At 38.3% G+C, this 288358-nt stretch overlaps 2 protein-coding genes across 6 annotated transcripts; one reads left to right on the top strand and one right to left on the bottom strand.

Annotated features, from left to right (window-relative positions):
• The first annotated feature begins 144314 nt into the window (after positions 1-144314).
• FANCL (FA complementation group L) lies at positions 144315-194426 on the top strand. 2 transcript variants are annotated; one of them, XM_088149615.1, is made up of 14 exons: positions 144315-144670; positions 151558-151616; positions 160775-160835; positions 162358-162414; positions 164499-164596; positions 166010-166106; positions 171503-171571; positions 185294-185444; positions 186368-186451; positions 189087-189132; positions 189211-189292; positions 193280-193396; positions 193957-194028; positions 194290-194426. In XM_088149615.1, exons 1-14 carry the CDS (start codon positions 144575-144577, stop codon positions 194323-194325), a joined length of 1125 nt encoding a protein of 374 aa, XP_088005741.1. In that variant the 5' UTR covers positions 144315-144574; the 3' UTR covers positions 194326-194426. The 2 variants fall into 2 exon arrangements, with proteins under 2 accessions (XP_088005741.1, XP_088005746.1); XM_088149620.1 differs by having other exon boundaries at positions 164499-164632.
• Positions 194373-263719, bottom strand: VRK2 (VRK serine/threonine kinase 2). 4 transcript variants are annotated; one of them, XM_088149602.1, is made up of 13 exons: positions 263517-263602; positions 261819-262004; positions 260842-260982; positions 257415-257470; positions 253437-253506; positions 253095-253182; positions 252636-252744; positions 251791-251883; positions 230508-230640; positions 215592-215712; positions 206786-206844; positions 202816-202997; positions 194373-194612 (listed from the first exon to the last, which is right to left on the bottom strand). In XM_088149602.1, the coding sequence occupies exons 3-13, from the start codon at positions 260975-260977 to the stop codon at positions 194373-194375; spliced, it is 1287 nt and encodes a 428-aa protein (XP_088005728.1). In that variant the 5' UTR covers positions 260978-260982; positions 261819-262004; positions 263517-263602. The 4 variants fall into 4 exon arrangements, with proteins under 4 accessions (XP_088005728.1, XP_007429499.2, XP_088005732.1 ...); XM_007429437.4 differs by lacking the exon at positions 261819-262004 and having other exon boundaries at positions 263517-263718; XM_088149606.1 differs by lacking the exons at positions 261819-262004; positions 263517-263602 and adding an exon at positions 262130-263423.
• Between the last annotated feature and the right edge of the window lie 24639 nt (positions 263720-288358).

Below are 288358 nucleotides of genomic sequence, written 5' to 3'. Positions count from 1 at the left end.
TGCTAAGCTGGTGCCTTCCAGGTTATCTGAGGTAGTAGCTATCAAAGGTCTAATCTAATCTAAGTGTGATACAAGTAGTTTGAATACTACACACTGTATATTTTTCTATGCAAGCATGCCTCACCTCTAACGATTTAGCATAGTGGGTTGAAAGTGTGTCTACTGCAATTCCATTCTCAATTATAATCATAGAATTATAGAGGTAATCTATTCCAACCCCCTGCTCAGTTGAGGATCCATTAGCACCCCTCTGACAAAAGAGCATCCAGTCAATCTGAAGAACTTTAGTGAGTTCAGTGAATCAGTTCATGTGGGTGCCTGACAGCTCATACAGCCAGGATGTTCTTCCTGGTCTCTAGCTTGAACTTGCTTCTTTGTATTTTTAACCCACTGATTCTGGCCGTGCCTTCTGGGGCAATAGAGAATAAGCCCATTCCATCTTCTGGGTGATACTCCTTGGAGACTGCTACCTTACCTCCCCTCAGTCATCTCTTCTGTAGGCTAAACATACCCAGATCCTTTAACCATTCCTCAGCCCTCCTTTGAACTTGCTCCACTCTGTCCCTGTCCTTTATGAACTGTAGTACCCAGAAATTGACACAATACCCCAAACAGAGTTTGACCAGGGCAGAGTAGAGTAGAAAAAAAAATACTTCTAGTAATCTGGATGCTACACGTCTCATAATGGACCCCAAGATAGCTGCATCAAACAGCTGCATCACACTGCTGGCTCATGTTTAACTTACAGTCAACAAGAATACCCAGATCCCTTTCACATATACTACTGCCAAACTTAAGTCTTTTCCATCCTAAACTTGTGCCCTATATTGTTCCTACCCAGATGCAGAATTGTACATTTATCCTGTTAAATTCTATCCTATTCAACCCTGTCTAGATCTTTTAAGATTTTCTCTGTTTCCTCTAAACTGTTAGCCACCTCTTCCACCTATGTCTCATCTGCAAACTTTATAATTGTCCCCTCATCCAAGTCGTTGATACAATGATAAATGACAGAATAAAGTTCCACTCAATATTTTCCTGTAAACTGAAGTAGAGACATTAATGAGCATTCCTTGGATGTGGTTATCCAGTGAACTATGCGTCCATCTAAGAGATGTATAATTAAGCCCATATTTTATCATTTTCTTAAAAAGAACATCATGAGGCAATCTGTCAAATGCTTTGCTGAAGTCCAGATATATTATATCTATGGCATTCCCTTGATCTACTAGGCTAGTAACTTTATCAGAAAAAGAAATAAGGCTAGTCTGGCATTATTTGTCTGTGGTAAATCATGCTGGCTGCTGACAATAGCAGGATGTCTGTCTAAGCCAGTGTTGTCCAAACTTGGCCACTTTAAGATGAGTGGACTTCAACTCCCAGAATTCCCCAGCCAGCATGGAAGTCCACTCATCTTAAAGTGGCCAAGTTTGGACAACACTGGTCTAAGCACTCACAAATACACTGGCTGATAATTTGTTTGAGGACCTTGTGCAGTATAGGCATCAAGCTGATAGATTTGTAGTTTGCCATGTCCTCCTCCTCCTCCTTTTTGAAGATGGGGATTACATTTGCTATATGCCAGTCTTCTGGGACCTCACCAGTTCTCCATAAGTTAGAGTCAGTGGTTCTGCAGTCACCTCTGTTTCATTATTTCATTCCCTGGAGGCTTGAATTCATTTAAATTTCCTAAGCTCTTTCTTATTCTCTCCTTGACTACCTTAAGCTACTGTTCCCTTTTCACCCAGTGGTATAAATATGACTAGCTAGGGCTCCATTTCTTTTCTGAGAGAGGAGGAGTGTGAAACAGCAGTTTTACAATTCTGCCTTCTCATCAGTACCGGTACTGATTCATCACTTTTTCCTCATAATGGATCTACATCCTCTTTTACTGTTCTTTTATTCCTAACATTCCCAAAGAACACTCTTTTGTTGTTTTTGGTATTTCTTGCAAGCCTTAGTCTTCCTGACTTAGTTCCTACATTTTATGGAGACTCATCTTTGGTTATGTTCCCCTCCTTTCATTTCCTGTACATGTTATTTCAGCAGTTTAGACACCTCTGCATCTACGGCATCCATGTGGGCTTCTTTAGATGTCTCCATTTCTTCCTCTTTTGGGGATTATTTGCCACTGTGCCTTTAATATCTTGTTTCATAGAATTTCCTCTCCTTCCTGAATACTTTTCTCCTTCAGGATTTCAAGTCACTGGATCTGACCTATTTTTCCTTGGAATTCATCAAAATCTACTTTTCTGAAGTTCAATATGCAGGTTTGACTCTACTAAGTTCCTTCTCCTCTGGATATCACAAATTGAAGGATAATATGATCATTTTCCCCCAGTATTCCTGCACCTTCACTTCTTCAACCAATTTCTCCCTGTTAGTGAGTATTAGGTCCATGATAGCAGACCTCCTTGTTCTTACTTCCACCTTCAGATTAATGAAGTTGTCAGCAAAAGACGACAAGAATTTGTTGGACCTCTAAGTCCTGGCAGAGTTAGATTCCCAACATACATCAGGATAATTGAAATTCCACATTTTGAAAGACTGGTCATCTGATGCCTCAACTGCATCTTCTGCCTGCCCAGGTGGTGTATAATAAATTCCTACAATTATATCACTGTTGTCTTTCTTCCCTTTTGTTCTTACCCAAGTACTTCGAACAGCATTTTCACGCTTTATTTCCTGAATTTATGTGCAAGTATATTTTCTCTTTATGTACAAGGTAACACCCACACTCTTTCTCCTTCCAGTGTTATGTGTCAATCATGAGTATGATCCCACCAAATTTCAGTGATGCCTATCAAATCATATTTGTCTTCCTGAGTTGGGATTCTATTCTCCCTGCTTATTTCCCATACTCTATTCATTGGTGTAGAAACATTTGAGATTTTGAGTATCACCTATTGGTGTCTCTGTGCTGTGAAACTGTGACTCTGCCATCCTGGCCTCCTGCTTCTTCTTATGAGTTCTGCTTTCTTGGCCCCAGTCCTCAGCTGTATGTTCTGGGCTTTTACTGCTTTCCCTGTTTTTCTTCTAGTTTGATCACTGACATAATGTCTCTCACTAAGCCAGCAGATATCTATATCTATGGATATCACCTGCTCAGATAGATAGCTGCTACATGTGATTTCTGCTGAAGCACCTCTTTTCAGCTTTCTCTTCCAGCTTCTCCTCAAAAAGAGAGCTGCAACACAACAGTGATCTGAACACACACTGTAGTGTTCCTGCTTTTACTTCTAGTTTTAGGGAGGGGAAAAGTACAGGTAAAATGCCTTCAATGATAAATATTTTTTTCATGACTTTTAAGCTGTTAATTGAATTTTAATTGATAGGGACAGTTCTAGATAGCCATGTCATCATGCTTACCAACTGGATATTCATAAGATTTCTTAGATCACATGATTCATTGATTTACTTAGGGTTTATCTTAATCAACTGGAGACTAAAAGCAACAACAAACCTGTAGTTTACTAGAAATGACACAGAGAAAGCATATAGGGCTGTTTGCCAGCATCTATGTCATGTTTCTTCAGCTTCCTTCTTGTCCAAATGCATTCTTTTCCCATGCTGCTAGCCCTGCAGGGTCAGGCTAACTAATGGAAATCAAACCATCTTGTTGTTTTATCCACAATGGTCAGATGGAGTTTCAGATCCTAGCATATGTGTTAGTGATGAGAATGTATAAACTGATAGCAGATAACTGGTTGCTTCATGCCCCCATGAGCTTCCAGATAGAACTGATCAACTTACCTTCTCTGATCTTAAAAAGATAAAGAGGTTGGATCTTGGATAGGAGACTATTGAGAAAGTCCAGGGTTATAGACTAAACCAGAAAGTTTAAAAAAAAAAAAATTCCAGAGGAAGGCAGTGGCAAGCCATTCTTGTAAAAAAAAAAAAAAAAATCCTGCATGGATATGTTCATGAAACCACCAAGAGTCAAGCTCAATTTGAAGGAGTCTTTACCTTTTCAGTAGCAGGAGAGTTTGTATTTGATTGCATAATGCAACTACACCAACTTATCTAATAATGGGAAAATGGAAGGGAATGTGAAAATATATTTAACTAACCTTTAGAATATGCCGCACAGTTATATTTTTTTAATGGCCTAATAATATATCAGGCAGAGACAAATGAAAGATTATATAAGATACCAGCCAACTTGTAAAGCTCTTAAAAGAACAAGCCACTTGCGTTTAACACATTAACTTTCTTTTATGATTGTGTTGATACTGTACATGAAGGGTGATGAGTAATTTGTTACCAGATTTTTAAAAAAGCAGGCACACAATTGTCTTATAATTGGAATGTTCTGATATCTATGCAGTAGTATGCTATAGGCAAGTGTTAAGTTTTAATCAACAATTATATGCCTAAGATTCTAAAAATGGAAAGTCATCATTCTGAATCTGCAAGATAAAGGTCCTTGGACCATGGGTCAGTTGCATCATGCATGCTGTTTTCTCTCCCATCACAGTTCTGATGCAATGAAGCAGTTCATCCAATGAAGCAGTTCATCCAACTGTCTCTTCTCTTAACCTCCTTTTATTAGTCTCTGCTCAGATATATTAATGGCTAACTATATTAGCAACAGACAACTCAAGCCATTTGCACCAAGCTTTCTATTCTTCCTTGGGAAGCGGCAAGCTTTTCCAGCTTTCTCTCAGACTGCCCTGTCTACTAGGAAATAAACTACTATGTTCCATAAAGGGAAGACAAGATGGCTCTTAATAATGATGCAATGACCAGTTGGTTCACCATCATTATAATCTGAACAGGGTCTCTCCTTAATGCTGAGGTCTATGAGGCCCATTTTCATTCATGTAACAGTGAACAGATTTTTGGCTAAAATATGGAAGATCCCAATTGGAAGAAATGTTCCTCACATTCTGTCATATGTATTTATGCACATCTTTCCCGCACAAAGAAAAGAGAGGGGAGCTGGGGGGGGGGGGGAAGCTGAAAGCCAGTGGTTCTCAGGGCAGAGATGTTAGATATCCCAACAGCCAAAACCCAACAACTGCTTGGTTTTAAGCCTAAGAAGTGCAGGACAAAGAATTTGTTGAAACAGACATGTGAAGAAGCAGCAGCAACAGTTTTAAGCTGCAGAGGGTACAAGAAGGGAACTGCACCCTCATGCTGACAGAGGCAATGAACTGTTTAATGTGGCATCAGTCTAGTTTGCAAATAAGCATTCTTATCTAGCCTCACTGAGTCATGTGTCTGAGAAGCTTAGCCAAGTCCAAGCCCAGCAGTCACATTAAGCCTTATGAAAACAGGGGACTGAGATTTATAGCTGATTCCTGATCCAAAGAGCTTGACAGCATCAGTGAAGGGTAGGGTGGCAAAACCCTCCAGCCCTCCATACAGAGAGACAAAAACATACTTTCACATAGCTAGTAAATTAGGTAATCAAGATTATTTGTCTGGTCTCCTTCTGTTTTGTTTTGAGATGTTGTCTGATTCTGGGACTGAAAAGCAAGATTTAATGAAACAGGAGAGTGGGAAGATACAACATAATGAGAGTAAGAGTGATATTCAGTTCTCTCATTCCGATTTTTGAATTCAGCAGGAACAGTACCTAAAGGATTTTTTTTTTTTTTAAGTAGAAAAATAGAAGTTGACATGAGTATGTTGTCACTATGGGAAGGGAAAAGGATAGCTGTAATGACCAAAACACCACTGAAGCCACACTGGTGACTTTAGACAGACTTTTTTTTTTTTAAAAGAGAAACAAATGACATGAGGGAAAAAGGTAAGAAGTCCACACATGTGCACGCACGCACGCGCGCACACACACACATACACACACAAATCCTTGAACCAATTTTGAGTGGGTAAATTGTACCTTCTAAAAAGCTTATGAAATCTCACTGCTATTTGCAGTAGACAACCATTTTGGTTGGTCCCCATGTTTCATATCTGTAGCCCTGCACTAGCCCAAAAGCAGCTAGAAGGGTCGAGTCAGACACCAAGAAGAAAGTAGACTAGTTCTCACCTTTGGATTTTTCCCCACTTACCACCTCCTCTCTCAAGCTGGCTTTAGGTCAAAGAAAATAAAAGGCATTGAAGAAAATAAGCACAAATTACACGTCTGTACTCAGGAACGAAGAGATGCCTGATTTCTACCGTTAATGTGCCATATTCTGAACTCTGCATCCTTTCCCATTGGTAAACTTAATTAAGGGCTGATTGCGTGACATTTGAACTAAGATGGGTTGACCTGTGGGGCTCTATGCACTTTCACTTGCACGCACTCAGCACAGAGCTAAGCTTACCCTTTATTCCTAGGCTGATCTCTCAAGCCCAAAAGCACAAGAGCAACAGGCAAACATATCACAAACTTCACCGTAATGGGCACGCATTCAGCCATTGGATCAACATCTTTCAATTTATTAGCATGACAAAGGACACAATTATTTTGGATATGCCTGAATGCAATTTTCATTAACTTTGCAATGATTTATTAACAAAAGTGTCAGGAATGTAATAAAAGCAGTGGGACTCCTCAAAATGCCAAAATACAAGAGAGAAAAAAAATGAAGAATACAGCAGAATTTCCAAACATGCCTTGCAGCATCGGGTCAATAAGGTTGCCTGATTCTATCAAAAGCATCACCATGGTGAGTGAACTCTGCAATTAAGAAAGAATAAGCACAAAAATGCTAACATCTCATTTGAATGTAATTATGCACAGATTACTGTTCACTGGAACCAGAAAAAAAGGGGATTTCTAATTGTTATCCAAATTTATGCAGAATCCATAGATTTTAGTTAATTTCAAATAGACAAGGGGCCCCATGTTATGTATGTATATGTGTGAGTATATGTGTGCGCGTATGCACACATACATACATACAAGCAGGGTATTCAGAATTAGCACAATAGAACACTAGGAAAATGAGCAAGTCCTGTTATCTGTTAGAAGATATGTGCCCAGCTTAGGACTGAGAAAATTTCTCCAGCTATTTGTTGCCTGCAGAATGAAATAAGCTCTTAATAAGTCACAGTATTTGTTAAACAAAGCTAGACAGCTTTTCCAAAACCCTTTAGGTGACCTTGAGTATAGGTAAACAACCCTTTGGGCCTGCAGCACACTTGGAAGTTTCAGAAAATTAAGTGGACACATGCATATCATGCTTGTCAGTGAAGGTTGTTTATTCACGTAATGGCTGCTGGCCTGCCACAGTGAGACATGGCCAGACATTAAGCACCCATTTATCAAAAATGAACTAGTACCCTAGATCAGTGTTTCTCAACCTCAGCAACTTTAAGATGTGTGGACTTCAACTCCCAGAATTCCCCATGGCTGGCTGGGGAATTCTGGGAGTTGAGGACCACACATCTTAAAATTGCCGAGGTTGAGAAACACCTCTCTAGATATTGTCTACTGTTCTTGTTGGCTCCAAAAGCATTCCTGCAAATAAATATGATTCTAGAACTGGTGGTGCTATCCAGGTGCAACATGCCAGCGTATAGTATTTTTATTAAAAGAATGGTGGATCAGGGAGGATGGTGGTCACCACTGGAGTTGGGCAGCATGTTATAATGCAAGTCTATATACTATAGAGTATAATTCCCTGCTCTGGCTTTAATGTCAAATTTAGAAGCTTTACTTTCTTGTGTTGCTCATATATAACATAAAGTAGATTAAGCCTGAAAGACAGAGTTTGTCTCAGCATCGGTGCCACCCGTTATTGAACACTCTTCCAGTGCAGACTGATATTTTAAACTGTCATAAATTAATTATTTTCAAACAAACTCAGATATCTGGTCTGCCCTTAAGGGCAAGATACAGTTACTTGTGTTTTTAATTGGGGATATTTGTATTTTTATTGTTTTTATTGTCTTGATTGTAAGCCTCCCAGAGTCATCCTCTGGGGAGGTGGGTGGCATATAAATTTAACAATAAATAAATAAATAGAAACAAGCAAAACAAAACCAAAAGTCTGATAAGCTTGAATAAGAAAAATTATAAAATGAGACAGAATTAGTAAAGAAAAACTGAATCTTTCATGGCCACTTCTCAATTGTCTACAGTTTACTTCATCGATTAAATCTACATCGGGGACAGGGAACCTCTGACAACTATAGTTAATGGTCATGGATGATGAGGATTGGAATTCAACACCATCTGGAGGACCACAGGCTTCACATCTTTAACCTAGATGATACAATTTGAACTAAATGATCCAGTTGAACTAGACTGTTAACACCTGAACTGCTCAAGACCTATAATAGTTTGCTGTTTGACCTTTCCATGTTAACTCTGCATCCCCCCTTTCATCCATGGCTTCTAAAATGTATCTCCATATGGTTTGAACTTTAGCATGAATAATACTGAAAAGTTAACATTTTCACACTCAGTGCTCTCTATGGTTACATAATTTGGACTTAATAGTGAAATGCTTCAAGCCATCTACAATAGGGCATTAGGAGTGTTGGAACCCTTGAAATAACACAAAATCCTGTATTTGGGAGGGATTGTGGCTCAATGGTTGAACACCTTTGTCTATAAAAGGTTGCAGTTCCCTGGCATTGCTTGATGACTGTTGGCACTTTACATTAAAAGTATCAGGAGCAGGTGATTGGAAAGGGCTTTCTCACCTGAGTCTCCAGAGCATCTATGCCAGAGCAGGTACTGTACAATTAGGTTAGGCAGACCAACAAGAGTAGGGCAGCTTCCTATGCTTTGTTGAAAGGATTCAAGTTGGATGCTGAAAATGCAAAATGCTAATGGTACTAACAATGCCAGTGACATTTGTAGAATGCTCAGAACTCTGTCCTGGTATTTTTAATAGCATTTATTCCTAGTTAATATGCTAAGATTGCAAACAAAGAGTCATTCACAATCCACCCTAGCGACAGGCATATAAATCCTTTTGAAGTTGACCAGACAAAGAAATCACATGTTGGTGAACCGAAGAGGAGTTTCTCCATCAGAAAAAAGGCTAGCCAGGTGGGTCTGTCAGAAAAAGCACCCAGAACGGTCAGTAGATTTCTTGGGTTCAATTAAAATGGCAGTAAAACTTCCCAGTTAGGTGTGCATAGGAATGCAGGCTTAGTATTGTAGGATACATTCCCCAAAGGTACCAAAACGGCTCACAAAGATAATACAGTAGAATCCATGCTAAAGGGAGTAACAAAGCCCACAAAGGTACTAAAAAGATGCTCAAGATGCTCACAGACTTGGTGCGACATCTGTGCAATGTGTATTTACTTACCATCTATATAATCAGGCCCCGTACTTCATGTCCTGCTTTCCTCCATTTCCTTCTTCACCATCCCTGCGAGTACATTGGCAAGGTTAGTTTGCAATAAGTTTCCCTCTGTCGTTTGCATTTTAATACTATTTGATCTCATTTACATGTTTAAATTTGTTCCTGTAATAAAATTCATTAGTATGTTTATCATAACCACATAATGAATATAGCCCTTATGTAAAATAAAAAAAAATTGAAAGTACATTAGAGACGTTACAAGCTGTTTGAAATTACAGTGCTTTGCATATTATACCTTATTAATTAAATTATAAATTATTTATTTATGTATTTCTTTAATCAGGGGCAACCAGTAGGACAATATTATATTAGCAGAAGAAATACAATACAGCTCCAGAGTTAATTCACATACAGAGAAAGAGACCAACCCTACATATAGAGCAGCACCAATTCATTTTACCAAGGTGTAGGAAAGGCCACTTTTCTGGCTGTGAGGCAGAAACAAGACATACTTATACAAAGGGTACTCTGTGTTTTGGGTATGTGTATGTAAATATGTCACCTATGATAAAACAAAAATCTTTGTTACGATAATACCTTCTTTGGTCTCTCTTTTTATGAATATACTTCGATCAGATATGCAAATACAAAAGAGTAATCAATAATTATTTATGCTAATGCAACATTAACATGCAGAATTGGTTTGCACTTGGAAAGAAAAAGAAAAGTAAGCCCACTCTATTGTTTTCTCTGTTGCCATTTGCAAAGGACTATGAAATACAGAGGCGCTCTGATAAAGCAAGAATTCTATTCAGATCCAAGTGACAATGAGAAGGCCTCTCTTAGAAGGTCACAAATCTGAAGAGGGTGGACAGTCATGGTTAGGGTATGCATGGGACAGATTTGTGTGCTCAGTTTTTCCCAATTTGTCTAGGGGTGCTGGGAGTTGTAGTCTCAACATCTTGGGAGGATATATTCAGATTACAATTCCCAGAATTCCTGGCTAGGACTAGAAATTTTGTGGGCCACAATCATATCACATCTGGAGTATGCCAGACTTGTGAAAGCAGCGCTGCATACTTTAGCTTTTGTGTTGTTCAGCTTGCCTGGGTAAAGGTTAAAGAAATGATGGGCAACCCATCATTGCCTAGTTCACAGTCCCATGTGGCCCTTGGTCATGATAGCCCATAAAGCCAACTGCACTTTTCCTACAGGCCAGCTGACCATGTGAAGCAAGAAAGCAGCCTTTCAATACTCTCCAGCTAGCAGATTAGCTTAGTACTTTTTAGAGGTGGAGAGATACAAGGGGAACATTGCATCTGGATCCACATACAGAGGAGGCTTCATCCAAACTGAGGTTTGAAATATTCTACATACAGGACAATACTGCATAAAACTTATAGACGAAAGAGTTCCTTGCATATTTTGGCTTTTCTCACCCAGTCACATTCACTGGGCTAATGACTTCAATGGACAACATTGAATAAAGGGTCACTAAATAAGGCTGTCAGTAGCTACTAATGAATGGTTCTCAAGTATCACATCTCCTGCCAGAGACAGTGGGCTTCCTGGTATCAATTGCTTGGGAAGTACTTGTCTTTCTAGTGGGGTTTTGATTGGCTACTACAGGAAATATTGGACAAGAACCAGCACAGCACAAGGTATTTTCATGTTCAAAATAGTACATGCCAAATTGTGTTGTCCTTTTTAATTCAAGAAGGGTGAGGGGCAAATTAAAAGGGAAGTGAACCAAACATGGAAAGGGATGATTTCTTCAGACACTATTTTGGAGAGAGGCAAGGGAGTTTGTTTTGCTTTGTCACACTCAGTAGGTGGTTGAAGGGATCTGTCTTGCTGTCTTTCATTTTTCTTTCTTTGCAGTAAAAGTGCCCAAAGTATCCACAGTGGCACAGGGCTGTCCTTCATCCAGTTCTCTGCCAGCTCTCACTAGCCAAGAGATAATTCAGTCAGATCTTTCTAACATATATTCTCCTCTTCAGAAGAAACGGCAGGGATAGCTGAAGTACTTGATCTGACCCTTCTCAGAAGTGTAGAGAAGCTTTGGGTCCAGTGCTCTGGTGGTAGCATTTCACCTAGTGAGTTCATTGTGGACAAGACTGAGACATTATCAGGGACACACTGTGTCCCAGCCCAAAACTTATTTTCTCCACACATGGCAGACTTTTGAGTTCAGCTATCTCTTCCCATCTCAACAGAGTTCTTAGATACAGTAATTAGGGTCACACTCTTCTATTATTCAGCTGTTATGATTTTGGCTCATGGCAATGTAACAAAATTTTTTCACAGAGATTGAGAGCATAACATATAGGTTCAGCTAGATATCAGAGGAAAGAGGAATGCCAGAAATAAATTAATACTTGAGGTTGGCTGAAAACTACAAGTAGGATTTTTGGGGAGAAAGGAAGGTATTGTGTTGAAAAGAATGGATTGATGCACTCTGTTGCCTGTCAAATTTTTCTGGAAAGGAACTATTGAAAAGATATTGATTGTTACTATGACAATAGAACTAAAATGCAAGCAGTGATATTTGAGATTAACCTGAAAGCAGAGTAAACATGCAAACTTGTGGATCTTAATGCGGAAGATGGACTGGTCTGCTGAAGAAGCCTGGGAGATGTCTGACCCAATTTCTCAATTTGAAGGTGATGTACTCAAACTTTTTTTTTCCTGCATAAAGCCATTTTGTTGTTTCACCTGTTGTATATACCCATCTTGAAGACATAATATTAAAAAGTTAGTTCAAACCATAGTTTATCCATTATGTATTTGCTCTCCTAAGAACATTCTATTGTATTGGGCCAGACTTCCAATGACTTTTGACAGCATGATCTCTATGCCATAAACTATGGTGTCCCCTGTCTCTCTGGTGATGTAATGTAATTGCAAACTACAATGGATTTATTTTATCAGCTAAACCAAATGCTAATGCCTTATTAGACAGAACAAAGACTAAAAATAGAAGCGGATATGTGTAGCTCAAGGACTGTGGAGTCCTTGGGGTTCTCTGAGCTTGGTTGTTTTCTTGCAAACATTTTGTTACCCAGCTAGGTAACATCTTCAGTGCTGGAATGGGATGGAATTCCATTCTAGCATTGAAGATGTAGTCCCATCAAAAATGTGAGGTGTGGCTCCTGCCCACTAAAAGATTTCCTACTTCTAGTGCTGGGAATGAACACCAGCAGAAGCAGATATAAAGCACATACCCAGTCGAATTACAGGTCCTACACTGGAAGGAGTACAAAGTGGTTTGAGGGCTCATGAGAATATTTTCTTTAAAAAATCAGACTGGGTAAAACATTCAGAAGCTGTGACCTTCCTTGCTTTTACAAAAAAATTCTTAAAAGAAATTTTCTTTTAATTTGTAAGCTGCCCCAAGTTATCGAGGAGCTTGGCAGCCTTGAAATGTGATAAATAAATAAGATGTTACCCATCATTCTGGATTCTAGCTCCTTGGCTGTATTATTTGGAAGAGGGAGCCAGATTTCAAGTACAAGTTTTAATTCAATATATCACCATGTAGCTTTACAGAAATGAGTAAGAACTGTGAAAACAGCAGAGCTTGGCTTTCTAGCTAAGGTATAGTCATATTCACAACCATAGCATTTCATTAAGCCAGTATCTTACGCTAAATAATTGGCCTGCTCCAGATCCCAGTGGAAAGCAATATTAGGTTCCAATGCATATTGATTTTTCTTAAAATACCCTGGACAGTTTCAGCTCAAGAAGATGAATGTCCAGAAAAGTTATGAGCTTGTGTGGCAAACCAAGAATAATAAGGGAAACTATTTTCTTTATTTTTAGCAGTTAAAAAAAAAGATGGAAAGAAAAGGGAAAAGACCTCAAGGATCTCTTCCATAATAAATCTATTCTCCTATGTGGAATAGTAAAAGCAATAAATAAATAAATAAATAAAAATCCAACCCCTACCTCTCCTTAAAGTATTATTACAAAATTGACTATTATTACCTTAATAAAATTCATTTAGTTTACAAACTAAAAGAACTAGGGACTGAATGCAGAATAATCCAAGCTAATTAGGATAACAGTGTAGAAACAACTCAAATATCTATCACTAACCAACAATCTTCTAATGGACTAAAATTGTGTCTTGGAAAAGGACAATGACAGGATATATATTTATGCTGCCTCATAAGATTCCAGAGATCTATAAAGGAAAAAGGAAAAGACCGACACAGCTCATTTGTTAAGTGTAAATGTTTCCTATGACAGGATTTCGGGGGTGGGGTGGGGTGCTATATATTGTAAATGCTGTTGTCAGAGGAGTGTTGAACACAATGTAACAAAGAACAGAAACAGAATGAAACTGTACAGATGTGAAAATAATGTTCTTGACAAATCAGCCTTTTTTTCCTTTTAAAAACCACATTTCTAATGTAACAGAGGCAACACTATTTTCAGCAGTGTGAGGGCACTTGTTGAAATTGCAGAAGCAGCTCAGTTTAATTGAGTGAAATGGAGATGTATTGCCTCTAGTGTCCCAAAACATTCCATGCCTAGGAAAGCTGAAATGTAATAAAAAGTATGCAAAATAGCAACAAAAATGAAAAAAAAAATTACAAAACAAGCAAAACAAAAAAATGGAGGTGGACTAGAATTTAGATCCAGCTCTGGAATTAGGATTTAGTTCCTTTTTGCCCACACATTCCTATTCCATCTTGTGCTTTGCAGAAAAATTATCCTACTTTTGTTCTCTCAATTCTTATTCAGGTTGCGCTTCTGGGTGAGGTAACATGGCCAGCTAGATATCTTTGTGAGTGGCTTTGCAAACAAACCAGGTTCTGGCTGGCAAAAATCTCTCCAGAGGAATGTGCATTTTGGAAGAGCTGCTCCTCATGAGGAAGCCCCAGGAATTCTTGTGGTCAATCACCAATTGAGCAGCTTGGGAGCCAAGGGATTTACAACATGCAGCCTTTATAGATATATGACTGGTAAAAGCCTCACTTAAACACCTGTGGATTTTATTACTATACAACCTAAGACAGATATTCCAAATGGCAGGGAAGATCAAAGACTCTCGGTGAGTTGCCTTCTTTCTGGGAATTAAGAAGAGGAAATAAAATGCTATCTTAAAAGGGTTTTAATAAAAGCAAAAAGCTTAACAAGATTGTGAGTCAAGAAAGTTTTAAACAGATAACGGGAACAGTAATTTGGAAAACAGAAGAATTCTTTTTTTCTGACAAAAGTGCTTTTGAAAATAGCAAAATTAATTAGACAAACAGACCAGTCCTTTGTTTATTATTATTAAGTTAAGCTTTATTATTAAGTTGTTTATTATTATTAAGTTTATTAAGGATAGCAGTTGATTGGTGGACTTTACAAAACAAAAAGATAAGAGTAATATGACCTAAATTCTGTGACTGTAACTACAGAGAAGTAATTGGGACTAAAGTGTTACAGAAAGAAAAGCAAAACAGAAAAAAAAGAAACCTGCCTTTTATTTTCACCATATCCTTTCACTTTCTCATAATGGCAATCACAAGAAAAGCTGCCAAATTAGGAGAAGGACAGAGAGGTTCACTAGAACAATTTACAGAAAAGGGCATTTCCCCAGATTTATTGCAGAAAATATTTGAGGAATTTAGCAAAAAATGACTGCAACGGTTGCCAATAGGTTGGATGTTATTGAAAAGGAAAGAAGGGTTTTTAGGAATAAAAAGAAAATATGAAAGAAGTTAAGATGATTGAAGAATCTGCAGGGCAATTGGTTGGAGACTTAAAATAAATTACTGACAAAGTGGAAGTTTTGGGAAGTAAGACAGAAGTTATAAATAGACAGATGGAGAAATATCTGGACAACTTGGCAATACTGGAATTGAGAGAAAAATAATTTTGTTTATGATTTAAAGTGGTTCCAGAAGAACATGGAGGAGATATTAGACAAAATATTGTTAAATCTTTGTCTAATTTCTTGGAATGGGAAGAATATGACACTGAGACAGAGAGTGACAAGGTTTATAGGATTAATACATGTTTTCCAAAATTAAGAAATGTTCCAAGAGATACCCTTGTGCATTTTATCAGGAAGATTAGAGATCAAGTTTTGTAGCAGCATTTTAATAGATTGAGGACTGATAATGCAGATGAAAGTGTACTTAAGGAAATTCCAGTTAGGATACTACATAAGAGAAAGGAGTTTTTTGTTTCAACAGATAAACAGAAGAAAATTCCATTTAGATGGAACAAGTTGGAAGAGGTGATTTTTTACTTTTAAACAGCAAAGATTCAGACTGAACTCTGCAGAAAGCAAGATATTTTTTGGAGAAATTTAAAGAATTGGAGGAAATACAAATGGAAGTTACAATGACAGATGACAAATAAATGAACACAAGTGACACAAGACACTGAAGAGGATTCCACGTTGGTGCTACAGGTATTGACTTTTCTAAAATCTTGGCTTAACTATGGATTATAAATGCTTAAAGGTAGAATAGTCACTTTATGTGAAATGGGTGGCTATATAAATGTGACAAATAAATAAATAAATGGAGCAAATGCTCCTTAAAACAGGGAAAAAAAGATTATTTGAAAAGGTTAAAACAAGATGTGATTTGCTTACAAGAAAGACATATTAGGAAAAAAGATATAAAATATTTGAATCACGAAAATCTGGGTGAAGAATTTATTTCAGTAGGAATGGGGGGAAAAAGGAGTGGTTGGTATATAAATCCTCAACTACAGTGGTACCTCGGGTTACAAACGCCTCTGTTAACGAACTTTTCGGGTTACGACCAGCTCCGGCCGCAAAAATTTACCTCGGGTTACGTACGAACCAGATCCGTGGCCATTTTCCCTTCTGCCACGCAGTCGCGGCTTCCTGTGGGCGAGATCGCGGTAGCAAGGAGACGTTTGGTGAGGCTTGTGGTGTGTTTTGTGGCATTTTGGAAGGTTTTTGGTGTGCTTGTCAGCATGGCAATTTCATTTCTGGAGGGTTATGCAGCGCAGGAAAAAACAACTGACTTTAGACAAGTTTTTCCCCAGAACTGAGCCTGCAGCTAAGAGGCAAAGAAGAGAGGAAACCCCTGAAGGAGATCTCCCCGATGTTCTTTTGGAGGGGGACTCTCCCTCCAAACAATAACTGCCTCCCCACCCCATTCTCCCTCTTCATACTGTGCTGTACTGTACTTTTTTTCATGTTTTTGTGGTTTAAAAATAAAATGCATATGTTTCAGAACGGATTAACCATATTTACATTGAACCTTATGGGGAAATTTGCCTCGGGTTGTGACCAAATTCGGAGGGAGGGCGGAACGGATTAACGGTATTTACATTGAACCTTATGGGGAAATTTGCCTCAGGTTGCGACCAAATTCGGAGGGAGGGCGGAACGGATTAACGGTATTTACATTGAACCTTATGGGGAAATTTGCCTCGGGTTGCGACCAAATTCGGAGGGCAGAACGGATTAACCGTATTTACATTGAACCTTATGGGGAGATTTGCCTCGGGTTGCGACCAACTCAAGTTGCGACCAGAGTCATGGAACGGATTAAGTTCATAACCCGAGGTACCACTGTATATCCAAAACTTATACTGACTGATGATCATGGCAGATATGTTGTGGTGGAAGTTAATCTACAGGGGGCTAAGACTTTGATACTGGGAATTTATGTCCCAAATGAAGATAAAACAGCATTTTATAAAGGACTTACAAATTATTGATCTTTCATATGAAAATTGGTGCCTCCTGGGAGATTGGAATGGAGTGGTTTCCCCACAAAAAGACAGAATGTCTGAGAAAAGTATTAAAAATACATAAGGTAAACTATCAAACAATTATTTAATGGATAATTTGGAGCTCATTGATGCATGGAGATATAAAAATGGTGACTCAAATAAATATACCACATTTATCGGTGTATAACACGCACTTTTTTCCTTAAAATTTGGCGCTGAAATCCTAGCTGCGTATTATACGCCAATACTCAGGCAGCAGAGCTGGGAGTGTGGAGCCTTCATTTGAGCCAGGGCTGTAACTGGGGCAGGTCCAGAGGTGAGAGGCGGGTGGGCGAGTGAGTAAAAACCAGCACTCCCCATCTCGTGCGGACGGAAACTGGTGCTCCCCAGCACTTGTGCGAGTGCTGGGGAACACCGATTTACACTTGCGTGAGCGCTGGGGAACACTAGTTGTCGCTCATGCGAGATGGGGAGCACTGCTTTTTGCTTGTGCAAGTGCTGGCAGCACCAGTTTTCACTCGCAAGTGCTGGGGAGTGCCGGTTTTCGCTCGCTCGCCTGCCACTCACCTCCTGCTCTGCGGAGCTCAGGTGCTGTCAGGTTCAGCCCAAAGAACTCCAAGAGACAATGCAAATACAGTTCTGTTGCATTTATTAGCTTCAACCTCAGGACAGAAATCTCACCAGTTCCCAAGCCAGCCAGCCACAACACCGTGAATTCCTTAGGGAGGTGCCAGCCTCATCTTGAACTTCCCACACTCCTGTTGGGGGCTAATAACATGCTTATCTCCCTGAGCCTGGCCTTCATAAGCCCATTCCATCACAGGCGCTCTCACAAGCGATGGGGAGCGCCGGTTTTCTTTGTTCAGAGGGGTGCTTTTTCTTTCATATTACGTATATACCTTATAAGTGGGATAAATATTAATAAACAAAAAGTTCAGAGCTCCCTTTATTTTGCTTCCATTTTAAGGTTTTTTACTCAAACTTCCTTCTTAAAATTAAGGTGTGTGTTATATGCCTGTGCATGTTATAGGCAGATAAATACGGTACTTATTTTTCTGAAAGACATAAATCTTTTTGAAGAATAGGTATGATTTGGATTTTTAAGACTTTGCCTATCAATATTTATAAAGTGGAGTCATTACCAAAAAAATTTTCAGAACACAATCCAGTGACTTTAACTTTTAAAAGGAAAAATTGAGCTTTTAGGTGGAGTTTGAATGAGTTGTTGTTACAAATAGAAACAATTGTGGAAGATTGCAAAAAGAAGTTAAAATATTTTTTTGAGAATAATCTTAATAAAGGCACAGCAGTAAGGATGGTTTGGGATGCAAGTAAAGCTATTGTAAGAGAATATTTTATACAACATAACAGTGAATTTAAAAAGAGAAAATTCAAATGATTTTGGGTGAGATAAAAAAAGGAAGAATTTAAAAAATCCCCAGGGATGACAACTATTACTCATCAAATTAAGCTTTTACAGAGGCAACTGTCTGTGATAACAGTGGAAGAGATGGAAATAAAGATGAACTATGCAAAACAAAGAAATTTTGAATTTGCAAATAAACTGCGGAATGGTTGGTATATAAGTTGCAAAAAGAGAAAGAAAAGAAAGCGATATTAAAGTTTCAAGAAGGAAATCCTGCAATAACTGATAATGTAAATATGTGAAAAGTATTTCATCAGTATTATACTACTTTATGTAAAGGTCAAGAAATTTCCTCAGAAAAAGTAGATGAATATTTACATAAACAGAATTTGCCAAAGATTACAGAGAATCAGAGACAAAATTTGAATGGACCTATAACAATAAGGGAATTGTATGAAGTTATTAAAAAGACTAAAACAGGAAAGGCACCTGGCTCAGATGGGCTGCTGGCCTCTTACTATAAATGTTTTGAAGAAGTGCTTTTACAACCTTTACGACAAATGATGAATAATATTGTACAGAATGGAAAGATTCCTGATAGCTGGAAAGAGGCTAATACAGCATTAATACCCAAAGAGGCACAAGATTTGACTTTAACAAGAAATTATCAACCAATATATTTATGGAATAATGATTATAAATTGTTTACTATGGCTGAAAGGTTGAAGATAATCTTATAGGACTTTATTCAGGAAGATCAATGTGTTTTTTTAACTAAAACACAATTATGAGATAATATTAGAAATATTTTGGATATTCTGGAGTACTTGGAGCAACATAATGAAAAACAAGCTACATTGATATTCTTAGATGCAGAGAAGGCCTTTGATAACTTCAACTGGATTTTTTTTTGTTTAGAGTTTTGGAGCATATGAATCTTGGAGATAATTTTATTAAATAGGTATGTCAGAACCTGCATCACCCAACTGTTGTTGTTTTCCATTGTATTGCATTCATTGGGAGTTGGATTGATTTGTTTCTGCCACTTGTAAATAAGGAGAGGGGCTGGCTGTTAATGGTTGTAAGGGGAGTTGAGAAGCAGCTTAACCATATATGGGCAATTTAGACTGGCTTGATTGCCGGCCAGGCAGCTGGGGCCCAAAGAACCAGGAAGAAGCTCGGGGAGGAAGGAGAGAGGTCAACAACAGGTGAAGAGGAGTCAAGACGCCAGGCAATAAGGGGAGGGGGGATAAATAGAGCGAGGTTTACCCAAAGCGTTAGTTTTAGCAATGTTCTGTTTACAAGCTACATGTACCTCTTAATAAAGAAGTATTTATCTGACCCAAGCCTGGCTGTGTGAGAATGCTTCAGAACTGAGAGTTGGACATCGTGGACTTGACAAGGTAACATTGATTTTTACTTCACAGAAAGTGCCAATAATTGTTAATGGAGAGCTAATAAAACTGTGTGAGATTTAAAAAGGGACAAGGCAAGGATGTCCACTGTCTCTGCTTTTGTTCGTTTTAGTTCTTGATGTACTGAAAAGAGATATAATACAAGATGAAAGGATCATGGAAGTTAAGATTAAAAAAAGAACTTTGGTATGTTAACAGGTTTTAAGATTAATAACCAAAAGACCAAGATGTTAACATAAAAAATGAAATTAGAAGATCAAATAGAACTGATGGAGAAAACTGGTCTTAAGACTGAGAAAAAAGTAAAACACTTGGGTATTACTATGACAAATATGAATTGTATATTGTATCAAATTAATTATGTTAAGACATGGAATGAAATTAAGAAGGATATGTTAAGAAGGGAGAAATTTAAATTATCACTATTAGGGAGAATTTCTGTGATAAAAATGAGTGATTTGCCTAGAATGATGTTTTTATTTCACACAATACCTGTTTTGACAACTGATGTATCATTCAAACAATGGTAAAAAGATATATCTAAATTTGTATGCCCGGGGAAAAAAACACGAATTAAATATGAAGTGTTATAAGATGCAAAGGAAAAAGGAGGACTGGGCTTACCATTTGGTAGCTTGTTGTTTGGTCTGGATGAAAGAATGGATGTTGCTGAGAAATAAGAGACTTTTAGAGTTAGAAGATCACAACCTGAGGTTTAGATGGCATGGATACTTATGGTAAGTTAAAATTAATGTGGATATTAAAAATCATTTTATTAGGTGTGCCATATTGAGAATATGGAATAGATATAAACCCAGGCTGTGCCCGAAAACACGTTTATGAATCTCGGCTCAAGAAGCATTTCACAGAAGAGGAAGACAAATGGTTGACATACCAAGAACTATTGGAAAACCATTAAGGGGAAAATAACTAATAGCAGAAGTATATATTTGTCAATGGTTTTATCATTTACAATTATCTGAAAGATTTAAAATGGACAAAAAGATTTATGGTATGGAACAAGGTAAGATGGAATTTGAAGCACAATTGTGCACTGATAATGAACATGTAATTGTTAATATATATAAACTGTGGTTGAAATTCAAAACAGAGGAAGAACAAATTAAAGAATGTATGATAAAGTTGGCTAAGAATTTTGGTTATAACATACAGGTGGATCAATGGGAAAATATGTGGTTAAAAGGGTTGGATTTTACATTGTTATGATCTTAAAGAGAATTTTTATAAAATTATGTATCGTTGGTACCTGACACCAGAGAAATTATCTAGAATGTATAAAGGCACTCCAAATGTATGTTGGAAATATGAACAACATGAAGGGACATTCTATCATGCTTGGTGGACATGTAAAAAATTTTTTTAAATGGTTGGATTCAAATACACACGTTGATATAAAGCATTTTAAAAGATTAATATTCAATTGAAGCCAGAACTTTTCTTTGTAGGATTGATGGATACACAGTTATAAAAGAGTTATGAAAGATTATTTCAATATATGATTGCTGCAGTGAGATTATTATACGCATAAAGATAGAATGTTTCAGCACTTCCCACTATGGAGGAATGGTTGCTGAAATTGACAGATCTTGCTGACTTCTTTGATAAGAGAAAAGACAATTTCTACATTTATTGGCAACTGGCAACCCCTTATAGACTTTTTGTGTAAAAATGAGAAAAATGAGCTTGTGATTTATGGCTTTGATCATTAGACAGGATAGATTATAGAAAGAAGAGAGTCATGATGTAACTTTAGAGAGAGAGATTAAATATAATTTTACTTATAACTGCTGTGTAGAATATCAGAAGCCACTCCTTTATATTTTTCTTTATAACTTGCTTTCCCCCCGTTTTCTTTTTCTACTGTGCTTTTAGCTGTTTGTTATTTCTCTTTTTTTTTTCATTTTTTCTGTTCCAATTTAGTTTATTGTAGTTTTTATTCTTTAAAAAAAACTTTTAATAGTTTTTTTAGATAGATAGATAGAGAGAGAGAGAGAGAGAGAGAGAGAGAGAGAGAGAGAGAATTCTTATTCAGGTTAATGAAAATGATTTTTTTTTTCAAAGAAGAGACTTTCAAAGACATTCTCATGGATGGATTATGTGTTCTTGCATTTATTACATGACATGGTAGTCAAGAGGTGAGTGTGAAGGTCCTGTCCTCCACTGTGCAATCCTCTCTTCACATCTGCATCCTCCCTGGTCTTCCACACTTCAATCCAGTCCCAAGGGAAGCCCTCTTGAATTAATTCCTCCCATTCAGGTACTTCTGATTAGGTAAAGTGGGCAACCCAGGTGGCTTCAGAATGCTATAAAGATGTGTAACAGAAAGTAACATCAGTAACTTCACTCTCTGCCATCTCAGTTCACATCAGCTCAAAATACCACCATAAGAAATTTTAAAGACATTTTCAAAGATTCTGAGAGCAAGGTCAAAAAATAGAAGCCTCTCTTGCATGTTCTGAAAAAGTTCAAAGTATTTTTTGTCATAGCCTGTGTTACCTAATCCAGAGCAGCCTTCCTTTAAATTGCAAATACTTGATTCCCAGTAAGCATGGAAGCTTTAGTTAATTTTTATTTTTAATTTAGTGCAGAATCCAGAACAGAATCCCCATTTATAAAATACAGTGGTACCTCGGGTTACGAATTTAATCCGTTCCGTGACTCTGGTCACAACCCGATTTGTTCGCAACCCGAAGCAAATTTTCCCATAAGGTTCAATGTAATTACCGTTAATCTGTTCCGGCGTCCGCGGACCACACATCAAGGGCGGAAAAACGGCCGCGGACCGTGCGGCAGGGCGGAAAAATGGCCGTGGACCGCGTGGGATGGGCGGAAAAATGGCCGCGGACCACATGGGACGGGCGGAAAAACGGCCGCGGACCACGTGGCACGGGCGGAAAATGGCTGCGGATCTGGTTCGTACCCCGAGGCGGAGTTCGCAAACCGAGGTAAATTTTTGCAGCCGGAGCTGGTCGTAACCCGAAAAGTTTGTAAGCAGAGGCGTTCGTAACCCAAGGTACCACTGTATAGCACTCGGAAGAAATTAAAATTAGGTCCTACCTCTTTACCTGAAGCCGTTAAAAATGTCAGGTGTTTATTACTAGAGAGCATGGATCATAACAAAAAGCCATAAAATGACAGCATTAAATATAAACCAAGCTACAGACAATTGACTGGGATAGAAGATTCATCCTCATTTAAGTCCCTTTTAAATTCCACTTTTCATACAGCTTTTTGCAAATTAATCAGATTAAAATTGAAACTCTATTTCTTCTTTTAAATATATAAACTCAAAAATAAGTAATTCTCTTGGGGCTTATCCTTATCTGTTGCAAGGAAGGTCTCTCTTAAATTGAAAAATAGTCATAATCCAAAGTGTTTAAGAAATGAGGTTCGGTTGGCTCTAATGTCCATGAAAGGCTGCATTGCAGCTTTGAACAAGATGGATCCCCTACCTCCTAGCCACTCGACTAGAAAGCCGTTCTCAGAAGCTGCCATCTTTGCATTTAGCTTTTGAGGAACGGCCATCTAGAGACCATATGGGTCAATTTCTTTGTTTCCTCTTTAATCTGGAGCAAGCTGGGTGGCTAGCGCTTACTGCCAGCTACCAATCAGCTGCACTGCCATCTCCCCTTTCACGGAGAGATGGCTAAGCTGCCATGTCCCCACCAGAACTCCCCATGGCACTCACCCTTTGGAACATAATTCCCCCTGAAATTAGATTAGCCTTCTGTAAGGCCTTCCGTAAGGCCTTGAAAACTTGGCTTTGTGTCCAAGCCTGGGGCACTGGTGTGGGTTAGAGCCTGTCTCCTGGTTGTGTGGATGATAGTTTAGATTATGCCCAGCTGCTATGTGTTTCTATTTTTATTTGTTTTTATATTGTATATTTTGCTTTTCATTTGTTTTATTGTAAACTGCCTAGAGTCACATAAAAGTGAGATGGGCAGCTATATAAATCGAATGAATACAATAAAAATAAATAAATAAGAAGCAGGGAGCAAATAACCATGAGCTTCAGGCAGCTTATCCTCTTTACGCTAAACCATGGTTGTGGAGCATCCACAGTCTCACCTCACGTCCTGGGTACCACTACAAAAAAGGACTGTCCTACATCCCAAATAACTGGACTTCTAATGGCAGCAGGAAGCAGGGCATGGGCTTCAGATGAATAATCTAAGAGGCAAATAATCTCAAGAATGCTTCAAAAATCTTAGTCCAAACAGAAGTGTACATAATTAATATTCTGGCAGCTGCATTTGCTCCAGCTGGAGTTTCTAACAAGTTTTTCAGACACAAAGAACATCACAGCAGTCATTTCTATCCAAGTATACAGGATGGGGGGTAGATCCGTGTTTTGCCAGAAAGAGTGAAGTTGATGAAATCCTGACAACAAATCTGTAAAGTAAATGAGTATTATTATTCCCCATATTGCAGCTGAAAAAATTAGTTAACCTCTTTTCAAGCTCATTGGAAAAGTGAATCCAGTGGAAAAATGACATCTAATCCAGGATTCCTTCCACCTTTAAGCACTTTTGCTTCCATAACTCATAGTTCTCAAATCAAACTAGTGATCTTAAAGAGCACAACAGAACACACAGTAGTTGGCACAGCCAAGAGATTCAATATACAATCCAATTCACATGAGTATCCACAGGCAGTTCAATAGGATTGACTCTCACATCATTATGCCCAGCTAGGTGACAGCACCAAGCTGATCTTAGAAAGTTATGCCAGTGGAACCTGATTATTACCTGAATGGGAGAGCATAAAGAAATCCCAAAACGGTAGGCTAGACTGAGTAGTGAGGGGGAAAGTCCCAGAGGAAGGCAATAGTTGTAGCAGTTGTACCAATAGTCATATTTGGTATAGGCTTATACTAAACCCAGTAAGACCACACAGCATAGTGTGAACAAACCTGTACAGAGGCATCCACCAGATCCAGCACTTTTGTCCAAATGAGGGAAGAAGCATTCCACCATTGCGCCACAAGCTCTGCCCCTTTTGTACATGCGTGCGACACCATGATGCATGTACGAAAGGGGTGGCACTTGCTTAGATCAGCACAAAGCTGCATTTGTCATTTGCCCACTTTGATCTCCTCAGCAGGGACTTTTGGAGAGGTATGAATTTTAGAAACTTTATTTAGCCACAGCACAACCATAAGTCAAAACAATCTTGATACTGCAACTGAAAAGAATAGTTCTTCTAGCTTCATAAAGGTCCTGAAAAAAAATGCCTTTTAAGGGCCTTTTTAAATCTTAGTAAATCAGACTCCAAACTAATCTGTGCCATTGCCAAGAAAACTACATAGGTGCATCCATAAAGATAGCAGGAGACAAGTATGGCTTGAAGGAGACTTTAATTTACATTAATCTAGGATTGCAATTAAAAAGATCTATCAGCAGTAACACCTCCAGTTCAAAATACTCACCTTAGCCCTGGATTCACATGGTGGATTCTTACTACTTCTTTGAATTGTTCCTTTTTAACATTTGAGTAAAGATGCCTGAGAGAATGTTTGTAGAAGCATTAGGTCCACATTGCAGATAATATTTGAGCGTGCAGGACTTTAAACAGAATCATGAGATGTGCTCCTGGAGCCCGATGAAAAGCTCTGTTTCTACAATTAAAGAATTTTGAGCTCACGCATTTGCTCACAGACCTTTCATGCCAAAAAAAAAATAAAAAAATCCTGCTTTATACTCTTCATTTCAACAATACAACTGCAAAGTATGGGCAGAAGTCATTTGTTATGTTTATTGTTTAAACAATTGGGAATTGGAAGTCACTTTTGTTTTTACTTATTCCTAGTCCCCAAAATGAAGGCCTTGATAAAATAGACAGTTGTATCATGGGGAGGAGGGGAGTTGTGAATAAAACAGTATCATTGTGTCACCTCAAAGCGAAGTAAAGCTAAAAGGCCACACTTGCCCACACTGTCATCGTTCTGCCCTCTCATGTATGCACAGGGTGAAGCAGCAATTAAGTGACAGAATTGCTTTTCAATGTGATACAATTTCTCTTTTTGCAGGAACCCTCAGTCTTGACCTATATGCAATCTGTACGCTTGAAGTGACAGAATGAAGATCCTCTTAGATTTTGTCCATGTGAGGATGCTCCCCAGTATCTCTCTATAATTGTGGAAACTCTTCATTCTACATGTTTTTTTTTTTAATTCACGGAAGAAAAAGGATCAATGGGGATTAGTACAGCCTGTAACAAATCAAACAAAGAAATTCCTGGCTCCTGTTAGATCTTTGTTTTCTTGTCAACATTTGAACTGCACAATGTCACACAAAGCCAAAACACAGTATCTTTCTTTCCCTTCTCATAAAGTCGAGCTGCTAACCAGTAATGGATCTAATCAAGGACTTACCTAATAAGTCCATAATGGTATATTTGCTTCCCAGGAGAAGTCAAGGTTTCTCATCACTGAAGAAAATTACCACCCTTCCCTTTCTGGAGTGCAAGCAGGACCCGCACACATCACAACATTTGATGGTAAGCCCTTAGGCAGGAATAGTTTAAATTACAATTAAGAGACCTACTTCTGCCATTAACATCTGGGTGATAAGGCACTGCATGGATAAAAGGACTGTTGCATTTTTACCCCCAGATCAGAATGGAATGCTTTACAGAGTCAGGGAAAAGAAAGCCTGTTACTTAAACAGCATGATCTAGCCAAAGCCAAGCATATTAGAGTTGCACTGATTACAATGTGAGATGGTTAAACACATTATTAATTCCCCCATTAAAATTAATGGGACTGACTCAGCTTGTGCGCTTCTGGCTTCAAAGTCCAAATAACAAGATTCAGTCAACCTATCGAGTACATGCCCTAAGTTGATGGTCAAGGGTACAGCCTCTGGTGTTCACGGATTCACCATTAAGCTGGCCTTATCATTAGGTAGAATGAGGTAGCCACTTCAGGTGGCTGACCAAGAAGGTGGCCATTTGAGACCCAATCTCCATCTGCTGTGCTTCTGATCTTTGCCTACAACAGCTGCTTTCCTGCACCTAAGTTATATTTCTCTCCAAATGTTTATTGGGCAGCTGAGTGGCCAGCTGTAAAGGACGAATGATGCTACGGTTGCTTCTAGAACAAATGCATGAAGGAAGTGCTGAGAAAGTGCTGCAAATTGTCGCATGTGCTATCCAGCAAGGTATTCCACAATGTTGTTGAATGAAGGTATAGCATTACTATGATGTCTCCCAGTGACTGGTGGCTGAATTGTAAATTCATCAGCAGATCCGCATCTGAGAACCTGAGTGTTATATCATGCCTCTGTAATGGGGTGGATTAAGAGAAAGAATGTGGAAGAAGGAGAGGTAATTTGAAGAAACAAGATTGGGGAAATGTGCATAATGGTCCTAAGGTCCCACTGATGTACAGAATACATCAAAATAACATTGCAGTGGCAGTGAATAAGGCAGCTCTTTAATAGGAATTTATGGTTTCTACAGATAGGGAATTAAAGAGAAAGTGTTATTGTGATGCAGGAAACACACAAAATTGTTGTACAAGCATAACATAAGCACAACTGGTAGTAAAAAACAAACAAAACACCAGATCAAATTGTAGCATAATTCAAACCCCAGTCACAAAACGTTTGCTCATCCCTACTCTAGAAAAACAACATTAGAATAGTAAGAAAATTTAAGAGAAAGCGAACTGTAGTGTAACATGATTTTATGGTTTTAACAATTGATCTGTCATTCAGTTCTCATGCATTTTTCCTTTTGAAGAGCTGCTGTGAAGGGTGGTTGTCCTGGTGTGACATTTTGGATTGCTGCTCCCACCATTGCAACGGGAATAAGGGGAGCTACAGTCATTCCTTTATTTCCCATTGTCTGTGACAGGAAATTCCAGCACTTCACAGAGGGTGAGAGAGAAACCCCTGATTTAAATAGCAGAGACACTGCCAATATAAAACGCGCTTATAAAAAATTAGCAAAACAACAACAAAATTCACTAAATCTTGCCATATGGTAACAAAACCTATATAATTCTCTTGATCTTTAATCTCTATGCCAATGTCTGTTTGACAGATTATGGTTTCAGCCTCTGACAAATCTGCTTAGAGAATTTTTGGCTGCAAACTTTGGCACAGCAACCACTGTCTGAAATACATTCAAAAGGCTAAACATTTTCATAATAGCTACTTTACACAGATTAGTAAGCTTCCCTTCAGGACACCCATTCTTTTTTAAAGTGACCGCTTTCTTTGGTGTAATCGCAAGCCTGTTCACAAAGAAAACGGACAGTTTCTTTTCTTTCTCCTTTTTTAAGTGTTTATTTTACACAGCAACTCTTTGGAAATCTCTTGCAAACTGATCGAGCTTTTTGCCAACAGATAGCAATTGCAGCAAGAGGTTATTATGGTCATTTTTCGTGTAATTGGAAGCTTGTGTTTGGCTGGTATGACTTGTGGGCTCAATGCCTCATTTTTATAATCCTTTATAAAGGGCGTTTCTTGCATGTCACAGAAATATGCCAGGCACCAGGAGATAAATAAATACTGCTGAGTGAGTATTTTAACATCTGCCCATGACTCCTTTTAACTAATATCCAATTTTAGCCTGTTGCAATGATCTAAACTAGAAACAATCTGATTTTAGTTCTCAGGACTTGGTGCTGATAACAATTAAAAAAAAAGCAGTTGCTTATAAAAGGAAGCACATTCTAGAAAAGGAAGATTAGAGAAAAAATTAACTGTGGCCCACATTCAAGGAGAGATATGTGAGTGTGTGTATAAGCATACATGTGTATGAGTGAGAGAGAAGGGCAGGGAGATAAAGAGAAAGCCAGCTTATATTCCACCAGAAATAAAATACTATAGATTCAGGCTGGCAATCTCTTATAGGCCACAGAGCTTCAACAACAAATAAACACATAATCAGATTCTCACGAAATTGTGGCAATCTCACCTCTAGATTTCAGGAAATCTCCCATATGATTCACGTAAGGAAATCTTTATGTGAAATGACCACAGTCTCATAGGAGTTCATGCAAGATCACTGACAGCTTGTGCAATTTTAGATCTCATGAGATTTTGGTAATCTTGTAAGAAATCTCACAAGAGATCATGGAAATGAAAAACCATGGACACACACTGTTGAGCCCTAACTAGGTGAGGGAATTTAAACTGCTTTGCAGCTGGGTCATGTATTTGCCTATCTTCCTGTTAGGCTGAGTATAATGCAACATGCAATATGATCTCATTGCAAATTGCATTTCTACTCTCCTACCATAGCCACCAATGAAATGAGTTCAGTCCTTGGTGACTCTAATTCAAAGGGCCCAGGTAAATGGTTATGGGAAAGAATCCATCCTGAGACCCGAAAAAATACTGCTAGCTAGGACACACTTTTTTTTTTTTTTTGGTGCCCGCAAGTCATTGTTGACTCCTGGCACTGCCTGGACAAATCCCTGCAGTTTTCTTGGCAAGGTTTTTTTTGGAAGTGGCTTGCCATGGCCTCCTTCCTAGGGCTGAGAGGATATGACTGGCCCAAGGTCACCAAACTGGCTTTGTGCCTAAGACAGGACTAGAACTTAAAGTTTCCTGGTTTCTAGCCTGATGGCTTAACCACTACAGGTAGTCCTTGCTTAACAATAGTAATTGGGACTGGGATTTCCATTGCTAAGTGATGCAGTTGTAAAGCATGATGTCATGTGACCTCATCACTTAGTGATGGCAATCTCAGCAGTCCCTGTTGCTGTCATTAAGCAAGGCTTATGGGTCGTTAAGCAAGGACTTCCTCGTGACTTCCTGGCAGCTTCCAACAAGCAAAGTCAATGGGGAGACCAGCAGGAAGTCACAAGTCCCAGGTGGCTCGCAAGCAGGCTGGTGGATGGGTTAGTCTACAGAATGTGGCCAGGTGGGGTGGGTGGCTGCCATGGCGTAGTGCAGACACAGATAGGTGGGGGGGGCTGCTGTGGAGTGTGGGAGGGTGCGCAAGGTGGAGGGTGTGGGAGGGTGTGCAATTCTGGGAGTTGAAGTCCACACATCTTAAAGTTGCCAAGTTTGAAAAACAATTAGTTAGAGCCTAGAAATGATTAGCATTATTAAAAGATATCATAAGTTTGGTGAGTTAAACTGGTGAGGACTCCATGAACCTGGTCAAAATATTGTAGCATGAAATAAGCAAGGAATCTAACAAGTAGTGAACCAACACAGAATAGAAAAAGCGGGTAATAATGTATGATAATAGCTACAGAATTGCCAGCCATCTGCATTATTTTCTTCTCTCTTCCTTAACAGCACTTTCAGAACAGCACTTCTCTCTACTTTAACAGCATTTGTGATGTCATCACATCACACATATGTGACTGTCCTCATTGCTGTCAGCCAATATAGGGGTCCAGCTGTCAAATAATACCAATGTGATGAAATCCTCTTAATCATTATATGAACTGGAGCCAGAGGCTGCCATCAGACAGGAGCCAAAGTGAGTGAGAGGCTGACTCGGAGGCTGCCCAACAATTAGGATCTCAGAGCTAAAAGTCAAGCAGGAGCCACAGAGCCAGCAAAGAGAATCACTGACCAGGTGAAGTCCCAAGCTGAACAGGAAATCTTTATATGACAATTTGGAGTAGAGGCTGAGATGTGGCCTGGTGTCATTTCTCTGTCCTCAGAGCAAACCTAGATCATTCCTGTGAAATTGAATGGTAAAACCAAAAACTTGCTTGCTTTGTTTCTGCCATTACAAATAGAGGGAGGAATGGGGGGAAGATGGGAATGTTTATTGAAGGTGCAAAGGAGCCGTTATCTGGCTGTCAGGAATGCACAAAGTCGTACCAACGTGAGAACCGGAGGACATCTCCGGCATGCGCAAGAGAGATTCGAAGACAGAAGGGGGGGGGTGAAATGGGGGCGAGGTAAAACTAAGTTTTGGCACACGTGGGACTCAATCCCAGCTTTGCTTTAGAGCTGTTAACTACTTTCCAATAAATGAACTTTTCTTTGAACCAGCATTGGTTTCAGTGAGAGTTGCTTTCATTGGGAACTGAATACTGTGGTTCTTACAGTGGATTTGTCACAATTTGTTTTTTGCAATTAAAAAGTCTACAAGGGCAAACAAAACAAGAAATAAAGCTTAACTGTTTTGTGTTTTACCCCTAAGCCTCAGGAAATTAACATTGGTCAGAAATAACAACTCTACCCACTTTCATGTTGATCACACTTATAGTGTGCCTTTGAAAAGGGTGTGTAACAACCTATTTCAAACAATTAAAATATCAGAAGGTTGAAGACAACCTGTGAATACAGACCTTTCCATAATAAACTTACAAAAATTATAAAATTCTAATAGAAACCAGTCCACTGAAAATCACCAAACCTGCAAAAACAGTTAAACATATAATCCCATATTCTACCGAAATTGCCAATAAAAGAATTCAATTTAATTCATTTAAATAAAAGGAATCTTCCTTTTTGTCTCTTGTTGCATTTCTTGTTTTTAATGTTTTATTTGTAAACTTCTGAGAGTCGCTGGGAGTCAGGCGACGTATAAATTAAATAAATTATTATTATTGATGTTGCTATTATTATTACTGGAATCCGTAAACATTAACATTTAAATGATGGCCCTTGGAGACAAAACAAAACAAAAAAATTGGACATGGGTCACAAAAGGTTGTTAATCATTTGCCACAAGTGGATGGCTGGAAAGACACATCAGCAATTAAATTACAGCTCTTGTAGCTTGCTCTACAGGATTGTTGTGCACAGAGCACAGACACAAAGAAGGAAGAGATCCACATTGCTGTAGTGAGTATTTTCACCACTAAATGCCTAATTGTGAAACAAAAAAAGTACAGTTCACATTTGCAGGAAAAGTGACCACGGAATTTGCTTTGTTCACAAAACCTTCTCTGATAATTGTCATTGGGCCAAATAAAATGTGTTATGAGGATTTCATTATGCAGAACTTGATATTTTGTAATAATTTACTAGTATTAATATTTTATTCTAACCAGCTTTCACAACCCATACAGACATCCAGTAATAAGTGGTCTGAGATGGGCGGCTATGTAAATTGAATGAATGAATGAATGAATGAATGAATGAATGAATGAATGAATGAATGAATAAAAAAGTAAGATAAGTGTGCAGAGCATAATGTTTGGAATTTGTTCCTGACTCTTTACCAGCAGTAGCCATAGATGCACAAGGAACTATAGCTGTAGTTTTTCAAGCAGAATGGGGTGAAATTTTGAAATCAATCCATCTAGAAAACTATGAAATATGTGCCAAATTCTGGAGAAATAGGTATCTCTGTGGGGTGAGCATTTGATTCTCTCTCTCCTGAATCTTCTACCGCTCAGTTTTATTGGATTACCTAGTGGCTCCCCATTGACTTTCTCCACACTCTGCCTAATTGATATATGCATCTCCTCCATGCTGTCCTTTGTTCTTCAGTTGGGTGCACTGAACAGTCCCAGATATCACACTCTTTTCTCAAAGAGAGGTGCTCCAAATACATCTGCCTTCCAAGCCAAGACAGCTGCCAAGTGCAAACTGAACCTCTTTTCTCAGAACATCTTCCCTATCTGCTTGTATTGCCATTAATTCACTAGCTGCAGAATTTGCCTCTTAGCCTAATTTCCCCATCTGTAATATGAGAGGAGGAGGAGGAGGAGCAGGAGGAGGAAGAGGAGGAGGAGGAGCAGCAGGAGGAGGAGGAGCAGCAGCAGGAGGAGGAGCAGCAGGAGGAGGAGGAGGAGGAGGAGGAGGAAAGTTTCCTGACAAAGTTACCTAACAAAGCATACAAGGATATTAAACATTATACTATACTACTATTATCATGTCAAATCTGGATCTTAATGTTCAGTACCTTTGCTCCCTGTGAAATACTTAATTTTCATCTGCTAGGTGTAAATCCCATTTTAAATTTGTCAGGAAGTCATCTTATCATCTCTGTTACAGATGGAAAAACTGAGGCTGACAAGAAAGGGTTTTAAAGGGATTCCCCCCCCCCCCCGCTCCCCCCATTTCCTTTCAGGGAATAAAAACATTTTACAAACAGTTTTGGTGGAAGGAAGTTCACCCTATCTTGCCTGCTTCCCTTCCTTTTTAAAACCCTTTAGAAAAGCTTCCTTGACTGCTTGCAGTAATGTGAGGCTTCTGTACCTGAATGTTGAGTGAGGCCATCCTATTCACTATAACGTTCACTATAGTTAAGAAACATCTGCAGTTTCTTAACTATACTGCACTCCAGTGATCCTTCAAACAAGAAAGAGGTGGGCGAAGAAGAACCCTTCCATCTCTCAGCCTGTGCAAGGACTTTTTTAAAGAATAAAAAGAAAAATAAATAACAGTGCAGGATCACCATGGAAAGATGACCCATTCATATTTAAACTCCAGAGGGGGGAGTCCTCCTCTTTCCATCTGCTCCATTTTGATTGCTTCTTTCACAAATGGGGCAAATGTGAAGCAAAAGGAAGGATTCAGCACACATTAATTAATTGTGATAGGGTACCTTGCAATACCAGGGGACAGCAATTGCCTTCAAGCCCTCTGTATGAGTTTCCCAGAGGAAGAGGAGATGGGAGTGACTCTATTTATACTACAGGCAAAAGTAGGGTAAATGTGCACTATAAAGGAATGAGGCATTTTCAGCAATGGCCATAGTTATCAACTTGACATGCTTTACTACATACCAATTAAAGGCAGTGTTTGGTACACTTGCTTGCTTTTCTTCTTTCCTTCTTTCCTTCTTTCCTTTTTTCATTCTTGTATTGATATTCCCCCTCTCCCCTTCGTTGTTATGTTACTGCACAGTTGGGAAGCTGAATCTTCACTTTTGATTTTATAATTACACAAACAATGTGTGACTAGTAAGCCTGGTAGGGAAGCCAGTCAAGGGAAATGGATGGAGGAATATTATTGGACTCCACTGTTGCTTAAGGAGGGAGGAGGGGGAGAGATCAAAAATAATCGAGAAACTGTGCCGACTGCTCACTGCATTGGCTTGGAAATTATCCCATTTACTACAAGATGCACATTGTGATGGAAGAAACAATATCCTCCAGGTTCTATTGGCCGGCTTGACATAAATACAGGGTAAAGCATCTGCACCCATGTTGACATGATAAACCCTCTTTTGATATAACAACAATCACCAAATTCTCTTCAATTTCTGTCAGGGCTGCCAAGTAATGTGTATTTTACTGATGCTAGAAGTGATAGCAAGTTTTCTCAGGTTGTAAAAGCCCCAAATGCCATCTGACTATTGCTTTTTTTAAAAGAAAAAAGTAAAAAAGCAGAGTAGCTAGAGGCTAATTTGTGGCAGTGAATGCTGTAGATAATATGTATTGTGTGAAGATGAACCTTCTTTGTCTATCATGCTGATATTGGCAATTACATTAATTGGCTGCCTCCAAATCCTAGTTTTAGGAGAAGGGGCAGACTTTCCCCATTGTACGCAGATTTTATAAGTTTCATCATGTCAGCCATTTTTACTTACGACTCTTATGGGGAGACAGTTTCCATTCCTGATCTTTATAACTGATTCAGTAGTGGCATGAGATCAAATCATGCCACTAAAGGCTATAGACTGATTTTCTCCCTACTTGCAAAAGTGGAGTGTGAGAGGGCACGGACAGTATAGGATCCACTTGATCCACTTGATCCTATACTGTGCAAGCCAGCATCACTGAAACTAAGAGCTAACAAGTAGAGCCTCTGCTTTAGGTCAATAGCCAGAGGTTAATATTAGTTGGAAACAACAATTAAAGAAGAAAATTTCTTCCTCCCGCATAAACACAGCAGTTTGTGTGTGTGCATGCACGTGTGCATATATCTGTGCACGTATATATGCTTTTCAGAAGGCAAACCCTAAAAAAGAAAAGGACCAGGACCCCCCCCCCCAAATGCTACTGGTTGAAATTAATTGCCTGTAAAATAAGATACTGCATTTATGAAATTAATTGATCCCCACCTCCATATATCAACCATTCTCTCTCATTAAAAAAAAGCATTCTTACACACAGGATCATACAAGTACACACACGTGCACACTCCCTTTTCTGCTTCTAGGAAAAATGGCAAAAAATAGAGATGGGAAAAGAGGGAAGGGAAGGAAAAAAGCCCAGAACAAAACTGGATGGAAACAAGGTATGAGAAAGAGACAGCTGAATAGGAAATTGGACATCCATAATGTCTTTGTAAGAGGAGAACTATGTTAGTCTACAGTCGCCAAAAAATCAGGAAGAGTCTGGTAGCGTGTTTTCAGACTAACAATTTCATTAGAAGCCATATTGTATGCTTTCATGAACTACAGCTCACACCATCAGATGCTTTTTAAAATGCTTATGTCTTTTAATGAAATGTGTTAATCCATAATATTGATAGCCATTTGTACCTCCTGCTCATTCACTTCTTTTTTAACAGCCTCTTAATGTAAGAAAATCCCTGTCTCATCCTAATTCACAGGTAATTGGGTAAAAGAGCCTCCTCTTCCTATAGGTAAATATGTGAGTTTGTGAAGTGAATCCCACCTGGTTTTGCTCCATGGAAGGGAGGAGCATAGCTAAATCCAACCTACTGAATTTGCTCAATGTGCAATTTTTTCTGCACGTGTGCGTACCTTGTTTTTTTTAGCCATCGTTAAAAATCTGGCTGTTGCCACTGTTATTTCAGGATTTTCATCTGTAACTAAATTTTTTACATACTTAGAAGTATCTCTTCCTGGTTTGGATTTTAAAATAGGCCAGATAACTTCCTGCCGAAGACTCTTATAAAATTCACAATATAATTGTGCCTTTGAGTCAGTCTTGATTCTTGGCAACCGCATGCACAAGTACATGCAGTTTTCTTGGCAACATTTTCCAAAATTTGCTACTGTCCTCTTCCTAGGAGTATAAAATAACAGATATACACTTAAAAGTTCACTTTTAAAGTGTATACCCATACACTTAAAGGCATCCAAGACAATTCTAGGTCAGAATGGAAAGCACAGCAGTCCCCAGTTTGACTAAATTTTCTCTGACTGTGTGCCAAAATTTTTAGTTTTAGTCTCAAAATAAGGTAGGAAGAATTTCTTAATCTCCCCACATAACACCTTATCCCCACAGAGAGCAAGTTAGTTGCACTTCCAGCTAAGGAGGAGGAGAAATCTTGGGGAAAAGATCTCTCTCCACTTTCAAGTACTTGTCACAATAACAGGAACATAAACAGAGAAGCAGCTGAGGGCATCATAAAAACTGCCAAAATTTATGTGGTCTATAAAGAACCTATTTGAGCCTCTGACTTTGGCAAAGGAAAATAAGGATCTAGTCCTTAGTGATTTTCAAGCATTTATTCCAGAATTACTCCCCTCTCCCTTGATACTTCAAGTCAATAAACAGCAACCAACAATTATGCCATTTGATTGCTGAAATGAAATAAATGCTCTTCTTTGTCCCTGGATATAATCCTATGAGACTATTCCCTCTTGCTCTCTTATTCTGCTGCTCAGTGAACCAGTAAGGAGAATATTATGAGTTCTGGGTATTTATTTAACAAAAACCCTGACATATCACAAACCTTCAAAGAATGCAACAGCTGCTGTACACAATTGAAATCTCTTTTAAAAAAAACCCTGTCCACTGCTTCTATCATTTCAGTTACTTATATTTTAAAAGTTGCATTATACAGGAATCATTTAGCTCAGTGTTTCTCAGCTTTGGCAACTTCAGGATGTGTGGACTTCAACTCCCAGAATTCCCCAGCCAGCATGAAGTCCACACGTCTCAAAGTTGCCAAAGTTGAGAAACAGATTTAGCTGACATTGCAGAGATGCGGCCAAGGAAGACGAGGCAGGTTCTCCTCCTTAGATACATAGCTGGCGCTGCCCACCTACCCAAAGGTGAACATCTGGAGCCCAAAGCAGAAATGCCCCACCCTTTCCAATGTGTATATATTCTAGCAGGGCAGAAATACCATGATCCTGAACATATTTATTAAAGACAGAGTTGAATTTCCCAGTGGCACAAAAGGGATGACACCATAGATGGAGATGCAGCAAGTTACAATTTCAGTATGTGCAGGAAATGCTAATTTAACGGTAAGAGTTGTCCCTCCCTGCCCCAAAAGTGAAAGGTATAACTGGAATGCTTCTCACTTAAAAATAAATAAAATCCCCTCCATAGAAAGAAGAATTAGCAGGCCAAAGACGTCCAGTTGTTTAGTCTTTTCCCTGATATGTCACTTTTCTATCTGCAGGAAACAAGAGGCACAGGAGAGCATTCCATCCAGTGTTTTTCGAACTTGGCAACTTCAAGATGTGTGGACTTCCACTTCAAAGTTCACACATCTTAAAGCTGCTGAGATTAAGAAACACTGATCTACACCTACCACCTGAAGAAATACACTTCTGGCAGAAATGCAAGGGACTGAGAAGAGAATTCCCCTGTAGATGTCCCTGCGAAGCACAGGAAGGTAGGGTGTTTGGGGGTGGGGGTAGAGATAGGGATTCCAAATGTGCTTGCATTTATACTTCCTCTGTATTTCTAGCCCTCATGAGAGTCATTCCTGATAAATATCTATAAGTGTTCTTCTGAATCCAGAATGATATGTGTACTGCATCTAGCATCACCATCTTATTTATGCAACTGATAAAGTTCTTGCTCGCAAAATGTCATGGAGTAGATTGTAAATCTGCATCCCTTTGCATTCAGTTTGGAAGAGGTGCTTCAGAATAGATGGGAGTGCAAATACAGCACCTGTCTGCAGCTGACTCAAGCAGTTGTGTCTTTTTCCAGGGTCACAATCCAATACAGCTCTTCAAATCAAATCCAAAGTATTGCACAGCCCCAGTAAATCGGTTAGGGAACAGTCTGGTACACCAAGATTCTAGCCTCCTCCCTCTGACTTCCCCCTTTTTCATGCAGTGCTCTCTATGTGGAAAATTCCCACACGATGTCCTTACTTCGTTGGAAGAAGATAATCTGTATACATCCAAGACCATGTGCAGAATCAGGCATTAAGTCTTCATGGTTCCTCTAGAAGGGGCATTTGCAGGGAGGTAAAGAAGTTAAGATAGCAGACACAACTGCATGATCAAAGTTCACACAAAACTAGGTTGAAGCTTCAAATACATGGTTGTGGCCACCATGTTGACTTTGATCCCACCCCATGCCCATGGATACCCCTGCCTCTAGAATTTGAGGAAGCAACAAAGAGTTTCATGGCACTTTAAAAATTACACAAATTGATTATAACCACATAAGCTTTCACAGGATCATCACTCCATCAGATTCAAGATTCTGAGTTGCATCTGCTAAAACATTACCTTTAAAATGTTTCAGTCCCAGTGAAGGTAGGAGAGACCTGTTGCAAGTCCATCACATCAACTAATTCTGCCAGTTCTTTTGAAAGATTAACTGTATGTAGCATGAAATGATGTATAGACTAGTGGTGTTTTGTAAATTGTACAATGCACAAACAGCATTTAGCTATCAGCGTAAATACTTTTTTTCTCTTATATTTATAATTCCTTATAATTAAGAATAAACAGCTGGCTGTTAATTTAAAACTGGAGGAGGAAATGGTCAGAGTGCAAACATGAATTGCTAGACATAGCTCTTTAGGTATCAAACTCTGGAATTTAAAAAAATCCATTAAACAAAGGTTTAAGGATAAATTATTTACAAGATCCATTAAAAAAACATTAGGCAATGTCACTTACAAAAGAAATAGCCGACAAGCCAGGCAATCATATTGTTAGATATTTGCCTTAGTCACCTTAAAATCATAGATGGAAGAAGAAAGAAAATAAAGATTTTTATTCAGCCTGGAGTTGCCTTTTTTGCTAGAAGTACATTTTGTTGTGCGGGTCTATTCAATAATGCTTGAGCAACAATCCCATTTGCCTTCTTGAGAATCTTAGATGAATTGCAGCAAAGCTAGTGTACTTGCTTTAATACACCAGCCATTTAGGATGTCAGTGTTACAAGCATAAGATTTAACTTTTCACCCAGAGCTGAGTATAAGATTAAAACAAAAACAAAAAACCTGTATTTCACATCAAAGTATTAGTTATATAATAATTTCAGTCCTGAACTAATTGCTTAATATTAAGTTCTCCATTGTATTGTTACTTAATGTGTAATATATATTCACAGCCCTACTCACATAGGGGGTCACACTTCAGATCTGGTGTTTGCCTTGGGGCAGTGGCATCATGATCTGGATTTGAGGGATGTTAACATCAATCCCTTGCCATGGATGGATCACTCTCTCTCTCTTGGCCCTAGAGTTGCCCCTCACCACAGGGAGGAGCCTATTTGATCAGCCCACCCCAGGTGCCTGATGGACCCAGTGTGGTTTCAGAGGGCGCTTGGGGTTTTTCCCGGGGTTTTGGCACATGGTTCAGCAGATGTTCTTGTCGCAGTTTGCGATGAGCAGGTGACGGGGGCCCTGGACTGAATTGCACCAGTGCAGACTCTCTATGTGCATGGATCTTGTAGAGCACCATGGTTTACTGAGCAGCTCCAAGAGATGCCTAGAGCACCGCTGGAGGAAGACAAAGAGCAAGGCCAATCAAGCACAACTAAGAGCCTACATTAGGACTTACCTTGTGACAATAAGGGCAGCGAAGTGTACTTACTTCTCTGCCCTTATTGCATCTGCAGATAGCCGCCCAGGTGCCCTGTTTTAGGTGACCAAGTCCCTCCTGGGTAAGAAGGAGCCACTGGGAGCTCTTGAAGGGCTGCTGCGCGGAATATTCTCATCATCTATCAGATAAAGTCATTCAACTTTGCTTGGAGTTGGACTCTGTCTGGGCAGATCTCTTGGAAGTGATTGAGACATGTCTGAGCCTGTTACCTGGGAGGAGTTTTTGCTGTGTGAGATGGTTCAAGCCAGCCGCACAGCCACGGCTGCCACCTGGTCCTTGAGCAGGAGCTGTGAGTCTAGGAGGACCCCCAAATTGTGCACCATCTCAGTCTAGGGGGAGTGCCACTCCGTCCAGAGTCAAAGATGACATATCTAGGCCTCAGAGCTCAAAAGCCCAGAGCCTCTCCATTTTGCCAGGGTTGAGCTGAAACTGGTTTCTTCCCATCCAGGCACATGTCCAGGCACTCAGTCAGCACTGCAACAGCATCACCTGCCCGGCAAGAGGTGGAGATGTAAAGCTGGATATCATCAGTTACTGATGATACCTCACCCCATGCCATCAGATGACCTCCCCCAGCAGTTTCATGTAGATATTAAAGAGGAAAGGCAAAAGACTCAAGCCCTGAGGTACCCCACACTGCTGGGGCCTAGGGCTCGATCTCTCCTCCCCCACCAACACCTACTGGAACTGGCCATGGAGGAAGCAGAATCACTACAAAACAGTGCCTCCCACCCCCAACCCCCAAAGCCGATCCAGAAGGATACCATGGTCAATGAGAGGTCCAGGAGGGCCAGAATGGCTGCACTACCCCCATCCCGAGCTCTCCAAAGTGCAACCAATGCCATTTCAGTGCTGTGCCCCAGCCTGAACCTGGACTGAAAAGGGTCCAGATAATCTGCTTCATCCAGGGCCCTCCGTAGCTAAGCCAACCACTCTATCCTGGACTAACATCAATGGGTCTTTTCTGAGATCCTTCTTTCAGCAGGAGATGCACCACTGATCCCCATAAGTTTTTGGTTATCCTCCTCCTTGCTGTTGCTGCCCTGCACCTCTTCTAGTAACTAATATTAGCAAGGAAATAGACTCTGAGACTGGAAGCACTATACAGCCATCATGATGTTTTAAAAGCCATCCAAGTTGGTAGCCATCATGACATTTGGCAGCATGAAATTGCATGATTTAATGATGAGCTGTGCGGAGTACCCTGTTATTCAGTTGTGTCCCATTGCTAAGGTTAGGGATATGGGATGGAGAGCCGGACAGTGTGGCAGAGGATGGGGAAGGAATTGCCATAACTATTAGCCTCCTATCCTGACACTGCTGCTGCCTTACACTGGAAAAGGCAGCCTGCTGTGCCAATGACCTAATTATCCATCACAGATTATGCCATTATTGGTTCTGTAGCCCATGGGACAGCAAGTTCTCCATCTGTGAGGACAACTAGAGTAAGGCACCAGTGGCTACATCTGTCCTAATCTCTCTCCTGAAGTAATAACCCCTGAGCTTTATTAAATGACCAGGGTTCTAGCATTATGAGAGAGAAAGATCTTTCTGACTGCTTTCTTGGCTCCATTTATCATTTATATTCCCTCATTTTTCTCATTTTTTTCTAATCCAAATCAGATTCACCCTCTTTGCCTCAAGCCCCCCCAAAATGTTTTTTTCTCTCCCCCTTTCTGTCATATACATCATGTTACCTTTTCTTCTTTTTTTCCTTATAGTTTCAAAAGAGAAGAATTAAGAAAAATGTTTATAATAGCAAAATAAGCATAAAAATTAAATCTCTGCAAACGCAGGACTGGTGGGTGGGTGGGAGGGAATATCAGCAAAGGAATATCAGCAATGAATACACTTTGGGGAGGATACATCCCCCTTCATGCAATGAAGTTCCATCTCAGTTATTTATGTTTTATGTGTGGTTATTTATTCAATTTACATTCCACCTTTCTGCCCAAGGAGTAATCAAGACAGCTCTGCTATAAGCACATAGTCGCTTTGTTAATTGCAGCTGATGATGTTCTTCCACGTATTTAAGTTAAAAGGTGGCCAAGGTGTGTGTGTGAATGTCCTGCAAGCCAGCTCTCCAACTGTGTTCAGCCTCTTTGGCTTCTCTTGCTTCCATCAAACTGTAACAGCACTAAGGAAAGTCCTTCAGATTGGGAAATGAAGCAGTTGGGGATGCTTCAGTGAGAAAACTGTGTGACAAACTGAAGCACCACAGCAGAGCAGCAACCTCTGCCACCTCCAAAAGTAAAAGAAATAAAAAAGGCCCCTGAAAGAAATTTTAGTGAAATTCTAAGGTACACTGCGAGTAAGGTAGAAAAGCAGAAGGAACTGCTGCAGGGGAAGAAAACGTTTGTGAAATGGTTAGGCAGAATCTGGTACAACATTAGTTCCAGTAGCAGTAATGGCTAAAAGGGGATGCTGTAGGGATGGTTATAGGGAAACTTTAGATCCACCTGCCAGCTGACCTTCTAGGACATGAGCGCTTATGTGATTGTATCTGAAGGTTGCAGGCTTTGCTTCCTCTATAAACAATGCCGAAAGAGCTCTACTTAGAAACTCAACCAAACCTTTTTTAAACCCTACACCAAAATCTTCCAGTCTTGAAGAAACACCCAATTCACATCAGAAGAAATTATATCTAACTAATCACGGATGAAAAGTAGCCAGAACTGGTCTTTCTCTTTGCAGTGAACTTTACCAATTATTTCACAGAACACTTTAAAAGCCGTATTTAAATGACTGTAAAGTTGAGTGAGAGAAGAAAGGGATGAAGTAGGAATCCAGAGAGTTAACTCTATATTTAAGGGTAATTACTTAGCATATGCAATGCCTCAATTGTACATCAAAAAATTCTCCCAATTGGTACTGGAACCTTCATCTCTTTCTTTCTTTCTTTCTTTCTTTCTTTCTTTCTTTCTTTCTTTCTTTCTTTCTTTCTTTCTTTCTTTCTTTCTTTCTTTCTTTCTTTCCCACTCTCATTTTCAATGTTTTAAAAAAGAATTTCTTTTCCCGTCCTGTGGAGGGGGGTTGTTTTTTGTTTTTGTCAAGGAAAAAAACTTTTTTTTCCACCTCGCTCCTGCATGACAAGGGAACAGATGGCAATTTAAGGGGAGAATTTATGAGAGGCACAATCTTAATGTTGCATAAAGAAAAGAGAGAGACTCGCATCAAAACCACTGACAAATGCACTCGCTAATATTAATGCACTTCCCATTCATCCAATATGCTTCCTAATTGCTTTTCTGTACATAATAATGTGGCACCTGCTGCTCAGCATTGCGGGCGCATCAGGATCCCTCCAAAGTCAAACAGCTCCCGCAACTGGTCCTCTCCCAGTGATAAATGTAGAGCACTGTATCACACACAGTTCCTGTCAGTCCTGTAATTAAAATTTTATACTTACAGAAAAAGATAGTAAACAATTGGTCTTTAAATGGATTCACAAGAGGAACTCTTGTTACAGCCAACTTTCTAATTAGCATGCATTGCAGCTTACTAATATATCCATGACAAGAGCCTAGAAAGAATTTGGGGTGGGGAGCAGGATGGAGAAGCTTTCTTCCTTGCTTTTTCGTGTCAATATTTAGCAGACAGAACCAGCAGTGAAAATCATTCCCAGTCCAACCCAGGCATGTTGGCACTGTCAAAGTGACAAGGGGTCCTTGTCCTACGGCAGTGTCTTCTATGGGTGGGAGGGGGGGGAGGCTATCTCTGCAGTATGTCCAGAAGCTTCAAAGGTCACATGAGACCAAGGTCTGGTGTTAATCTTTAAAGCCCAAAGTGATTAAGCTCCTGATCATCTCGAAGGATTACCTATTTGGTATAAAACTGTTCAGGCATTAAGATCAGCAGAAGAGGACCTCTTCAAGATGCCACCAGTTTCAGAGGACTGCTTGTTCAGCATGTTGGAAAGAGCTTTTCCTAGTTGCTCCAACCTACAGAATGCACTTACTTAGCACCCATGCTTTCCTCCTCCAGGACAGGAATCAAGATCTTCCTCTTCAGCAAGTCTTTTGAAGATGGATTAATGATGAATGGCTCTACGTATTAACTCTTTTATATTTTATTTTGGTTTTGATCTTTAGCTGCCTTGAGTTTCCAGTGGGTAGAAGTATTCTGATCTAGAGAAAGATCATGGGCAAATTACTTGCATCCAAAAACTGCCCAGTTCATTTTGCTAAGGCAGCAGATCCCCAGGACTGGTCTCATGAATGGCTCTTAGGGCCAAGAAGTCTCAGTTCAGGGCCTTCATGGACAGAGGAAGCATTATTACCTCTATGATTCCAATTAAGCAGGCTATAAACACAGTTGCCTCTATACAGGAAACAGCACTGCCCACCCAAATGAGGGAAGTTTGACAACTTTGGGGGAATATTGAACTTTACAGAGCTTAAAGAGGAAGAGGAGCAGAAGGGATCCTGAAGAGGTAATTCTTCATACCGAAATGTTTTATTACAGTTCCTGCGTCTGATATTGATGGAAGGCAGTCTCCATTAGGCTCTGGTTATAACCTTCCAAAGAATATATGAAACATCTGAAATGGATGAAACTGATCACAATAAATCCATGTAACCAAATCATGGCAACTCTGGCTGGCAGCAGTTCTTGGGAACTGAGGCAGAGATTATTTGACCTTGGCTGATCTAGAGAGCTAAGCAGTGTCACCCCTGATTATTACTTGGATGAGGGACCCTGGAGAGTCCAGAGTAGTAGGCTAAGAAGTTGAAAAAGCATTCAGGAAGAGGACAATGAAAACCAATTATGTATCGTGCTAAGAAAAGCATGATACAGAACATGCCCATGCAAATCACCAGAAGCCAAGCTCAGCTTGAAGGCAATTTAGGGTTTTTGTCCCACCCTGTTTAAACTGAATAGTGTTGGGGATTGAAGTAAGGACGAGCAGCATACCTCATTTCCATTTCTTTCTTTCTTTTCATTTTTGAAGCCAATATTGATTTCATTTTACCTTCTTTTAATGGGTTCAGCTTCATTTTATCTTTATTTAGCTTCCGTTTTTGATGGAGACTACCATTGCTGTCTACAATTTGGTCTCATGGCATGAATTCTGTACTCCTACCATTCCATGAAGGGATAAGACTATCAGAGCTGCTAAACATTACACAGATTACACACATTCTGCCTACTTTAGAAATAACTTTAAAAAGGGCGATACCCTATAAAAGATAATTTTCAATTATTATTTTCAAGTATTAATTTTTTAAAATGTTTTCAAAAACGTTGTTGCCATCTTAGAACATACTGAAGTACATGGTATAAGAGTGTGAAGAATAAATCTAATATATAAGAGTGTGAGATATAAATCTGATAAATAAAGAGATAAATAAATAACATGGAAATCCATCTTCTACTGCTGATCCTAATGGCACTTTGAATTCAGACATCCTGCAAACTGTGGGCATTCTACGACTTTATCAGGACATCAGAATGGTCAGATTTTAATCATAAGGGGCAAAAGAAAGGGTGATCAAAAACAACTCAGAAGTCCACTGCTCCATTCAATGAAGATCAAGCTGGGTCCTATCTGTCCTGATGAGGCCCTTTGTTTCAGCATCAGAAGCTTTGCTCACACATCTCAAAGCAAAGTGATATGATTGCTTTGCTTCGCTGTTTATGAATGCAGTTTGCTATGTTCCATCAAAGAGGGAATAATCTAGTATACAAAGAAATGAAAAAACCTTTTGGAGATCTGTTTCAGTCAATATTAAGGTAAGTGCAGGATAAGGGATTCTATGAAAGGTGGAGATTCTGTTCAGCCTTCCTACCAAAACGCCTCCCAGTCAGTTGTTTGCAATTATTTAAGAAAGGTATACTCTGCCTCTCTCAGCCTTCTCCCACACAGGTGGTTGAAAGGAGTTGCCTTGAGTGAGTAAAGCTATTTCAGAGAATAAAACAGGGAGAAAACATACCAATTGTTCTAAAACAGATTTCTACAATTTGATGTCTACCTGATATATTAGAACTTCAGCTCCAGGCTGGCTGGAAATTCTTGAAGTTCCAGTCAGAACAGAACCAGATGAAGGCAAGTTGCAAAAGCTACCCTAAATTCCTCAGACAGCAGTTTATATAAAAATAAATCCTCCTCCTTTTTATTTAGTGCAGACACTGCCTGCACGGCTTTGTAATCAAGATGAATCAAGAACCATCTGAAAATTTACTATGATCTCAGTCACAGTAATAGAAAGAGGGGAAAACACCAACAACCCAAAGCATTCTTTGTATTCATCATTAGATGTAAAATTTCATGTCTCTCATACCTCGGTGCTGACAGGAGCTTTTTCAGGAGAGCTCAAATATGAAAGGAAATACATTCCTTTGTAAATAACAGGGAGTGGTACCAGGGCTGTATTTTTTTTTCTTTTGCTTTTTTTTTTTAACACTCGCACCGTAGGATCACTCACAGCAGGAGCCTTATATTATAATGCAGATTTCCTGGGCTCTCTAGAATATCCTAGTTTCTTTTAAAGCTATTCTGGTAACTGTATGCGAGCAGGGGAAAAGGTGTCAGACATCAATTCTATTAAGCCCACTTTTATATTAAAGCAACTTACACAACCTACACCCTCTGAAACATAACTGCTAATATATTGGAATTATTTCCAATGAATCTAATTAGTTTTTCATTGTTTTAACCTAAGTGTAGTATCACACCTTGTTCTTTAGTACTTGGTGCACCGTGAAAAATGAAAACATTGTCTTTTTCTTTTTTTAAAAAAAAGCTAATTACAAAAGATCTTTTAAAATGTAATGTAGGCAGAAGCCAAACAGAATATTCTTCCATGTCTGAGGGAAAAAAAAAAAACATTTTTTCAGTGTTATCATATTCCTTGAAGACACTGCAAACTTTGTTATGTATAATGTTATAAATTGCAAAAAAGCCTTAATGACAAAACCCCACAATTTGTACCCAAAAAGGCAGCTCACTAGTTAAATATTTCTGAGAAATTTCTCTTGTTTTCTTTACTAGGGTACATTGGTGCAGGTAGGCTACCTCAGGGATGGGCATCAGGTGTGCTTCACTGTCCTGTCTCAATCCCTAGATGTCGAGTGCCACGTTGAACAGCTGATGATCAAAGGGCAGCTTGATAATGTCCAAGCCATCTCACGTGCCCTTTCCAACAAATGCCCCAGCTGCCTCCAACTATCCTACCTTGCAAAGGAATAAAGCTTTCTAGGAATTAAATAATTTTACAATGGAGGTAATGGATTGCAAGTCTGAATATTGCTCTGTATTTATGCATATCTGTGTATCTAAAATCCACATCATTGCATGCAGAAAGTTAGCATGTCAGAGAAAAATAAAACAGTAACTGTCAGGGAGATGGACTCCAAACTCCTACTGGGACATCTGTATCTGGATAATTTTAGCACATCCTTGATTTGAAATGTTGCTTTAACTGAAATTTAGTTGTTTCAGCACATATTAACTTCATGCCTTGCAAGGAGAAATTCTTCAACAGACTCTGAATAAGTAATTTTTTCACAGCGCCTGTAGGCCAAAGAAATACCTCCGTGGTTCCAAACTGTGCACCTAACAGTTTCATTTATTAAGTAGTAAAATATTCTCTGGTCACTTCCTGTGAGTTTGCTGTGGTGTTCTGGGATTCTTTCTTTTTTCTTTTTCTTCCTCACTTTATATTAGTTTGTGTTAGTTTTTGTCTTCTTGTTTAAAAGCTTTAATAAAAATAATATATAAAAAAATTCTTGAAAAAGTCACGTAGACAGCATTAAGTCATAAACCATGTTTTACAAGCCCCTATGGCTAGGTTTATACTGAACCAAACCCAAGCAACCCTCATCATTTCATACTGTGTGAACCCAACCAGCGTAGAGCTGAATGAATCAGTGGTCAGTCCTAATATTGTATATGGAAGCTTTGCTAGTTCCAATGCTTGTTGTTTATCCTCAGCTGAAAGAAAACCTTTTCTATGACAATATCTTGCTTCCATATATCCCATTCTTTAAAAGTTAAGGAATTTTAAATTGAGCTCAAATCCTGATGACTATGTGGATAAACCATCCAGGGGTTTGGAAGCAGTTTAGAACTTTTTCCATGACACAAGGAGCTGCTGTGTAATCATGCTGTCTTGTATGTAGGGAAGGCTTTTATGAGAAACTCCTATGTTAAACCATGAAAGCCCAGTCTCTAAATATAAAAATAGTTGTTTCTGGCTGAAAAGAAAACTTAAGAGAAACAAGGGAAAGCAACAATCAGCCATGCCATTGCCTCTTTAAATAAGCTCCATGGGTTCTGGCACTCATTTTAGTATATTCATTAGAGAGAAGATGGTTGGAGGGAAATCATCTGGGTCTTCTGATGGGATATTTATAGGCAGATCCTCCTTGTTCTGTCTTCTCTTACACCCTAAGCATTGCGCTCAGTGTTACAGAATGGGGAAGATAATTGAAGTGGAGCTCTTTGGAGAGATTGACTGTGGCTTTCCCAATCAAATACAGTGTTCCATTCTGAAATTATCTAATGGCTAAAGTTCACCGTCCTAAATGGAATGATAAAGATGCTGTTTCGTTTTCGTCAGTTGTACTTTTGTATAAATGCAAATATTTAAGAGGTGTTGGGAGGGGAGTTGAATTCCATTTACTCATACCTCTCAGCAAGGGGTCATTTTATCAAATGTTTTAGCAGGCCCTATAATGCCATATCAAAACTAGGGGTTTATCACATGCTATCTCTCAGCCTGTCTTACAAGATGAGGATAAAATGGGGGAGGAACTAAATCATGTATTCTTACAGGAAAAGTAGAATAGCACTGTAATGAACAAACACATTTGCCAAGCACATGTTGGGAAAATCTACCCTAACGCTGAAGCAATATCAAGCGAGACAACAAATTAGCCGTTACTTCTAGAACTCCCTAGAATGGTAGCTTTCAAATGATCTCATTCAATTCCTAGCCTTTATGTACATCGATTCATTTTGTTCCTTTTATTTTAAAACAAAAATTCTTCAAGTTATTTACTGCTGGGTGATGTGATTCAGGTGCATGACTGTGTATATGCATGCCTGCATCCATAAATATATTTAGTTTAGTCTAAGAAAACCACCTCTAATTCTCCCACAATTTGTACAATGCTATTACTTAGAGCTAATCTCTGCTGCAATCAGAGAAATAAGTTTCCAGTAAATATGAAGAGGATCTGGATACAAGAGCTGTGCTGGGAGGTAAAGTGGAATGCTAAATTCCATAGTTTTGACTTCCCATAATGCTAATCAGCGCAAACATGCAACAACCCACTCCCCTCCCCTGCCCCCCAAAGCCTCCAGGATTGGAGGAAATGGGAAAAAATGGGAGAAGTTGTGTGTTTCTATGCATGATAAAATGTCTTTTTGGAGCTAGACCAAATTTGCCTTTTGCCACTGTAACCGTAAAGCATAGCTTCAATATTTAATGAAATGCTTATGTTGCTGCACCTGGATACATTGTCAGCCCTTGCTCCCTTGTGGGTCATTACTGCAGCCATCTGAAAGGGGGACAAACTGTTCATCGATGGCAGTAATGTGTGTCTTGAAGACTTGAAAGCAACAAAACAGCAGGAGGCAAAGTTACGTTAGCTCTGATCTTGGGAAGCCGTTCAGCCAGGGGGGAAAACATCATGTTTCCCATACTGGAGGTGATCTAGTTTCTCATAAATCTGGAAGTCACAACTTAGGTATGAGATCCAAGTTGGCTGCCTTCACTCCCATTTTGCCCTCCCGGTTGCAGAGAGTCAGCGAGAGCTCCCTGTCAATAGGAGAAAAAGAAGCACCAAATCGCACAATCGCCGCTAATGATCCGATGCATCAATAGCTCAAACTATCACAACAAACAGATGTCCTAAGTTGATATAGACTTCCCTGGGATTTTAACTGGGAAAACATGTCTTTTCAGAGGCATTTGTCTTTTCTGTCCTCATGAGAGATCTGCTAAACCCTGGCAGTGTTTTCTGTGTGCATACAACAAACGGACAACCTTCCCTCTGCACACATTTATCCCTCCCCCAAACACACACACACTTTCGCCCCAACTAATGGAATTTAATTACCTTAGTGGTATTAATCATCTGTACAGTAGAACAAAGTGTATTTTATTACCACTTTTAAGGGTTATCGGCACAGTTATTTCAAATGAACTGTCAAACTTCATTACGTGTCAAGCATGCCAGGTTTGAAATTCTGCAGCACGGTTGGCGGGGGGGGAAATAATCTTTTTTGGGAAAGAAGCAGCAGCAGCATTCACAAAAGACGTCCTAGAATTGAACAAAAATCACCTTCCTAAATTCTCCATGGGGCTTATTGGTCGACAAATTTTAAGGGGGAAAGATTGAGTCAGATATTCTTTGGAGCATGTGGACTTCTCCAAATGGGACACTAAAAATAATTATTTTCAGAGAACTGTTCCCCTGTTTAACTATTGATTCTCATTGGTGAAGGAAGAGAAGTAGTGGGATAAATAGAGAAAGGAAGGGAGGTGACCAAAATTATTGCTTCTTTAATAACATTAGACACAATAAAACTAGATCCCCAGTTCTGCCTCTATGGGTTTCAAAACCAAGGGGTGATGAAAAGACTACGTTTCTGAATATTCTTCCAGCTGGTGACTCTCTGACTAGGTTCACACACTATCCTAATCCATAATGTAGCTTATTAACCATGGTTCATGTTCAGCATAGGCTGTGATCCCAACTGATTTTGGCTTAACCAGCAACCTATGGTTTAGCAAATTGTGACTTAGCTGTGTCAATAGAACAAATTCTCCATCAGGCCAGGTGGAACTGAAAAGACAACATGAACAAGCAGAAAACTGTTGTCTGAGATACTTTTTTCTTCATATAGTACAAAAATCCAAATGGATGGGCATTAACAGCAACTTAACATTTGGACTGAGTGTAGTGGAGAAGTTATAAGATTTTAGACTTTGGAGTTATAATATTTTAGAGCTTTCCTTCTTTAGATTGCAAATTGTAAATATGTATGCTATCATTTACTTCAAAAAGGTATGCCAGCCTGCCATATTTGGGATCCCTATTTATCAAGCCTACTGAGAGGACATCTGCTTTACATTCTTGCTCTAGAGCAGTGTTTCTCAAACTTGGCGACTTTAAGATGTGTGGACTTCAACTCCCAGAATTCCTGGGATTTCCCCAGAATGGCTGGCTGGGGAATTCTGGGAGTTGAAGTCCACACATCTTAAAGTTGCCAAGTTTGAGAAACACTGCTCTAGAGGAATGAGAAACTTAGTGACTAATCTCAGCCTGCTGAAAGGGACAGAATGCAACCTTTTCCATATATGTGTCATCCCAACCGCCACTTGGTTTACTGTGCTAACCTCCACTGTCCACAGATTTGCAACCCAAAGCCAAAATCACATCCTTGTGATTTGTTATTGAAACTCATTTCAAGAGAAAGAAGTTGAGAGACTAGGAGCAGGAAAATCATGCCTTCTTGTTCCTCAATAGAAAGTCCAACTCTCTTTTTTGCTATCCTAAAACTATTATATAAATGCTTTCTTTTATAACATAAATAAAAATAATATTTTTTTTATATAATAATAATAAAAAATAAAAAACAGCAGGACAGGAGGAACTTTCTGCTTCAGTTCTTTTAATACAGCAACCACAGCAAGACAGTCCAAGGTATACATTTCATTCAGATAAAACTCTTTTAGGGCTACAGGGAGCATCAGGTTGCTGCTTCTATCTTGTGATGTACTTGCAACATTTATCTCCCCGTAACACATGCTCGTCTGTGTTTAGTTATCTGAAAATGACAGTAAAAAGATGATTTCCTCTTAGCTCACAGGATGACCCTGGCCGCACACAGGCTGCTGGCTAAAGTGCTGTCTGTGTCAATGACAGAGTCAGAGACAGAGAGCAACCTATCTGAAAATTATGTATCTATGGCATGTCAGATAGGAGCTGGAAAAAAGAAAAAGAAAGAAGGCTCAGTTTGCCTGTGCATGGCCCTGTTACAGGATGAAGCCTGGACTTACAATGGAGTCTAGACGCTTAGGATCACCATCATAATGAATCTATGTTTAGGATCTAGAAGCTGGTATGGAAACTTGGTTCAGGTGGAACTTAGGTCCAGAGATGAATCCATTCTCATCCAATAGGCCCTCAGATGGAATTAAGTACACCTGGCAGATTTAATGGAGAGGCATCACACAGGATCTGAATGCCAGTCACTGGGAAAGGGAGAGAGCAAATGCCACTGAGGGGCAACTGTGGGAAGCAGGATGCTGAATCCCTTTCTATTTATTAATTTGTTTATAAAAATTGGCCACTGGATTTTCCATAACAGAAACTTCCTAACGAACTACTGTAGCTATGATCATCAGTCAGAAAGAAATGATAAAACAGCAATTCAAGCAATTTTTCAGCAATTTTTTTTTAAAAATCAATCTATGTCCTCAGACATGAAAATCCCATTTAACTGAATGGAACTTAATGCAGAAAATATTTACCGCAAATGAGTTGCCAATAAGTGAACATTATGATTTGAGGAGAACTTGAACCCCAGAGATCAAATCCAGAGAAGAATGGTTCTCATTTTGATTTAAAATCTGATTTTACATCAATATCAGAATTCTTTTGACACTATGGAATTCACTGTAGCCTGCACAGAGTTCCCACATTGTTTCCTCAGTGTTGGCTTAAGTAGGCAAGATGTCCTGGGGGCATCTCTCCTGAGTTATTCTGTCTCCTCCTTCATCCAGAGAAAGAATGCAGAGCAAGCGGTGCCCAGACCCTTCTCCTTCCTATAGTCCTGCTCAGCTGCTTGAAGACTAGTGAACAGGCACAAACATTAGGAAAAAGGAGCAGCCAGAGGATCAGAGAACTCACATGGGCCCCTGCTTGGCTCCAAACCCCAAGCTCCTGATTACTGGCTGTGCAGCCCTGTCCCATTCAGGTACTGACCAGACTTCAACCTTCTTAGCTTCTGTAAGGATGCTGGCCATCTTTTTTCAAGATTTATCTGGGGACTATATAGCTATATATACCTCTTTGTGTACCTCTGTGCTTCTTTCTCTACAAGAAAATGGGGTGAAATGTCAATTAATTTACAGGTTGCACTCAACACAGTGTGTATGTATATGGTGTGTGTGTGTATGTAAACTTTCCTGTTGTAGTCACTTCTGTGTTTGCTTGTATTTTATTTTGTTTTTTAAGTTTATGACATTTCTGTTCCAACCCTTACTACCACCAGATCTCACTACATTCCCTTGTATTTGGAGAATCCATGCTTGAAAAAAAAGGGGGAAGTTCAGTTTCATTCCATTATTGATCTGTCAGACAAGAACCTAATCAATCTTCTTTATAAGCTATTAAAGCAGAGCAAGAGAAATGAACTCACCTGATACATTCAACATTGATTGCTTCTTTCTAAGAACCGAATGTCAGTCTTATCTGCTGCTACAGCTGCGATTCAATTTTTCAGAAACAAGTTTTTCCTCTTGTTAGTTTCCCAAGAAATAAAGGGTGCATTTTTATATTAAAAAACACATTATGTCCAAGAATATGGTCAGGATTAAATAGGACCAGATTTTCTCTCCTAAAATCTAGTGGCTGAAATGGGGATCTTGCAATGCAAATCTAATGCCTGTGAATATGGGGGGCTTTTTTCCCCCCTCCAAAAAAGCTCACTCTTCCCCCAAAGCACCTAGAATTACTAACCTGTTATTACTAGAGTACAACTTTAAGGTTATGAAATGAAAACTGTATGTCTCCTCTTTAGAATAAATTTGCCAAATCAGCAACAAGTTTAGAAATCTCAGAATCGTTTGTGGAGGAACATGAAGGAGATGTTGAAGTTCTAGGCTGCGACTAAAACGTTGGTTACCAATTTCAAGAATCATTGCTTTTTAAATGTAATAATACAAACAACAGTTAAGAGAAGTATGACAGAAACAAAGGTGTTCTAAAAGGGGGGGATTGAATGATGAAAGCAGTGTCATGCCATTGCGTGTTTCATGATGTCACACACATGTACAAAAGGAGCCTGCATTATGACAGTGTAAGTCTGCTTTCATTTTTGACAAAAAGCATTGGCTCCTATCTGGACAGAAATTAAATAAAAACAGACAGACAAAAGGAGCATAAAAATGGCCTAATGTGGGAAAAACATTTCCCAAAATAGAGTTGACACCACTGTGAACCTTTCTCTACAAATGTTATTCACTGTATCCTTTTGTTGGGATCACCCAGCAAAGTGTTTTTGCTATCATAAAAGAAACAGGTATTTCACAACTGCACCATTTATTAGCAACCACCTCCCTTGCAGGAAAGTGCAAGACCTGACTTAGGGAGCAATTTCCCAATTCCTAATTACATTGGATGTGCACTCTTGTTTCCAGTAGTTTCATCAAATTTTCAGAAGCCACAAACAGGAGGAATGTGAGAAAGGCCAGTAACATGGACAGAATATTCCTTGGATGCAATGTGGTACAGGGGTCAACAGGTTGGACTAGGACTGGGGGAGTCTAGGTTCAAGGCCTGCCTCATCCATGGAGGCTCAGCAGGTCACTTTGGGCCAGTCACCCTCCCTCAGCTCAAAATATTTCACATGGTGTTACTGTGGTGGCTGAAGACAGCATGGTGAGAACACTTCTTCAATATGCCATTAATTGACCACAAGCTGCATAATGTGGCAGACCTGCATTGTGGGTGCCAAGTATTGGGAAGAACTCTGTGTTTCACTCTACCAGGCAAGTAGCAAAAACGTCCTTGGTGGATTATCCTATATGATCAGTAGCACATATTTGTCTCAGTCAGACACATTGTGCTGGTATGAATTACCGTATTGCAAAAAGAAAAGCCATGTGCGTGAGGCCTCTGCAAAGGAAGAGTCCTTTGCTGATATTTCAGTACAGCTGTTTTTTCAGAAGTTTCACTAATGCTGGATAGGAGAGGATTAGATTCAACCATATCAGGGAGCCAAATGCCGAGATTGCAGTGGGGTTCCTGCTGAGCTTGTTTTATTTTCCTTAATACTAAATTGATTCCTGGAATATTAACTGTGCACACTTTCTCAGAAACCCCATCCATTCGCAATACGTGGATATAATTTCCCCCAGGAAATGGTGATGGTGCCTTCAATCTTATGTTTATTTATTGCAAAAAAAAAAAAACCCACCCTACAATGCAGAAAATGGCAGGGACATTTCTATGAGATTGTTTCAGTCAAATTACATTAATTTCTAATTAATTTTCACTGGTATTTCCAAGAGGAAACCTTTCATCAGCATCATTTAGGCTTTGAAAATTACAATATTAACTAATTGTAATTAAATAATAATGTATTAATTTCAATAATTTTAATTATCTCCTCTGATTAAATTACTTGTTAATCAGTTCCACACTGCTTTTGTTATTAATTAGCTAATTTAAAAAGGAAGGAAGGAAGGAAGGAAGGAAGGAAGGAAGGAAGGAAGGAAAAATACCCCGTGGAACAGTTTTTTCCAAGCAGTGACCACTAAATATGATGGACTTCAGCTCCCACAAAACTCAAAGTTCATCCAGTAGGAATCCTAGAAGTTGAAGTCCAGTGTATCTGATCGGCACTACGTTGGGGTCAGCTCCCTAAGAGGATATTTATGTTTTTCCTGAATAGGTCAGTGAACACCCTTAAACATTTTGTATAAATTTTCTGTTTTCCTGAAACCATTTTTGACAGCAATTTCTTTTCCACTGTTTTAAATGAGAATAGTTAAAGAGGTACAGAATAAATGTTTGGTATAGTACTAAAATAGCTGATATGAATTCAAACATAAAGGTTCAGAGGGGGGAAAAAACCAAAAGTACAAAACAAATATCTTCAGCATCTATTACCGCTCATCCAAAGTCCAAACTAGACATGATGTTAATTGAGCGAATGCAACTTCCATGCACATTAGATGTGCGAATGCGATTAACATTCATGAGTTTTGCTAAGTGAATAATAGTAGTATAAAACTATTCAGTGTCATGTGGGGAACAGTATGAAAGAAAAGTTTAACTCTTTCTCTTCTTTCCATGGTTACGACAAAAATAATTTGAGGAGATTTCAGCTGGTACCAGTGGAGAATGTTATGACATGCAAATAGGTGTTTTAAATACTTGATTGTTGATTCTATGGCATGAGAAAAACTTTAGCTTCCTCTCCATCCCCACTGTGGTAGGGATGAAAAATCTGTTTCACTTTCTCTGATACTTGATTTAACTTTGAATCTCAAGGTCTTTCTATCAAATTCATAAAGGCATTTGTGAACATGGGCAAGTTATTCTTAAAAAGCAAGCCAAATGAAATTCTCATGCATCTACTTCAGCCACCTTTAATACAGACATCCAGCAGCATTCATAGCAAGTGGTTAAAAAAAAACAACACACATCCCCCAATGATGGAAATAGTGTTGTGGTCCAAAGGCAGGGCTTGGAGCATGATGCTGCTTCCCCCAACATACTGTTTTTGAGACGCTGCTGAAGATCTGTTCCCATCACAGGGAGGACCAGGGGGTACCAGCCTACATCAAAGTGCTAGAACTGAAGAGCCTGAATTGTGAGAGGAAGGGTGGAAAGGAAGTCACAGCAATACTAATTCTGCCCCACCAATATGTTTGAATATACAGGAATTCAGAAGGTTTTAGAATCTTCCGTGCTGGTAAGTACTGAAAAATCTGCCTAGATATTTTTTGTTTACCATTTTGTTTACACCCACACTCAATTTTAAAATACACTCAATTTTAACATTCTTTCTAACCCGTTTAGGAAGAATTCTGGGATTTCGTAAGCTCTTGGTTTTGGTTTTCATTATAAAGTACCAAAGAAAAATATCAACCTAGGAATCAGCCATTCCTACTCTAAAAGTTATCCTATGTAATTTTTAAAACACATGAATCAAAATCTCAAACCTACATGGAAATGAGAGAAACTAAATTTAAGACTGGAAAACTAAGAGGAGAGCGAGAGAGAATGAAATCCATCTATGGTATTTTACTACAGGAGGACATGTGTGTGACTTTGGCATAGAAATGGGGAACCTGCATAAGTATCCATGATGGTGGGGAAACAAGTGAGGAAACGTGCATCAAAACTTCATAGTTCAGGTACAATAGGGTAGAGCTTACATTATAATGTCAGAGTGTATTTTTCTTATTTTGGAGCTACCATGGTTAGGGATGGACTCCTGTGAGTACCTGAAGCATCTATACTAGTCAATGGTGAGAGATGCTAGAAGTGGTACTTCAGGAAAATTTGGAAGAGCACAGAATTCATAAGGTAAAGAAACCTCCCCCAAACTGGGGGCATTCTAGATGGATGACCTTCAAATCCCAGAATTCTCAGGAATGGCCATATTGCCTAGGCACTCTTGGATTGAAATCCAGATATCTAGAAGGCCCCAGGTTCAGAGTGTTAGAGATAAATTATTTCAGTCAGTTTTTCTTCAAGCCATAAAGAAACTTCATGCACTGAATTTTTACTTGATGCACGTGTATGTTAAAAACATAGGAGTCCTGACTGCCTCCAGACAATCTAATTGAAGGATGATGAACCCTCAGTTGTTATATAGAACCAAACTAAATTTTAGAACTATCTAGTAAATTTCTCTTGTAATTTAAATACATTTCAAGGTGTGGCATTAAAAAAAAAAGCATCAAAGCAACCAGTAATTTTTTTTCCCGAAAAGCATCAAATGATTTTTTTTTAAAAAAAGCTTTCCTACTTGCAAGGTAGTTTTTTAAAAAAGGAAAACTATAATGTGCGTTTGCCTTTAAGAACATTATCTATGTCTTTTGTTAAGTGATTTGTAATTGTTTCTAAATTGTTGATCTGTCTTTAATGGTATATTTGCAGCTGTGCGGCTGTTTAAATTCTCATTGCAGAAGCAATTTTTGGATTAACGTAAACTGTTCATCCATCTTTTGATGTTGTTAAAAATAGAGAAAAAGGAGTACAGGGAGAACAACTGGAAGAAAGAGGGAGAAAAGATTCTAATATGCAATTATTAAGAGATGCATTGTGATAACACCTTTAAATATTTATATAGTTGCTGATTATATATTAAACAATTCTCACATGAACTCCCTGAAAACCCATTAATATTATTATTAGATTTCAGGCACACCTGCAGACTCCATGTGAGGTAAGGCCCATTATCTTAGTTCCTGTAAATCTACATTATTCAAAATCCTTGCTTCATGCCCCAGGTGGCAAAATGTGTAAGCTCAATGGCTTATAAATGGTTACCCAATTTGTAAGCTGCTGTGTCCACCCATACTCTGATCTCAAAGTTCTGTTGCACACAAAATGTTCGACAGCAGGGAGAGGTGTGCCAATGCAAGCACGAAACTTACATGCACTGATTCATTTTATGAAGAGATTTAACCTGTATTCCACTGACGGAAAAAGAGCAGAGGGAGAGGGGGCAGTTTTATAACTCCTTACATTGCTTTAAAATCATTGCTACTGCTATTACAAAATTAAAGAAAAAAAAACCTATCTTGAATCACTGAATCAGGATTCTTTAGCTATCCTGTTTTATTTGGAACAAATAAACTTTCCATTTGAATGATAGGATTTGGAAGGTGAAAAGGGAGAAGGTGAAAAGGGAGAAGGGAGAGGCATAAAACAAAAGAACAGGGATTTCCAGATGCAACAGTCCCAATCTTTTATGTAAAAAAAGATGTGGACAGGGCTTTGATCACCTGGTTGTGGTGCTATCTTGATTTTTTTTTTTTGACCCCCTCCCTTCCCAACACCCCTGATCAGAAATATGGTATAAAGTCTGGGTACATTCTGATAAGATCAATCTGGGTAAATTCTAAGCTGATCAACCATCAGAGACCTGCTTATCCTGAGAGCAAAGAGCTGCTCCTTGGCATACTCTATAGAACTCTCTATTATCAATAATAATTGAGCATACTGAAGATCAGGATATAGAAAAAAGGACTGATCATGCCTTTAACAATCAACACACACACACTGGCACAGCTTCTCACTTCCCACTTCCAAACAAGCATGCTATGTTTGTTTTGTTTGTTAAACCCACTGTGAAGGGGTTTAGGGAGACCAATTCCAGCCTGATGTAATTAAAGATCCCAGGATTTTTTGGAGGAGCAAGAGGTTGAGACTGATTAGATAGATCCCCAGCCAACCTGCACTGCTCCATCATTGGAATAACAAGTTATGGAGACTAATATCTGTAGGAACAAGGCCAGTGGTATTCATACAATCCCGGGAGCTTTTGATGGACATGCTAAAGGCCTCCAAGTACCAGTAAAGCACACCTCTCTCACCGTTATCCCCTCAACAATCATCTGAAGAGTAGAGTTAGCCCGTCCTCCTTCTTTCTTCTAAAAAATTCCTCACTTGGGAGTTGTACCGTCTTCTATTACTTGTGGTAATATAAAGTCTTACTGTGGTCTGTGACCAAAATAAAGATTTGATTTTAATTGAATATAAAGCCTGTTCTCATTGCTGTTATTTATAGTGGCTGTATGTTTCTAGAAGATGCTGTAAAATCACTAGTGGGGACCCTGCCTTAGGAGCACACTTTTCTTTCTCTTTTCCCTCTTTATTTCACAACAAATCTGAGAATAAAGGATTGCTTCCAGATGATTTGGTATTTGCACACATGTCTCCCAACTATTTGACATTTTAGCTACTATACCTCACTATCTATTAGTAAATATATTGTTATACATAATTAATATACTATGTATAGGATAGTACAATATTGCTTCTCATTTCTAGACAGCTGACCAAACATTCAAAACAGTATTTCCTCATCAGATGCAGCAGGAATTGAAATGTTTTCTATTGAAATCAATAGAATTTATTTCCTAGTAATATACTGGGAGCTAGGGCTGTTAGTAAGGCCTCTGCTTTGCTAAAGAAGAACTTTATTTATCTGTGTTCCACTTAGTAGGTTATTTTTTTTTTTTTTTAACCAAAGCTGTGTCCTTTGTTTACACACAAATACGTTATTGATTTAGACTAGCTCATTCATTTGCTTGAGAAAGTCTGGATCTAAACATTGATCCTCAATTTTAAGCCATGTGTCCTGTGAACCTGACAGAGTTCATACAATTTAAAAGAGTATGAAAATAAATATACAAAGCCCAAAGAACTCTCTTTGTCTCCATACTCCCTCATACATGCACACGTGCACACACATACACACTATACACACACACATACATACATCCCAGCTTTCCAAAAAGGTTTAAAGACCTGGCTCTGTCAGTGTGCATGGGGTGATATAGGCTCTACCCACCCCTGGGGGTGGTTAGCCCCCTGATGATGCTCCCTGGAATTACTTGCCAATCTTCTATCTTCTTGGAATTTATTTATTTTTAGGATTGTCTTTATGTTGTATTTTAATGAATTTTAATCTTGTTGTAAACGGCCTGGAGTTGTTTCATAAGATGGACGGTGACAAATTTGATGAATAAATAAACACACACACACACACAGATACAACTCTAGAATTTTTAGACAAATATAAAACACAGATTTAGCATCTCTTTTTTCTGTGGTTGTATTTACATGACTAAAATATGCAACCTAGCATATATATATAGAATCAGAACCTAGCTATAGGGCTAGTAAGCAATTCAGTGTGTAACATCAACCAGAAAATGGAGTTGAGAAAAGTGAAAAATAGATAAACATGTTGTCCTGGCACATTTATTGAAAGAGAAAGAACTAAAGCTGCTAATTTTTATACTGAATACAGAAACAAGTTCCCAAGACTTCCTCTGGAGCACAAAATCTTTGGTCTATCTGTTTGAAGAAATCAGTAACTGGGAAGAAATCAGCCACCCAAATCCTGGCCGATTCTGGGCAGGTACAACAAAGTCCCAAAAAGTGTCCTTTAAAAAAATATAACAAAAAACTCAATAAAATTGTCTAAAACTTGAACATGAACTTCATGATATAAACTTGTCTGGGGGTTAAACTCTCATATCTCTGTCAGAGGCTTATCTTTCCAATGTGCAAGAAATGGCTTCTCCTGGTTTGCTCCAAGGCTATGGAATGCTGTTTGCTCCACCATCACCACTCGAAAAATCTCTAGAGATGCATCTCTTTTGGCAGGCATTTAACTGCTCAGTGATTTTAGTACCTACTTTATTGCCTATTTTAATCTGTGTTTTGTTTTCTTTTAATTTTGTTAGCCACCTTGAGTACTTGCCAGAATAGGAAAAGGCATGGAAAAATTAAATATGTAAATAAGTCAGTGAGTAAGAAAGTAAGACTATAGTATATTTTACAAAATAGCAATCCAGACCATGAATTTAGTGAAGATAATAACAATAAAATGCAATTGCCCAATAACATCAAAAGACATTTTATACATGCGAGTGTCTGTATTAAATATCTACCCACTTATTTCCAAATCCAAAATGACACGTATTTAAGTTTTAAAGTGAAGTAATACTCAATATTCTTTCATTCAGGTCAGCTGCCGAAACCATATACCTTTCATACTAGTAACATATTAGGGGTTGGAGGATTTCTTCCCCTAGCCCCCACCACCCCGTTTTTTACTGCACAATACACCAAAGTCACCAGAACCGGTCCTCCCATGAAATCTACTGCCCTGGACTTAGGACATGAAAGGCTGGTGTTATGGCTTTGAGCCTATTGCCAAAATCATCAGGTGGGACCATAGCAAGAGGTAAGCAATGAAAATGATCTTACAATTTTACAGAGGTCTTTGCATGGCTCAAAAATGATTGGTTTTTCCAACACTCCCCCTTGTGGTAAACCCTACACTTACAAGTAGAACCTTTCCAAGGCAATGACCTTAGTTGATTCCACCCATACAGACTAGCCATTAGATCTTCTTGGGTAGAAGAATACTGTATAAGACAGCTTCCTACTCTGGTGAAGCTTTGTTCAGCAATATGGTCTTGTTGGATCTGAAGCTGCCATTGGTCCAGTTTCTTAAATCCTTACTGTAGGCTTATGTTATAGCTCCTAGCTCAGGTTAGATTGCTCTCTGTGACCTATTCCTGTTAGCTATGTAACTACTAAACAGGACAACAGGGGTTTGGAGGATAAAAACTATGGCATGGTTGGGATTTAGGCTTAGTCACTGCCTAAGCACCAATACCTGAGTTCACGACATGAGACCCTTAGGTGGGCTCCACTGCTGAGCCACAGACAGACAGGCAGACAGATAGATAAATGGACCAGAGACGTAGTTCAATACATACCAGATCTGCTTTCTTCTCCACATTAGTAGGGCAGTGTATTTGGTGGTTTTATCTGATTATTTTTTAAAAAATTACAGAAAATATCATAACTGTTTACATTTACTGTGTTTAAGAGCTTTTTTATAAACTAATCTTTCTCTAATTTACATAGCTATTAATGTAAATTACTCAGGAATCTTTTTATAATGCAAATTACCACTCATTCTTTGGCATATACATCTCACCACTACAGACTCCTTCAATGTAAACTTCCTGATCTAAGCTCATTTTTTCTATTTTTACAAAAAATTGTCTAACACTGCTTCTATGCAGCTTATAGATGAACATCTGTTTAGACAGTTTTTCTTCTAGAGTTTTGACTAGGAAAGGCGAATGCTAATTCACTTTGATGCTAGTAGTAACCCTGTTGCAAAGTGATTAGGTGCAAAATATCTAAATCTACTTCCAACAAAAACCAATGCAAACTCAGCTTACCCCTCTCCTATTTTCGGCCTGGCCAGTTGGGGATATCCGCACTGATGGTCACAGGTTTCAAAATGGTGGGCATGCCTGGGGATTGAAGCCTTGCCTTTTTTTACATACCTGCTGTGTACATTAAAAGTGGTCTGGGGCTTTGGTCCCTGGTCACATCCATCATTTTGAAACCAGTGAACATTGTTGTGGATACCCATGCCTATAATACTGGATCAGCCACACTATCCCTTTGGGTTAGAAGTACCGTACCCCTAAGACTCCATAGTTGCCTCTCTTTGCAATTCTCTCATTGTACTGCAATAGAGCTTGAAAATATGTGGACTTGCATGGTGAAATAGAGGGAAATGAATTCTATGGAGAATGAGATTTAGGTCCTGAATCCCCATCATGGATTCCTCTGGAATATTGACTAAGTCTACTCCATACCTAATCTCATCCAGTACGAATTAAATCTCTTTTCTACAGGAGTTACTTACTGGTTACAGTGAAGAGTTGAAACTAGGACATATGGTGGTGATTTCTTTATATTTATGTTCAGAATTACCTTACAACACTATTTCCACTTAATTAAAAAAGAAAAGAAAAGAAAATGGTGTTTGTGGAAGAGAGAGAAAATACTAGCATTGTGTGTGTTTGTGTGTATGTGTACGCATGCCAAGCTGTTACAGAAACACATTGTTAAATCCTGTTAATTGTTTAGAACTATAGCATAAGAATACTTTTTTTAAAAAAAAAAAAAAGATGCTTTAAACAGAAGCATCAAACAAGATTTTAATAAGAAACTAAAAAGATAAGCAGAAAAGGAGTCAGTGAAAAATTCTGCATTTGAATTATAAAGGCATTGTTTTCACTGGTGGCACCTTATTTTTCAAGTACATAAAGAGAATGCAAGCCAGAGCAGGGTGAGACAAAGATCAATGCTGAATGTATTACCTGGCAGTGGTCAGACTCGGTTTAATAAGAAAAGAATTGATCCATTAAGCTAAACCTAATTCTTTGCCGAAAATGGTTGAAATCTATTCCTTATATTGCCAGGTTCATAAAGACCTATAATATTTGGAAGAAACAACCCAGAGCAGAGTTTAATCAGATTAAATGTATTGCAAAATATACTTAACAAGAATCTATCAAGTTGTTAATGATTGCTATTAATAGCAAACAATTTTTGTATAGAATTTTTTTTTATTAGAGCTATTATCAAAATACAGCCCACGTGGAATGCAATGGAGTGTGGGGGTAAGGGAGGGGAGCTTCACAGTAATTTGTAACAGCTACAACTACGGGCCTGAAACCTTCACCAACAAGATCTAAGTAATTTATTTCATCAATCCCATTTTTAACACAAAGTGAAATTTTATTCATAAAGTATTTAAGTGCCAGCTGTTAACACAACCAGAGAAGTTCAAAGGGGGCTGGAACAGTTGTTTATGGCTTGGGTTTGCTAGAGAAATGTGATAGGAGAATGATAAAAATGATTTCTCATTTTGGAACTCTTCTGAGAATTAGTATGATTTTTTTAAAGTTCAGTGCAATCTTTCCCAACCTCCAGATGGCCACTCATCATAATAGCTGGGGAACAGTGAAGTAGCAATATCCACCTAACTGGGCCATGCCAGGTTGCGAAAAACTAGTTTGGTATTTCTCTATTGATGCTTCACATGGAGATATATAGGGGCTTCCAGTTTTTTTTCTGGAGTAGAAATCTAGATCCTTTTAGCGGTGATTCTAGAACTCAGGGGAGTCTGGGAATGATGCTTCCTGGATGGCTCCATGGCAGGTTTTCTATCAGCAGCAGTGCCCATATATTTATTTGTGAATGAATCAATAACTGCTTTTCTGTTTCTTCCAACACTTAAGGTGGTTTATCACAAAAAATCAGAGAAATAAGCATTAAACAATACAATTGAAACCAAAATTAAAATTTATCATTATGTAAAAACTTGACAAAAGAGATGTGTTTTTAGCATCTCCCTAACTACTGGGAGAGTGGGAACCTAGCATACCTCTTTATAGGTATGCCATAGCCTGTGAGCCACCTAGGAGAAAATCCTTCCTTGCACACTCAATAGGTACACTTCTGGCAGTGGGGAGGGAGGCATTTTCAGAAGGGCTTCTTCTACTGATCTGGCAGATTCATAGCTGGAAAGACGATTGCTCATATGGTCTGGCCCTAAGAGGTTTAAGACTTTAAAAACTGTGCCCAAGAATGCAACTCATAGCCAGTGCAAAACTCTGTACTAGGTGTAATGAGCAGACTAGCTATCAGATGTTGTATCAGCTGCAATCTCTGGACATTTTTTCAATGATAGACCCACATAAAGTGCACTGCAGCAGTCAATATGGATTGCTATCAAGGCATGGGTATCTCTGATCATTTCTGCCTATACCACAAGATCTGACAGGGTGGGCATGCTCCAGGTCCCTTTTAGGAAACTATGCCCATTGAGATTCAGAGGGCCCCCATCTTTCTGGCCCTTCCCTCAGGCACTGGGCTAGGTTAAATAAGCCTAGGAAGCTTTACCTTTTAGATTACAATAGGCACCCCTTAATTAAAGGCATAAAAATGAAAGATGAGGCTACAGTATTGGCAGTAGCTGGTGGAACAGAATAACCCATCTCCATATTTTGTAATATCTTTAAAAGTCCAGTGAACTTAATTTTTAGGATAAGGTATCCTAAATACCTTATAGATCGAGCAACATCTACCAGCCTCTTTACAGAAAAGCTTCTTTCTAAGCTGAGAAACTACATTTTTTAAAATAACTTCTAGAAGCCAACATTAGTAAAACAGAGAGCTTTTCTGCTACTATATTTCTTGATTTCAAAATGCAAGACTAGGGCCATGAAGTCAGATGCCACATGGAGCAAATTCATAGGGTTAATATTTGGAAGTGTAGACAGGTAGCCATTCTGAACAAAATCTAGTCCAGAGCATTAAATTCTGCTGTCCATTTGAATTGCTCCCTAATAGGGATTTTAAATGTTTCCTTCAAAAAAGTGTTAGTACAGAACTGAGGTCAGAAGGCAAGTCACAATAAAAAATTATGCTGGACAACCCATGACAGCATTGTTTTTTGCTCTTTGGAGAGGGGAAATGCAAAATAACTGTGAAATACACCTTAAAATAGGCCAAAGATCCACTTTCCAAATAAAAGGAAAATTGATAATCTTGGACTATGTCCATCCACTTTACTTCACTGTACGCCCTTTGTACTCCAGAAAACATTAAGTATGGCCCTTGGCCATCAAAAGATTGCCCATTGCTGGAGAACACAATTAAGTTATCACAGAATTTCCTGCAATTGCAGTTACCCAGCCACACTACAACTGATTTTCACAAGATTTGCATATCTTACTAAGCCATAGTATGATTTGATTAATTTTGAATTAGTGTATTATGAGGTTTGAGCCACTGTGGCTTGTAAGCCCTGCTTTAGGGCTTCCATGTTGTGGAAATCCAGTCAATTATGGTTCAATAAACCCTTTAGTGCAGCACATAATTCGCTCAGGCGAATCCCATGAACATATACAGAAAGCACTGAAGATTCATATTATAATTGCCACCCAGAATTATCCATGTAGTTTCAGATGCAAGTCACCTTCTTTTCACAGTAAAGCCTCATAAAATTACTTTAGTTTTCTATGAAATCTAAGGAGAATCAGCCTTCCTCCATTCAGAAAGAGAATGTGGGATTTACTTATAAATAATTTGTTTGAAGGTTGATGCAAAGCAAGACAAGATGGTTTACCAGTGGACACCAGGCAAAGGGATAGGGTGTTCTTTAGTCTCAAACACATCTTATAAGGAGATGTTGGCTGAAAATCTTATCACAAAGAAGTATTGCAGTCCCCCACGATCTACTGTCCTTTGAGTTCTATATATCATAATCTCTAGATAGTCTGACAAAAGGTTGTGCTGACGTCAAAGATTATAATCTCCAGATAACATGAAAGGAGGTTGAGCTAATTATGGGAGCTGGAGTCCAACACATCTGGAGGGCACCAGGTTTGGGAAAGCTGCTCCTTGTTAAAATCTTTCTTACCTTTGTGCCTGTGGTGGGGCAGTTAGTGAGATGGCGTCTCTTTATAATATATGAATATATGAAAGGCATTCAAAGAAAAGAATTATGTACAATGAGTGTATTCTTTACCTGTCAGGAATCACTTAGTTCCTGACAATTTTCCAGTTAAAATAAATTGTAGATTTACTCTTTATTCTAACAGACAGGATAGACATATTAATACATGCAGGTTTCCCATTCTGCTACGTTTCAGAAATATTTATCATTATAAAAGGTAAAAGATGACATTCCATAATGTTACCTCTTAGAGTAGTTAACACTACAGGGAAGATATCTGTCTTAGTCTTCACACTGCAATTACCATAAAAAAGGTGGCAAATGAAGTCTAGCATGTACAGACAAATCATTTGTTTTGATCAAAAACACTTGACTTCTATGGCTGCCCAATGGTGCAGTCCTTCACCCTTCACTCTCCAATGCACAGGACTGAGAGAACCTTTCCAGCAGGGACAGTCCCTTGGTGGTTTTGGATGGCAGATCCCATTGTCACTACTGGTTAGGGTTGGGTGGAACTAAAATTCAACTGCACTTGGGTATTATCAATCCCTGCATTACAAATATTAGTAGTTGAAATGATCTAGTTTAGAATAATTAACTCAGCACCTTGAAGTTCACAGGAAATATTCAGAATTCTCAACTGAAGGTAGATGAGAACAGGAATATAGACTTTAAACAACGGTTGAAAATCTGATATATTAGCTTCTTCAAATATCCTCCTTTTTCTTTTTACAGCACAATCATAAGTCTGTCATGGGATGCAAACTTCCTGGGCTGGTTAGCACATCTGGAACTTTGGATGTTCTCATAAAATGGCTGACAGTTATAAATGCCAATTTAGCAGAAGGCAAACTAGTAAAGTTATTCCCAGTCAGTCATTCTACCTCTGCAGTATTTGCGCAATTATCCTTGTTCTCTTTTGCCTAGTTAAACTTTTGATTCTGACTTAGGGTTCGGGTTGTCTCTGAATACAGACAGCAAGTAAAACCCATTCCATTCAGGCCAACCAGGAGCAGCTGCTATTTGAGAATCATCTCTCCCAGAATGGTCTTCATGTTCATCCAGATGTTTCATATAATAGCAATGATAACACTTTCAATAACCTTCAAGAACTGTTACTTGAACTTGCTTGATTTTTCTCTTTCCTTTTTCCATTTAATACAGTTTGTATTACAGCATTGTAATACCTACAATACTGTAACCCTGTAGGCAGGGAATGAGCCTCATGGGGAAAAAAATCACTGCACCAATCTTGTAACAGAATAATTATATTAAGAATTTCACAATTTTGAAAGTTCAGAGCACCTTCTTATCTACATTAAAAAATTATCCAAACAATGTGAAACAATAAAATCTATATCAAAATAGAAATCATATTACTTCTGACTACCCTTTCATTGCCCTGTCAAAGCAGATCAATGAATAACAATCAGCAAACTATTAATTAATCAAAACTTAGCTTACACCCATCATTTGTTATCATTGCATCACCTCTCATTGCTTACTTTTTTTCATATTCCTGCTTTGAAATGCAGGCTGTTGTGTCAGTTCAGTGGGGAAAGGTCTTGTTTTATTTTGCTAATACTATTTTGCCCCATATTGTAACAACATAAAAGGATCTGTTAGACAATCAATCCAGGATACACCACCATAGTGTCATCCTGAACCTCATCTGTTTTTCCTGATATGCTAGCCAGTGTAATCTCTGCCTGCAGCTTTCTAGAGCTATAGCTGCTGGGTTCATCTTGGAGATGAAACTTTGCCATGCTGATCTAGAAATGGTGGGAGATGGCCAAGAAATCCAAGCTGTGGGTAGAGAGTAGAGCAGAAGAAAAGAAAGGATTATTGTATATTGTAATTTTAATTGATTTTAACTGTTTTGCAAACTGCCCAGAGTCATTTCAACAAGATAGGTGGTGACAAATTTGATATATAAATTTTTTAAAAATCCCAGAAGAAGGTAATGACAAACCACTTCTGTAGTATTGTCAAGAAAATTACATAAGGAGTCCAACACAACTTGAAAGACACTTTACCTTAACTTTATGGGCAACCTTGCCAACTAACATAATCTCTTGCCACTGGCCATGCCATGATAAGAGTTTGAGCTCATGATCCTGAGGTTACACAAAACTGGTTGACTGACAACTCAGCCACCTTTTACTAGAGACAATATTGGATGACAGATCCATGATTCAATTTCCTCAGTACTAGGCTGTATCAAATCCAGGTAGTTTGGGGCAAGCTCTTTTCTCTCAGTCGTAGCTTCCTGTTTCTTCTAAAAAAAGTAATGTAGAAGCATTAATATCAACCTTTTTAGGCACTGCTGGGTTAGGGAATCATGTATACAGTGTATCAACATCATCTTCATCTATTCTTGTTGTGCTGAGGCTGAGACTAAGAAACAACCTTCTCTTTATACTGAAAAACTACCTTTGTCTTACTGAATTATTAACCGTGTGAGCCACCCAGAGTCACATATGTGAGATGGGCGGATATATAAATTTAAATAAATAAATAAATAAATAAATAAATAAATAAATAAATAAAATCTTTAAACATTTGTATAAATGCTGTTGAAGTTCCATTTTAAAAATATAAAAGCTTATAGAGTAATTTCAGATGTAGTTCTTCTAAACTCTTCTGCGCTTTTAAGTCCCAGTTTTGAGCATGAGCAAAATCATTTTCTCTCTATGAGACACAATTCTGTAAAATATCTATATCTACATTTTTACTTAAAATCCTTTGGTACAAGGTTTTGGGCCTCATATCCTGCTATAGCCAAGGCAAAAAGCACCATCCTATGAGCATTTACTCAAACATGAGCTCTGTTTTATTAAGTTTGGCTTAATCTCAGGTAAGTGCAACTCAGTGGAACTTACTTCTGAATAGGCATGCACAGGATTATTCTGCAAGTACATTGAGAAAGGTGTACATTTATGCTCTGTTTACCTGACCTCATTTTCCTCTTCTCCACTGTCATTTCCCCTGCATTGAATTGTAAATTGCAAATCCTTTGGGGCAGGGACCTGTCATTCTGTACTTCATTGAGTGTGTCAAGCATATTGATATATTGTATGAAACAAAAACTAGTATGAGGCCTACTCTTGAAAAGTTCTATGTGTAACCTGTGCAATTATATGTTTAACCTGCATAGGATGACCATCAGAATACTGAAATCATTTATTGCTTTCAACAGGATCCAAATTGTATGTATAATTAAATTTGCATTCCCATCTACATTTGATGTTCGTTTAGTTGCATGACCTTTGGAAGTAATCCAGTGTGTATACCCCACTTTTGCATTCAGATACACACCCAATTGAGATTCACAGTTCCTAATATGCAGAGAAGCTACTTCTGCATGTGGATTCCATCCTTTAGATAGAGTTAGTATAACTCATATGGCATGCATGTCTCTGTGTGTGTTTGTGTGTGTCTATGAAATGGCTTGGACATAGCTCTTGATGCATTTATTTATTTACATTACTTCATATTGTTAAAAATAATCTATAATGCCATTCTCTGGGAGTTGCCATTACAGACAGTAGCAGCTGTAATGGTCTATTGTGTAACTAACTAATTATGGAATTTACAGACTGTCATGTAAATATGTAATTATGGACTTTTAAAAGTGTGTGTTATTCCCTCCATGTATTATTTACTCAGCTTGCTACAGTTCCTTGGGATGGAACCCATCCAGCCTATTTGAAAAAACATGTTAGAACCAAACTATATACATTATTTGTTCCATAGTTTTAGTTTCAGTGCATGAATTAGATGCATTTTAAATGGAAGTATGTGCATAATTACTCTGCTAACATCCAACAGCTCTCTTTCTTTCAGGAAAAGCTGAGCTCAATATAACAATCTACTCATTCTCTGGGTAGTGATATTCTTACAGCCCAAATGGTACCAACTACAGTATATACAACAGGGCAGTTAACAACAGAATTTGGTAAAGGAAAGGATTTTCAGAAAATAAATTCTTTGTTTAGAAAATTTCTGTGGGGTTCTTCAGTTCTGAGAAAATGCAGTTGTCAATTAATGAGGGAGGATTTGGACTTCCAAATCTGGAGCTAAATCATCATGCTTACCTATTGTCAAGTATTAAATACTGGAATCCAACAAGTGGTGTTAATTTTCCGATTTGGGCAACTTTGGAATATACATATATAACACCTTTGGTTGGATGGACAGTGTTAGGATCGAAATACACTAAAACTCTAATATCTCTGGAAACAATTCCATCAGTTAGAAAGCTATGGAACGTAATGTCTAATAAAAAAAGATTTGACCCTTTTTCCCATGCCAAATTGATTTTATGGGGAAGTCCAAATTTAAAAATTGGGGAAAAGATGGTGATATAGTGAAATTGGATGGAAGCAGGGATATTGACTTTGGACCAATTGATAGATGATGAAGATGAATTTTTAACGTATACTGTGTTAAGTGATAAATATCATCTATTAGATGTAACTCAATGCAATATTTACAGTTACAACATTTGTTAACAAAGTTGTTTGGACCAGCAGCATTTTCAGCTTCTGAGACACCTGAGATGTTAGAAGAACTTGTTAAATCCTTTAAAAATAAAAAAACTACTATTAATTTGTATAGATATTTATTATCAATAAATCAGTTTGATATGCAGATGCTAAGGGATGAGTGGAATAAAGAATTAGAGTTTCTATATTGTCTAGATAATGGGAGAGTATCTCAACTTCTATAGCAAGAGTGTCAATGGACCTTAAACTACGACTTAGACAACAAAAAAAATATTTAGAAAGTATTGGACTCTACTACGTCTGTATAGAAAAGGATTGTCAAAAACAGCATTTTGTTGGAGATGTAATAAGGACAATGCCTCTTTAAAACATATTTTTACAATGTCCTATATTTAATAAGTTTTGGGAGAAAGTAGTGGACTATATAAATATGATTGTGCGACAAAAGCTAAAAATTTCAGAGGATAATATTCTTTTGAACTATATGCCTAGTACATGGAACTTGACAATCAGACAACATAAGTAGACTCTCCATGCTCTTACTATATCCAAAAGACTGATACTGTAACATTGGAAAGATAAATGTATGGTCCCACTTTGTCAATGGATTGAAGACCTGATTATACTTGCTAGTTCTGAGCGGATTGCCTATAGACATAGACTTTGTATTGACAAGTATAATGAAATATGGGACTCATTTATACAAAATACACTGGATTAAAAAAACAAAACAAAAACAAGATAGTCATATAACTCTGTTGGAAATATATATGTACTTGAAAAATATTTCTATCAGATAAGCATATATAGAATTGTAACTGTGTACTATTATAATGTTATATTAACTTTTTTGTTGTATTTTTTCACTTTTATGTTAAAGCAGTTTTATGTATTTTTTTCCTTTTTTTGTAATTAAAAGTTAATTAAAAAATAGAATTTGATGAATCCAAAACTTTGAGGATCACTAAGAATTCTTTAAAAAATAATAGGAGAGGAAATAATATGGGTTAATGAAGACTGAGTAAGCTGCTGTTGGCTGCTTAGAAAATATAGTTCATGGAGTAGGCATGCTCTACACTAGAGATCATCTAATCAATTTTTAAAAGTCTGTTTAAAAGTGAATTGAATTATTTGCATGTGAAAGTTATTGACAGATGTTTATCATCATCATCATCATCATCATCCAATGATGCATTACTTAATTTCTATACTGCTGTTCCTCCCAGAGGAACCTAGACCAATATAGAAAGAAATAATTTAAAAATCTGATGTAAAACTATCATTATAAAACCCAACAATCCTTAGAAACTCTGTGTGTGTAACATTTAAATCAGGGTTCATTTAAAACAAAGAAAAATACTAAAAGAGTCTATTAGATGATCTCTAGTGTTCAGTTTAGTCTTGGAATAGACTGATATTCTACAAATACACCACTATGAACTGGCTTTCAGAGGTATTGCTGTAATGCAGCTGACACGATTAATGATTTAGCTTGGGCCAGACTCTGAATTTTCCTCAAAAGAAAAGCCAGTTCCAGCATCAAGACTAAAACTGCCAAATCTTCATAAGGCGATCTGGATGATCAGTGTTTAATCCTTCTTGGGGTTCTTGATTTGGGATGCTCATCTTGTAAAACCGAATCCTAAATGCCACCCAGGGTCACCTTGTGTGAGATGGGCGGCTATATAAATGTGATAAATAAATAAACTAAATAAAATAATCCTTCCTTGCCTCCGTCACCAATTAATCCTCAAATATGGTCTGAAATGAGTCCAATACAGCTGGATATTCTTTTTTTTAATGAAAATTTTGATTAAGATATATAAAAAGTACAATCAAAATACAAATAAGGGAGTATAGAAGAGAGAGAAGATAGAACTAAAAGAAAAAGACAAAAACTAAAGAGAGTTTTAAAGAGAAGCTCATTCATCCTGTCCTAGAGAGAGAATTCAACTGCAGAGATGTGGCCTAGATCTCTGCTCTCTTGAATGGCTGCACCACAGTGAAATATCATAAGCCACTAGGACAGTGTCATCCAAACTTGGCCACTTTAAGATGAGCGGACTTCAACTCCCAGAATTCCCCAGCCAGCATGGCTGGCTGGGCAATTCTGGGAGTTGAAGTCCGCTCATCTTAAAGTGGCCAAGTTTGGACAACACTGCACTAGGACCTCCATTGCTCCATTTTTCCCTAGTGTGACGGGTTATTGCTTTCCCCCATCTATATAAAGCGTTTGCTTCTTAGCAGCTGACTTTCTCTGTGCTCAGAAGTCCACAAATATTGAGTTTCTAGCCAGGGGTTACTTCTTACAGTTTCCAATCGCCTTAGCAGCACCCTCTGGCAGATCGGGAGAGAAGTGAGATACTCTGTTATTTGTGTGCAGTATGAAGATAAGAAGTGGTGGGAGTCTCTCCAGCTGCTGGGGGTTCTTGTTCTTGTTTTAACTCTCTTGAAAACCACAATGGAAATTAGACCTCGGAGGTAAGGATGTATGATGCTGCTGGGTGTCCTTTTTACAAAGGTCTGGGGGCGTTTTCCTCCAGCGAGTGTATTTGTGGATGCCTATCAGCACAACAAAATAAAACAAAACACCTATTTTTTCCTGCTTACAAATGCCTATTCTGACAGTCCCTAATTTACCTTCTGCTGTACATACTTTTCCTTGGTTCCTCAGCTGTGCCAGTTTCTTCTCCTACATTTTTCTTTCTCTACTTTTGAGTCATTTGCTTGGTTTGGGGGGAGTTGATCTCATTTTGTCTCTGTAATCTGCCATTTTTCCTCCCTCCTAAGTTTATCTTGAGCAGCTTTCAGAAGAAGATGTGCCCCTGCATAATTCTACATCCTTCTCCTCTTTTTATGGAAAGTACTAAAATTCCTCTTCTGGATCTCAACATCTGTTTCCCATATTCCCCCCTGCTTTGTTTATTCTGGAGGCCCTGGTGGCATTCACAAGGTCATGCCAGATATTCCTCGTCACACTATATTGCCTATGCGTGAAATCCTCATTTTCTGTGATGCTCACAAATATATATTCATGTCATAATATCTTAATGTCCAGGAAGGATTCAGCAAGCGGAAGCAAGAGAATTCACTGTATGCTTTCTGCATTATTGTAACTAAACAGCCCAATGGGAAATGTTGACAGTTCAAGACTGGAAATCCATAAGCGAAGGAGGAAAAATAGAAAGGTTTAAGTTAGTTGGCATTGTAGAACTAGGCTTTCAGCCAAAGAAAGAAAGAGAGAAAAGTCAAAGGAATAAATTGCCTATCAAGGGTTGCAATTAGTTATGTGTGAAGTTGATGTACCAATTTGAAAACAGTGTCTGTATTTTTGTGAGAATAACTGCAGAGCCATTTTCAAGGTGGGATTATGGGCAAGAAGCCCCCAGGGGCCATTGCTGCCCATGCAGTAAATCCTCATTTCATACAGACTTAATGAGAAAGAGAATTTCTTGTAAGGCATTCTGGGTATTGTCACTTGTTCTCCCACATTGAGACAAGGTTGTACTGTTTGGGCAGAATAAAGACGGAGATCATTTGGTACACTTGGAAGTGGGGAGGGGGGCATAAATCCCTTCTGCTAAATGCTCCAACCCTATAGTCAAGCCAAAATTGAGACTTTTCTGTATGCATTAATAGCTTCAAGCCAACGGTGTTTTATTTTTTTTTTAAACTAGATTGCTGCCTGCAAATTCCTTGTTATATCTTCTGCATTCTTAGTTATGCCACAATGGACTTGACTGTTCTAGCTGGCAGGACTTGGCAAAGAGGAATGGAGGTAGATTTCAGTTCATGTTCTACATCCAGATGGAAGTTTTTGGAATCCAGAATGGCAACTAATGATGGTTGGGGGATATGGATCATCTTGCCCTTACTACTGCAATAAAACCAGTGGTTTGCTACCAAAAACAGATAAACAGGACAACAGCAGTTGTGAATACCAAGATAAGCTTCAAGAATCATTTAAGGAAAAAAACTGAACAGTAATATCAAAAATTTGGAAGGGTTTATCTCTATTCAAGGCAAAAAAGAGAAACAAACCAATAATAATAATAATAATAATAATAATAATAATAATAATAATAATAATGCAAAGGAAGGGTAGACAGGACTTCATTTCCCTGGTTCATAATTACCAAGGAAATTATCAGTGGTACTGACATCCATTAAAGAAGTAGGAAATATTTATATGAAGCCAAATTCCTCCAATCCCTACTACCCATTTTGTGCTATTACACAGGATCACCAAATATAAGGGCTTGAAAGGACCTTGGAGATCATCTAGCTCAACCTCCTGTTATGACAGCATCCCCAATGGATGTCCATCCAGCCTCTTTTGAAGCACCTCCAGTAAAAGAGAATCCTCTATCTTCCACTATAAACATTCTTATTGTCAAAAAACGTTTCCTGATATTCAACCAAATTCTTGCAATTTAAGGGCAGCTTCTTGTCCCATCTTCTTAAACAATTCTGAAAAATCTGCCCTATTTTTTTTTACATAACACCCTTCAGATACTTGATATCATGTCACCCCAGAATTCTCTTCTCCAGGCTAAATATACCAACATTTCCAACTATTCCTCATAATATTTTCCTTCCAGCCCACTTACCATCTTGGTTGTCTTCCTCTGGATAAAATTCACCTTAACAATGTCCTTCCTAAAATGCAGTGCCCAGAACTGGATGTAACATTCAAGGTATGGTCTGACTAATACAGAACAGAAGTGACTGATGACTTCACTTGATATCGACATAACACTCCTGGTTTTTGTGTCTGTAACACAATTTTGGTTTATGTTCAGACAATTCTGTTTGTTCTTACCTCTGTTATTGAGCTTAATTTCTTGTCCCATATAAATAAGCTAGGCTGAAAAGCTTTGGGAATTAGATCCCTCCCTATCATTCCTCTGTGCATTAAAAAAGCATGCATCTGGTGATGTAGAGGATCCCACAAAAATGCAACAATATGGACTAAGACTTTCATGATACGTTGCTGTGAATCAAGACTTAAGGATCTGATCTGTTTGGAATCTGAAGTCTGCATCTATTTTTAGGAAAGAGTACCCTCAGTGACCATCACTATATTTTTTACAATAAATGTGCAGCTGCTATGTTGAACTAGTATACATAATATGCTTTCTTAATTAGACCTTGAAAGTCAATAGATTTTTTTTCTAATTGGACTTTTTAAAAACTATCCAGAAGTAGTGTATCAAATACTATATCTATGGTGCCCTATCATCCAACTCCCTTCTTATGCAATGCCTGCAAGAAAATGTATGAACATGGAATCAAATGAGGAAAGTATTATTAACAAAATAAAATGAGAAATGTCCTGTTGATTTTTGTGCAGTAGGTTTTCTGCAGAATTCATTATGTCTCAGCTTCCCACTGTAAGCACAAGGTCATGCCAGATACAACTCGTCACACTATATTGCCAATGCATGAAATTCTCATTTTGCTTAACACTCCAAAATATATATTCATGTCATAATATCTTACTGTCCACTTATAGTCTGGGAGAGTCTGCCTGTTACATATGCAGCATGTTGGAAGACAAATCCAGCAATAGTTCTGAGATTTCTTCCTCCTCAGTACACATGCTAACTCCCATTAGCTGAAAGTTTTACACTGAATTGTGAATGCTCTACATTAGATTTGCTTCCAAAATTGGCAAAAAAAAAAAAAAGATGGAGAAGGCAAATTCAGCTTGAACATAAATGAAGCTGCCTTAGGGCAAGTCAGACCACTGATCCACTTAGCCCAACACTGCCTTTGACTGGAAGTGACTCAAGACAGACTAGGGCAGAGTCAAAATGACCCTTTGATTTGGGACCGACAGAAAAGAGTTGGGAAGTGTTTATTCCTTCACTAGTTGGATTATGCTTATTCCTATTTCTTTCAACCAACTTCATTTATAATAAATGACACTGGCAGTGTAGTACAGTATACTCCCATTACTGCCATTGTAAGTGTCAATGTGGCATAATAGCTTGAACATGTTGGTCAAGGACTGGGAAAATCCAGTTATAAATGCAGTCTGAGATAGGGAAGCTCACTTCAGCTCAACCTTCCTTACAGAGTTGAGGTTGTGAGGAGACACTGTAAGAGTGCTATATATGATGCCCTGAGGTTCTAGAAGGAAGGTAGAATATAAATTTGATGACTAAGTAAATAAAATGTTTATAATGTGATCTTTGGCTAGGATTACATAACAGTACAAAGAAGTCAAATCAAAAAGGAAAAATTGTACCAAAGCAAGCACTGATTAGAAATGGATCAAAAATGGAATGGATGAAGTTTTCAAGGTATAATGATAGTAGTTTAGGGTAAGTTTCAGAACATCCCAAAGTCTTGTGCTAAGCAACTTTAAGTGGAAATTCTACTATAACATTCATTTCTTTACAAGTCATGTTTCCCACTTATAGTAAGTTGGAATGCAAATTCAAAGTCAAAATAAATTAGAGAAGATTCGAGTGAACCAATTAAATCAACTTCACTGGAAATGCTTTGGAAGGGTAAGCAAATTGGAATACAGGGCCTAGATCGAACATTGTTACTTATATGGTAGTGTCAGGCTCACACATGCTATCAACTTGGAATGAATATACAGTCTGGAGGCAGCTGGAATCTAATTCCCCACTGCTTGGGCAGCAGGTTCTTGGAATCATTACAAGTGGACAAATCTTCACATGCATATCAAAAAAGAGTGGAGTCAGATAGCAAAGCAAGAGATGCCCCGCTATCAGGTGGACAAGACTGGTGGAGAAAATATCAAGAGTGACTCTACAGAGATATGTGGACTATTGCATCTATTTGAATTTCTGGCCTGCTAACTTGATAGAAAACCTGAATAAGAATCCCCTCCTGCTTATTTCAGGAGCAGCCTTCTTGGTTACAGTCAACAAGCTCTATCCTGAAGGAAAGTAGTTAAGTAATAATGAACATCCAGCTCTGCACTCCATCTCCACTGGAAGTAAAGCTGAAACTGCAGAATATCATCCCTTCCCACTTTGAGCATCCAAGATTCACTTTAATATTGAACACTAATTGCTGTTAGACTGGGTTTTTTTTTTACTAGCTTACTTTGACCCTCCTTCTAATGTGCTTTAATTGGCTTATTTTGATGTTTTGACCTTTTTCAAGCTGTTTTAATATCTGTTTAAGTTGTGTTTTTATTACTATAATAATCAGTTTTATTGTTGGTCTCTGAATATGGCTGCAAAGAAAAATGTGTGTGTATATGTATGTGTGTGGGTATATATATATATATATATATATATAGAGAGAGAGAGAGAGAGAGAGAGAGAGAGAGAGAGAGAGAGAAAGTCAACTACGCCACCAAATATGTGCTACTTGGCAATGTCCCAGCTCTTTAGCTCTCTCTTCCTCCTGTAAAACTATGTTTGACAATAAGTGCACAGGGAACATACTGGTAGTAATTATCCTAGCAATGCATTTTACATGTCTATATGTTTTGATCATCAGAATCTCACATCAATTAAATGAGCTACAATTTTACCTTTAAAAAAGCGTAAGTGATGCATTGCTTACAATACCACCTAATGTATCTGAATGCCCCAAGAGAGTCTAATCAAAAGTTGAATGGGTAGAAATGCTTACATTTTCATTGACATGAGCTTGTCAAGGGAGCCACTTTGATTTCACATAATTGGTAGTTGGTACCAGATTTAGTCATACTAGGACTAGACCCACTATAATGAATGGGATTTAATTTGGTCATGGCAAATACTCCATTGTTTTAAACAGGTCTACTTTAAATATGACTAGGTCTGGATTCAGCCTTAGGATGATGAGATACTGTGAACTAGTCCTTCTCCCCCCAAAACAGTTTCTTAGCTTTAGAGACAGAGTTTATAGTGGTAATAAAAGTAGCAATAATACTCTGTTCTTTCTGTCTGTCTGTCTGTCTGTCTGTCTGTCTGTCTGTCTGTCTATCTATCTATCTATCTATCTATCTATCTATCTAAGTTGGTCTAGCCTGCCTCTTTTACTTTTAAACAGTTTGTTAATTGTTTTGTTCTGTACTGGTCTTTGACGGAAATAAACTTTGAATTCAAGAGAAAGCCGTATGCAGTATATACTGAATAGGGATTTGCAAAGTTCTGTGCATAGGATCGCTAGTTTCAGGTGCTCCATGTCTATAATGAAATGTGTGTTTGGTCCAAACATGGACTGAAATGTATGCTTTTCAGGCAAAAGTGTTTTGGAGGGGCAAGAGCAGGAAAAAGGCAAGAACACTGGTGGCAGCTGCTTTAGAGAGGGAGAGAAAGAAAGGCACTGGAAAGCTCAGGAGGGGTAGGAAGGCTAGTGGGATACACCTTGCTTGAACCTGGGGACAGCAGCAGTAAAAGAGAGGCCAGACACCACTGGGAAAAGTGGCAGGCAGGCTGGCCCACAGGCCATGTAGAGGAGGAGAGCTATGAGGAATAAGCAAGATTTCTCTGGCTACAAGCCAGAACAACCAAAATGTTCTGCCAAACTGTAGCCTGCCTAGGATGGTTTACCTGCACTTCCAAAACACAATATGCTTGATTTGGTTTCAAAACAAAACATATTTTCCATGTTGTACACAGTCCTAATATGGAACCCGGAAGTGTTATTTGGAAGAGACTTATTAGTTAATGTCTCTGAAGTCTCCAAGCCAGATCAGTGAATCCCTATAACAGTTTTACAGCTCTTTTAAAGAATAACTCTAGCGATAAAGGGATATATTGCATTACAAAAAATATGATAGATCAAGAAAAGAGTAAGGCCAATGACTGAACCATTGTTTCATTAATTGGTAAGATTTTTATTTTATGCTTATTGTGAAGCTGGGAAGAATGTGAGTTCCCAACATGAGTCTCCAAATCAGTAGCAAGTACATATGTAGAATTATTGGGTATTCTGAGAACACATGGTGATGTACTGTTGATCCATGGAATACCCACACCATCATCCTTGGTCCTCCCAGTTTTCATACCAGTAGCGAGTCTTTTGCAAGACACTGAGTATTTTATCTAAAGATTAAACGAAGAGTATTTTGTGATAAGTGGAATATTATAAGGGGAGTGGAAGATTCTTTAAGAAATAGCAGCTCACACATCCCAATGGCTATAGCCCTTTGGAGCACACCGTGTCCAGAAGAATGTTCCACTTTCACTTCTCCTCCCTCCCCCACTTTCTGGAAGCACTAGATTTCCTGTCTTGGGTCTGTTCTTGTGGGCAACAGAGAAGACTGCTAATGCTACATGCTTATACTATTCCTGGAGTGTGTGTTTTGCATTTTCCAAATGCAAAAACTGCCTCGGAAAGATATTAGGAATCATGGCTCAACCTTTTCCTGGGTCACCACTGTTTGTCCAATAGTCTCATAAGCCAATCAGGACACTGATTTTTGTTCTTTGGTATGGCAATGCTTGAAAACATCCAGCCAATATTGTATTGCTGTGCCGTGTATCTTGAATTTTGGTTCCTAAACACTGTGTATGACTCATTCTGTTCGTCACACTGTAATGAAAAAGCATAGCAGAGAGAAGATAGCTAAAGTGATTTTTATATGCCCAATCTGTGACAGCATAGTAGAAAATGCAAATTAAAGTATTTTCTTATCATTATTATTGCATATTTTAATTTTTTTTCTTTTTGATTGTTGTATGTCCAGAACTACGGTTACAACTATCCTAGGTGATCTTGATTGATCTCAAAAGCTAAGCAGAACTAGCCCTGATTAACATGTGGGTAAGGGAACAGCTGAAGAAACCAGGGCTACATGCCAGGCTGAGAAGTGAACAATGATCCTGTAAGTCACTGGGAGTCAGGCAGCATATAAATTTAATTAATTAATAATAACAATAATAATTATATTATACTAGCAGATCATTCCTATAATCCTGCCAAGAACACTGCACCAGAAGTCAGTTTTAGGGTGTCTTACCTTCATCTTGCTACTGTTTTTACCCCCACCCCCACCTTTCCTAGAATTTGGGGGTTTGGATGAATTCTGGATGGGGGAACAGGAGTTAACTTTTACTTTTTAACCATTTTTTTTTAAAAAAACATATATTTTTAACCTTTCAAGAAATCAGGATGGGGGGCTCTGCTTGCCTTGGCATTTTTCCATAGCTGCCACTGGACAGACAAGAAGAGGAGTGAAGGGGGACCCTCCCTTCAGTCGCTGACTGGCATTCTGCTCTTCACACTGATCAACCAGGCCAATCTCATTAGTGATGTCTGAGCCTAGCAGGCCTTGCTTGGTCCTCCACTTTACCGAATATTCAGTAGCTTCTATAGAGCCACTTCAATTAAACATCAACTGATAGAACTTTTCTTCTCTAGAACATCATCTATCTCACTTTAAAGGGAGCAAATGGGTTACACAACTTTATGCAATAGATGATAAATCTATGGATTTTGCTTTTCTTTCTCAGTGGTCCTGCAATCACTGTCTGTCTCGCTGGTGGGGGAATCTGAGTTGCTTTACAGAAACATGGCTTTCCGTATACAGTATTCATTTTTTCAGCTTAAACCTCTGAGACAGAAGAGGCCTTATCATTTGATTTAAAAGTAATCGAAAAACAGTTACATTTTCCTTTTCCTCATGGTATCGGACAGGCACAGCCTTTCCCTCTCTTTGGTACTATAATTTCCATCTCTGTATGCTCGGTGTCTTATTGAGGTTTTTGTTAAAAACATCTGGAAGAAGGTTGACATATCTTTCCACCTTCATTTTAATTTAGGTTTGCCTTGTTTGCTATGTTAGATCTATTCTTGTTATTTCCAGAGAGGATTCAATCAATGTCTAGTACTCTAGAGGGCATTTTGAACCAGAAAACAAGATGGCAGAAAGACATTTTGTACACTGCCCAGATACCTATTCCTTATTGAACAAAATGGAATAAATATGTAACATGTATGTAGTATAAAATATATGTTTTGCATTTTATGATTAGAATGGTAAGGGACTGAAATTCCCTGACAAGTAAAAATGAGGGTGGTGTTGCTTATTCAGCAATGCAGGAAGGAAAATCACTCTAGATGTGCTCAGAGGTTCATCTGTCTTAGCACTACATCTGCATAATCTGTTGCTCGTCAATGGCAAAAGAGGTCTCAATAGTTTGGCTGACCCAAATCAAAACCTCACTGGGAGAACCAAAATGCTTGGCACATCTCCCTGTCCCCTTCAGAGCTAGCGCCTGTTTCTTCTCTTCCCTTCACGTGGGAATGCATCCACAAGCGCGCTTTCTCAAAAAGCAAGAGGGCTTTTGTTCCCCGCTCCTTCTCGCCCTTTTCCTCCCAGAAGGCAGGGTCTTATCCGCCTCCGTTCTTCTATCCGAACTCCAACGAACACGCGCAGCCAAGCTCGTTCGCCAGACGGCTGGGCAGACGGCAGGGCGAGGTCTTCTCGCTGCCTCTCAAAGCCCCTCTTTTGCAACCCCCCCGAGAGTTCATTCGCGGAAAACAGGACAACGCAGTTACGATCCTCGCCTGCGGAATCCAGTCCCCTAGTGAGTTTCTGCCTAGAAGAGCGAGAGCCCCCGGCGCGCCCCAGCCGTTGCGCAAAAGAAGAGCTTTGGCATACGTCGCGCGCTCCGGCCGCCGCGTAAAGGGCGCGACCTTCCAGAAGCCCTCCCGTCCTACGAGGCAGTTACGACCCATTAGCTCTTACTACTGTACTGGGGAATAGAGGAGGAGAGGGTGAGAGGGAGGGGAAAAAGGGGCATTTTGGAAGGGGAAGGGGGGACCCGAGAAAGGTTTTCACCGCCACCCCGGGTTGCTGTCCCACTTACCCGGGCCTCAGCGACGTTCCTGCCATCTCCTGGGGGAGTTTTTTCAGTCCATAATCCACACAGCGTTTGAGGGTGCCAAATAGAAACGCTCCGCCATGATTTCTTTTGTTTAGCTAATTCCTCTGCTTCTGGCTTTCCCGCTTACAGCAACCCCCCCCCCCCGATTCCGTTTCTCTTCTTTATTTATATATTTAATTATTTACTCCATCCCTATTTTTAAGTGGTTGCGGCTGCTTCCCCAGATTTAAGGAAGATTTGCTACTGGTTTACATTATTCATTTTAAGAAAAGCATTGTCACAGCCTTTTTTTCTTTCTTTTTTTTACTTTTGCCCACCCCATGACAAAACTGTTGTAGTCAAAGGGAGTAAGAAATAGTCTGTTGGTTTTAAAATTCTTTGTAAAGTTTTAGAGGAGCCAGAACAGAGGGAAGTAAGAGTACAGATTCCACCTGAAAAGTTGTCAACTTTTCAGTTGGCCTTTATACTTACAGTACATGCATTTGCTTGATATATGGCCATTAGCAAGTGAACAGGTATGCCATGCTGAAGGCTTAACTGGGTGTTAAGGCATAAGAGCTGCTTCAACTGATACTGTTTGGGTCAGCTGGCAACCCTTTTAACAAATGAGGTCCCTTCCCCCGCCCCAAACAATCAAACTCTGGACAGATGCTTAGCAAGTGAAGCTTACCATCCTTTCATCTTCAAACTGGAAAAGGACTAGCTAAATTTGTATCCCAGGGCAGATGATAAAAGCATTGTCAAACTGCCAAGGTTAGGGGGAATGACAGCCCTAAAAGCATCCTGTAAAATGAATCACATCCTCTATCTCGCATCTTATAATTCTTGCTATTAAAGTTGCAAGTTCGTTCTTTTGTGAATGGATTCCAACCCAAAATTTTGCATGTTTTGTGGCTGCAAAAAGGATCATAAAGTTGGCATCCCTCCCCCCACCATTTTTCACTTAAATAATTGCAACATTTTATTTGATCTGGCATTATTAGCCTATAACTGCAAGTATTGCCAATTGAAGGTTACAACCGTAATGTATTAGAAAGTACATGTAATTGAATGCAGTGACACTTCGGGGTAAAAATTTTAGGATTAGGCTCAAAACATACTGAAAAGTTAAATCCCTGTGAAAACAATATGATTTATTTCTGAGTGAACATGGGGCAATACATTTTTTGCATGAGCAGAATTGTCTGTTTTTGACTGACGGTGCTTCTATACATTTAATAGCTTCATGGATGAATGAAATTCAGCAAAGTTCTCATCAGCACAGTTTCATGCTAATTAAAGCTTATCTGCTGTGCTTTCATTTGTCATACATAGAATCCCTCAATTTTTTTTTAAAAAAAATGGCAACTCTTTGAGTCATGAAAGGCTTAACCTACTATGGCAGTTTGCTTTCTTGCTAAGGATTTGTTGAATAACTTCTGCATTACGTTTACTTCTGATGCTGCTGTTTTGAGAATCCCTCTTTCTGTTGGCTCACATAATGCTTCATCATCTTTTATCCCTGACCCAGGGGATATAATGTCACACTGAATTAATGAAAGAATTGTTGGGATACCTCTGGCTATGCTGTACCTGCACATTTTCAAAATGCAGGCAGAATATCAAAGAAGCAAGAAAAACAAAACAGAAACCCAGTTTCTCTGGGTGAGAATCACTTTAATGAAGGAGTTCATTTCTAAAAATATGATCTTACATCTCAATGTTATTTTGAAGAGAGGATTTCTGTTGTACTATCCGTTGAGCTTCATAAGATATGTAAAATCCAGAAGATGCAGCTTTCTTTCCAACATAGACATGGAGTATTATAGATTGATTATGTGCCATCAAGTTGTTTTCGATTCCTCCTAGCAACCACATGATGATCTATCCCTAACTTCTCCATGACGATCTATCCCTAACTTGTTCTTTCACGTCTCCCAACAGTGCAGTCATCACCACTGTAACTGAGTCCATCCACCTTGCTGCTGGTCATTCTCTTCTCTTTCCTTCCACCTTTCCCAGAATTAGAGCCTTTTCCAGAGAGCTGGATCTTCACATGATGTGCCAAAAGTAGGATAATTGGAGCCTAGTCATTTGTGCCTTGAGTAAGAACTCTGGGTTCATTTGTTTGATGATCCACTGGTTTGTTTTCTTGGCTGTCCACAGTATACTCAGGAGTCTTCTCCAACACCAAAGTTCAAAAGCATCAATACTCTTCCTATCCTGCTTCTTTAAAGTCCAACTTTCGCTTCCGTAGTGTGACAGGGAATACCATGGCTTGCACTATTGTGATCTTTGTAGGTATAGACACATCACGGCAGTTGAATATCTTTTCCAAGACCTTCATAGCTGCTTTACGAGTACTAGTCTGCAGCATATTTCTTGACTGCTTGTTCCTTTACAGTTGATGGTTGATCCTGAAAGGCAGAAGCTGTCCACCACCTTGAGGTCTTCATTGTCACTTCTAAGGCTGACTGTTCTACTTGTTGTCATTTGTTTGGTCTTTTTTATATTTAATTTTAGTCCTGTTTTTTCACTGTGCTCTTTGACTTTTAGTACTAGGGCTTGTAGATCCTTTGCATTTTCATCTATTGGGGTAGTGTCATCAGCATAGCACACCTGGAGCCAGTCTGTTTCACCATGTTCTGTCCTGACCTGTATATAAGTTTCTCATGAGGACAATGAAATGTTCTGTGATTCCCATTTTTCTGAGCACTTTTCACAGCTTTACATGATTGATACAATTGAAAGCTTTTCTATCATCAATGAAGCACATATTGACTTCTTTTTGATGTTCTTTAGCTTTCTCAATTATCCAGCAGGCGTCAGCAATAATGTCTCATGTTCCTTGGCCTTTCCTACAACCAGCTTGAATATTTTTGCATGTAGAGCTCTAATCTGTGGTGGATGATCCTAAGCATTATTTTGCTAGCATGTGAAATTCAGGATATTGTACAATAGTTTGCACCCTCTATTAAGTTTCCTTTTTTTGGTATTGGAATGTAGATTGACCTTATCCAATTGGTTGGCCACTGTGTCGTTCTCCAGATTTGCTGGCATAGCTTCATTAGAACCTTGACTGATTATTCTTCTGTTGATTGCCATATTTCAGTGGGTATTTCATCAGTTTCTGTAGCCTTCCAACTTGGTAATGACTGGAGTGCTGCTCTAACTTCATCTTCTAGTACTAGAGGTACTTGTTAAGTAACTTCTAAGGTATCTTGGATGTTGACATCTTTACTGTATAGAATTTCAGTATAGTCCTTCCATCTTCCTTTGATCTCCTTTGAGTCAGTTACTATATATCAACTGGCATCTTTTAGCATACCAATTCGAGGTTGGAACCTCCTTCTGAGTTCAGAGTTCTTTTGAAAGACTTTGCTTGATTTTCATGTCTGTTTCCATCTTTAATGTCTTTATAGCTGTTGTTGTAATACTGCTTCTTGTCTCTTCTAAGAGCTCTCTGAAATTGTTTGTTAAGCTCCTTTCTGAGATTTTTGTCTTTCTTGGCTTTGGTTTCTCTTCTCTTCTTGGCAATTTCCACTGTTTGTTCTGAAATCCAGTTTGTTTTCTTCATTTTTGACAATGTTTTTTTTACATTCATCCTTAATGACTTCTTTAGGTTCATTTCATAATTCCTCTGGTTCTCTATCAATGAGGTTCAGGACTTCAAAGTGATTCCTGATATTCTCCTTGAAAATGATGAGTATGTGTTCAAGTTCATATCGTGGAAAGTGACTGGCTTTCTTCTTCTTTAGCTGAAGTTGGAACTTGCACATGAGCAGTTTGTGATCTATCCCTCAGTCAGCACCTGGCCATGTCTTTGATGCTATAATTGAGCTTCTCCACCTCCTTTTAGCAATAATATAGTCAATTTGATTTCTATATACTCCATCTGGTGATGTCCATGTATAGTGGTGTTGTTTTGGTTGTTTGAAGACAGTGTTAGCTGTGAAGAAATCATTGGAGTGGCAGAAATTGGTATGTTGGTCTCCTGCTTCATTTCAGTTTCCTAAGCCATACAGTCCAACTATATTTTCCTCTTTCATGGTTCCAACTTTGACATTCCAATCTCCAATCACAAGCAACACATCTTGTCGTGTGGTCTGTCAATTTCAAATTGAACTTGATCATAGAAGTCATCAACCTCCTCTTCTTCTGCATCAGTGGTTGGAGCATAAACTTGAATGATCATCATATTAAAGAGTTGTCCACACAGTCTAATCAATATTAATTCAATCATTGATTGCATTGTAGACAAGTACTGCTCTTGCTATACCCTTCCTAACTATAAAAGCAACACCATTTCTTCTTTGTTTTTCATGTCCTGAGTAATAAACAGTGTGATCTTCTGACTAAAAGTGTCCCATCCCAGTCCATCTGAATTCGCTGATGCCTAGATGTCAATTTGTAGTAGTTTCATTTTATCTGTCACTGTGTCTAGCTTTCCTGTGTTCATGCTTCTTACGTCCCACGTTCCTTATGTTCCATGTTCCTACTGTAATTCTATTCTATCTTTGCAGCTTCAGATTTTCTTTTCCTGTACAGCACTGTTAGCAACTAGACATCCTGAGGGCTTTAATCTAGCCACACCATAAACACCATAGTACTTCAGAAGATCCTCAGCTCTTCCTCAGTAACATGTTGAGCCCATCATCCATCACTATATTGTCCATCATTTTATATTTTGTATCCATGTGGTTTTCTTGGTGAAAATACAGGAGTGGTTTACCATTGCCTTCTCCCTTGCAGTATGAATGGATGCCTTTGCCATTGTCGCTAAAGTGATTATCCGCCTTTGGCATCTTCCTATATTGCTGCTGCCCAATATAGGTGCCTGCTTGTTTTAGCTGGGCAGCTGGGATGACCATCATGCCTTGGGTGACCCTGCTGGGAATATATATTCTTGGCATACATTCCCAACATTCTTCGCTCATCCCTCCCTGGAACACTGCCCATCCCCCATCCCCCCCCCCCCCCCGATGAGGCAGCACAACAGGACTACATTACAAGTACGTAAGAATCATGCTGAATGTGATTGAGACTTCTCAGTGGCCATCACTGCATTTTAGTGCAATTGAATTATTTTTTAAAGTAAAAAGGCCAAATATTTCTTTTCTTGAAGTCCCACTAGTACAATTCTTTTTAAACTGCATTTTGTGTAAGGGGGACAGTGGCATGTTGAGAGATGACAAAACATCTTTTGCAGCATCAGTGGTGCTGTATCTAGAAAGTTTCCCAGGTAGTGAAGGGATTGTGGTAAGAGAATAAATCTAATATTTGCTAAATGCTGTAAAGCCAAAAGAGGCAAAAATTTGCCAGATGGAGTAATTCTGTATATAATGTAGAATAACAGTCTAACAATGGAAACTTTCCAGGTTAGAAGATTACCTGCAGGGTCATTGTACAGATTTTTCACAGCATCTATCAGATATTGCTGAGAGTGGTTGTGCATGTCCAGTGGAGTTGGCTGAGGCACAATGTGATGTAGTTATCTGGGAAGAGTTTGATCCTTTTGACCCTGAAGAAGTGGACAGGATCCTTGGAGCTATAAGTGTAGCCACCTGTATTTTAGATTCATACCCTTCCTGGTTGGTTAAAGCTTCTTGGGGGTGGCATGTGGATGGGTGAATTCTTCCTAGAGAGAGGGAGTGGCCCAGCCTGTGCTTGAGGAGGCAGTGGTTCACCCCACCCTTAAGTAACCATCACAGGATCTGACCATGCTGAATAATTTCCAACCTGTCCCCAACCTTCAGTTTTATAGATAAGGTTGTTGAGAAGGAGGTCACTCTGCAGCTCCAATGGGCCGTGGATGAAGTTGATTATCTGGATCCCTTTCAGTCAGGTTTCCAACCTGAGTGTGGTATGGGATTGCATTGGTTATGATGGAGGTGGTATACCCATCCTGGCCTTCCTGGATGTCTTGGCAGCCTTTGATACCATTGATCATAATAACCTTCTGGACTGGCTCAGGGGATTGGGAACAGGAGGCCTGGTATCACAATGATCCTCTCCCTTCTTTCAGAGCTGGTTCCAGTCAGTGGTGATGAGCAGAGATCTGGCTCAAGGCCCTTACTTTGTTGGGTGCTAAGGGTTCAGTTCTCTCCCCACTCTTTAATCAGCATGGATTAGCTATCATCATTATGCTGGTGATCTTCAATTATATAACTCATCCATGGGGCCTCCAAGTGATGCTATGGAAGTTCTGTCTTGGTCTGGAGTCTGAAGGGATCTGGATGGGGGGAAACAGGCGCAGGCTTAACCCTCATAAGAACTAGTAGCTGTGGCTTGTAGAATACTCAGGATTTGGAAATTTTCCATCTTTGGTTCTGGATGAGACAATGTGCTTTATAAGAGGCTGCCTTTAAAGACTACCTGGGAATTACAATTAATTCAGAATGCAGCAGCCCATGTCTTTCTTAAGTGCTTCCTGTCATTAGGAACATATTACATGTATATTGTAAGCCCTGCACTGGTTACCAGTTCAGTTCTGAGTACAATTTAAAGCACTGATGTTAAGCTATAAAGCCCTTCATGGCTTGCTGCCTGGATTCCTATGGGACTCCCTTCTCCAGCTGGATTCAGCCCCACCTGTTAGATCATGTAGGGAGTGGCTCCTTGTCTCACATTTGTGGGATATCAGGATAACTGAAGCTAGAAGGCACTGCTTCTCCATAGTAGCGCCAACCCTATAGAATGGGATCCCCACTGAGATCAGACTGGTTCCTCTGTGGTAGCCTTTAGTATTTATTAAAACTAGAGTTTTTTCGAAGTGCTTTTCAGTAACATCACCTCTGCCTTTTTTTGTTATTATTCTTCTCTCCTATTTTGGGTTTGGTTTTGCAATTTGGAGTATATGTTGTTTTAATTCCATTGGTTTTATTGTGATGTTTTAATTACCAAGAGCCACGAAACTGTGGAGGGATAAAAATTGAATAAATAAATAAATCATACCATGCCATGCCATGCCATGCCATGCCATGCCAGTAACCTATCTTTATCACTGCATGCAGAAGGCAGAAAGGTGCTTCTCATGTGATCTTTTCTTCACTAAATTCTAAAGGAAGACAAGGAAATCATCATCCCAGATCTAATCTTTGCCATTTTCATATGGGTCTGGAATCCTGCTTCCAATTAGTGTAGACAGTATGGGTCTAGATGGACTAATTGTCCATTCAAGGCTGCTTCTTAAGGTTCTAAAACATACATAAAAACAACAACAACAAAAACCCTGTTAATTTTGTTGTAAGGAGGGAGGTTATATAGCAACTACTATGCTTTGTATTTGTGGGCTTACTGTCACAAAGTGGCTGGAAGATCCATGCAAGTCATCCCATATCTGGATTGTCTGCAGAATTCTGTGTACTGTCTTCTACAAGTCCATTATGTTGGATTCTACAGAGCTCATCCCTTAGAAGTATAAAATAAAATCAATTGTAGCCAGAAAAAGGAATTTTTTTTCCTTCTCTGTAGTATTATCCTGAGTTACCAAATTGCTGTTTTATAACAATAACTGTACATTAATTATGCCAATTTTCCCCACATGATGGCAGATTACAGTGAGCAATTCATCATTGTAACATATTAATCGTGAGTATTAGTTTTTAAACGGAAGAATCACATCTGTAACATACTTGTCAGATTAGTGAAAATTACCACAATGATGAAAAATAACCCCCCAGCTTCTACATGCATTGACAAAGCAAGTGGGGGAGGGAATGGGAGAAGCATGATTTGCTATCCCAGTTTTCTGTAACTACAGATTGTTGTAAAGAATGATAATTTTCTCTTGATAACTGAAGCATTTGGATGAGCAAGTATGGTTATGCCCTTCTCCAAGAGAGAAAAGGTTTCTGAATGTAACATTAAACCATAGAATGTACCTCTGATTCATGCAGTCTCCTTATTTTCTTTGGCAGGGTTGTAAGGAGGAAACTAGGAGTTGGGTCCCAGGTAGTAAGTTGGGCTATGCAGAGCTTTGAAGAGGTGCTCTAATTCAACTCTTTGATCATAGTAATATTTAGAAATGAAGCATTGGATCAAAGCAAATCAAAGGAAGAGATCATAGAGAGTCATTGGTGTACTGCACACTTTGGGAGGACAACGCAAATCACCCTCCAAATGGATTTGGCTGGATCTTCAATGTAAGCCTTCAGCTATGAGATGGTCGAATGCCTGCTTTGCATTACAAGCTGCCTTATGTTCTCGTTTGGGTTATTCTGCTTTAAGAAAGGAGAGCTAAGGTGAATGCCTGCCTCCAAAATATGAAGTTCAACTCCAGAAAGATTCATTGCTGAAAACTAGATACTATTGTGTTTAGTAGCTTTTAAATCTGCTAGCCTTGCACAATTATTGCTGTCTAAGAACCTGTACTCAACACACTCATGCTTTTAGATATTGCTAAAAAACTAATTTCTGCCTTTTCTGTTCATTTGTCAGACCTGGGAATCTGTCTTGTTCAGAATTGTCTTTAAATGGCAATTCTCTAATTTTCTAATCTCATAAAATGTGAATCTGAAATCTCTCTTATTAGACAGCATTAAACCCATTTCACTTTTTTTTTTTTAATATCCAAGGTAAGTTTCATTATGTTATAGATAGGGAAGATGAGGGCAGGGGATGATGATTCACATGCAGTATTGATGCAAATGAGATCCTCTGAGTCCACAACAGTTGCTGATTGCTTGAGAGGTTGCTGGTCAGAAATGGTGGAAGTTAAGGTTAAAAAAAGGAGTTGCAGCTTAATTGGGCCAGACAATTGTTGATGCCTGGCAACTACATCTTTAAAATAGAGGATCAGAAATTCATTAGTTCCTGCAAAGAGTTTTGGAATCCGGCATCCATGCTCAGCAAAGTGCCAGAAGATTTTAGGATTTAAGTAGCTATGAAGTGATTGGTTATAGCCATTAACATGAATAAGGTAATCAATGCTTGGTGTGGGAGAATAGATGAAAAGGGCTGGAAAGACGTGTAGAATGGCACATGGCACTGTGGGCTGGACACTAGTAATTTGTAGGTCTGCCAGCCTTGCACTAATGAATATGCCTGAGAAGCCATACTCAACACATACTCAAAAAGGCATGCTTTTATACTGTATATTGCTCAACTGCTAATTTCTGCCTTATATTATTAGTGTTCATTTATACTGTATCAGGCCAGAGAATCTTGTTCAGAATTGCTCAACTAGAGATTCTTTGTCAAGGTCTTCAGTGATCATCTTTCGTAGATCTTGTACTTAAGATCTTTGGTGATGTCAGTGAATGAATTCGAGATTAAAACCAGCCCCAAATTACAACAATGCTGATTTATAGGCTGCTATTCTGTTTACTGCCTATATAGGCAACATGGTTTTAAAACTGCCATCTCCAAGGCAAATAAGAAATATTTTACTTAGATGGGGGGAAAGGCACATTTTCAAAACAACTTTAAAACCAACAATGATATCAAGCTGCTGCTAATGCATACAGCAACAAGGCTAAATAGAAAAGTATATTGATATTTAAATCGTTTTCAAATCCTTTTAACTTGTGACTAAAAAGAAATCTCCAGCAGGAGGACATTGTCATGCTTTGGCACCACCAGCAAAAAGCTTCCTCTTAAGTCTCCAGGAGGACCGCTGGGGTAGATCCTGAAACCTTCAAGAATTGCAGGAGCTCTTGGGAGAATTATATTCCCATAGGTTAGTGCAACTCATTGCTAGTATGATGGGAGAGAAAGGCAGGGAAACCCTTTCCCCTTCTTTTTCTCCTGCTTTTATCAGTGCCAAGCTTCCAAATTAATAGAAGAGGGAAATATATGGGGGTGTACCATAGGATTCCTAACAGGATTTCACACAATTTCCCCAGTATTCTGGGCATCTTGAAAAAAAATGGGGGCAGAATGAGAAGAGCGATGGAGAAATTGCTTATCTCTAATTGCTATTTAGTCTCATGAGTTCAAATCTTACTTAAGATTTTTCTTAGTAACAACAGATTTAAAACATTTGGGGGGGAGGGGTTGGATGTAGGCATGTAAATTAAATACTGGAAATATGGCATTTTCTATTTTGGATTTCAGTTCCATTTATTCCTAGAGTACAGAGAGCAGATAGATTTTTGTTTAAATTCTATCATTCAGATTCTTTACAAAAGAGGTTTTACATAATGTTTTTGGCTTTTTATAATTAAGCCACTTTACATCAATTAAAACAGGAATAAAGGGAAATGGAGAAGCAGTTTTCTCTCCAAAAGAATGAACTTGGTTTTCTTCCAAAAAGGGATGTATTTTTAACATAAAGCTCTTTTTAAAAAAGTTAAGAAAGCCGCTGTCACAGCAAATGTCAGTTTTTGAGCATTTTAAATGTTCTCATAGGTGTTCATCAGGACTCAAGCAGAAGGGAAGCTGCTTTAGAGAGATACAAGCTAGACTGGTTATAAAAATACATTTTCATTTTGGTTTAAATGTTTTTTTAAAATCTCTCCTTTTTTAATATCGAAAGCATTTGGCACACTGCTTATATTCTTCCAGATGTTTATATGGCATCGTAGCTGTTCAGTCCCTTGAAAAGGCCTTTTGCACCTGACACCTTAGCTTTATTAGGAAGCATAATGGTTATCAGCCTATGTGTGGCAGGAAATTGAATGGCGTTTTAGTCACATAAAAGCACTCACTGGCATTCTTCCCCAGGGCAGTCTGCTGTGGGAATGGCATTGTCCGTTTGGTGCATGTTGTAACTTAGTGCTTGTATGAAAAGGACTCCTGGATTTCAGAGGGATAGTTAGGGATCGGTAGTATCTTTCATGGTGGCGATGGGGTCAAACCAGTCAGTCTGATGAAAGCGACATTCAAGTTCACCCTTGCAATGTTGCACACATCCAAAAGGGATGGAGCTGGCAGTACAACAGAATGATGCTGCTTTTGTCATTTTGACAAAATGACATCCTTATATTGTTTAAGAAATTGTTAAAGGCTGGTTGTCCTCCAGGCCTTGGGGATAAGGTGATTATGGACTCCCCCCTATTAATTAATGGTTGGTTGACAGTTGCTGTTTTGTTCTTTTTTTTTTAATTTGTTAGCTGCCCAGAGTCAGGCAGCCTCGAAATTAGATAGAAGATAGATAGATAGATAGATAGATAGATAGATAGATAGATAGATAGATAGATAGATAGATAGATAGACAGACAGAGTGTGCAGCAGGAGCTCTGGACATCCATCTTGGAGATATTCATGCTGAACATTGGTTAGTACAATTGTAAGTGCATGCTGAGGACATCTGTAAGTATTAAAGAATGCAGAGATAAACTTGATGAAGGAATGGATGAAACATTAGGGGGAAATGACATCTCAGTCTTGGGAAAGTAGAAGGTGTGAAAGAGAAATTAAAAATGCCTCCTGCCCCATTCCATTTGGTGTAAGGGGGACAGAGATGGGGTTATTTTCAGTTTCTTTTTCAGGCTTTCCACTTTGCCAGGACTGAGTTGTTTTTCCCTTCATGGTTTAGGGATTCCGTCATCAAGGTTATTTCCACATTCCTTTACACAAGAGGACATATGTAGCATCTCCTCCTCCTCTGACCCATGGAAGATGAGGGGTTCTGGATGGTGGTATGCATCTGTGGGAGCTGAGCACTGGCTGGCTCATTTGACACCAAAGCACTGTGTGTGTAGGCAGGCAGGCTGGCAGGCAGGCAGGCAGTATGTAGATGTTTGCATGGCCTGGTCAGAGTGGTGTGCAGCACAGTATGTGTGACAACTGGGCAGATAGCAAAGAGGTTTCTCTACAGAGAATACTATGGGAAAGGAAGCATGAGGTAGCAGGTGAAAATGCAAGAAGAGAGAAGCAATCTCCATGCCCCCCAAAATGTGGAAGTCCTGAATAAATGTGTGGCTTGTGGGAAGTTTCCATTGCATATTCTCAAGGGATACATCATGGCAGAGGTGTCCACCTTCTGAATCTGGATTGGAACCCTGGAGTAGACTCCTGGAACAAGTACAAACCAGAATCTGAAAGAGTGTGGTTTGACAAAAGTCAAGAGTGGAGCAGGATTTGGCTATGCTTATAGGCAGGGGTCTGGTGCTCCCTGGCATGATGGGAGAGAGACTTTTAGAGGATAGGAGGAGAAATGGCGGGGTGGAGCACCCGCCCAATATTATCCCTCCTCCCTCTATTATTGTCATTGCATAGTATTACCGCAGTGCAAAGCAGCAGCAGTGTCCATTCACAAAAATGAGTCCTTTCACTGTTCCTGTGATTTACCGATCCAATGTAGCTCATGCAGAGCCTTTTTCCCCCTACCTATTCTGGCAATGGAATGCTGAAACTGTTGTCATGACCCCAGAAGGTTTCTGTCCATTTGGCTGGTGAATGGTTCACCATTCCACAGGTGAAAAAAAAACTTAAAAAAAAAAACATTACAAAGGCATCTGCTCTTCCATGAGTGGAATGCTGAAATACTCACTGAGCATGAAAAATGGCACAGTGAGTATTTAACTGTTCACCAGCTCACTAGGTGATAAAAATGAGAGAGAGAGAGAGAGACTGAGATTGAGATTCTAGTTGGGGGTTGCAGAGGAAATCTATATAATGAAAGGGCAGGCTTTTGTTGTTATGCTCATGGACAGGTAAGCAAGTGATACTTTGCCTTTCCTGCAAAGATGGGAGGAGACAAAAACAGGGAAAGGATCAACTGAGGGGCATGATAGTTGCAATCCGGACAGAATACCTGGTTTGCATGGTTGCCAAAGCATTGCAATCTGGACAGTGACTTCTTAAGCCAGCTATAGTTCTAGCTGGTATCAGCATGGGAGGCAGGCAGCTTAAAGCTGTTATACAGAATTGTCCATTGTCTCAGTTATTTTATTGCTGCAAACCCTTTAGAAAGCTAATGGGGCTATTATGCCTCCAGATGGTACAAAAAAAGAGTGCAAGACTGCTGGTGGCTAACACATTACACCAATTCTGCACCAGTTGCTTTTTCCCCAGGCCTGATTTGGAAGCTACAAATGATTTATCTGATGAACCACCTTCCTCTGTGAAGGCCTGTGCAAACTGGCTATAAGAGTTGAGTTGTCTGTTATCAAATGGGTACATTTTATATATACTATGATAATAGAAGATGTGGGTTTTGTATATGTATTTGCATATGCATACCCTAAAACTTTCCATCAAAACATTTAGAGTTTATGGCTTCCTTGCTTGATAATTGTCAGTTGCTGTTATGTCACCTCTTAGTGACCACATAGATTTTTTCCATTATGATTTCTCCCTAGCCTAGTCCTTAAGGTCTTCTAATGGTGCACTCATCACCACTGAACTGAGTCAATCCACCTTGCTGCTTTCTCAGCATTAGAGCTTTCACCAGAGAGTAGAATAAGTTGAATAGAAATAATAAATATATAAATAAAATAAATGAATAAAATAGAAGTAGGATAATTTGAGCCTGGTCATTTGTGCCTTGAGTGAGAACTCTAGATTGATTTGTTCAATGATCCATTTGTTTCTTTTCTTGACTTTCTATGGTATTCTCAGGAGTCTTCTCCAACTTCAGAGTTCAAAAGTGTCAATACTGTTCCTATCCTGCTTCTTCAAAGTCCAACTTTCACTTCCACAGAGTGTCACAGGAAATACCATTGCTTATGCTACTGAGATCTTTGTAAGTATGCACACATCACAGCATCTGAATATCTTTTCCAATGCTGCTCTACCAATGCTGCTTTTCCATGGCTGCTCTACCAAGTACTGCTTTTCCAATGTTGCTCTACCAATGCTGCTTTTCCATGGCTGCTCTACCAAGTGCTAGTCTGTGGTTTATTTCTTGATTGCTTGTTCTTTCCTGTTGATGGTTGATGCTAAAAGGCAGAAGCTATCCACCACTTTGATATCTTTGTGGCTCATTCTAAGGCTGGTTGTTCTACCTGTTGTCATTAGTTTGGTCCTTTTTTTTATGTTTAATTTTAGTCCTGTTTTTTCACTGTACTCCTTGACTTTTATTACTAGAGCTTGCAGATTATTTCTATTTTTGGCCATCAGAGTAGTATCATCAGCATTGTGCAGGTTATTGATGTTTTCTCCTACAGTTTTAAAAGCATGCTTATCTTCTTCCAATCCAGCTTCCCTTAATATATATTCAGCATATAGGTTGAATAAATAAGGGGAGAATATACAGCCTCGTCTTTTGCCAACTTGGAGCCAGTCTGTTGCACCATATTCTGTTCGTAAATTCTCAGTAATAATCCCTTTCAATTATCATGGAGAAGTAGGTCAGTCAGTCCTTTCAAAAGTAGAACACTGGTCTTGAAGGCATAATTACAAAAGTTAGGCTTAACTTTGGCTGAGCAAACAAGATTCCTCTTGGGCCACTAAGTCAAAGGTTCAAGAGTTCTGCTAACACACCTTCTTAATGAATAACACGATTTCCTTACACTTATTTGTGTTTAGCTACTTGGGGCTGATTCATGTTGCATTTGAGCAGCTGCTTCCCCATGATTCAGTGGTGTTGGAAGACTGGAACCACATGAGACAGGCTAGGCATGTAGGTCAGTACCAATGGATAGAAGGTCTACTTCAAGACACAATAGAGGTACAGTATATAATATTAAGAATAGCATAGCAAAGATCTTCTCTTTGCTTCATTAAAATTAGGGCTACCAGTTTTTGTAGCAAAGAGAAAACTCTAACTCAGTGCTGCTATCTAATGCTTGTCCAGATTTTTCAACCCAGATCTGATGGCCCTATTTAAAACTAAATACAGGATGCTTCAGGACTGATTAAATGAAGAACTTCTATATATAGCACTTCATTAAACTCTGAATTTGCTGTCTTCAGATGTAATATCAAGGTACAAATTTAGTCTGTTTTAAAGGATTGAACTAATTCGAGGATGGTCAGGCCATCAGCAGCTAGTAATTTGATCCTTGTGTTTTATCTCCTGGATCACCTTACATGCAAGCTGCTGGGAAATGACAACAGATATCCATGGAATGTTGGGCTACTTATTCCATTAGTATAATTCAGCCATGCTCTTGTTTTGTTCCTATTATACAGCCCTATTTTTTTTTCCAGATAGAAAAGAGAGGGGCTTTTCACAAGGTTTCAAGGGTGGAAGGATTGCAAAGGTGGTGAAAGTGATTAATGCTGATCCAACCTGATCAGTTAATCAGTTAAATTGATCTAAGCTGCAGGAGATCCTGAAACATCACATCTTCTGACATTGCATTCTCAAGAGTTTCCACATGGTGAAGGGCAGTGGGGCAACTGCAAGAAGAACTAAAAAAATGCATTCCTCCAAATAAATTTTAGATGCTAAACTCTAAAGCACCTCTCTTTTTATTGAAAAGTATTCCAGCTTTATTATTCTATACAACTCAAATTGTAATGATGCCATTTGAAAGAGCCAGTCAAGGTAAGAAAAATGGCAAACACTGTAATAAAGACCTACCAAATTGTACTAAACATTTTAGAGTCTGTCTAAGGAGAAAAAAAAAAGACAATAGGCTCCAAGTTTCAACTACAGACAAAAATCAAAATTATTTTTTTAAAATGGGGCAGGAAAGCAAATGCCTGCTGTATACTAGTAAAGCACAGCATAATCTTTACAACTTCTACCACGTTACCTTGTCGTTGAAAGTGTGACATTGTACTACTGGATGTGATTGTACTACCTCGGTGATTATCTAAGTTGCAGCATGGAATACTTAGCAGAACAGTTCTTGAGTGAAACATTGGAATGGGGAACCACAGGGAGAACTAGGCTTGAATGAAAGATTCTCAAAAAAGAATTTTATTCCATTGTGGGCTTAGGCTTGCTATGGAAATGTGGTGTGATTTCCCACTTTTATTTGGGGGGGGGGGGGAGGAAAGCATCCTTGGTAGGAGGTTATAACCACGATACAAATACTTTAGAAAGCACTAAGTTGTGGTAAATGCCAAAAAAGTTTCCAATTGCATTTTATAATGAACTTCCCTAAGAATAAAATGTTAAGGTGACAGAGCTAGAGAATAACTTTGCTGAATTGGTTGAGGAATCATTCCTTGGGAATTATAAGGGCCAAATTAGAAATGATGTGTGTAATGCATGATTATATCTCCAATGTCTTTTTTTTTTTTCCGGATTACCACTGGGGAAGGGAAGTACAGCAGAATGGTTCTTCCCTCCATTCCTCATAAACATGTATGGTACCTTGATTCTTGCCCAAATCACCTACTACAACTGTTTTGAGGAGAATGAAATTATGGTGGCAAAGCCAATGCCTTATTTCTCACATTGTAGCTAGTCTGATTCTTTAAGAAAGAGTAGTGGGAAACTGGGATCTTCTGGATTTTATTAGATTCCAGTACTCTTTATTTCTAACAGTTTTGCCTGGACCAGTGGGAGTTATAGTCTAATCACACCTGGAGGGCCTCAGATTGTTTAATTTTAGCAGGAGACTGATATGAACATTCTGGGAACTACTGCTCCATGGCTCATCCCTTGCTGTTCTGATAATAAAGGGAGAAACAAATGGGAAGGGAAGATTTTGGAATGACATCCAGAAACAGCCTTAAGATACAGAGAGGGTGGCATTACCATGGACTTCATCCCCAGGCCATTCACGTAGTTCTTCCATACTTCTGTTGCTCAAATAACACAGGAAATAGCTGTTCTTATACTTTTTTACTACTTGCTTTATTTACTGCTTTTTTTGTTCAAGGGATTCAGTATACCTTTTTATGTCGAAAGTCTTTCCTGGTGTTTCCATTTATGTACAAGCTGCATAGGAAAAGCACTTTTCATGTGTGTGGAGGTACCCTTGTATTTATCACTCCTTTTTTAAAAGATTTTTTTTAGCCTGCCTTTATTATTTTTTATAAATAACTCAAGGCAGCAAGCACACCTAACACTCCTATCTATCTATCTATCTATCTATCTATCTATCTATCTATCTATCTATCTATCTATCCATCCATCCATCCATCCATCCATCCATCCATCCTATCTATCCTCCTATCTCTATCTATCTATCTATCTATCTATCTATCTATCTATCTATCTATCTATCTATCTATCTATCGTTTTTATATAGCCACCCATCTCACACAAGGTGACTCTGGGCTGTGTACAACAATTAAAAAGAATACAAAAAAACAATTACACATAAAGAACTAAAAACAGACAAAGTAGGAGGGGATAAAATTAATAAGGGAGCCATTGTAAAATCTCCCTGGTCCCCTGGGAGCCCCAGGCCTGATCACATAGCCAGGTCTTGAGGGACTTGCGGAATGTTAAGAGGGATGGAGCTAATCTCGGTTAATCTCATTTTCCCCACAACAACAATCCTGTTAGATGATTTCCAAAGTTTTTGATAATCCTGGATACAAAAACAGGTTCCAGAACTGATTCACACTTTTTAATGATTCATGGCTTGTTAAAAATAACTAATAAACCACAATTGGCTTGGCTTGCTTAACAACACAAACCCTGGGTTACTAACAGGGGATTTGCATATGCTAAGGCAAAACAGACCACATTATTACTTAGTGCAAGATGCAAACCTAGTCATAGTTTTCCTTTATGTTATTGTTGTGGGCTGATAGAAGAGAAGCATAGTGGTAGAACACATGCTTTAAATATAAAAGATCCCACAGTTTGCATCTTTAGTACCTCTGAATAAAGAGAATGAGTTAGCAATGGTTGAAGATGACTTCTACTTGAGACTCTCGATAGCTGCATTCAAGCATAGTAGAAAATGGTGGGTTAGATGGAACAACTGCTTATTCAAAATGAGACAAATGTACACAATCCCTGAGCTTAATTTAAGCCCAGTAGTCTGTTTTTTAAAGTGGAAGTCCTGCTTTACAGCTGCAAGAGCTTGACAACACAAGAACCAAAGGGATGATTGAACAACTTGACATTCTTTTACCAGAGCATACTGTAAAAAATATTTCAAAGTCAGTTTGACACCTGGGAAAGAAAACCTTAGATCAAGAAATGTCAGTTTGGCACTTCACAGAAAGAGAAGGATGTGATATATTATGTCATTCAGTAGCCAAGGTGGTACAAACCAACACCTATAAACTTTCCTTACCGAGTGCTGCAACACACCATATCCTTGGAAAGTCCAATCAAATGGATCATTATAGATATTTGTGAAATGTTGTGACATGGAAGTCCCAAAATTGAGACTGACCCATATATCTCAATCTAGCTGTTACAGCTGAAGACTCTCCTCTTTATCTGGATTGTCCTGCTGGTTTTCTTGGATGTCAGAAAGCTATGTCTCGAGCTGATAAATGGAGTGACATGCACTCTAACTATGAAGTTTTTCTTAGGGCAAATGAAGGCAGGGTTCTCCAACCTTTAAGATGATATCCGGTCCATGCTATATACTTCCCAGCTTTCTCCAAGGAATCTCCCATAAAACTACAGTCTTATGGATCTCTTGAAACCTTAGCCCTCATAAAAACACAGTCCTTTTATGGCAAGAAATTAGGGTTAATTAAATGTAAGGAGGCTCTGTTACAAGAGTGAGCAACTTTTTCAACCTGGGAACCATGGTATGATTTTCTGTTCTCCCTGAGGCTGGTAGGGAGTGTGGCCAGACTGTTCAGATTATGGGATGGGGGAATGAGAGGTATCAGGGAAAATGGGTACCTTAAGCCTTGCAAAGACATAGCATTTGTTTTGCCTTTAAAACCCTTGAAAATGAAGTGGATGAGTGAAATTTTCAGGCCCTTTGTTTTTGAAAGGGGCTTTATGTAGCAAAATGCAGCTGCTTTATCCCTTAAAACCCTCAAAAAATAAAGAACAAAATCTGCCATTTGGGGTGCTTTTTCAACCTTTTAAGGGGGGACAACACTATAGTCTCTGCCTGTAAATTGAGTCCTGGGGGCCACCTTTGTCCCACCCAGCCACAAGTTACTCCTGTGTTCTGTTAGTTACAGCTTGTTATTTTAGACAAAGGGGAGTTGCACCATTAGAAAATTCTTCTTTTAAACAATGGCTAAAAATTAAAGGAGCCTGCCTCTTAAATCTGGCCTTTTCTTTTTCTGGAGCTTAAATATCGTCTCCCCCTTCTCATTTCAACCTGTCTGCAATTTGTTCAATCTGTTGTAATGGTTTAGTAAAGACCCTTGTCTATACCATAATCCTCTCAGGTGTCCTTACCTCTACAAACATGGAGAGTCCTCGCAGCCTGCTTATATTTGGGGTATTGTCATTTTATGTCAAAAATATTTAGCACTCTAAGAATGAACTTGCTATTAGTACATAGCATGTACAGCAGCTGAGCTTTTGCAACCTGGCACCTTCTAGATTATGTGAGGACTGCATCTCCTAAAATTGCTAGTCCAAAAGGCTACTGGCAAAGAATTTTGAGAGTGGTGATCCTCACACATCTCTAGAACATAATGCTGGGGAACTCCTGAATTGTTACTTTTACAACCTTAAAACACCGTAGAGCAGAACTTCAGGGTTTTGATTCTCTTGGAGGAGAGAAGCCACTGAACACTTCACTGTATATGCAGTAGGGCTCAAATTCTGCCTAAGTCAGGCCCAATATTGTCTGCTTTGACTAGCTGCAGGTCTTTGTCTGTATCTTTCCCAGCCCAGCTATTTAAGGTCTTTTTAACTTGGGATATTGGAAACTAAACCATGGACCTTTTGCACGTAGAAAGAGCTGTTGGGTTCTTTGGATGTGATTTCCAAAAAGTGCTGTATTTTCATTTCTACATACTGGAAAACACTTGAATCTGAAGCACAGCACAGCCCTTTTATAAAATAGACACTTTACCCTGGAACTATGTTCTCTTTATAGCCCAGCAGAACCTTGAGAATTCGCTGCCCCAAGAGTTTCCCAAGAAGGATGCTGTGGAGTCCTTGGGGCTGTCTGAGCTTGGTTGTTTGCTTGCAGACGTTTCATTACCTGACTAGGTAACATCAACAGTGCTAGTGAGTGTGGGGTTTGCTCCCTGTTTATATACAGTACCTTGCCCTACCAGTGTTGATGGGGGTGTGGTTTTCTCCTTGGTAGTTCCTTGATTAGGTTATTGTATTCTGCTTGCTTCCTTGTCTGGTGTTAATCCCTGCTTATCTGGCTATTGATTGCTATGTTGGTCCCTGGTAACAATACAATTGGACAAAGAGGTACTGTATGTCAGACTTGTGTATTTTTGGGTGTCCATAGAAGTGTGGGAGAATGGGTTCACTGCTTTTCATCCACCACTGTTCTTCTTTTGTGATTTTACCTTTCTTGGTTAGATCATTAAGGGTTCTCTTGATCGGGTTGTCTAGTTTCTGTATTGTGTTGGTGTTGACTGGGATGTAGGTTTGTTTGTCCTCCAGTAATTCTTTGACTTTTTGTGTTCTGTCCATGATAGCTGTGGTTTGGCCTTTGTCTGCTGCGAGGATGGTGATGGTTTGGTCCTTCTTTAGTTTTTTGAGGGCTGCTCAAAACCACATCCACACCAACACTGGAAGGGCAAGCTACTGTATATAAACATGAAGCAAACCCCACACTCAATAGTATTTGTGATGTTACCTAATCAGGTAATGAACCATCTGCAAGCAAACAACCCATCTTAGAGAGCACTAAGGACTCCACAGTTCAACCCTGGGCTACAGATATTCTCTTCTATTGAAAGGATGCTTATGTAGATACCCCCTTCCCTAAAGAGATTAAAGCTCCACTGAACCAGGAGCTCCCTCGAACAGCTTTGAGTTATGATTGCCTTCATTTGTACCATTGCTGTATTCTTAGTCTTTATTTTTCCCTTCTTTCTGTGTGCAAATTTGAAGATGGGGTGGGGACCCTATAAATGAGTATTGGGCATGACCAGGTAAATTTATTACAAATTATTATTGCTGAATAGCTTTTGTTAAAAAAAAAATATTTGAAATGCCAAGACATTGTTTTAAATTCCCTGCCCCTCTTCATGTAATATAAGGAAGAGCAGTTCTAGAATCTTAAGAATAATTCTTTGAAGCTTGCAGTTTCCTTTGAGTTCATCTATTTCTGAAAAAGTAGTTCTAGATAAGTGTTCTTGCTTCAGGCTTTCATAGACTTATTACAAGTATGGACAGGAGTTGCTATTACCACAGCAGAATACCCATTAAAACTTCAAAGCACTCTTTTAATCTAAATTTTGCTCATTGCAGAGCATGGAACACTTATTTGAAAAAAAAAGGAAGGGGGATGTGAATATGCACATTTGTGAAAAGTCTGCTTTTTTGTAGATTGAACTAGCATTAAGGTTTTATAAGCATCAATAAAGAGTCCAGATTTCCTGGTTGTTTTATTTTCTTACTACCCGCCCCCCCGCCCAAATACACAAGTAACTATTGGTCCTGCACTGCAACAAATGTATGCAGATATTTCTGAAAAGAGAAGGCTGTTTTTAAATGACCATAGAGAAAATCAACTTAAATGGAGAGTGAAAAAAAAAAAGATGGAGCCAAATTGCTACCAATGAGAAACATGAGAGAGATACTAATATGATGCCTTCTGAGGTTTGCAGAAGACATTTTTTAAAAGAACATTAAGTGGCAACCCATGCTTTCCCAGGAATACTGGCCACGGAGAGCTGAGCTTGTGTCCTGACCATTGAATTGTCAGCTGTAAAGTGAACACAGAAAACTGGATAGAGAAGTGAAATGGCTTCTTTGAACACCATCAAGATTATATGATGCTGCAAGAGTGGGGAAGAGTGCATTGCTGGTTGGCTGGTAAAATCCCTGAGCAGGAGTATTTCTATTAAGAGATGAAGATATACTGCAATAGCTTCATGTAGATCCAACTTGTAGGGATCATATTGAAGCCAAACGTACTGAAAGAGGCAAAGATTGGGTGTGACTCTTCAGGCACTGCTGAACTTCCATTCCTATCAGCTAGGCCCACTTGGCTAGAGTTGTGAGAGATGATGAGAGCTTCTTTTTTTCTTTCCTTCTTATTCTGAAAAGAAAAAAAGTGAACAAACAAGTAGAAGGAAAAAAGAAAAAAAAATTGGTGCAGAAATATATCGTTAAGTGGACAAAGGAATTACCAAGAATTACTGCATAATTACCCATTAGTGCTCAGTGTATGTTTGATTAGAAATTAACCTTAGCAAACAAATTATATTTAATTAATTATTTACATTATTTTAATAATGTAAGTAAGAATTTAAATCGTTGAGCGTAGTGCCAAAATCTCCACTATTGGTTGTTTAAAAATACAAAAAAGAGGGGAAAAAGAAATAACGACTAAAAACATTGCATAAAAATATTAGTTTCTAATTTCCCTTTTATTGTACTCCAACAAACGTACAATATTTATAGACATATTTTTAAAAATTGTGTCTGTCTGATCTTTAATCAGTTCTTTTTTTCCATTAAAAACCTTACTCAAGATACTTACATTTGTTTTGCTGCATAGTATATAGTATGCATGGAACCCATTCTTGCTTTAATTTGGTTAGATTTCTGTTGTGAATATATGCTATTAATTTCCCCATAACTCTATATTTTCCAAGTTTAAGTCCCCAGTCTGATATCTTGGGTAATGTATCTCTTTTCCAATGTTATGCTAAGTTTATCCTTGTTACCATAAACATGTATATTAATAAATTGTGATATTTTTGTTAATATGTTTTAGAATTATATTTAGAAAAAATTGAGGTTTCATTTCAAGTTTCTAAAGATTTCTAAAAATCTTTAAACAGTGCTGTATATTTCTTTCTAGTACTCCTGAGGGTTTTTTTACATGTCCACCACATATGGTAAAATGTTCCTTCTGTTTCATGGCATTTCCAACATTTATTTCTATATGATTTGTTTGTCTTGGCACTTACTGACACAGTGATGTACCATCTATAAAACATTTTATAACAGTTTTTGCTTAAGTTGTAACTTAGAGTAAATTTTATAGTTCCAATACAAGAGAATATCTGTAGCTCAGGATTGAACCGTGGAGTCCTTGGTGCTCTCTGAGCTTAGCTGCTTGCTTGCAGACATTTCATTACCTGACTAGGTAACATCTTCAGTGCTAGTGAGTGTGGGGTTTCTCTAGTCCCTATATTTATATCAAAATCAGCAGAAAGTGCTCCATTACTCATGATCCTTTTGACATTAATATATACTTTTAACCCAGGCTTTGAACTCTTTTCCAGGGTTTATTTTGTTCAACAGTGCAAGTAAAAATGGCCACTGCAGATTATCAAAGGCTTTTTTTTTTTTTGAGTCTAGGAAGAGTAGCGCTGCCTTCTTTTTGTTGTTCTTAATATATTTATTCTATTGAGTGGATTGTAAACCTGCTGTAATCCTTCAAGTTCCTCTTCAGAATATAACCTATTTGATCATTACGTATTATATCTCGAACACATTTCTTCAGTTGTTCAGCTAATACTGTTGTAAAAATTTTATAGTCTACATTCAGCAAAGAGATTGGTTTATATGACTGTGGTTTCTCTGGATCATTTCCTTCTTTGTAAATCAAAATTATATGCACTTCTTCCTATGTTTGTGATATCACCCATGTCTCTTTATTTTCATTCATTGTGTTTGTTAGTGGTTCCAATAATTCCCCCTCAGGTTCTTTGTAATATTGAGCTATCAGGCCATCTATATCTGGTGCCTTCACATATTTGATTTGTTTTATTGCCTGTTTTGTTCCTTGGATAGTTATAGATTTACTTAATATTTGTATATGTTGGTAATTAAATTCTTTAATAACTTTTCAATGTATCTATTCATGGCTGCTTGATCAACGTTAATCACAGAATAGAGTTCCGTGAGAAAAGCTGCCAGTGTTTTATTTGCTTTGAAGAAAATTTTCATTCTCTTCAAATTTCATTTCATTCTTTGCATTTCTATAGAATGCTTTCATGGAGTGGCAGCCTCTCGTCTTCCATCTGATGGTTATTTTTTCTCTGGAATGCCATATTATTAGCATTGCATTGTGGTCCACATATGTCATTGGGAGAATGTGTACTTTTTAATGGATGATGTTAGAACCTTGGAGACCCATCAGATATCTGTTCTAGAGCATGACTGGTGTCTTGCAAAGTAGAAAGTCTAATTTGTCTCTTTTGGATTTTGCAGTCTCCATGCATCTATCAATGCCAATTCATCCATATATTGGAACACATTTTGCAGAAGCTTTTCACCTTTCTTTCCTTGAAACAATCTGTCCAGATTCAAATCTAACAATCCATTCATGTCTCCAAGGACAAATATTTTATCTTCTTTCACTTCTATTAATATTTGGAAAAATCTTTTGTAGAATTGTTCTTTATTTTTATTTGGAGTGTAAATGGAGGCCAGAGTGGTTATTTTACCATCTTTCTGTCATTTCAAAATTAAAATCCTTCCTGCTTTGTCTTTAAATTGACCTAATACTTACCAAGTTGGTGAGTTAGATATAAATTGCTATTCCATTGTTCTTGTTTTTTTTCCAGAGGCTACATATTCTTGTCCTAATTTCCTTTGCTTTAACCAGTGAACGTGTCCTATTTTTGTATGTGTTTCTTGTAGACAGACAATATCAGCATTTTGTTTTTTCAATTTGTTAAAAATTTGGCTACATTTTTGTGGTGAATTTAGCCTGTTGATATTCAGCAAGATTAATGTTGTTTCCATTTTGAAATCAGGCCAATGCTGCTGCTATATCCAGTTATCCTTCTTCTTTGTCAACAGTATCCCGTTCCATGTTGAGACATTTTCGGTTTGAAATGTCCTGAGTTGTTAGCTCTTTTTGCAGTGACAGTGCTTCTGAAATTTTTTTTATTCGAACTTTCTTTGTGTCCCCAAAAAGCCTCTGGTGCAAATGGAATCTTCCATCTGAATCTGAGTTGTTGTGTTCTTAAAGCAGCTGTCAGTGATGTAAATTGTTTTCTTTTTTATTTTTGAAAACGTTCTTGAGGAGACATCTTGAAATATTGAAAAGCTGCATTCTTTTTTTTTTCTGGAAGGCCATTGATTGTCTATCCTTGATGTAGATGCTGGGATGTTTAATTCCAGCTGCCAGTGTCAAGATCTCAGGTGCTGAGATGACAGTGGTGACATATTGTGGTGTTACCTGGATGTTTATAACTCTGTGGATCTCACAGAAGTAGACAGATTTTTCTGTGATTTTATTCATGCCACTTGTGGACTGGACCCCCATCTCACTGATTAAAGTGGCCAGGGAATGGATTAGAATCCACACAGTAGTCAATACTTCTTTGAGAGAAGGAGAAGTTCTAGCAGCTTTGAAAAGGTTCTGGTCTGCTCTTTCCTTAAGAAGCCACATTTGAATCTGGAACAGTGGGAAAACATGTGATTGAAAGGATTGAAGTTTACATTATGTTATAGCCTAAAAGAGAATTTTTACAAAATGATGTGCCATTGATATATGACTCCAGAAAAATTATCTAGAGTGTATAACGCTACTTCAAATTTAAGGTGGAAATGTGGACAACATGAAGGGTAATTTTATTATATTTGGTGGACTTGTGAAAAAGCCAGAGAACTTTGGGTTCAAATACATATACAAAGAATTTTAAAGACTAGATTCAACAGAACTCATAACTTTTTTTGTTGGGATTGATGGACAGACAACTAGAAAAAAGTCATGGAAGATTATTTTTAAATATGATCTGTCAGCCTTATGAGGTAGACCAGAAAAGCAAAAATGACCAGATGAACTAATTCTACTTTATTGTAAGGTTATATTAACAGATGTTTGCAAGTCTGAAAGTACTTCTCTCCCCCATCCCCTTTACAGCCCAAAAACTAGGGAGGGTCTCTTCTGAGCTTCTTGCCCTAGCCACATTCCCTCTGCAAGATAAGCTGCCTTTTATCTGACTGTTTCCTTGGTTGGAACTCCTTGCCCTGTCTCCCAAAGTCATTCCCACATACCATTACATGATCACTGCTGCGAGACAACTATATGCACAAAAATGGAAAGTTTCTGAAATACCCACAATGGAGAAATGGTTGGTGAAGATGATGGAACTAGCAAAATTGACTTGTTTGCTTAGATAAAGGTCAGTTACTACATTTATTAGTCCCCTTATGGGGGCTTTTTTTTTGTTAAAAAAAGAAAAAAATGAACTGATGATTTATGGATTTGATGGTTAGAAAGGGTAGACTATGGAAAGAAGGAAACTTTGATGTAACCTTAGAGAGAGAGAGAGGGTAAAATATAAATGTACATATAACTACTGTCAAGAAGATTGGAAACCACTTCTTTATTATTTCTTTTTTCCCCTTCTTTTCTATCTCTTCATTTCTTTTTCATTCTTCTATTACTTTTCTCTCTTTTTCTTATCTTTAACTTAAAATTTGTATTGTTCTTACTCTGTGGAAAAATGTTTTAAATAAAATTATATTGTATTATAACTATATATGCGTATGTGTGTGTATATGTGTGTGTATATGTGTACATATAAAAAATAAAAATTCCTCTCTCACCCCTATGGGTGGTGTGTGTCTTCCTCAATCTCGGGTCCTCTACCAGAGGCCTGGGAGTTTGAGGGTTCTGCGCAGTATCTTGGCTGTTCCTAGCACTGCACTTTTCTGCACAGAGAGCTCTGATGTTGTTCCTCGGATCTGTTGGACCCACTCTCCCAGCTTAGGAGTCATGGCCCCGAATGCTCCTACCACCACTGGGACCACTTTGGCCTTTACTTTCCACATCCTCTCTATTTTCCCCTTCAGGCCCTGGTACTTCTCCAGCTTCTCATGCTCCTTCTTTCTGATGTTGCTGTCACTTGCCACTGCTACACATCTATCACTACCGCTGTCTTCTGGTCTTTGTCTACTACCATGATGTCTGGTTGATTGGCCAGTACCTGCCTGTTTGTCTAGATCTGGAAGTCCCACAGGATCTTAGCCCTGTTATTCTCCACGACCCTCTGTGGAATCTCCCATCTGGACTTGGGGGGTTCTAGCCCATACACTGTGCAGATGTTCCTGTACACAATGCCAGCTACTTGGTTGTGCTGTTCAGTGTATGCTGTTCCTGCCTGCATCTTACATCTTGCCACTATGTGTTGGACTGTCTCTGAGGCCTCTTTGCACAATCTGCACCTTGGGTCCTGTCTAGTGTGGTAGACCCCTGCTTCTATGGATCTGGTGCTTAGTGCCTGTTCTTGTGCTGCTATGATCAGTGCCTCAGTGCTGTCTTTTAGTCCAGCCCTTTCCAGCCACTGATAGGATTTCCCAAAGTCAGCCACCTCAGCTATCTGTCAATGGTACATCCCATGCAGGGGCTTGTCTTGCCATGGTATTTCTTCCACTTGAACTTCCTCCCGTGTCTGCTGCTGCCTGAGGCATTCTCTCAGCAGCTCATCTTTGGGTGCCATCTTACTGATGTACACCTGGATGCTCCAGGTTTTGTTCAGGACAGTGGCTTTGACACTCATCAGAACCCACCCGCCCTCTTTGCGGCTGGTGTACAGTCTCTGGGTGTTGGACTTGGGGTGGAAACCTCTGTACATTGTGAGGAGCTTCTGGCTCTTCACATCAGCAGTGTCCATGTCCTCCTTCGGCCAGCTCACTATACTGGCAGGGTATCTGATGACTGGCATGGCGTACATGTTGATGGCATGGATCTTGTTCTTCCCATTGAGCTGGCTGTTCAGGACCTGTCTTATCCTTTGGTGGTACTTGGATGTTGCTGTCTTCCTTGCCTCCTCATCATGGTTCCCATGTGACTGTGGGACACCAAGGTATTTATAGCTGGTCTCTATGTCTGCTATGTGGCCCACTGGTAGTTCCACTCCATCGGTCTTAACTACCTTCCCTCTCTTTACTATCATCCTGCCACACTTATCCAGTCCGAATGACATCCCAATGTCCTCGCTGTAGATCTGTGTCAGGTGGATCAGTGAGTCGATGTCTCGTTCACTCTTAGCATACAGCTTGATGTCATCCATGTAGAGGAGGTGGCTGATGGTGATTCCACTCTTGAACTTGTACCCATATCCAGTCCTTGTGATTATCTGGCTGAGGGGGTTTAAGCCTATGCAGAACAGCAGTGGGGACAGTGCATCACCTTGGTATATGCCGCACTTGATGGCCACTTGTGCGAGCTGTCTTGAGTTGACTTCCAGTGTTGTTTTCCACAGTCCCATTGAGTTCTTGAGGAAAGTCCTTAGTGTCCTGTTGACTTTGCATAGTGCCAGGCATTCACAGATCCATGTGTGTGGCATTGAGTCATAGGCTTTCCTGTAGTCAATCCAGGCTGTGCTCAGATTGGTCTGCCTAGACCTTGAGTCTCGGGTGACTGTTCTATCTATGAGTAACTGGTGTTTTGAGCCTCTGGTGTTGTTCCCAATGCCCTTCTGAGCTGTGCTCATGTACTGGCCCATATGGTCTTGTAGCTTGGCACCTAGGATGCCTGATAGAACTTTCCATGTTGTGGGGAGGCAGGTTATTGGCTGGTAGTTGGATGGTGCTGTTCCCTTGTGAGGGTCTTTCATGATCACCACTGTCCTTCCTTGTGTTAGCCAGTCTGGGTGGGAGTCTGCTGCTAGGAGTTGGTTCATCTGTGCTGCTAGGCGTTCATGCACTGCTGTTAGTTTCTTTAGTCAGTAGGTGTGGATCATGTCCGGGCCAGGTGCTGTCCAGCTTTTCATGTTCTTGATATGCTGTTGGATGTCTGCTACTGTGATGGTGACTGGTTCCTGTTCTGAGAGATTGCTGTGGTCTGCTTTCAGGTCCTGCAGCCACTTTGCCCTGGTGTTATGTGTCTTCTCTTTCTCCTATATGTCCTTCCAGTACTGCTCAGTTTCCACTGCTGGTGGCTCTGCTGTTACTGTGTGGTTGCACTGAAGTTGGGAGTACACTTTGGATGGTTCTTTGGAGAACAGGGCATTTATCTTCTTGGCCTCTGGTTCTCTAGTGTATCTCCTTAGCCTGGCAGCCAGTGCTGTGAGCCTTTGTTTAGCAATCTCTAGGGCTTCAGATGGAGTCAGGGCCATATATTTTTTCAGTAGCCAAGTCTTATCCTTAATCTCCACACCCTTCTGTAGTTCCACCAGCTGACTGACTTCTCTCCAAGTTGCCTTGATCTTAGCCTCCAATCTCATTTTCCAGGGTGGGTATGTACTGCTGTTCTTGATCATGTAGCCAAGCATTTCGAGGATTACAGCGGCTGTAGCGTATACCAATTCATTGGTTTCAATTATGGTGGTAGTAGGGATTGTCTGAAGTTTTGTTGGCATCTTCTAGCATACTATCTGATGATACTTCTCCACTGAGCCTTGATAATCGGACTTGAGGGTTGACTGTAGCTAGTTTATCCATGATCGTCTGCCTCATATCAGCTCCTGTGCTCTGTAATGGAGGGGGTGGCAGTGACATTCCAGCTTCAGGTGTTGGCTGCACATCCAGTTGATCTTCCAGGTCTGCTTGAGTCTGGGTTGTAATGTGGAGTTGGTCTATCTCAAGATGTGAGAGCAGCTTCCTCTTCACTATGTTGAAGCAGTGGGTAGCTAGTTGTTTCTCAATTAGTGTGGATGTAGGCCTTCTGTCTATCCATAGTTCCCTCATACATTTCATATATCCCCCCTCATTAGGCCTGTTGTTGTAGTAGTATTCCATCAATTCCAAGTTCTCTTGTCTCATCCATGTATGGTTTGTTCCAGTAGCCCACTTAACATCAGATTGTCCTGGTTCCCCAACATCTGACGCGGACCTTGTTAATCCGGGTGACGTCCGAGCCGGCATGACTCTCTTAGTTCGTGTCACCCTCATATTTGAGGTGGACAGGTGAAGCGTTAGGGGGTCTTTGCCCAAGGACCCCTACTGGTAAGGTAGGTACCAGCTGGGATTTGAACCCCAGTCTCCTGCATCAAAGGCAGTGTTCTAACCACTACACTATCCAGCCGCTTTTTTCTTCTTCTTACCTTTAACTTAAAATTTGTATTCTTACTCTGTGGAAAAACTTTTTAAATAAAATTATATTGTATTATAACTATATACGTACATGTGTGTGTGTGTATGTATATATATTCCGTTCAATCATGTCCAATTCTCAGAGACTGCTGGGACAAGTCCCTGCAGTTTCTTGGCAAGGTTTTTTTCAGAAGTGGTTTGCCATTGCTTCCTTCCTAGGGCTGAGAGAAAGTGATTGGCCCAAAATCACCCCACTGGCTTTGTGCCTAGGCGAGACTAGACTAGAAGTCATGGTCTCCCATTTTCTAGCCTGATGCCTTAACCACTACACCAAACTCTCTATGTGTGTGTGTGTGTCTGTATACTGTACATGTACATATACTGTACATATACATATACAGTAGTAATAGATAGCTGTTCTACCTTCAATCTTCACTTCTTGGGAAAGGTTGTTGAGAATGTTGTTGAGTTGCACTTACTGACAGCTCTGAAGGATATAGATTATCTCAACCTATGGAAGTCTACATTCAGGCCCAGACTTGGGACAAATACTGCAGTGGTTGTTCTCCTGGTTGACTTGTTGAAGCATTTAGATAGAAGGAATAGGACTGACCTGTAGAGAGTAAGGAAGATGACCTTGGTGGAAATATGCAGGAACTGTTAGCAAGCCAAAGGAGCTGAAATATTTTTTAAGTCAGAACAACAAGATAGCTTTCAGAAGTGGCTCAGGCAGACATCTGCCTAATTCACTGGAGTATAAGAAGGGGGAGGAGGTACAGCACAATCAGATTTGCAAGTTTCTGTTATTATAGTCAATTTCAATAAAAGTAGTTTTAGCCTGGAATTGATTCTGGTCTACCTAGTGAGGCTGACATAACCTTGTCCTGATAGATCTCTAGGAGACTTTCAGTACTGTCACTCACAATATCTTTATGAGTCGCCTGCAAGTATAGGTAGTTGGAACCATCATAATTACAATGGTTTCACTTTCATCTGCATGGGCAGGTCCAGTTGGTGGGCTCTTGAGTGCTCTGTTTGTTGTGTGCCTCCAAGCTCGGTCCCCTATCCCTGTCTAACATCTGCATGAAGCAGCTGGGAGAAGTCATCTGTTGGTTTAGGGTGAGGCATCATCAAAATGCTGATGATACCCAGCTGTATATCTCCACCCTTGGCCCAACAGGGGATGCAGTAGAGGTTCTGACCTTATGCCTGGAGACTTCTAGGGCTTGGATAAGAAGAAATAGGCTCAGATTCAGCCAAGCAAGACAGAGTACTTATTAATTCAGAAGGCTACCAATTCCAGGAGAGTATGAACTTTGACTCTTAGTGGGGTTTTGTTTCCCAAGAAAGAACAAGCTCATGATCTAGGTATCCTACTGTACTCCCAGGTCATGCTGGAAGAGCAGAAAGGCACCCAGATTATAAGCCTGCTCTCTCTGTGAAAGTGGAACCTCCAGAAGAGTGGGGTCCTTACCTCAAACAAGATGTGTTAAGGATGGCTTATCTTCTTATAATTTCTTGTTTAGATTATTGTAATTAATTTACATGGAATGTACCCCAAAATGTCAGTTGGTTCAAAATGCAGCAGTCTGTATTCTTCCTGGTCAGTTGCATTACTGATATGTCATCCTGCTGCTGTGAGAACTATACTGGCTTACCAGTGTGTTTTGGAGCAAAGTTCAACATGCTGGTTTCTACCTTTCAAGCTGGTTGCTATCTTGGGGCCTAGATATCTAAGAGTCAGCATTTTCCAGATAAAGTCTGCCTGCTTGATCTAGACAATCAGAGAGCACCTGCTAAGAATCCCCCGCTACCATGTAGTACAATAAGAGGCAATATAACTAAATATGTTCTTTGTGGGGTCTCCCCTCCTAAGGAGCAGCCTGGCCCCAAAGCAGGGATAGCCCTCAATCTCATGGTCTTTCAGAAGTTGGTAAAAACATGGGTCTTCCAGAAGGCCTTTGGATTTACTGTGGAGTCATCAGTGCCAATATAGGTTTTGTTGTCTCATTTTATTGTTAGTATATATATTGCTTAGAATCCATTGAATTGGCACAGTACATAAACCTCATAAATAAATAAATGTTTGGGAAGTAAGGTAATGAATACTTCCTAACTTGCTATGAATGAAACTAGTGTGTTAGGGACCAGTGGGTTTTTAGAGTAGTGAGAACTGTTATTTTTAAAGCTTCATATTGAGTAAGGCAATTAGATTAATTCCCATTCTGCTTTCCTTAAGCAGTTTAGGAAGTTAGGTAAGTAGATTTATTGCAGAGAGTTAGGAAGCCATACATACTACCCAAGATTCCCGAATGCCTGATAACATCAAGGAATCCTGCCTTTTATATAAGTTAGTCATTAAGGTTTATTCCTGGGTCTCCTTTGTTTTTGAGTCAGTGGCCATGTGAATACTTGTTTCCCAACCAGACTTTAGGCAGCTTACAGAATTTGACATAGCCATTCTTTTCCTTTCTCTTCTCCTTTATGACCAAATCTGTTGGACAATTGGGCTTGCCCATGGCCTTCAAGGTGTTGCAGAAAGACAATTCTCCCCTACCAGCCATGTTGGGGGGTTGTGGTTCAGCAGCATCTTGAAGAACACAATTTTCTGAGCCCTGCTTGTGTAGAATTGCCATTAGTCATAGCAACCAATATAAGGTTATATAGATGGAAAGTCCCACTTATAGCTTCCAATGTGTTTTATGTTCCACGTTACTCTGTCTGATAAGAGAAGTACAGAAATAAAGAATTAAACATGTAAACTCCTGTACTGTAGAAGCCTAGAGGCATTTCCTGTGGAGTTGTTATATTTGTTACGGTAGGGGCGTTACAACCCACAACTCACATACCCAGTTTTTCAGCCTGCAAAGGAACAAAGATTGTGCTACTGGAATTCAGCAACTAAATCCCCAGTTTTTAGTGACACTTTTTGGTTCTGGAACACCCAAATAAGGATGGAACTGGGTGTTATAGACATCCATTGCAATCTGTAAACAACCACAACAATGTTCCCTCCTCCCAAAGCCAGTAATATTCAGTACTGTAGACATCCCTGCATTATCCAGAATATTGGAAGTACTCTCTGTAAGTCTCTTATATATAGCTGTATATCCAATCTTCTCCCCATAAAAATCCTCATCCATGTTTTAAATTAACATCAAGCAGAGAAGTATGCTGCAATTTTCTAAAAAATGAGCTAGTTTTCTACATGTGGAGATATTGTATTTGTTTTTACATGCTCCTACAAGTTCAGAAGATGACCTTGCTATATCTCCCAAGTGGTAATGGACCAGAATTCTAGAACCTCAATCACCTCATTTTATGTAATGTGTAGATCAAATTTCCAACGAGTAATTTTGGTATATAGCATTCGAGGCCGAGGTGGCTTCAAAATTATGACTAAAATGCAGAGAGATGAAAAGTGGTTTTATAACTGCATATTATAAAGTAACACTATTTGTTCCAGCTTTTATCGATTGAGTCTTCTTCTGCTTTAACCTCCTGCAGCATCCAAAAACGAAAGACTAAAATCTGAAAACTAAGCCTGATGAAAAACTGTTTCAATTGTTATGTACACTTACTACCATTTATCTCTTGAAAAACACAAACACACATGCCAAGCAAGAAAAACAATATGATGACTATAGTACAAAGGAACACTTATCACATCTTGTTTTAACAGGGATCAAATAAATGTCATCAATCCAGTTCAGAAGAGGTATATATACTTGGTACATTAGCTTGTCTAAATTCATCTCTTTTTTGGAAGACAAACAATTATTCAAGACTTGATGCCCCCACCCCCAAAAGGCAGTAGAACTGATATATTCTAATTGTATAACTTAAGAGGAATTTTAGAACATTTCCTGATTTATTCTAGGCCAGCCATCTCCAATGTGGGCAATAAAAAGGCTGGATTGAGGGGAATCGTAAAAATGTAGCGCACACACACACACACACACAAACATATACACACATAAACATACTTAATGGGAATGTAATTCCATCTAGAAAAAAGCAACATGCTGTTCCTGGACTGATAAACCATAATTCTTTAATGACTTTGCATGGTGATACATGTTGATACATCACGTTAGGAAACTGGAATTCAAGCTTGGGAATGAAGAGATTGTTTTTAAATGTATGCTTCCTGACACAATAAAGAGGGAGAAAAATTTATAAAATTCACCCACATGCTAAGAGAAACCACCTTTTGCATAGTCACCATTTCACTTGGGAATGAAGAATAAAATAGAATATTTCAGGAGTGAAGAGGTAAAAGGATTGGGCAGAATCATCTTTCCTTTGCAGCTTCTGCACAGATTTCTGGTCCTCAAAAGTCAGTGTTAGATGGATTATCCAACAGCTGGAAGGAAAGTCTCTATCGACTGATAGGGAATCCTTATCAGCTGTGCTAGTGCTTTTTGGCTGGGTTTTCTCACTACACTCATTGGCTTCTTGAAGTTATGGTTCTCCTGGAGTAGGGACTCAGACCAGCTGAAAGGGTCCATATTAATATACCACTCCATTCCAGATCCACCTGCTCAGTCTCCTATAGGATCTGAAACCCAAATCAATTGGGTTGCTTTGGGGACACAGAAAACCTGTGTTTCCAAAGTCTGAGAAGGCAGCATACTTCAGGAGTTTGCTTCAGCTCCTGTAAGGCCCAACAACCTCCTTAAGATTATACTGCAAGTCTAACTCAGTGGAGGAGCTTGAGACAGGCTACTGCCTGCGTGAAAGTGACACTGCTGGGCTCACATCCAGTCCTGGAGGAGGGGTGGTCTGGCTTCAGATGACTCAAAACAATTTCTTTCTGGAATCAGCAAAAAGCTGGGATGTGTGGGGAAAGGCTGGGCTGGCTATCTCTTTCTGCAGTTCTCCTGAGTGACTTCAGTTATAAAAGGCGATGGGAAAAGATGGAAAAAGAAGATCTGAGCAAAGCAAGGTAGCAAGATGGGGTTTCCTTTTCACTTTAATAGAAATTGATGCCTGAGGGAAAAGTATTACTAGTCAGGGTAAATCCCGTCTTGGAAAAGTGAGGGACAAATGGGTGATCAAGACTAATAAAGTCAGAAAAATTTAAAAAGTTCAGAAAGAGATAAAAGGGGGAAATAGAAGTGCCTGGGTTGTATGAGCCATTGACAAGCTTATGCCTCCTGCTCTAATAAAATGAATGGCCCAGGATGAGCTCATGGCTCTGACCACATTACCTTACCATCTTTTGCCACATTTATCTTTGTTTTACCAAGATCCTGCAATCACCAATGTGAAGGGAAGAATTGAGGAGCAATGTCTGGGCAATCTTAGTTTGGAAAAGTCATCCCTATATCCTTTCCAGTATCATTTTTATTCCCAGTTGACACTAGAATGGCTGTACATGGAAATGACAATTGAAGACACTTGGCTTTTCTTCAGACTGGGGTTCTTTTCCCAACTAGAATATCTGCCAGATTCCTCCTAGTACATAAGACCATCAGTGTCAGAGAACTATTCCCTGCAATCAGCATTTTTGACCTCTTGGTTTGATAATAGTGTTAAATTTGTGCAAGCCTTGAGCCAAATTTGGAATATAACTTAGAGGAGGAGGGAGCAAATCACAATACAACTATTATTAGTATCTCTCTGCTATTTTACTACTGCATTGAACTTCTCAGACAATAAGGAATAGAATCCAAATTCATAAATAGATACATATTCATGCCTTTGCTGCTTTGAAAGTACATTTAGTTCTTAAGTGGGAGCTTTCTCCATCCATTTTTAGCACGCATTTAAATCAAAGGGCAGGAGTCCTTGATCTGAGGAAACAAAAAGCCCTTTGGATTTGTGCTCATGAAAACTTGTATCTCTTTATCGCCCGCCCCACAACTCTTCCCGCTGCTGCCTATAACAAAATTGTGATTTACAACTGTATTCTATGTTATCAGAAAATAACATTGTTGCATCCAGGCAGCTAGCCCCGGGTGTCATACATGGTTACCATTGTTTCTGTGGAAATAAATGACTCTTGGTTATCATGGGCCACTCTGACAAGGTAATGTAAAATCATATTTGGGGCTCTGGTGTTCATGATGATAACATATGTTGCTAACACTACAAAACTGGAGAAAATTCCTTGGAATTCTTGTTTATTAGCGTGTTCAGATTCTGGCTACAGCAAATTAAAGGGTGGTATTCTTAATACCGGTTGGGAAATTATACAACCAGCAGCCTTGGTTTGTCACGAAAAACATATTCAGCAGGAAGGCCCAACCTCCTGAAGGGATACGTATGTGATGGGTGCATTTACAAACAAGTGTTTTTGTTATCATTATAGTTATTTATACATTTCTGATTCACCTGATAACCAAGTTCTCTGGACAGCTTTCAAGTGATTGTAATTTTATTTTTTTACATATAAAATATCATCACACTACTCTTACCCAGTGGAGGAGCACAAGAGGATCTGAGTTTCCAGCACAAGACTGTTTTTAAATGTTCTAATCCTACTAATTAAGTCTTTAGTGCCCTGACTGTGAAGAGATGGCACAGAATACACCAATTCAAATGCCTTGAGCTATGTAGTTTTGGCTCAGCAATCAAATACATAACAGGGATAAGGATGGGATGAGTCCATCTAAATTATGAACCAACTATGGGCAGCTTCAAGATCTCTGCAAAACCTGGAAATGGTAGCACTTTCTCCTAGCCCTCCCTCTTTCTTATGTCCTCTTGTAATTTTTTAACGTCAATTATATTTCTTTGGTCAGGAACACGCCTTTTCTAATATTATATTTATATTGTAAATGAAAAAAGAACTTCCACCAAAAATGTAATAAGCTCATTGGCTTTTAGTAAGTATGGACAAAATGTGACTAACAGAATTGTTTTCGGGGTTTCTCATGCAGCCAACCCAAGATGAACAAATAGAAAAGTTACATTTTCTTTTCTTTCTGAAATCCCTGCTATGCAAACTGGTTTTGTTCTCTGTTTTACATATTTGCTTGCTGCTAATTAAATTGAATCCTAATTCCAATTAAAATGCTGGTTTTCTTAAACAGAACAGAGTAAAATGGCAGTGCCATGTAATTTGGCATGTTTTTACGTGACTGTTCTAGCAATAATTTGCTTGAATATCTATGGAGTGATACCCAAAGAAATCATTATAACTTTACCAGTCAGTTTCATTGGGGCCAATATTCCATTGGCTGTATTATTTTAAACACTTCTAAAACACTTTAGAGCAGTCTTTCTCAACCTTTTGACCCTGGAGGAACCCTTGAAATATTTTTCAGGCCTCAGGGAGCCCCTGCATATTCAAGCTCAAATATAGGCCAGAAGTTACAAAATTATTATATTTGTTTCATGTGTAGGCCTATATATATGCATTAACAGTATTCTTAAACTAAAAATAATGACATTTATCTCTCTAATGTGAAACCTGTGCTTGTTTTTTGCTGCAAAAATACTCAATTCTGGGCCAAATTTGAATTTTGGAGATTAGTTGCAGGAAATTTTTGGTGTTTGCAGTTTTCGGGCTATTTTTAAGGGCATGTACAGTTTTTGAGTGATATATTGAACTGTCATGATAACTGCAAAATGCATTGCAGGGATGCAGATGACACCAGCATACTGCGTTGGGTCGGCCGGCCTCCTCCCCTGACCCTGCACCACCAGCACCTCATTCCCCAAATCCAGCTTCTCCTTTCTCACCTCCCCTTTCCACCTCCTCTCTCAAGGACCCCTTTGCAAAACTAGAGGGGGGCTGCTGCTTTGCAACCTCCAACAACCCTCCCCTTAATATATGGACTCCTCAACCTCTCCTGAACCTCTCCAAAGCCTCCACCACTTTTTCCTTTCCCCGCCTCCTTCCCCCCCCCACCTTTGTGAGTGGCTCCTGCTGCCACTGGTGCCTGGGCCAGGCCAGTCTGGGATCTCCTGTGCCCGCCCTGAGATGGAGTCCCCTAGGCTGCTGCGCTTGCAGAGAGGCAGGTGCACCAGCAAGGAAAGTCCCTGTAGCGCGTGCTCTCTCTCACCACCTGCTGCTCCACCACTGCATTTCCAAGCCCCCCTCCTTAGCTTGTGCTTTGCTTCTCTCCCCACTTGCACATGCACGCACAAACTCTGCCCCTGCCTGGGGTCTGCATAGTGCTCCAGTGGGCCAACCCAGTGTTGAAGGTTGGAGGGGTTTTATTTGGTCTCTGCTCATCACTATAATGTCCCAGGGAACCCCTAGTGACCTCTCGCAGAACCCTAGGGTTCTGCCAAACCCCAGTTGAGAAACCTGCTTTAGGGCCTCCGTTCTGATTGCTTGTGATGGCTACACAAGGAAGAAATGTAGTCATTTGGGGTAACTTGATACTGAAACAAGCAACCACATTATTTTTGTACATCATCAGACTAGCAGTCTTTGGCTCATTTGCTATCTAAATGTTCTTTGTTTTTGTTTTTAAATTTCACTGAGAAAATGTATAGTCTGTTCAATGAATTTTGGCAGTTTACAAAAATGCAATAAAAAGAATTATAAAAAAGACAAAAAACAAGAGATATGAAATATTAAAACTAAAACAGTGAATATTTAATATTAAAAGACTATAATTAGTGTTTTTACCACCTTCTAAACTGTAATGAGGAGAGGGCTTCAACAGTAGTGGCAATTTGTTCCATAATATAGGTTCTAGTATTAAGAAAGCAAAATTAATTGGTGATGTCAAGTACATCCATTCTGGGACTTGCAACAGGTACCTGTTTGATGAACTAAGTGATTTCAACTGCTCTAACAAGACACCATGATCATTATATGAAAGACACCGAGAAAACCAGGAGTATAAACTGGCTGATGCTCCTCTCGGGATGTGTGTGTGTTTGTGTGTGTGTGTGTGTGTGTGTGTGTGTGTAGTGACTGAAGTCTAATTGACTTGAATATATGAAGTTGCCAATGATCCACCAAATTCAGTGTTATCTATTTTGACTGATAGTAGCTCTGTAAGGTCTCCATGGAGGAGCCTTAACTAATCCAAATATATGGCATCTTTTAACTGTAGATGCTAAGGATTTAGCCACAGGACATAAATCATGCCACTGAGTTATGGACCTCCTCCCTCCCTTTGTCTGCTACCTCCTTGACTTTTTTTTTTTTTTTAATGTTTCCTAGGACTTGACAACACTCTGTTTCTTCAGTCAGTCTCAGTACCTGCCTCTGCTCACTCATGCTCAGAGAAAACCTCTTCTCCAGCCAACTTCTTGAATGAAGAATGGCTTTAGCATATGATTGATATAGAAGAATTAGATTCTGGGCTTTTGAAAACAAAACAAAAAATAACTGACAATGGTTTCCGCTTATTAGTCCAAGTCACATGTTCCCTTCCATATAATGGGCTTTATTCAGACCATATCAGGATAGTCACAAGGTTGGTATGAATTAGATATGTTTTGATCAGAGCCCCATATCACAATATAGTTGCAAACAGATCAACCTGAGTATGTGCCAGATTATTTGTGTGACCTCAAGCAGTATGGGTTAAGATGTGGCCCTCTCATACAGCCCAGAAGACTGCAGGATTCTACCAAACTTGCAATATGAATGCTTTGAATTGAATTCCAGTCATGAGCTAGGGATTGGATTCTATTGCCTAAATTATTCTTCCAATTCTGCTTCCATGCACTTTGGTCTTGCTATAACAATTGTTACAACCAACATTTCTTTCATAAACTATGTCAGTCATACTGATGGGGGAAGGTTATCTGTCAGATGTAGCTTCCGTGGGTTAGAGAATTAAATATATGAAGGGGAGTTATAGACCATACTAATGGTGGTTGTCCACCAGGGATGCACAACTTCCATCAACTCAACGGTTAGCTACAGTTTGTGAGGCATGCCAAGGACCACATGCTTTAATAAGGCAACTCCTTAAAGCAGCAACATTTTTCAGGTTCACACAGAAGTCCTCAAAATAATGTATTTGCTTTATTTAGTAATTAAGAGGTACTGTGGTAGAGCTTGTGTAAGGTCCCTAGCACTTCTGAATAATTTTTGCAGCATACGTACTGTTACTAGACAATTCATATTGGTTCGAATCACCATTCTAATCCTTACTTCATTCTAAGGCTGTTTCCTCCTCTATCTTCAGCTCATCCCCATCAACATTTATACATGATGGAATTCCCTTCTCATTAGAAAATGTTGGCAGGCTTAGTTCACAAAGCTGTACACTGGGTGACTTGTACAACTCACGTTTCCTCCCCCAGCCCCTTTGTATTAAATAGTTAAGTTGCCAAGATTTCAGTGTCACCAATGTAAATATGAAGATTGGTTTCATAACAACAATTGTTCACTTACAATTAAAGGACTTACTGTTCAGCTTCAGAAAGACAAACATACAGCTCCAACTATTCAGGGGTTTGCAGAATTGATTAATATAGATAAACTATGGAAAACTATAATGAATCATGGCTTCAATTTATTGATATATGTCTGTCAATATAAGTCTTGTATGTTTTTCTTTTTTCAGTCCTCCCCCCCCCTTTTAACTGTATTCTTTTTCTTTGTTTTTTTGTATGCAGTTAATGAAAAAATAAAAGAATAAAAACAATAATTCATGATCTCTCTGATTTACTTTAAAAAAAAAACAGGACATTAATGTCTATGATCAAAATCCTATTTCCTTTGTAAAAAGAGGACTGTCATCCCTTGTAAAGCAAATATGTCATTTTCTAGAACACTGCAAAGAAAACATTGCCAGCCTGATATTCAGAAATAATCCCCAGCTGAATCCTCAGTTAGTTAATAATATCAGGCATGATTTAGCTGCTTCTTTGAAAATCCTGGAATGAGAAAGCAAAAATCTCTTGCTTCTATCAGAATGGTACCAGGAATATTTGAAATTCAGGTGGCTTTAGAAGAAGGAGAGAAGTTTATGAGTAAAAGCTACCTTTGGAAGTAGGTCTAACACAAATAAGAGATTGCTGGGGATGACAATCTCCTTGATCACACTCAGCTCTACATCACTACCCCAGGCCAACTGCTGATGCCATTGAAGTCCTACCCTAGTGCCTAGAGACTGAAAGGGCTTGTATGGGACACAGCACATTTAAAGTGAATCCTAGCAATACAATGTTACTAATTGTTGTGGTTGTCTGTCTGCTCCAGTGGTATCTCTTGATGGGATGGCACTAGCCCTAAAGAAGCAAGACTGGGACTTGGGGGTTCCCCTAGCTCCTACTAGAATAGTAGGTGAGGTCATACCCTGGAGGGCCTTTGCCCAGGTGTGGCTGGTGCACTAGTTTCAACCCTACCTGGAATGAGAGGACCTTGCTATAATGTCCTATACCCTCATAATTACTCATTTAGTCTGCTGCAGACCACACTCTACATGGGGCTGCCTTAAGAGACCACTTGGAAACTGCAGTTGGTTCTAAGTGCAGTGGCTTGTGTCTTAGCAAGTGAAAGCACATTACACCAGTGCTGTGGGCCTTGCATTGGTCACCAGTAGGTTTCTGGGTGCAATTTAAAGTGCTGGTGCTGACCTATTAAGCCCTACAAAGCGTGGTGCTAAATTATCTGCATATTCTCCCATGGGAATCAGCCCAGCCAATTTGATCTAGTCAGGAGAAGCTGCGAGTGGTTCCCTGCTTTAGGGAGGTCAAGGGGCTAAGGTTCAGAAATGCTGATTTTCAAGGACAGCGTTGATTCTCTAGGATGGCTTCCCAGTGGACATCAAGTTGCTCCCACTTGGACTGCTTTCCAGAAGTAGCTCAAAACTATGATCTTCTGGACAGTGTTTGGGCCATGAAACCATATTGGTTCGGTTTATAGAGTGGTTTTATTATATATTTTGCATTTTATGCTGTATTTTTAATTGGATTGTGGATGTTTTAATTGTGTATTTTATTGTGTATTTTTATCTTTGTGAACCACCAAGAGTTGTTTGGGATTGCAGCAATCTACAAATGTGATAAGTCAATAAATCAATAAAATATGTTATCCTTCCTTCTTTAGAGATGAGATGGCTTTACAAAATAATAATAACAACAATAAAAAATGTTTAAAAATCAAAATTCATATAGAATCCCTTACCTGGTTCCTTGATACTAGATCTCACACCTTAGATCATTTCTCTGTTGGTAAATGAATGTATAGTAGCTTTTTTCTTTTTCATACACATCAAAGACTATTAAAATAGTTGTGTTCCTATGCAAAAGTTGGTGCTCCAAAGTAGATACAATTACATTTAAGAGAATTAGCTTGTAGGTCTTTGATGTGGGGTAACTTTAAACTTATCTGAAGGAGAATTTTCATGATCATTATCTTGATGGAACACATTTAATGGGTACAGATTCCTTTTTCTGGCACTGAGACTTTCTGACCCACTGATTCTAGCCAACCTGGGATCTAAGTAGATGAAGTTCTCAGAATTATATTAGAAATCTTCCTGTAGTTCCAGTAAGATGGGCCATATGCCATGTAAGGCACCTTGAACTGCACCCAGAAGCAAACTGGCAACCAGTGCAGCTTGCAGAGCAGAGGTGTTACATGGGCATTGTGAGGCATGCTGATAACTGCCCATGCCACCACATTCTGGAGCAGTTGAAGCTTCTGGGTGGTCTTCAAGAGCAGCCCCATATACAGTGCATTTCAATAGTCAAGCTGTGAGGTGACCTGGGCATGACTGAAAGGCTTCCTGATATAGGAAGGGGCACAACTGGTGCACCAGGTGAAATTGTACAAAGACCTTCCTGGCCACAGCTGCCACCTGCTCATCAAGCAGGAGCTGTCAGTCCAGGAAGTCCCCCAGACTGTGCACCACTTTTGAATGGGACAGCACTACCCCATCCAAGATTAAAATTGGAACATCCACAGACTTGGGTGGCCCAAACACCCACAGCCACTCTGTCCTTGTAAGATTGAGTTGGAGCTGATTCCTCCCCATCCAAACCTGCACAGCCTCCAGGCACTGAGACAGAACCCTGACAGACTGTTTTAATACCCCCACAATCTTTGCGGGGAAGTTGCACAGGGTAGCAGGACAGACATATCTGGGGGGCTGTGCTGTACAGCAGGGAACTCAGGCCCTTCCTAGTGCCTACCCTGTTAAGTTGTGGAAAACCTGGAGCAAGTCTATTTATCCATTAAAACTTGCCTCCTAACCTTCCCCATCCCATATTAAGGAAAATGATCTGTGGATGCTGCCTTACTGGCTGGAGATGTTTGGTGGGCAGGGAGAGAAACAAAGCCAGTGGAACCCACCCAATCCCTTTCCTTAACATGACCTGCACACAGTACATAAAAATTTCACCATTTGGTTGGATCCTGCCTATGGCAGGAGAGGAATCAGCAAGGGGAAGCAGTAAGTTGTACGCTGATACAGTTTTCAGGGATGAGTGGAGAGTACTTTAAATTAGCTATGACAAACAGCTGTTAGTACTCCAAAGTTAGCAGAAGTGAAGATGATTATGTGGTGGTGCCAAAACAGGGATTTCAGGGATTGTAGTGCCATGTGGAAATGTTAATAAAGAATGAGATAAGAAAGATTACTACACGCATGGAGTTTTGTAGGAGATCTGGATCTTCACATCCCTAATATGATGTCCCTGAAATGATATGCTTTTCATATCCATGCAAATATTGAAATTACATTGAGAACAGCAGTTCTCAAACATGAGCTTTCTTGGAAGATTTTCAGGTCTTTCTCAAAATTAGGACTGGTAGATAACCCTGAATAACTGCTATTATTACGAAGCTTTTCCAGCAATCCTCAATTACTGGGGTATACTTTCAGGTGCAGCTTTAGTTCACAAGGTCCAAGAAATCTCATGGACTGAAATCGTGGAGTGATATGCAGGAGTTCTTTAAATATGCTAAAGGGACCTCATCAAAGTTAAGGCAGAAATGTTTTTGATAATAATCTAGCCTTCCTTCTCCTCCTCCTCCACTCTGGTGTTGCCCCCCTATCTAGTACCTATAAAGGATGGAAGTTTCATGTAGCCATATTATGGCTAACATATTACATCAATCTATTCCATAGATACACACACACAAAGAACACATCATATTTCTGTGATTTTCAGTAAAACTTTTAATAAAACAATCTACCCTGCATACTGTTTGAATGTTGTTGATACATTCATCTGGGGTGAACTGTCTAATTTGAAGTGATAACACACACGTCCCACTTCCTAGCTCATTTAATCTTTAGAAAAAAATGGGTTTTTAAAATCAGTTTTACTACTTTCCCCTTTTTTGCACAATATGGTCAAATGGCTAGATTGTGCCAAATGCTAGTCTCCACTAGTTATGTACCAGACATCTCTTAACAGAAACAGCAAGCATCCAACAGTGATGTTGGATAATCAATAGAGTCTTCAAGGATAAAAATAAGCTGGGCAAAATCTATAGTTTTTCCTTGCTTCTAGTGTGTTTGGGAAACACTGTTAATGAAAAATGAGGTGGATGTACCCACTGCACATTTTTGGATTACTGTTTGGTGCCATCAATCTGAAGCCTAATGAAACATAGACCACCTACAGGGGAGGAATATTGTGTCCTTCTGACAAACAGCATCTAATTTTCTAGCTGACACTGGCATCCCTGACTAGCTGAAAACATTTCCTGTTTCTGATCAAACATTGCAAGCAAAAATCTCCCTTATCATCCAAGAAGGAAAATCCTTCTTGCTATAGATGCTAAGAAAGGAATTGCAGCCATCTGCATTACACGGAAATGTCAGGTGTCTCTCCTCCAAGGATGGACACAGCTGATTTTCCAGTCAAAGCTAATAAAAGTCCCCTTGCAGTGATGTAATATGACTGTCCAGCACAAGTGCTACTCCAGGAGGCCCCATAAGCTGCAAGCTTGATCCTTAAGGGAAATTGCAACTCCATCCAAATCAGCATGTCGACTGAAGAACAGCCCCCTAGGTTTTGACACTGACCTGTCCATTGTTCAGTGTGAATAAAAATTTAACATTTTGATGAAGAACAGCCCTTCCAAGCTGATTGCCTCCAGATGTGTTGGACTTTAACTCCTGTTAGCCCCCACAAACATAGCCATTGAGTCCTCAAGGGCAGCAGAAAGTTGGTACCAGTTGGTTCATCTCTCACAGAAAACATCTTTAGAGGAAGCTTCCATGGAAAATTAGTATTATTTTCTGAAGAAAAATAGTAATGCTTGTCTTGCATATGGTTGGACACCAGATTAAATGGGCCTTTGGTCTGAGCTCAGAAGACCTTTCTTTAAGTTACAGCAGAAGAAAAGCTTCAGAAGAGGCAGAAAACACCCCAGACTAATCCAGCTATTTTACATAGGAAATGTCCTTTGTTTTTGCATCTTTTTATATAATGCTTTCTTATTACTGTACTGTGTATCTTGTTGACAGAATGAAGAGAACCATTTGGAACCATAGTCTATTGTAATTAGGCCTCTTGCCACTGCTGATCATAATTATATGCACCTGCACAGGTGTAAGAGACCAAAGCTTATGAAGATAGCCACTGCTGCTTTAAGACTTTTCACAAAACATCTGATCACAAGTCAATGATGAGATTGTACAGCATAGTTATATTTTACTCATTCAGTATTTAAGGTACATGACAGGTTTATCCTCATCACATTCCACTGAACTTCTCCAGTTGTAGGTGTAGATTTAGGATGCATGCAAAGTAGGTGCATATTGCTTACACATTTCCTTAATATTGTCTTCCACTGAGGTTTTGAGGAAAAAGGGGGAAAGAAACCTTACTGCTCACTGTAGATTTAATATTGTTTTGCAAGAATCAAGCATATTTTCACTTGAGTTTGAATGACCTACTGTCAGTAAAGAAAAATAACCTTAAATAAAATGCCAATAGCTGATCTATCCATGTAGTTTTCTTCACAGCAATACAGAAGTGTTTTACTACTGCCTTTTTCTGGGATGTTTCTTCAACTTCTCAGTCTAACCTACAGTTATTGGTTTTTCTGGTGGTCTCCCACCCAAAATCAGACAGATGCTGCCAACTGTTATGGCATGTACCTTATAGAAGTATCTGTAATATGCCTGTATTCTACTAGATGTAATATACACTTTTTTCCTATATGACTTAATGAAGCATATACTTTAAACAAATATCAATAATTACTTGAATTTAAATTAATTAGCTCTTATGTTTATTCTTTTCCTGTGCACTTTTCCAATATGTAAAGCAAAGAATTATAGAAGCCAGCAAGTCTATTAGCTACTACAATCAGTGGTTCAGAATATTTTGTAAAAACAAATCCATGGTAGATTCTTTTTCTACCCTAAATGGAATGTACAAGAAAAAATTATCTTCATCAATTGTGATAGTCAGATTTTGAAAAAGCTTCAAAGAGAAGTTTGTCTCTCCATTGAACTTTTGACCGTCAGCCAATTTTCCCATATTCTAGGATCTGAGTGGGCTTTTCCTGAATGTTACATTTCTATAAGAAAGTGGTGGTAATATTTGGTGCCCAGGAGTTACATTTTACATTTGAAGGAGAGGAGAGATGAGGAGGGAGGACCATATCTCATATTTGTGGGCCAAGGTTTTCGATTGGTTTCCTAGATTTGGGTGAAGTTTTAAGTGTTTCTTTTTTTAAAACCATGTTAAGCCTACTTTGGGGCTTATACTACATTTTTGTGTGCTTCACAATCATAGTGGTAGGAAACTACGCTATTGAATTTTGGCCATTGTGAACAAAGGAGACCCAGAAGAACTGCAAAAAAAGTGTTTGAAGGTGGTTGGATGCTATCTATCTTTGCATTATGATCTGGACTGCTTCTACTTCTGTTTTCTTTTTTTGCTTGTTGCTTTTACAGTAGATCATTTGACTTTTTTGTTTTTTGTAATATTTTACTGTTGTGTTAACTGACCTGGCTGAGTCAGACTTCTTATCTCAAAAGTCAAAGAATAAATACCAGAAATAGCACAATAAACAATACATAGGAAGGGGTATAGAGAATAAGAAAAATTACCTTGACAGATAAGCAGGAGCTGTGGCCTAGGTAAAAGAAGCTAAAGTTTTTTTAAGTCCAGATTTTCCAGATAATATTTGGAAGTGGCTTAGACAGACACCTCCCTGATTCACTAAACTATAAGGAAGAGGAGGAAGTACAGCACAATCAGACTTGCAAGATTCTGCTATCATAGCCAAACTCAATAAAATAGTTTTAGCATTTTTGTGGAGTTGATTTCCACTTTAAACATATTCAGTCTTTCACCAGTTTTTTGTGGGACTTTGTTTCTGGTCTCCTCATTAGTTTGGTTATTGCCCTCCTCCGGACACATTCTGGTTTTTCAGTATAAAATAATATTTCTTCTAACAGTAATGGAATATTCTTTTTAGGTACTTTTCACTATGAAATGAACTTGTCTTTCCCAATATATGAGATTAATTGTCAGTAATTGAACAGAGTTTGGAGGCTAATTATGTAAAAATTGGTATTAAAAGAATACTACTGGATTGATGGAGTTTAGCAGTTCATATTTAGTTTTACAAATTACATGAGTTGAGAGGCAGCAGTAAGAAACAATAAAAATCCACTGAGAGCTGCTAAAGCAAATTAAGGTTTACTAGTCCTTTGAAAGACAAATGATCCAAGCACTTGTAATGCAGAGAGGGTAGTAAAATTGTTCATGACATTTACTATAGATTTAAAATATCAAATGGTCTTGGATGCCATATGGTGAACACATTTCCTTTCTATTTTCCTTTTAGGATAAAGACATTTTTATTCCAAAGGATGGTAAAGAACAAAGGAACCCATCCTAAGCTCTTCTGGCTCTAGTTTTCGTATGATGCAGTAGGAATATTTGAAGATCTTATGGTTTTCGAATCATGTTCCAAAAAATGCTGAGCTTCTTCTGAAATACATTGGGTATTTTTCTAAAAATAGTTATTTAAAAGAAAATAAGCATGTCTGGGGAAAAGAAACACATTAAATCAGAAGGTCCAAGATTCAAATTCTATCATCTCCAATTAAAAGGATCAAGTAGCAAATAGATTATTATCCAGAGTAGTTTGCAACTATTGTTCTTTTGGCTATTTTTTTTCAACTGTTTTTATACTGGTCTATAAAGCACTTTTTTTACCCATGGATATTATTGTTTGTATATGGATCTTTTGCACATACCTAATTTGTTTTATAAATAAATATATCATAATAATCTTATAAATGATTGCTTCCTGTGATTCTCTGAAGGTTTTCACTACTGCAGGGCTTTCCTGAAAATAGTGTCTAAGTTTAAGCCAGAAACCCTGATCTTCTGCTCCTAATACAGCCCTTATTGGAATCAGCAATGAAACTTACAACATGAACATGTTTTGTCACATGGTAAGTATATCCAAATATTATAGCATCCAGTATTTAGCCCAGTTCAGAGAAAGGAAGTACTGCAGTTTAATGTAGGTAGATTCACATAATTTGCTTGATCTATAGCTGTGTTTACAAAACAACTGCTCTGTTCACATAACATATAACAAATAATATTGTGGTTTTCAATAATGGTTTGGCTCACATAATATGCTAAGACAATGGATGAATTCTCACAACATGCTGAGTCAGATACTACCTCATCTGAGTTGTGCAAACCTATCTCAAAATTTCTAGGTTTGTAGTTAGGCCTGGGTAAACAATTATCTGAAACCATGAAGAGCATTTGCACTCCATCTAGCAGTCAGCATTGAGCTAGATATAGTAGACTTGGAAAGAGGCAAATGCCTGTGTTCCTTTTGCATAATCCACCATTACAATGATCTAACTGTGTGTTCCCTAGGATTCATCCATAGAATCTCACAGTACCAGAAGACTCACTTTGAAAATAACTGGTATAAAACAAAGAACCAAATGCTCAGACACATTCTGGAGCTCTGGTTACACTAGAGAGATGAGGTGGCAATATTTGTCAGTGCCTAATTTTATGCAACACTCTCTGCTAGTCTTCTAGAGGATTGGGAGACTGTTTGGTACAGCTTGGGCAGAAATATGCTGAAGAAAACGGGATATAGGGGACTCAATCTGCAAAACCCAAGGTCTTCCTTGATCCATTAGAAATTTTCTATTGCAACCTGGTTCCTCCAAGAACAGAAGAAACTGTTCTATTTATAGAGGAGCAAATTCAGATCTGACCCTGTGAATGCCTTTGATAAATATTCAACTGGCATGCTTATATAATAAAAGTTTTTAAAATATGATATACAGTATATTCATGGATGACAAATAGATGTGTTAAAGGTTGACACATAGTCTCTACTAAAATGGTTGAAGTGAAAATTATCCTACCAGAAATATTAGGATGATAGCTTTTACTGGCAAGCTATGTAGGACAAAGAAAAATATAGCAACTTTATAGGTTCCAGCATTTCTGCAAAAGTATATGTGCCATGTAAAGTTCCATAGCTGATGAGAGAGAAAGCAAAAGTTAAGTTTCACCAGATGGTAAAATTGGATATTATCAAATGAAATCACATGGTCAACTGGTCTCTATTATAAAATCAAGTAAGCCAAATGTTTTTAAAGTTCAAAAAGACAAGGACAGAAATGGTGCATGAAAGGAAACTACTTGCAGCTCAAGAATGTGCTTGAGGGGCTCATGTATAGACTCCAAATGTGAAGAGCTTTTCTCCCCGTTTTGGATGCAGACCAAGAGCTTTGGGAGGCTAATCTTCATAGTAGATATATAGAATTCTGTGCTTCCTTTCAACAGCTGTTATGAGAAAGCAAAGAGTGATCTCCAGAGATGAGGCAATACCAAAATGCAATGTATGTGTGAGGGATACATTCAGATAAATTGTAACTGAATATGGGTTTAGCAGATCAGCATCAGAGTGTCTGTCTATGTTAGAAACCAATTTTTTCATCAAACACAAACACTGTAAACCAACCCACATTCATTTCACCATTCTGAAACTGATGAATTGAGGGATATATATTACTGGGAAATAACATTTCTTGAAGAACTGGCATACATATCCTTTAGGAATCTAGAATATTTGCAAGAAACATATGTAGTCAAGAGACAGAATTAGGAACAGTTTTATAGCTTAGGTTATATGTTACATTATGTTATGTAATATGTTATGTTATGTTAACATGTGGTAGGCAATATAGAGCTGTATATTGGCTAGGCCTTGTCTGAAGAACTATGGCGATCTATTCTTGTCTGGCCAACTGACCATTTCCTATCTCAAATATCACAGACCCAGAGCTAAAATCTTGATTGATGTACAGTTGACTATATCCCAAGACTGCCCTGACATAGCCAAAGAAAGCAAAGAGTAATTCAAAGCTAGGCAAGTATTAAAATCCAAGGATAACAAAGCAAGCTAAAGAATTACAGCAAGACTTAAGAGATTTTTCCCATCTCTTTAAGTAATACTACTGAGAATTCAGTGGATTCAAGCCCAGTACAATCCAGCTGGCTCTGATTTCCATGATGATGTGTGCCAAAATACAAGACTTGGGATGAATCTTGACATCATAGGAGATCCAACCTCAAAGTTGTGTACTGGGCATATGCTATGCCAGCCTTCCACAACCTAGTGCTTTCCAGATGTGGTGGGACTACAACATTCAGAATTCCAAGTGCATACGTCCTTTGGCCATACTGGCTATGAATTCTGGGAGTTATAGTTCCAGCCCATCTGGAATATGCCAAATGAGGGACTTCCAGGGAAGAAATGGTGAACTGAAAATGGCTCTATTAAAAGCAGAGCCAACGAATGCGGCAGAGTGAAGAGTTGGTGAGTAGACTGGCTCTCTGGACAAGGAGAGGACTTGAGATTGCCCACAAGTGCTCCATACAGTTGTGGGTTTAGAGCTCTGGGAGATGAAGGAATAGCTATCTTGCTCAACCCACAGTTGGTGCTTTTAAGGACACTGGGTTCGCATACATCCTTTTCTAATCACTTTAGGAAATTGTTTGTTCCCTGCTTTTCAGCTATTAGGAACCTTTGGATCTGCACATTTTACAGGACTGGGTGAATTTCCTTCAATTCTTAGTGAAAGAAGTTTTAAAAACAAGTTTAAGGACTATTTTTTTTTCTGGAATAAACAGCAAAAGGGTGATTAAAATTTTGATTTTAGAAAGTTACAAACGGACTAATGGTCCAGATGGATTTGAAATAAGATTTTGGAATTAATTATAAGAATCCTTCCTGTGGAAAAATACTTTTGTTTTGAATTCTTTAAAAAAAAAAAAAGATAGGATGGAACTTTGAAGGTTGGACACTAGAGGGAACTAGATGGAAGTAAAGATTACAGTTAAAGGAGAAAAATACTTAAATTTGACTTACTAATACAGTATGGAGCGAAATATTTTAACGTTCAACATATTGAAGGATATTTTTGAACAATGGGCCCAAAAGTTAATTTTAAGAGTGTCTTGCCTCTATCAATAGATTCTGTTTAAAAGATGTTATGGTAGAGGAACAAGTTTTATTGAACAAGACTGAGACTGATCTGAAAGTGGATTTAAAAATGACAAACTCCAAGAATGATATGGAAAAAGGTGCTACACTGGACATACAAAAGAAAGTGGTGGCTGATGTTATTTGAAGAGACTAAAGATCAAGATTGTTAAGAGTAAAAGGAAGAAATATAAAGTTGGTTTATTTGATCAAAGTTAAAACTGATAGTTGCTATCTCTAGTAACTATTAATGAACTTTTGCTGGTCAGGACTGAAATGACGAGGTTTTTAAGGATTTGTTTATAGATAAGAGATATGGGAAGAAGAGATCATTCGTTGTATTTTAAGAGAAGATGATAAATTACTAAAATTGTTTTTACTTGTGATGAAGGGGGAAGTCATTTCTTTATATCTCTCTCTTTCTTTTTTTTCTTTACTATATTCTTATTTTTTTTCTTTTCTATTTTTCTTTCTAATTTTTTTCTTTTCTGCATCTTCTATTTTTTCTAATTTTTTTTAGTTTGTACTAGTTTTTTTTATCATTGTAGTTGTAATTTTTAATAAAATTACTATTAAAATGGAATATGCCAAAACAGGAAAGCTGTGCACACAGTTGCTGCACCATATGCTATTTAATCCACATTCTTGTGTTATTCCTATGAACTGGTCATTTTGCAAGTTAATAATATATCCAAACAAAATTCATATACGAGAAACCCTTGTAAAACATCTTTCAGTACATACTTCAAGATTTTTAAAGTTGAGATTAATTTAATCTGTATAGCAATCCATTCACTATGTCATAGCTCCTGAATGCTATGTTGGTCTCTAATAAAGCTCACCTCATCCAAGATTTGAACCTGGATGAGAGGGCTGACATGGTACATATCACTGAGACCTGGCTGGGTGCTGGAGGAGAGGTACTCCTCTCCAAATTATGCCCCTCTCCGAAATGTGCCCGAACAGATTTCAGGATTGCTATTGTTCTTCAGGGAGACTCTGAGGATTGTCAGGGTGCCATGCCATAAAGTTGAGTATGAGACCCTACTTGTGAGGTTGGGCCTTAGGGATCAGTTGGGATTGCTGCTACTGTAGCAGCCTCCCTGCTGCACAGACGCTTCCCTGCCCATGCTGCTCAATGCTGTCACTGGGTTGGTAGTGGAGTTCCCCAGGTTTATGATTCTGGGAACTTCAAACTGGGTGCAGACTCAGAGTCAGCCCATGCTATGGATAACTTCATCCCACAGCTTCATGTGTATGTTAAATAGGTGCAAGAGAGTGTCAAACCCTGAGGCACTCTACAAAGCATGGACATATGTTAGATTATGTTAGATGGCATTTATTGTTAAGACTTATTTTACTATATTACTACATCTTAATTTTCATGCAGTTTAGCCATAATGGTTTATAAAATAAAACTTGTGGTACTTACTGTAATATCTAGTGGAACCTACCAATTTAGTTCCTTTAGTACCCCTGACTCATCATCCATCAGGATTTTAATACCTTTCTTTAAAATGTTATGTGATGGATAATTTGCCCTTAGGTAGCCAGCTTGTCCAAAAATAAACGTTACTGAAGTCAGACAGGCTCCTTAGAAAAGGCACCTGTAGGATTCAGATGTTAAGTCTTTGAATTCTGCCTTTCTTCCACTTTCTGAAAAATAACCTTGGGTGGTGACCCAAGGAGGATTTATGCAGTTGAAGACTCAGCCTTGGCTAAATAAGCCTTCATGGTGAAAATACCTAAAAAAACAGACATCTCTCATCTCAACAGAACATTATTACAGGGTTTTATCACATATTGATAAAATCACACTAGCCTCCTGTTTGGTGCCCTCTAAATGTGTTATAATTTCCATAATTTCTCAGGCTGCTGGGCTATTGGGGAAGTATAGCTCAATACATCTAGAAGATACAGTACCAGGTTGTGGAAGGCTAATCTAAACCATTTCAATCAAGATTCAGGCTGGATACAACATGGATAAAGTCTTGATTATTTTGATTGATGACTTTTATCAGGAGAGATGGGAAAACACCAGGAGTCTGGTTATACCTTTTCAGATTAATATATTTTATTAAATAAACTTTCATGAGCTGCAGCTCACTTCATCAGAGATATCTCAGTGACATTTGGCACAACTGATCATGGTATCTCTGTGTATGGGAACACAGAGCATTGTATTGCAGTGGTTCTGTCTGTGGCTTTAGGACCCTTGCCAAGAGACTAGAATGTTTAGCCCCAGGGCATATAGTGTGTGATGTTCCATAAGATTCCATTCTCTCTTGCTGCTAAATGGCGTCCGTCTATCTATCTATCTATCTATCTATCTATCTATCTATCTATCTATCTATCTATCTATCTATCTATCTATCTCACCATCTATCTACCTATCTCACCATCACTAAGAAGTTCATAGAGAAAGGAAGAAGGGAAAAATTCAGAGGAAAAGGCTGCTGAGACAGTCAGGAATTGCATTCTTTTATGCCTGTTAGAGCAAAAATAAACAGGAGTGTAATCAGCCTTGGTTTACAGGAAGTTCTGTTTCATTTTTGTTTGTTTTTTACCAACACTTTCCAGTGGGAGAAAGGATCATAAGAATAATCATAATCACTGTAGAGAAGAGATGGTGATTAGGCAGTTGTGTGGGATTATATTTTTGGTTATGTGTGTACAGTTTGTTTTCAGTTCAGTTTTGTAAGTAGAAACATTCTTCAGTGGCGAGCTTGAGTGAATATCAACATTTAATGTGAATTTACATTTATTTTTCATTCTTGATCTGCTCATTAAGGAATAGCTCTTTGAGTACTGTATATCAGGATCTTTCATCATATTTCTAAACCAACATTTAAAATATATAGGGATTTCCTTTTTTGGAGTGGAAAAAGGAAACCTTAACTGATGGTAGACTATCTTTGAAGGTTTGTGCTGCTGCATCAGGAAGACACTGCTGAGTATTCTTAATTAGCTCCTAGCCCAGAAAGAGTGCTAAGAGTGCCAGGTAATCAAGAGAAAAGAGTGAGATACAAAGAACAAATATTGTCCAAAAATTCAATTTGAATCCGGAGATGTTTATTAGCTAGAAGATGTCCAATGAACAAGTTAAACCCAGATTTAGCAGAGGTATTGTGAATAGGTTCCCTCTGAGTCCTGTTATACTGTGTCATCATGGTGACTGTGCATGCGTGTTTCTAGGAGGAATGAGCAAAGGGCACTGGATGTGTATGCCAAAAGTATGTATTTCCAGCAGGGTCACTAAGCACATGAAGGTCATCCTAGCTGCCCAGCTAAAGGAAGAAGGCACCTATATTGGGCAGCAAAAATATAGGAAAGTGCTGGAGGCAAATGATCACTTTAGTGACAACAGCAAAGACATCATTTTATACTGTGCAAGAGAAGGCAATGATAAACCACTCTTGTACTTTACCAAGAAAACCACATGAACAGACAAGATAAAGTATTGATAATATAATGCTGTATAATGGGCCCCTTAAGTCAGATGGCATTCAACATTCTACCAAGGAAAAGCTGAGGATCTTTTGGAGTACTAATGGGTTTATAGCACAGCTAGACTGAAGCCTTTAGGACATCTAGTTGCTGATGTTGCCATGCAGAACATCCAAAGCTGCAAGGTCAGAATTACAGCAGGAACATAGAACATACAAAGCATGAACATGGGAAAGCTCAACACGGTGAAAGATGAAATGAAAACTACATATTGACATCTTCGGCATCAGCAAATTGAAATGTCCTGGAATTGAATGCTGTCAGTCAGAAGATTACACTGTTTACTACTAAGGATACAAAAAAATAAAGGAATGGCACTGCTTTCATAGTGAGGAAAGATACAGCAAAAACAGTACTTGGATACAATGCAGTCAATAACCAAATAATATCACATAAACAACACAGAAGAGGAGATGGCGAGTTTTATGGTCAAGTTCAATCTGAAATTAACAGAACATGCAAACAAGATGTGCTGATTGTAGTTGGAGACTGGAATGCCAAAATTGGAAATAGTAAGGAAGAAAATATAGTTGGACTGTGTGGCCTAGAAAACAGAAATGAAGCAGGATAATGACTTACCACTTTCTGCCAGTCCAGTGATTCCTTCAATGGTAACACATTCTTCAACCAAAATGAGGCCTATAGGCATGGACATTACCAGACAGAACACACAGAGAACAAATTGACTCTTATTATTGGTAGAAGGAGGTGGAAGAACTAAGTTATAACAGCAATGATATGGCCAGGAGCTGACTGTGGAACAGATCACAAACTGCTCATGTGCAAGTTCCAAATCAAGGTGAACAGAAAAACAAAGCCAACCAGTTTCCATGATAAGTTATTGAGTATATAACCACCATTTTCAAGGAGAATATCAGGAATCACTTTGAAGTCCTAATTTCATTTTTAGAGAAGTGGAGGAACTGTGGAACAAAATCAAAGAAGTTGTTAAAAGATGAATGTGAAAAGAGACTGCCAAAGACCGAGAAACAGGCCAAGAAAGACAAGATCTGAGGAAGATACTTAAATAATTTCAGAGAGCTGTTACAGACATGAAGTGATATTGCAATGACATTTGTAAAAATACTGAAGATGAAACAGACATGGAAAATAGAGAGCCAGTTTGGTCTAGTGGTTAAAGCACCAGGCTAGAAACCAGGAGATTGTGAGTTCTAGTCCTGCTCTTAGACATGAAAGCTGGCTGGGTGACTTTGGGCCAGTCACTCTCTCTCAGCCCACAATGTCAGGCTCAGGCAATAAGCCAGTCAGTGAATTAAAACTGGAGGAAGAAACCTCAATAACTTATGTTATGCTGATGACACTATTCTGATAGCTGAAAATGCAAATGATCTGAATGTCTAGTAATGAAAGTCAAGAAACACAGTGAAAAAATGGGACTAAGATTAAATATAAAGACCAAACTCATGACAACTAGGCTTAAAATTGACGATAAAGATACTGAAGTGATAGATAGCTTCTGCCTTTTGGATTTAACTGTCAACAATAAAGGGACCAGCAGTCAAAAAATATATAGAGGCTAGCATTTGGAAGGGTAGCAATGAAGGCTTTGGGAAAAAAATATTCAGATGCCATGATATGTCTGCATCTACAAAAATCAGAACTGTGTAGGCAATTGTTTTTCCTGTGATATTTTATGGACAAAGTTGTATTTTAAAGAAGCAGGATAGAAAGAGTATCGACATTTTTGTACTTTGGTGTTGGAGAAGACTCTTGAGAAATTCACTGATTTATTTGGTAAATTTATGTAGCCGCCCATCTCACATATGTGACTTGGAGTGGCATACAAAGTGAAGAAACACAAAAACATAACAACAAAAATCATTTAAAAACATTTTAAAATAGTAAAAACCTATTAAAAACCATTAAAAATATGCAGGAGAGCACACTCAATTTTCTTAGCAATGCAGTCACTTTGCAGGCTCCATACCCACATTACCAGATCCTCAGGCCAGAAGACAAAGCCATGTTTTCAGGCCCTTCTGGAAGGCCAGCAAGGTTGGGGCCAATTTGACCTCAGTGGGGAATGATGTTCCAAAGGGCAGGTGCTGCAGCAGAAAAGGCTCTCCTCCTGTGTCTGGTCAGATGACATTCCTTCATGGACAAGATCCACAACATGCCCTTATGGGAAGGGCAGAGGTGACTGGGGAGAGGTAGTCCCTCAAATAACCTAGCCTCATGTCATATAGGGCTTTATAGGTCATTACCAGCATCTTGAATTGAACCCGGAAGCAAACTGGTAACCAATGTAGCTCACAGAGCAGAGAGATAATGTGCACTGATCTAGGTGTGCACATAACTGCCGACATCACATGCTGTACCAGCTTAAGCTTTCAAATTCTTTTCAAGGACAGCCCCATGCACAGTGCATTACAGTAATCCATGTGGGATTAATTCTATTGCATTCATCTTTATTTTGTACAATTGCTTTGAAATATTTCTAAGAAAAACAGGCAAAACATTTTCTAAATAAGTAAATAAATAAAATACCTACTACACTTTCTTTGCTTAGGTTCTGGAATATATCTTTGGTGGTGGAGAGCTAAATAAATTGTTTGGAAGTAAGACATCTAAACTATATTGATTATCTGGAAAACACTGAAAGTATACAGACAAAAGGTTTGAAAAGTTACCTGTAGACTGAATGAGAGAATAAAAAGTTAAAATTGCCAGAATGCTGAATTTTAAACTTGGTTGAAAGAAAATCACTTTACTCTGATCAACTGATTACACAGAACAAAAAACAAAGTGAGAAAGAGAAAAAACTAAGAAATGAAAAGCATAAAATTAAGGTAAAATACAATTTAAAAAGGAAAAACATGATGTGGGTTTTTATATTCTCCCCCCCACCTGTGCCTAACTAATTAAAATTATAGTCAAAATGAAAAAGACTAAACTTGTATCTTTCTCCTACTGATACTGTCTTTTTAATCATCTTAGTATTCAAAGATGTTACTTTGTTCATTAGAGCCTTACAATTCATAATGGTTTTATTCCATTTCTTAAAATGTTTCTCCTTAAATATGAATTTGGATTTTCTCAATTGTTTTCTATCCTTTTTTCCTTCCCTCCCTCCCTTACATTCTTCCTCATCCACTCTGGTTATATCATATATTGTTTCAATTTGTGGGTTCTTATTTTTGCTCTAAAATTTGATACCTCATGATGGATTTCTCAACTGTTTATAATCATGTTTACATGCAAATTTACTAGTACTATCTGTATTTTGATGAGAAAATGTTACAGGTAGAAAAAACTATAGAAAATATAGCTTTGATGGTTAGAAAAAGTTATGCTGAAAAAGTAGCTTTGAAGAAGGATTCATAAGAACATTAAAAAAAAGAATAATGGTAATGCAAAACATCATAAAGGCCTTATTTGAGAGTTTCAGAATTTCTACCCGCCCTTTCTGAAGAGAAAACCTTCAGCGGACAGTCTGGAAAAGCTCCAAGTATTTTCAAGGTTTGGAAGGGATTAACAGCATCCTTTTGGGCTTTCAAAATCAGTACAGCATATGGATTGGTCTGGTCTTGCATTGTTGGCTATGTCTGCAAAGGGAATATTTTTTATAATTCAAGGAGATATAAATGGGTCATTAGAGAACCTATGTACTTTATGTGTGGAAGGCAGCTGATTTATATGGTTGTTGTTGGACATTTGCCAGGAAGAAATAATTCTGGGGAGCCAAGATCAAGCTTTGTATATGCAGATAGATAAATCTCAAGGCCGCTGATGTTACATTTTAAAGAAACAGGTACCAACATTTGTCACATTAGAATAGCTGAGTGCAGGCTGCTGTACATTCCATCTTTTTGTGCTGGAATGGAAATTGGAACTGGTTCTTAGCATTCTGCTTGAAACCCCCCTCATCATCTTTGTTGTTCTCTGTTGATATGCTACAGTTGATATTGTTCTTAAATTGTGATGTAGTTGGAAGCAAAATTAAATTATATCATTGCATCTTCTAATTTGGATATTGCTATTGGAATTTTTGTAGTTTTGAGTGGCTTATAATTTGGGTGCTTTTATAATTTTATATTTTTATTTTTGTAAACTATGATCTTTAGATGGAGATTAGCCAATAAATAAATAAATAAACACATACTGCTATGGTAACAGCTTTAATTCAATTTATAATGAACTTAGGCTAGGTCCATACATTACACTAAGCATAATGTTGTTTGCTTGGTTTGGTTTAGTATGTTAGATGAATCCAGATGTTATGATTTGTTAATCATGCTTTATGGCTAGCTTGGTGTATAGATACAGCCACTATGGTTTATTTAACACTTTAAAGAACATCTAGCTTCTCTAAATGAATTTAAGTTTCCAAGACTAGATGGATTACATCTCAGAGTATTGACAGATGTGATCTCAGAACCACTGACTGTACTGTTTAGTACAAGGGAAGTGCCAGAAAATTGGAGAAGAGCAAATGTTCCAATCTTTAAAAAGTTTAAAGAAAAATTGATCTAGGAAATTACAGACCAATCAGCTTGAGATCAGAACTTGGGAAAATCCTAGAAAAGATAGTCATGTAAGCAATGGGCTTACAAGCACTTAGAAAGGAACAATGTTTTATAAGCCAGCACAGGTGTGTTAAAAATAGATTATCCCAGGCTAACCTTACTGTTCTCTCTCTGTGTGTGTGTGTGTGTGTGTGTGTGTGTTTTGTTTTTTTGGTCAAAGTGACTAGATTAGTAGACCAAGAAAATGCTGTACTTAGACTTCAGTATGGCATTTTAGAACATTGTTGCTGGCTTTAACATTTTCAGGTCAGATACCAAAGAAGGTGTACACAGGAAAAAACACCAGGATAATTATAATAAACAAAAGTTTATTAATGAAATCCCAGTACTTACAACATCAGAGATTCCTCCCAGACTACCTATAGTAAACCAAGATAGCTCCGGGGGAGAAATTCCATGGAATTGACTCACAAAGGGGTTGCTTTCCTTGGACAAGTTTTGTAACCCTTCAACCTCTCCCCCCACCCCCATCCCAGTTGCTTAGTTTAGGCACAGTGAGGATTAGCTTCATTGTTAAGTGTCTAGCAGGTGCCTAGCTAAGACAAAAGTGGGAAATAGTTATATAACTGGGGTTAGAGCATGTTGTATGTTATCTCCCGCTCGAGAGAGTAAGTAGGAAGAGCTAGCTTGTTTAAGCAGCCTCTCTTCCTAGTGTTAATTTAAAAATGCAGGTCACAGAGGACATTGACCATAGCCTCTTTCTTGATAAAACTGAACAATGTTGGATGGACAGTCCCACTACCAGATAGACTCACCGTTGGTTGAACTATATGCAACCTGTGCTCTTAATGGTTCTCTATCTATATGGAAGGAGGTATGCAGTGGATTACTGCAGGGTGCTATCCAATACTCTTCAATATTTTCATAAACGACTTAGATGACAGAAAGAAGGGATGCTCATGAAGTTTGCAATTACCCAAAGCTGAGAGGGATTGCTAACACAATCAGAAGACAGGCTCAAGATTCAAAAGGTCTTGACAGACTTGAACATTGGGCCTTATCCAATAATATGAAGTTCAATGTGATAAATATAAGGTTCTGCATTTAAGTAGGAAAAACCAGATTCACGTATAAGGTAGGTGGTGCCTGGCTCAGCAGTACTACTTGTAAGAAAGATCTGGTTATCTTGGTAGACCACAAATGTACTGGTCACCATAATGTGAGAAGGACACCAAAGAACTGAAAAGAATGCAAAGAGCAACAAAAATGGTGAGGGGCTTAGATGCTAAGTCCTATGAAAAACAATGAAAGGAATTGGGTATGTTTGATGTAAAGAAAGGAAGATTAAGGGGAGCCCTAAGAATAATCTTCCAATATTTGAAAGGCTGTCACAGGGAAGAGGTTGTGGATTTATTCCACATAGTGCCTGGAGGTAGGACAAGAACCAATAGGTGAAGTTTTAGAGGGCGATCCAAAATCAAAATGAGGAATTTCCTGATCATGAGAGCTATTAAGCAGTGGAACAACCTGCCTTCTGGAGTTGTGGGTGTTCTATCACTGGAGATTTCAAGCAAAGGATGAACAGTCATTTATCTTACACCGTATCAGGTTTCCTGCCCTGGGCAGAGGTTAAACTAGAAGACCTTCAAGTCCCTTCCAGTCCTATGTTTCTATTAAAATAAATTACCACATAGCACATGTGAATCCAGTCACAGTGTAGGAATAGAGCTGGGGTATAAAATCCTCCAATTTGCTCCAGGCTTGTGATTTTATGTTTGCACAGATCTAGACAGAATACAGCAGTTCCTGGTGAAGTATGAGGAAAGGACTAATTATATAGTTACTGAAGAAATAATTGATTTCTGGATCAGAGAATGTGTGCATATCTTAAGTTTTAATACTCTCCATATAAAAGATATTTTCAGCATATGAAGAAGAATGTGTGATCATTCTTCTACCTGATATGCTAATTCCATATAATTTATCCTTGATTGCCATTTTATGCTTATTATGTTTTCTGTTGTTACTTATATTTGGTGTTTTAATCTGTGTTAACTGCCAAGTTACTCTTGTGACGTGGGTGGCCATATCAACTGAACTGAATAAATATATTTTTGTTTACAATAAAGAAGTACTGTAAGCTATTCATATACAGCAATCACAAATTTAAAGGGAAACGCCCACATTTTGTGCTACATGCAAACTCCGACCTCTTTTGTGAGGCAGTTCTACGTACAGCGCTTTAAGTAACTTAAAAGGCTGCGTACTATAGTTTGAAATGAGCGAGCCCAATCCTCGCTGATAAGAATGGCAGTCTGCCGGCGTCTTTATATAGGCTGATAAAATGACAATATTTTGGCCCTTCAAAACGACATTATGTCATGGTGATGAGTCATACCCCCTCAGGTAATTAGGCCTAGGACCGCAGCCTCCTAAGTCTGCAATATTACTTGCATTTGCCGAGGAGAAAGTCCTATTGTACTGAACAGATATGTAAAGAATCGCACTGTAAATTTTGATTTCAAGCAATCCGCACCTTGTTCCTTTCCTCAGACAGCCTGACGCGGGGCGGGACAAGCTCGTCCAGAGGAAACAGAGAAAAGCCGCCCAAAGGTGGGCGGGCCTGTATCTCACGAAGCTCCGCCCCTCCACGTTCTTTCCCGCGCGGCGCGGTGGCCGTTCTGTCCAATCACGAGTAAGCGGCAAATCGCCTCTTCAAAACAGGGCGCGCGATTGCTTTCCTCCTGTGGATTGCTGCCTTGCCCTACTTTCCGTGCTTTTGCCTGGTTCTTCTCCAAGGGTTTCCGCTGCTTAGCCGAGATTAATCAGAAAGCACGCATGCGCCCGCATAAGACTTTCTCCCGAAAAAAAGAGAAAGTGTTTTCCTAGCGAGGGAGGAGGAGGAGGAGAAAGAGGCGCATGCGCTTGTTTTGGCGGGGCAGGGTGTCCTGTTTGAGGGACGGAGGGAAAGGAGCAGCCGAGAAATGGCTACTGGATTCGGGTCGTTGCTGCGCGAGTGCCCGCTCCTCCTGCCCCAGAACCGGGAAAAGAGTGTCTATGAGGGCTTCGTCACCGCCCAGGTACCGAAACGCTCCGGGGCGGGCGGGGGGGGGGGCGGCGGCGGCGGCAGTTGGAGCATCTCAGTTGCGGTTCATCTGTTGCTTTTTCCGTTCCTTTTCCAAGAAGGTGGTGGAGCAGGTAAGGGATAGGACGGTCCCTAAAGACCACCTTGATGAGTTCCGCGCCCGGTGAGGATTGCGATTCTGCGCTTCTTCGGAAGTATATCCACGCCCTGCATTGGCTCTTTTCAGCTGCAGAAAGCGCCCTGCCTCCTGTGGAGGAGATGCTTCATAAAAGGCCCTGTTTCAGTCTCCATCTCCAATGGCATACACACACAATAGGGGTATTGTAGGAGGACAGCTGCGTAAGCCTCTGGTATCAGAGATGAGGAGGGGTCTGGTAGCCCCTTCAGAGGCTAACCAATTTTATTATTATAAGACATAATATAGTGACTGATTTGAAGGTTTGGGCTATTCAGAGCCCTGGAGAACCCCTGCTAGCCTGGCCTCCCAATTCTGTCCTCCAGATTAGGTAGTTGTTGTTGTTCAGTCATTAAGTCGTGTCCGACTCTTTGTGACCCCATGAACCATATTGCGCCAGGCCTTCCTGCCCTTCACTGCCTCCCTGAGTTTGCTCAGTTTCATGCTCATTGCTTCAGTGATGCTATCTAACCATCTCATCCTCTGCCGTCCTCTTCTTCTTTTGCCTTCAATCTTTCCCAGCATCAGGGTCTTTTCCAAAGACTCCTCTCTTCGCAAGATTAGGTAGGCTGCAGTCCTTTTATTTTCTGCCAGAGTAACTAAGGCCTCTCAATTCAGAGTGATGGGATATACGCTAGAGCCTTGTTCCGGGAGTTGGTCCACACATCTTAAAGTTGCTGAGGTTGAGGAACACTGTTCTAGGAAAACAACAGATAGCACCAAGGGAAAGATAATTTCCTATCATTGGGATAGGAGAAAAGAGTGTTATTTAAGTGCACATTACTTTTATTGTATTTTCATTCTGCTTTTCAAAAGAATTTGCATCACTTGTTTTCTAAAAAAAACCCTATTTCCGTTCTGTTACAAAATAAAACACAGTACACTTGGGAAAGAAAGTAGAGGATAAAAAGTCTCCTTTTAAGATGACTTCAGGAAGTTTGCCCATGTATATTGTGTCAGCAATACAGAGGCAGTTTGATGTTGCTGCCTTCTACAGTTTTTTTTTTCCCCCCTGGTTCCCAATAAACGCTACAGCCCTGATATTCCCATCCAAGTACTAACCAGGCTCAACTATGCTTAGCTGCTGAGCCCCGTCAAGGTTGACTAGATGCTGCCATCTGCTGAGTCAGTAGAGGATAAACTAAAGATCAGTTTGGAGGTATCAGGATTGGAGCCAGGTTGACCTTCCCATGGTGGTAATTTGGTTGAACAGAGATGCTATAACAGACCATGTTTTCTCATTACATCTTCAGCACTAAGTTAGAAGAAAACTTTTGCAGCTGCTGATGTTTAGGCTTATAGATAGAGCCAACCTGATATTATTTAACTAGGTTTAGTTCTCAAATGATGGAAGGCTGGTATAGCTTTCAAGTGGAGATTGGGTCATCTGGCAGTAGTAAACCCAAGATTTTCTTTGTTTCTTAGTAGAAGTTCTTACTATTTACCTATGCAAAGTAGAATGTGAAACAAAAAAAGCTTGAGTTAGAATGTGCTACATCAAATTACATAACTATACAAATTTAGTTTAATATATTTGGAGGGGGGCGGTGTTCCTTCCCAAGTTTGCAGTTTGTACATCATGCTTATAAACTGACACCACATCTCAAAAGTTAAAACGATTTTATGACCTTTGGGTTGGCTCAGTAAAGGTATTTTCTAATATTTTAAACTTTTTTGATGTTTGGTTTGGTGTTTAACAACAGTTACAACTTCTTAGTGTTCTCCATATCTGTTTTTAAAAAGGCCTATTTTTCCTCTCTGTTTGTAGAATAGTGTTCTTTAATGTATAGTTCTTTTCTTCATCTCTGGACTGTGTACTTCCTTATATTTGCATTCTATATGTCTATTATATGTCCAAGCATTTATATTCAGACAAATGAGATGGAAGAATGCACTGCATCTTTTTGGAATGTTCTGAAATTTGTGTCAGTGTACAGTTGCATGTTGAATGCATAGGATTGTACCCTTTAACACCAACTACTGATAAATGTATTATCTGAAAGAGAAGTATCTTTTGATTTTCTTCCTCATATAATTCTTTCTCTTCCTCTGCTTCTCTCCTCAAAATAAGGTAAGAGAAGTAACTGGTTGTTTGCAAAAAACAGTTGGAAAAAAGGGAAGCAATATCCTCCCCTCCCCATATAATATTTATTAAAGCTATTGCCCATTTAGAAATTATATCTATGGCTAGTTCTATTTTTTTACAGTATGGGGTGGCAGGTTTGAAGATTTTTTAAAAAGTTATGATACACCGAATTATAGTTATTTGACCTTTACAAAAGGTCACAATTACATCTGCTTTTTATTTCATAAAAAAGGGCTATTTATATGTAATAGAGGTGAGAGTTACAATATACTATGAAATTAAAGGTTATAGGATACATTAATTGTACTTCTCTGTACTTCAGATTATTCTATGACAGTTTCATGAAACATCCAGTGTTTTGTAGAAATGTTGAAAAAAAAATACTGGCTATCTTACCACTGAACTTGGCATTAATACTTTCCAAATTAGAGTTTTATGAACCATGCTGGGAAACTCTGACATGTTTATTTCCCAAATTTGGCCAATAGCAATCCTTATTGGAAAACTTGCTGAAGGCTTTAAGGTTAATTGAAGGCTGAATTCCTATAGGCACTTATCTATGAGTACATCCCATGAATTCAGTTGAATAATTTCTCAGTGGATACATATAGGATTCCATTGGAAATTATATCAGCTTTTATAGCCAACTATTTCATAAGATGATTAGAAACTCAAACCTTTCCTGGCCTTGACATGTCATACCTCTTTAGTTAATATGTTTGTTTTAGAGTATCCTGATAATGTACTAAAATGGAGCAAAATCTATACACTCTATTAATATGGTAATTAAAATATGCCATTTAGTTGATTATTGTATATATATTGGATTTTGAGACCACACAAAGATGAAAGGATCTGATATATTTTCTGTATTTTTTTTGTTTTCAAGTCCATAACCGGTGATATTAACACATGATCAGACAGTTTAATAGTTTCAAGTGTAGTTGAATAACTAGTTCTAAGTTGTCTACTCTATTTTCTGTGGTATGAAGTAGTCTTTCATATTCATTCTCTATATAAATGTTGATATGGTGCAAATGGAGCTAACCATACACAAGGAACAGGTACATGTACGTTTGTGGGAACTACACGTTTTATAGATGTACATGACAACTTTAGGAAAACATAGTACAAAATTATAATAATTATATAATTATATAAATTGTATGAGAGAGAGGAACTTATGGGAGAATGAGGAGGACTGGAATAAAATTTAATGACCGACCAATTTATCACATTTAAGCATAACATTTTCTTCAGATTCTGAAAGTTATTCTTGATAAACAAGTAGTGGCTGGAATTTTAAAAAACCTTATGCTTAAATGAGATGATTAATTGGTCTCTAAGATTTCTTGAATGGGAGTTGAACTGAAATTTCTTCCTAAATATCTTTAGAAGAATTGTGACCTAAAAGATAGTATATAAATGAAGAAAACATTACCTATTTGAACTACTTAATAGGAATAGACTCAGTGGTAGTACTGTATGTATGCTTTAAATACCAAAAATCTTCAAATTCTCTGTATCTTCAAATGGCATTTGGAGAAACACCTGTTTGAAGCCCTGGAAATCTGCTTTTGGCCAATGTAGTTAGATGGACCAGTGGTCTGACTCACTGAGCTGGTGGTGTGAAAAACATTTCATGTTTCAAACTCAAAACAGACTGTTTTAGTCTCACCAAAAGTGTTCTGATGGTGGCTGACCTTGCCAGTAAGACCAAAACACTTCCAGTGAGGTCAGACAGCTAATTTCAAGATTTTCTCAAACCACTGTTTGAAGTTGCTTCTTGTGTTCTTAATTTTAGCTAGACAATGGGGGTTAGAACAAAGGTTGTCTTCATATCTGTTTTAGCAGATGGGATTTGCTGATAAGGTTGTAACAAAGTGTACTAGCTCTTTTTACTTCATCCCAAGCAAACTTCAACATATCTATAGTATATAATTATATTACACAACCTTTAATACTTTTTAAATTAGAGCTGCAGCAGGCTTCCATAACTAATTGCAATATTATGGAACAATAAAAGAATGTAGATGTTAATACAAGAAAATATTTACACACAAAGGGGTAAAATGCACTCCATCAGATTTTATCCTTTGTATGACACATGATGTTATCACAGCTGTCAGAATAGTATATACAGTCCACCTTCCCTTAAGCTCTCAGATTAGAGAAATACAGATATTACATGTCATGCCCTCCTGTAAGGGTTTTATGTGACTTCTATCTCCCTCTTGGTTGGGGGGGGATTTATTTATTTTTACACAGTGTATATCCTGTGTGGTGTTTTTCAGTTACACTGGCCACCAGGACACACCCTGTGACCAATTTCATCTGTTGGGACCCATCAGATGTGGGTAGCCAGATGTTACTTTATGGGGTTCAAACCCTCCAGTGGGAATTGAACTCACAGACCTGACTACCCATGTCTGATGAGTCCCAGTAGACAAAACCTGTCACATGGTGCTTCCTGGTGGTCAATGTAACTGATATTATCACAGTAGTTTTTATTTATGCTTATTATTTTTTATACCACCACAGTCATACAACTTGTGATGTACAGAGGCATCAATGTTCATGGTAAAATTCAATTCCTGTAATACAATAGTAAAAAAAATCCACAATTTTAAAACCTAAAAATAAAACGGAACAGAATATATATAAAAAAAATCTGTGGAATTAATTCACTGATCAAAAAATCCTTCTAAAGACCTGTTGTTTTAACCTGCTTCTGGAAGGTCAACAGGGTTGGGACAAGTCTGACTTCCAGGGGAAGGCTGTTTCATAGACTTGAAAGCCTCAGTCCCTCTGATTTCACCCTACTGTAGTAGGAAATTGCAATAATTTTTTGCCACAATGTTTGTATTGGATAGGTTGATTCTAGTTGAAGGAGAGTAGTACTGTATACAGTAGCAAGTCATATTGGGTTTGATAGGTTAAAACCAGAATTTCAGATTGTACTTCGAAACATGTGCTTAGCTGTCTAGTGCCCATTAACAAACAGGTTGCTGCATTCTGAAAGAACTGCAGTTTCTGAGTGGTCTTTAAAAGTAACTCTATGTAAAGTGTATCACAATAGTGCAACTGGGTAGTGATGAAAGCATGAGTTACTCTTACTATTGTATGATAGTATAGGTAAGTGTTTCTTAAACTTTTTTCTCTCAGGACTCCTTTCCACTTTTAAAAATTATGAAGGAACCCAAAAGAGCTTTTCTTTCTATGGGTTATATTTATCTATATTTACCATATTAAAAATTAAAATTGATGCATTTGCTGCTGCTATTGCTTCTCACAATTGTTTGATGGGATTTTAATATTGTATTATTTTTCAACATAGGTTGGCAAATAATTTTGATTTCGAGGACCCCTGAGAAGGTCTTGGGGGACCACCAGGGGTCCTAGGATCACACTTTAAGAAACACTGGTATAGGTGATAGCAGTTGGTGCATGTTCATTGATCAGCTTTATTGCTGAGTAGGGATTTTAATCTTGGTTCTGGTCCTAGTTTCTTTTTCTTTTCAATCATGTCTTTATCAATCATGTCATTCATATATATATACAGCACTGAGACAGCACTGAGGCACTGATCATAGCAGCACAAGAACAGGCACTAAGCACCAGATCCATAGAAGCAGGGGTCTACCACACTAGACAGGACCCAAGGTGCAGATTGTGCAAAGAAGCCTCAGAGACAGTCCAACACATAGTGGCAGGGTGCAAGATGCAGGCAGGAACAGTATACACTGAACGGCACAACCAAGTAGCTGGCATTGTGTACAGAAACATTTGCACAGCGTATGAGCTAGACCCCCCCAAGTCCAGATGGGATATTCCACAGAAGGTTGTGGAAAATAACAGGGCTAAGATCCTGTGGGACTTCTAGATCCAGAAGGACAGGCAGGTACTGGCCAATCAACCAGACATCATGGTAGTAGACAAAGACCAGAAGACAGCGATAGTGATAGATGTAGCAGTGCCAAGTGACAGCAACATCAGAAAGAAGGAGCATGAGAAGCTGGAGAAGTACCAGGTCCTGAAGGAGGAAATAGAGAGGATGTGGAAAGTCAAGGCCAAAGTGGTCCCAGTGGTGGTAGGAGCACTCAGGGCTGTGACTCCTAAGCTGGGAGAGTGGCTCCAACAGATCCCAGGAACAACCTCAGAGTTCTCTGTCCAGAAGAGTGCAGTGCTAGGAACAGCTAAGATACTGCGCAGAACTCTCAAACTCCCAGGCCTCTGGTAGAGGACCCAAGATTGAGGAAGACACGTACCACCCGTAGGGGTGAGAGGGGAATTTTTTATATAAACTTTATATACCAAGTCTGGCTATCTGCCCATTTATTATTATATTTCTCTATTAAATTGTTGCTGAGCAAATAGTCCTTATTGCTTTGTATTGACAACTTAGTGCCACAATGTTTGGTATATCATTTAATATAGTTTTATTATTGTATATACTGTATAGGGTTTAAAATAGAAGAGTTTAAATGCAAGTTTAAAAAAATGTAAGAAGTTAACATTGGTCAGAATATACCTTAAAAAGCCCTGATGTCCTCAAGCATGTAGGCTTTGCTAAATATGTATATCTGAAAATAGTATGCCTAATGTGATTCTATATTTCCAGGGCAGAGACTTCCACATAAGGATATTGTTACCAGTGGATCATCAGTTGAAAAATGCTAGGTGAGGTGCATAATTTCTCTATTTTTCTGTATACTGTATGAAATAATTTCATTTTCCTGCATGGAAAGGAATGATCATTAATTTGGTTTGAAGAGATTTCCAGTATGTCAGCAATTTTAGTGATTGAATTGTCACTAGTTAATCTTGATACTAGTTAGCTCAAGTGTAATCAGTCAAGTCATCGTATGGGAACACTTCATACAATTTATGGGAATGAGAAAATATTTTCTAATTCTGCAGGCTAGAACTACAGAAATATAACTAGAAAGGTGTATTTGGTCTTGAAGCCAATCAAGCTGAGGTTATACTCAGACATTAACTGGCTGTTACAAAACTACAGTGGTACCTCGAGTTACGAATGCCCCTCCTTACGAATTTTTCAAGATACGACCAGCTCCGGCCCCAAAAATTTACCTCTACTTGCGAACTCCACTTCGAGTTACGAACCGGATCCGCAGCCATTTTCCCTGCTGCCACGCGGTCGCGGCTTCCTGTGGGCGAGATCGTGGTAGCAAGGAGACGTTCGGTGAGGCTTGTGGTGTGTTTTGTGGCGTTTGGAAGCTTTTTGAGGTTTGAAAATAAAATGCATATGTTTCAGAACTGTTTAGCCGTATTTACGTTGAACCTTATGGGGGAAATTTACCTCGGGGTGTGACTAAATTCGGAGGGCGGATTAGCCGTATTTACATTGAACCTTATGGGGAAATTTGCCTCGTGGTGCGACCAAATTCGGAGGGCGGAACGGATTAACCGTATTTACATTGAACCTTATGGGAAAATTTACCTCGAGTTGCAACCAACTCGAGTTGCAACCAAAGTCACGGAACGGATTAAATTCGTAACTAGAGGTACCACTGTATAATGTTTTCAATGCGCTAACCAAGAAAGTGTCATCTCCCTTCCCCAATGTGACAGTGAGATACACACTAGGAATGTTCTGATTCATAGTACATGTTATTTGTATGACGTATCTGTTACATCAAGATGCACACATTTTTCAAGTAATATTAGATTTGGCTTCTGAGGTTCTGTATGGTTATACCTACCAAGCTGGATCCCAAGTTATTGCAACATCACTCTTGCCAGATTGGCTCATAAAATACCCTGTATGTCTCACTTGTCAGAGCCATGCTACTATATTTCAGTCACACCGTCTTTATTTCTTTGAGTAGGCTGTATGCAAGAAGTTCAAGAATCAGTCCAAGTTTGACTTTTTAGGGCTATTTTTAACTTTAAGTTTTATAAATAGATACAAAATTGACCACCAAAATTTCATTAAATGATAACAAAACTCAGCATCCTTATCTAAGGAAAGGAAAAGGGAAAGAAAAGAGGGGAAAGTAGGGCATGAGGAAATGTCTCTGAAGATGTTTCAAAGGTCTTCCACATTCTGACATTGTTATCACCATTTGTTGTACTTCATTGATCTCTCAGGGTGAGGTGGAGGAGGGGTGCTGGAGAAAGCAGGAATTAGGGGGCTGTATTGTTCCAGGTAGCTAGATGACATTTTCTTCCTGGAGGGAGAAAAGGTGCCTGGTGTTTTTTAATTTAGGTCTCCTTATTTTTCTCATTGGTTCTCTACCCATCTTCTCCATACATAGAACAACCTTTGGCCTTCTTTCAAAACTTTTTTCTTCCATCTGCGCATGTGATCTCTTTCTATCGGCACAGGCTTGTCTACTTATGTCTGTCTCTGCTTGTGGTTTGATGTCAACTTTCTGTTTCTTGCTTCTGAAAACTCTGCATTTAGAATTGGTTTACTGTGTAAAATCTAAGGCCCCTGAGAAAGGTTGTGGGGGCTAGGAAATGCTACATAAAATAGATCGGGAGGCACATGCACCTCTACAAAATTATACCAAAGCAAAGCAAAAATCAATTTCTGACATTGTTTTTTTTAATAGTAATTTTATTAAAAATTACAATTGCAAAGATAAAAACTAATACAATCTAAAAAAAAAGAATAAAAAGAAAAAATAGAAGATGCAGAAAAGAAAAAAAATAGAAAAATAGAAAAGAAAGAAAAAATAAGAATATAGTAAAGAAAAAGAAAAGTATATAAAGAAACAACTTCCCCCTTTATCATAACAAGTATAAACAATTTTTATAACTTATTACCTTCTTTTAACATACAACAAATGATCTCTTCTTCCCATATCCCATCTCTTATCTATAAATAAATCCTTAAAGCCTCATCATTTTAGTCCTGATCAGCAAAAATCCATTAAGGGTTACCAGAGATAACAACATATCTATTTTAACCTTGATCAAATAAACCAATTTTATATTCCTTCCTTGTACTTTTAACAATCTTGATCTTTAGTCACTTTAAATCATGTCCTAGAACTTGATTTCTTTTCATTTTTTCTTTGTCCCTTCTCACAAATTCTTCAAAGCTTCAGCAAGTGTGATGGAATGGACTTATGAAGGCCAGACTCAGGGAGATAAGCGGCTTCTTAGCTCTCAACAGGAGCGTGGGAAGTTCAAGAAGGTGAGGCTGGCACCTCCCTAAGGAATTCACGGTGTTGTGGCTGGCTGGCTTGGGAACTAGGGTTCAGTCTGGGGAGATTTTCTGTCTGGAGGTTGTAGCTAATAAACGCAACAGAACTGTGTTTGCATTGTCTCTTGGAGTTCTTTGGGCTGAACCTGACAGCAAGCCTCTTTTGTAAATCCAATATAGGAAGATTATCCAGGTCACTGTCTTAGTTTGTTATTTGTATATGCCTTTTAATTATTAAGATATCAGCCAGTTTCTTTTGTATGTCCAATATAGCATCTTTTCCCATAACATTCTTGTAGCCTGTCATTTTTAAATCCACTTTCAGATCAGTTTCAATCTTGTCAGTAAAACGTATTCCTCTTTCAGAACATCTTTTTAAAATAGTCTGTCTATAGAGGCAGACACTCTTAAAATTAACTTCTGGGTTCATTGTTCAAAACTGTCCTTCCAATGTAAAAATATTTTGCTTCATTCTCTATTAGTAGGTAAAATTTAACTGTTCTTCTCTTTTAATTGTAATCTTTAGTTCCTTCTAGTTTCCTCTAGTGCCCAACCTTCAAAGTCCCACCCTATCATTTTTTTTAAAGAATTCAAAACAAAAACATTTTCCCATGGGAAGGAGTCTTATAATTAATTCCAAAAACTTATTTCAAATCCAACCGGACTCTTAGTCCATTTGTAACTTTCCAAAATCAAAGTTCTAATCACCCTTTTGCTGTTTATTCCAAAAGGAAAAAAAAAAGTTAAGTCCTTAAACATGTATTTAAAACTTCTTTAGCTAAAGATTGAAGAAAACTCACCCAGTGTTTTCAGACTTGTCTATCCAAAGGTTCCTAATAGCTAAAAAGCCGTTAACAAGTAATTTCTGAAAGTGATTAGAAGAGGAAGTATATGAACCCATAATCCTGGATGAATTCTACTAGATTTAAATAATCCTTAAAGGCATCAGCTGTGGTTTGAGCAAGATGGCTATTCCCTCATCTCCCAGAGCTCTAAACCTGCCAGAGACTGCTGTCTTGCAGTGTCCTTGTGAGGAACAATTGTCTGGAGTGCTTGTGGGCAGTCTCAGGTCCTCTCCTTGTCCAGAGAGGAATATGAACAACCGGTGTACTTGCCAGCTCTTCATTCTTTTAGTGGAGCTGTCTTCAGTTTGCCATTTCTTCCCTGGAAGTCCCTGGCATGACTTTCTTCATTGTCTGTATCAGGCTCTTGAAGACCAGACCTGACATTTGATATGTCTTTAGCTTGCCTATCATTAAAGGAAACTAATTTGGATTATTTACATAGATCAGACAACTTTGCAAATGTTTGAACAGCATACAAATATGAAAATGCCCAGGAACATGTATTCCTTTCATTCCTTTGAACAATTTAGTAAGAAATTATTTGTGTAGTAACATTAAGTAGAAAGCTGTACTAACATTATTTAAATCTAGTAGAATTCATCCAGGATTATATTAAAACATATGATTACAGAAAATGAGTTTACCTTGAAGAAAGGTATCAATATTATATAGTCCTTTTATGAGGCTGTTTAGGAGAATAGTCAATTTTGTATTTCAAAACTTACTCATTGCACACACTGAAAATGATGTTGTTCTCTGTGCTGCAAAGATTCCATGGAATTTGTACTAGTTTTCAGGATATATAATAATAATAAAAGCTGTTAGAAATGGCTGGTTACCCAGGTTTAGTGAAGCTAAATGACAATGAAAATGGTTCTTTTTTCTTCTGTAATTATGCCACTAGGCAGAGAGAAAATATTCATATATTTATTTATTGTGTCAAAATTTAAGATGCTGAATTTACAGTATAGATAAAATTAAAAAGTCAGATACTCCCTTGATTAAAATAGGTCTAATCTAACTATTGATTCACTTATTTAAATGTTTTTAATGCATTCTATCAAGGTAGGTGTTTTCTAATGAGACATGAGGAGAACCTTTTTGGCACAACACTTTTTTTAAAAAAAACTATCAATTGGTGGTATAGTATGTAATGTGGCAAACAGTTACTTTAAATTTGAATTACAATCATTACTAATGAAGTTATTTAATTAGAAGAAGAGGATGATTGATACACATTATCCTGTTCTCCTAAGCAGATATCATGAAATAAGAATAGCCCTGCTGGATCCAGCCATAGTCCCATCTAGTCCAGCATTCTGTGTCACATTGTGATCAACTGTATGCATTTGGAAAACCAGGACTAAAGGCAATAGCCCTCTTCTGCAGTAACCAGGATTTAGCACATGCTGCTTAAAATTCAGAAACTAGTTAACAGCCATCAAAATTAGTAGCTTTTCATATTCTTTCATTAAACTTTCCAATCTTCTTTTAAACCTTTCAGCTGGTTGCCACTACCAGAACTGCTGGTATAAATTTCACAGTTCTGCTATGTGCTACACAAAAGGTATTTTCTTCTATCAGTCCTGAATCTCCTGTGTTTATTTCAGCAGATGACCTTGAGTTCTAATATTGTGTGAGAAAAAAACTCTGTATTTTTTATGCTATGCATGGCTTTATATACCTCTGTCATACCCATCCAACTTTCTCATTCCAAACTAAACAGCCCTACTTGCTGTAGTCTTTCCTTACAGGGTTGTCACTCCAGCTCCTTAATGATTTTGCTTGCCCTTTTGTGCACATTTGTAACTCAGTAGCTTTTTTAAGGTACAGTCACCAGAAATGTACATAATATTCCTAGTGTGGTTTCATCATATATTTGTATAAGTGCCTTATCTGATTGACAGTTCAATTTTCAGTTCCTTTCCTAATGATTCCAACCAAAGAATTTGGCCTTTTTTAACAGAAGCTGCACGGTGGGTTGATGTTTCTTTGAGCTGTCCACCATGACTTTAAGATTTCTTTCCTGGTCAGTCACTGCCAACTCAAATCTCATTGTATAGGTGAATCTGGATGCTTTGTGGCAGCATGAATCACTTTACATTTTCTAACATTGAACTTGCCATTTTGAAGCCTATTCCCCTAAATTGGAGACATCCTTTTGGAGCTTTTCACAATCCCTTTTAGTTTATCCCAAACAGCTTGGTATCAGTGGCAAACAGGGCTACTTCACTCGCTGCTCAGCCCTGAATTCCAGATCATTTATGTACAAGTTTTAATGTATTGGTTCCAACACCAATCTGTAAGTGATGCCACTTTACAGATCTTAACATTGTGAGAATTCCCACTGTAGTCCTACTTTGTTTTTTTCTTTTTGTAGAAATTGGTGTCACATTCACTATTTTTCTGTCTCTGGGAACAGATGCTGATGATAAAGAGGTTCTGTCATGGCAAATGTTCTACAGGGTGGTGGGAAAAGGGTCTGGTATATTGCAGTAGAAATGTTTAGGGCTTCCAAATTAAGCAACAAGGTGAGTTTATTAACTGTGTGGAAGATATGGCTGCCAACTGTAAAAATATAACAATAACTAGAAACCTGTAAATGTTAAAGTTTTCTTCAAAAAATGGAAAGCTATCCTAATGAGGAAAACAACAAGGTAGAGCAAGATTGGAAAGCGTAGCTTCTGGATTTTTTTCCAGTCCCACAAATAGGAGCTCCATTTTGTGTCATGTGACTGGGAAGAAAGGTCATATAATGGAGCAGTCAGCACAATTCTGAGTTGCTGCCCCAATGGTTTCTCCCATAGGGATGCATTGTTCTCACCCTCCACCCCCAGGTTGTTTTTTTTCTTCATAGCTCATGGTTAATTGTAGCCCAGTTTTTAATTCAATATTTCTTTGTTGGCTTTTCCTCCCGTACCAAATAAACTTCTGATTTTTAAAGCTTTTGGAGAGTTACCATGCTGATGGCAGAGTCCTGAGTTCCTGTACCTAATTCCCTGAAAACATTTCAGTGTGGATGTTTGTGTGTTTGTCTGTGTCTGTGCATAGAGAGAAGGTTTTTTCTCTCAAAACTTTAGGACAGTGCTTATCTAATGAAACTGATTAGAAGAAGGTTTAGAACAGTTTTTTCTTTTTTTTTCCCCCAATAATTATATAGTACAGTGTTTCTCAATCTTGCCAATGCTGGCAGGGGAATTCTGGGAACTGAAGACTACACATCTTAAAGTTGCCAAAGTTGAGAAGCACTGATATTGTGCATAATTAATCTATGGAATTCTTATAACATGATGCGATAGCCATTAACATGGAAGATTTAAATGCCTGTATGGAATGGGACTCTGCAGTATTTTGGATTCAGAGGCAAAAAGTGTTTATACTGGGACACAAACATAGCACTTACAGTGGGGCAAAAAAGTATTTAGTCAGCCACCAATTGTGCAAGTTTTCCCACTTAAAAAGATGAGAGAGGCCTGTAATTTTCATCATAGGTATACCTCAACTATGAGAGACAAAATGAGAAAAAAAATCCAGAAAATCACACTGTCTGATTTTTAAAGAATTTATTTGCAAATCATGGTGGAAAATAAGTATTTGGTCACCTACAAAAAAGCAAGATGTCTGGCTCTCACAGACCTGTAACTACTTCTTTAAGAGGCTCCTCTGTCCTCCACTCGTTACCTGTAGTAATGGCCCCTGTTTGACCTTGTTATCAGTATAAAAGACACCTGTCCACAACCTCAGTCACACTCCAAATTCCACTATGGCCAAGACCAAAGAGCTGTCGAAGGACACCAGAAACAAAATTGTAGACCTGCACCAGGCTGGGAAGACTGAATCTGCAATAGGCAAGCAGCTTGGTGTGAAGAAATCAACTGTGGGAGCAATAATTAGAAAATGGAAGACATACAAGACCACTGATAATCTCCCTTGATCTGGGGCTCCACGCAAGATCTCACCCCGTGGGGTCAAAATGATCACAAGAATGAGCAAAAATCCCAGAACCACATGGGGGGACCTAGTGAATGACCTGCAGAGAGCTGGGACCAAAGTAACAAAGGCTACCATCAGTAACACACTATGCCGCCAGGGACTCAAATCCTGCAGTGCCAGATGTGTCCCCCTGCTTAAGCCAGTACATGTCCGGGCCCGTCTGAAGTTTGCTAGAGAGCATTTGGATGATCCAGAAGAGGATTGGGAGAATGTCATATGGTCAGATGAAACCAAAGTAGAACGTTTTGGTCTAAACTCAACTCGTTGTGTTTGGAGGAGGGAGAATGCTGAGTTGCATCCAAAGAACACCATACCTACTGTGAAGCATGGGGGTGGAAATATCATGCTTTGGGGCTGTTTTTCTGCAAAGGGACCAGGACGACTGATCCGTGTAAAGGAAAGAATGAATGGGGCCATGTATCGTGAGATTTTGAGTGAACACCTCCTTCCATTAGCAAGGGCACTGAAGATGAAACGTGGCTGGGTCTTTCAGCATGACAATGATCCCAAACACACTGCCCGGGTAATGAAGGAGTGGCTTTGTAAGAAGCATTTCAAGGTCCTGGAGTGGCCTAGCCAGTCTCCAGATCTCAAGCCCATGGAAAACCTTTGGAGGGAGTTGAAAGTCCGTGTTGCCCAGCAACAGCCCCAAAACATCACTGCTCTAGAGGAGATCTGCATGGAGGAATGGGCCAAAATACCAGCAACAATGTGTGAAAACCTTGTGAAGACTTACAGAAAACGTTTGACCTCTGTCATTGCCAACAAAGGATATATAACAAAGTATTGAGATGAACTTTTGATATTGACCAAATACTTATTTTCCACCATGATTTGCAAATAAATTCTTTAAAAATCAGACAATGTGATTTTCTGGATTTTTTTCCCCCATTTTGTCTCTCATAGTTGAGGTATACCTATGATGAAAATTACAGGCCTCTCTCATCTTTTTAAGTGGGAGAACTTGCACAATTGGTGGCTGACTAAATACTTTTTTGCCCCACTGTATCTGCAACAGCTCTTATACCAGACATTGTTTCAATTGACTGAATAGGACTTCATAAGTGTTATCCAATATACTGCTTTGATTTTAACAGTATTTTTTCTTGCCAAGTTTAATGTAGGAAAATGAAAATTATTGAAAGAAAATGCAGTAAACAGTTGGGTTTTTAAAAATCCTTTAAAGTTTGTATTTTGTTATTTGTTGTACTTTAATTTCTAGAGATTGTAGTGCTTTGGATCCAGAGCCTAAAAGTGCTTTGGAGCAGGCATGGGCCCCATACTATACCTGTTGCAGGAAAATGAGCATTTGAATTAAGGAGGCACTGACAGCTTGTCAGCATCCACTCTGAAGCTCCAGCCTCACCCTTGCAAGTTTTCCCTGGGATTGCACAACTACCATGCAAGCCCAAGAAGAGGCACAATGATGCACTACAAGGTACATGCCCATGCTCTCTCTAAAGTACCCTTTCAGCTTTGGATCCATAACCCTACTAATTTCCAAAGCATAAACTTATTGAATGTATCATATAAACATTACAGATGTTCTTCAAATGCTATATGATAATACTTAATAGATATTGGTTTCTCCAGTTATAAACATGTGTAATAGGAGAATTTCTAATTGTAACGTATTGAAATGTTAATAACATTTAAGATGCAAAGTACAGTACTAAAAATAATAACATTGGACTAGTCTATTTTTTTTCCTTCTTGTAGTATCCTGTAATATTTATTCTACAAATAAATACTCAAGTATATATTTCATTTGAATCTTGGGTTGCCTGGTTTACTTGATCCTGAAAACATATTCTGTTTTATAGGATTCAGTGTAGCTGGCATCTGAAAAAGTTGCTTCATGGATATCATCTGATTTTAAAGCAGGTATTCTTTCAAACTTAAAAAAAATGAGATGGAATTTACATTTATTCAGAAATCATGACTGCTATATTGATTTCTATTGGAATGCTTCAAAGTACGTAGATTATGGATTTTATCCAAAACACAACAAATTATGACCTTAATTCCAAGTTAGGGAGGAAGGGAATCCAACAGTGGGGGCTTCTTGGAAGGAGGAACATCTATTCTGGAGTCATGTGTCTATAGCTGATAAAGCAAAGAAGAGTTTATAGGAAATGCAGAGCAATTGGAGCTACTATCAAATAAGGTAATAAAATGTAAAAAAAATGCTGGAAAGACGAGCCAGTGGGATAGACAAAAATAAAACTGAACTAGACTGAATCAGAGACCAAGCTATAGTACTTTTTGAGAAGTGGTATAGGAAATCTTTCAAGTACCGTATTTTTCCATCAATAAGATGCCCCCATGTACAAGACGACCCCCACTTTTCCAACCCAAAATTAAGAAATCAATATTTTAAAGATAGTGCAGAACACATTTTTATTTAGTAATTAGTTAACATTTACCTGATACACTCAGTGGGAGGAGGTCCAAACCGTCTCTCTGCAGCTCTATTTCCATGCTCTTTTGCATAACTGATTACATTCAATCACGAGTGAAACTGCTGATAGCTTGTCTCTGCAAACAGACTTCCTCTAATTGGTTTGTTCAGCATCAGCTGATGTCAGTTACATAAGGCTCATGATTGGAGGAACTCTGTTTGGGAGACAAGCTATTTCACTTGTGATTGGAGGCTAGCAATAGGAGGAAGCCTGTCTGCAGAGACAAAGTATGGGCAGTTTTGCAACCGCGCGGTTCTCTCCTTGGCTGACTTCCTTGAATGAGACACCCTTCAATTTTTAGCGTAAGGATTTTAGAAAAAAGTATTGTCTTATAGTCAGAAAAATACGGTATTAAAAGTAGGAAGAGTGGGGGGAAAAATTGGAAGTGACCACAATATTGTTTCCCCAAAGGATGCCCATAATCTTCATTGTCTATAAACTATGACATAAATTATTATTTGTCAGGCAGTAGCTTTATACTCTAGTGAATTAATTATGTATCTGGTCTGCATTTAACCTCACTTCCCTGTCAGAATTTTTTCTTCATTACTCCTTTTAACCTCCTGCACCTTTTCAGTCTGCAGCTCAGAAACAGGATCTGCATACCCACAAGATAAGGGATTTTTTGGGGTGGGGGGTGGAAATCCACTCAACTGGCAATGTCCATTCTACTGGTTGATGGTCATAAAATGGTAACATAATTCATGTTCCTTCAGAGAGTTGAGGGAGCCTTGATAGAGGGGCAGGCACTTTAACCATCTGCCTCCTTCTGAACTATACCACAGTGCTAGTTTCACACTTTCTGCTGTGAGTCTTCAACTTCACTTTAAGAATATTATTTGCCAACTACATGTTGAAAAAATAGTCCATATGTAACAAAATACCATATATAATCACAAAAGAAACTGCATGAAGTCATGAACAAAAAGAAATGTGTTTTTCAGAGGTTGCAGCATTCTCCGGATCTAGTCAGTTTCATGGTAGAGTTGAAGACTATTTTGGTGAGTTACTATTCTGCAGAGGATTACTGATACCAATTTGTTGGTTGTCATTAGTGCTATAATAAACAAGTGATCCACTTCATTAATCATCTTAATACCTACTTTTAAAATATAATCATTGTAAGAAATAATTATCTGTACAGAATAATGCCATTGCTTGTATAATTTCACTTTTCAGATCAATAGTTATAAATCTGGATACTGCAAAAGTAGCTGTTACAAAGATCATTTTTGCAATGTTGAATAGTCAGTATGCAAATTATATAGTTATTTATTTCATTGTTAGGAATAAATAGTCTTCAGTTTCTTGTGAGTAGGATCAATATTGGTATGAGAGAACAAAGAGCAAATGTGTTGAATGTCCACTTTTCTTCCTTGCGGGCTTATTAAGGGAGGGGAACATGAAACTATATGAATCAATTCGTTTCCACGTATATTTACATTCTTGAATATGCCATGTACAGTGTTTGATTCTAATGTAGGAATATGTCTTTGCTGCCTATTCTGATTTTATAGTAATAAGCAGGAATAGCAATAATTTTAGTAAGGTGAAGTCTGGTGACAGATTCAAAAGAACCACTTTTTCATTCATGTAATGAGTAAAATATGAATATTTCATTTACAGCAAACAGTATCTGCACACATCCTTCATTGCTTCAATGTGTTTTCCCCTTTTCATCCCCTTTCCTAGTTTGTAAATAGTCCTTTGCTTAGACTGTTTAGAGTGTAATTATTACTTATTACAGAGGATCCTGACTTTCTCCTTAAATGATAATATTTTGCTGCTCAGAGAATGCCATTCGATAGGGTATCCTTTGTAGTAAATACAGCACATAATGTGGTATAAGGGTACCTCTTAGATAGTGCTTTTGACATTTTTATCATAGCAAGCAAGGCTCATGTTAACTAGTCCCTTAACTCCTATTAAAAAAAAAATCTATCTTTTAATTATTATTTTGTATGTTAATTATTTTCTAAGGATATGCCCTCCCCTTCTTGTGCTATGAAGTCAACATCTTTGTACCTTGATTTTATAAAAAAGATTAAAGCAAACAAGCCAGCTATACCCCGTACAAGGCAATTGAATGCAAGATGTTTAGTGTGATACAGCATGGTAGTGCTGCATAGTTTGTGGTTTGCATGAGTACATTATGTAGGAAAAACACTGTGTTTATCACCAGATAATCCTTTAAAAATTGAACTTTTAGAAACTGAACTGAAATTGGATGTTGCAGTCTTCTCTGTTGTTAGCCATCTTGAGCACATGGGTGGTGGTGGAGAAAAAGAATGGCATAATCCAATAAATAACTGTTATGAGATTGTTATCACATTACCTTTAATTTATTTAGGTTACTTCTTATTCTCAAATATAGTCACCAAAAATTCTTCCTGGGTGTCATTTTTTTTAACTAAGTGCAGTGAAAAAGCTGCACTATATTCCCAGAGGAATTGTGCTGATGTTGGGAATTTTCTATATGTGTCTTCCCATTAAGACAGCCATTCATTTAATGGATCCCTTTCTTTTTAAAGTGTGCTTTTAGCCAGAGTGTTTGACTATTACCATTTTTTAAACTCTGATGCATACTTCATATATATGCATATATGCGTGGAATAATACCTGTTTAAAATGTGGAGCAGTTTCTAGCCAAGTGTTTAAAAGCAGTTTAATGGATTAAGGTTTTTCTGTTTTAGCCAAGAGTCCTGGCTGCTATCCATCTAAAATTGTCATGACTAGAAGTGCAGCCCAATTCATATCAAGTAGAAATAAACCCTACTGAATTGGGTTTACTCCCAGATAGTTGGGTATTATGAACAATTACCTGCACCTAATCACACTGATTATTTTCAAGCTTATTTCTGAGGGACATGCATAGTTGTATTGTAAGTACATAGTTGTAGCGTAAGTCATATTGAACAGGAATGAGAGTACAAATATTTCTGGTTTTAATTTTGTAATTCATTCATAGATAGATAGATATAGAGGAACCATGATATTCAAACCCAACCCATGAAAGAAGCCATAGTTTGCAAGCCACAAAAAAGTTGCATTAAATAAACATGTTGCTTTTTTAAAATAAAAACAGGAAGTTGCTTTGAAAAACACAGAGGAATTGTGTGCACAACCGCCTCCACAATATTACTCTGGCCTGATCGGAGATATAGAACATTTGGGATGGAATAAGTATTCATGTTTATTATCTTCTGTAAATACCAAAAAGTTAACCCGCCAGCTTTTAAAATATTTATATATATTGGATTTTGCTCTGATTATTTCAATACTTAGTTTTGCTTTTTAAATAACATTTATTGTATGGGTAATCAATACTTAATGTAGTTTAAAATCTGAAGATTATGTATATGAAAGCTAATGTCATTTGTACTTACAAGGGTTCTTTCACTGAATTTGGTTATTTAGAGCAAAACTCCCAATCTTCTTCAGGATATTTAGGGCATTAGCATTTTGGGCTTCTTGCTCTACACTACCTTAGGGAAACTGATACCTAGCTTAGCTTATGGCTTACGGGAATTGAGTTTGACTCCACTGCAATTTAGCCTGATTTCTGTTAGAAAATCATAGTGTTTTTTAAGGAAGAATACTATTCAGGCGCAATATAAAAGAAGGGTCACGTCTTTTATATTGTACCTGCTGGAGTAGACACAGAGCTAATGTAATGGATAAGGAGTGCAGTATAAGCTTCATAGGAGCACTCATTCCGTTCTGGAAAAGCAGGTGTAATATCCCATAATACAGTCAACGAGCCTTTATATTTCTACCTATCTCACTTACCTGGGTAGGATTAGCAACTTTCAGTAGTGACTGCCTGGAGTAACAAGGATAGTGGAGACCAAAATGCACAAAGAAAAAGAAATATTGTTACATGAACAGGCAAGTGGGAGGAATAACACCTGATGGGTTCCAGTTAAAGCTTTTTATCTGCCTTTGTCGCTTCCAATTTTGGCTATTGCTCTTTTGGATATCTGGCTCTAGAATGAATTTTAAGAATAATTCTATAAGCTTATGTCTGGACTATTTCACTTGTTTGAAGGAATATTTTGTCTATCATCTATTTAATGAATGATTTTTTTCTGTGAAATGTAAATATCATATGCTAAAGCTAGGTTTATAGCTCCAGCCAAAACAGTGTTGTAAGAAATATGCTTAAATGTATGAACCAATGTAGTACATTTGTGTGTGTGTGTGTGTGTGTGTGTGTAATGAAAAAAGTTCATTGAAGGGAAGAAACATCCAGAAAGGGTTTCTGTCTTCAGAAACTACAGAAATGGATCAAAATGTTGCCAGGAAGTGTAATATGTAGAGAAATAAAGGCTGACAGAAACATACTGTATATGCCAAAGGTTCCAGTGATGGAAAACTGAAACATAGTGTTCATTGTCCACAGCATGAGTTCTGACACACAGTATCAATAACTCAAAGATATATGACTGAATCAAACTTATATATTAACAGCATTAAATCTGTAACAGCAAAAAGGACTGTCATATAGATGATTTCCAATTAATAGATTTAGAATAGACTAATAGAAATTAATTACTAATAGAGTTACACCAGAATTTATTTCCTTTCTTCTTCTAGGGTTGTGTTTATAGATCCTGGTTTTAGTACCATCAGATTAAAAGCTGAAGACTCTTCTGGTCGGGATCATCAAATCACCTTGAAATTAAATTCAAAGGTAAGAGTTTTTAAAATGTTGGAGAAAAAATTCATAACTATGAAACTGCCACACATAAGATTTTTATGGATACTGATCAGCTGAATAATCATATATTTTAAAGCTAATTTAAGGATAATCATTCGTATCTTAAGAATTGCTTTTGCTTTCAGTTTAAATTATGCAGTACAGTGGTACCTCGGGTCATGAACGCTTCTGTTCACGACCAATTCGGGTCACGAACAGCTCCGTTCGCAAAATTTTGCTTCCATTCGCAAACGCCGGATCGGGTGACAAACAGGATCCGCGGCCATTTTCCCTCCCGTGACACGTGGTCGTGGCTTCCTGTAGGGAGGGGGATTCTCCCTCCAAGCAATAACCGCCTTCCTGTCCTCCACGCCAGAAGTCGTGTCGAGCATGGTTAGTGTTCTCTCTCTTCGTACTGTACTTTGTGTCATATTTTTGTGATTTAAAAAAAAACAACATATGGTTCAGAACGGATTAACCATAATTACACTGAACCTTATGGGAAAATTTGATTCGGGTCGCAACCAAAATCGGTTGGCGACCAAATTTGGAGGGGTCAGAACGGATTAACCATATTTACATTGAACCTTATGGGAAAATTTGATTCGGGTCGCGACCAATTCAGGTCGCGACCAGAGTCGCGGAACGAATTAAGTTCGTGAACCGAGGTACCACTGTACAGTTGAAACTGACAGAGGTTTTCAGTCGAAGCGGCTAGTAAGACCAGGAGGGAGTTTTGGATTTTGCCTGGGGAATTAATGGTCCTGTCTAGGCAGTCTTCTTGATATGAGGATTAGGTTTCTCCATTTCTGTTCACAGTCAGATTTGAAATATTTATCGGAGGATCAGTCATTTTACTTAAATTCTGTATTAGTAGGATGGCTTTCCAGTTAGATTTTGCTTAACCAGATAGGCCCTTATGCCTATCTGTGTAAACAGTTCCCTGTACAAGTATATGGAGAGAAGATTGCAAAGGAGTTCATTACAGATGTGAAGTTGAATCCTATTTTTCCATTCCCTGCATGTTGGGTATATTCCAAGGCAATTTACTTCCACTTTGTGTAGTCCTACCCAGCATCTTGATCCTTTGCTAGTCCTTCTATGCAGCTCAATAGCCTATATAATTCAGGAAGAAAAACAGGTTGCTAAATTTACTGTCAGAAGTATGAAGAGATTTCTACGTGGAGTAAATAGTCTAAAAGCATGGCAGCACACCTGGTAGAGTGGCATGATTTTGAAGGAAAAGGCTTGGCATGGTTCCAGTGAGGAACCAGTATACTGTTGCTCTACTTTAAAGATTTCTGTGATATCCATCAGTGAACAGAACTGTCAGAGTGGTTCACCAGCATCCAGACTGTCTCAAATGAAACAGTATAAATTAACCACAGCAGAACTTTTAAAAATGCAAAGCAGAGCTATAAGAATCAGAAAAAGTCTGAAGAATCAGAATTTCAAACGGTTGCTAAATGAATGGTCGTAAGTCAAGGACTACCTCTATAGTCAGAAGGCAGGCCTTTTCTGTATACTCTTGCAGAGTAAAATATGCTACTCTGAAGGTATGCTTGGCCAGTACTCTTCTGATGTTTCAGCAGATGCTTAAAACCATTTTTTTTCAGTAGGTTGATTTTAGGTAATTGTTCATATGTGCACAACAGTGGATAGAATTGTAGTCTGGATCAGTTGCAGATAGCTTTATAATGCTTTCAGCTGACATAGAATCTACACCTCTTAGTTTGTCATATACACATTTTTTTGACCAATAATACGAAGAGCAAATACTTGAATGAAATCTTTAAGTTAAGAATTTGATTTATGTACATTTAATTAGATATTATGGAATAAAGTTTTAAAATGTACCTTTTGCGGCATTACTCATAAAATAGTGTTTATGTTAAGCCAAGACTATTCAAATTCAGTTTTTTTATACTCTGTGTTTTATATTATCTAAGATGAAAATATTGGATAGAAAGTTATTTTAGTTGCAGCTTGCAAAGAACAGATTATGCAAGTATCTAGTTGAAACTCATGATCATCAATCAACTCTGTTTCACAAGATTATAGTGATGAAAGGATCAATTGTGTTTGTCCTTTTTAAAAATGTGTCTGGCATTTAAACTTGCCACTGGAGAAAATTAATATATGAAACGTGTGCTTGATGACATGGGAATTTGATTTGTAGTAATTTATGTAATAAATGTTCTGAGCAGTTCATTCATATGTTACATTTATTTAAAGAAACAAAAGCAATATGTTTTTTGTGGACAATTCTGCCAATGTGAAATATATTCAAGGACTATTGATTTCAAAAAGAGAAATTTAAGCATATGTTAAACTGAACTCTCATGGAAATCAATAAATTTAAAGTATCGTCTTGTCTTATAATGTTATAAAATTATAAAATGTCGAATTTGGGGGAATCCCTCACATATTTAATGTTCCCTCACTAGAACAAATAGCTTTTTTTTGGACCTAGAAAGGAAATTGATATAATTTTTCCATTTGCTCCTTCTTCCTCCTCAATTTATGCTGATTTTCCCCAGCTTCCAAACACAGTTTGCATGCACAAACCTAGTGGAAAGTTATAAAATGATGTATAATGTGAAGAAAATATATAGAATTTTATTTCTCTCCTCCCATAATGATGGAATTTGGTATATACAATTATGGCATTAATTACCAGTATAGTTTAGGACAAACAAAAGAAAATACTTTTTTAATGTAACAAGTAATTTACTGTATATTAGTCTAAGGTTAGATGAGGGGCAATATCTTAAATAGTTTTACATGGGATTAAATGTGTTAATGGAAATTTGGTCTGTCAACAGTTATCTATCATAATTGCAGAAATAGCATTTGAAAATCATCAAAAGAAGGGAGCTATTGTGTTCATGCCATACTTCCCAGAAATAGCAGGTTGCCTGATTAGAATTGAGGTGTTATACTTGATGCTCCTTTAATTTAATACTATAACTCCATTTATGTTCTTATGTTTACCTCTTGTTTAACTTTCTAGTAAGAGTTACCGCAGTTTTCACTGAGAAGCTAATCTTGTATTTGGACTACACCACTTCAGAAGAAAGGAAAAAATACTTTACCAGGATTTATAGGCAATGCAATTTTAAATATGCACAACAGAATAGGAAGTATTTTGCATTCAAAAGGAAGCTTTAATATTTTGCAGTTTGGGAAACCGTAGAAATCTAAATATTTAGAAGATAATAAACCTTTTTAGAGATGAATGTAGTAAAATGAGACAAAATAGCATTTCAAATAAATGAAGCAGTAATTTAAATGATATTTTGTTTGAAATATTATGGACTGATTATTAAAAAATATATATTTTATTTCCTTAAATTTAAAGAAATAGGTATTACAATATTATATATAAGTACTAAATGAGATTATTATTTTTTAATCTTTGGAATGTCTGAATGTTAATTCAAACATGTTACATATTTGGTAATGATTTATTTATTTTATTAAACTTATATGGCCACCCAGCTCACACATAGTGACTCTGGGAGGCTTATAGAATTAAAACCCTAATACAGAAAAACCAATAAACCCCCCACCCAGCCCCATAACGATGATCAATATAATTGTAATTCTTAAATTAAAAATAGAACTTTTACAAAGCCATATGGAACTACTAAATTTTTACATCATTTTTATAATCAGTAAGAGTTATTTATACAAAATTTTGCAAGTATAATAAGAAATTTAAGTAAATGATTATAAAAATGTACAGATATACCCACATGAGCCAGATATTCAGAAGAAATGTAAGATATTATTTAGAAACCAATAACTTAACATCTTTATTTTTGAATGATAATTATTGGATAATTATTTATTAAGAGTAAATTCCATTGAACATACCTGTTATTTCTTCTTCTTCCATTTGAATGCACCCTTTATATTGCAGAATTAATCCACTGCCAAATAATATTTTGTACTGGTTTTCACACTAATTTATTGCTATGCTGTTTTTAACTGGCCTTTTTTTCCTAATGTACTAAAGGCTGAAAATTTGCATCCTTATTTAAATATTATTTTCTACAAGGTTAAGATATTTACAGTAACTTAATGTATTTTACCAAATCCAAAAGGTAGTTTGCAGAGAAAGAAAATGGTGTATGGCTTCTCATCTGTGATTCAGATGAATTTCTTTAATCACTCCTTTTCTATTTTGTCACTTGTTCAAAAGTCATTAGTGTAACTGACTGAAAATAGCATAATAACAAAGCATAAGAGCTTTAGCAAACCATAAAACTTTTGTTTTAAAAATGGAAAGTACAGCAGGGAACATAAAACATAGTAGACATAATAAAATATAAGTGCAAATTTGAATACCAAGTAGCCAGAGAAATGAAAATAAATTTGAGTGTAACATAGATGAGGAGCAGGTGTGAAGAATCAGTAGGAGATTACCAGAGGCAGATATAAAGTTACAGAGAAACTGAAGTTCATTACCATAAAAGTCAATTGGATGTGGTCTACTATTGAATTAAGTTTAGCAGGAAGACTAAAAACAAAGTAGAAGAGTAGTACATTCAAAGTAGTAAGTGGCAAGTATCCAAGATTTTGGTAGATTCATTTGGGAAGATTTAAACTGTGTTTATATTTAAATTTGGTTCCTCTTAATAGGTCAGATGTTCTGCCTTTTAATAATGAGTTTTATTAAGGTGGATTAGGGAAGAGTACTGGTATTTTAATCAGTGCACCTATTTCGGTATTGGCTATACTTGGGTTTTTGCTACTGTTGTGTTTATTTGAATGTACAAAGCTCATTTATATCAGTTGGAACACTTATAGATATATGTGTGCATATGCATGTGTGTGTGTATATGAAATCAGTAGAATGATGGGAGTGATAACTTCTGTGAAGCTAAACAACTCATTGTTACTTTTCTTCCTGTATATTGGAGGTATTTTTAATTATTGGTAAATAGCAAATTATCTTGTTTACACATACCATGTAAAATGTGTTTTTGGTTAGAGTTGGAAAAATGCTGAGCAATACCATAGAAATCCAACTGTAAAAAAGTTCTTTATAGTTGAATCTAAAGTTGGGATGACCAGCAGTTTCCTGACAAGAGAACAGGTTTAAATAATATGTTCCTGTATTTAGGAAAATATTTGGAAGAATCCTCTTGGTTATTCATACAGTATTACATAAGTTGCTGGGAGTCAGGTGGCATATGGATTTAATAAATTATCATTAGAGTGACCTTCCTTTTCTATTTATGAAATAGAGGAAATGTTGTTATTTCAACCTGTTTTTATTTCCTTTTTCTTCTTTGGGTTTATTCAATCTATTGTCTGGTTTTGTTGCAGAAATTACTCATAAGGTATAAACATTATGAACATTCTCTATTTTTTTCTCTCAGTATCCCAGAGAGCCACCAGACTGTCTTGTTGACTTACCAGTTCAGTTTTCCTTTTCCTGGATTCCACATGTAAGCAACCCTCCATTTGTTCCCTTGTGAAGTATGTATGTATTTGAGAAGCTGTTACGATCGTGTCTAATATACAGTTTAAGCAATTTCTTACTGTATGAATTAATAATTCAGTTACATTAAACTTGAATGTAATATTAATTGTATGGTATCCAATGAACTATAAAATGAATTCTAGGCTTAAGAATATGTATGTGTGTCAATTATTCACCATTTTGAATAAAATAAAATTGAAAGATTTTTTTTTCTTCCAGTGAATCTTATGGATTCATATCCAACAGAGTTCAGAAGGAATTACTCACAAGCAGTGGTCATTGAACTTTTGTTTTATCAGTGCAATATTACTTCTAAACCTTTTTCTGTGGTGGCAACATTATCTCCAATCTCATAAGTATCAATATTTCTAAAAATAAACAGGTGTAATCTGAGAGAAACAATGAGAGTCAGTTTGGTGTAGTGGCTAAGATGCTAGACTAGAACCCCAGGAGACCTGAGTTCTGTCCCTCCGTTAGGCATGCACGCCAGCCAGGTGACTTTGGACCAGTCATTCTCCCTCAGACCAACCTATTTCACAGGGTGGTGGTTGTGGGGGAAAATAGGAGGTGGGTACATTATGTATGCTGTTCTGAGTTGTACAAAAATAAGGCAGGATGTAAATATAATCTGAAAGCAAATGATGTAACAAAAATTGACAATGCACGCTCTAATACTTCTGGGGCAAAACAGATTTAAGGGCTGTACATGGGCTATAGATAGCCTAACTGTTAGATGTTCAACATCCAGAAAGCCCTTTCAGTTTAGCAATGTATAACTTCTGCTTTCAAGACGGCTCTGGTAATTCAGACACTGCAGGTTCTTGTTCAAGTTAATTGCAGAGTTTACTGACAATCCACATTATTTAATAGGGCTGGTGACTTGAATGCAGGCATATCACAGTTATGTCTAAATCCTAAGCAAAGATTTCAGGTGACTTTAGGAATATTTTGTGAATGTATAAAGATGACTTAGAACCTTTAATAAGATACACCTGAGATAGACAGAAATAGTTATAATACAGATAATCAGAAATTACTTATGACATAGTGAATACTATACCTTAACCTGGTATAAAATGTTGCTAAGAATCTTTCACGGCTTTTAAAGATAGCTTCTTGCAAACCATACTTTATTTTCACACAATTAAAAATCTGTGCTGCTGATGGGATGCCTCCCTCTGGCAAGAATGCAAAATGCTTAATTTTTCCATCCTTTTCATATGAAATGAACATTTTTGATATTGTTCTTATTATGCCATCGGATATAAAGAGAGCAGCCCAGAAAAAGAAAAGCCTATCTATCTTCAGCCCAGATGCACACAGACTTTTTTATAAAGGCTGAAACATGTGGCTGTGTGCTATGTGAAATTTCAAGATACTGAATGTTAAAGAAAAATCACACCCAGAATTCATGCTCAATATTTATTTATTTATTTATTAAATTTATATGCCGCCCATCTCCCCTAGAGGGTGACTCTGGGTGGCTCACAATTAAATCAGACCTCAAAAACAGTTAATATCCACATTAATTTAGTTAAAAAATCAAACTATATAAAAATACTATATACATAAAAAGACTAAAATGTTCAAGATGACAGGGGGGTAGAATCAATTACCCCACGAGCCAGTTCCAATGGTGTGAGCCCCCATCAGGCCCCCAGGCCATCTGGCACAGCCAAGATTTCACACTCTTCCTGAAGGCCATGAGAATGGGGGCACACCACACCTCAGGTGGTAAGTTGTTCCACAGAGTGGGGGCCATAGCAGAAAATATCAATATCTCATCCAAATTTCTGAAACCACATGTTGGGTTCTATAAGTCTAATCAGAGAACAACTGGTAGTGTATGTTCATCTTTTCTTGGAGAAAGCAAAATTTAATTTGTTCACCTTGTTTAATTTCTAGTTCACAGTCCTTATGGCATTAGGCCTATGCTGCTGCACAGCATAGCCTTAAATTTATTACCTATGGTTTCCTTCTAGCTATAGCTTCAGAGCTGGATAATCTTTCTTGTGATTTTTTTCCCCCTGATGTTACCAGCCTTATAATTCAGTAGCACCTGTTCCCTAAGTAAAATATAGTACATTAAGCTTTAGGACTTATATTGCCATAAATGTGTTGAAAAATTTCTTCATACAGGTAAATTTTGTGAATATTTGTGTGAATATTGTGAATATTTCCTATTAAAACCTTTGATGACCTCATTCATTTTTTAAAGAGCTGCCTCAACATCTTCATGAAGGTTTTTTGTTAATTTTGGAAACTGAACAATAAAAAAGGGGTTATTGTGGTAACAAATTCTGTCAATTGTCCAAAGCTGAAAGTACCCTAACTTTTGTTGCCAAAATGACACTATCAAAAAGAGGGAGTTTTTAAGATTCAGGGAAACCCCAAGGTTTGCTAAAGCACAGAAGACCTTAAGAAAAACAGTGTAAGAAGTAGGATATCCAAAAGTACTAAACTGAGATATTAATTTCTCAGAAATTAACAGAATATTTATTGACTGTTAAAGAGGGGAAATGAATAGGAGTCTTGTGGAAAGCATGACTGATAGGTGGAAACAATAAGCAAAATATTAACTGACCTGGACTACAACCTAATAAAAAATCAAACTGTTTAAATATGACTCATAACTGATAAAATAACAGCCTTTTCAAATTTAACGCTTTAAAAATGGACATTTCATTCTATAATATGCCAGGCCCAATACTAATGTTTTGCATGTTTTAAAACTCACCTTTTTATATTTTTGTTACCCAATCATTAACCCCTAATATTTTTTTGTTTTTTGTTTTTAATAGATTCTTTTTATTCTTTTTATTTTTAAATTAAATGTGTTTAATCTAGTTTTTATTTATTTTACTGATATAAACTACTTTAGATTTTCAAATAAGTGATATATAAATATTTTAACAACAACAATAAATAAAATAAAGGTTACTGTCTTTTTTGTTGTTGGCATCAGCACAAGGCCATGGGTGGTGATAATTTAGTCTGCTGTGCTATAAATATGGATACATATGAACACAGTAAATATCTTTCTGGAAGAATAATAATGGTGTAAAACTTTAAATAGAATTGCAAACATAATGTTTTTAAAAGCATAATCTGTGGGACAATTTTTTTTTTTTGGTGGTCATGCATGCCTATGTAAAACAAATACAAGCATATCTCCTCAAATAGCATCAAACCTACATGCGTATGGAAATAGTAAAGATTTAATTGCTGTGTTAATTTTTTTAGAACATTTTTTAAAGAAGCATGTCCTAATTCTATATAAAGTATCCTTTATGTATAGTTTTGTACCATGTTCAAATAAGAAATAATTGTGCATCAATAAACTGCATGTACTTCCTAGTTGGGAACAATGGGATGTTGGCAACAATATGTTGACTTGCAAGGTAGTCTGTAGATTAGAGATCCTAGCTTGCCTAGAATAGTGTGAGCATGCATGATTTATTGGGGAAATCCTACAAGAGGAGATGGTTCCTACAGTGTCCCGGAGCCAAGCTATATAACATTTTGTAGGTCAGAACCAGCACTTTGAATTAGACTTGTTAAGCAGAATAATGACAGAACAGAATCTTGGTGTTACATTACAATAAAGTCTTAACATATAAATATCCTGGTTGTGCATTTTCCACCAATGACACTTTCTGGGTTGCCTTCAGAGGGTGCCCCATGTAGAACATACTACATGGTGATGTAGATATGACCCCACCTCCCACCCCAGCCACAGCTTTCACCTACTATTCCAATAGGATCCATAAGTTAGGAATAACCCTGACATCACTGATGTGAAGTTTTATTGGCATGGCAATCCTACCCAAAGCTATCACTAGGGCCATCTTTGAGCTAAGAAGTTTCTGGACACGCAGTAAGTTGTCTTGCTGGTATTTAGCTAAGCTTGTATTCACCTGTCCAGACTCAGCCTCCAAACAACAGGTCAGTACTTCCACAGCTTCCCCAACTGTGCCTGGATTGGTGAAATATAACTGGGTAACCTTAGCATACTAATGATATTGATCCCATATCAACACACGATCTTCTCTTACAAGCCCAATATAGATGTTAAATAGCAGTAGGAAGAGAGCAAAACTCTATGGCAGCCCATATTGGAGCAATCATATGCTTAGTTGCTCTTATACTACTGTTCACTAAAACTACCCACTGAAGTACAAATGGAAACAGAATGGTGCTTTCAAATCCAAAGACACACAGGTAATCCAGCAAGATAGCCTGCTTGTGGTATTAAAAATAGTGGAGAGGTCTAAAAGTACCAGGAGGAAAAGACACTCACATATCAGGTCCCAATGAAGGTAACCTGTTAGAGTGACTGATGGCGTTTGAATCCTATGCCTGGACCCCTGAGAGAAATGTAGCTGATTCTCTGCCACTCTAAAACCTACCCAGAAAAGGCGTGGGAGTTTGAGGGTTCTGCGCAGTATTTTAGTTGTTCCTAGCACTGCACTCTTCTGGACAGAGAGCTCTGATGTTGTTCCTGGGATCTGTTGGAGCTACTCTCCCAGCTTAGGAGTTACAGCCCAGAGGGCTCCTACCACTGGGACCGCTTTGGCCTTGACTTTCCACATCCTCTCTAGTTCCTCCTTCAGGCCCTGGTACTTCTCCAGCTTCTCATGCTCCTTCTTTCTGATGTTGCTGTCACTTGCCACTGCTATATCTATCACCACTGCTGTCTTCTGGTCCTTGTCTACTACCACAATGTCTGGTTGATTGGCCAATACCTGCCTGTCTGTCTGGATCTGGAAGTCCCATAGGATCTTAGCCCTGTTATTCTCCACGACCTTCTGTGGAAGCTCCCATCTGGACTTGGGGGGGTCTAGCCCATACACTGCAGATGATCCTGTACACAATGCCAGCTACTTGGTTGTGCCATTCAGTGTATGCTGTTCCTGCCTGCATCTTACACCTTGCCACTATGTGTTGAACTGTCTCTGAGGCTTCTTTGCATAGTCCGCACCTTGGGTCCTGTCTAGTGTGGTAGGCCCCTGCTTCTATGGATGTGGTGCTTAGTGCCTGTTTTTGTGCTGTTATGATCAGTGCCTCAGTGCTGCCTTTTAGTCCAGCCCTTAGATTCTTAATTCCCACCATTACCCATCATTTACCTAATACCACAATTTGCCATCCACATTCTGGTCTCTGATCTTCCCACTTAGAGCATCTTCTCTGTAGTCACTATATCACCTCATCCTAAGCTGTCTCTTTGTTCTTGGCCATCCAGATGATAATGATGACTGCAGCACTGAATGAAATGACTTCCATCTCCTTTTCCTCTTTGACATCTCTGTTTCTTTTCTAGCAACAATGCTGTAACAGGCCAACCTTAAATCTTGGATAGGTGAGTCATTTCCCCTTCCCATCCCCCCACCCCCCCCAAAAAGCTGTTTTTGACATTTTTCCTCTTTTCCTAGTTTCTTCTCTATCCTAACAATCTCCAGTCTATCAACTGAAAACCACTTTCCCAACAGATGTTTTCCCATCCAAAGTAAATTTCCACCAACTCTCGCATCTGCTCATTATCCAAACTCAATTTTCCACACTTTATAAACTAGTCTTCCCTCCTTTCCCATTTATACATTGTCATAGGCGAACCTAACATCTGGTCACTGTCTTTGCCTCTTTGTCCATTCCAGTTCCTGCATGTCCTCTTTCCTGCAAGAAGAATCTTGCCAGACCTCGTCTCTTTTACCAAGAACCATTATGTGAAAGTCTCAATTGACCAAAGCTATAATGGGCACCAGACATGGATATCTGTGGGCCCATCTGGTAATATGTCATATGGAATATTGTGACTTGGAATATGGGAAAAAAGGTAAATAGCATGAATTTTAAAAAAGGAAAGTTTTGTGACACCAAGAAAAGGGAACGTTAGGTCTGAATGGAGGCAGGCTGATCTGTGGAGTGGAGCTAATGAATACAGTGCAAGGAACTATGAATGAAAGAACTAAAATGTATACAGAAACTATTAAGTAGTATTAGGTTATTATGAATATCTATGAAAGTAGGAATCCAAGGTTTATCTCATTACTAAATATATGCTAGATGGTACTATTGTTAGATGAACTAACAGTTGATTGAATGGCTGCAACCAAAGATTGCTTGTTAATGGCTTCACCTCAGCTTCGATGGAATTATTGTGGAAAGTTGCAGGGCCTTGTTATTAATGACCTGGATGAGGGAGTTGAGAGGACACTTAGGAATTTTAGATGACACAAAGCTGGTAGAGTATAAAATACTTCAGAAGAAAGAGAGAAGATTCAAAAACATCAAGATAGGCTTGAGGAGTGGCTGAAATGAATAGGATAGAATTTAACAGGGAAGCTTCTGCATCTGGATAGGAAACATTAACATTGAAAGGCACAAATATAGAATGAGGGAAACCTGTCTTAGCAGTAGTACATTGTGAAAAGGATATGGTTGTCTTTGTTGATTAGTAGGTAAATATGAGTAAGCAGTATAATGCAGCTGCTAAAAAGGCAAATGCTATCTTGGGGTGCATTATCAAGAGCATATTGTCCAGATCATGTGCAGTAATTATTCCACTCAACTTTTGTTGATCAGATAGGTACTTCACAGTAAGTCAAACTTCCGTTTATGTATAAATGATTCTACATTGTTGACTAAAGAACCAGAATGGTTGGCAGTGAATGTTAGACAGATTGTAGGATGCAATGAGAAGAAGGAATCTGAAAACCAATATATCAAATATCAAGGTAGTCATGTTTGACAAGGAAAATTAAGTGAACAATTGCAAGTTATATGAAAACAGCAAAAAACACTTAGAACAAGTAGATGCATTTGTGTATTTTAGTAGAAAGTTTGCAAAATATGGGAAAATTGAAAATGCTAGTAAAAAGATAGTGGATAAAATGTGGTCTGTTGCAAGGAATGAATATTTGTCAAATGAGTGACTATAATGAATCATGTTTATTTTTGGCTTGTTATTTCTTACTCCTTTTTTGCACTTTGCACAGCATTGCTTATGCTCAAAGGGAATAGCATAATGGGTATGTATTGTTTGATGTTCCTGTTCAGGTTGACTTTTTCCCAAAAATTAGAAGATTCATATATGTTCAGTGAACTATTTGTTGGCAGATTCTCATTTGTTCTTGGTATTTTGTGTATTCAACATGTATGTTCTAATGCTTGATGGATATTTAATTCTAACAACTGTAGGTCATCTTAATGAAAATGTTGACAAGACCCTTAACTCAAAGAGGACAAATGTCAGAATTAGAATACCAGCACAGACTTGTTTAAAGAGAATCTAAATAGATTTCAGATACAATAATTGATTTTTCCCCTAACATCTGTTTCCCATTTTGTGTTCTTCTAGTTCTTTTGGACTCAAAGCTTGATGGTGGTTCTCCCCCCTCTTGCTTTTTATATAATAATAGACATGGCTTTATGGCGTCTGTATTAAAAATGGGTAATTTTCCTTATGGTCCCTGTCTTCCTGCTGGGTTGATAATGTTTTGATGTATTTTTCTTGTGCTCTGATGAGAGGTCTGCTGCTGCTGCTCTGACATATTCATTTGGATGAATAATTATAACGTGCACAATGTCAAGCTGAAGATGGTAGGGTTTTGTGCATCATGACAAGCCTAGTAGCCAGTGCAGGTGTCTCACAGCAGGATCAGCAGCAGCCAGTGGATTCTGGCGCAGAGGAGACATTTTAAAATAGTCAGAAATCGGCACCAAGGGCAAGGCTGCTGCCATTGTTCCAGTTGCCATACAAACAGAGAGCTTTCCAGTGACAGGTTCTAGTACAACTACTTACTTCAGTTACATACTTTCTTTTGTCTAATTAGCAAAATTCATTTGCTGTCTATTTCATTTTTTAAAATGTCCAATTACTGCGTATATTTATTCATGGGTTAAGTCATTGCCTTTTCCTTTGAATTTTTAGTTAAACTGTTTCTATTAAAATATATAATATTAGATTTTCCAAAGAAGCATGGAGCACTTCTAGCTTTGGTGACTAGGTTTGCGGTGGAATTTTGGAATATTAAATCAATCATATGTACAAAGCTTTGGATAGTTGACACCAGGAGATGTTTAATTGAAATCTGCCACTAATTTTTCTGGTCAATGTATGGATCAGGAGGGATGCTGGATACTTGGGTTCAGCTCAAGTAAATGACAAACAAAAATCATTTTCCAAGCAAATCTGAAAGAAGCATAAATTAGTACGAGATCTAGAGGGTCATCTAATCCATATTCTTGCTGTGTCAGGACCTGTTCACTACAGTATATTTTTCTTTTGTTTTTAACTTAATGCTCCAATCAATGTAGTGGATAATCCCTAGCCTAGCTAGTCTTTTGCTCCATTATTTAGTTTAAAAGAATATTAATTTCCACAAAAGCTTCTATCTGTGGACATTTACCTTAAGTTATGTGGCTTGGTACCCAAAAGAAGTATTGCAAATCATGGAAGCATCTACAGATCAATGGACTGTGAAGCACAAATGCTGTTTAAGACGTTCTAATGAATATGCTAGAAATAGCAACTATATCCCCTAACATTGTTTTTTAAAGTAAGCTAAAATAGAAAAGCTGATTTTTTAAAAAAAGGTAAATGTTTCAGTATTATACTCTTTTTTTCAGTCATTCACCTAGTCAAGTACCAATCAGTTTGGAAGCAAGATGTGATAGAGAGGCTTCTACATACTTGGAGGACTTTCTTGGTATAAGTTCTAAATAAAAGAGGGTTTAAAAAAAATCCCAAAATTGTCATAAAGGAAATTGTTAGCTTATAAAATGCTGATGGAAACTGAGCCAATAAACCTTTGGCCATGCTGGGGACTGCAATTGTAGCATCTCCAAAGGGCACCAAATTGAATAGTAGTGGTGTTGGACAAGAGCTGAACAAATAGAAATAATGCAGGAGTGTGAATTTGTTAGTTCAGTCCAAACTAATCTCATCTCATACAGTAATTGCTATAGAATCCTAATTTTTATTGTCCTTTGGGTGCATTTTACAGATCTATGATAACTTTTGAAATGTGGTGAGCATACCTAAGGAAATTTTAAACATCCAAGTAAAGGGACCATTTCCCCCTGGTTTTTTCTACCCACCCCATCCAGTCCAGCAGAAGGGGCATGGTCTGGGTCCCATCTCCTAAGGAGTGTCAGCTGGTGGGGCCCAGGCCCTTTTCTGCAGTGGCATCTGCCCTGTACTCTTCCTCCAGAGATTAGATTGGCGCTGTCGGCCTTCCGGAAGGCCTTGAAGACTTGACTCTGGGCTCAAGTCTGTGGCCCCGAGTGTGTGACTGAGCTAATTCCTTGGTTGTGTTGAATGATTGGGCAATGTTTTTGCAACTTTTCCAGGCTGTTGTGTTTATGTTTTTTATATGTTTTTTGATTTTTAATATTGTTAGCTGCCCAGAGTCATGTATTTGATATGGGGGACCATATAAATCAAATAAATAAATAAAGGCCACTGAAAGAATATTGAGGGTGCCATCTGAAGAATGGAGGGAGGAGGACAGGGAAACAAACAGCCAATTGATGTACTTCAGTTCATAAAAAAATATATTGTTTTGAAGATAGAAGTTCAGGTATACGTGATGTTAAAACCTCACCTATTCATGCTATATGGCAGGGTTGGGCATCCATGCTGGCAAATTATATGTGAATATTTTCCAGGTTCAGAGTGCTAAACTTTGATGGCGTGATTTTCTAGTTTTCTAATAAAAACAAAGAGTAAGCAATATTGATGTATTAATCATGCAGTACGGTAAATCCGAGGTATGCAAAATGTCCCCTGAGCCACAAATGTCACCTTCAGCATCCTGAGATCATATCACTGAAATTTGATGGCAAAATGACCAAAATTGCACTAGTGCATTTCTCCCCCCCCCCCAAAAAAAACTAATAGAGGACACTAATGTTAGGCCTTTACGAGGCAAACCACTCCTATCCTGAGGTGGCTGCTGTACGCTTGCTATCTTTGCTAGTTAAGTGCCAGTTATGTGTTTTTTAGTATCCCAAATGATGGTTTTCTGAGTGTTATATTTTGGCGATCTATGGTGAAGTTAAGAGAAGGAGTTAAAGAAAGTTGTTGAAAAACATTATTTGGAAAGAAGCATACTTTGGAAGGCTGTAGTGGATGATGTAGCAGCAGGCCAGAATCATAGAGGCTGTATCGTGTCAGGAGCGTGGGCTGATGCTGCCCCTCAGAGAATCTGGAGAATGCAGAGACTGGAGGCTCAGAATGGTGAGCAGTATATGGAAAGGCAATTACACCAACGGGGGCTGCCTTGTGAGACACATCTGCCAGTTAGGAACAGCTGCCAGGGAATTGATTACCCACAAGAAGCAGCAGAGATATGACAGCTCAGTCAGAAACCTATAAACCAGTGTTTCTCAACCTTGGGAACTTTAAGATGTGTGGACTTCAACTCCCAGAATTCCATGGCTGGCTGGGGGATTCTGGGAGTTGAAGTCCACAAACCTTAAAGTTCCCAAGGTTGAGAAACAGTGCTATAAACTATCAACCACAGAGGAGGCTGGGTGTCAGGGCCAGTCCAAGAACCTCCAGTTAAGTTCCTTAATTTGCTTACACCATATAGACAAAATCTTGCCAGACTAAATCTATACTCCTGCATCTAGTGGATATACCCTGGGAGATTCTAGAGAGTAGCTATCCTGAACCTCTTATGTTTCCCACGCTCCCCGCAGACTGTGTTGTCTTTTGTTTCCTTTCCCTTCCTGGAATGGACCCCCTCCTTCCTGATAGCCTTGCTCTCTGTTGCTGTCCACAATATCATCCTTCCTCTTCCATCACACTGGGTCAGCCTGGCAGAAGAACATTGTCCTTGGCCCTGCTTTACCTTAGGTGGATTTTGAACTTAGGAGAGTGAAAAAAATCTTGAGAATGGTGGGGAGGGAATGAAGAAGTCTTTTGCTTTCTAAGTGACCAGAAGGAGATCTATTTCAGCTTTTCATATTTTTTTCAGGTTTTTAGGACCAAAGTCCCATCACTATCCATAAAACCCAATTTTCTGAAAATCAGCTTCAAAAATGGCAGTGTTAGACAATTTTTTAGGAATTTAAGAGGGCTTGCCTTCCAGAAGCTCTTGCTCCTATTCTTATCATCTTTGCATTTACAGAAAAAGAAGCCCCTCCCCCCTGCCCAAATTGCCCCCTTCCATCTGGTAATATCACAGTCGTGACCAGATTGCCTTTTGCAGCACTCTGTAAATTTGGGAAGCTAAGTTATGATTCCTAGCATTCAAATTTGCTTACCACTGAGCTTAATACCCAGGTGAACATTTTATCCTTGTCCCAGTAATTCCCATACAACTTTGGAGGCAAAAAAGAAAAAAAGTACAAGCTCCTGACACCCCCTCCCCCCCAAAATTGCCCACCTCTGCTATATGGTAGGGGTGTGTGTGCTTTGAAAATGCTTGGGAAGAAGAGTTTTGGACCACACGCAGATACAGTACCTCTTTACTATTCATTAAAGTAACCTGACATTTTCCATGCTTCCAAGACAGCCTCTGAGAAGGTGCTGCTGCTTTAAGAGTTGTGTTTGATTCATAAGAGCATCATCTTTTTTTCAGGCTCACACAGAAACCTGCAAAAAGTCACACTGCTTTATGAATAGCAGAGAGATGCTGTGTTCACCTGAGGTTTGAAGCACTTCTACCAAATCATTTCCATGCCTCATAAATGGAGTGGAAAGTCCTGAAATAGAAAAAGAACAGAAAAGTTCTTTGTCCTCCTTTAGCAATCTCCTCCATTTCTATATAGATTCATGAAATGTCTATACCTATTCTAGAATTAGCCTGCAAATATTGTGGAGTTCCCTCTTGCTCATGCCTTATTTTAAAATAAAATGTCTTCAACAGAGCTTCACTTGCACTACTGTTTCAGAGAAATACATATAGCTATTTTCACATTAGTTTCGGTGGGGAAGGTCATTGTATATCAAAGCTTATTCACTGCCTTGAGATAAAGTTAAGGGGGACCTATAAACATGCTAAGTAAATAATGCTTTCTATCTTAAAAATCATCATCTATTTCATTACTGCATCTCTTGCCATGGAACACATGTAATTATTTAAAGGGGATATGTACAGAAATGATCTGATTGAAATGTAAAATTAGAAATAAATTCTTTATAATTTGCATGACAAAGTACTGTAGATGTTTTTTAAGATAAAGATTCAGATATGCATATGGAAAGTCAACTACAACATCAATGAAACATGTAAATAAGATCGGATGAGCAGATCAATTTAAGATTTTGCTATCTTTCAAGGAACATCACTGAAAAATTGCAATTAGTATTAAAATTAATTGGATTTCAAAATTCTAATCCCTTGATGTCTCTTTATTTTTACTAAAAAATTCCTTTGAATTCCCTAAAGAAAAAGATAAAAATGACTATTAAAAGGATTTGTCTGTATATGATGTAGGAAAATGTAAAAAATCAAAATGGAAAGCAACTGTTGCAAGTACCAGAAAATTATGCTATTAATTTAAGTGTCATCAGAGCACAAAAGATCACATTCCAAGACAGTGTGAAAATTATTAAAATACTGGAAATAATAGTACTTAAGATGAAGATATTATGCTCTAAGATCTGGTTAAGTGACTGACACTATTATATCACTTCAGGTATTATAAAAGTAACAAAATGCTTTTAAAGATAATAAGCGTTACATTTTGAGATTGGCAGTATTCACACTTTTCTGCTTAAGTGCTTTCTCACTTTAATATAATTTAATAACAGCAGGGAGAATAAATCCAACATGTTCTTTCTCAAGCTCTGTCCTTCCTTTTAAAAATATTTTTCAAGTGTATAAAATCACAAAAAACTCACCTGAGCAATTTTTAAACCACCCAAAACTTCTTATTTTTTGACATTTTGAAGAAAATGGAGGAAAACATCCATGTTTGTATATTCCTCATAAAAGTATCATTTCTGCTCTGCTTATTAAACACATTCCATTGCTAAACTGCTAGGCTTCTTTCTACCCTACCTGTGGAAAACATTTTGGTATTCTCTGGTTTGGAGATATATTGGCTCTACCAGCTTTCTCTGTTAATCCTGTCGAAGAACTTTAGGATCTCTGTTAATTTTAGAAGTGTGTTAGATTCAATAAGTAACCGTGGAGGTCTTCTTCCTCCTGCTAAAATTAGAAAAATAGGCCCAAATTATTGTCAGAAGACAGTTTTAAACAGAGACATAAATGTGTTTGCAGCACGTCTTTTAGTTGTTTTAGCTTTCCAAATTACTTGGAATTTTGTATGTGGATGAGTTTCAGGTGCTTTGCAAAACAAAGCTGCAGGTTATTTCTTTAATAATTCACAGGTAATTTTCATTAAATTCAAAAGAACCCATTTGTCACCTGACTGTTAACTATACACTTTTAAAGTTTGAATTTAAACAGATTGTGTTAGAAGTATTTTAAAATACGTTTAAAAGGTGATTTTTTAAAAAAAAAAAAAGGGATTGAAAGATAAATTGTAATCTACAACTGAGTATTCGAATAGCTCATTAAAAACAAATTAAAAGTGTTGAGCTTTTTTTTCTGCCGTGTGTTTTACATGTGTGCTAGAATTTTAAAAGTTGAAAGAGTTATGAAAAAGCTTTGCCTGCTTGGTTTTGTAAAAGGCCACCTATAACATTTGTTACAATTTCCTTCCATACTAGAGTTCCTTACTGAGCATTCACAATCAGTTCTTGACAACATTAGAATCATTGAAGGAGTTTTGGGATGTTCTAGATGAAATTGATGAGAAGACGTGGGTCCTTGAGCCAGAAAAACCCACAAGGAGCTCCACAAGGCGAAGGATTGCGATCGGTAAGAGTAGAAAAGACAATTGTATAGTGGCTTTAGTGGTTAAGGGAGATTAAAAAAAAACATTAAAAAAGCAAACCTTTCAGAAATTATGTTTGTATAAAAAGTGCTTTTTTGTCCTTTTAGACGTAACATTTCAAAATTTAGACTATGAGTTCACTGAGGCAGAAACCTCCCCCTTCTCCCTTGTATTATGTAAGATATAGTTAGTAATATTAATAGTAACAACTACTATTACTGTTAACAGAGATTCTCAAACTGTGGGTCATAACATCCAGCTGGTTTATAAGCAACTTTTTTTGCATGGGGGGGGGTGTGTCTTTAAAAAAAAAAAAAAATCAGGGTTATAGAAACAAAGTGGTCACCCTATCAAACAACCACCACCCCATTCCTGCTTTGCTTGGACTTGTTTTAACCCCTCTAAGTTCAGTGGAACTAAATTATGACCCTTTTCTTCAGCAAACCTTTCATTTTGGAAGACACATGCAGATACCTTACCAGCTACCTTTTCAGATTAGTTTTTATGGCACAGAAGGAAAGGCTTCTTAATACACCTGCCACATATGATATTTGTAAATACTTGAACTAACAATATTAAATTATTTTTATACAAATAACATGCATTCATAATGTATTGAAATATGTTCAGTTGATCTAATAAATGAGTTCAAATAAATCATCAGTATTAAAAAGTAGAAAGGAGGAAGTAGATAGAAAGCTCAAGTCAATCTGGACTTGTTAGATACTAAGACTAAAGTCTAGTCATTTTCACATAGAGGTTTCGAAATGGTAGGTAAGTATTTTGCAATCAAGGGTGGAATTGTAATTCTTGCGGTTTTGGAATATGTGACACCTGTATGAATAAGAATAAAGTGTTTTTTTTTTTTTAAATAGACTGGATAGCTATATATGTGTGTCTGTTTCAGGAAGCAACATTTCACTTAATATAGAGGTAGATCCCAGACACCCCACCATGCTTCCTGAGTGTTACTTTCTTGGAGCTGACCATGGTAAGATAACTTCTCTTTCATAGCTTTTCTGTTGCAGTGTCTTATTATTTTATGCTACTATAGGTTATCTCTATAGTAAATTGAGTATATTTGTTTCAGGCAAGCAATACTAGAATCACATCTAGTATTTCAAGTTAATTTTTGGAAAACTCTGTGTATATTGTTCAGAAAATCATTAAAGATTCAAAGCAATTTTACACTGTTTTGGATGCATTTAGCTGCAAAATAACAGACATGTCATATGCAGAACATGTTTCTTAAAGTGTTATATGTCACTTCTCATGCCACAGTAGCAAAACTGCAGGACAACACTGAAAATATAATTATGGCTGGAGGGAAATGGATGGCTCCCTACCATTATGCCTAATCCCTATGCCCAGGTCTGAAATGAATTTTTGAGTTTTCTGGGGAAGTAACTCATTTTGTTAAATGATTGATTTTGTAATTTCAGTTTTCTGATCAGCTATGTCAAGGTTAGGCTATAGCACGACATTGCTGAGAAAAGGCATTATTTCTTTCTTGTATAGACCTATGTTTTTAGAGACACACCAAGTTTGCATCAAAACCAAACAGGTGGAAAATGCTCCGTGGTCTCAGTTCTTTTTATATTTTCTCTCCCCCCACACCCCAAGTTTAAAGAAGACAGAAGACTTATCTAAAGTGTGTGTTCCTGGTCAAAGACAGAATCCTTCCAAGTATTCTGAACTACTTTTCTCCTCCTCCTTCTAAATGTATTTCCAGGGCCTTCATCAAAGATGGGCAGAATATAGGCCACTCAGGATCTGCTGCCTGTTTAGATCATTAAATGATTTATATGACCTAGGAAGGCACTTACATATTTTTAACCAAGAAGTGATTCTTGGCATCATTTAATGCAGATTAATTATGTCATAAATGTTGAGAGGTCTGTGAATGCATTTTTGATTTGTAAATTAGCACATCAGTGAACCACAAGAATCTAATGTTTTAAAGCACACACATGTACAGAAATAAAAGTAAACTATGCAAAACAGTTCACCCCATTTTTATCCCAGAAATTGTTTTTCTCAAGGAACAGTTCTTATGGTTCTAACGGGGCCACTTTTTTCCTTTTCACCCCTTGTTCCCATTGTAGACTTGAACTCTGTTTTAATGCAGGAATATCTGTCTTTTCCTGTCAGTTTTTTTTATCATTAGACAGATCAAAAGCAAGTTGATTATTCAGTTCTTGTCTGAAGGCAGCAATAAGTTCATAGAATTGGGAAGACTAAATTACATAGATGTTTTATCAAGATCAGAAGTGCTTGTTTAGTGGGGTTTTGCAAAACTTCAGTGAGATGATTTGATCAAATAATTCCACTAAAGCATATCCTTAAAGGTGACAATTTCCAGTGCATGCGTAGATTGGCTGAGTGAAGCTCTGAGGCAGGTCGTAATAATTTTGCCAGTGCTAATCACCCAAAATCTGATTCCAATCATTGATGCAATTTGGAAAATCAATCAGATTTGATTCAGATGATTGAAATGTGAAAAGGAGTAGATTCAAATAGTTTCCAAATTAATTTGGAAGAAGCTACTTAAGTAAATGCACAAATATTCTGAAGCTACCTAGTTTCCTTTGTGACTGCGGTAAAATTCATAGTAATTATTTATAAAAGTTGGAAGCATTCCTTCAGAAACTTGATCAAATTCTCTAGTCAGATCTCCAGACTGAGTAATTCTAGAGCCAGATTATCAAGGCTATGTCAGATGTGCATTTCTGTTTAGACAAATTTTCATTGTGTGTATGTTGATGAGTTCAGCTCCTGCAATGGAATGTGAGAATGACCTTGGAAGAGAGGGAGAAGATGCTTCCTAGGGAATGATCAGACAAAAGGGGGAGAAGCCCACAATTGAATAATGAGCAGAGAAAGAAACTTAGAAAGGATCTGCCCTAACTTTCAGCTGGTAAAAAGAGACAGCAGGAGATTTCTAGTTTCAGACTTGCAAGATTCTGTTAACATAGCCTTACAATAAAGTAGAAGTAGTTCATTTTGTCATGTTTCCGGTCTGGTCTACTTGGAAGGCTGACAGTTCCAAATAGTTCCAAAACAGATATCTGATATCTAATGTAAGCAGCTGTATACCCTTGAAAATCAAAGCAGTTTATGCAAACCAACTGTCGCACTCACGTGTACAGAAAACCATCATCAAAGATATGATGGTGCATATGCATTAGAAATACATAGTGGTGCAATTTGAAAACCATCTTTAAAGATATATACATGGTGCATACGCATCAGAAGTACATGGTGGTGCAATTAAAAAAACATCATTGGAGATTAGATATATACATGGTGTATATACATTAAAAGTACATGGTGGTCCAGTTCTTTGTGGTTTGAATTTGAGGATATGACGACACATGCAGGACATTCCTTCTCTTAAAATGACATTGTTATCTTGATTATCTAATTTATAACTTGTCTTATGAAGTCAGTTGCTTTGTGACTCAATATGAAAAAAGTTGGCTATGAACAGAAAAATATATTCTTGCTCATTAATCCATCCCCTGCAGAATTAGGCAGCTAACTATAGATATATCACCACCACCCCAGTAAGTATTCTAATAAATAATGTTTTCTTGTGAAAAATGTAATCTGTGCTTTGTTTTCAGTGGCAAATCCGTTGAAAATCAAGCTGAATAGCAACATACATATGTGGTAAGTATATCTGCTTGTAAATATGTTTGGTTCATAATTTTATTGAAGTATTTATAATAGTATTTCCTCCTTTTTTAGGGATCCAGAAAATAGTTTATTGAAAAATTTAAAAGACCTTTTAGAAATTGATTTCCCATCTCGAGAAGCTCTAGAAAAAAATGTAAGTTACCTCATACTTTCTGTGCTCATCATGCTTGAATACTGTGTGTTTGGAAATAAAACTTAAGTATTTTTCAAAGAGAATGAAGGTGATTAAAAAATGTCTGTTCGTACAGGGGAACTATTCTCGCTCTGAATGATGCCCTATTCTTTCTATGAGATTTTGAGTGGTGTGTGTATAGGGAGGTCTTGTATTGTGCAGTTGTTTGGTATGAGAAATTGAAATGTAATTTAATGCAGAAGAATCTCTGTTTCAGATGAGGAAGTCCTCTAAGCTCAGAGAAAGTAGTTCACATTCTTCCACCACCCGCCTGCCTACCTGTTTCGTTCCTTCCAATGTTGGAAAATTCTGAGAACAGGCTAAATAGAATAGGACCTATTTAAGTTGGGCAGCTGTGCAGGAAGGCCTGTGGACCCCAAAAATCCCTAAGCATTCCCATTCACAACCTTGCTTCTAAACAGGATAGAATGCATCTTTGTTGCTGACGTTGGCCTAAAATAAAAATCAGAAAGGATAGTAAATACTGCTTTTTCCCTGCCCGTAGAGTGTTGGGTGTGTGAATGCTCTAAGTATAAGATTGCTCTACAGATGAATTTTGGAATACATCAATATTTTCATGATGCTGTTTATACATGAAGAATTAGTGATATCTTGAACATATTATCTGTGACACTTTGCAATAATTTAGTGGTAGGTCACTGTAATTTGAGAGCTTTCATATCACCTAATAGCCTTTCCTATAAAAAGATGTATACATCAAGATCAGTTGAGAAAGGAATTGCTTGAGATTAATCAAAGCTCCATTTGAATCTGTTTATATGCTATGATTTCCCATCTCCAGACAACTGATAGAAAATCTGTAGCAGAATATCATAAAGGCAATATTTGTCCATGTATCCTGCCTTGGGTACCATTGTTTTTATCATCCTGTGAGTGATAAAACATAAAGCTATAAGCTGATTGAAAGATCTTAATTAAAGAAGAGTACAAAAAGTTAAATTTGCATGCAAATAAAACACTAGATGGGCAAAAAGAATACTTCTTTTTAGATGGCCTCTGGTGATGCATATATATCTACCATCTTAAAAAAAGCATTCTCTTATCTAAAATGGTGGCTATGATATACAAGTTTTATAAATACTGATTAAAACATTTAAACTTGCTTTAAAAGACACAATTAATTAGAAACACTAATGTGTGTTTTAACCAATTAAGTTTAAGACTAGTTCTTCATTGTGGCTCTGTGATTATCTCACATGGGATATGAGAAAAGCCCATTCAGAGCAATCTAGAACTTAATGGAATTTCTTGGTAGGAGCACTGTCCCATGTGTGGCATGCACAATAAGGCATGCTTCTTTTAATCCTTTTAGTTTTATTCTTCGCCACCACAGTAATAGCACATTCACTTTCAGAGATAATTGATTCTTCTAGAATTCTTTCTTTTCACTTTGTTCTATTTTAAAACAATTGTGTATCTTTCACATGATGGATTGTAGGATATAGGTTATTGACCCCCTTCACATGCCTCCTGGCCTTGCCATATAGCCTTGACCGTTCCATTCCACATGTATCAGCATTATGGTAGCAAACCTCCCCCCCCCCCCCGATGGATATAACCTAGACCAGTGTTTCTCAACCTTGGCAACTTTAAGATGTGTGGACTTTTCAGTTCCCAGAATTCCCCAGCCAACATGGTTTAGATTAGATTCTAAAAAAGTGGTTTGGAGCAAATATGAAAAGAAACATTATACTAGGCTGCAGCTTCCTAAAGGAACCATGTCCATTTGTAGGATTGCATGGCCACTGTGGTGGACAACCTCTTGATTCTGGGAAAAGTTGTAGGTCCTGTAAAGAATTGCAGATGGTTCCTTTGTTCACACCCCCAAACTCGGAAGCATCCTTTTGGAATCAGCTAAGATACTGGTCTTTCAGGTCTAACAACAGTGCTGCAAAGTCACTTGATTAACCCAGCACTGCCCTCTATTGTTGCAGATCCTCCATTCCTGGATTCACCAGTTTGAATTATCCATTCTTTCTTGGGTCCTCTCAGGTTCAAGACTTGGGGGAGAAATTCATGATTTCTGCCAAGATCTAATTTTCCACACCATCCCTGCATCCTCAGGGAAGATCAGAAACAGGGTTCTCCCCATTCTCCACCTGAAGATCATCAAGACCAAATTTGGTTACATTGAGACCTTCTATTTGGATTTATTGGTGGCTGAAGGTATCCCCAACACTGCTTCTATCTGCTTTAGGTTCTCCATCTATTTTGTGATCTGACACTCAGGTTGGTGACAAATACCTCTCCTCCAAATGGGTTGTTTTTATAGTGAACAGATATTTCATGTAGCACAGTCTCTTAGCCTTAAAGTCCAGCAGATATCACTAGTCCCTGAGATGTCCTGAGTTACTGCCATTAAGGTCCTGAATCTTGTTTTCCTGTATCTCACAGCTTAGAGGTTCCTCCATCAAGAACTTATGCAACTAAGAATGTTTCAATCTCTTTTAATGTCAAGTTCATCATGTTGGCTTTTCTCTTACATCTAAAGCAATATTAGTTGGCTTTTTCCTCCATGAAGGTCTAATTTGAAGTCAGTTCTTTCTTCTGCCTTCCATTTGATGAGTGCTTTCCTCTTTTCTAATCTGCCTGTAAAACTTTTTGAGGGACTTTATTTACCTTGACTACCAAATATCCCTACTGGTTGCAGGTGAAGCCTTTCTCTTGTTCTTTTTGACTTATTGGCTGCCTGTCCAGAAAATAGCATTCTTAGTTGTGGGATTGTGGTCATTTGGGTTTACTGAGAGGGAAAACTTCATGCCTTACATCAGGACTTGCCTTTTTTATTCTATATAGACAAAGTAGTACTTTGCCCAGGTAGTTCTTTTCTCCTAAAGTTCCCCTAAAGTTCAAACAGTATTCTGTTTGAACAAGATATTACCCATCCTTTTCTTCCAGTTCCTCCGTATTAACTGAAACATCACATAATTCCCTCTGGCGAAAAGCATCTACTTTCTACTTGCATCAAACAGTATTCAAAGACACCAGTGACTGTCTTTGGCTTTTCAGGGCCTTTTTCTTTAGCATTTTCCAAGTAAATAGTTTCAATCATCAAACTTAGTTACAAGCTAGGTAAGTAACAGTGTACTCACGATCTCTGATCATACTACATGACCTACAGGTACGTATCGGACCATTCTGTGCAGAATCACTCAGAATTATGTAGGGCAACTACCTTGGACCAAGCCTTCTACTTTTTCCAGTACTATGGTCTGGAGCTCTGTTCTCAGAGGAATGAAACCACTGAAAGAGCAGTCCTTTCTTCAGTCACTTTATGAGTATCAGAACTTGCCCATATGGCTGAATAACAGCAGCCATGATGAACAACTAGCTGTGTATCTGAATCAGAAGTTCTTCAGTCTGTCAGTCTCTGAAGTCACATAACTGATTATTCTTCCCCACTTACTACTGGGTGATCTCAGTGTCCCTCTCATATTTCACTGTCAGTTTTAGATAGGAAGAGATTCAGCAGAGGCTTGACTAGTTATGAATGCTATGCACAGGGCAGGACTCCTATCAAGAAATTCCATAAACCATAGAGGATGCAAACTGGCTGCATGCAGACGTGTAATTCATGGATATGAATTCACGGATTGCTACTTGAAAACACAATTATAGGTAACCGGTTTGTCTCATAAACAAACTATATTTTATTAACTGTAGCGTACAATATAAAATAAAATTAATGTTAAAGTACAATATTTAGGGTTTTATGTTTTTTTAAAAAGAAAACTAACATGTATTAGAACTAGGCATAATTGATCAACTTTAGAAATCCTGCTGAGCCATCATGTACTTTGTCTAAGTGTGTTGTGTAACCTCTGCCAATTGTGTTTTTAATAAATCCTGGCTGAACTTTGGCTTAGTGCAGTGCATGTACCAAGCTCAGCCACCTCACGTAATACAGTTCTATTTCATATTTGTAAGGACTTCTCTATGGATTGTGGTATTTGCTATGCTTACCGTCTTGATGGGGCTACTCCAGACCAAGTTTGTGATAACTCTCATTGTGGCCAACCTTTCCATCAAGTTTGTTTATATGAGGTATGGTTATCAGAAGCATTCAATATTGTATTTGTTCTAGGATTTTAACTCTATACAGTAACTGTACTAATTTAAAACTAAGGGGAATTCAAGTGGTTAATAGAGAACTAAGTGGGTTTTTACAAAAAAAAATTAACAATACACTGATGTAGAATATTATTGCTCAGACACTGTTATGCATCATTGTTTGCTATTAATTTTATCTCTGTCCTGTGCTCAATCTTTTCCCTAACTAATTAGTAATTATTGAAAAATCTACTTTTAGATGAATCTTAAGATTTTTTAAAATAAATGTAACCCTAAGCATAACAAAACTATCAGAATTGGTTCTCTTAAGCAAGTCAAATTCACATCCAGAAAAGATAACTCCTCAGTAAAGCCAGCAAACCCCTCTCTCTTTCTTTCTCTGTGTGTGCGTATATATGCCATATGTTGAATCAGAGCGTACTCCTGATTTAAAGCCTTGAACAGCAGAGATGCTTATCCTGTTTGCAGCATTTTCACAGCCATCATCTTATCTTCAAATGCAGCAAATAATAAAACCTTGTATTACTCTACAGTGGTTACGTGGGCTCCCTTCAAGCCGACAAAGTTTTAATGTCACATTTGGTGAATGCCCATATTGTAATAAGGTAAGCAAAGATGATTTAGCTATCTAAAAATGTTTCCAAATAAAGCTGAAAGTAACACATGATTCTAATTCTTGGGAAACTTCACTATAGGCTTGTAGTGCATACTAGTGTACAAAGCAGTAAAATTTGGAAGTTTTGGGGAGGTTACACATTTGAAACGTTTAAAATCTGGTAGTTTTTTTGTAACATACTAGAAAATATTGTGAGCAACCATATATTTGTACATAACTTAAGTCTGCTTTAAAAACAAATTCATTCCAGCAAATCACACTGAAAATATCTACTAAGAAAATCTGAATACAAATGGCTGACTGCATTTCCTGAACACTTAACTGGAGAAGATATCAAAGGAAATAGAGAGAAAGCAATATTAAGAAGAGGAGGACAACAATGGCCACAGTATATTGAAACAGTTCTTCATGCAGTCCAGTCTGAGAAGTGCTGCATATGGAAGATCTAGTCAGAGCATGAACACATTCTGGTTGACGGACTGCTGAATATGTTACTCCATTTTCTCTATATTCTTCTTCAATATTCTGGAAAGAACTGCAGGAATCTGTCCAGGGCAACGGTTTTATATTGTGCTGAAGAAGAAGGCAAAAACATTACTAATGGCAATTTGACTAAGAGCAAATGTTCAGTACTCTGTTGCTAGAGAGGTTGTCTAAATATTTTCCCCTTTGTTCTTATATTACCAAAGCTAACTAATAACAGTAGCTACATCATTGATTTTTTTTTAAACAATAAACTAAAATGATCAAAAAGATGTATCTGAAGAGTATTTTGTTAAGAACATTTTGCTGCAAACTATGGGTGCAGCCTTACAGTTGTTCCAGTTGGACAAGACCACTGGAATTTGTATTGTCCAAGCACTCTGCAAATAATCATGCACTAAAAGCTAATGTGTAAACTTTATAAATTATGGAGAATGTACAAATCTAAGGACTGTTCCCATGCCCAACCATGTGCAAATCAAACATTTCCATTTATTTCTTGCTGATCATTCTTAGTTTATAAAATCACTGAAAATTATGATTTTCCGAATGTGTGGTTTCTGAACCTAACTGAAGCATTGCATAAATACTTAAGTACCCATTGTACTTAAATATCCTTACCCTTAAGTACCCATTTGTTTGTAGCATTATGAGTCACTGAAATACTGAATATTTACATTAGTAAAGATTTTAATATAAGATATGGGCAACAGGAAATTAGGCTCAGTTAGCTTAATCTTGCAATGAGTACTAAATACATAATAACATTTCTAAATTTTAGAAGACAGTAAATCTGGAAGCTGTTAAATTTAGGAACCATACTAGTTGTAATAATGTAACAGAATATTTGTTTTTAATGGAATATTAGGTCCTGAAAATGATTCATGGCAACATTTATTTGAGGCATCAGGGCATATTATTTGTTTGATAGTAATTTCTACCAACATTTTCATATTCATGAAAGTCATATATTTCAAGACAAGTTAATTTTGCTTGACTTCCATTTCTCATCTGTACTTCATGTTCTTCTAGAACAAAAAGTAAAATTAGAAGAACAAGGTTTCATCAAGCAGGGACAAATTAATGCAACATAACAAACTCACTACTGAATCTTGAGGAAGCTTATTCAACCTAACCAGCACTGGCTTATCTTGTACTTGGCTACTTTTTATTTGCACAGTGGCTTCTCTACGAAAGAAAGAACCTCCTTGTTCTCTAGTTTGCTTTCCTTTCCTTTAACTTGCTTCTGTGTTGGCATCAGCAAATGAGCCTATTAAATGTACAAATTAACCGATCCTAAGTGCAATCCATGAAATGTGGATACTGCAGCCTTCTACTGAATTAGTTTTATGTTAAAAGAGCTCGAGTGAGTCCTAACATGAAATAGATAGCCCACAATACTAACATTAATGCACCCATGCAAGGAGCAGACAAATTTTTATGAAATTAGTAGCTATTTAAAGTTATTGCAATTTGCTTTCCTAAGACAGCATTACTTTTTAAAAATGGTTTCAATACTCTTTTTACAGAAGTCGAGATGACTGTTATTAACCTTTACTGGAGGTAAAACCAAGCTTGTCAATAACTAACATATTGAAGCTATATATTTTTTTTTAATTTCAGTGCCTCAATGAGAAAATATTAACTTTTTAAGATATTCCTAAGCTCTTAAATAGAGTAACCTAGTTTTATCTATAACATGTTGATAGGCAAGGTCTCTGTCACTCAGTTTCCTTATACCTCTTCCCTTAAAATTCCATATTACATTAAAGCTATTGGTTTACATACATCAGGAGGCTGTTTAGATTGAAATCTGAACAGCTGCAAAACACATTTGTGCTCTGCAGCCTAGGGAAAGAGCAGTAAGACCAAAAGGAATGGGAAAGATTAGCAGATTATACCAATGTTTAGATGCAGTGAGAGTTATAAAGTAGTATGGACAGGGGGTGGCAATGCACTAAGACCATCAAATAAAATGCACTGCTTGAAGCACACACTTGAATGTGGATCTCCAACTCCAGTATTCTACCCATTCTACCAGGAGGCAGCAGAAGTTGTGATCTGGTTGTGAATTATTGGATTATTTACAGAGAATGAGCAAGGATTTCTCATGTCCAGTCCTTTAAATCTGTTTTTACAATTAAAAAAATAAATGTTCCAAATACCAGGGAAATAGGAGGGTTTTAATTGGGCAATTATTCTGTGTTCTTTTTGATGCCAGTCTTCTATCTCAGAAAGGCACTCCAAACCCAGAGATCTTAAAATCATCTAAGTAGGTATCAATCCCTATATTTATCAGCACACTGATATAATAAACCCTCATTTTAATGGAGCTGTTTAGTGAATATCTTGGATCTGAGTTTTGCCCAAACTGAATCAGCTGAGACAGTAATTCACTGCTATCAGTAAACATATTTTTCTTTCACATAAGTGTTTCTAAACTAAAAAAAATCCCATTTATCATTTAACGAACATTCAGCTTTAAGAGACACCCCTTCTTGTCTTAATTTGTTAAATCAAGGATTTACTGTATTATGATAATTAACACCAGATATATTTAACAACTAAAGGTATAATGACTTTTTATAAGCTCTTGCCAATATTATCAAATCCCCGTGCTTCTGTTGACTCCATATTTGGAACATGTTGTGGACAGGACAAATGGATAATATTCTATTTGCTCCCGTATATGACATACCTAGCTACAAATTTTAAAGAATTAAAACTTGAAAATACACCCAGTACAAAATTATAGTCATATATAATTTATTCAATTCTACAATCCGTGATATGGAAGATTATTTGTCCTACTTCCATCCCAAACCTGAATTGCAGATTATTTATTTTTCTCTATTTGTACAGATAGTTCTGTAGCAATTACATTAGTAAAAACTGACTAAGAATGGAGCCCACCTATCAAATTTGGAATTAGTTGAAGCTTTTTATAAAATATGGACTTCTGGTTTTTAGCAACACATGATGTAGCAGCAGAAGCTGTGACAATTGACATTTTTTGTTCATGGATTCTATATGCACTTGCAAATACTGTAACCTGAGACAGGATTTAAGCTAACCCTCAAAAAGTAAGTTTTGCATTTTCAGATTAGTCATTGCTTAACAGTATATTGAGATAAATTCTGTAACCCATTCCTATATTGAAATCATATAGGTATTACAGCTGTGATAACTGGTGCTGTTAATTTTCTTTTCCACATCCCTTCCTCACCTTTTGCTTTACTGCCTTTCTTTGGACTTGTACAAGCACAGAACATGTGTTGTGCTTCTTCTCACACACAACCATGATAATGACTATAATGCCCTATTGTTAAGTGCTTGAAAAACATGTTAACCAGCAAAATACAAACTGACAGTAAAAATTACAGTTGGCTTTGAAACTAAGGAAAAGAAAGTGCAGGCAAATAAATGCAACAGGACAGGCTCCAATCATGGAAGGTTTAAGTTTGTTTCCCTGCAACCCTTTCCCCTCACCACTGCAATCCTGCATGGCAAAAGTGCAATTGAAACAAAATAAAAATTTAAAAGCAGGTGTACTGTAACATACAAACAAGCTGTTCAAAGAAAAAAAAATCCTTCATGCATGCCTAAGATGTTTGCAGATCATAACCACAGGCTAGAATCCCATTCCCCACTCCCAGCCAAATCCGCCACTAATTCTTAGTTTTTCTAGACTTTGGTCTTATATATCCAACTGTAACCTATGTCACATGACAAACCATTTATTCAAGCTGTGGCCTGATACTGTAAGAAGGAAATGAAGACAGAGGAACACTTAATGATGTTAAAATATTTTCTGTTCAAAATAAATACTTCCCATTGCGGGCAAATTGGTCTAAATTTTCTCCCAAGTCCGAGACATGAGAAAGCAGGTAAGGCTTCAGATTCTTTGGATGTGCTGATCTGGCATTTTATAAGTTTTGGATTTCCCAAACTTGTAAAACTTGGAGGAGAATGAGAAGGCAGGAGGCTGAATCGGAGAATGGAATTCTGCTTAGCTGGATGAGGAACTATATAAATCCTTGGACACTGTCTCAGAGGATTATGGTCTTATGCCCCAAGGGGAGTTTTCACAGAAGAATTATTAAGAATATTAAGGATATTGCTATAGCTTTAATAGAATCAGCGACTAAAACTTAGATCTGTGTTTAGGGATGGGAGAAGAAGTAAACTTTGTCCAAGAGCAGATTTCTTAATTAAAAATGTACATATTTCAATTAACTTTAGAAAATTGTACCACAGATACAAAAAGAAGCTGCTTCAATTAATCTAGATTAAATGACAACCACAGTAGCAAGGAAATGGCTTTTTGCTTTGTGGGAAAAGTGATGAAAAAATACCAAAGTCTATAAAACTCTGGGAAAAAAAGTCTTGGCAATTACCAAGATCAAAATCCAGTGGCTTTTTATTAAACATGAACTTTTGTTCTGCTTTTCTGCACAACGTAAATAGTGTTGACAATTGGGTTTCCAAAGGCACTTGCTACAATAAAATGTAATTGTATCATGAGAGAAAGGTGACAATCGGGAGATCATGAAAAAATTACATATTCTCACTGGTAGTTAATTAGCCATGCAAAAGCCCCTCAAACAGAGATTCTCTTCTATTAGGAATGATTACTATGCAGACCTACTGATGTCAATACTAGAGTCATTCAAATACTTCTTTTGCTACTAATTGAAGGTTGTAAAGCTTTGGTGCCAAGGTTTGGCTTCCAAAGAGCTAATTTATGACTAGGCTGCTATTTTATGTCTTCAGTTGCAACAGCTACAAAACTCAGCAAATCAAAACCATCTGTGCACTAAGATTTGAATCACCATTTATCTTACAGCCGATCAGTCACTTTAGTTTGCATCCCACATTTTTTGACTACATATTATTGTGACAGTCCAAAGTTCACTAGGGATATTAAAACTGAACAACATCTTGACCTTGCCTTAATGAATACCCATCAACAAAGTCTTCAGACTTATCCATATGGCAAGAGAGAAACCATCTCATGTTTCTAACTGGGGTCAGGAAATGCTGTTAATCTTATTAATCCAAGATTAAAACAAAGGTTTGTTATTACAGTTACTACTACTATTAGTGTGAGTTTCCAGACATAACATAATAAAAATAAGGAACACTGTGGTATCACAGTTAAATTATATTGAAATACATATGATAATCCAAGTATAGAGCTTTTGGAAGGCAAGAATGAAAATATGGCCAAAAAAAAAAAGCCATGAGGTTGGTGCTAGTGATGGGGAGAATGAAATAGCTGGAGCAATAAAAAGCAACTGCTTTAAATACAGTCTGTGAAAAGTTGCTGGCATTCAAGTTGATTCACAAATATCACAGAACACAAGCTGAACTCCATTATGCAGAAAGAAAATGAATTTACACATATCTGCTCCAAGGAAGACAACATCCCCCAACTTGAGTTGACATTCAGCTTTTGAACCTATCCAAGGAAATGTGAATCAAAGTAGCATACTATGTTAGATTATCTAATCTGAAGGTTTAGCACTCTTAAACACTGAGCCATGCTTGTTCCACACATTAAACCAAAGATATTTAAACAAATAGCATAATCTACTTTACAGTTTACTTAGGTGACATGAAGTCAACTTTTACTCCGAGTGACTGGATAAACAAATGCTCACCATCTTAATCTATCCCTAGCAATAATCTGAAGCTTTTAGGTGAAATCTCCTATAAGTCAAGTTTGGTACTTTATGGAAATATTGATGCAGTTCCTCTGAAAGCAACACTGACATGATTTGTCACTGCCTTCTTCTGGAATGTTTTTAAATTTCCCAGTATAGCCTAGATTGATACTTCATGGAGGTCTTCAATTCATGTACTAACCAGGTCCAACTCTACTGTAATGGAAGGCATGTGTGAGGAGGATACTGGAATGGAAGATCAAGGCTATCAGGAGGGAGGGAGTGCATTCCAGGAGAGGGTACAAGGCAAGCACTTTCTCAGCCCGCAAGAAGACCGTGACAATAAGAAGAGGCTTAGGCTAGCCACTCCCTAGAGTCTCACAGGGTATATCCACTAGTTGCTTTAGCATACAGGTGAAACTCGAAAAATTAGAATATCGTGCAAATGTTCATTTATGTCAGTAAGGCAACTCAAAAGGTGAAACCAATATATGAGATAGACGCATTACATGCAAAGCGAGATATGTCAAGCCTTACTTTGGTATAATTGTGATGATTATGGCGTACAGCTTATGAAAACCCCAAATTCACCACCTCAGAAAATTAGAATAGTGTGAAAAGGTTCAATATTCTAGGCTCTCAAAGTGTCCCACTCTAATCAGCTAATGAATCCATAACACCTGCAAAGGGTTCCTGAGCCTTTAAATGGTCTCTCAGGCTGGCTCAGTAGAAATCAATCATGGGAAAGACTGCTGACTTGACAGTTGTGCAGAAAACCATCACTGACACCCTCCATAAGGAGGGAAAGCCCCAAAAGGTAATTGCAAAAGAAGTTGGATGTTCCCAAAGTGCTGTATCAAAGCACATCAATAGAAGGTTATGTGGAAGGGAAAAAGGTGGTAGAAAAAGGTGCACAAGCAGCAGGGATGACCGCAGCCTGGAGAGGATTGTCAGGAAAAGGCCATTCAAAAGTGTTGGGGACTTTCACAAGGAGTGGACTGAGGCTGGAGTTAGTGCATCAAGAGCCACCACACACAGACGGATCCTGGACATGGGCTTCAAATGTCGTATTCCTCTTGTCAAGCTGCTCCTGAATAACAAACAATGTCAGAAGCGTCTTACCTGGGCTACAGAAAAAAAGAACTGGACTGTTGCCCAGTGGTCCAAAGTCCTCTTTTCTGATGAGAGCAACTTTTGCATCTCATTTGGGAACCAAGGACCCAGAGTCTGGAGGAAGAATGGAGAGGCACACAATGCACGATGCTTGAAGTCCAGTGTGAAGTTTCCACAGTCTGTGTTGCTTTGGGGAGCCATGTCATCTGCTGGTGTTGGTCCACTGTGCTTCATTAAGTCCAGGGTCAATGCAGCCGTCTACCAGGAGTTTTTGGAGCACTTCATGCTTCCTTCCGCAGACGAGCTTAATGGGGATGCTGACTTCATTTTCCAGCAGGACTTGGCACCTGCCCACACTGCCAAAAGTACCAAAACCTGGTTCAATGACCATGGGATTACTGTGCTTGATTGGCCAGCAAACTCGCCTGACCTGAACCCCATAGAGAATCTATGGGGCATTGCCAAGAGAAAGATGAGGGACATGAGACCGAACAATGCAGCAGAGCTGAAGGCCGCTATTGAAGCATCCTGGTCTTCCATAACACCTCAGCAGTGCCACAGGCTGATAGCATCCATGCCACGCCGCATTGCGGCAGTCACTGCTGCAAAAGGGGCCCAAACTAAGTACTGAGTACATATGCATGCTTATACTTTGCAGAGGTCCGATATTGTTCTATTTCCAATCCTTCTGTTATTGATGTCATGTAATATTCTAATTTTCTGAGATTGTGAATTTGGGGTTTTCATAAGCTGTACGCCATAATCATCACAATTATACCAAAGTAAGGCTTGACATATCTCGCTTTGCATGTAATGCATCTATCTCATATAATGGTTTCACCTTTTGAGTTGCCTTACTGACATAAATGAACATTTGCACGATATTCTAATTTTTCGAGTTTCACCTGTAGATTTAGTCTGGCAAGATTCTGTCTTTAGGCTGTAAGCAAATAAAGGGACTATACTAGACTGAGCTGTCTCATCGCTGTTCTTGGGCTGGGCCTGACATCAATCTCGCCAGACTAAATATATGCTAAAGCAGCTAGTGGATATACCCCATGAGACTCTAGGGAGTGGCTAGCCTAAGCCTCTTCTTATTCTCACGGTCTTCTTGCGGGCTGAGAAAGTGCTTGCCTTGTACCCTCCCCTGGAATGCACTCCCTCCTGATAGCCTTGATCTTCCATTCCAGTATCCTCCTCACACATGCCTTCCTTTACATCTACGGCACTTGGCTTTTGAGCCCAGATCAGCCACGTTCTGTCACCTGTTAAGGACATACCAGTAATCTCTTTGATCCTCACCTCATCTATTGTTTTCTCCTTCTTCTACTTCTCTCAAAGTTTAATCACTTTTCCAATTCAGCAATTAATAGGAATAATTTGAAAAACACATCTGATACAGTCCTACAAGTGTAATTTCTCCAAATATTAAATTTGCTTTAAAGTTAACCACTCTTTACAAGATGTTTTATTACCTTATATTTAGTCCTGACCTTTATTGTTTCATTACTTACTTTCCTGTGGTAAGCAGTGCATTCGTTTAGAGACGTTTGAACAGTGGTTAAATCCAGTGTCTCATTGTAACAGATTCCTTTTTGTTCCAGGCCATTCAAAAGGATTTTCCTCAGTATTTCATACTGGGGTTTTTCATTATATGCTAAATTAAACACATTTTTTAAAAACATGGCTATTTCACCTGAAAAAAAAAATGGATCAGTTAGCTGGCATACAAATAATCTAATTTTAATCATACAAGAACTTACTAGATTAGGCTATGTATGTACCTAGTCCATCATTCTACTTTCAACAGTGGCCAATCAAATGCCTTTGTGACAGTTACAGCTTTTCCCATTGTACCAAATACACATATATTTTAGCAGGCATTTTTGGAGCAAATTCACAGTAATAATGCAAAGTATATATTGCTTTTCATGTGGCTAAAACCACCTGGCTACATCATGGCCCACACTTAGTTTCATTCTACTGACCAACTAAACAGATGTGCATTAGCTTAATTTAGCTACTTGACTGTTTTGGTTGAGTACCTGAAAAAGTTGATGTTTCTACAAAACTACAAATAAATACAAACGCGCCAGTTTATTTCATGTCATGCAACATCAACATATTTAAAAATGGATGAAATTCAAATAACCCAAAGCATAGGGCTAGTAGTACTGAACTCCAGATTTTATTCTAGGAGGATACAGCTGAAAAGAAAAAATAGTGGGGGTAGAGAGAGAAGAATCAAATCTACACCTTTAAAGTAAGGGTGAGTACATATGAGTAAACCCTTTACCTAGTATCCTAGTCTAGCTGAGAAGAATTGGAGACAACTACATAGTGGTTCATCAGTGTAAAGAAAATAAAAGTTTACAATTTGCACTCAAGGCTACAGTTGACAGCCTGATATTTGATCCAAGGTACAGTTTATGCTATCTTTGTCCTTATAATTTGTCCTATGCTCCCTTGACTTCACATTTTTGTACAGTTAAAATTCAGAAATGCAAGTGATGTGACTGCTATTATATTTGTAGTTGGATTTTTTTTTCAGCTTAAGAACAAGTTCTGAAAGTGGATTATAAATAAACCGTTCTTGTGAGCCACTCAGCATTATTGTATATAAGATGTGAAGCCATATAAGTATTTTCAAACAAACAAATAAACAAACAAGCAAACAAACCATCAAAATGTTAGATTTATTTGAATGTTACATTAAAAAGCCTAAATATTTTATGTGGAATGGAAGTACTTGGTTCAGTAATGTTCATAGATAATGACTAAATGCACATTCCAAATATGATAAAGAGGATACCCAGAACAATTGCCTTCGTACAGCTGGTCGTTGAACAAAGGGGAGGTAGATATAAGGCCCACTGGCACTCAAAAGCTAAAGTGAGGTCTCAGCCAATAGCACCACCTGACCAATCTGCCTGGGCTGAAAAGCTTATCCAGATCCAGTCATGTTTAGTGCTTGGGGAGAAGACCACGAGAGAATTTCAGAGCTATAGGAAGTTTAAAAAAATTCCTGAAAGAAGGCAGTGAGAAATGACATCAATACTGTTGCCAAGAAAACTGCCTAGTCATCAAAAATGGACTCAACTTGAGGGCATCTTGACCCTTTTATTTCATGAGATGTGTTATTAAATCAAATGGAAGCAGGGGTTTGTCAACAAATGTAACTTAGAACTAAATGAAAATAAGGAAGTCCAGTGTAAAAAACATGTCAAAAATAGACAAAAATTTTTGAAAGGATACCATCTCCCCAGAATGCTTGCAGTTATTCAAATTCATAACAGAAACTCAGCTAAAATGTGTACCACAACCTAGATATTATCTAGCCCAAGAGACCACCAAAGTGGTTTCTGTGAGGGATCAAGGAAGCTAATTGAAAAAAGGTTTCCTTTACAAAAACAAGAAGAGAAAGGAATAATATGAGTAACTTACTCAAAAGGCATGCAAGGAGATAATATGGATTACAATAAACAAACAACATAACACAATAGTTGTCTGAATTGGGCTAAAGGCATTAATGATTAAAATTACAGAAATACCAACTAAGGAGGCTGTAATAATGTTGGGTAGAAAAGGAGATAGGGATATGAAAAAATTATCAGGAGACTGCAGAGAAGTTAAATGGATTATCTTTACTACTGGAAATGTATGACAATATTCATATTTGAACTGATATACATAGAAAGGAAGTCATAGTGACATAAATGGTTCCTTGAAACTCAGTTGGCAGGACCAGGTGGTATATAGTCAAAATGTATAAATGCTGATCTTTTAACAATATTACATGTCCTTAAAATCAACCTCTGTACTGGAAAAAGTACTAGAGGAAAATTAGTCTTTGAACCAGAGAAAGTACAGTAGCTAATGGATCTAGGGAGCAATCTAGGAAATGACAGGCTGGTTAGTTTAATATATGCTCCAAGTGAACTATTAGAAGCATTAGCAGAAATGTTATCAAGCCAGTAGGACAAACCTTGCCGAAGAATGTTTGATTGTTTTTGCAGAAACTATCGCACTAACGGTTCAGGGTTCTTCTAAAAGTGTCAACAAGCCTCTTCAAAAAGAGACTGGAATGGACATTGTTTACTTGAATTACCAAGTATTGATACCACTGCTGTTCATAATCTGGATCTGGCCAATTTTTCTGATTACACCAAATAATTCAAGCCACTTAAAACAAAACAGATTAGTCAAGAGTTTCCAGCAAGGGGAATGGGCATTAAAACAGTATATGTACTCATAGTGATTTAACATTTTTAAACTATATTAAGAAAGTTTGCCTAACAGATAACTTTAAGGAAGTAGACATATCTTGGTAAGTGCTGTTCAGCATTTTATGGGGACCAAAAAATCCATTATCACATGCAGGTTGATGGGATTTCAGCCAGCTGACTGGAAACTGACTTTGAGATTGTGACGAAGGCTCAGTATCAATACTGAACCAGTGTTCATCTCTTATGAAAAAGACAAATTCCATGTTGGCAATCATTAGGAATTTTAAAAAGTGCTCTTACACAGGACATACATTGAAGCAACTACTGTACCATTCCTTCCAGTAAGCTTTAAGTGTCTCTAACAAAATAATTTGGGCTTCACCAAACTGAACAGTGTGCTGGTATATATTATACACTTACAGCATTTTGGCTGCTTGTGTCATATAAATAACTGAACATTTTGTCTCAGAATTGTAGGAGCAAGTTAAATTGAACAGAAACAAATTAACACCCTAAAAGCAACACAGTTCTTTAACAAGCCAAAATAAGTATGGTGTCCAGTATCCACTTGTTTCTAACTGTTCCTTTCAAAAGTGACATCAGCTACATATTGTGGGATTTTGGTATTTTACCAAAAAAAAAAAAAAACCCAAAACAAAACAAAGCAAAACACTAGACCATCTATTCCAGTGTTTCTCAACCTTGGCGACTTTCAGATGGGTGGACTTCAACTCCCAGAATTCCCCAGCCAGCATGGCTGGCTGGGGAATTCTGGGAGTTGAAGTCCACCCATCTGAAAGTCGCCAAGGTTGAGAAACACTGATCTATTCCTTTATCTCTCACTGAAAGAAATATCCCTGTGGGATGTCTATAGAGCCTACATCACTCTTTTCTTTTTTAGAAAAGCACTCTGTCAGGGTTAAAGTAATTGATAGGTGGCCAAGGGTAAATTTTATGGAAGGTTTAAGAGACTCTTCTCGTTCAAGGTAGCTCTAGAATACATTGCAGTACACTGCACCCAGCAGAAGCCTAAAGAGGGAAAGTAAGGGAAAAGATTTTGACCAGGCCATAGCTCAGTAAGCTTGGAGGAAAGAGAAGAGTGTCCTTTTCTCTTCTACCCACTGTGAAGATACACATTTCAGTCATTTCAAACCAAGTTCAAAATAGAAAAGTTGGCCATTTGGAGTCATGAACCAACAATTTGAGTGGCTATCCTCAAGCGAGAAATATAATAAGGCTCACATGTGTTTACACTTACCGCAATATGTTCCTGCAGGAGCCCACCTTGTTACTGAATCTGGCAGTTCATCAAGGAGCCTAGAACCATAAGAATGAGCCACTTGTGAGACTGAGGGCAAAACTGGTAATCCTCCCTTTGGATATCTTTCAGGATATCTTTTCTCTTTGGGAACCAAAAATAGCTAGCAAATCTCTCTCTTCTATGTTAACTCTTTAGAGACAGGAATTAGACTACACAGAATTATGGCCAAGAAAATAAATTCACAAGAGCTCCTGCCAAAATCTTTGTAACTCTGAGGGAAGAAATTCCTCCCAGGATAAATTTGCTTTCTTTCCTATCAGGCTATAGATTAATAGCTGCTTTTTAAAGGGTTCAGCACAGTTCACCTGACTCCTCCTTGTTGCTCACAAGTAGATTTTTTACACAGATGGTATTTGATAAATTTGCTATTCCTATATATTCAGTTCAATGAGACTTATTCCCAAGTAAGTATATATAGAATAGCAATCTAAGGTAATTCCAAAACTGTACCGAATCAAGAACCAGGGAGTTTCTTGCTTAAAGAATTTATAGGTTAAACTGTACATCCCTTTCTATAGCAAAGAATGCTATAGCAAAGATGATGCCTACCTTTTAATCAAACTGATATGTCTTTTCCAAAAGTTATATCTAGAAGCTAAGGATTGAGAGAACCTTGGAATGTGTGCTTATCACATGCCTTCAAATCTTCCCTAAAAGATGACTTTTAACAGAGGGAAGTTTAAACAAAACATTAAAAAAGAGACAGATCAAAAATGGAACTCAAGGGTTCCAATGTATTAGCTTCTTTTTGCTAGGAAGTCTCCAGTGGCTTTTACCCCCTAACTTGACACTATTAGCAAAGTTTGTACTGTTTAGAAGCTGGTGTGAAGTCAACATGTCTGTCATTGCCTATAATGTACAGGCTTACAGAAAAACGATCCATGACAGTGTCTACATCTTTCCTTCTGTGCTAAAGAATGGGCGTGCACACACACGCCATACAGAAATCCAACAGCCCAAAATAAACACATTAGAGCCTTTACTACTAGAATGTACAAATTGCTGGACTAGATCACCGTCAGTTCCCTTATGCCCTAAAGGCAGGAATCCAAAGGAAAGAATCCGTGGCAGGTGGCTGCCCAGCCTCTGAGCGCATCTAGCAAAGGAGAGATCACCACCTCTCATAGTAATTGGTTTCACAGTCCAAATGCTCATATTAGTCTTTGTATAGTATGAACACACGATATTTAGGACTAAAAATATTTATTTAAAGGTCTTTTCAATGCTATGAATTCAACAAACTTATATAATATTTGTTATATCAATATGGCTTTTTAATTTTTTCTTTTTTAGAGTTAATTGGTAGCTTGGGAAATGCAAAAAAAATTTTTTTGTTATTTCTGTAACTGCAACAGTTTTAAGTAATCATCATTGTAACTGTAAGGAAGATTCAAGAGTAGAACAAGTTACTAAGAGAGATTCTGCTGTCTACAGCCTTTGCATTTTTTCAAAACAAGACTGGCCAGTAATTAAGTATAGCTTTAATAGGAAGTTCTGCCGTACAGGGAAGGAGCACTATATGATGAAACTTACTGTAAAAGAGGCAGTAGAAACAGAAAGTCCCCTACTGGTCAAGATATGGACCCAGCAATATATGGGGGAGGGGAAAGCATACTAGCCAAAAGTTAAAAAAAAAAAAAGAATAGCCCATGTGCAGACAAATCTCTAAATCTAAGCATCTGCTCCTTCAAAAGGTTCATGTATGTTGAATGTTTGTCAAATCTAAAAATAGATACTAAAAGTCCTCACTGTAAAATGGACCTATCTCTAGGCAATGTTGCATTCTAAAATAAAATGTCTAAAACTACCATTGCAAATAAACTATAGTGATCTACTCCAAGCCATTCCTTGTATCCTTACATCACCAGTGAATTACCTGCAACTGGTTAAATCAAAGGCAGGTAATTAGATATAGTCAATATCCCAACAATACCTTTGTGCTAGTACAAAGCATTTCCATTCAGGTGAGGCAAGGCAACTGATGTTTGCCAGTCTCCCTTTCTTACTCCATCCATCCATCCTTCTATCTATCAAGTCAGTTTTGACTTCTGGTGACTACCTAGTCAAGTCCCTGCAGTTTTCTTTGGCAAGGCTTTTGGAAGTGGTTTGCCATTGCCTCCTTCCTAGGGCTGAGAGAGAGTGACTGGCCCAAGCTGGCTTTGAGACTAAGGCAGGACTCGAACTCACAGTCTCCTGGTTTCTAGCCTGATGCCTTAACTATATTCCAGAGATTTCCCAACCTTCCAAAGCAGCTTTGGGGACATGGGGGAATTATAATGGGAAAATACACCATGGAAACAACTACTTCTTAACTTCATTTTTATGCAGGTTTAGACTAGATATGCATAGCAGACCCTGAGAAAATAGCAAGAAAATTATTGGGAAAAAAGAAGCAATTGATGGACGTTTAACTTTTGCTCCTTGCCACTTCTCATTTTTCTCCGCCTCCAATATCGTAGTATTCACTACGAGAACTGGCACAGGCAGAGATCCTGGACTCTCAAGAATCACTACCAGATATGCCTCCACTTTCATCTATCCAGCATTCCTTATTCCAGCATCCAAAAGTTTATGTAAAACACTGGCTGGGTTACACAGTACACTTCACCAGGCCAGTCAAACATCTATCAGTTGCTTTCATGTAACATATTAAGCTTGATTAATTTTAATTGCTGGATTCCCTAAAAAGCCAGAGAGCAGGGATCAACCTCACAAATGGCCAGGGAGAGCTTTGAGAGAACAGTATCCACTACATTAGAATTTGCATGCCAAAACTAATCCCAGATAACAAGGCTAGACATTGCCCCAGTCGCCACAACACACTGTCCATGCGGAGGTAAGATTTTGGCAAATCTGAGGGACAAAATGCTGTGCTAAACTGTCATAGCAGCCAGAAGGGAATTGGCCATCTGTAACAGGACTTCTGAACAACAACGCACCAAAGCAATAAGGGAGGAAAAGTTAATTATGCTTTGCCTCCTTTGTCATGGAATCAGCTTGAATGTAACTCATTCTTGTGCTCAGTCAGATTCACCTTCTGTCTTCCTCCACCAGCACTGTAGGCATCTCTTCAGTTGTTTCATTTCCCAGAGCCCTTCAGCAAACCAAGGGGCCATCCTAGGTTGGCCAAAGGAGAGGAGTTGCTTGGGGGCAATTCTGTCAAGCATCTATATCACCACTTGCTGCCAGTGGCTAATGAGGAACATAGCGGAATGGTCTGCAAGATCCCTAGGAAAATTCTCATGTGCCTGCCGGAAATTACTCAGATCTATATGCACCTCAGATGAACCATCTGAACTTGGTCTGAATGTTCTACAGAGGTTATGGGTGGCAATTAATCTCATCTGTTTTAAGGAGTCATCTAACCAAAGGAAAGGGCTGATAAAGATGCCCTTCACATTCACATCACCATCCATTTGCTCTGAGATGAAAGTGAGGGCTCACCTGTGCCCGCTTACATATACTGGGCCAGAGATTACCTAGGACAAGCCCATGGTCACCATGCAGACCATGAATTCACAAGCATTACTTGAATCAGCCCCAAAGGCATGAAAATTGAAGTCACAGAACACATGGCATTACACATCAAGAACCCAAGACCTTCTGGATTAGGTGATTGGTCATGTGTTCAGATAAAGGTGTTTGCGCAGCATACTACATTCTCCATCCATATCACAACAACAGGGCTACCAAGTAGTATTTAAAAGTATGGGAGAAAGCATAAGGGATAAAGCTTTTATTACACATCAGTTAAAAAACATTGCAGAATGCTCTCTGGTTGCAGAACAAGTGAAACAGTTCAGACATTCACCTGTTCTTGTTTAACCATTTTAAAAATCTAAGCACCACATAATCCCCATTCTGTGATTTATGTTGTCCCAGAATCTGAGGAGCTGCTTCTTTCCAAGTACAGTTGATCCTTGTTTAACAACCACTCATTCAGCGACTGTTGGAACTTGTGACAGCGCTGAACGAGTACTACTTATGACCGGTCCTCAGAGTTCCAGCCCTCACAGCATCCTAGTGGTCATATGATTGTGATCCGGGCTCTCAGGGCCTGGCTCTCAATTACAACATCACAGCAAGCTGCAGTCACGTGACTGTGATTTCTGATGTTCCCTGTCAGCTTCCCACAAGCAAAGTCAATGGGGAAGCCGGAAGGAAACTGGAAGTCGCAATCATGTGAGGTCCTCACTTAACAACCCACATGGACCTTGCTTAACAATGGCAACTGGGACTGCCATTCCTAAGTGCCACAGTCATGTGACATCCTGCTTTATGACCACGTTGCTTAGTGATGGCAATTCTGGTCCTAGTTGCAGTTATTAACTGAGGACTACCTGCAGTATTAATAATCTAAGTGAAATAGACTGACTTGCCTGTAGCAGCCTTCCCAAATCTGGTATTCTCCTGTTATTTTAGAAAATAATTCCCTTTATTCCAGAAAGACTAATGCATGCTAGAATCCAAAGCCATCTGTAGACAAAAAACTGGCTTACACCAGACAACTTTAGCTTTACAAATTCTCCAACAGATATCTTCTTCATTCCTTTTGCCCAAAATCCAATTAACTGGAGTTGTCAAAAACCCAATATAGCCATTTTGATAAACACTGCATCTTATCTGATATGAAAAGTTATCCCCTTCTAATAAATATAAAGTTGTTGCATATAAGCATTGAAAGGAGCCACAGAGATATGCAATGAAAACACTTACAAAACATTTTCTCTGTTTTAGGCTAGTTAATTTTTATAATGTGGCCTCACACCAAATATGATCATTAATCAGATAACACAGCTCAATGGAGAACTCATAACCACCCAAGTCTTTAACTGGGCATGAGAGTAACCAAATCAGGGAATTAAAAGCACTGGGTCTATCATTTGTCCTTCATTCCACATTAGCATCAGCAGTCAAGGTAAGAATTAAAAATATTTTTTATTTTATTTTTTTTAGGATAAAATCAAGAATCTTGCAGGGTGTGTACAGTGGGGCAAAAAAGTATTTAGTCAGCCACCAATTGTGCAAGTTCTCCTACTTAAAAAGATGAGAGAGGCCTGTAATTTTCATCATAGGTATACCTCAACTAGGAGAGACAAAATGGGGAAAAAAATCCAGAAAATCACATTGACTGATTTTTAAAGAATTTATTTGCAAATCATGGTGGAAAATAAGTATTTGGTCACCTACAAACAAGCAAGATGTCTGGCTCTCACAGACCTGTAACTACTTCCCTAAGAGGCTCCTCTGTCCTCCACTCGTTACCTGTAGTAATGGCACCTGTTTGACCTTGTTATCAGTATAAAAGACACCTGTCCACAACCTCAGTCACACTCCAAACTCCACTATGGCCAAGACCAAAGAGCTGTCGAAGGACACCAGAAACAAAATTGTAGACCTGCACCAGACTGGGAAGACTGAATATGCAATATGCAATAGGCAAGCAGCTTGGTGTGAAGAAATCAACTGTGGGAGCAATAATTAGAAAATGGAAGACATACAAGACCACTGATAATCTCCCTTGATCTGGGGCTCCATGGAAGATCTCACCCCGTGGGGTCAAAATGATCACAAGAATGGTGAGCAAAAATCCCAGAACCATGCGGGGGCACCTAGTGAATGACCTGCAGAGAGCTGGGACCAAAGTAACAAAGGCTACCATCAGTAACACACTACGATGCCAGGGACTCAAATCCTGCAGTGCCAGATGTGTCCCCCTGCTTAAGCCAGTCCATGTCTGGGCCCGTCTGAAGTTTGCTAGAGAGCATTTGGATGATCCAGAAGAGGATTGGGAGAATGTCATATGGTCAGATGAAACCAAAGTAGAACATTTTGGTCTAAACTCAGCTCGTCGTGTTTGGAGGAGAGAGAATGCTGAGTTGCATCCAAAGAACACCATACCTACTATGAAGCATGGGGGTGGAAACATCATGCTTTGGGGCTGTTTTTCTGCAAAGGGACCAGGACGACTGATCTGTGTAAAGGAAAGAATGAATGGGGCCATGCATGTATCGTGAGATTTTGAGTGAACACCTCCTTCCATCAGCAAGGGCATTGAAGATGAAACGTGGCTGGGTCTTTCAGCATGACAATGATCCCAAACACACCGCCTGGGCAACGAAGGAGTGGCTTCGTAAGAAGCATTTCAAGGTCCTGGAGTGGCCTAGCCAGTCTCCAGATCTCAACCCCATGGAAAACCTTTGGAGGGAGTTGAAAGTCCGTGTTGCCCAGTGACAGCCCCAAAACATCTCTGCTCTAGAGGAGATCTGCATGGAGGAATGGGCCAAAATACCAGCAACAGTGTGTGAAAACCTTGTGAAGTCTTACATAAAACGTTTGACCTCTGTCATTGCCAACAAAGGATATATAACAAAGTATTGAGATGAACTTTTGATATTGACCAAATGCTTATTTTCCACCATGATTTGCAAATAAATTCTTTAAAAATCAGACAATGTGATTTTCTGGATTTTTTTTCCCATGTTGTCTCTCATAGTTGAGGTATACCTATGATGAAAATTACAGGCCTCTCTCATCTTTTTAAGTGGGAGAACTTGCACAATTGGTGGCTGACTAAATACTTTTTTTGCCCCACTGTATGTGTGTACATATGGTAAGGGGGCTGTTGGGAAGAAGATGTACCATCCTTTCATGGGGTTAACACCTGAGTGTAGAATTAATACACAATTTTTAAGGATTACATTGACTGAATACTGAATTGCATAAGAGGCAGGTTGTGGGGAATTGTAACGATCAAAAGTTCTAAAGGGGAAAATATTAAACAATACTGTACAAAGTCAACATTTACAGATGCAATCTGTATTATCTGCAGCCTGCAGGCTAACCTCCCTCCCTCTCTCTGCAGAGAGCCAGTGCCAAACTAAATGTGCAGATTGATTTCTTCAGAGCGAGCTATCCCTATTGTGTACCTCTGTTGTGACTTGCCCTATTTAAAAGTTTGCTGCCTTCGCCACTTGTAACACTTCATTGCAGCATAGCTGGTGTTCTGTGTTCCAAGGAACTGGCTGTGTGGGGCCCAATAATTCACTTACTTAGGTCCCAACAGTAAGAGCAAAGAGGCTGCAACACGCTCTACATTTTGCTGGGGCTAATTAGATTCTTTCAGGGAGGAAAGCAGGTGGAATTCTAGTTTTGTTTTGGTTTTCACACTTATGAATGGCCTCTCTGAAAATACTCTTTAAAAAGGATTGAATAAATGGCAACAATGAAACCAACATTAAAAACTAAGTATTGAGACCTTAAAAATAAAATGTATTTATTTGTATTTCAAATTTGTCACTGCATCTCACTGCAGATATGATAACTTATGATAACTTAAGAACAACCTCTTTTGTTTTTCAATATTCAGTCAATGCCACATGCAAATATGGGTTCCAGTCGAGCTAAAGGTAATTATAGAGACAAAGTCTTTGAAATAAATAGAATATTGTAGTTGCAACTAATAATTGTCCAGTTATATTCAGTGAGACTTTGCTGCAATATTATTATTCCCAAGGTTAGTCTGCGTTTTAAAAATTCCAAACAGTAAGATACTACTTTAAAGTAACATTCTTAGCCTCATAATAAAGCAGCAGCAAATAAAAGCATGCATCATAAAGTACACAGGGAGCTCTCTTTTCTTCACAGAGTTCTGTCTCCTGAAAGTCAAATGCAGAATTGTACGTAACACAGACTTAAAAACAGTTCCAACTTTTCACTGTGGGTAATCAAAGTGCCAGGAAAAGCAACACTGTACAGCCTGGTTTCATCTATTTAAAGAGATACACACTGCACTGTAGAGGACAGTGTACTGGAATTAGGGTGGACAAACCCAAGCAATGGGGTGCTCAAAACTAGCCATCTCACAATATTGTTGTGACAGCATGTAAGCCACCATCCTTAGAGAATAAGTCTAAAAAGTTTCATAAGAATATGTTCCTTGGAGAATAAGTGGGATCCAAGTGTGGGTGAATATATAGAGCAGCTTTACAGCAAAATCAGACTCAGTGTCAAATCTCTGAGGCTTCTTAGAGGAGTTCTCTAGGCTGAGATTGTTTAAGAAAAGTTAACTCAATGGGGATTAATCCTGGAGTCTAACACAAGCAAAACACATGGGTTCCCTCTCTGCCTATCCCAATAATTGGGAATGCATTACTGTTATCATCTGGGCAAAGGACAGTCTGGCCCACATGCTCTTGTTGGTAGAACAACAACTGCAGAAATTTTGTGCTTTTCCTAAAGAAGGAAAGGCTCATCTGTGATCCTCCTGGTAGCTTAGCACCCTTCTACTGTCACCTTCATCAGAGTTGCCAGATGCTGTCCTTTAGCAGAGACAATACAAAGCAGGTGAGGGAAACAACTCAACTACCTCCCCTTCCCCCCCCCCAACCAGGAACAAGGAGCATGTCCTCCAGTGGATTTCACAGAATATTTTTCAAATATTGAAATTAAAATAACAGCAATAAGCACAGTTAATATGTATTGCATTCTTGTAACTCTTTCAGAAATGTAATTTAGGGGCCAATGCTTTCCATCCTCCCCAAATGCATTTTATTCCATACATCTATATCTAGGTTTCCCTATTCTTCAATTTGCTGAGTTTTTTTGGGGGGGGAGGGGGAATTGATTCAATACAAAGATGATCCCCACACACGTTTTCTCAATATATATCTCATCCTTTTAACCTGTCCTGATCTAAAGAGTTAGGGCAGAACGTGTAATTAAATAAATAACTTTTCTTTACTTTGTTTTTGCAGCCTGCACAACGTTAGGGTGCTTCAAATTCCGCTCCCAGGGTAGACTTCCGCACACCCACTGCAACATACAGTAGCCCAGGATTTCGAGGTCTCCTCTTCTGGATGGTGCTAAATTGGGAATTTGAAGGGGGAAAGAGAAATTATCACTGGGCTAGTTTCCCCACCACCACCACCACCACCTTTAAAAAAAATAAATAAATAAAAACTGTAGTCGCTTAATGCAAATAGTCCAGCAAACGAGGGAATCAGGCAGAATTATGCCGTGTTTTTTCAGCTGTCCCAAGAACTCCAAATGGCCTGCTTTTGGCTGCAGTCCACAGACAGGCAACGATTTGTTGCTCCTGGGGAGGGGCAGCTTCCTCACCTCCTCCATCCCTTCGCTTGCCCTGTCACATGAACTTGATCCCCATGGCCTCTGACATGATCCAGACAGCCCATAACCCGGCACCAACACTTTCTCCAAGAGCCAGGCAGTAAAACAAAGAAATAAATGTCTGCTCCTAAATTGCTAACACATGTTCCAGGAAGTCCATGGGGTCCACATTGGTCATGCCGAGACCCTTCAAGAGCAGACTAAACAGTGATGGCCTTTCCTGCTCCACTAAGCCAGAGCTGCCTGATGGCCGATAGCATGACAACAGTGCCCTCTAGTGGGTTTACGACTTCAGCAGCAACATCTGCACAAAGAGACAGGAATATAGCTTGAAATCATAAACCCCTTGGCTCTTTTTGACTGAAGCTGTTCATCCAATTTAAATCTAGCTTTATTTCCAAACTATTACAAGCAAACCATTCAAGGTATGTAGCATGTAGTAGCACAGCTGACATAAGTGACAAGCTGTCTTAAAGGTATGTAAGTTTCTCATTGGCTCTTTCTAGTAACATACATCTAAACATTTTATTAAAGATAGATAAACTAAAAATCAAGCAGATATTAGTTAGACTCATGAGCTAGGGTTGCAAGAGAAGGAACACACACACACACCAGGATGTAGCAATCTTTTTTTCTAAGATTTTCTAAACAAAAAACAAAATTCTGTACTTACATATATTCAAAACATGTTCTTGAATTTGCAATAACAAATGGGGGGAGGATAATTAGCACTACAGAAATCAGAAAATCCATGCCTGGTAGAGATGACAGGATTTATAATTCAGGTTATCTGGAAGCCACTAGATGGGGAAAACCTGTTCTTTCCAACTCGATCGGCATTCTGTAGTAGGAATCTTCAGAGTTTAGATTCAGGAAGGGATGGAAGAGGCTGCAGAAGACTGATGACCCACAGAGGATGTGCCCATTGTTGACCCAACAATTTCTGTATTATGAACTTTCATTACAGAAATTTCTAGAGAGGCCCCTGAACACAATATTTAATTATAAAAGGTGACTTCTTGAAAGCCTAGTTCTAATAGAACTCAATCCATTACCCCCCACACATGCACAGCTCTCTCTGTTATGATGAAAGCACATAAATTCTTACATGTTCTCTCTATATTAACTGCTGCTCGACTACTGGATTATGAAAGACCCTTCAATCTAGCAGGATGCCATCTTATTGTCTTGAGGGTCATTTTTATCCTAAGCTAGCTTTCATTCTGTCCAAATCCAAAAGCATTGTTTCTGGTATTAAAACAAGCAAAATCAACCTTCAACATATACCATTCCTCTGTAGTTTTTTAGCTGAATTCCAATAGTGAAAATTTGACAAATTATTCCCATTCATGCCTACAAGTGCTAACACAATCACTTCACAGTTCTCAAAATATTAATCAAAAACACACTGCAGACATGGAGAAATTGTAGCTAATCTCCTAGAGAAGAGTTGTCAGAATTATGGAAATTGTACTTCTCATCTATCATCAAAGGAAAGTGTCATATTATATTTAGTCCAGAGTAAATGTCCAGTTGTTTAGTCTTCTGTAGCTTCAAAAAGTGAAACATTAGAGTGTCTAATTTGTCCAGTTCTGTAGATAGGCAGCAATACCAAAAGTATTTTTGATTTTCCAAATTTTAGATCTACAAGCCTATTTTTCTTCACTACTTTTATATTTATGTTAACCTACACAGTCACAATGTTTTGGAAATTAGCACATTTTCTAAATTCTCTGGTCTCCAGGAAAAAGAAAAAGGTTTGCTATTTCCTGTATTCAGTCCAACTCTGGTAAGATATACATACTAAAAATGAGTACTGTTAAAGATAAGGAACAGGAAGACTTTATTAAGCTGATTTAATATCAAATAGAAAGTTAGAGTGCACAGAATTTGTGTTGTCAGTTTGTTACCTTGAATTAAGTTTCTCTCCTCTTCATGGAAAAACAAAAAGTTTCATTTCTAAGCATATTATGTACCATATTATTGCATAATTATATGCAAAGGTGATTGCACTGTTCTTATCCTGCTTTTCTTCATATTGTGAGACTAAAATATTCTTTAATGGAAACACTGACAAATAACCATCATGCTGATATTGGAAAAAAGACCAGTAAAACATGCAGTCACAGAATTACTGGAGTTCCCCATTTTTACTTTAAGAAAAGATAAATCTGTGTATGTAAGAGGAGAAAATAACATGTTACATCCATTTTTAAGATGTCATAAACAAAGTGACAATTTGGATAATTTCATGTCTGAAAAACCTAATGTTCCTCTCTATAATCTAACACTTTTGTAAGCCTATATTTTGCTAACAAGAAGCCAACTTTCATTTAGAATCAGGTTATAGTCATTTTCTGTAGGCAAATAGGCTTCCTCAACTGGAACTATGAAAAATAGATACTGTATTTTTAAAAGACCAATAGTTTTTTCCCAAATAATTTAGTTTTAAAATGGGTCATCTTAAAAGTGCAGGATGTATAATATTTTTATCTATTTAACTTTTCCTTTGGGGAGTGGTCTTAAATTCAGAGTGGTCTTGTTTTCATGAATAATTTGACTAAGCCAAATAAGTATTTTTGTGTGGTAGTTGTTTAATAGCATAGATGGTACATTTTAAATTTCTACACTTTATAACTCACTTTTACCTTTTTCACAAAAAAAGTACCACAATAACTGTTTTACAGAAGTGTAACTATTGCAGCTGAACCAATTCTGTTGCAATTCTAAGTTCCTTAGAGCAGTGTTTCTCAACCTTGGCAACTTTAAGATGTGCGAACACATCCACACATCTTAAAGTTGCCAAGGTTGAGAAACACTGCCTTAGAGGAATGTGATGGACAGCACAGAACAGCCAGCAATCAGCAGTGTAAAGAGGAGGACAGAATTTCAGGCACAAAGACTTGATGCCGAGCATTTCTCATTAACGAAAAGGGTTCCAAGAGAGGAGAGAGTACATATTGTGGTTAACAAATGTAAATGCAGATTTTGGTGCCAATGAATTTAGCATGCTGAGAATTTAGCTTTCAAGTTTCCAGTGCTTTGGTGTGTATAGGTTGTTTGGTAAAATTGTGGAAGTCAAAATTTGGTTCTGGAGTGATGCTTGGAAAGGAGCAAGTGTTCGGCGATAAAAGGTACCCCCCTCCCCCCATACACATGTATACTGCAGTCACTACCAAACCTATGAGATCCCCCCCCCCCCGTTACATGTAAACTGCTTAAAGTGCCCTTCTGAAAATATTGACGCTGACTGGCCACAAGGGGAACAATCAGTGAGAAAGCTGGGGCCCAGTAAGCCAAATTGTTTCTATTCACTGACCATATAGAGATAGTAATGTCTAGCATGCTGACTTAGTAGGAAGGGATAAATAATAATAAGGTCACGCAGATGCGTTTATCAAACAATCCAATGTTATGCTGTAATTTACACTGTGTCTGCCCTTCTCTTTGTCTTGCTTTGTAATGTGGTAGACCACGGGTACATAAGCTCTGGTTCTGCCTCTGCTTAGGGCTGCCCAATGAGCTGCCAGCGCTTTGCTGGGAGTCTAATGTACACTGTATTGTTTGCATGCCTAATAAAATTACACTGTATCTTCAAAGTGCTTTGGTTGCTTTAGGTGAGCCAGGTTTTGGCCACAACAGCTGAAAGGGGGAAAGAAAGTAAAATTTCAGTGCCATGCACAAACACTAGCTGCTTTTTCATAATAATTTTCTGCAAGTTTCAAAAAGCAAACATGCTAAAGATGCTTTATGTATAAAAACTGTATTAAATTTACAGTTCCTCCTGCAGCAGGAGTCTTTATTCCTCCCCATCCAGAAACATGAAATACACAATGCTCAAGAGAAAGATGAGGTCTTACCACAGCACTGTGGAGCTGAATGGGCAACCCGTGAATGATCCAAGACTGCAAGGCAGTTCCCAAGTACCTAAAGAAAAAAGTGGGCTGGAAACTTCCAGCCACCGTTGCATTTAGCCTACTGCTAACAACCTTACAATGCCTGCAGCAGGAGTCCTTTCAATTTTGTCTTTCCATTGCATGGAACGAGGTGCAGCCTTGGGTAGGAGTGGAGAAAAGGAGCTTGGAAACAACTTCAAAATACACCAGCAATCCTTCTGATGACATTAGTCTATAAGCATTTTTCTACATGAACAAGGTCTGGCCAAGAAAGAGGAAGGACAGATCCTCTTTCTGTCCTTTCCTATTATAAATTCTTCAGGACCATGCCATGGTCTGTGACCAAGCAGATATTAGTTTCTTTCCAGAACTAGGGAAATAATTGTGATATAAAAAGTTGCTGATATTAAGTATGAAGCTTGTTTATTTGCAAGAAGCAATATGCAAAACATTTTACAATACATTTTTGAATGCCACACAATTATCCTTATGATCAGTAGAAATCAGTTCTGTATAGATATATTTGTTTTTAAAAAATCATAAAATACAATTATTTATTTTCAAATTACCTCTTGCTTACATGAGCAAAAGAGCAAATGACATAAAAATAAATAATTTAAAAGTACAGCAAAAGTCTAGCAAATACGCTTAAGATAAAAATAGTAAATAGAGTAATAGGAGGCATGCTTATTTTAGTAAGTCCTTGGCACTGAAAGCACATCAAACTTCTGATATCATTGCTAGAAAATCCTGCCTACGTTTTGCAGAGGGAGATTCAGAGAAGGGGTTCCAAGGAACAGTACACTGTTCAGGCTGTTCATGTACAAGAAGGGGTCCTTGTAACAGATTCAGCAATTTTCCACTCTTAGCCAAAACATAAAACATCTTCTCCACCCAAATCCAATTTACTGTATCCTGGGCAATGCTGGGCAGATGCTATTCCCTCACAGCCAGCTTCTCTACTGCAACAACAACACAGGATCAGGTTGGATAAGATACCAATACAGTCTGTGGCTATACTGGCGATATCTTCTCCCAAAATATATTATACCATCACCATGAAAATCACCTAAATGATCTGCCCATCTCATTCGACTGCATCATGTTCACAGAATCATAAGTCCTGTGTTAATGATTCAGTATGCAATGAAGCCAAGGGAAAAATGTGGACCCCCTTATTTTAAATTAAGAACCATTTTCTATTACCCAGGGTGTTTCTTGCTGTCAAGGATCCCTGTTTACTTTAAAATCAGGGAGGCTGGACAAAACAGCTTCTCTGTTGGTGACTGGCAGAGCAAATGTTATATTTTAGTAGTTGGCTATTCTGCAAAGGTTTCTCACTTCTCACTCAGCGTCTCCCATAAGTGAAGAAATCTTGCATTTACAATGTATCCCCAATAATAACTTGTGTTGCTTTATAAATGAAAAAAGAGTTAAGGTATTTGTTCAACAGGCATAAAACAACTCAATACTTTTTCATATGTGACATTTATATTCACGTATAAAATTCTCAACCAGGACAGAATGAGCCTAAATCCATCCTTCGCATATAGCCAATCTTGATTACTTCAATTTACAGATATGGTCAATTGACCAATCAGTAAAGTTATACTACCACTGGACTATTCCAATGTGATTTCCATGGGTCTGTCATTGAAAACGGTTGGGAAATTGCAACTGGTGCAATTGGCCAGGTTGTTGATTGGTGGAAGAGAAGTCATGGTCCCTGCACTAGAAGATCTGCACTGTTACGTCTGGTCACAATTTTAAGGTGCTGGCATCATCTTTCCAGCTATGAACGTTCCCTGTTACTCAGATGAACAGAAGGGGATGCTCATGCTTAAGATCCTACTACCACCAGAACCTCATTAAGTATTTTAGAAAGGATGTTTTTCACGTGACCACTAAATTACAGGGTGCATTCTCTAGGGAGATGTGCTTGGCCTTCATTCTCCCATTATTTAGGAAGAGGGTAAAATACATCTATTTCACCAAGCTTTTAACTTTGTTTTTCATTATATTAACCTTATCATGTTTTATTCTCAGTATTTTTTAATTGCTGAAGGCTGCCTACAGCAGTATTTCTCAACTGCCGCAACCTTAAGGTGTGTGGACTTCAACCCCCAGAATTCCCCCACCAGCATGCTGAGGTTAAAGTTGCTGAGGTTGAGAAACACTGGCCTAGAGTATTAAAACAACAGAAAGGCAGGATATAAATTGAGAAATAAATAAATAAACAGACCAAACTAAATCAAATATAATTTCTAGCCAACCACATTACTAGACAAGAAATACAAAAGTTAATTAACTTGGTTAAGTAAATTTCTTTCACAGCTTCTACTGTAAGTTAGAATAAGAACCCCTTTTAATCTTAAGAAAACAGTATAAAAGTAATCAGGTAGAGCCAGAAAATTTGGCAATGGCCATCTAATGAATGGTTTCATGGCAGAATGGGGACTTGGACTCAGATTTAGGCAATGCGAGTTCAATTTCCACTTGCTACAGAATAAAGCTACATTCTCTTTCTTTTCAGATTTCACACATTTTTACTTACAATATTGATTTTAATTATGCCTTATGTAGCTTTTGTCGTCTTAATATTATATTGGTTATTTTTATACTGTATTTTTGTTATGTAAGCTGCTTTCAGTCCCAGCCCCAGAAAAGCAGTATTTAAATATTTTAACAATGATATTTATTCAGTGTGCTTCTACTTTGATTTAGTAGTCTAGTCAATGTAGTAATCTAGTCAATTTGCTGTTTTTTTAAAAAAAAAAACAGCTGTGCTGGTTCTAATCTGCTTTTTGTTATTGTTTTGCATTCCAAAAATCTGTGTATAATCTGCATTTTATTTATTGTCTTAATTTTGTAAGCTGCACTGTACATTTTTTATAACAGAAATAATATAAAGAAAAAAAATCCTCATAATAAATTTATCTCAAACTACATCAGACTGTTCCAAAGGCAACTCATTTCTGGTTGCTTCATGACCGAATGTGGTTTTGAATTCAAGTCTGAAATTCACATTAAGCTCCATATATGGAACTGCCCTGCTCTTATTTTAAGCTATGAACAAACATGCTTCTGTGTTTTCCCAAATTAATAAAGCATATTGAGATGTTGATTTACAACTCTTTTAGAAAAAGAGTAAAGCTGTTAACATCAGTTTTGTAATTCAGTTGTTAAAGAAATAGGACAGACAGCACCTGAATTGTCTCCCCTTCCATTCCTGGCTTGATATACACATACTGGAACAAATTTAATTCAGACAGTTCATACTCCTCTGATGTCCATCAATGATGGCAAATTAAAACCAGTCTTATGCACTTGGTACGCAGAGCCTAGAGTATTTAAAAGAAGCTCGATACGTTGAGCGCAGTATATCTCCTGAGAAATTAGGTATTGACTGCATGCCTCACTGAGTAGAAAATCTACAAAAATCCATACACAGCATTGACCCAAATATTACTTTTTAACACTAATAACAATGTAACAAATTTTTAAGAGGCATGCTTGATACAGGTATAATTCTCTTTAATTATCAAGAAACAAGCAGGAAAAAGCAACACTATTTTCACAATGCAGCATTTCAAAAAATGAATGCTCAATAAAATGCAGTCAGGTTCCATGATAAAAATAAGCCAATTGTATAGTTGCTTAGAGCATCGGTCTTAAGGACAAGAAATTTAATCTGGAGGAATAGGAGCAAGAAATGCTAAATGTTTATTACTTAAACAGCGTTTTTATGAGTTTTCAGCTGTTTTTATTGTATTTGTCACAAGATAGTCATAATTCTACTTTAAAGGCCAAACAAACCTAGTTATGCATGCAGGACAGAATTTTTTTTTTTTAATTCTCATCTTAGGAACACAGGCAGGTATCATATTATAAGCTGATCCATTAATCCATATAGCCCAGTATTATTTATATTGGATAGTTTCATATAGGACTGTTACTTAGGTAAATCAGGGACTAGAATGGAACTGTTTGTGTAAAAAGCAGGTGCACTGCTTGTACCACGCAGTAACACTCTAGCAACACCTGCCATTCCTTCCAATGCCTTTCCTTTTCCTGCCATACCCACTCCACAATGTGTCTGAGGAGTCCCTCCAGAGAGATTCCTACAGGGCAGCCAGGTGGAATGGCAGGACCCCTCCTGAGGACTGGGAAAGCGATGACTCCAGGAAGTAATTGCTGGAGGCTAATGTGATAGTACTTGAGGGCCCATCCATCACCAGAAGGGGCTGCTTTGTTGTGCCTAACGGTAGGAGTGGCCAGGGACCTCTGAAACATGAAACTCTTGAACTGTACCGCAAGCCATGAATGAGCGTTCCTATGGTCTGTATGTATGACTCAGTGAAGGAAAAGAATAGATCTCAGGGTGGTGGTATGGGGGGTGGGAGGTGGGAAGAAGCCAGAGAGTTTGGTCTAAATTAGCTGATTAAGAAAGCTCATATTCTAGGATTGCTTCCATAGCATGTGAATGGTTATAGCAGATTTTTTAAATACAAACTAGTTTAGTTATGTTAAATGTAGATGGAACTTGGAAGTAGTCAATATTTATTATTAATATCTATTGCCGCACAGAAAAAAATGTTAGAGAAACAGTTTTATCCCCTTAGAAGCTAAAATTGGAAACTATTTCCAAATTGCAATCAGATTTTAAAATACATCATTTTTCCACATACTTTTAACTGCCTACAACCACAGAAACAGAAAGAAAATGATTTCTGCAGTGATGAAGTACAATCCCATCCACTGTGGGAATGTTCTCTTGTCAGAATACATAGGCAATTTCTCCTTAAAATATAGAACAACTTCTCTTTAGGGACTTAACTATAACAAAATAAATATGCCAGTTGTGATTCTACAAGGACTTTTAACCCTCTTGGCTTCCTATCTTATTCTGCAGGAAACCAATTCCATATTCAAAAGGGTGCTTCACACTTAAAGAGAACGTTTTCAATAGCAAAAATTTGGGAAAAAGCAACTCAGAAAATACTCTGCCATGAAATTTCTAAAATGTAAGTATCACACAGAGCTTGATAATTTGAGAAGGCTACCTTTTGCAAAATTAAAACCTACTCGCCCCACACATTTCTAGCTCTCAAGAGTATAAACCCTGGAGGATACATGTACGATTTGCTTTTGCAAAACTAACACATTAAATAACAGATGATCTGACCACAGACCTAGAACACATCATATAAATGCTTTTGATTTAACCTTGTCCCAGATCTGAGCGATAGTCCCCTCTTGCTCAGGGACAGCAAACAGCTCAATGTCCACCCAACCAGTGGCTACAAATCCCTATTTTTCATTCAATAATTCTGCATGAAATCTTGGAGTTGCCTTTCACCAAACAAGGATTCCCCAGCTCTGAAAAAAACAAAAACAAAAAACAACACAGCACCAGTAGACTTAACAGATTTTCATTCTCCTTATCCCATTGTCCGGATCAAGAACTGCTTGGCCATTATAGCTTCTTTACTCCAAAATGCTTCTGGTAGGTCAAACAGTGCAATTGTCTCAGCATCAGAGAGGCACAAGAGTCCCATTTCATTTTTCCTAATGACCAGCCTTAAACGACTGCAGGTCTTAACAGTGCTGGCAAATTATCAAGGCCTTCTACATTACATGGTCAATGGTCCTTTTAATAGAAAAAGCAATAATATATAGTTGTTTGCGCCAAGTAAAACTCGTTAGAAAGTATTAGTTTAAGATAACAGTTCAGGAGCTATTAACAACCACAAATGTTTGCAGAAACAACTCTCTCCCCCTCCTCCCTTCAAGTGAGCTGCAGAAGATGAGGGATGTGAAAGAAAGAAAGAAAGAAAGAAAGAAAGAAAGAAAGAAAGAAAGAAAGAAAGAAAGAAAGAAAGAAAGAAAGAAAGAAAGAAAGAAAGAAAGAAAGAAAGAAAGAAAGAAAGAAAGAAAGACTGTATTTTGTACCATAAGTGGCTGGCTGGAATTTTGTCGTTGAAGTTCAACAAATTTGGAGAAGGCTGAGTTACACTGACTTAAGCTGGAATGTGGACTATGAGATGAAGTTAAAAGAAATTAGAGATGAGGTGGGCATTGAAGGAAGAAACAGTGTCATATAGGCACACCAGAAAGGATTTCTAGGTAGAACTCAAAGATACCAAGATTCTCAAACAAAAGTCAAACTTTGCCAATAATCACTTTTATTTTTTCATACTAGCATAACATGAGAATTGACTTTGTGTCTTGCTGACATAGCAACTAAGAAAGTCGTGTTGCATTGACCATTATTGACTGCAAGCAATGCAAGCCCGGGAGGGGGGGAGGGACACCTATGGCATGCCATATATTTTCAATATTGACCTTCCACTCCTTTTGTATGGCTCTTTGGGCTGGCTATTGAATTTGGACTGCAGTGTAATAAACAGCTGAGGTTTAATTAATGGTAAATGAATACAAGACACAGGTTATGACTTTAACTAATTAGGGAATTGTTGAATTAAGTCTGCCTTGGAATGCAAGGCAGTACAATCAATACCCAATAAAAGGACTATGTATGTAATTTACCTGCAAATGTGTTTCCAATACCATCAAAGTGAGTTTAAATAAGTAAGATATATGAAAGGCTACCAGAAAAAAAGTTTTTTTTTTTAAGTTAACACTTCACATAGCTTATAGAACAATGAGAAAAATAGAACTAGTTTAATATGAAAGACTAATCTTGCCCACAGACTCGGTGTAAGGGGAGATGAGAAGTAAATGAAACAATCTCCAAGTCTAAGTAACAGCAAAATGATGAACTGCAACACTAGCAAGAGTTTTGTAGCTGAATGTTTGGCATGAGGTAGGAAACTAGTCAGGGAGAGACAGCATGTGAAAGAGATGCATTCTCCTATTTTTTGAGCATAGTAGACCATCATATATGGGGGAAAAGCACACTGAGAAGCTTTATACCACACTATTTAACACTGGCTGGGGAACAGCCTTGTTTCTCTAGAAACATAACATTTTAGAAAGGCTTTCGTAAATGCTACAATCTTTTAACATATATTTCAGAAGCGATATTGTGCACTGTCAGTCCACATATAGAGGTGGGCCTCACTTAATGACCACTCATTCAGCGACCATTCAAATTTACAATGGCCCTGAACAAGTGGTACTAATAGCTGGCCCTTGTACATACAATGGTCACAGCGTCCCCATGGTCACATGATCACAATCTGGGCGCTCAGCAACCAGCTAACAATGATGACATCACAGTGTCATGAGGTCACATGATTGCCATTTGTGACCTTCTTCCTACAAGCGAAGTCAATGGGGAAGCCAGCAGGAGGTCACAAATAGTGACCATGTGATGTCACAATGACATCACAGGATTTGCTTAACAGCAGCAACCGGAAGTGCCAGAATTTTCGTCACCAAGTGGCACAGTCACATGACATCGCACTTTATGAGAGTGTCATTTAGTAATGGAATTTCTGATTGCAATTATGGTCGTTAAGTGAGGACTACCTGTATTTCCACTTTTTGATTCATTATGTTGGCGGCTGCCTTACAATTCAAATCCATTGACAAAAAGGATTTAGGTCGTTAAAAACTCAAAGGTACAGTCCTTTCTCCAAATGTTGATTCCAAAGCAATTTGTCTCTTAGATTTCAAAAAGAGGCCCAGCACTGCAGTAGTTCACTTCCTTATCCTAACCCAATAATTCTCAAACTTTGCAATGCAGTGACCCCTTAAAAGGATAAATGAATTTGTGTGACCCACCCCAAACAAACTAATGATCTCACTGATACTAGAGTTGGACAATACACCTCTTACTATTAACAATTAAATTTAATCTGTATATCACATAGGAGTCCTCAATTGCCTCCTTTGGGTATGTGTGGGTAAAATAAGGAACAAAGCATTGAGTGAGTTTTGACAATGCTCACACTTTGCCTGCACACCTTGACCAGTTGTTTGTGTGTGTTGACACTCCTCAAATTGCTTGTGACTTCCTGAGGGGAGAGGGGAATCCCAACCCACAGGTTTGAGAACTCCTATTTTAACCAGTTTCATACCTAAACCTCCTCAGATAATCTAGTACAAGATCCAAGGTTCACACAGAAACATTCACAAAGGCAAGATGATAATTTTCTCGATGCTATTCTAGGAGTGTGTATTTATAAAGCAAAGTGTTCCATGTCAATGGAACAATATTATATGCTAGGAGCTCTGTGCTTTCCCTCCATCACTAAAAATGTATGTATGTACTTGTTTTTTTTAATGCAAGTTGTAATATCAGAAGACACTTTTGTAAAACTTAATGTACATTAACACTACAATCAAATTTTGATTACTGGCCTGGCCAGCTATCCACCACAGAAATAGTTTAGTCTTATTTATTTTTATACCAGAAATATTAGTTGTTTATACATAAGTATTTCATTTAATTACATACAACTGCACATAAATAAAAACAAAGATTGGCTGGTGTGGGTCTTCCGGGCTGTGTGGCCGTGGTCTTGAAGTCTTGTTTCCTAACGTTTCGCCAACACCTGTGACCGGCATCTTCAGAGTGCAGGAGCACAGACAGGAGCAGTTCTCTCTGTGCCCAGCTCCTGTCTGTGCTCCTGCACTCTGAAGATGCCGGTCACAGGTGCTGGCGAAACGTTAGGAAACAAGACTTCAAGACCACGGCCACACAGCCCGGAAGACCCACACCAGCCATCGTATGCCGGCCGTGAAAGCCTTCGACAATACACAAAAACAAAGATTCATGCAAAAGGGAAACATCTTAAAAGAGGCATTCTTTCTTCTAATACAGATGACTTATACTATACACTATGTCTCAATTAATCAAGAATTTGTTATTTTAGAATATCTAACATTAAAATCCAATGCAGCTAATTCTAATTAAAAAGAGAGGCACTGAAAGTATGAGTGTTAGGAAACTAGTCCTGCTCCACAACTACTGTGGAGACAATGACTAGGTTCACACATAACATCTATCCATCATTTACTTGACAACAGCTCATTGAGTGAACCACAATGTAGCATATTGTGTGAACTCAAATTCAGTCAGCCAAACCACATTTGGGATCCCCCACATTTTTGGTCTGGTAAATACATTTGAAATTTTGAGAGCCTATTGCAGACTCCTGCACAAAATGGCTGGTGGTGGTGGTCGAGATTACTTATTCAAAAGAGGTTGTCGTGAGAGACATGACCAAATACAATATGCTATGAACCACTTCCCTCTAGCACTCCTCCCTATTCCTTCCTTACCTATGGTTCCCCCTCCCCCCACGTAAATGAGTGTATTTCTAATTCCAGGTCCCCTTTCTTAAATGTTCCCACCTGATGGGACTTCGGAGGTGTGCCTTTTTGGTGGCCACCTCAGCCCTTTGGAACAGCCTCCCACCTGAGATCAGAGGGATCCCTACCCTTTTAGCTTTCCGGAGTGCTGTAAAGACCAGGCTCTTCTCCCACGCACTGGGTTAGGCTGTGGGTTGAGCTGCAAGGATGTTTGGTCTGGCGCCTGGGGGAAAAGGTATTTTTGTTTTAACCATGTTTTTATATATTGTTGTGAGCCGCCTAGAATGAGATAGGCAGCCATATAAATAACCAATCAATCAGTCAATCAACAGGGAGCAGCCACCCCTTATTTATATGTTCTAAGAACATTTATACAGGCCATTTGGCTTTCTAAGGAAGTTTAGCAGGCTTCTAAGGATGTAACAGTGATACAAGAGAGTGGTGCTTTCCTTTTCAGCACGCCACTTTCCCAGTTTTAATTAAAATATCTTTTTAAATGTGTAAAAAACTAGCTAGGCAGTGAGACTTGTGGTACTAAGAGATTCCACACAGACATGAATCTAGTCATTGAATACTTGGAAAAGAAGAGACAGGTGGCCTAAAGATCAACTTAATGCAGCTTTCCTGAATGTAAAGCCCAATTGTAGTTGTAGTCTCACAGTCTCCAATCAGCATGGCCACAATGACTGGCACCACATCAGGTAAAATCTCCCTTGCTAAAGTGAGAAGACCCAAGTTGAAGACACCAGGAGACTTCAGGCCAGTCACTATCTCTCAGCCTACTCTAGGGGATGGAGTTGTGGGACAAAAATTGGAGGGAGTATTTCCTGCTGCCTTGAATTTCTGGAGAAAAAATGGGATGCAAATATATTGAATAAATGAAAAATAATATTGGAGATTTCTCGTTGTATGGTTCAGCGCTTCTCATTCAGACCATCCGTAGTTCCCTCCACCAATCAGCAGCCCAGATGAAGCAGGGAACTGGCTTCTACCACATAGAGCACATAGCACAAGCTCCACAATGAAAGATCCCAGAAGTACTCTCAGAAGCTATGCTTGCCAAAAACAACAAAACAACAACAAAAACAAATAGAAACCAAGAGTTCCCTCTAGTTTTTATGAACAAAAAATCAACATTCACTCATTTTGCATCATTTTATTCTTTACAACAACACAAATAACTACATTCATCTTAATAGGACAGAGTCACCACATGCAAAAGCCACCTCAGCTTTATTAAGATCCACCATTGCTCCAACATGTTTCACAAACTGAGTTAATTTCTGAAGTGTTTGAAAGTGGGGAGGAGGAAGGCGAGGGGCAGGGGGAGGAAGAGAGATGAAAAAACTAACCTACTCCCTTGTGTGCATCTACGCTGGTAAACTCCATTGTCCCATTATGGCCCTTTTTAGGATTTTCCTGATATTCTTTGTGGTTCCCACTGGGACAATATCTGTAGGCGAGTCCATAATCAGCAAGATAAACCTGGAAGACATGAGCAGAGACATGAATGATGCTTTCGTCCTCTGAAAAAGTATAACCTTTCTAATTAAGCCGGAGGAAAATGGTGGCTTAAGGACACTGTTAGATCTGCATTTTATTAAGCCAAATTGCACCTCAGGATAAAATATGTACATCTGGGGGCTATTAACAGCTACTTTCTCCATCTAAGTTGTGTGCCTTCTATGTGCTGCCTTATTTCTGAGCAGAACAGACTAAAATCACATTTTGTTCCTAGGCTCTCTTCTCTCCAGGTGGGCATCCAGACATCATAAAATGCAATATGTCTTTTATCTTTCTTCATGCTGCTTATGGGAGCCCTCCTTCTCCTTACAAAACACACACACACACACAGAGCTCCCACCTTTCAACAGCCAGCCCTTCAACAAGTTCAAAACAGGCTCAGTTACAGGCAAGTACACTGGGGAAAGTTTCACAAACACCAATTGCATTAACATACCAATTTCCTCCCCAGAAAGCATTCTAGGAGAATGCATCCTTCCACAATTGAACAGATGCTTTAAGAACTTTTCTAAGATGCTACCATCCCCCCAAATCAGGACAATTTCATCCTGAAAAGGTGCATTCTGCAGTACCTAGATTTGCCAGTGATTAACAAAACAATAGTCCAAGGGCAAAAATCTGAAGCAACCCCAACTGTCCTCTCAACATCCTTTTCTTATCTTATGGCACTTTTGTTCAATGAGAAAAATCACCTTGATATGTATATAGTAGGAGGGGAACCCCAAAGTGCTTTTTCTTAATTAGTTTAACTTTTTATATGTTAATAATAAGATATAAACATGGAATTACAAAATAAAACAATTTAAACCTATGACTATCACAGAATGCAAGGCATTCTTCAAAACATTTTAATTCTAGAGCAGAATAAGATTTTGAAACTAGGAGCAGACGGCCAAGTGCGGAAAGAGAAAAGTCCTGTTTCAACATATTCATGTTCATATGCTTTCCATTTCCATGTTTAGCATCAAATTTCAAAAGGAAAAAAAAACACGAAGAGCCATTTTTTCAGCAGGTGTGAAGCATACTCTCTATTTGCATTCCATATTTCAGTCCGCTATAAGAACATAATTCAGCCAGATCATGGAAGACCTTAGTATGACAGTTTTTTTCTCACAGAGGCCAACTAGCTACAGGTAAAAGATGGAGATATATTTTTTCCTACCATTGTTCCCCCGCAATTGGTGTTTAGAGGCATACTATTCCTAACTCAAAGGTAATATTAGCATTTTCCCCTTAGTAACTTCTAACATCTCCCATTACGTTGGGGTGATGTAAAGCCTGTCCTATTATTTTGGCAGAACAATGGTTGTATAGCTCTAGAATGTATTCTGTCTACAAGGGGAATCTTGACCTAGAGTTTTTAAGACTATTAGCTGTTGATAGATGGGTTCTCCAAGAATTTATCTAATCTTCCTTTAGAACCATCCAAGTTAGTGATCATTACCATATTCTAATTCCACAGGTTAATTTTACACTGTATTGCGTTTGCCTTCGTCTCCTCCATAAAACTTTCCAATCAACTTCATTGGATGACCCCCATACTGGCAGGAGTAATGAAAGCTTTTCCCAGGCTATCTACAAGCCATGCATGATTTTATAGAATAATATCTCATTGTTTTAAGATCTCTCAGGTCTCATTATTTTGGTGACCATCTTCTGCCTTTAAAAAACAATCTTACCCACTATAAGCCACCCAGAATTGTTGAGAGCTGGGTGGAATATATGTTTAATACATTGTCGTTGTTGTTATCCCAAGATCTTTTTCCTAGTTAGTTACAGACCACTCAGATCCCATCAGTTTATAGGTTAAAGTATGATTTCTGCCCAAAAATGCTTCACTTTGCACTTACCTAAACTGAATCTCCTTTCCTTTTTGGTTGATTTTCACCCAATTGGAAGATACCCTTCTGTCTTTGACTGATTTTAGTTTTCAGCACCTTGAACATTTTAGTGTTGTTTACAAACTTTTCAGTTTGTTGCTTATCTCTAAATTACATTGATTTATGAATAAACTAAAAGTCACTAACCCATATCTTTTCATTTCTTACTTCCCCCAATGAAAAGAATGGCTTATTTATTCCTGCTCATCTTCTGTTTTTAACCAATTTGGTTGTTGTTGTTCAGTCGTTAAGTCATCTCCGACTCTTCGTGACCCCATGAACCATATCGCTCCAGGCCTTCCTATCCTTCACTGCCTCCCTGAGTTTGCTCAGTTTCATGCTCATTGCTTCAGTGATGCTATCTAACCATCTCATCCTCTGCCGTCCTCTTCTCCTTTAGCCTTCAATCTTTCTCAGCATCAGGGTCTTTTCCAAAGAGTCCTCTCTTCGCATTAGGTGACCAAAGTATCTGAGCTTCAGCTTCATTATCAATCCTTCCAATGAGCAATCAGGGTTGATTTCCTTTAAGATTGACTGGTTTGACCTCCTAGCAGTCCAGGGGACTCCTAAGAGTCTTCTCCAGCACCACAGTTCAAAGGCATCAATTCTTCGGTGCTCAGCCTTCTTTATGGTCCAGCTCTCACAGCCATACATTACTACTGGAAAAACCATAGCTTTGACTATGCGGATCTTTGTCAGCAAGGTGACATCTCTGCTTTTTAATATACTATCTAGGTTTGCCATACCTTTCCTCCCAAGGAGCAAGTGTCTTTTAATTTCATGGCTGCAGTCTCCATCTGCAGTGATCTTGGAGCCCAACTAAATGAAGTCTGTTACTGCTTCCATTTCTACCCCTTCTATTTGCCAGGAATTGATGGGTCCAGATGCCATGATCTTAGTTGTTTTAATGTTGAGTTTCAAGCCAGCCTTCCACTCTCTTCTTTCACCCTCATCAAGAGGCTCTTTAGTTCTTCTTCACTTTCTGCCGTTAGCGTGGTATTGTCTGCATATCTGAGGTTGTTGATGTTTCTCCCTGCAATCTTAATTCCAGCTTGTGATTCTTCCAGCCTGGCATTTCTCATGATGTACTCTGCATAAAGGTTAAATAAGCAGGGTGACAGTATACAGCCTTGTCGTACACCTTTCCCTATTTTGAACCAATCAGTTGTTCCCTGACCGGTTCTAACTGTTGCTTCTTGGCCTGCATACAGATTTCTCAGGAGACAGGTAAGATGGTCTGGTACCCCCATCTCTTTAAGAATTTGCCACAGTTTGTGTGATCCACACAATCAAAGGCTTTTGCATAGTCAATGAAGCAGAAGTAGATGTTTTTCTGGAACTCTCGTGCTTTCTCCATGATCCAGCAAATGTTGGCAATTTGATCTCTACTTCCTCTGCCTCTTCGAAACCCAGCTTGTACATCCAGTAGTTCTCGGTTCACGTACTGCTGAAGCCTAGCTTGGAGGATTTTGAGCATAACCTTGCTAGCATGTGAAATGAGTGCAATTGTACGATAGTTTGAGCATTCTTTGGCATTCCCCTTCTTTGGAATTGGAACGTAAACTGACCTTTTCCAATCCCGTGGCCACTGTTGCGTTTTCCAAACTTCCTGGTATACTGAGTGCAGCACTTTAACAGCATCATCTTTTAGTATTTTAAATAACTCAGCTGGAATACTGTCATTTCCACTAGCTTTGTTGTTAGTAATGCTTCCTAAGGCCCACTTGACTTCACTCTCTAGGATGTCTGGCTCAAGGTCAGTGATCACACCAGCGTGGACATCAGGGACATTAAGATCTTTCTTGTATAGTTCTTCTGTGTATTCTTGCCACCTCTTCTTAATCTCTTCTGCTTCTGTTAGGTCCCTGCCTTTTTTGTCCTTTATCATGCCCATCTTTGCACTAAACGTTCCTTTGATATCTCCAATTTTCTTGAAGAGACCTCTAGTCTTCCCCATTCTATTATTTTCCTCGAGTTCTTTGCATTGTTCATTTAAGAAGTCCTTCTTATCTCTCCTTGCTATTCTCTGGAAATCTGCATTCAGTTGCTTATATCTTTCCCTTTCACCCTTTTCGCATTCCTTCTTTCCAGTTATTTGTAAAGCCTCATCAGACAGCCATTTTGCTTTCTTGCATTTCTTTTTCTTTGGGATGGTTTTAGTTGCTGTCTCCTGTACAATGTTACGGACCTCCGTCCATAGTTCTTCAGGCACTCTACCAAATCTAATCCTCTAAATCTATTCATCACCTTCACTGTGTACTCACAAGGAATATGATCTAAGTCATACCTGAGTGGTCTAGTGGTTTTCCCTACATTTTTCAATTTAAGCCTAAATTTTGCAGTAAGAAGCTCATGATCTGAGCCACAGTCAGCTCCTGGTCTTGTTTTTGCTGTCTGTATAGAGCTTCTCCATCTTTGGCTGCAAAGTATATAATCAGTCTGGTTTCGGTATTGACCATCTGGTGATGTCCATGTGTAGAGTCGTCTCTTGTGTTGTTGGAAAAAGTGTTTGCTATGACTAGCTTGTTCTCTTGACAGAACTCTTTTAGCCTTTGCCCTGCTTCATTTTGTACTCCAAGGCCAAATTTGCCTGTTATTCCTATTACTCCTTTACTCCCTACTTTAGCATTCCAATCCCCTAGGATGAAAAGGACATCTTTTTTTGGTGCTAGTTCTAGGTGTTGTAGGTCTTCATAGAACCAGTCAACTTCAGCTTCTTTGGCATCAGTGGCTGGGGCACAGACTTGGATTACTGTGATGTTGAATGATTTGCCTTGGATACACACTGAGATCATTCTGTCGTTTTTGAGGTTGTACCCCATTACTGCCTTTCCCACTCTCTTATTGACTACGAGTGCAACTCCATTTCTTCTAAGGGTTTCTTGCCCACAGTAGTAGATATAATGGTCACCTGAATTAAATTCACCCATTGCTGTCCATTTCAATTCGCTGATTGCCAAGATGTCGATGTTCAATCTTGCCATCTCATCTCTGACCACATCCAGCTTGCCTTGGTTCATAGATCTTACATTCCAGGTACCTATACAATATTGTTCTTTACAGCATTGGACCTTCTTTTCGCTTCCAGATACATCCACAGCTGAACGTCCTTTCGGCTTTGGCCCAGCCGCTTCACTCTTTCTGGAACTACTTGGAATTGCCCTCCGCTCTTCCCCAGTAGCATATTGGACACCTTCCGACCTGAGGGGCTCATCTTCCGGCATCATATCTTTTAGCCTTTTAACATTGTCCATGGGGTTTTCTTGGCAAGGATAATGGAGTGGGTTGCCATTTCCGTCTCCAGTGGACCACATTTTGCCAGAACTCTCTGTCATGACCTGTCCATCTTGGGTGGCCCTGCACAGTATAGCTTATGGCTTCACTGAGTTCTGCAAGCCCCTTCGCCACAACAAGGCAGTGATCCATGAAGGGGCTTTAACCAATTAGCAATCCATAAACAGCCAGATATTTTTATCCCATGGCAACTAACAGCTTCTGATTAGAAATTCTGTATGCTTGGATTTTCAAAAAGTCTGATAATGTTGTTTGGATCACCTTAATTCACATGCCTCTTTATTTTTTTTAAATAATCCTAGGAGATGAGGCACAATTTACCTTTATGATATCCATGCTAATTTTCCTTCAGTAAGGTTTGTTTCTCTAGCTACTTCATTTTATGCACACACACAAATATAAATTAAAGTAGAAGTAAATATAAACTAATATTAAGCAAAGAAAGAGAAAAAAAGACAGACAAAACTACAAAAAGAATGAAAAGAGATAGAAGTAGCTTCTGATTTTCTTCACAGCAAATAGAATTACAAAATTACCTCTTACTCTATGGTTACAAAAAGAAAAGCTCTCTTTTTTCTATTATCTACATATTCTAATCATCAAAACTATAAATCATAAATTCATTTTTTCTGTTTCATGCAAAAAGTCCGTAAGTGATTTCCAGTCAGCAATAAATGTAGATGCTGTCTTTTCTGTAATCAGAGAAGTCAATTTAGCCATCTCTACAAGTTCCATCATCTTCACCAGCCATTCCTCCATTGTGGGTACTGCCAAACCTTTCCACTTCTGAGCATATAATAATCTCGCTGCAGTTGTCATATATAAAAACAAAGTTCCATGCCTTTTCTCCAGCAGTCTGTCCTTAGTCACAAAAGGAAACCCTCTGGTTTCAATTATACATTAGACTTTAAAATCTTCTGAGTTAGTGTATGCATTTGTATGCAAAATTTTTTGGCTTTTTTACATGTCCACCAAACATGATAAAATGTCCCTTCATGTTGTTCACATTTCCAATATAAATGTAAAGTACCTTTATACATTCTAGACAATATCTCTGGTGACATATACCAATGATACATCATTTTATAAAAATTCTCTTTAAGATTAAAACTTAATACAAATTTCAATCCTTTCAATCACATATTTTTCATTGTTCCATTTGTATATTGTAACCAAACTTTTTAGCCCATTTTATCATACATTCTTTCACTAGTTTTTCTTCTGTTTCAAATTCAACAAAAGTTTATACATTTGGGCAATTACATGTTCATCATTTGTACATAGTTCTATTTCAACCCCAGTCTTGCATTTTTCAAAACCATAAAATCGTCTACCCCTTTAAACCTTTCTGATAATTGTACATAACAAAACTATTGGCAAGTATATCCTTCTATTATCAGATCTTGTCTTGATTTTATTTTACATTACATTCTTGAAAAAAATTCTAATATATCACAATAAGTTAACCATTTGTGTTTACTTATCATTTCTTGTTTATGAAATGCTTCTTGTGCGGAGTGCCACAAAGGTGTTTTCAGGCACAACCTAGTTTTGTATTCATTCCATATTCTCAGAATGGTATGCCTGACATAATGATTCTTAAAATCTACATTAACCTTAGCTTCGTCATACCACAAATATCCATGCCACCCAGATCTCCGATCATGTCCTTCTAACTCCAATAGCCTTCTATTTCTCAGCAACACCCACTCTTTCATCCAAACTAAACTACAAGCAACAAAGTATAATTTCAGATCAGGTAGATCCAATCCTCCTCTTTCCTTTGCATCTTGTAATAGCTTATATTTAACTCGTTTTTTTTCCCTTTGCCATACAAATTTAGATATATCCTTCTGCCATTGTTTAAATGGTGTATCAGTTGTCAAAACAGGTATTGTCTGAAACAAAAATAACAGTCTAGGTAAAACATTCAACTTAATCACAGAAATTCTCCCCAACAATGACAGTTGTAGTGTCTGCCATCTTAACATATCTTTTTTTAACTTCATTCCATATCTTAACATTATTTTGAAATAACACACAGTTCATATTTGTCATAGTGATACTCAAATATTTTATGTTCTTGTCAATCTTAAAACCCATTTTATTCATCAGTTCTGTTTCATCTTGTATTTTCATATTTTTCTTAACATCTGTCTTCTGTTTATTAATCTTAAAACCTGCTAGTGCACCAAATTCTTTTACTTTACCCATTAATAATTCAATTCTCTTTAAAGTACTTTCCAGAACCAACAGCAAATCATCTGCAAAAGCTCTTAACTTATAAGTCTTTTTTTTTACATCTTTATACCCATAATCCTCTTATCTTGTCTTATGTCTCTGTTCAATATTTCAGGAACTAAAATAAAACAGGAGAGGGGACAATGAGCAGCCTCGTCTTGTTCCTTTTCATAGATCACATGATTTGGTTAGAACTCCATTAACAATTATTTGTGCTGTCTGTGAAGTGTACATTGATTTTACCCATTTTATAAAATTCTCTCCAAAATTCATATCTTCCAAAACTTTAAACAGAAAAGTTCAGTTTAACTTGTCAAAAGCCTTCTCTGAATCTAAAAAGATCAATGCAGCTTGTTTTTCATTATGTTGTTCCAAATATTCCAAAATATCGCACAAAGTTCTATCATTATCTTTCAACTGTCTTTTAGGTAAAAACACACATTAATCCTCATGAATAAATTCTTGCAAATTTATTTTCAGTCCTTCAACTAAAATTGTTGTTTATAACTTATAAACATTATTCAATAATAATATTGGTTTATAGTTTCTTGTTAAAGTCAAATCTTGCCCCTCTTTAGCTATTAATGCTATATTGGCCTCTCTGGCATCTTTCCTCCCTATAAAATAGAATTCATTGTATTTTGTAAAGGTTGTAAAAGTTCATCCTCAAAGCACTTATAATACAAACTCAATAGTCTATCTGGTCCAGGCACCTTTCCTGGTTTATTATTTTTAACAGCTTCCAAAACATCCCTTATTATTATAGGTCCATTCATAAAATGTCTTTGTTCTTCTGTAATCTTCAGTAAATTTTGCTTTCTAAGATATTCATCTATTTTCTCCAATGGGATATTATGTCATTTATACAAAGTAGAATAATACTGATAAAATGGTTTTTGTATAGCCACGTTGTCCATTAAAACAGTATCTTCCTCTTGTAATTTCCTCTTTCTTTTCACAATTTATATGCCAACCATTCCCCTGGTTTGTTTGCAAATTCAAAGTTTCTTTGTTTTCCATAATTCAGTTTTATTTCCATTTCTTTTATTGTTAAGATAGACAGCTATTGCTATAAAACCTTAATTTGTTGAGAGATACTTATATTCTCTTGGGAGTTCTTTAATTCTTCTCTTCTTTTTATCTCATCCAAAATATTTTTTGTTTTCTCTTGCCTCTTCTTCTTAAATTCAGAATTATGTTGTATCAGATAACCTCTAATAAAGGCTTTGCTTGTATTCCAAACCACTCTCAAATCAGTGCCTTTATTTAACTTAATTTCAAAAAAATCTTTAATTTCTTTTTACAATCCTCAACAATCGTTTCTTTCTGTAACAACGCTTCATTTAATGTCCATCTAAAAGAGCTAGATTTTCTTTTATAAAACAAACACACAGGATTATGATCTGAAAAAAACTTGGTAAAATCTTTACTTTAGAAACCTTAGTAACCAAGTCTCTTGAAATTCAAATCATATCTATTCTTAAAAAGGATCTATGTTTTTCTGAAAAATGAGCATACTCTCTTGAACTGCCATTTTTCTATCTTCATATATCAACCAACCCTAAGTTATCCATCAAATAAACAAAAACTTTTGGTAATTTACCTTGAGTAATTTTAATATTTTTTCTCAGAAGTCCTGTCCAGTTGCAAGGAGATCACTCTATTCCAATCCCCCCATCAAACACCAACTTTCATAAGAGAAATCTATTAATCTCTTCATAAGTTGTTGGTAGAACATCACTTTATCCTCATTTGGGGCATAGATTCCCAACACCATAGTCTTAACCCCTTGTGAATTCTACCCCAACAAATCTGCCATGTTCATCAGTCAATAAAAGTTCTGGTTTTAGTTGGGGGTTAATATATAAAACAACTTCATTTCCCTTTTTGATATCTGCTGAAATAAATTCTTCACCCAAAGTTTTATAAGTCAATATTTTGTACCCTTTATTTTATATAAATCTCTTGTGGGCAAATAACATTTTAATTTTTTCAAATAATGATTTTTTCCCCTCTTTTGAGGACATTTGCTCTATTTATATTCCATTTTAAATATTTGTAATTCATAATCAGGCCAAAAATTTAGAAAAGTCAATACCTATAGCACCTAATTTGGTATCATCCTTTTCTAGTTCCTGTTGCATGTGTTGGGATTTTTGTGTAGTTTCCTCTGAGACCTCCATTTGCATCTCCTCCAATTCTTCTTTGAATCTTTCTAAAAATTAATCTCACCTTCTGCATAGAATTGAATCTAAATCTCTGTTTAAAAGTAAAAATCACATCTTCCCATTTATCCCATCAAAATGGGATCTTTTTCTGTTTTAATTTTTCAGCCAAAAATGGCTGTTCTTTTATCTTATGTAAAATTCTAATAGGAATTTCTTTCAAAACAATTATATCTGTATTATCCATTTTCAATCTTGTATTAAAATACTGCTGCAGAACGATCCCTAGTCTTCTCCTAACAAAATACAGCAAAATATCCATTGGGACATTTCTTGTGCTGGCAAATCTAGAATTTATTCTATAAACTTTATCAATTTCTGTCTCCATATCTTCCTCTTCCCAATCCAGAAAATTTTGCAAAACTTTAATAATCCTTTCTCTAATATGTTCATCAGAAAACTCTGGAATAGCTCTAAATCTCAAATAAAAAATTTTCTCAGTTCCAATAAAACCAGATTAACTAATTCTCTTTCATACGACTATGTCTTACTCTCTAAAATTTCCACTTTATCATAGATTTGTTTTACCTCTCCAGATACTTGCTTTATAGAACTTTACATCTTTTTGACTTCTTCTTTCATCTCCTCTTTCATCTTTGTTGTTGTTGTTTAGTCGTTAAGTCGTGTCCGACTCTTCGTGACCCCATGAACCATATTGCGCCAGGCCTTCCTGTTCTTCACTGCCTCCCTGAGTTTGCTCAGTTTCATGCTCATTGCTTCAGTGATGCTATCTAACCATCTCATCCTCTGCCGTCCTCTTCTCCTTTTGCCTTCAATCTTTCCCAGCATCAGGGTCTTCTCCAAAGAGATCTCTCTTCGCATTAGGTGGCCAAAATATCTGAGCTTGAGCTTCATTATCGATCCTTCCAATGAGCAATCAGGGTTGATTTCCTTTAAGATTGACTGGTTTGACCTCCTAGCAGTCCAGGGGACTCTCAAGAGTCTTCTCCAGCACCACAGTTCAAAGGCATCAATTCTTCGGCGCTCGGCCTTTTTATGGTCCAGCTCTCACAGCCATACATTACTACTGGAAAAACCATAGCTTTGACTATGCGGATCTTTGTCGGCAAGGTGACGTCTCTGCTTTTTAATATGTTATCTAGGCTTGCCATAGCTTTCCTCCCAAGGAGCAAGCGTCTTTTAATTTCATGGCTGCAGTCTCCGTCTGCGGTGATCTTGGAGCCCAAATAAATGAAGTCTGTTACTGCTTTCATTTCTACCCCTTCTATTTGCCAGGAATTGATGGGTCCAGATGCCATGATCTTAGTTTTTTTAATGTTGAGTTTCAAGCCAGCTTTTGCACTCTCCTCTTTCACCCTCATCAAGAGGCTCTTTAGTTCTTCTTCACTTTCTGCCATTAGGGTGGTATCGTCCGCATATCTGAGGTTGTTGATGATTCTCCCTGCAATCTTAATTCCGGCTTGTGATTCTTCCAGCCTGGCATTTCTCATGATGTACTCTGCATATAGGTTAAATAAGCAGGGTGACAGTATACAGCCTTGTCGTACACCTTTCCCTATTTTGAACCAATCGGTTGTTCCATGACCGGTTCTAACTGTTGCTTCTTGGCCCGCATACAGATTTCTCAGGAGACAGGTAAGGTGGTCTGGTATTCCCATCTCTTTAAGAATTTGCCACAGTTTGTTGTGATCCACACAATCAAAGGCTTTTGCATAGTCAATGAAGCAGAAGTAGATATTTTTCTGGAACTCTCGTGCTTTCTCCATGATCCAGCGAATGTTGGCGATTTGATCTCTAGTTCCTCTGCCTCTTCGAAACCCAGCTTGTACATCCGGTAGTTCTCGGTTCATATATTGCTGAAGCCTAGCTTGTAGGATTTTGAGCATAACCTTGCTAGCATGTGAAATGAGTGCAATTGTGCGATAGTTTGAGCATTCTTTGGCGTTGCCCTTCTTTGGAATTGGAACGTAAACTGACCTTTTCCAATCCAGTGGCCACTGTTGCGTTTTCCAAACTTGCTGGCATATTGAGTGCAGCACTTTAACACCATCATCTTTTAGTATTTTAAATAACTCAGCTGGAATCCTGTCATCTCCACTAGCTTTGTTGTTAGCAATGCTTCCTAAGGCCCACTTGACTTCACTCTCTAGGATATCTGGCTCAAGGTCAGTGATCACACCAGCGTGGACATCAGGGACATTAAGATCTTTCTTGTATAGTTCTTCTGTGTATTCTTGCCACCTCTTCTTAATCTCTTCTGCTTCTGTTAGGTCCCTGCCTTTTTTGTCCTTTATCATGCCCATCTTTGCACTAAACGTTCCTTTCATATCTCCAATTTTCTTGAAGAGATCTCTAGTCTTCCCCATTCTATTGTTTTCCTCAATTTCTTTGCATTGTTCATTTAAGAAGGCCTTCTTATCTCTCCTGGCTATTCTCTGGAAATCTGCATTCCGTTGCTTATATCTTTCCCTTTCACCCTTGCTTTTCGCATTCCTTCTTTCCACAGCTATTTGTAAAGCCTCATCAGACAGCCATTTTGCTTTCTTGCATTTCTTTTTCTTTGGGATGGTTTTAGTTGCTGCCTCCTGTACAATGTTACGGACCTCCGTCCATAGTTCTTCAGGCACTCTGTCTACCAAATCTAATCCTCTAAATCTATTCATCACCTTCACTGTGTACTCACAAGGAATATGATCTAAGTCATACCTGAGTGGTCTAGTGGTTTTCCCTACATTCTTCAATTTAAGCCTAAATTTTGCAGTAAGAAGCTCATGATCTGAGCCACAGTCAGCTCCTGGTCTTGTTTTTGCTGTCTGTATAGAGCTTCTCCATCTTTGGCTGCAAAGTATATAATCAATCTGGTTTCGGCATTGACCATCTGGTGATGTCCATGTGTAGAGTCGTCTCTTGTGTTGTTGGAAAAGAGTGTTTGCTATGACTAGCTTGTTCTCTTGACAGAACTCTATTAGCCTTTGCCCTGCTTCATTTTGTACTCCAAGGCCAAATTTGCCTGTTATTCCGATTACTCCTTGACTTCCTACTTTAGCATTCCAATCCCCTATGATGAAAAGGACATCTTTTTTTGGTGCTAGTTCTAGAAGGTGTTGTAGGTCTTCATAGAAGCGGTCAACTTCAGCTTCTTCAGCATCAGTGGTTGGGGCATAGACTTGGATGACTGTGATATTGAATGGTTTGCCTTGGATACGCACTGAGATCATTCTGTCGTTTTTGAGGTTGTACCCCATTACTGCCTTTCCCACTCTCTTATTCACTATGAGTGCAACTCCATTTCTTCTAAGGGTTTCTTGCCCACAGTAGTAGATATAATGGTCACCCGAATTAAATTCACCCATTCCCGTCCATTTCAGTTCGCTGATTCCCAAGATGTCGACGTTCAATCTTGTCATCTCATGTTTGACCACATCCAGCTTGCCTTGGTTCATAGATCTTACATTCCAGGTACCTATACAATATTGTTCTTTACAGCATCGGACCTTCTTTTCGCTTCCAGATACATCCACAGCTGAACGTCCTTTCGGCTTTGGCCCAGCCGCTTCACTCTTTCTGGAGCTACTTGGAAATGCCCTCCGCTCTTCCCCAGTAGCATATTGGACACCTTCCGACCTGAGGGGCTCATCTTCCGGCATCATATCTTTTAGCCTTTTAACATTGTCCATGGGGTTTTCTTGGCAAGGATACTGGAGTGGGTTGCCATTTCCTTCTCCAGTGGACCACATTTTGTCAGAACTCTCTGTCATGACCTGTCCGTCTTGGGTGGCCCTGCACGGTATAGCTCATGGCTTCACTGAGTTACGCAAGCCCCTTCGCCACGACAAGGCAGTGATCCATGAAGGGGTCTTTCATCTTTGCAAGTCTTTAATCCATTTTTTTTTCAAAAGCTTCTATCGTATTGCCCATCTGTTCAAATGATTTCTGAAGCAAATCTAGTATAACTTTCTTCTCTGCAGGCTGCTCTAGAGATCCCCTCTTGCCCTCTCTTGCCATTTTTCTAGTAGCTGCCATTATATATTATAATCCAAAAGTGAAAGTATCTCAAACAGGCAAAAGGAAAAGGCAAGCTTCCCTTTTTTCCTTCTTTTATACTTCTGTGGCTTTAACACTTTCATCTCTACTGGCTCTCCATAACTTCAAGCCACATCGCAAACCCAATCTCTATAGCAATGAAACGTCAGTCTAGTTCATTACCTTGTCTTTTGTTATACAGAGTCCGCCAATTAAATGGACTCTTTAGCAATAAACAAAAAGCATTCCCACAATGGTCTGGTGTCTTTAACTGGCTTTATTCAAGTTTATGCCAAAGCACTTTCATCAAAAATAAAATAATGCAAATTAAAAAATAGAAAAGTAACTGTCCCTTTTTATCCATTTTAAAATTTTCTTAAATCTCTTTGTTAAGCTTTTTGCAAAAGTTCTTGAATCTCTAAATCCTTAAGGTCTCCTTTTATTTTTGTAATCCCAAAAGAAGGTTTAACTCACCACAAGGAATCTTATCTTTGCCGCAAAGGAAATCTCTCCATATCTGTATATTAATTATTTCTGAAAGTGATTAAAAAATGAGGAAGGTAAAGCTTATTGTCCATATAGGTGGTGGTGGTGGTGGTGGTGGTGGTGGTGGTGGTGGTGGCGGCAGTAGTAGTAGTAGTAGTAGTAGTAGTAATAATAATAATAATAATAATACATTGGATTTATTCTCCACAGTTATATCACAGTTGTGAGCACAGATGGAATTCCGGGACTCTGGCTGCTCAGCACCTAAGCTGACTGCAAAAACTTCCATTTCTGCAGTGTATTCAAGAGGACCCACCATCCAGAGTGCAAGTGAGTTATCTCACAATCTCTCTTTGATCCAGAGAAATTTCACAGATTTTGCATATTTTTGTTAGACCAGCAATTTCACAACTCTTGGGTGAATGCCACATGTTCAAAAAGCTTACACAATCAACTGTCAACTTTTTAAAAACCGAAGAAACAAATTAAAAAGTTTTAGGAATCAAAGCACCAGCTAGGGGTTTTAAGACTATAAGCAACCATTAAAAAATTGCCAGAAAAAAAGTGGTATTAAGCAGATTTCTCTGAAATAAAGAGACCCACAGGTCATTTAAGACTTAAAAGATATGGGGCATAAGGTCCTACTCTATGATGCAATAGAAAAGCAAAAAAATGGACATGAGAAAGGGAACTGTCAAATGCTGGTGCAACACTAATGCCAACTTATGAGAACTGAAACTTTCCATTTGCTATTAGAATTTATGTATATCTCTCCTCTGCCAGCAGTTGGAGAAGATATATACATACGAGTTGTTATGTTAGAGGCAGAACAAAAACACAACTCTTTATGTTGTATTTTCTCACTGTAAATCTATTCAAAGAAATTATATAATCTTGCTATTACACTATTCTGGTTTCAAAGTATATATTCACTCAAGGCAGCAAAATGATAAGAAACAAAAATTAAAGATATTCGAAGTATGCATTCATACAAATGGAGTGCTAGAAAGAAAGAAAAAAAGTTATAGAAAAGCATCATTTTTTTCTCCGACACATCTACTTAAATAGGTATTACACCCCTCTACATCACAGATGTGCATCTTTTACTGGGCCAAGCTATGAGTGATGTTTCAAAGGCTATTCTTAGTAGTGCAAAAATGAAGAACCAGGATAAAAATATAATTTGATTTCCTTTCACTCAACATTTAAACACAACCAATATGATAACTATACAATATGACAAATTAAGAGGAAGGTACATTACTTAGTCATAGCTGCATGGCATGCAACATTTCTTATGAATGATATGGACAGTATGGTCAGTTATGGCAAAATTTGGGCAGCATGTTGCAAGAGCAACCAAAGTTCAGAATGCACGCGCTATTCTATGCAAGCAAGGATCTCTAAATAATACCTTGCAAACCAACGCACTGAGATGCAGTTTGGTGTAGAAACCAGGCGAACGTGACTTCTAGTTTACCCTAGGCACAAAACCAGCTGGGTGACCTTGGGCCAGTTACTCCATCTCTCAGCACTAGGAAGGAGGCAATTGGAAACCACTTCTGAAATGCTACCAAGAAAACTGCAGGGACTTGTCCAGGCAGTCTCCAGGAATCAACACTGACTCAAAGGCACCAAAACAACAGCAACAGCACACTATTGCCCGCATTCCACTGATTAGGAGCATGCAATGTACAAACATGCTCAGGAGAGTTGAGTACATTTAGAGAAGCATGGGAACATGTTACTTAAGAGGCATGTGGTAAGAATGAATAGGTAATAAATTGAATACCAAAGTTAGTGACCGAGCATGAAAAAAGTTCATGTAAAGATCGAGGAAGTCAGGATTGGATTGAGTTGATGAGATCTTCAAAAAGAAAGGGATGAGGAAAAAAAGACAGTTTATGAATTGATGTATGGATGTGCAGATGCAAGGTATGAAGGGATGTGGTAAATGATATCAGTGTGAAATTTATTAAGATTTCCTTTTCTTTCCCTTATATCTTACTTCTGATTTGTTTTGTTTACTCTTTTTCTGTACTTTGAATAGCACTGCTTGCTTAAAAAAGAACACGATGGTTACGTATGCATGTCTTTTTAAATATATTCTTGTATATAATAATTTTATATTTCTGTCATATTAAAAGTTACTATTAGATATTATTTCTGGGAACCTCTGATCATTGCACTCAAAGCTTTTGTGGTTTGCACATATCCCTCTAAGTTTACATCTTTGCTCTACCTTCATACAACCAAGTCTTTCACAGTATAACAGATAGTAGAAGAATGAAGCTGGCAGTGTATAAATTTAATAAATAAATAATATCCTCCACCATTATATAGCTCTTACTAAAGGACAAAAATGGTGCCAATCAAGAATACAGATAGAGATCCACTTGATCAAGGAAATATTTTAACAATTGAAAATTGAACAATGATTTTATTAAGACTTTGGAATTCTGCAAAAAGGAAAAACAATACCCCCACCAACACTGACAGGACAAAGTACTGTATATAAACAGAGAGCAAACCCCACTCCCTTCTAGCACTGAAGATGCTACCTAGTCGGGTAACAAAATTTCTGCAAGAAAACAACCAAGCTCAGAGAACCCCAAGGATTCCAACCCTGAGCTACGTATATTCTCTTCTACTGAGAAACTATTTAGAAGATGAGAAAGGTGTCCTGGTGGTTTATATACCCATACACTTTGGAAGTAACCATTTTCAAAACAAATAGCATAAAGGGGTGAGGGAATAAGAAAGTGGGAAACAGTTCTAATTTACTATTCACTATGTTGAAGAAACTACTTTTTGTATCACTTTTTGTAACCCTATTTTTGTGTCCTCCTTGGAAGCAAGTTCCTGTCCTGAAAAATATGAATAGCACAAGGAATGACCGTACACTTAATTTAATTATGTTGCTCTTGATGCTCTTATTTTTTTTTCCCCAAAGCCAAAGGGAAGCAAGCAAGTTATCTTGTAACTGATTCTGTTAAAATGATTAGCTCCTCTTTGGGCTTCAGGCAAGTTCTGCAGTCTTGGGATGGTTGAAGTCGTGTGTTTTAAAATACCATTCCTTGTTGCAGTATCTTCTATGCATACTGAGAACGTGGCACCAGGAACACGGTGCTCTTATTTCATGAGATAGTTCTTTTAAGATTATACCAGTACATTTCTCATCTAACAGACCTGTACTGAGTATGATACAAAGATTGAAGACTGGAGGCAGCATCTGGAATTCTGGGACAAGGCAAAAAGCTTTATCAGACTGACTGCCTCTATTTGCTCTTGCATTCTCTGGTGGATTCACTTTGCTTGGTATTCAACCTAGCCAAGCCGGAAGACAATAATGCATCAAGTCAATGTGATGGAAAACACAACTTAGTGGAATTGACTGAAGCAACTATACCACTAAGCCTATCAATTTAAGAGGCAGCTTTATCCCAGTGTAATGGTGACATGGATGTAAAGGATTTTGCTATATATTACAATGCAAATCCATACAAACTCCACCTACAATTTACTTAAATGTTCAAGCAATTTAAACCATGGAACAAAAGGATTCCATATAATTATCTCATATACAAGGGAGTAATTATTTAACCTAATCTACCAAGCATAGGACAGGAAGTCAGTGCATTAAGGCTAGAGGGAAGATGATCAACCTCACTGTTACAGCAGTTTAAATAAGGAAATCAGCAGTCCAAGAGGTTGCAGAATGACACATTTTGATTTTCAAGGGAAGTCTGGAAGATCAACTGTAATGGATACTTAAGTAAAGGGACACAGAAATATACCAGATCAGAGCAAGGGTCCCAGAGATTCATTATTCTTGATACTAAGTTCATGATTTTTCTAAGCCATAATGTGGCTTGTTTAGATTTGGCTTAGTGTGTTGTGTAAATCCAGTCAGTGTTGTCTATACATCATAACAGAGGTATAGCATATTATGTGAGCCCAGCCAATTGCGACTTATTCAACAAACTGATTGTTTTAAGGCTTTACATAATATATGAAGCAAGCCACCTTAAAAAAAAGCAGCTCTTTGGGTTTTCAATCTAGGTTTTCAGCCCTACCTTGATAAGAGAAGGATTGAACCTGGAATTCTTGGCATACAAAACATGTGCTCTATCCATCAACTATGGCTTACCCCAACAGAACACAGCTATAGAATACTCAAGCTTAACAGAAACTGTAATTGATTAGTAGCTTTCAAATGACATGCATTCAGATATTAAAGAGTTCCTTAAGAAAATTAGTACTGAAAAACAAGCTTCCTTGAAAACAGCTTGCCCAATGCTGATCTCCCTCTATAAGGCAGACCTATAGGATAGCACTGCTGGAAATCTTCAAAACATTCTCATTCATGAATAGTCCTCTGCATTATTCTTTCTTTCACGGAGGGGAGGAAAGTTTCTCATATCACATTGCTGTATTCTGTGGAGTGCACAAGAATTGAGCTTGAGCTCAACAGCCAAAAAAAAACACTGGAACTCCCTCCCTTCCCTCCCTCTTTTCAACAGAAAAGAGAAAGAGCAGCGGACTCATGAGTGAGAAGGTTACACAAATTAAATATTTAGAATCCACAAGCACCAACCTTATCAGATGAAAATTATTTATTATAAAACAACTTAAGATTGTTGTTTTATCACATAGCACTAAATAGTAAGAGAATTATAACCAATTTTTGCATTATTACAGTAAACACTTAGTATTAATGACCCCAAAGTTTGTAATTTCTTGGCTTGAAATACAAATGCAAAAAACTGTCCCCAGACCCTTTGAAGGGAAAATGCACTACTGGAAACATTTAAGCACAAAAGACTTAAAACTCCTGCTTTTTTGCTTACCTGTTTATACAACAGTATTTCAAACAACATAAGGCTTTGCAATGGCTTCCAGGAAACCAAAGATATGTTTTTAAATATTCACATACATGCCTCAATTATCCATGCTCAAGTTTTCTACTCACAATATTTTAAAGTCAAAGTATCCACAGGGTAGTAGAAAAACAGGTTGGAGAAAAAGATTACAAGACATGGGAAGTATTTCACCTTCCATTTTTTTAGTCAATGGAGCTGCCATATAAACCTGATGAGATATATTGCTTTGTTAGCACAGTAATAAATTTGGATCACCAGTGTATTAGGAGGCCAACTTAATTAGGCCGCAGAACTCAATGACGGCGTTATTAGCAGTAAAACGGCAATCAACTGCAGCACAAGATGTAAAACTTGATCTTCCCAAAGCATTTATCCCTGGGGGTAAGGAGTTCTCATTGACTTCTGGAGCATTTGTAAGCAGGGAGCCTGATCCAGCTGTCCCATGCAGAGACAAAATCATTCTCTGTTGAAGTTGCAGGGATCACTCAGCACACAAGTCCTCATAGGTATACCATATAAAGCTTTACTTATTTTTACACTGCAAAACATACTTAAGTGCCTAATTGTATACTTCAAAATTTAACTCTGTGTTTGTTCTGTCACAATTTTCTGTAAAGTGTTTATCTTAAAGCAAAATAAAAGCTGCTGCTATATATATTTAACATGTGCACGTTAATGCCCACAGGGTTCTCTCCTCCCACTTAAAGGTACAAATGGATCGTGTCCAATGGGCTTAATACAAAAAACAGTGCCAGTACCTCAGAAGCAGCAGTAGTTTAACAGATTTTGTTGAGGCAATCATTTTGAAAATAGATATAATTTATTAAATATTATGCTGCAATCAGAACTGGGAATAACATGGCTGAATCTGAATCAGTCAGGATTGTTCTGTAAAGGCTACAGAAATTAATGAAGTTTGAGAGCAGCCAAATTCTTCAGTATTGTGCCTGGTATCTATTCACTACACTTATATCTTGGCTTTCCTTGATTGGTTAATTATCCCACTCTCTCTTTTTGTCCTGACAACCATCCCAACCAGTAGATTGGCTAACTGATGTCACTCATTGAGTTTCATAGTCAAGTGAAGACTTAAACCCGGGCTTCCCCTTCATTCTCCCATCTTCTGTCTACTGTATCACTTTACTTTGTACTTCATTGTATTTTCACATGAGCCAGTGCCAGAAAAGGCCCATACAGTGCCATGCCTTCTCCGGAAGAGGAGGAACTACAAGGCTAGGAAGACTCTGAAGGCCCTCATCTTCCAGAAGGCAAGTTATACAATAGTCTGCAAAGCACAGCAGACGAGCTTGGACTTGGAAGAACCTCCAACAATTTCCAGAGAAAGAAGGTGCTTAAAGTAGCAAGTTATGAGGAATCATTCAAAACAGTAAAATGTATGTTACAATATATGATGCAACAGTTCCATGTATCTAACCACACTGGAATACTATACAATAAGAAGACAGCCTTGAATCTGTGGATTCCCAACCAAACATTTTTTGTCAAAACAAAAATGTTAATTTTAAGGCAGGAATTTCCCAAACATATCAGATTGCACTATGATTTTCTTTGGCAAATCAAGTTTATTCCATAAGTCTGCCACAAGCAAAGTGCCCAGCAACCACAGATGCATTTAAAACTAGATTTGGCCACTGGCACCATCCTCTCAATTTATCAAACTATGAAAGGGATAAAGAGAACAGAAATACATTTTAAACTGGTAGAATATGCATCTTTCTATAAGCTCACTAGTGGTATATGCATCTTTCCATGTTGATTTCAATGCATCTATATGAAAAAATGAGCACATAGAGCAACTTCTTCCACATATATAAACAAGGCACCCAGCTCTTAAAGGCATGGGAGGTTCAGATGTTTTTCAAAGTTTCTGTAGCAAATCACTTCACTAAGGTAACTACAGAGAATAACAGTTTGAAAATCAGACTTGAATTTCATCTGAGTAAGAATACAAACTCTCATGCCTTCTTCTCCTTAAAAACAATGCATGCAGCTTCAGCAACAACTAAGTCTACACTGTCCTGATTTTTTGCAGAATCCAAGAACATTTATCAATGAAAAATAAAGTGTATGGAAACGGGATGCGATATATTTATTTACCTCATGTGGATTTTTGTAGCCCAAAAGTAAATTTGCTGCTTTAATATCCCCATGCACGTATTCATTTTCATGAATATATTCCAAGACATCCAGCTAGTGGGGAAGGGAAAACCATATTACAAAGGAAACCAGAATTTGTATTTATATTACAATCATCCCCAGAATATTATTTAAAGACTTAATAAGCTTTATTAAATACATGATGAAGGGAAATATTATTTTGAAGGAAAAACATATTTCTTAATCCAGAGTGAACAGGAGAAGCAAACCATTTGATTAAACATTCAGATAATGTAACACATTGGTTGAACAACCATTTAAAAGGGGTGTGGCAATTAATAGCCACAGAACCCTCTGAAATCATACCACTGAAATTTGGTGGCACGCTGCTGATAAAATGTGACTCAATTTCTTGCCAATTTTGAGTCCCATGTAATAAAAAGATAGGTAATCCATGATAGACTAAACAATCCTTTAAAGCAGTGTTGTCCAAACTTGGCCATTTTAAGATGAGTGGACTTCAACTCCCAGAATTCCCCAGCCAGCATGGCTGGCTGGGGAATTCTGGGAGTTGAAATCCACTCATCTTAAAGTGGCCAAGTTTGGACAACACTGCTTTAAACAAAAATGAAATCCAGAAGCCCAGCTCAAGTCAACCTAATTAGCTCCAAATCATTGCAGCAGTGGAAAAGAATGGAGCAAGTACTAACATCTCCTCCTTCGAGGTCTTCCTTTCAAGCATGACAAAACAAAGCTCATTTAAGAAAACACATATGCAATACAGCAGTTCAAATCCAATGGCCCACTGATCCCCATTCCAGGTTTACTGTGAGGTTCATACCCACCATCTGCATCCCAATCTGCAGAACAGTTTCCTTGTTAAACTTTCTCCCTTCTCTTTCAAAGATGGCTTGGAGATCTTCTCCTAATCTTTCCATCACCATAAATCTGTAACTAATACAGTACGACCACAAAGAAAAACAGTAAAAACATACTGCCTTACATTAAAAGTCAACAACAAAACCTAATATATATAAATGCAGTAAACTAGTTTGTTTTACTAGATTAAATAGTAATCCACCTAATGTGGCAGTGGTTCTCCAAGACCACAAGCCCAGCTCTGCTATCCAGGATCCTTTTCCTTGAATAAAAGAGCAGACTGAGTCCAAGTTCTTATGCAAAGCATATGCTTTCGCTTTGTCCTAGAGTGCTTCCCCATTCCTTTCAGGGAAGGGCAAATCAAATTCCCTACCCCAGAAAACCAATTCTTATTCAGCTCTACTGTATTGAAATGTCTTCCTTACCTTTTACCAATATGTTTGACCTGGCCAGATCCCAAGAAAACAGGAATGCCTAAAAATGTGAGTTCTTTCAGCTTCATCCATTTCTTGACTAACAAAAAGATAAACAGTAGAGGAGACAAGGTTCTTTAAAATCTCCAGCTTCTTTTTAAAACAAAACATAATTATGATTTTTTAAAACATCAGAATACAATGTTATGAAAATAAATATACACGTTAGGTACATTTGCTAAAGGTAAAACTGAAATAAAAGTTAAATCTTCACAAGCTATTATTCACAAGCTATTATTCCTGAGAAAGTATAAAGGATAGCTTGACATAAGACAGTTCTGTTGCCTGACTTACTGTGCTCTTGTTTTGCAGCTCGTTGGTAGAATTTCAGTTCAGAAAATAAGGGCCCGTTTTCAAGATATTCCTATACATGTACACATATATAAAAAAAGCCAAAACAGTTTCATGTGAATCATGTGATACATGGATCATGTGAACTGCCTTAGGATATACTGTCCATATTGGTCATTTAATGAAGTCCGTTTATCTGCTCAAAAGGTCCTTTGGCCCTTCCTAGCGATATTACAGTGAAGAGAAGCAGAGATTACCTTGGAGGAGATAGTTGGAAACCATGAGGAAAACATTTTATTTATTCATTCAATTTATTCCTTCAATTCAGTTTACATGGCCACCCATTGTTAGCTGCCCAAAGTCACTTTGGGCAGCTAACAGTAATAAAAAATCAGAAAAAAACAACAAAAAATATAAAATGAAAAGACAACTGGCAGCTGAGATTTAAAACAAAAACCATAAATACAAATATAAATATTTCAATAAAACTCATTCACAGGCTCTACTAGACACTCCAATCTCCAAGCCTGATCATTTTCCTCAATGAATAAATGAACAAGTATAATGTTTTTGACTCATTTGTTTAATTGCATTCTCTTTATCTAGCTTTAGGACTTGTGTGGAAAACAGATCACGTTTTAGGTCATATTTATGCAGAAATATTGAAAATTCAGAAGGGTTCACAAACTTTTAAGCACCACTGTACATTAGCAGCTGAAAGAAATAGGGAAGGTGCTAAGATGTGGAGCTTGACTGTGATGAAGAGAGAGAAGGACAACACACATCAGCCTTGCCCTATTCACTCCATCTGAAATCCAGAAAAACCAAGGCATTCCAGGCTTCAGTTCTGCTCAACTATGGTTAGCTTGAAAGAATTTGGCAGGAATTTGCAAAGCAAACCTTTTGTTCTAGGTTAGAAAGAAAACATTTTCCATGCTTTGTGTATACCCCTAGATGAGGATAATGCCTTCCAATGATAAATTGCAGAACTTTCAAAGAGGCATGAAATCAGAGTGATGGGAGACTTTAATTACTGAAACATCTTTTGGGAGACTAACTCTGCTAAGATGGCCCTTCTAGGAAATTCCTAACTTCTCTTGTGGCAACTGTGTCCTTCAGGTGGTGGAGAAAGGCACAAAAGAATCAGGTATCTTTAATATTAATCAGTAGGGAAGATTTCAGTACCAAGAACATTAAGGTAAACTACCCATGTAATTTTGAAATTCTTGAATTAAGAGAAACTAAAACTGTGTGTAATCAAATGCTTATCTTGGACTTCAGAAAAGCAGATTTTAATGAACTCAGCAGTGATAAGTATGATTCCAAGACAGGAGAAGCTAGCAAGAAAAGGAGCTCAAAACTGGTATGAATTCCTAAAGGAGATACTAAAACCACAATTGCAAACAATTCCAATGAGGGGAAAAAAGGAAGACAGTAAAATAAGCCAAAAACTTAATAAAGATCTGAATACAGAAAAAAGACACAAAAAAAAGGGAAACAGGACCAGGTTACAGACAAAGAATACAAACAAGTAGCCCTGAACTGTAAGGCTGGTGTCAGGAAAGCTACGCTCAGAAGACCTCAGGTTAGTAAAGAATGCAAGAGTAATAGAAAAGGTTTCTTTTGCTATGTTCAAAAGAAAGAAAAATCATCAAGACACCAGCTCTTTAATGAAAATAGTAAAATACTAACAGCTACGAAAGAAAAGGCAGAGCTGCTGAACTCCTATTTTGAGCTTGGTCCTTTCCAACAAAAAAAATACTTTACCACACAAAGAAATTGTGAAGAGCAGGATTGAAGCTGGAGACTGATAAAAATATGGAAGGGAAATACCTCTTTATTTTTAATAAGTTTCAGTCTCCAGGACCAGATGAACTGCATTACTAGAGTACTGAAGTAACTTGCTGATGTTCTGGCCAAACTTGTTTGTAATATCTTTGAGAAATTCTGGAGAAAGGCAAAGTAACAAATGTCTGAAGAACAAATTCTTCTCCTCAAAGAGGACAACTACAGAACAGTCTGTCTGACATCATACCATGGAAGATTCTAGAGCACATCATGAGAAGATCAATGGAAGCACCTTGAAAAGAAAGCACTAGCAACAAAATGTCACCATCAACTTGTCAATTAGTAAACCTTGAAAGTCTAATTTTACCTCATTTTTTGATCAATTAACTTCTTTAATAGAGTACGGAAATGCTTTAGGAATAATATGTATTTCCACAAAGCATTTGGCATCTGATTAGGAAGCTAGTTAAGTATGGATTGGATGGAAAGACAATTAAGTGGATACACAGCTGACTTGAAAATTATAGTCAAAAAGTGCTCATCAATGGTTCCTCATCAAATGGGAGAGAGATATGCCATACAAATCAATTATAGGTCTATCACTGTTCAACATTTTTGGATGAAGAAATGGAGAGAATGCTTATCAAATTTGCAGATGACACAAAATTGGATTGCAGGTAACACCCTAGAACACAGAAATGAAATTCAAAACAATCTTGAAAGGTTAGATAAATGGGATGAAAATAATCAAATGAAGTTTAATAGAGTTAAGTGCAAAGTTCTTCACTTAGGATACAAAAATCAAATACAGAGGTACAGGACAGCAGATACGTGGCTTGGTAGTAATAATTAAGAAAATGATTTTGAAATATTTTACCGCAAACAGAATATAAATCAGCAGTGAGATGTAGCTGAAGAAGAAAAAAAAAGGCAAACAGAATTTTAGTCCACATTAACAGACTAAATCATGGGAAGTAATCTTTCTACTTTATTCTATTATGGTCAGATCCCACCTTAAGTATTGTATCCAATTTTGGACACCACATTTTAAGAAGGATACAGAGAAATTGCAACAGGTTCTGAAAAGGCCAGATTAATATATAAATATTTTAAATAAATTAACACTGCACTAAGCCATATGTCTTAAGCCAAATCATTTACAAAAACTTAATAAATCAAAATTAGAGAGGTTCATGTATTATGCTAAATCTTAAACATGATGTACAAATTACAACACCCAGTTTTATACACTGCACTAAACAAAAACAAAAACACATAATGGTTTAGCACAATATGTGATTCCACAAATGTATTTGATCAAGAAAGCATACATAGAAAAGGACTCTGTGAAAGATAGGTACAAATAGTACCAATCCCCAGCTCAAGGAGGGGAGAGTTTGCATCTGGGTCCCCCAGAGAAGACCACTTTCATTAAAGGTAGCATTAATTGTTTTTTTCCAATTCAAAGAAATTTGGAAAGACATTAAGTAAAATGGTTCAAATTCTGCCCATCTGTCAGCACAGTAACTCTGCAAAAACTGAACAGAGCAGGCCCAGATTTGCTGTGGGGAAAGAAGCTGGCAAAAGAAAGATGGAATCTATAAATGGGTGGATCCGGCTGGAGGCTATGGTGGTAGCTATTTCAAAAAAAAATGTCCTCCACCTCTTTGAGTGAAACAGTCGGGAAGTGGATTGGAATATTACTGAGTACTCCGTTCTAAGTGTCATTCTTTCCTGATCATGAAATCCAGGGCAGAGCATACAGAGTCCACCTTATGTTTTCAAGTGCGCAAACTAACATATACAGATATAACACAAGGGGAGAGCTGACACACAAAAATACATTATCAACAGGCAATTACCAAGAACACAATACAGATACCTCCTATGACAACTGTTAGCAAAGGGTTTGAAAGAATTCCAGAAGCCATGCTTGTGGCTTGCACTGAATCAAGATAAGAACTAGTGCTAAGTATTCTAATCTTTCTTTTCCTTCCCTTGTTGCATCTTTTTAAGACTGTAATTCATAGAGCAAGGATTGTCTTGATTCCACCATACTCTAAGCTGCTCTGGGAGCCTTCTGTCTAAAAGAGTACAGTCACTTCAAATAAATGAAAAAATAATAAGGTGGGGAAAGCATGCATTGGATTAGAAACAATTAAAGGACAATATTTTCAAATTTATAAAAATTACCACTTTAATGACATGCACAGCATTGTCTTCTACTGGAACATCAAGACAAGGAGAAGCTGCAAGGTAAAATTAAGACAGAGAAAATTATGGAAGACTTGAGCCACTTCATCCTGAATTGAATTTTCAACTTAACAACAGGAGATACAATGTAGTTACGTTCATGAACACATTATCTTAAAAACTGAAAAAGAAGCATTTTTCTTGAACAAGAATTTGGCTATAATTGATTGAAATATTTTTTTCATTGTTTTCTTCATGAGGGGTGATAAATCTCTACCATTAATATTATGCCTGTTTTTACAAGATTCAAAGAAGTATGCCAGGAGGTCACCAGTTTGACCTCAAGTTATCCAGTGAATGCACCAGAACAGACTTGGAACCCCAGGCTTCCTCATATACATAATTTAGGGCAGCTTTTCCTAAGCTGGATGTGATTAGATACATATATTTCAGCTCTCAAAAATTTCAACCAAAGGCCATGCTGGCTGGGAATTCTGGGAGTTGAATACCTCAGATCAGGAAGATCTTTGAGGAACTCTGATTCAGAATCCAGAACTCCTATATATTAAGCCTTCTGAGCAGAAGCAAGTAGTTTCTCACCCCCAAAGTTGGCTATATCCATATTTTCCTCTCCTTATCTTACACCAATAGGAAATAGCTGGCTTCCAATAGGACTCTGAAATTCACCCCATCCTAATTAGTCCTTTTGCATAACTTTTGCCCCATGCTTCATGAAAACATGGGCAATAATGTCAAATGAAGAAGCACTAATATCCCTCCAACATGATTCACAGAAGGCCCATTCCAAGTGCATCTTCTCCAAGTATCACTTCAATCTCACCTCTTAGGACTCAACTATTACTAATTCCATTGAAGGCAAAAGGAGAAGAGGACGGCAGAGGATGAGATGGTTAGATAGCATCACTGAAGCAATGAGCATGAAACTGAGCAAACTCAGGGAGGCAGTGAAGGACAGGAAGGCCTGGCGCAATATGGTTCATGGGGTCACGAAGAGTCGGACACGACTTAATGACTAAACAACAACAACAAAAATTACTAATTCCAAGCATTTTATGATTGTCTTTCTACACATTTTCCAACCTACCTACTGCACACAACCTCATACTGTATGACAATTTTTCAAGTGCTGGCCAAAGTAATTTAGTAAACTTTGAATAAAGAATATATTAATAAAGCAGTTGAAATCCAAATCAGATTACAAAATCAGTGAAAGGGGAAGAAATTGGCTATCTTTGTTCTACTATGTTATTCCCTCATTTTGACCATATTCATTGGAAATGATGGTAGGTGTACTGCAGGACATGAGGAGGGCATCTAATGAATAACCTCTGACTGTTCACTTCAAGTCCTTTAATGCTTAATCTTTTGTTTGTTCCTCTCCCTCATTTTATGCATACAGTACTCTCTATATAAATAAACCCAAGTTTTACTTGACATGTGCAACAACTTTAATAAAAATAAACACTATACATCTGTTTCATACAGAGTTGGACATTTTTTCCAGCTAACCAAGTACTATTTATTGAAAGTGGTCTTGCTCAGCTGATAAGAAGAGAAAAAAAATCTAAGACCCTCTGCCTGCACAGCATGAGCTCTGCCATTAAGCTATGGCTTTTCCCCACAGCTTTTATTAGTTTCAACATGCAAAAGTAACATCAGAGCACACTTCTGGAGAATATTGCTTTTTTCTCCCCACACAATGATACCATGGCACCCAGAAGTCCGACAAAGTAACTTGCTGGTTTTGCTTGCCAGCTGGAACCTACAAATTTCCATGTACAACAGTTTATTTGTGTGGCAATCATCTCCTGGAATAATGGAGAAAGTGCCTGCAGTACATCTTATGGAGTCAGTTTTGCAGGCAAAGTTTACACAGAGGGAAGAGGAAAGCAGTGCCTATTGGCAATTAAATAGAATTCCCAACTCCTGTCCACAGCTGATCTCATTGCCACTGCTGGAGCTCTGGCAACAAATACTCATTTTGCAAATATGGATGGCCTCAAGAAAGTGGAGGTTTGTGTGTGAGCATGCTGCGGTTATAAAAATTTGAAGAGTAATAATTTCCTATGAGCTTTACTTATATGCTAACATCACAATATCCGCAATCTGTAGACATTCCAGGATCAGGAAGTACAAATTGTGGTTACTTTTTTTTTCAAAATTCTTTGCTACTTTTGCAAAGTAACTGCTATGAAGATGGGATTTACTTTCATGTTTTCCTTCACCTTTTGCATCAGCCTTCACTGATCAGGTGCCTTCCAGATGTGTTATGGCAACTTACAGAATTCCCATCTGATAAGCCAAGACATATAAACCAAATGAATCTGAAAAGCCTCTGGTCAAGGAGGTTTGTTTATACATTTCTCCTTTCGCAATCTCCCACTTCTTCTACTTAAACCAGTCATGAAGCTAAATCGGCTTGAAACTGATTAGTATCCAAGCTAGAGACCAAAGGAAACATCATTTTAACAACTTTCAGCTTTGTGAAAGTAAAAGTGAAGAGTATTTATATAATGTAAAATTATTTTAACCAAGGAAGGTAAAACATTCGCTGGCTTCTGCCTGGGTACCAATCCTAGTAAACTATCTAGGACTATGCATTATCTTAGCCTCTAATGTTTGCAGATAGGTATAAAGTTCTTTAATCTTGTCTGATTAACAGCTGGTATACTCCTGGTTTATACTCTTCTTCAGTCCTTAGTGCAACTGAGAGAAATAACCATAAATTGAAAACTAGGAAATCAAACTTAGTACCTGGACCTATTCACTATGAATTCTTCACAATAGCCATCTATGAAAAGCAGGGTGTGTGGGGCGTGAGGACAAAGTAAAACCAACAGAACATAATCAGTGGATTCTTTTTCATCATGAAGTACAATTATACAAAGAAATATTCAGAAATTAGGTGTTTTCATTTATTACAATATTTCATTTGGAATAACAATTTGACTGAAACTGAATCAGAAAACTGCCAGACACATTTTCATATCCAAATCAAGAATCCAAAACAGAATGGAAAACCAATAAACTACTGTAACTTTTTAAAAAAACTTCAGCTATGTGAGGTTACAGATAAAAGTAGATCCTTCCATCAGGAAAAATGTCTAATGTCAGGGATTCAGATGCAAAGATTTTGGAACCAGGCCCTTTAAATCTTAATTATTATTTTTCAGGAAAGTAGATATAGTTTTTCCTCTTTTTTGTAAAGAATTACATCACTTTTGCAGCCAAAATATAAAGTTCAACATTCACTTCTGAAGTGTCCAGTGTCCAAGATGTCACTGTGGACTTCTAGGAAGCCAAAAAAAGAAAAAAGCCAAGGGAATATATCTATTTCCTAGTTACAATGAGGAATGGTTCTAAGTAGTAAGCTCTCCCACACAAATATTTCATACATGTGTTTTACCTAAGTAGATCAAGCCAAATCCTCCATGAGCAATCATAGGCCCCAGTCTCCATTCCCGTTTTTGGGTATCCTTCAGTATTATTCCTTCTTGAAGAGGATCTGGAAGGTTGTTTTTTCTATGCTGTTTTGGAAGCATTACACCTTAACAGAAGAAATAAAAGACAATTCTTAGGAAAAGCAGCACATGTTGTTTCCCCATAGCCTTCTAATATACACTTTAAAAAACCACTGCATTATTAGAATGTGAGTTATCAGACAGACATCAGCAGGCTTACCCTCTTTGTTACATCTTAAAGTGATTCAGCTGCTGATGTAAGAAGTCCTTGCTGAATATACTTGAGAAGGGCACCTCTGGCCATAATACAATCACCTCGAGTCATGAGAAGTACAATGAGGTGGAAATGTTATAATAAATATATAATGGTGACAATTTGCCTTGTCAGTTTCAGGTGTTCAGAGTGAATCTGTCCAGATTGATGTCTTTAGCAGTAACAGCTCTGTCCTTGTAAATTGCAAGCATTTGGCTTGATTCTGCATTGTTTAATATGTTTGGTAAGGATGGATCTTCACTTGTTAGATACCTTTGGCAAGAATATAACTGCCCTCTTCAGCGTATATTTGGCTAGCTTTGTTTCTCATGTGTGAATTAAGAAAAGGCTCAGTCTTTTCTCCTTGAGACAAAAGTCTGAAAATCCCTCAAGATGATTGAAAGCGAGCATCGTGCTATATTGTCCATGATGTTTTGGGCAATATTATCAATTTGATATATTTTTCAGCTGTTTTTCTGTTTTTCTCTATGCACACAATTGCTTGCTCATACTTTAGGTGTAACTAAAGCATTTCAGATAAAAACCTTGAGTGATTTTAATACAATTCATGGTTGGTTCCAGTGCTCTAAACCCATGTTGATTAGGCTGCCAAAAGCAGCATATTGTCAGGACTTAAAGTAAGCTAACAGCAAAAAGCATATTTAATACCTTTATATGCTCTCTGCTTGGATTCTCTCCCTTATTAAGATACAGAAGGGAAAGAGGATCAGTTAACAAAAGGTGAGGGGAGACATCCTCCTTCTACTGTCATCAATCCTACACTAATGGGAGAGGTTCAGATTCCAAGATAGGTGTCAAAATCCCAAACCCAAGTTTTCAACCTTCTTTTTCATCCTGGAAAAAAAAAAAAAAGCTGAATGTTTTGCTCTCTTCATTAGCTGTATCATAACATTAAAAAAAAAAAAAAATGGGGAGGGGGCTGTTTTTCCTGCCATGGAAATAAGTGGAGAAAGACTCACCTGCTTAATGTCTGTGTGCCAGCAACTGAAAAGAAAGATACTAGACCAAGTTCACAAAAAAGGTATTGGCAATTCAAACAGAAAGAAGAACACCAGCTCTGTGAAGTGTTTGTTCTTTCATTCAAACCAGGGCAAACAAAATTAATTAATATTAAATTTAATTTAAAAGGGGACAGCAAAAACAAGATTGATTAAAGGTACGTGTTGCAACATAGTGCTCTACAGCTTCTATAGTCCCAAACCAGTATGGTTATTGTTTCAGGAATTGTTAGCTTAAAGCACTGAGATCCACCTAACACTAAAGGCAATAGGCTTTTTATATAGAATTGTTATTCGTTATTTTAATATAACTATATTTTTACTGTTTTTATTGTTTCGGATTTTAACTGTCAGCCACCCAAAGTCACCCTCTGGGGGAGATGGGTGGCATATAAATTTAATAAATAAATAAATAAAGCTGTTACTCCAGGCCACCTGGACTAGCAATTACAGAAGTGAAAATTGTGAAAAGTTGTGAGTACTTATATCCACAGTGTACTTGAACAATGATTTATACTGTATGTGACATTTTGAAATTCAAAACAAAGTTATAGGTTATTTGTACATATAACAAATATTACTTTAATTTTCTTATTTCTCAAGGATTGATTCCCCAGAATCAACATGAAAGTCATGCTTTCTCTACAACAGTCCTCCATATGAGTGAACAGATTATATTTCTACAGAGCATCCAAAAGCGGGGCTGGGGCAGCGGGTTGTACCCTTCCTATCAACTCCAACAAAAGTGGGACTGACACACGCAGCAATCCGGTGGAAGCTTCCTTTACGGCCTCTCTTTGTGGAGGACGCACATGTAGGACACGCTACTCCCAGCAATCTTAAAGCGAAGGAGAACTCATTCCCCAACTTTTCAACATCCAGAACAACAGTACCTACTACACGTAAGAAAGCACCAGAAACGCTGGAGGAACTCCTCGTGTTACAGATTTCTAAACAGGGCGGAGGAGTATTTGGGGAGGGGGCAGGTTAAAAACAATTCACTAAGCCTGAAAATAGTGAGTAGGCAGGACAGAATTAAACAGGTGACCAAGAAACCACAAATGGAACAGGGCTGGCTATGACCGGGCAGCCTCCCGTTGCTCTTCTTCCTTGACTCTCGTACTGCCGGCATCTATTACTATCGCGTCCGAAACTGCAAAAAGACAGGACAAGGGGGGAATGCGTGGAAAGGGCCGAAGCTCCTCCTTTCGGTTCGGGAACAGGAGAAGCTGAGGAAGGCACCCCACACACTTCCGAGAGAAGGAAGAGCCCTCCCCCCCCCGCCGCTAATGGCGCAAGGAGACCCATTTTCCTTCTACGCCCCCTCACATTCCGTGTCGCCACCTACCCCTGAAGAAAGGAGACCGCTCCCCCGCACGCGCTCGGCGCTGCTCTCCCTTTTCCCTTTCTCTCCCTGGGATTCCCCCGGCGCTGGCCAATCCCAAGCCCAGCCTTCGCGGCAGGCGGCCTATCATAAGGGAGCGTCCCTGCCGAGCGCCGCACAGCGCCCCGTCACGTGGCGCGGCACCCAACGCGACTCCGAAAGTTACTCGTCCGCAAATTACGGCGGGAAAAAAGCGGGACGCCGGCCGGGCGGCTGGCGACTGCTTGCGCGTTGCCTCTCCCCCAAGAGCAAGCCAATCGGAAAAGGTGGGACAGACCCCGCCTTCTTTCACTGAAGTGGATGGGGGAGGGGAGAGGGCTTGAAGAAAAGGCGGTGACGGTCCAGCGAGATGCTGAGGTGGGCGGAAAAGAGAAACAAGGGTTGCAAACCAAACCGACGGGCATTGCTTCAAATAGTTATTATTAATTATTAAACTTGTATGCCGCCGGACTCTCAATGACTCTGGGTGACTCACAACAATCAAACAAAGAAATGACAGTCAAATCAATAAAAGATAAAATGATGGCAAGCATGATGAAGCAAAGGGTCTCACTCCCCCTGGCCAAAGGCCTGAGTAAAGAGCCAGGTCTTCACAGCTCTTCTAATCAACAGCACAGCAGGGGCCATCTGGATCTGGGGTGGAGGGAACCTCATTCCAGAGAGTAGGTGCAGCTACAGAGAAGGCACTTTTCCAGGGTCCAATAGATGACATTGTTTCACTGAAGGAACCCTGAATGTGCCAACCCTGCAGGATAGAATTGGCAAGGCAGATGCTATGGGAGACAGGTGGTCCTTCTGGTAACCAGGCCCTATTCAGTGCAGGGCCTTATAGGTAACAACCAGCACCTTGAATCGCACCCAGAAGCAAACTGGCAACCAGTGCAGCTCATGAAGCAGAGGTGTTTCATGGGCATACCAAGACATGCCCATCACTGCCCATACCATTGCATTCTGGACTAATTGAAGTTTCTGGGGGGTCTTCAAGGGCAGGTCCACACAGAGTGCATTGCAATAGTCAGGTTTTGTACTTTTCAGAGTTTTTGTGCACCATACCTGTCCTGAAAATATTTTAATATGTGATTACTATATTTATATTCTAGCTTTCTTATAATTTTTTATACCTGCAACCCTGTGAAATTGAGTCAGTTGCTGCCAGTCTGTGTATATCCTGCTTCGCAGAGATTTTATAGAATAAGAGAGATGGCTCTCAAGATTGCTATCCTTCAGCCAGACTGACTTCACAGAGTTGTGAGAATTAAAAAGGGAGAATTGTATGCATAGGATGCAAAATACCATTCATTCATGATCCTTAGTAGGTGACCTTGGAGTATTACTTCGCTGCCATCTGGTGGTTGTCTGGACTTTTGCAGCCCAGAAAGAGTAAACAGTTAAATGGCAGCAAAGAGAGGATCCTAAATGAGTCTGCCTGACTTGTTAGGGCTGGCTTGGGGTGCCTCCCCTCATAAAGTGATGGGTACCTTTCCAGAAAAGAAGCCAGTTGTGGCTCAATCTCTATGGAACAAGCTGCCAGTGGAAATACTTTTGCCCTTACACTCCTGGCTTTTAAGAAGCTTCCTTTTTAAAATACAGATAGTCCTCATTTAGCAACCGCAGTTGATTCCAGTGAAATAGTCACTAAGCAAACCACGTGACTGAGAGAGAGAAAGATGCTGTGAAGATTGCTGGTTGCTGCCATCTCATTTAGATAAACTTACCTTGTGCAGCAACACCAGCTTTACTGTCACTGGTGTGCCTGGTTGTCAGGCACAGAAATTTGGGTATAATTGCATGCATTGGTCGGAAAATGATTTTTTACTACCATTTAATACGGTCATATTCCAAATGGTCATTTACTGAGGCAGTTGCTAAACAAAGATTACCTGTAGATCTTTGATGCTTTAGAAGTCTAATGGGGAGAAGGAGAGCCACAGTCATGAGACTAGAAAGATGTAGAAATTATGTTAAGTAAATATTCAGTACCAGTAGTCCATGCTTTTCTAGTGCACATTTCAGCAATTACTTGTACATGGGCAAAAATGCCAGTATTTTGCTGAAGGTGCTTAAATTGGTTGTATAAGTAAGCTTGTACTTCGAAGCAACAGTACATTCTTGTATTGGAACAAGTCTCACTGAAGTCAATGATATTTGATTCTGAATAAGCATCAAGGAAGACTTCATTTTTTTACATATGGTTGTGCTGTAAACTGCTAAGTATTTTTAAATGCTAAAACAAATGAAACCATTATGGTCAATTTATGAAAGACAAAATATGCAATGATCTGTTTACTTTTTCTTTCCTCCCAAGTCCCTATACAGAATCCTGATACGGTTCAGGATTACCATGGTACCACAGAAAGGATTACCCCCATCCACCCCCACACACATGCCCATACAAACACACATATTACCATCACCCCTTGCAAGTTTAAAAATTTTTTAAATTCAGTGGGGAGGCCAATTTTCAGGAAGTGAACAGCAGGAGGAGGTATAATCCTCACCTCTTTGTACAAGCCAGACCCAATTGGGGTTGATATCCTATACATTTAGTAAGCAAAAAAAAGTAGGACAATGACCCACTTCATATGAGGTACAACGAAATTGATTTGTCTAAGCTAAATTGAAACAAGCTATTTGTAGGGTGGCGGGACTGCGGTAAAGCCAAATGCAATTTTAGGCTGTGTGGAAAAGCAGGCTGCTTAACAAAATTGCAGGCACCTGTGCTGCCTGCTTTCCCTCCCATTTGAGCCTTCTCCCCAGCATGGCAAAGTTGCCAATAAAGCTGCAACCTTGAAACAGGTGTGGGAGGAGATGTGTCTTTTGGGGCTCTGCAGCCACCAGCAAAAGAGTATAGCAGCCAAACAAAAGGTTCTTCCTTCAGAAAGAGTGGACAGTCCAAAAGAGAGGGAAAGAAGTCTAGCAGCACAGCAGGACAAAGCACAACATACAAAAGGTGCAAGAGCTCTACATGCTGGCCATTAGCAGAAAAAAAATCTCAGGGACTGGAGACTTAAGACAGAACAAGCTTCAGAAAAAAATGTTGATGCTTATTAGTAATAGCATGGCTGGGAGTTGAAGTCCACATGTCTTAAAGTTGCCAAGGTTGAGATACGCTGGTATAGAGTCTAGTATAAACATTGTCATTGTAATTGAAGAGTAATAGTATGTTGTAATGGTAATTATCATAGTAATAGTAAGAGATGGCAATAGAATAAAATTTAGGAGGCACTTCTATATCACTTTTATATGTTTGTTTTACAACATAAAACATCTCCCCAACCCTTATAGAGAGATACAAAGAAGTCATCTGTCCAGGGTCCAGTGCCTTTGTGTCTCTTTTGAGTCTGGGTCAGTCTAATTGGGTACAGTTTAAAAAAAACAAACTCATGACAGGCCACATCAATGAAAGTGTAGTTTATGCATCATGGGAAGTGAAACTGTAGTTCCGTTATTTTTATGCCCATTTCAAGTACTGTGCCCATTTCTGGGCACTACATTTCAAAGTACTGTACAAGGTGAAAAGAATTAAAAGAAAGTACAAATTACAATTCTACTTTGAAGTAGAAACTACAAAGAGAGATTGAAGGAACTGGGGATATGTTTGTCCTTAAAAAGGACAAAGGGAAATCTAAAACCTGAAGGAATATCACTGAGGAGCATGCCATGATCTGTTACCTGTATTCCAAGACTACAGTTACAGGAAGGAAGATACTGGTTAAAAATTAAGAACTAAAAGTAAGAACAGGTCAATGGTGGGACTATTTATTGAGAGATACTGGACTCCTGGATTTATTGAAGCAGAAGCTGAAAACCAGCTGCCAGGCTGCTTTCATTTGGATTTTTTCACCAATTGGGATTTTTTGGGGAGCTGGATTTGAGGGGCTAAATGATCTTTTCCAACTCTTTAATTCTACGTATTGCATGCAATTATTTGAAAGAAAATAGAGGAAATCAGTGAAAACCGGTGTGCTATGATGGTCAGAGTACCCCACCAAGTTCCTGGTTTTCGTTCTTATTTAGTCTAATTACCTTAAGATCAGAATAAATGCTTAATATAATCCACTATCTATCTAGCCATTTAAGTTAAGATGTCTTGTATGTCATTTATCCCAAGCTTAATACTCATGACACTGTCAGATTTTAAAAAATTCTGAGTATGGCACATTTCTTTGGGGTTTGTTGATTGATTGATTGATTGGTGGATTGCAGCATAATTTCCAAACTCAGTGCAGTTGTCTTTGAAGCCGGCATGGATAGAATTCTGCAGTTTAGTGTCACTCATTATAACAACATAAAGAAGTCTGTTGTCATCTGCCCTCTTCCCCCTAATAGCAAGTACACAGAGATGTAATGCCTCTGAACTTGGATACTCCGTGCAGCCAAGATACCTAAGTTCATCTCCCTTGAACTTGTCTAATCCTAAAGCTATCCTATCTTGAGGCCATCACATCACAGTGAATTCCTTCTAATTGATGTATGAGATAATTGACTGGATTTTTATAATTTATTTGTGAAAGAAGAAGATCCAACTACAAATCACTTATTTGGAAAAAAGGAAAATAAAATCCCTTGTTTTTCCTACTCTCAGTAGCTTGTGTGTTTCCTACATGCAGCATGGCTATTTTTGTATTGTAGACTTTCACTTCTCTAAAGAGCCTAATCTTTTTTGCTGTTGAAGAATGGCTCTGACCTCCAGCACAGCTTATGCCTTTATGACAATCTGTAGTCATCAATGAAGTATGGCGGCTTTTGGGTCATCACTAATGTCAGCTGCAGATCTCAAAGGGCTGCGTAGAATGGATGGTGGAGCTGCAACTGCTTACACTGAGTTACATTATCTCCCTACAGAGGAGAAGGAAAAAAAAAATTCAGTGTTTTTCATAAATCCAGATATTTCGATTGCCTAAAAAGATATGGCTCAGGCTAAAATATTTTTCTTTCTTTTCCCCCTCTATTTCTTTAAAAAGTCCAATATATAACAATATTTCTAGTTGACAAGGTTATATGTAGACTATGGGTAGAAAACCTGTTGCCTGTGGCTGGATATGACTATTTTTTTCCCCTCTAGCCCATGGTTATGGTGCTCAAGGTCCAGGTTCCTCTTCTCAACTATGGAAATCAATGGGTGACTTCAGTCACTGCCTCTTAACCCAACCACCTCATAAAGCAGTTACGGTGGGAATAAAATTGAAAGGAGGAATACTATATATGCTGTCTGAAGCTTCTGGAACAAAAGCAATCAAATCAGGGTGGGCTAATTTCAGTTCTGAGTAATCTCTCTGCTATCTTATAAAGATTCCTGACGTTCATTTATGTGTATAAACAGATAAAAGCCAAAAAAAAAAAAAAAAACTGGTGCAGAGCTAAAAGCTTCTTTCTCTAAAAACATGCACTGTTTTGTAACTACAGCTTCCAAAATGCCATCTGGGAGATGTAGAAATTGGATTGGAGTCCCAACACATCTGAATTGTGCCAGGTTGAAAGGCAGGCTTAGGGTGTCAGACTAGGACTGAACCAGTCACCATCTTGAGCTCCTTGAAGAAAGAATGGGATTAAAATAGTATATTCTTTGAGTTTGTTCAGTATACTCTACCATAAACCTGGATTAACAAAACTCATTGCATTTACCTTATAAACCATATGATGCTTAACATGGTGGCTTGGTTCCCACAGCATGCTGAATTACAAACTGGGGGCAAGTGTTCTCAATATAGAAATACATTTATTTATTTAAATATTTCTACCTTGTACATTTAGATTTCATCTCTCCAAAAGGATATTTTTCAAAATGGCTAACATTAAGCAGAATAAAAAAACAGAGTCTTAGTACACAATACATGTGTATTTTGTCCCAAGGCAATCTAGAATCTGTAAAAAGAGAAATGGGATGTGGCACAAAGAGGAAGCTACCATTGCAGATTGGTCGCACAGCAACCTTCTAATATCATCTTGCTATGGGGAATATAGAAATTCCTGTTCATTTCCAGTCGGCTCTGAACAGCCATGAGGGTCAGTAAGCAACGGCAGTTCTGTCCTTCCCTAAAGCAGAGACTGAGGAGAAGATTAGAAGGGAGCTTCAAGCTAGAGCTGCCTGTAATTGCCTTAGGGATTGGTGACCACTACAGCTGCTGGGAGGTTTCTTTCCACCAGATGTTTCTATAATTGGCAGGTGTATGAACTGAGGCTAACACTGAATATAACTTATTTTTAAAAAAGAAAATCTCAGAAGCTGATAGTAACTAATACAGAATATTATGGATGTTGCTCTGATTTAATGCTTTTTATTATTTGTTATTAAAGCACAGTGTATTGAAACTAAGATCTACTTCCCTTCCCCATTTTATATTTTTTTCATTATATACATATTTTTGTTTTGCTTTTTAGCTACTCACTTCAAACAGGAACTGTGGATAACAACGAATAGTGCAATTATCTTGAAACCTTACCGTTTCACACCTACACTTGGAACAGCAGTTGCAAGCGACGTGTAACTTCTCACACTGTTGCTAGCGTGACACCCTTGTGGTATTTAACACTGACATTTCAGCACTTTCTCTCTTCATCCTTTTTCCCTTTAGCCCCAGAGTGCTTAAAATACCATTGCTAAAATTACACTAAGGGACATCACAACCTGGTATAAAGAACATCAGCATTGCAACAAGGGAAGCATGAAGTACATTCCCCCAAAATGGCCATCACAAGAGATTTTTTTTTCCATGTCCATATAGGACGCTGGCAGCTTGGTTTCATTGATTGGTGTGTTTTCTACTTGTTTCCACCAAGTTCTCTAAAACTTCTCAGATAATTACTCCTCCAGGTACCAAGGGGGCTTTAATGTCCAAGGAGTATGCCATGCTTTTCTGTCAATGTCTAGGGTGCACTGACACCCATTTTAAAGGCTCTGGCACAATTTCACATGTCTGGCCTCATGATTGAGATCGTGCAATTACAATAATTAAGGACCTTCACCTCAGAATATTATGAAAGTGACCCATCTAAACTCAAGTCCATATGGTTTGAAATAGCTAATGAGTCAGTTAATGTACTATGTCTAGGAGAATGTGTATTGTACTAAATATGGATGGCACACTGGAGTAATTTGCCAATGTGATGTTTTATAAAGAGTTTTTTTTTTTTCTCCCTGATTCATCCTCTACCCCCATCCCAAGTGGGCAATTGTTAATGTTCTCTGATGTGTTATGAGTTCAGAGTTCTTCTAAATACTGTTGTGTGTGATTGTATGTTTGTTTATGTAAAACAGAAGAAAGGGGTTGAAAGTAGAAAGAAGACTTGCTCAATGGATTCTTTCAAAAAGTCTTAGTGGACTGATCAATTAACTATGTATAAATCTGTAAATAACCAACAAGACAATTCTGAAAAGTTATAGTCATTCTTTTGATGTTTCTAAATAATGTGTACATGACATTGTAGCGTTTCAGAAAAAGTATTGTCTCCTTTCTTACTTAGGAAGAACACAGGAAACTGCCTTATATTCGAGATCAGACCATTTGTCTAGTTAGCTCAAGGTTCTCCTCTGTGACTGGCAGTGACTCCCCTGGGTGGGGGTTGGCCATAATTGGTGTGACAGGGGCCACAGTCTAAATACTAGCTGGCTATGCCAGGACAAAAACAAATTTTGATTTTACGTCATTGTAATTTACATGTTATTAAGTTTAATCCAGTTAATAGAATTTATTTCCAGTCATATATTTAATAATACATTCCATGACTTTAAAAATGTGGAGGCCCATGGGAGCCATATTCAAGGAGTTGTATGTAGTCCAGAAATGCTTTGCCTCCTGATTTTTTTTTTGTACTTGAGATTTCAGACCAAGGCCTGCATGCAAACCAAATGTGGAATATTAATGTAGAATGCATTGACCTAGCCATTGCCATATCGCACCATTTCTGAAAAATGTGCATTACATATGTATATACTGAACTGCTGCAATCAATGGTGGCTCTTTTGGTCATGCCACGTTAAGTGGATCTCAACCAAGAAGAACGTTTTTCTCTTGAGGCACCTACACTATTGATCTAGGATATTTTTAAAAAATAAAAAAAATAAAAATGGCTTTTATACAGGTATTTAAATATTTTTGTAATAAACATGAAGATTTTTCTTCTCAAAATGCGTATTTATAAACATCTTTTCCAAAGGTTGCATTTTTTAAAAAAAATCTATAAATATTTGGAGCCATGAACTGCATTAGAATATTTGGGAACTATGAAAGGAAGCAGATTTCCCAGTCCTTCTTTGCGCATTAGTCCAACAGGTGCAGTCTAGTCAGTTCATGTCAGGGATTGTCAAAGCTCAGATTTCTCAAGCCTGGAAAATATTTCCAGAATCACTCAAAATGTCACAGAAAAATGGGATTTCAACTTTAAAGGTATGTGCTGTAGTATTCCCCCTGTAACTGAAGGGAAGCATCTAAACTTTGTGTGCCCCGCCCAAGTCTGGGATCCAGATCCCAGAATCCTTCCAAAAATTAACACCAAATTATAGTTTTAATATGACAGAGGGGGAAATAGTTAAATATGTGGAGAATAATCATGCTAACTTTATTTAATGCATTATTAAGTAAGTCATCCATTTAGTTTTTGTCCTCGCCTCACCTATTTTTGGGGAGTGCAGCCCTGAGGTGCCTCTCAACCATCAGGCATCCTTGCTGTAGAAAATCTTGTTTAGCGGTGGATCACTTATCTGAGGGAGAAGGACTGGAAAAAGTTAACACTCCTGTTCATATTAGAGTGATTCCAGTTCCACTGGATAGTCCCCATTTTCTATACCAGTTAGCAATAAAACAGGCCTCATCACTTCGGCTGCTCCCATCTCTCCATTTCACACGTTCCATCCTCGTCTTTTCCTAAGCCACAAAGCCTTTGCTTTGAGGAACCCAGAGTGACAACAGGGAATGGGTCTCCTCTGAACTGGGAAGGCAGGCGCGAAAGTGTCTGCCTTTCTTAGAAGGAGGAAGGCAGACACTAAAATAAAAGAGAGATGGAGAGAGGAGTCCCAATTGCAAGTAAAAAAAGTTTTAATTTGGCCCAATGTATTTTGAAAAATACAGTTCTTATTCAAGGGCACTGTGAAAAAAAGGCCTTAATATAATTTAAAAAATGCATAATTCTCGTCCATATTGAAAATAATTCATAAAAAATATTTTCTTTCTTAGAGGCAACACTGTTTGTTAATTCGACATTTATATCCCAATTCCACAGACTCCGGGCAGCTCATATAAAACCATATCATAAATATCTTAAGAAGCTATCAGTTAAAACCACATCATTAAAACAGCAGAGTGGGACAGGCACTCCACCCCCGCCTCCCAACTCCACAAAGAGTATGTATTTGATTCCTCTTTTCCCTCCCGGAAATTTTGTTGATTTGTTGTTTGTTTACTATTTATATGTCACTCCAGTCCAAACAAGACTCTGAGTGGCTTACATATGTCAGTAAGAAAATTAAAAATAAATCAACACATCAGAAATAGCCACAATCTCAGTACCTAAGGAGCAAAACCATACAGAAATCCATCAGCAGAGAGGTCACTCCAGAATAAATCTATTCCTAAGGCTTTCTGGAATAGCCAGGTTGTAATGGCTTTCCCAAAACCGAATAACGTAGGGGCAGTCTAATTTCAGGGGAAATGCCATCCAGAGAAGAGAGGCAAGGCAGTGACTAAGAAGGCTTGTTTCATGGTCCTTGAGGAGGACTACAAGCCCCATGATTCTCAGCTAGAAATGACCTTCCTTGCCATCAAGGTGCAATCCGTGCAAGGTCCTTGTGTCAGCTATGATTGTCCTTTTGCAGGATAATGTCCTTTCATTCGGGGTGGAGGACAAAGAGTACAGAGGAAGAGGAAGCAGGAGGTAGATTGGCTTTACTCAGGCATTTACTCTAAAAGTCTCTCCAATTTCAGGGAGGGGTTGTGAATTCTGTGAATGCTCGAGTGCCCCTTTGTATGTGAGACATTTGTTGTCTAAGCAACACCTCAAGCTTTATTGTGATGTTTTATCTTTATCCTCTAATTTTTTTCCTGTTGACTACAAAAATTAACATCTATAGAATGAAGGACACCCTAGCCTGGAATTTCACTACTTCTGAATGTCTGCTGCAAACAAGGCTTTTGGTATTCACACATCTCTAATTCACAATATTGGAAAGTAGTTATTGCAATACCTCCTCCTGTTCCCCCTTCCTTTGGCTCTTCCACTCATATAATTACACCACTGTGTCTATAATAATATCTTAAATGCCAGCAATATGTTCTCCATTCAGTAGTTCAATGTGTATATAGTGCATCATGCAGTAAAACAAACAGCTGTACCCTGTGCGGAATCATTCAACCTTCTGAACAAATCTCTACAGTAAGTCTCATTTTATTGCACAGGGAGAATGCTCTGTACCATCCACAAGTATTATTTTTTTGATGGAGGGCTAGCACTTAGCTTTTGGAAAACCATTGGAACCGCATTTTGAGGACATTACTTGCGGGCTGTAATGGAGGGTACCCAGCTGTCTTCTCGTTTTTAAACACAGCATTATTGTATTATCATGTATATTATTTATACTTGGAAGCAAGATAAGCAGGAAAGTATCGGAATCTGGATGTTGGCCATCTTCTCGGTAAAGACAGTTGTGACCATGTATAAGTGAACGTGTAAACCTTTGGATTATACTCTCAATCTGGAAAAGGATTGTCAATAGAGTCAACATGTATCCAAGTGCTTTTGCCTGATCTTGCAAACAGGTACAGGTGTTACTTTGCATATAAACAAAGAATGAAATAATGCTGCATTTCAAACATTTCCTAGGGTAGGATAAACACACTAAGTATTTCAAGGGTCATCCAGTTCTCCAATATAAAGGTATATGTAACAGAGACCTGAAGTTTCTAATAACCTGGCTGGGAATGCAGGTTTCTTGAGCATCTAATGTTTAGATATCTTCTGGATTGAGCATAATTTCTACCAAAAGTTTTCTCCATCTTGGAAAGTAAAATAAGATGTTAGATGTTCTCAGTAGTCACACTCAATAAACAGCTTTCTAGTTTTGTGCCCACAAAAATATGGGAAAGTTCTTCTAGGTTAGAAAAATTCTCAGTAACAATACAACGTCCACTCAAACCCCAATACCCCTTTTCTGTGAAATTTAGAGCCCCTTCTTTTTAGACCTATTTAAAGATTCTGATATACTGTATTCTCTCTATAGATATTTCTACACACATCATTTTATTTGATTTTAATTATTTGTTTAGATGCTTTTCAGATTTTTTAAAATGAGAAGTTGGCATCAACAAAGTGCCAGCCTCAAGCGTTATTTTCATTTAAAAAGTCCCAAATTCATTCATAGAAAATAAAAGAGTGGGCAGCTGCAGCTCAGTGCTCTGGTTGAAGTGTGCCTATTACAAAGGTGTGGGGGAGCAGAAAGCATCCTGATTAGAAGCAGGGAGAAATCTCATCTATTTTGTAGTGTAGTAAATGGGTATATTGTGCCTGGATATTTTCTGAGAGTGCCCATTACATGCTGTCAACATTCAAAACCAACCCTACCTTATTTTCATTTCCAAAAAGGGAGGTCATCACTTCAGCTTATTTATTTATAAAAATTCTGTTCTATTTTTTCCTCATTTCCTTTTCTGTTGCGATGGCTGCTCTTTGGAACAATCTCCTTTCTGAAATATGTTTGGCCCTGACCCTGTTAGTCTTCAGGAAGGCTCTAAAAACATGGTTTTTCCCTCAGGCACTGGGCCAGGAGCCGGTGTTTGGGAGGTGGAATGCGGGTTTGGTGGGTCCTGACTGTAGTGTATGGTGTTATGTTGATTTTGGCTTTGTTCCTGTTGATGTTGTTGGTTTTAAGGATAATTTTGTTTTCCTTTGGTTTTATTGATATATACCACCTGGAGTCATGTTTATGCAAGTTGGGTGGCCACATAAATCTTCAAAATAAATATATTTAGAAAATATATTTTCTAAAAATAGTCTCAAACCAGGATTGAGTTTATTATTAAAAGAAACTAATGAAATGTGCAACAAAATGCTGCAGTGTATCCACACATCACAACTAACTCGCTGCTTTCATTCAAGGTCCCAAGAAACCACCGATACTCCCCCTGAGATAAGGTCAAGCAGGACATCACACCCCTATTCATGCTTTTTCCCCTTTCCTAACTGAAATGCAGCACTCTTTGGCTACCAGGCTACTTTGTGGGATTTTTAAACACATTCCCTCGCCGCCCAAAAATTAAGTAAATACTTCAGACCTGAAGATTTCTTCAAGTACATTGTTGGCTCCCAAATATTTCTCAGTTTGCCTAAAAACATCTCATCTGACGTAAGTATGAGAAGGGTTTGTGTTGATAATATAGTATGATGCAGTACTTGTACTCCATCCTGGATTACGTGCCCTGATTCCTTGAATCTCTGACCAGTGACTCCAAGATTTTTCTGGTTCATACCAACCTGTCTCCAGAGTAATTCAACCAGATCTGCTTTGCTTCTTTATTCAGCAATAGAGAGACACAGATGTCCATCTTTGATGTCTACCACTGATTCTCCTGGCCCAGCCAGTGACTAACATGTCAAGATGCCCAGGCAAGCAAAGGACCCCAAATGTCCTCTTCTAAGAGTGTTCACAGTGTTGCCTTTATGGCTCTGAAAGGGCCATTGAATACGGAGGCAGACAATGATTATATTTACATTAAATGAAATTAAGGCAGAATGCCCACCTCTTTAACTTTATGCTCCTTTAATGGACAATCATTCTTCATCTTTCCCCTTCAAGCCAGAGGATGCTCAAAAGGCATAAAACTGGCTTCATTTTAATAAGACAAAATAAGAGGCCTGCCAGATCGAAAATGACTAAATTATGCTCAGTTTAGGGGGTTTCACTTTGCTGTTTTGCCTCAGGCTTTGGGGACATTAAGGCCATGTTATAAATCCTGGCCAGTGCTTTCTTCTAAAAAGCAGAAATGAGAGTTTATTAGTATCACAGTGGTTGCCTCAATAATGACAAAACAGTTGCTCATTACTGCTCATTAGATTCATATTAGATTCATTTGCAGGAGCCATACATCTTCTATTCAGAGTCGATTGCAAAACAACGGATATGATTTGACACCTGCTGTAGAACCGAATTCATTAGATGGTAATAACACAAACAGGAATTCAAAGGATGGCCTTCTGCTTGGTCCCGCTTGGAGGGTTCTGAAAAGTTGCAGAATTTGTATAGAATAAATAAAGGCAGCAATCAATCGTGTTAAACATTACAGCAAGCTTGCTTGATATACTTGACTGTAGAGTCCTCACTATTTGGACAGATGCAGCATGTGTACAGTACATATGCCACTTGAGTCCTACACACATTCTGGGAAGACCGTGTGACTCAGTGCATTAACAGATAGTGCACCTTACAGAACAGCAGTGTTCTTTAACCTGGTGCCCTCCAGATGTGTTTTATTTGCAACTCCAAGAATTCTCAGTTGCTGGTCCTGCTAGAATTGTAGCCAGGTACCAAAGCTGCAGTACAAGATCTTTGCAATAGGATGCCCACCAGATACTATAGACAGTCCAGTCTGGCTTCAGTTCCCATCCACTTCCTCCACCTGAAATACCTGAACTGCTTCTGAGGTAATAATGAACAGGAAACATATCACATCCTCACACCAGTTTTTTTAGATTTACATGGAATGTTTGCAAGAGGAAGAGCTGTCAAACAGCCAAAGGCAATGATTTAGTGGTGAGTTCCTCTTAAGGGATTTGAGGATGAAATGTATTGTCTCTATTTAGCTGAGAAGCCATCAAAGATTTAAATGCATGCTGTATGGGCACGACCCTATTTTTAGCCTCTTGGTCACTTTTGGGGGGAGATTTCTGTTTTTAACAGGATAAAAAAAAACACCCTTATAGTCATCAAAATATAGGATCTTCTTTATTTTCCTTCTGGCAAATGCAAAACAACCACTTTGATATCTATCTTAGGGGTTTTTTTGGATTAGATGGGAAGATATAGCAAGGCAAATATATTAATATTGTATGATTAGGGCTGGTATCTATTAATATACCTTTAATATAATCTTTCAACTACATTAAATGATCACCTAGATCAATAATTATTTAGAGGTCAGGAAGAAATCAATCCTGCTGTCAGAATCCTCACGACCACTCCGCATGGCTACTTTGTTTGCTGCGGTTCTGCCATTCCAGCAGATGGGGGGGAAGGTCAGAGCGGGGACTGCTAGGTGCCACTGAGCCATTACCGAACCCTCAGGAATGCTTAAGGGTGTAGCAATGGAGGAAATCTGAGAGCCTCAATAACCTGCGCAGGAAGGATTTGAAGATCGAGGGGGAGGGGGTAATGAGAGGACTTTAAATTGGGGTTTAGCACATTGGGAATTTACTTCCAGCTATTTCTTTTTGCGTTAGAGCTGTGCACTACTGTTTTCTCAATGAATTGACTTGTCTCTGAACACGCGTTGATTTCGATAAGAGGTGCATTCATTGAGGACTGAGTACAGCGGTTCTTACAGTTAGCTGGAACTAACTTTTTTGATTTTCCCGAGAGCAAAAGCTCAATGAGGAAAATCAAGTGGATTTCATGGGCAGCCGTTAATGCAGAGATGGCAAACAAAGTCATTGAAGTGGAAACTGCAGCCGCAGGGGAACCAGTGTGTGAATTGGAAGAAGAGCCATAGAGGCAAATGACCTGACTAGCCATGAAAGAGAAAGTCCAGCAGAGGGGCCAGCACTGGACGACCTTCTTGGAGATGCTGGAACAAGAGATGGTCCCATCCATGAGGAGAAAATCATTGAGGGTGGTGGAGTCGATGGGCGTGGGGTGTACTCGTTGCCTGATTAACCCAGTAATTGTGACTGGACTTGGACTGAGGGTGTGGAAGTTAGAAATCCCTATCATTTTTACGCAACTGGACTGGTCGACCCCAGGAGGGGTTCCTGTGGAATTTTATACCGAATCCATAGAGATGAAGATTGGAACACACCGGGAGACTCTGAACTTCCTTGTAACCCCAATCACCAACCATGCTCTAATACTTGGGCTAGTGTGGTTAAGACAGGGAAACCCCAAAGTGAATTGGAAGATGGGAAGTTTGAGGTTCAAGGATGGGGAATATCAAGCACCAGGAGATGCTGGAGACCCTCCAGAGGCAGCACTAGCAATGGTAAGCATGGAGGTTCAAAAGCCTAGTGATATCGGAGATAACCCTTTAATCCCCGAGCAATATAGAGACTTGAGGCAGGCAGACTCGGACCAACTCCCCCCTCATTGGGCAACAGACTGTACAATCAAAATCGAACTTGGGGCAAAATTTCCTAAACCTAAGATGTACTCTATGACCCCTAAGAAGTTGGGAGCACTGAGGGACTTCACTGATACCAATTTAAAGAGGGGCTTTATATAGCCTGCTAAATCTCCATTGGTGGCACCTGTCCTTTTCAGGGAAAAGAAAGATGGCTCATTGAGACTATGCACAGACTATCGAAGGTTGAACGCTATCAGCAAGGAGAATAAATACCCCCTTCTGCTGATGAAGGACTTGCTGGCACAACTGTCAAAGGGGAAGATTTTTACATCGGTTTAAGTTGGACTTAAAAGAAGTGTATGTCAGAGGGAGATTAGGGAGGGAGACGAATGGAAAATATTTTCAGCTCTCCCCTTGGCTGCTATCAATATTTAGTGATGCCCTTCGGATTGGTGGGGGCCCCCAGGGTGTTTATGCAACTGATAAACAAGGTGCTGCACAATTTTCTGTACAGGGGAGTGTTGGTATATTTGGATGACATCCTGATTTACTCTGAAATGATGGCCGAACATGTAAAATTGGTGAGGGAGGTGATGAAAAAAATTGTTAAGGGTGCAGCTGCATGCAAAGCTTTCCAAATGTGAATTCCACAAGGAGCAAATTGATTATTTGGGATATCGAATATCCAGTAGAGGGGTGGAAATGGATCTAGTTAAAGTGCGTGATGTGGTTGGATGGGAGGCACCAAAAATGCATAGGCAGTTGCAAAGCTTTTTGGGATTTGCAAATTTCTACCACCAATTCATACCAAACTTCAGATCACCCTCCCCCTTACAGACCTATTAAAAATGAAGGGGAAGGACAATAAAGCAAAAGCCCAAAGACTGGAGGCACCATTTAATTGGACTGAGGAGTGCCAAAAGGCCTTTGAGCAATTAAAAGGACTCTTTACGGCTAAGCCAATCCTAAAGCACCCCAACCCGGAGAAGCCTTTTGTAATCCAAGTGGATGCCTCAGATGTGGCAGTGGGGGCAGTTTTACTTCAAAGGATGGTGGGTGGGGTGTTGCACCCTTGTGGTTACATTTCACGGAAGTTTACTGAAACTGAGCAATGCTGGTTGGTGTGGGAGAAGGAAGCATTTGCTGTGAGGTGAGCATTGGTAAATTGGTGGCATCTACCGGAGGGGGCGGCTCATCTGTTTGAGGTTAGGACCAATCACAAGAATCTAGAGGCGTTAAAATCTCCAAGGAAACTATTGCCAAAACTTGTGAGGTAGGCACAATTCTTCAGTCAATTCAATTTCACTTTAAAGTACATACCGGGGGGGTTCTTAGCAGATATCTTATCTAGGTTGCCTCAGCATGAAAGCCAGAGGGAAACAGTGATTGCTGCTGTTATACCAGACCCCCAGATTTGACTGATGTTAGTGACCCGGGCAAAAAGTAGACAACCAGGGGTTAAACCAGAGGAGGACCTTTTGAGCGATCTAAACCACAAATGGCAAACCGACGAGTGGTTCTGACAAATTAAAGAAGCTTTGGAAAACCACAATAGAGCATGGTGGAGGGGTGGAAGGTTACATGTCCTGGCAGAAGCCAGAAAATTGGTGTTAGAGAGGGCCACGATAGTAAGATGGCAGGCCACTTCGGGTTTGTGAAAACTTTGCACCTTTTACACCAACAATTCTGGTGGACCTCTATGAGGAAGGACTTAGCCGAATATGTGGCTGGTTGTCCTACCTGCACTATGGCGGACAGACACGGGGGGAAGCTGATGGGGCTCCTACAAACCATAGCAAACCCGGAGACCTTGGAGAGAAATTGCAATGGATTTCATTGTAGACCTACCCAAGAGCAAGAAAAAGATGGTGATTTGGGTGGTAACAGATTTGTTTTCAAAACAAGCCCATTTTGTAGCGTGTTCCTCCATCCCCACAGTGAACAAACTAGCTGAATTGTTCATACAGCACATTTATAGACTGCACGGGACCCCGAACTGAATCATTAGCGATCGCAGTGTACAGTTTACCTCAAAGTTCTAAAAGGCATTCTTAAAGCTAATTGGGTCGAGCCAAGCCCTGAGTTCGAGTAACCACCCCCAGATGGATGGAGCCTCTGAACGACTGAACTCTGTGTTGGAACAATATTTAAGATGTTTCATAAACTACCAGCAAGAAAACTGGGCACAGTTGCTCCCATTTGCTGAAGTTGTGTATAACGTGGTGCATCAGAGCACCGGACATACCCTATTCAAAGTAGCTACAGGGCAGGACTTTGTAGCTTCCACAGAGCTTCCTCAGGAAACCACCCACATACCTTCGATAGATGAGTGGGTCATGCAATTAACAGACCTGTGGCCAATAGTTAAAACAGCATTGCAAGATGCCCAGAATGATTACAAGAAGTACGCCAATTGTAAGCACTCACCTGAGAAACCATGGAAAGTGGGGGACAAGGTGTACTTGTCAACTAAGTATCTTAAAACATTGCAGCCATCAAAAAAGTTAGGACCCATGTTTGTAGGTCCCTTTCCAATAGACAGAGTTATTAATCTTGTTACATTCCGACTCAACTTGCCTAAGTCCCTCAGGAGGGTTCATCCAGTATTCCATTACAGCCTCTTAAAACCTTTCAAGGAATCGCCCAGATGGCATCCCATGCAAGAACAACCGGAGCCCATGATGGTTAATGGCCAGCAGCACTTCGAAGTGCAGGAAATTCTGGATGCCCGGATATGTAGGGGGAGGTTGCAATTCCTCGTTCAATGGAAATACTTCCTGGGGGGGCAGAGCGAGTGGGTGGCTGATAATGACGTCAAAATACCCCAGTTGATCAGAGACTTTTGTAGAAAATACCCTGACAAACCTAAATAACAAGCATGGTGAAACTATATATATGTTTTATTTCCTTTCTCTAGTCTCATTCCAGATTTGTTCCATGAAGACCAAAGCTGCTCCTCTTTCCAGAGGGGCAGCATGTCAGAATCTTCACGACCACTCCTTCGCACGGCTACTTCGTTTGCTGCGGTTCTGCCATTCCAGCAGGGGGGTGGGGAAGGTCAGAGAGGGGACTGCTAGGCGCCACTGAGCCATTACCGAACCCTCAGAAATGCTTAAGGGTGTAGCAACGGAGGAAATCTGAGAGCCTTGACAACCTGTGCAGGAAGGATTTGAAGATCGAGGGGGAGGGGGTAATGAGAGGACTTTAAATTGGGGTTTAGCACATTGGAAATTTAGTTCCAGCTATTTCTTTTTGCCTTAGAGCTGTGTACTACTGTTTTCTCAATAAATCGACTTGTCTCTGAACACGCGTTGATTTCGATGAGACCTGCATTCATTGAGGACTGAATACAGCAGTTCTTACACCTGTGGTAAAAGTGAGTCATATTTCATGTATGCTTCATGACACTATGTGTGGATGTGTGAATGAATAATGAATAATGATTGACAATTTCTCCTTAAAGTAGCAGCAGCATATGGTGATAGTAATGTTATTCTACCCAATTAGCATGCATTTTTCTGATTTAGGATAATAGAATCACCAAGGTGGAAGGGACCATTTAGAACAGTGTTTTCCAACCTCAGCAACTTTAAGATGTGTGGACTTCAACTCCCAGAATGCTGGCTGGGAAATTCTGGGAGTTGAAGTCCACACATCATAAAATTGCCAAGGTTCAGAAATGCTGATTTAGACCATCAAGCCTTACTTCCTGCTCAATGGAGGAATCCAAATTAAAGCATCTTATAGGTGATTGGCCTCTGTTTAAACATATCCAGTGAAGAGGAATCCACCACCTCTCTGGGTAATTGGCTCCATTGTCAAACTGCTCTTGTTATTAGGAAGTGTTTCCCAACTGAATGTTGGATTTGTTCTTGACAAATACATAATGACTTGTTTTAAGTTATGTACCACAAGTAGCAATCAAACCTGTGAGATTTGCAATGGAAGTACAGGTAGTCCTCACTTAATGACAATAGGGACTAGAAAATTTTTTTGTTAAGCAGGATGATTGTTAAGCAAGTTGCGCCTGATGTTATAACCTTTTTTGCAGTGGTCATTAAGCAAATCACCACAGCTGTTAAGAGAATTACATGGTTCTTAAGTGAATCACGCAGTTCCCCATTGATTTTGCTTGCCAGAAGCTGGCTGGGGAGGTCGCAAATGGCGATCATATGACCCTGGGATGCTGCAACCGTCGTAAGTACAAGTTGGTTGCCAAGTGCCCAGATTGCGATCATGTGACAATGTTGTGGCTGGCGTTACTTGGGAGCTGGGGTTTCAGTCTGGGAAGATTGATGTCAGGCCTAGCCCAAGGAACTCCAAGAGACCATGTAAATTCACTCCAGCTATGTTTATTAGCTACAACCTCTAGCAAGAATCTTCCCAGACTGAAACCCCAGCTCCCAAGTAACGCCAGCCACAACATTGTGAATTCCTCAGGGAGGTGCCAGTCTCATTCTCGTGTACCTCCCACACTCCTCAGGAGATGAAAGAAAATGTTTTTTGCCCTGAGCCTGGCCTTCATAATTCCATTCCATCACAGGTTCCCACCTGTTATTTTAGTTTTACAGACTAATCTGGTTTCAGGCTGTTTGTTTGTGACCATGTAGGACCTATCATCCTTATACTGCCTCCTTTCTATCTATGCAGTTAAGATTATTCCATTTGTTAAAATATCTTAAGATATTTTAGTAGATGATCTGAACAAGTCTAGGATTAGGAAGAGGAAATAAAGCGATTGTAGCCACTGCCTGAAATAGTCATGAGAGAAGAGTAAAATAGTATTTCCCCTAGCCAAATTGAAGTAGGTCATACGGTCCCAGCCAAACCAGTTCAGTTCTATAACTGTATAGAAGTTATAAAAGTATCTAGGTAGAATAGTTGTTGTTGTTGTTGTTGTTGGTCACATAGTCAGCCAGATGTTTAGACTGGATCTGGCATTTTTATCCACTTATCGAGTCTTTCCCAGGACCTGAGATAGGCAGATGTTGTTTGATCGTGTTAAAGTATCGTCGCAGGATATGAGCTGTTCCAAGTAAAGCTGCCTTTTGCAATTGACCGATGGTGATTTGGTCAATGCCGACGGTGTTCAAGTGTTGCTCCAGATGTTTTGGGATTGCACCTAGGATGCCTACTACTATTGGTACAGTCTTTGTTTTCTTTTGCCATTATTATTAATAATAATATTAATATTATTTTAAATTTATTATAGCCACCCACCCCCATAGACTCTCGGTGGCTTACAAATACAAATACAAAACAATAAAAGCAGTTAAAAACATACCATACCACAGGCAGCCTGTGCTAAAGTAATAATAAAGGAACAAATGAAATCAAACTAAGGGCCCCACAAACACTTCACCCCATGCCTGAGACCAAAGCCAGGTCTTAAGGACTTTTCAGAACCCCAGGAATGCCCAGATATGGGCATTGTCCGTATCTCGGGGGGGGGGGGGAGATACTAGATGCTAGTTGGTAGATGAAGACAATTCAGAAATAGTAAGGGCCAAATAGTGTCTGCCAAACCAATACAGAAAGTTTGCTTTCTGACCTTTGCCCTTTAAAGCAGATACACTAGGTACCAATGCCAGCTATTCAGGCACAATGGTTTATTCTGGCATGACCTTAAGCAATAGTCCAGATGAGTAATGCTGGCCTCTTATCTTATTTTAATCGTCATAGTTGGACACAGCTGCATTAAAAAAAAAAAAGTTGACCTAGCTTACTACTAAAGGCTGTCATTTATTTCCCCCACAATGCCATTCAGCCCTTAATGTTATGGAAATATTAAAACAATGGAAGGAAACAGAGGGCTTGGTGGTTACAATTGGTATTTTGGGTCAGTAGAATCAGTTGATTGGCATTCCCCCAAAAAATCTCAATGTTGACAACTGCCAGGCAATATATTAAACCTGAGTGTAGCATACATGGTTTCACTTCTTTTACGTCACACAACTCCATGAGATAAATTAGTGATAGTAAATGGATCAATCCTAATCTTATACCCTAAACCAATCTTCCTCCAGTCTGGTCTTCTTGCAGACCACCCAGCATAGCCAAAGGAATTTGGGGAAGGTAAAGTCCCAGTTTACCTGGAAAGTGCCAGGTTGGGGAAGTTGAGTGAAATTATAGAAAGATGATGCCCTAGCCAGCTTTCCTGGCTAAGCAGCACCATGCTTCTTAATGAACGAATAGTGCATTTGAGTTTTCTCCCATCTCTAATGCAAGCACAGAAGGATAAAGAAGCTCTCTTACCATTCTTCAGATTCAGACTTTGGAAGAAAGAAAATGGTCACTCCATATTCTATTATATCAAACACTCCATTAATAGGAGAATATTGCTAATCAGGACTTCTTTTTCTTAAGTACACTCTTCCTAAATCAGTGTTGTCCAAACTTGGCCACTTTAAGATGAGTGGACTTCAACTCCCAGAATTCCCCAGCCACCCATGCTGGCTGGGGAATTCTGGGAGTTGAAGTCCACTCATCTTAAAGTGGCCAAGTTTGGACAACACTGTCCTAAATGCTGAAGCCATTTTTATTTTAATGCCTCATTTCAGTGGTGTTCAAATTAGGCTTCAGGAAAATCCAGAGTTTTTTTAGCATTTATCAACAGTAAGATGACCATTAACAGAACACAAGATTCCCTGCAAATAAGCTTGCCTGCTGCTACTTCTGAGGTAACATGGCTCTAAAGAGTATTGAATGTATCAAATGTTGGAACTGACAAATCTATCACATTCAGATTTTTTTTTAATTTCTTATTTTTCCACTCTTAAAATTGCTTCATCCCATTCGTACATCAGTTTGCCATTTTTTAAAAAGTGAATACTTTTAAATAAAAATCAGTATTCATTTTCAAGTCTATTTCTTCACATGTATCTATGTATTTGTGTTTGTATGTGCATTCCAGTATAAATATTTTGCAAACAATTTTCTGCCATATTATTTATGTTTTTGTAGTATGCATTGTCTTTGCAGCAACATTTGACAATGTCTATTGGCCAGTGCTATGGAAGGCTCTCACTCAGAAGGTGTGCCTTATAATACTACAACTCCTTCAGCAGATATACTGTATAGGGGATCAAAAAGTTCTGTCCATGTTAATGGCCAAATCTCCAAAAACTTCCCCATGTGTATTGGTTGAGGCAAGGCTGCACTACTTCTCTCTTGCTGTTCAATATTGTGAGAGATATAGTCACGTGGATAGTCTTTGCCAATCAGCATGGTGTCAAAGTTGGACAAGATAAATTCATCACAAATCTAATCAGATCAAATCTTTATTATTCTCACAGACCAGCATAAGGGCATGGGGTATAGTCAATTAAAAAGCATAGAAGTTACATCAGAGTCTTTAAAAAATTATGAAAAGCTGGAAGATATTAAAATAGAGCGTATATATAAAAGTCAATAAGAATCTAAAAGAAGGGACAGGAACATTAGATGGGTGTTAGAGGGGAGCATAAAAGGTTAGTATGTGGAAGACTATATCTATCAAATTACAGAGCAATTTTGCAAGCTAGGTGCTCATTAAGTCTAGTTTACGGCACAGGTCATCATCCAACAAATTTTGAGTGCTGCTGTACAGAACCTGGCAACATTATATGTTGTAGCAGGGTTAGTATCTGAAAGCATCAGGGAGGTGTAGAATTGTCCTGTGTGCCCTGGGTTTTTATGCACTGATGGTGAGATGAGGCTAGTACGAATGTCTCTGTAGTACAGGCACTGGAGAAGCAAGTGCTCTGTTATTTCTGTGTGTCCAGAGTCACAGGGGCATTATCTCTCAGGGTAGGAAATCTTCCTGTATCAGCCTTCAAGGACAGCTGAGGGGAGGACATGACATTGTGCCAGAGTAAAGCCCCTCTGGTGTTTAGGGACTTCAAGTTTGATTAGGTATGTCAAAGGGGAGGGAGAGTACTCACACTCTAGCCTCCACTTTCATGAGGCCTGTCTCTAGTCACAGGGTGGCATTAGAGACAAAATTTGACATTCTGAAGGGCTGATCTTAGAAATTTGAATTGTATAAATTCTAATGGTACAAAATTGAAGAAGGGGCCCAGAAGTTGTGCTATTGGCTTGGCTTCGAATAATTTGAGTGCTGTAAGTATATAGTGGCTACCTCTTGTCTTAAGGAATTTAAGAATGGCAGTTGAGTTCCTCTATGTATTTTCAGCAATATAGCCCCATGGGCTTTCCTACTGCTGGCAGAATGAAGGACTACCTCCAGGTATTTGAAGCAGAAGACCTGCTCAATCTTGTGGACATCTGTGCTCCAGAAGTGGCTCTTAGGCCTTTTGGCAAATGCCATTATTTTAGTTTTCTGATAATTATCAGAGTTCTAGCTGGCCTTCCGTGCAGTACTGTGTTAGTGCTCTCAGTGCTCTTTTAAGGCCAATAGGTGTTCTTGAGGGTATTGCTGTATCATTTGCATAGAGTAGAACAGAGATGTGTCTTCCAGCAAGTTCTGGGGAGTGAAAGTTTTCGTTGTGGAGATCTATTGTTTGTTGACAACAATGGGATTTTTGCAGACAGTGAAAGAGAAGCCTCAGACATCTCACTTAATACAAAAACTCCATATGGCTCAGCTATCAATACACACAAGACCAAGGTATTCACAATCGATGGTTCTTGGGCAACCATCCATTTTGATGGAGCTCAACAATTTAATTACCTCATCTCAGTTGTCCAAGAACAGAAAATAGCTGCCACAGCTGATATCAACAATCAAATCAGCTAGGCTACCTTAGCCTTCAGAACTCTGATACGGTGCCTCTGATAAAAAAGCAGCTTAGCATTGCTACGAAAAAACACATCTATCTATCTATCTATCTATCTATCTATCTATCTATCTATCTATCTATCTATCCATCTATCCATCTATCCATCTATCCATCTATCCATCTATCCATCTATCCATCTATCTATCTTTCTATCATTAATACTACCAGTGCAGCTTTATGGTATGGAATCTTGAATCTTGCTTCAAAATGATTTGAAGAAGCTTGAAGTTTTCCAAATGTACTACCTACACCAAATATTAGGGATTTCAATCTATGACAAAATACATGAAACCATTAAAGCACAGTGCTGCAAGCAACCTATGGTAGCTGATGAAATTCAGAAGCATCAAATGCAGTGGTTTGGACAAATCTGCTGTATGGCCACTTGGTAACTTCCTTACTGGTTGTTCTGGAAATCAAGCCCTGTGGGTCAGAAAGTAGAGCTCCAAAGAAAACTTGGCTGAAGGATGTGGAAAAAGATCTAGTGAAACTTAAACTCAGTCCAATATAAGCAAAACTGGCTCACAATAAACAAAAATGGAATAAAATGCTATATGACGTGATGTCAGTGGACCCATAGCATCTGCAGCCACATACTGGTTCCTCTATGGATCACCACCAGATGTGAGCTGAGGACTTTCAATCCAAGTTCAAGGATATTATTCTAATCTTTATTTTACCAAATGTGTGCATTAACCCTCACTCCTACCCCCAGAATCTTGCATCACGAAATTTAGAAAAGTGTGACAGTTGAAGCATGATTGAA

This window comes from Python bivittatus, unplaced genomic scaffold, assembly GCF_059951505.1.
Source record: "Python bivittatus isolate LINGU-HERP-01145 unplaced genomic scaffold, Pbiv_v1 ctg000020_np1212, whole genome shotgun sequence".
NCBI classification, from domain to species: Eukaryota; Metazoa; Chordata; class Lepidosauria; order Squamata; family Pythonidae; genus Python; species Python bivittatus.
This window is presented reverse-complemented; position numbering and strand designations above follow the sequence as displayed.

What these genes read in the sequence shown, in the direction of transcription:
- VRK2 (XM_007429437.4), bottom strand. Translation starts at nt 263,643, where the DNA reads ATGATAGGCCGCCTGCCGCGAAGGCTGGGCTTGGGATTGGCCAGCGCC. An exon ending in GTCAAACATATTGGTAAAAG is followed by an intron (nt 252,745 to 253,094) that starts GTAAGGAAGACA and finishes GTACTGTATTAG; the next exon opens with TTACAGATTTATGGTGATGG. An exon ending in GTGCAGGCTGCAAAAACAAA is followed by an intron (nt 206,845 to 215,591) that starts GTAAAGAAAAGT and finishes TTATGGTTCTAG; the next exon opens with GCTCCTTGATGAACTGCCAG.
- FANCL (XM_088149620.1), top strand. Translation starts at nt 144,575, where the DNA reads ATGGCTACTGGATTCGGGTCGTTGCTGCGCGAGTGCCCGCTCCTCCTG. An exon ending in AAGGCGAAGGATTGCGATCG is followed by an intron (nt 185,445 to 186,367) that starts GTAAGAGTAGAA and finishes TGTCTGTTTCAG; the next exon opens with GAAGCAACATTTCACTTAAT. An exon ending in AATGCCCATATTGTAATAAG is followed by an intron (nt 194,029 to 194,289) that starts GTAAGCAAAGAT and finishes AATTCATTCCAG; the next exon opens with CAAATCACACTGAAAATATC.